This window comes from Carassius gibelio, chromosome B5 (assembly GCF_023724105.1).
Source record: "Carassius gibelio isolate Cgi1373 ecotype wild population from Czech Republic chromosome B5, carGib1.2-hapl.c, whole genome shotgun sequence".
NCBI classification, from domain to species: Eukaryota; Metazoa; Chordata; class Actinopteri; order Cypriniformes; family Cyprinidae; genus Carassius; species Carassius gibelio.
The window spans coordinates 24,411,116-24,640,120 of NC_068400.1; the positions used below are offsets into that span (position 1 = coordinate 24,411,116).

Here is a 229,005-nt window from a genome sequence, read left to right on the forward strand (position 1 = left end):
CTCTCCAGAGTCGAGTCAGGTTCCAGTTGACCCTCCAGAGTCAAGTCAGGTTCCCGTTGACCCTCCAGAGTCGAGTCAGGTGCTCAGTGACCCTCCAGAGTCAGGGCTAGTCACCGTTGACCTTTCAGAGTCTGGGCTAGTCACCGTTGACCTTCCAGAGTCAGGGCTAGTCACCGTTGACCCTCCAGAGTCGAGTCAGGTGCTCAGTGACCCTCCAGAGTCAGGGCTAGTCACCGTTGACCTTTCAGAGTCGGGGCTAGTCACAAATACAAGTCACCAATAATCTTCATGAGCAGAGTCAAGTCAGCATTGATCTTCTGGAATCCAGTAGGAACACCATGGGATTACCAGAGTCTCTTCAGGTCTCTGTGGAACTACCAGAGTCTCTCCTCGCCTCTGCAGAACTTCCAGAGCCTCGTCACGTTTCAGCCGAACTTTCTGAGCGCCCGACTGATCCTTTTTGTGGCCACGGAGGCTAACCTTAACTTGTTCTCTGTTTCAGACTTACCCAGCCAGATTTGCCCTCCTGTTTATTCGGCCGCACGGATGTGGTGGTCCTCTGCTCCGCCCTGGGGGCGTCTGTTTTGACCGCATGGATGTGGTGGTCTTCTGCTCAGCCCTGGTGGGCGTCACGTTATGTCCTTCCTGGACTTGTGTTTTTGTGGTTGTTTTGTTTTGTTCTTCTGTCTGTTTTTCCATCTATGGACCTGGCACTCCGTCCCTCCCCCTGATCCTACGCCGGTCCACCTCCCTCCTGGGTTTCTTGTCTGTGTCTTTCTTTCTGTTTTCCTCTAAGTACCTGGCCCTCCGTCCCTCCCCCTGATCCTCCGCTGGTCCACCTACCTCCTGGACTCTTTGTTTTGTGTTGCACTTCTCTGGTCTCTGTTTCCCCATTTTACCTGGTCCTCTTGTCTCTGTTTCCCCATTTTACCCAGCCCTCCGTCCCTCCCCCTGGTCCTCCGCCGCTCCACCTCCCTCCTGGTCTCTTTATGTCTTTGGTCTCTTCTTGGGTTCGGGTGGAGCATCTGGCAGCTGCTCCATGGAGGAGGGGGTAATGTCAGGCTGTCTAGTCTCTGTTTCCCTGGGTGTCCACTAATGGGCTCACTTCCCCTTAGGCACTTCACCGTAGGCATTAAAATTCCACTAGTCCTGTCCTTTCAACACAGTAATTGCACTCCTGCTAATTGCACCAGGTGCCTTCACTTAATTGTCATTAGCCTCCCTATATTTACCAGTCTTTTCCTGTTGTCTGTATGGAGTCCTTTCCTTTCGTATCCCAGGCTTCTCGTCCTCCGAGATTCCTCATATTCTGAGTTCCCATTCCATTCCTTTTCCTGTTCCTTTCTTGTTTGTTTGTTTTGTTTGGACTGCATTCTGGTTTTGACCCTGGCTTGTTTTCACAACGATTTGGATTATCCCAATAAAAAGACATACCTGCATTTGGATCTCTCTCTCTCCCTGTGTTTAACTTTATCACGATTGTCACACAAGATCCATCGCCCAACACTTAATTAATTTACTGAATGCATAAACTGTATTTTCCTGCGCTCAAATCTGTCAATCTAAAGGAAACGCTGTGTTTGAGGTAATTTGTTAATTTCCATAGACTTAGAATTTGCAACTATTACAGTTATTACACTTATATACAAAACTTTGTATTATGCTTGCTATAGAGTTTGTGACGTCATGTGCACTGCCGCCGGTGGCAGTAGACAACCATGGTAGCAACCGACCACCGCGGTGACGCGGTTGTCATGGCAACTGTCACAGCCCTAGTGTTTTTTAATCTTGATGGCCATCTGTTCTATTGTTATGAAAATGAGCTAGACACACAGAGACCTTTCAAACAACATCAAACAAGAATACTTGCATTGTAATAAACTCCGATTAAGTGTTTCAATGATCTTTTGTACTGTGTTTAGATGGAAATGAGGAGAGAGAATGGGATAGTGAGTAAAGGAAGTGGATGCTGAGAATAATACAAAGGTGTGAAACTTTTGTTTCTCTCAGTTGGGTGTGTTGTCTTTACTGAAGATCTCAGGCTTGTGAGACAGAGTTCATGTGTCAGTTCTCTTTTCAGACTGTGGCCTTCTTCTGGTCCAGACAAATGTCATCAATAATTTAACAAGGGGTGTTAATATGTACTTGAGGGATAACATTCTGAACATAATCTTGTGAAGTGTCCGGATCAGAGTCTTCTAATCCAGGATTGGTCTGAGCCCCCCGCCCTTCTTGGGTACAATGAAGAGCCCGTAATTCACAAGCTTCCATTCAGAATGTTAATCCTACCAAGGCACAGGCCATTTCTTTGGTTTGCCTTCGAAGGACGAGCATATCAGTGCAAAGTTCTTCCCTTCAGGCTGTCCCTGCCCTTCTCAGGAAAATTGGCTTTCCCATTCTTAATTACCTCGAAGACTGACTGATCCAAGCTTACTCATGAGAATTGGTTTACGCACACAGGGACATGGTCCTCGACCACCTAGCCTGATTGGGACTTCGGGTGAACTAGTAAAAGAGCAAACTCTCCCCTGTGCAGAGTATCTCTTTTCTCTGTGTAGAAATAACAGCGCACCTCTCTCAGGATCGTGCTTAGTCAGTACTGAAATGCTTAAGAGCTCTCAAGTAATGAACAGCAGTCCCTTTTAAAAAACTTTCAGCGGCTCTCCAGACATATAACATCCTCAGCCACAGTCATGCCACTGGGACTGATTCATATGAGATCGCTTCGGCACTGGTTTCATACCAAAGTCTCTAGATGGGCATGGTGTCACGGCTCACGCCGTGTGGACATCACACCGTCGTGTTGCCGTACCTTAGGGTGCCTTGACGCATTGTTGTTAGAACAGATGCTTCCAAGACAGGCTGTAGTGCCGTGTGCAATGGGCTTGCAGCATCAGAGGTCTGCATTGGAATATCAAATTCCTGGAAAACACTGGCCTATTTATACCTGGATGTCCAGGGCTTGGCCAGCTATGCAAATTTTGCACACCCAATTTCATTGGCCCTTTTTTCAAAGATGTCAGAGGTATTTGGGCTCCCCAGAGTGACCCCTTGTGTCTTATGTTTTACACAACAGCTCCGTTCCCTCCATCAGGGAATGAGGGTTACCATACATAACCGAGACACTTATAGTATGAATGAAACATACACTGCATTAGAGAGTTTAGTGCTCTGTAATGTTCACATGGACTCATTTTGGATATGAATATAGCATCAGATCATGCATAGATTATCTTGTCTCTTGATGTAAAGAGTAGAGTAAAAGTATTTTTACTTACAATTTCTGCCTGATTAATTATTTTAGAGTTTAATTAATAGAAAATTCATTGTGAAATAACTTAAAGATTTTATTAATTCACCAGATTTTTCAACACAACTGGATTCTAATGGGAAAAATAAAAAGAGTTGACGAGGTAGTTAAAAAAAAATAAGACATCATGTGTTTTAGTTGTTCTGGCTTATTGTATTGCTTGTTTTGCATACTTTAAGTCAATTTGAGACCATTTTAGAGGTTTTTATGAGGCCCCCACTGGGCCCCCAGTCTTCTGTTTGAGAATCACTAGTACAAAGCTGTAAAATGCTATTGCTTGGGAGTTCATATTGAAATCTCAGATTTTTGAATGTGGGTATCAGCAGATATGTGCACAGGTTAAGGCATTGCTGAGGCATATGAGCTTATTTGGAGGACATTTTTATTTTTTTTATCAGGAGAAAAATCTAGGAAAAGCAAAAGTCTCTATTTACATTTTAAATCAAATGTCTTTCTTGGGAAAAAAATAAATAATAATGTCTCAGTCAGAAGTGATTTCTGTTACCTAATGTCAAAATAGCAAAAAGTAATTTTTGTTGTTTGTTAGTAAGACTTCATCTGTGTTCTCCCTTCGAACATGCCTCCTATCAGTGCATTGTTTCTGTAAAGTCACTGCAGGCCCTCTTGCAGTTACTGTGCTTTGAATGAATGAATCTGCTCTATTAGCCTCAGAGAGCCTCTGGATCGGGCAGCCACTGGCCCCCCGCTGTGCTCGTTATGTCCATAAACAGGCCTGGATTTCTTGTTGTGCTTGGCAGATTTCATCTCGCTCCCTGCCAGTCCCACTAAAGCAAGATGCCAGTCAGTGAAGGAGCTGGACTGTCTTGCCTTATGATGACAAGTATGCATTTTGGTTTGCAATTTCCTTTAGAGTTTAGAGTGTCTAAATTTCCTCTTTCGCTTTAGGCAAAGAAATGTCCTGGAGCTGTCAGAGTGAGTGTCAGGAGGATTTGCAGATATCAGAACATTCACATGTGCTAGTCATTTTGTTTGGAGTACCATCAGACAGGCAGGAAGGAGTGTTGGCCGATGTTGATGGCGATGAGGGATCTGTGATTCTCGTTTGTTTGGAAAATAGCAACAACAAATGTAACCACTAGAGTCTGCTAGAGAATCAACTCTCTCTGCTGTTGGCCATTACTGGCTTTTCTGCTCATTTTCCTGGCCTGATCGTGCTGTATCGCATTTTCATTTCTGCCAAGGGAATGAAATAAGATCTGTTTAATCGGGACATCTTCAAAACAGGAAGAGCTCAAAGGCTTAGATGATGTGCAGTCCAGTCTGCGGTCATATCCAGTGTTTTTTTCCAGTGTTTTTTTTTCTGCAACAATAGGTGCTGAACTGACACTAAAAACCTTTTTGTAATATGAAGCAGCTCGTGGTGGTGAAAGATTTGACTAATATGTCATTGTGTGAATTGGCAGTGTGCATATGATGGAGACCTCAGCAGAGAGCACAGTTAGGAGAGCGAGGACCTGGCTGCCCTTCAGGAACTCATGTCTCCTGCTGCTCACAACACATGGCACATAGCTTACTTCTCTCACAGAGAAATTAGGTGATGAGTTATTCATGTGTCCCTGGCTGAAATGTGTTCACATTTTTTCAATTTTTTTTTTTTTTTAACTGAAGTGTCTTATGGGTCATGTCATGGCTAGTGTTTCTAAACATTTTTTGGCCTATGTAACTCCCTCTCCTCTCATCAGTTCAGATTAAGTACCCGTTCACTGACACTAAACCAGAAATGTGTTTCATTTAACTCTTATTCTACTGGATATCATTTGGTTATCTTGAATATGATTAATATGACCCTTGCTACAATAACTGACTTTTTAACAGTTAACAGACACAATAGCTTCCACTAAAGTGGTCTAACAAATATGCAATCTGTGTTTGTTTCTTTATTTTTTTTATATTTAGTTTTTTTTCTAACTTGATTTACATTGATGTTGGTTTGGCTGGCTGAGAAAACAGGAAGAAATGTCCTTTGTTGTTGTGTTTTCCTTTGAGAAAAGTGACAAATGAATTATGCTGCTTCGTTTTTTGGCCAACTTCTTAGGCACTATTGCGTGCATCTATTGTGCATTGTGCTGTCTCAAAAACTGGTGAAATGCTATAAAAAATATTATTTTAATTTATAAAACAGTTCTGTTTTATAGGATTTGCAAAGCAATATCTAAAATCTATGACTGTACCACAAATTGCCTTCTATACCCTTATTCACTATTCCCTTTATTAGTCCTCAAATATAGTCCACTTGTGAATGAGTGAATGAAAATTAGTTAATTTCTTATATTGTTGTGTTTTCCTTGGAGAAAAGTGAAAATTAATTATGCTGCCTCTTAGTAGTGTTATAGTTTTAGAAAAAAAAATACAAAATAATAAATAAACAAACAAATAAATAAATGAAATAACAGTGTGTGGACAGTTCTGCAAAGTTTTTACTTGCTACTTAACTAGCTTCTACTGTACTCCACCTGTCTTAGCTAACTGGCAAGCTCCAGTAGCAACAAAATGTTTTATATTGAAATCTGTCATGGAGAATTGCTAGTATAAACCTTAATTAAACAATTAACTACTATGCACACCATCTACTGCATTATAGGTATTATCCAGCCCCTGAGTGTGCGCTCCTTATTATGGTGCATTATGGGCTATAGAGAGTGCACTTGATAATATATGGTATGGTTTCGGACACCACTTTAAATGGCTGTCCCCTTAAATAGTGCACTGTATAAGGGTATTTTTTTCAGCTTGTTAACAATCGCTGTAAATGGACAATAAGTTTGGAAGGATTCAGATAAAGTCTGCAGTCTCACTTACACAGTGGAACATTTGCTTTGTTACTGCCGGTCCAAGATCCAGTTTCATTGCCATCAGCGTTCAAAGTTGTAATATAGCACTGATCTAATTGTTTAATTATTCTCAGTGACTGCTTTAAGTGAGAATTTCACCCTTTCATAGATTTTGTAATAGGATAATGCTATTAAATATGTTATCATCTTGATGATTTCACAGGGCAGTTACTGGTTAAACCTGTTATTTCGGGATTTCAGACTAGGTTCATTGTACCTGGATATTAAGGTACTGTATAAAAATAAGTGTGAGACATCCACAGATAATACCAGCAAAAAATCAGACAAAATCCTATTTTGTGGTCTCTGATTTAAAATGAATTATGGCATTGATTTTACTTCACTATAACCACAATTCATGTAACTGCTAATTTCCTTTATTAATGAGATTGTTTAAAATAATTGCATATTACTGGCATATGGGCTGTTTATTAGTATTTAGTATTAAAAGCATATATTATAAGTCTTATTCTGCATGACCATATTCTAGATCTCCTAACTCTGTCCAATACCTAAACATAACTACAACAATGATTATAAATAAGTAGCAAAATATTAAAAAAGTAAAAAATAAAATAAAATAAAAAAGTTTATTGTGGAAAGAGTTTTAGTTAATAGTGAATATGTGCTACCAAACCTTCTAACATTTTTAGAAATCTCAGGAGGCAGACCTACTTCCAGAAAATAATTTAGGTCCTCACAATTTATTTTGGCAGACTAAAATATCCTGGTGTTCCTGTTGTACTTTGGGGAACCGGCCTGGGAATTCAAGGACGTGATCATAATTATATGTAAAAGGACAGTGGACCAAAATGGACTTCATGAGGTGAGTGATTCTCTTTTCCCAGAATATCATTTAAGATGAATCAGGGCAGGCCAGTGTGATTCTGGTCATCATATGCCAGGGAACTTCCTGTTCTCTATTGTTCAGAATAGATAGTTTCATAAATCTGAGTGGATTCTATTGCATTTACTGACCTCATGAAATATCCCATCAATTATGTAACACATTTCAGGGAAAGAAATGTTTTATGTAGCTATCAAATACTGTCAATATAAATAGAAATGTATCAGTTTAAAGTGTGCTAAAAAAAAGGATACAGGATACAGGGCTTTCTGAGTCACACATACTGAGAAATGTAAGATAATTTAAATTTCTATGAAAAGTGTTAAACCAACAGTATTACTTCAAATGTTCTCCCAACTAGCCAAACAAAGTTCAAAGTTCAAAGACTTGATTTTCAAGTTCCCAGCATGCATTGCAGCATGGATAAATTGTGTGCTTAGGGTTATAGGCTTTTTGTTTTACCATTTGTTGGCTTTATGGTGTTGCTCTTCTTTTGTTATTTGCTGTGTGCAGATCCCTTTTTTTACTTAATGTTTGCTACTGCTATTGAGGTTTGTGTGTGAGATGTTAATTATGTTTTGCAGAAAAGTTTTAGAAAAACAGAATTGTTTCTTACAGAATAAACTCTTCTGTTTTTCTGAGGCAGAAATCACAAGGGTTTGTAATAACTATGTAATGAAAATATATTATATTAAAGCTATTAAAGCTATTATTAAAGCTATATAAATATTAAAGCTATTAAATTAACTGTTTGTAGTAGTTTGTTTGCTTCACAAGCAGAATGTATTTGCTTAATGGGAGATTTGGAATTTAGTGAGTCCAATTCAGACTGATTACAAAGTAGTACTGAAGAAATTTAATTAACAAAACATTTATTTTTTTATTACACTGTAGTAATAAATTGTAGAACATTTTTTAAAATCATTTTTATTTTTTATTTTTTTTATTTCTAGATAAAATTGACTTCTTCACAAGAAGAAACTGTACCAATTTTGATCTGTTCTTTATGGCTCTATTTTTTTTTATCTACAGTTGGCCTGACAATGGCCTTTTGATTATACTAATAAATTAAAGCACTCAACAACACTCACCATGTGGTCTGTTTGACAGATCGACTGTGAAAATAGCTGCCTGTTGACATTTCCAGCCTAAGGTCTTCTAGAAGGGCCAGCTGATGATTAATGTCTGGTTGACTTGATGGATGCTTGTATGAATCACTGTTATTATGACTCATGTGATCTCACAGATAGCCATGGTTTCTTGATATGGCCACTGCCTGCTTCCAGTTATATTGGCTTGATTATATCTGAATCTGTCACAACTCGGAATGTTTCAGTCTATGCTGACAAGCCATTATTGTCCACTCGCTTTATATGGTGCATTTTGATTAATTGGGGGATTAATCTCAATGTTTTTTTTTCTGCATTTATCTAAAAAGCTTTTATCCACTTGCAACAAAAATGTGAAATTACCACCAGTTTCTCCATAACACGTACATCCAACAACAATAATGAAGACAATTCGGGCCCTATTACTGCAGCCCAGGAGGTAAAAATCCTACTGCAGGGTCTTTTGGCATGTGTTTATGTTATCATCTGCCTGAGCTGTGAGAGACTGAGACAGCTGCTGAGGTCTTCGCGATTGCCAGCAGTGCTTCAGTATTTTAGACGTCCCGCATGCTTCAGCATGGTGTGTCGGTTGTCCCACTGGGATAAAATTCATTAGTCAGAACATATAGTATCTCACATAAAGATGCAATGTTCTGGCATTTGCTGTGAGATGTCACAGTAATTAGTGAGTTGCTATGCAGTTAATAGGGTGTTCCTGGTGGTCAGACAAAAGCTTGACGCCACAGGTTTTGACCAGTGTAGTGATATTTAAAACAAGTATGTTTGCATCATATTACTTTTATATCCAAGGTAAAAGAAATTAGCATTAAAGGGATAGTTCACCAAAAAATGAAAATTCTGTCATTAATTACCTGTAATACCTGTAATAAACCTGTAAGACCTTTGTTCATCTTTGGAACACAAATTAAGGTATTTTTGATGAAATCCGAGAGCTTTTTGACCCTCTATAGAAAACAACATAACTACAATATTACAAAAGTATTCAAAAAATATTCTCGTAGCTTCATACAATGGATGTACCATTGATGACATATGCTTTAACATACAACATACTTTAATTATGTTTTTACTATAATTCTGGCCCTTGGTAGATACGTGGTAGATACTTTGTTGTCCAAGAAGGGTCAGAAAACTCAGATTTCATCAAAAACATCTTCATTTGTGTTCTGAAGATTAACAAATGTCTTACAGGTTTTGAACAACATGAGGGTGAGTAATTAATGACAACATTTTAATTTTTGGGTAAACTAACCCTATAAATTGTTAATTCTCCCCAAAAAATATAACTTTTTTCATCATTTACTCTCCTTTATTTTGTTCCAAGCCCATGGGACTTCCATTCACCTTAAAAACGAAAGTTTTATAAAACATTGTAAAAGTATGAATCAAATGGTTAAATCCCAGTCTTCTGAAGAGGAACATGTTGCTTTATATAATGAGCAGATTCAATGTAGAGTTTTATTCACATAAATTCACATGAACATGAATCCTACTAGTCTGGAACAACAGAAGTCTATGTAAGTGACATAAATACCTAATAAAGATAATAATTATTATTATTATTATTTACATTTTTGGGTGAAATAACACTTACATTGACACATTAATGGTTCCTTTGAGTTTTTTGCTCAGCCATCAAAAAATATTTCCAAATAAGGCCACAGCAGAATGAACTCATATACCTTGAGCAACACACAGTATGTTTTGATTCTGAATGAACAAAGGCTAGCACTTGTTGCCACCTGTTGCTGAATCAAAAAGCCCTACCATTAATGCACAGACTGGCAGCTTGTCTGGAATGTGTAAACATGGAAAAGAAGAGTTATACAAACTGTGAAAAGCCCCAAGTGCTGTTGGACTGCATATTAAATTTGAGGACTGTAACTAATTGCTATTTAATGATAAACAAATTGGAACATTTTAGTTCTTTAGAAATGAGGTTGATGATTTCATAATTTGGCTTGACCTTTATCAAATGATGATTAGCACAGAATCCTTATGAGGAGCTAATAATCTGATCAAGGCTGAACCAAAATATAAAAGGCAACCACCGCTGCGGTCAAAGTTTAATTTGTACAATCATGTGCTCTCATCATAGGATCACCCAATAAATTCGACGTCACATCAAGGGAGTACATTAAATTCTTATGGCCGCCTTCCTCATTGCTCTCTATTAACGTCTCTATAAAAACACTATGAGGTCTCATTTTGCAATAACAAGATGACATTTCTCCTGCTTTTTTGTTATTGCTCCTTCATGCAGTCTCTGAAAGAACACAAACCTTTTGTTCTGAACCTTCGAACTCCTGCTGTGTTCAAAATTGAGGATAACTCATTCAGTCTGGTCTTAAATTGTCCTGACATTCTGTGTCTTATATAAGACCACCTTTGTTTTTATTTATCTCATAAGCCAACCCCTAGTGAGTCCTTCCAATGGATGCACATTTGTTATTGAGATGTCTCTTAAACATACATCAAATCAAGTGGCACATTCAGTTCCATCAAATCTCTCAGAGGTCCAACCACATAAATATTTTTAGCAATTTTTGGCTAAAAAATAGCAATATTTAGCAAGTTTTAGATGTAATTATTTCTGGAATAAAGGCATTATATTATTTTTTGACTATTTTGAATAATGGGATTACATTATGTTTTAGCAAATACAATTTATGTGACAGCATTATATATATATTTATATATATATGGCTTGTTTGCACATGTAACCAGTTTAATCAAACACCTAAAAGCTGATCAGCCAAATGTAGCCTGCAGGACAAGAATTTAATGATAGCTATTTGGAGTTTACACTCTGGAGACCCACTTGATCGTGACGGAAAGTACTTTTGGGAAAAATATTCAAATTGTATACATTAAATGTCTTGGATGGAATCATTTTCATAGTAATAGATATTTTTTTAGCTCACTGATTGCTGCTCTTTTAGGACCTGTAATATTTCAGTTTTCACTATATTCTAGCCTGTTATAACAAACTGCATTCATCAACAAGCAACATACAAATGATACAAGGAATACGCAAATATACAGCTGCCTCGTGTTTTGTGTGGCTGGGGATTCTGGTTATGCAGTTCAATAAGCCATGGATTCTAAATACTACAGGCCATGTTCTCAGTCCTGGTTATAAATCAGTTGATTTATATTAGCAATATCATAAATGAGCAACACTATCACAAGGGGTTTTCTTGCTCTGTTCATTCCAGTACATGGTGTGTTTGTTGTCTGATATGTGGTAGCCTTCTCTTTGGACTGACAGAGACAATCTTTGGACATACAAGGTTGTGATATACATAGCAAACTAAAAACTGTTAGGATTGTCAGCATAACATTTTAAGAACTGAAGGGATTTTTCTGCAGTGAAAGTGCACATAAACATGTGATACTGTCAGAACAAAAAGTGACAAATCATTTACACTGTTGGGTGATATATTATTTGAGGTTGACAAGTAATGAAACTGCTTTATTATTTATAAAAGGATGTAGCAGAGCAAGACATTAATAAATGAAGTATTATGAAATTCAAAAAATAATTAAACCTCAACATAATGAAATAGTGTAATGAGTAAAAATCTATAATATATGAAACCTGAGACATGAGAAATGAAAATCAGAATAGTAGCTTTATGAAAGCTGTGGTTGGTTATGTAAAAGGGCAATTAGGATATGTGGTTGTCTCTGTGTCTAGTGCTGATTTAAATCTAATGTTATGAAACGATTAAGATGAATTGCTGCTAATGAAGGAAATGATTCCTCTGACAGTGATTGAAAGTGCACTTATGACTGTGGATACAATTACAGTCTATTGTCGTTACGGCATATTTGAATACTAAACTCATTTAGGAAACTTTCTAATAAGCATCATTGTTATCTATGTATATTATAAAAAGTTTTTATATTTTATTGAAGTCACTTGACAGCTCTAAAAATCTAAATGTAACATGAGTGCTTTTTATTCCTCAGGGCAACTGTCAGAGGGACAGTCACTGACCTCATGAAGAAATCTGGTCAGAAAAGCCCCGAGGGGAGCTGGTGTCCTCTCAGCCCACACATTACCTGTGTCCGTTCATCCAAACACTCTCCTCAAAAGAAGCTCATGGACACAATGTTCATTGGTCAAGATCACTCGATTTCTTCAGTCTTCCTATTCTGTTTTGTTATTGGTAGTTTATTTCTTCATTTTGCTAAATCATAGTATCAACATGCCATTATGTCTTTCCAAACCAGTAGATCACAAAAGAAAATATTTTGAAGAATGTTGGTGACCAAACAGTTTTGGTGGCCTTAGACTTTCATAAAATAAAATAAAAAAACACAGAGACATTACTCAAATGTACCACAAAGAAAAAAAGTCATACAGGTTTGGAATGACATAAAGGCGGGAAAATGATGACAGAAGTTTCATTTTGGGTTGAACTGTCCCTTCTATCTACAAATAGTTCAGAAATATACAGAAGATGTTTTAATAAAGTATTCAGATTGGAGCCTCAAAAACTTAAAATGTGTGTCGGTCACATTTTGCATTATGTGGTTGATATCCTAATGTAAGTATTTTTTCTGCAACTGTGAAATTATGTTTCAGCCACCAATGTTTTCTCTTTTGCAGTTGTACATTTTGAAGGAGACAACAATGCAACCGTTCAAAGGACACTACTGATGCGGAGCCAGCAACAGAAAACATGTTCTCACTTATTACACATTGTGCCAACTGCTACTGGCTCCCATTCAAGCACTGTCCATCTATCCACTGTGAGGTTCACAAGTCTGAGAGCATACTGGTAATCTGGAATATATAATATAATATAAAAAAAATCTATAAATTAAAAATGTATTAAAAAGTTTTCATCACTAATCACATAAGCCAGCTTTTGATCATCTTGTTTCTCAGTGTTGGAACATAGTCGCCCAAAATACGTTCTTTAGTTGATGTTTATAAAAGCAATGAGAACAAGCACTTCTTGTTCTGTAATAACCTCTTTTTCTGTTAGTTTTTTTTTTAAATTAACAATTGGTGGTTGGGCATCATCCCCAACATCTGTTCGTGTACTGTGGGATGATTTTATCCTTTCTATAATTAAAGGATAACAATGGCATTGATACTGAAGCGTTGTGGAGATGTGTCTGTCTGCTCATTGGGTGGAATGATCTTCACTATTACAGGTGGACGTGATGACATCACCTGCGTGAGCAGTGCTGAGAAGTAAGTCCAAGTTAAAATGTATTCTGTAAAAGCATCTGGCTAATGCCAATAAGAAACAAAAGTCCCAGTTCTTTTGATCTTTTCACTGATCTGGTCCCGTCAAGAGCATATTGTAAAGGGCAAAATATTTATTAACATTTAGATTTTGTAAATAAAGAAGGTCAGTGCAGAAGCCCTCTTTAGCCCATAAATATCTCTACCATGATGCAAATGTGACAAAAAGACAAATGTGTTTATTATAATCCACTCTAACACAGGTGTGAAGGTGAAGTATTTTTGCTCTTCGATATATCATGACTCATTTTAGGGCAGTCTCATAAATCGAATTACTTGTTGCATTGTAATATTGTTTGAACTCAAGTCAACCTTCACAGAGTATTGTCGTTGAACCCCTATGATAAGCTTTGTTTTACTCATATTCGGTCAGTGATTTATTCCATTCACCTTCATTAAGGTAAAAATAAAGCATTGCAAAATATGCTAAGGGGTCTAATCTGTTTAAACATAATTATTTTGATTTCCTTAAAACTCAGACTTTCTGGATTCCTTCTGCTACAAATGTGTGTGTGGTGTGTGTGTGTGTGTGTGTGTGTGTGTGTGTGTGTGTGCACGCGTGCAGCATTGGCTGCAGTTTTGAAGTCCAAGATTTTGAAAATATAGTGATAAGTCAAAATCATACTTGTGAAGACATTTGATGTGGATCTCGCTATTTGAAAAGCTCATAAATCATACATTTTTATTTTATCAGCAGGGTTCTGTCAGGGTTGTTGAAGGGTTAGTTTACCCAAAAATGAAAATGATGTGTACTTACACTCATGTCATTCCAAACTCATAAGACTTTATCATTAGAATACAAATTATGACATTTTTAATATTCTATCATCATTTTACCCCCATCCATTAAAAGACTATGTAACCAAACGATTTTAAAAGTACAAAAAGTTTTTTTTTTCATTTTAAAAGTAATTCATATGAATAAATCAGTTTAATCAAGGTCTTCTGAAAAGACACAATCAGTATAGATGATGAACCGATTTAATTTAGGCTTTTATTCACATCTTTCTTTGATTTAGGGAATTACATGAAGATTGGTATAACATAATTTTCAGTTTTTGGGAGGATTATCCCTTTGAGATTTGGCAAAAAAAAATCATCACTTCTGTATGAAAACCACTGCAAATATGAGATATGGCTAATATTATGTATAAATGTGTGAAATGATGACACTGTCCTGACATATGGACATGGGCTCCAATTAGCAACATAAAGCCAAAAACTGAGAGCACATGACAGCTTACTGTATATAGTTCACTTAGCATGTCCACCAACATTCACACTCATACATCACAGTCTCCATAAAAACACAAACAAACATTATTCAAATGTTTGAATAATGCTGATCTCCACGGCAACCACAAATGCACACAAGACAGAGCCATTTTTTTTCCCACTGTGCATTTGGCTTGATGAGTGAGTGATCAAATTATGTGATAATGACATCCTGCACGTCTCCTTTATAGATTTCCTCTTCCTCTGTCTCACAGCACAGCAGCTCCGGGGACAGATTCATTTAGCAGATACCGATTCTACACTACTAGAAATCATCATTTAGTAATATGATTCAGTCTATATGAGACTCACTTTGCCATTTGATCTTTTTAGTTAAGACCTGATGTCCCTTCCTTCTCTGCAGTCTGACTCATCTCTCACTTAGCAAACACTAGAAACATGTTAAAACAGAGAATGATTAAATTCCGCATGGCATTCTGATTCTTCTTCAGGTGCGACTCCAGCATGGATGTGTGAAGCAGCAAGGTGGCATCCCTCAGCAGCCCCCGCAGCGGTGTGTGTGTGTGTGTGTGTGTGTGTGTGTGGTGGAGATGGATGTGTTCATGTTTGCCCCGGGGGCTTTGATGGAGCAGTCTGTACCAACATCGTAGAGAGGTACTTTACACACGATGCATATAGACATGTGTCAGGCAACAGTTGATGATTGTTATACAACATGCTGTAACAGGACAGTTAATTATCAATTGTGTAGACAAAAATAAGTTTTAAATATTTACAAAACTACAACTAGTGTAATATATTTTGTTTATATGGAATATATGACATTGTGATAGCCTCTGTGATTTGTCTAATTATTTTATTCTGGTATGATCCTGTGCTGAACACTTGGCTCCGGTGCATCAGCAGCAGTTGGATGGGTTTATACTGTATATGTCATGGGAGGAACTGACGGAGACACTCCATTAAATTCAGGTCAGAATTGATTGTTGATGTTTTTCATCCCAGGCTCATTTGAATGTTTTTCCAAGTCAAATGTGGTGGTGACATTTCTGCAATGTAATATTACGCTGCTTCTTGCACATTTCACAAAATTTGTGAACCTGGACCACAAAACCATTCAGTCATAAGGATAGATTTTTTCAAAGCTGAGATTTATACACCATCTGAAAGCTGAATAAATAAACTTTCCATTGATGTATGTTTTTTTAGGATCTGGAATCTGAGAGTGCAAAAAAAAAAAAAAAAAAAAAACATTCAAAATATTGAGAAAATCAAGTTGTCCAAATGAAGTTCTTAGCAATGCATGTTACTGATCAAAAATTTTAAATCAAAAGTTTTGCTATATTTACAGTAGGAAATTTGCAAAATAGCTTCATGGAATATGATCTTTGCGTAATGTCCAAATGATTTTTGGCGTAGAAGAAAAATCAATTATTGGCTAATTCGTATGAATTTGTACGACCTCATTTGTACAAATTCATATGATTTGTGCTAAACTGTACATATTTTACGAGTTGCACAATTCATATGAATTTGTACAAATGACCTACACCTAACCCCACCCCTAAACCCACCAGTCACTAGGGTCTAGACAAATCGTACAAAATCGTACGAGTGAGCTCATACAAATTCATACTAATTAGTCACCTCATAAAATATGTACGAATTGGCCGTGAGATAGCTTTGGTCTATAAGGTTTTTTATCATGACTTCTTTCTTTCTTTCTTTCTTTTTCTTTCTTTCTTTCTTTCTTTCTTTCTTTCTTTCTTTCTTTCTTTCTTTTTAAAGAAATTAATACTTCTATTCAGCAAAAACATGTTAAATAGATTTTTTGAAAAAATCTAAATAGACTTTTAAATAGACGTATTGTTGGAAAATTCTATTTTTAATAAATGCTGTTCTTTTTATTTGTTTATTTATCAATGAAACCTTGAAAAATATCACTGGTTCCAAAAAAAAAAGTATATATATATATATATATATATATATATATATATATATATATATATATATATATATATATAAAATCCCAAAAAAAATTTCATTTGCATGCATGTCAGCTTATAACCACACACAATGTTTATATTTATATTTATGTTGAGTCACAGTTTCTATCATTTTTCCCAATTGTGCAATTAATTCCCATATATTTCTGTAAAAATTCCAATTTGGAATATTTCCAAAAATCCCCAGATTAAGTTCCCATGGAAAGTTCTCGGAAATTTTCCACCTTTTTGCAACCCTAACTGTAAACAATTTTGGCTTCTCTCCGAAGAGATGTCTTTTTTTTTCTTTCTTTTTTTGTATTGGTTGATCTGTTATTTAGTGGGAGGGAAAATGGTAAGGAGAAGAAATGAGAATGGGATTGCGAAATTTCACCAACTTTGAACTTGCATCACCCCATGGGAAGCAGAGCGTTGTGTATCAGAGTGTGTATGTACACATCTAGACCACATCTCTTAGTAACAGTCAGTTGTTTTCTGAAGGGCTGCTCCACAAAGCCCACCAATGTCTATAGTGAAAGTTATTCAGCACTTTAAAAAGACTAAACAAACCTTATATCTTGATGAAATATACTACATAATGCTGTCATTCTTTACTTAATAATAACAGACCTGAATCTGTTAATGTTTTTAAAAAGTGACCCAAAATCCTTTGCTGCAAGCTCGCAGACACTCACACAAACACAGAAAAACTGGTCAAGCTATAAAAATATTTCCGGAGAATGGGGCAAATATAAGTACTACGCTTGAAAGTATGAATGCCTATTTCTGTCTGTGAGAAGTAAGGGTCGAGAGAACTCCCACAACCTTTCTCTGCATATTTACTTCTCAGTGCATTTGAGCCTTTTCATTGAGAAAAAACAAATGAGACAATGAGACAAACAAACAGACAAGTTCATGTAAATAAAATAGATGTAAATCCTGTACAGAACCAAAATAGAGTAAAAAAAAAAAAGTAGATGATTGTATACCGAGTGTAAACACTGTGCTGCACTATATTAATTATTACGGCAGCATTTGCTTCATCTTTGGAAATATTTTTTTATTAATGATAATACAAATCTACCTTTGAAGTAGTACATTTGCCAAATACTATGTTGTTGTTCAATATTATGTACTCACAGAAAACTATTTTATGCATATGATCAGCCACATATTACTTGATTTATACTCTTTTGCCTATGGTATTGCTACAATAACATCCAATAACCAAAAACATTTTCCTGAAATTTCTGGTATAATTAACTAACTTTCATTCTTTCACAGAACAGAAAATAGATATTTAACAAAATGTTAACGCTGCTCTTTTACATCCAATCAAAGAATGGTCACCACATCCTCGTACACTTTACTAAGCGGTCTGGACACCATGCCAAAGACATGATCCTTTTCATTTATTTGAAAGTTACTTAAAAATACATGAAGCAGATAAAAAAAGGAAAATTGAAAGTAATTTAGATTACTTTATTCAAGTCGACTATTCAAGTCGACTGATCTCAATTTGAATTAAATTTTTATCGGATTTAAAGGAGTGTTTTTTTACTTTTGTAATTCAATCAAGAGTGCATGTAAAGACTCAATCAGATTAAAAACCGAAACTGAAAAGGACTGTGCATGTCCAATGATGTAGAAATAGGGTAATGACACATGACTTACGAAACAAGCTGTTTTTACAATAGAATAAAGAGTTGTAGTGTCATTATTAAACTCTTCTTTCACACAGAGTCTGTGAAGTGGAGCAGGACAATGTCTCACCAGTCCTTGTTTCGGATTCTCATCCACAGACGACTGGTTTGGGCACAGGAAAGCAATTTTTACTGCATACAGTATAAGCAGCCTGGCAGAGTGGTTTATATGTAGAAGGCTGTTTATCCAGAAATGGAAAAACATCAATTCTGCTTCATAAAACAAATAAAGAAACCGTGTAGGATGGTTATTATGTGCAAACAATGGGAAATTCTACATATGTGCACATGTCAAAAAAAATCTATTCTGATTTGAAGTTCATGTAAACACTACATTCAGATTCATGAATCAGAATTAATTCACTCCAACTGAAACAAAATCATTCATGTAAACAACATGGAGTAAACTAATATATGGAAAGGAGCATTTTAGATATTCTTCTAAATATCTTCTGTTGTGTTCTACAAAATAAAGTAAGTCATACAGGTTTGTAAGAACATGAAGCACACTTTTAAATGCCAAGCATGCATAACAGATCCAACTATACATTCCTGAGCATTAGAATGCTTTAACCCACTGGAAGGAATGTGGTGGCCGTGTCCCCCCATGCCCACTGCCAGAGAGCAGCCAGGCTGTGCTGTATACTTAGGACACATATGTGGCAGGCGGCAGAGAAGATATGGGTTTGGAGCTCAGCATGGGAGAGAAGTTTGACCCTGACAACCAGAAGTGGACCCCTGTCAATCCAGACACTAAGCCTATTCTCCTCACAGCAACCTGTTTTCTATTCTCCGATGTCTATTGACATTTTAATACACACCTACTGACATTTTTGACTTCCATCCTAAAGTACATCAAAGCAACAGCTGACACTTTATTGACGATTTAGTCTTGCCTCCTGGCTGACGGAGTAAAATGAGGTTACAGTTCTTAGTGTTTTGTTCCATCTCTTGTCATATTTGCAGTTTGGAGGGTTCCCTGACTGTGTTTAGTGGGATGCTGCTGGCAGGAGGAGGCTCAGATGGAATATCAATTAATTACATTGGTTGAGGCTTATAACCCGACTCAAACACTTGGAGGTGTGAACTATACACTTACACATCCATCAAGTCTACTCTTATCCTCCTACATTTCTTCTCTTTCTTCTCTTGACAGACACTTTGGATGTATGAAGACTAAACACCCAGTTGGTGGAGTCTTGCTAAAAACACACTAAATTTGTGCTTTGTTTGCTAAACCTTTAGTTTGCTCTCTAAGTGAAATGTATTTGAAAGATCTGAGATGGTAACAAAATGTGCTATAGTAGTTTAATGACTGGAGGAGCTAAAATGTTGGGTTAGAGGTGAGTAATGAAAATATGAAAGCAGAAAAATTATTTAATATCATCCATCCATTACGTTATATGGAACTCTCTGGGAAGGTTTTATTTACAGACCGAAAGACTGGCGTGGGAAATGAGTGCACGCTTATTGAAAGTGCCTTGTTATGGACACTTACTAATGGACCGTCCCTCTGGATCAACCTCGAGTTATATGCATTGGTCAGTGAGACTAATGAAACCAGATTCTAGTGCTTCTTCATTTGACCTCTTTCAGAGTATAAACCTCAGGCCTTTGGGGAGCCATCCCAGATCTCAGTCATACAACAACATCTTCATGCAAGAACTAGACACAACCCTTGACAAACAACAAAGGTTTTAAGCATGAGACTGTGATAAAATAAAATAATAATTAATCAGACACATTTTTTTCTATTCAGAAATGTGTATTTAGGTTCCATACTCTTAATTTGACCCTCTTTATATTTCTGAATGTTATTCAAAAATACATTAAGCAGTTATAGAAAAATGATGTAAAACACCTTTTGCTTGAATAACATTTCTGAATTGAAAGTATTTTGATATTTTGGTGGGATTTAAGTAAAACATATTGTGTCAGACACTACAAACCATTAGAATAATTCTTGGAAAAAATTATATGCATATGCAGTTTAGCATAATCTTTTATTAATAATTTTTTTATAATTATATTACAATTTTTATTAATAAATCTTATTTTAAAACTGTGAATATGTCAAAGTCAGATCAGTGCAGCAATAACCAATATTCAGGAAGACATCTGGTTATCATGTGAGAATAGAATAGAATAGAATAGAATAGAATAGAATAGAATAGAATAGAATAGAATGACATTCAGGTCATATAGAGCAACCCTAAAAATCCACAATATTTGTAATGAATGGATGGATGGATGGATGAATCTTTTGTGTATTCAAGGTCCATGAGCATTTCAAGATTAACATTCTTATTACTTTAACCTTTAAGGATGAGGTAATTGGCCCGTTTTATTTTTATTACCTTATTTATTTAGCATTGAAACAAACGGATATTGTATTTCTTACGTGAATATATCCTCAGTGTATGTTAATATGATATGATTAGTTGATTCTTGATCCATGCTTATTTTTTATGTCAGTTTGTTGGTAAAGAATTATTATATGATTTTTAATATGTCTAATAATAGCAAAAGTTACCATCTACTTCTGCGTGAATGGTTTTATGGGAAAGGAAACGAGTTCCTTGCCTTTGTATATGACTGAAATTGAACCAGCCAATAAAATTAATTACACCTAAAACTTAATGACCTAATCAGGGTCTTGATTTTGATTGGTTAGCAGCTCATTGTAATCAAACACATACCATGAAATGACTGACGTCGATGCGAATGTTTATGGTACACGGTTTAATTTGGTTTGCAGACGCGTAGCTGTCTCTTTCTTAGTCGTGTCCGTGTTGTTGAGGATTTCACGTGGTCCAGGAGATGGCGTTGTAAGCTTTGAAGGAGAGAGAAGAGAGGCTGTAAGGATGACTTATAGTGGCTTTACCTAACAGATGCAGAGGTGACAGCGTCTCAAACATTTCTCTGCTGCTCTACATCTCTTCTGACGCGCAGCAGCTGCTGTTTTGTTCTCGTCAAACAAGGGCTTTGAGCTCACTCGATACAACAGAGACTGAACGTGTGAATTGAACGAGGACGACATATTATCATTCTTTAATTAATGACCAGCATCATCAATATCTCATGGATGCAAAGTTAAATTGCACGCGACAAACGGAAACAGAGGTGTTGAAGGTACCGAGTATTGCGCCCTGCGGTGCTCTTCTCTAAGAGGAGGGTTTAATCAGGGTCGTTATCCGCCCCTTTAATGCAAGTGTCCATGGAGGACGGATCCATCTGGAGGACATTACCATCCAAAGTCCTTTACGGACACTTCGCACTGGCTTCAGTTAAAAATGCGCGGCGTTTGGGTCGCCAGTAACACGGTTATTTACAATGATGGGACCGCGCAGCCAGTCTCAGGCAGGTGAGAACATCTCGTCATGGCACGAACGATAATTCGTGTTCGTGTTTTGTACTTTTTACATTTATCATATTGTTTTGTGAAGATGGCTTTGCTTTTGGGCATGAGTAGCCTATGAGTGCTGTAGATTTGCTAGTGGAAATACATTACCAACAAGACATCTGATTTAGAACTGTTTATATTAGAATTATTTTTGAAAACTTTTTGTTTTTGAATTTTTTTTTATTTTCCTTTTTCTTTTTCAGGGAAGAAATCCTAACAACACTAAAAAAAGTGTAAAAATGTAGTTGTCAACTTAGGTATAAAGTAATGATTATTTTTACTTCATATATACTGGGATTTGTTGTTCTTGTTTTAACCATGTGCCATAAAATATATATGCAGAACTGATTTTCATTCTATTCATTTTAGCATTTTACGTAACAACAACAACAACCGTTATTGTTATTATTATTATTATTATTATTATGGATGGAGGTATTCATAACATTTTGCTAATTATGCAGTGTTGGCTTTTATATGCACATATTTTCATCAAATACTATTTATTGTCTTTTTTTTATGAGTTGTATAATTTATTGAATGAGCTATGCATTTCACTTCATAATAAATTACGGTTATGTAAAGAGTGAGTAATTACCTTTGTTGGATGTTACTCTGCACAGCTCTACCAAATGGTTCTAGTTATTTCTAGACCAAGTAGGAAACATCTAGTACCTAATTAAGTGTGAATATCTGTAAAAAAATATTAAAATTATTATTGGTTTAACAATTAAGGAGCTATTTGTACCAGATTTGACCCATAAAATACTGTAATATATTTGTGATTTTGTTATGTACTGTAGTCAGATACATTCAGTTCTTATTATTGTAACATTTCTATTTATTTACAAAAACAGTTTAGTTGAGATGATACTTCATATTATTGGTTCTTTGTCAAAACATTCATACTGTGTCTGCAAGTGCACACAGATGCAGTTTCTTGTGTCAGTGCCATTTTCTCCCTAAGGTATGCCCTTTTTTATTTTTTTGCATCCTCAGCAGTGTTCTTTTTATTAGTGTCTGACCACAGAGCACTGTATAACCCTTGAGCAAAGGCACATTTTAGTCTGAGTTTTATGCACTGTACTTCATTGTCCCCTTGGCCAACCAAATCACCGTCCACCCACTCATCAGCGATTTGCACACTAGTGCAGTCGCTCACTACTGTCATTACACACTTATGTTTCCCCGAGAGCGCTAATAGAAACCATACAGGGAACATTCTAGATGATGGTTTTCACAGTGTGCCAAATGTGACAAGAATGACATAAAAGGTGAATGTCAGTCTGTGGATTGTAGTCCCTCAAGGGTATAATTATGGCCAAGGGTACTGGTGAACTATCTGTGAAAGATGCCTTGTTATTGGAAACTGTCTTTGATAATAGACCCAGTTAAAGCTTTCTAGCTTAGATGTTAAGATGAGTAAGCCTACAGTAAGGTGTTTTTTCTGGATGGATTAATTTTATATGCTTACATTATTGGTGTTCTTTATGCATGTGACCATAATGTTTAGCAATACTCCTTCCCCTTTCTCTCCATATTGTCAGAGCCAAGCATGACTCCGCCACGACGCTCATCCACTGCTGCTGACAGGTAAACCAAACCTCGCAAACATACACAATTATAACGAAAAGATTTTTGGAATTCATTTAACAATAAAACACTATTGCAGTTTTAAACTCAAATTGCAAGTTAATTCCATTGCTGTTTGTTTGTAAGTGCTTGTTCCATTTCCTACAGTAAAACTAGTTTCTACAAACTTTTTTTTTTTTTTACAGTGTAGACTTACAATTATGCGAAACGTGCAAATGGTTTCCAGACTACAAGTGTGTCCTACAAGTGCTTAGCTGCAGTCCTGACACAATTCATAAAGAATATATATTTGGTGTATGCATGCATAATATATGTTGTGTGATTTATATTTACTTTAAGATTTACATCTGTTTCTTCAGGTTGCCTACGGAGACTGTTCAGAGGAATAACAGCAGTAATTCTGGTGTTATTCTGGACATTTCCACCTTGAAAATGGCCGACGTGGACTCTGAGGTGCCTCCTCTACCTCCACGATACCGCTTTCGAGATCTACTACTCGGGGATCAATCTTTTCAGAATGATGACAGGTAACTTCCTACTGTGTGTCCTCAGCGGGTTACTCTCATACAGCATTCATAAACGCTGGCACTGCAGTCCACTTGTAGGGTTTTTCTTGGCATTGCTTTTTAACCAAAAGCTGGATAATTAAAAAATAAAGATATTGCAGCACTGTATTATGTATAACTGCCAGTTATAATCGCTCCATAAGAAGAAAAAAAACTATCTCATCTGACTTCTACAGTCTTAAAAATAAAGGTTATTATTGACATTTATGGTTCCATGAACACCCATGGAACCTTTCCATTTCATGAAAGGTTCTTTATATCTTTAGATTATTAAACGTTTTTTTTTTAATAACATTCTTTAGGAAAAGCATACAATCTGCTGACTTAAGCCAATGTGAATCTCTTAAGCTTCAAAGATCACAACTATTCCAAAGCAACTACTGTTTCAATGTGTACAATGTTTTTAATGAGGAAAAAATTACTAAGTGCACATTTCAATTATAAATGTAATTAATTTGTGGCCTAAAGTAAACCAAATATGAATAGATAAAATAAATCTTTCCTACCACATGCAGTACATTTTTTACATTTATTTCATTGTAGAAAAGCGACCATATTTCACAATTTGTTTCATAATTAAGCATTTCAGAATAAGCGTGTAATCAACTGTTCTATAATATCATACATAAAATGCAACTTGCCAGATTGTTTATGTACACATGATGTATGTATTCTGTGTTTGCTTTATGGAGATATACTGTATTTCTACACCATATACGTAAACATTGTGCTTGTTGAGAATAAGATGAGGTGTGTGTGTGTGTGTTGGGTTATAGGGAGCTGTTCTTCACTGTGGTGCTGAAGTTAAATAGAAGCTGAAATGCAGGAGTCATTGTAACTTATTAAAATAGCTGTGAGCTATTGTCTCTGATCATGCATACAGAAAAAAAAAATTCAGGAAAGTGAAATTCAGAGCAACCTTTATATTTTCAAGAAAACTTAATCATCCTTGGGCTTTGAGTGAGATTTCTGTGAATGCTGTTTTACAAGGATTTACACAAAAAATGCATTATTTCTGCTTCATTTGGCAAACAATAACAGACATCATGGCTGCTATCAGTCTGGTGTGGTTTTCTTTGTTTATTCCTTATTGCCACAGTATCGGTTTTCCCACTGGTGAAGGAAATTTGTGCTCCACTACTCTGCTGTGGTGTAAGCCACAAACCATTGATCTGTTTATTTGAAATCCATCTGCTTTTGTTCTTCTATTACTTCTCTTTTCTGTGGCATGTCTCTGCTAGCCAAAACGGGTAGTCACAAGATTTACTGGTTTGGTTTATTTGCCTTGTAGTGCTTATGGCAGCTATTTCACACTGATATTTGAGCTCTCTCTGGCAGGTTGTAAGTGGACCATATATCTTAGGGGATTCTGCTAACTTTTTCCTTTCGAAGTTTGTCTTTTTCAGGCCAGGCCAAGCCAGGCCAATTTAACGAGGACACTACATTATTTATCTTCACACTCAATCTCAACTGTGACTCAAGCTCCTTTAGAAACGAAGCACTCAGAAAGCAATATCCTGCTGTGTGTGTGCTATAATCATAGGCTCATTCAATCACTGATGGCTTCTTTCACTAACATGTCCTCTGTGAAGATATACTTGACTTTACACTAGACAAATTGGCAGGGTTGTAAGAAGTAATTTCTTACAATAAAAAGCTAATCTTAAAAACAGGATCTTCAATTTATCAAATCAAAAATAGGCACATGGTAAAACAACAATAATATTGCAGTTTTAAATTTTTTTTTGCTATTTGAACATTTTGTAAGTATATGTGATTTGATCATGTAGTTTATTCCTTTTGATGGTAAAGCTGTCATTACTCCAGTCTTCAGTGTCATCTGATCCTTCATAAGTCATTTTAATATGCTGATTCACTATTTATTTTATCTTTTCATCAATGTTTGTTGAAACTGTAATACTTTTTTCAGGATTATTTGATGAATATAACGTTTAAAAGAACAGCGTGTCATTACATTTTTTTTTAATGCATCCTTGCTGAATAAAAAGGTCAATTCAATAATTTAATTGAAGGTATATAATTAATATGCTAATGTTTGACCCTTTGTTTTCTGAACTTATCTAGAATGCATCAGTCGCAGCTCTGAGTGGTCAGAAATTTCAAAATAATGACCATTAATAGCCATTGTCAAGGACAAAACATTTTATAACAGCCAGTCATTCTGGAAACCTGTATTTTTTGTGTCTCTACAAGTACAATTAAACTGAATAATTCATGCCAATATTTTTGATTAGGTAAGTATAATGTAAAATAAAACACTTTGCCAGAATGACAGGCTGTACACGATCCCTTACTTAATTAAATTTCTGTCTGCCAGCTATCATTTCATTATTATGAGGTACTATTGTAAAAGGGATAGAAATGCAACTAGGAGGCAGGAATATGATAAATTCAGACTAAAATGTTTTACACTATTTCATTTCATGAAATGCATGCTGTCTGCAAAATAAAAATTTTGATCATTAGAGATTAGTGTGTGTGTGTGTGTGTGTGTGTGTGTGTGTGTGTGTGTGTGTGTGTGCGCTTGAGTCAAAGACTAATGCTTTAGCGTGGTGTGAAGTCGGGAATCTCCACATGCTGCTGTCATTTCAATTATGATATTGTGTGGGAATGTGTGTTTGTGTCTGTTCTGAACACAGAGATTGAAGGCTGTTGATTATCCTGTGATTATCTCTAAGGTTATCCAGAGGTCCTTTCCTTCAACTTTTCATTTTGCTATTGTCTCTTTCTCCATTACATCACTGATCCCTCCATTTCAATTTCTGTCCATCCAATTGTTCACTGTTTATGTGTATATATGCACCTATATACTGTGTGGGAGTTGAAGAGGACAGCGGACATTTTCTCATGCCAAAATGACAGTACAATGCTTCAGAAGTGGTTTGTCAGTCTCATCAGACAGTCAGAGGTGACTTTGTTCCAACCAATCACATCAATCTGGCCTTTTTGTGGTTGCATCAGTGAAAGCTATTGTGTACTCATCAACAGCAGAATTATTCTGGTCTAAACAATCTTCATACAAAATATTGTTGAGTGTTTATACAGATGCCTTTATATGGTGCAGAAAGCTTTCATTCAAAATTGCTGGTAAATTTCCAAGAAACGGCATGTGTGACTGTGACGCATTCAAATTTTGAAGTAGAAAAACTGAAACGTATTCCAGTAATCTTTCAAAAATGTATTTACAACTTAAGCGTATAAATATACACACCACCATTAAGAAGTTTTAGGGTCTTTTTTTTTTTTTGAACGCATTAACTTTTTCTATTTAAATATATTTCATTGTTTTTGTTTGTTGTGTGTGTGTGTGTGTGTGTGTGTGTGTGTGTGTGTGTGTGTGTGTGTTAGTTTTTTTTTTTCTATTCTCTGGTGGCAAATCCTGAATTTTAAACCATTTCTAAAAATCTGATTCGCTGCTTTTTTAAAAAAAAATAAAACTTTTTTTTTTTTTTTTTATCAAGGTTGACAATATTTTTTGGAAAACTGGAAAGGTCTATAAATAAAACTATCACTTTAAATCAATTTAATGCAACCTATCTGGGAAAAATGAACAAAAAAAATAGAAGTAATATATGAAATGTGAAAGAGTGTGTGTGTGTGTGTGTGTGTGTGTGTGTGGATAGATGCATAGACTGATCATTCATATACACATACACACAACTTGGACTTCGTCAAATTGTCTCAACATCCAAAGGCTTGTTTTGTGGTCATTGTAACAAATGTTTGTTTGTCTAAACATATGGGTAAACATTTTAGCTAAACTAGCAGCTGTAAGTTGAAGTACCTTATTTCATAATATTACATAAAACTAATTCCAAAAAGCCCATGAGCACAACAGCTACTTGTTGGATTTGTTTCAGTGCGGTATATATATCAGTCAGACTTTCTGACAGTATAAATATGTTGCTGTATATAATTTATAATGATCTTTAGGTATGATGTGTTATTAGCCTGGAGGCTTTTAAATGACGTCAATCAGAGTGTGAGTGTGGAGGTGTTTTTCCAGTGTGCTAGTCTGGGTTTGTGCTGTCATGAGTATGAAAGGTGAAGGTGCTTTAGGGCTGTTCTACAGCTGTTCCTTCTGTGATGCAGTCTAGACAAAAGGCCAAAGTAGCCTCTGCAGTGAGTGGGCGATTGCCATCTATTGTCAGAATATCCATCTTTTACAACAGCCACTGGCTGCGTGGAGCTGAAGCTCTTCCTCACGTAAATCATATGTTTAACATTGCATTCCCAGAATGTTCTTCTCAGTGTGGCAAATTTACATTGATTTCCTGACAATAAAGTCACAGTCACTTAGGGAAGAGCGTATGAGTTGTGGATCAGTTTGCAGCATTTATTAAAAGAAGATGATCCCAAAGACATCAAAACAAAGAGGAACCAACGCAAAAAAATAAAAAATAAAAAGTCAAACAAACACATCAGCTTAACATAAAAGCTAGAAAAGAAAAGAAACACAATGAAAGACACTGAAAATGGTGTAGAAGCAATTTTCACTTTTCACTGTCAATTTCAAAAACTATTACAAAGAAATGGCAAATCATGCATTGATTTAAACATGCCACTTTGAAGAAGAAAAAACTAAAAAGTATTTTATTGTATTTTGACCACCTGCGTTTTGCTGGTAAACAGATAAAGCTTTCTAATTCTTGTAAAAAAAAAACTGTTACAAATGCAATCACCAGAGCATTTTCCAAAGGATCCTTTCCGATATGTTGACACTACCCTTCCCAAATAAAAGATTGTGGCAGAGTTGCCAATGAGACCTTTGGCTTGACAATTGCTGTGAATTAGATGACATTGTTGAAGACCTGGCTGTCGAAAGTGATAAGCTGGTTTAATGAAGGTGGCAAAAGAGAGAGCAGGAGTGAGAGAACACGTGGGTATTTGTGTGTCACGCTGCTCCGTGAGTGTGAAGAGATGTCTCAGAGGTTAGCCATAAGAGCCATTCAGCGGAGAGGGAGACATGCTGCTTAGTGGAGGTGGAGATTTCAATCCTCTCATTAAAGCCTGAGTAATATCCCCAAGACCAGAAAATAAAACAGCTTGCATTTAAGCTCATATTATACTGCCGTCTCATATTACACCGTGCTGACAGGTGATTTTATGCTCCTTTTAATCTGGTTTCTGTGGAACATATTGGTTCGTCAGATTAGAGTTCAGATTTGCAAAAACGTTATTAAGGCAACAGTTTTTCTATACCATAAACAGCAGCAAAAAAAGGATTTTGTTCACATAAAAATGAAAATGCTGTCTTTTAATTGACTTAGAACATACAATATGTTTTTCAGATTTTGGTTTTCTATGCATGTGGTGACATTTCTTCACAATAATGCATTAGCATCAGCTGAAGCAAACATGCTGTTTTAGCTTACTTACAATTGTCTTTAAGCTTTTTTTGAGCAAATTTTGTGCTTCACGTTGCAAGTACAGTGTAATACCAGGTGAGCTACTGAGCAAGTTTACAATGTTAGAAAAACCATCCATATGTAGCTGGTAATGCAATGCTAATTTAAAATGTATTAGTTTACAAACCATGCATCATGGGAAAAATGGTTTAAAGTCTTAAAATATTGTTGTGCAAGTCTTGTATTTAAATTTACATTCTAAAGTTTTAAAGTTTTTTTTTTTCTAGTGTTTATTTCAAGTGTTTATGTGGCAAAAAAAATTAGGCATACTTTTTAAATGAGCCAACATGGAGACATTTTTCAACAGACTTGCTCCAAAGAAGAAAGTCAGTCATACTTGCTTGGAATAATGTGAGGGTGAAAAAAAAAAGATGACAGAGTTTTCATTTTGGGGTGAACTATCCCTTTAATGTGCAAATCACATTTCATGACCATGAATAAACCGTGTTATGTTCACAGAGTGTGTGTTGTGGCCATGATTACTTGTATTAGTGAGAACCACCATGAGACCCGTTATCTCAGTTTAAACAGGCCATCTGAGCCATTTACCATTTGAATTGTATACAGTACAAAGACTGTGATCAATGTAACAGTGAGGCAAAATCCTTCTCTGATTGTGTACATGTGTTCATTTCAAATAGCTGTTCATTTAAAAAAAAAAAAAGATGCAAAAGACGACAGTACAATATCTCCCTGATTAATTATTCAATCCCCCTTACTAAAAAATGTCAGCCTATTAAGAGATTAACCAAGAAATCTCATAGGTATTTTTGGAATATTGTGATGACTGCATAGCAATTACATGCAGACAGCTCCCTGCTAAATAACATTTCAGTAATAACACGGTTGTTTAATATTCATGTTATGCTCAGTTTTTGTATCCGTTCATTCTCCAGGAGGGTTTGTTGAATACAAAATAATCTCAGAGTGAATTCTCTGGTTATGGAATTAAAGTTTTCTACTTGTTTTAAATACTGGGCTGGAAAAATAACGTTTCCATAATTGATACTTGCTGTTTTAACATGTTAAAAATAATTAACTCAATTAATGCTGCATCCAACTTTTTTTATTTTTTATTTATTTTTTTTGTATGTGCAGTTATTGGCTTGGTTTTCAATTATGGCAATGTCAAATATCCTGAGGAAAAATATCAATGATATTGGCCTTCTTTCATAGTACTTAGTAAAAATATGCCATTAAACAAAAGTTTTACATATCGAATATTTAAAATAGTCTTTGTTATTTCAACAATAATTTGGAGATTCTGTTATATTTATTATTACAAATTTAATATTAATGATCAAATGCTATTTATTTACAGAAATAACAAAATATTTTTTTCTTTATTTAGTTTCTTTATTTGCACGCATTCTTTTTTTCTTGTCTACTGCACAGCTGATTCTTTTAACTCCCAATTATTCATGCTTTTCCTTTTGTACTGCTTCTGTCCCTCACTTAGATGCTCAATGTTCTTGTAAAATGTGCCATGTGATCTCAAAATTCCCTTTAATAAAATGCAGTAACATGGAACTGGTAGCCATGTTCTGAATCATCCATCTGTAAAATCCATTGGCTTTCTTTGCATGATTCTCCCACCAGACTCCCAGACATGCTGTATCAAGACTGGATAAGAATCCATGAAGAATCCATTACTTTGTGTAATATAAAATCTGTAAAGGCATTGCAGCATGTGTTGTTTCTCACATGCGTGTTTGCTGCTGTTTCGGCTGATGCTGTGCTGACTGTGCACAGTGGGGCTCTCGCACTGATTCAGGCAGCTGCAAGAGGAATCTGGAGCTCTCAGCTCTCTGCTAATGTGTAGTGACATGAAATCATCTCTACACTCACGACTTCCATCTGCTGTCCTGAACAGGGAAATGGTTTAGTGATTATTACTGGTCTGATCTGTCAGATGCTGTGCTGTGATTTCTCTGACTGTGGCTTTCATTTTTTAAACATCTTTGTTTGCTTGACTTCGAATAATTTGTGGTTAACAGCAGAAAAAAAAAAAAAATCCACCTGTAGAAGTACAGCATAAAGATGCATAAGATAAGCCACCACACTTCATACCCAGTCATATGTTTTCTAATTAAAGCTTCATCAAGGAACGGGTTTAATTAGTTGTGTCATTTCTTTACAATGTAATGTGTAGTTATTACCTTAAGGAGCTGTTTCTATTTGATCAGACTTTAGTTTGTTCAGTCAGATTACATTTACAAATTGAGTCTGGGTATGTACATATCGAATTCAAATGTAGCATTAGCAAAACTTTTCCTAGCCACTGTATGTACAGTTTCCACACTTTCAACTCATTTAAAAAATATGTTTGGAACATATAATTAATCTTAATCACACCAATGTGCTTTATCAGTGCTTTGTAACATTAATCCCATATTCAAGAATATTACATATCTAAAAAAAAAAAAAAGAATTATTTTATTATGGGGGTCCTTCCAAACCTGTAAGACCTTCGTTCATCTTCGGAACACAAATAAAGTTTTTTTTTTTTAATTATTAAATCCAAGAGCTTTCTACCCTCCTTACATGCAACTACTGTGTTCAAGGCCCAGAAAGGGAGTAAGGATATTGTTAAAACAGTCCATCAGTTGTTAAACATTAATTTTATGAAGCTACAGGAATACTTTTTGTGTGCAAAGAAAACAAAAATAACAGCTTTATTCAACAATTTCGGATGAACTACTGATGTCACATGGGCTATTTTAGCAATGTCATTCTTATCTTTCTTGGCCTTGAATCTGGTATTAATACAATTAACGACATAATTTTCACTTTTTGGTGAACTATCCCTTTAAAGTATTTTATCTTGTTAATGGATGAAAATGTTTCCTATCTTATAGCAGAAAATGCACACAACCAGTTAAAAAAAAAAAAAAATCCCTGTAAGAAATACTGTAGGAAATGCATTGTAAATTACATTTCTTACCAAATGTATAAATTATTTGGCTAACTGACATGTATTTAAAACATTTAAAGGTTTTATTGATAAAAACATTTACAATTATTTTTTTACTGTTTAGCTTCACAGGTAAATTTATCTTGTTTTCATGATGTTTATATTTTCATGATATGATTTAACATTGTAACTTGATTAGTTAAACAATTCCATTAGTTCCTTAAAAAAAAGAAGAAAAAAAAAGAAGGAAAAGTTGGTTGTTGGTGTGAATGTCTAGTTGATTCAGATTTCATTGAGATTTCTCCTCAGGCCTCCTGAGCTCATAAAAATCAATAATTCTCTGACCAAAACAGTAAGACTGTCTCAGGAAGGATTGGGAAAGATGAGTACAGCTCTTCCTCTGACCACAGGGTGTCACTGTGATGTTTCATTGCTGGAATCCCCTGTCTGCTGTTCTCATAATCTACTGTTACATAATCATCATCCTCAGTGCAGAGACTGAGAGAGAACTGAGATTCCCACTCAGCCAGTGGGCCGTTCTCTCTATTCGTGAAGATTTAATGCTTACAGCAGCGTATTGATGTTTGCTTTCTGGTGCATGTGCTCTTATCTTCTATATAAAAGGTGTCTTGTCTCTGGAGGTATGCTACACAGTAGTTACTTGAATATTAGTAAGCCTGAACAGTTTATTTAGGGTAAATTCTACGTTTGGCCAGTAAACATATTGAGTGCCATAGCAAAAAAGGACAATATAGTGATAAACTGTAATTGAAGTGTGTCTCACTTTATCAGTTTAACAGCGTGATCAGTAAACCCCTCAACAGATGTAGAAATAAGCATTGACTTTACCTGACTTGAGGAGAGGTGTGATATTATGTTTCTAGACACTTTTGCTTACAATGTTCACTTGGCAGACCATATGGGATGAAATCCCATCGATTTTACACCCTTATAGTGTCCTAGCAACTATTCAGTTACTATAGCAACCACATAGCATCACACTAACAACCACCCAGAATACTGGGCAACTGGATAGCAACGACCCAGCAAACAACCACCCAGAACAATGTAGCACTCCGGAGACCAGACCAGAAACTACACAAAACAAGCAATGCCTAGCAACCACATAGCAAGGTGCTAACAACTGCCAGAACACTTTAGCAACTGCATAGCAACACCCTAGAAACCACCCAAAACACTGCATCCTGGAGGCAAGTTGCATCATTTTCTTTAGAACATTTTAAATTCTTGGTCATTTTTAACTATTTACACAACCACCCACCAACATTTGATTGGGCTAATCAACACTACTAAAGACGATTATCAGCGTAGATGGTAAAGCTCATAACATATGGTGTTTTTGACATAATCGTCGAGTTCGAATCCACCTTTTGCCGAACTCTTTTCTGCCGTTTTCTTTTAAAATCCCATATCACATCAGAAAGACATTTATTTTCAATAAAAATTCAGGAAACAATCAAATAGTTGAAAAATAAAGCATTAGGTAAGGGGTAGGTGTATGGAGGGCTTTATTGTCCCATTTAATAATTTGAGTTAAAATTATAATTCACGCTCAATACATTATTATTGCATATGTTTTATAAGTACTACAATACTGAGGAGCAGATAATAGGCAATATGCAATATTATTCACGTTATAGTTTAATCTGAAGCCTAGTTATATAGGCCTATGTGTTTGGTTGAATTTGGTTAAACTCTTTCTTTCTGGCCTCACTTTTCCAAGTGCTGATAATGATGTTGTTGTTGTTTTAAATGCATATCATATACAGCCCATTATCATCACCTTTCATCTCTCAAATGAAAGGCTGTATTATTCATCATTATTAATATGTGTGGGTCAGCTTGATGTCTTGGTTTTGATGTGGTAATGTGATTCGGTTAAGATACACTTGCGCAGTTGAGGCTGTAGGCTGGAGAATCTTCAGACTCCGCGCGCCTCTTGACTCGTGAGAGAGTATGATAACCCCTCACAGTCATAGTGAGCGCGACCGGCAGCAGGTGTATTTACGGATGCGACGCGCGATAAAGTAAAGCATGAGCGCGCGCTGACAGCCCCCGTCCATCTCTGCTGGTGGTAACTTGTGTTGTGAGCAAGAAGAATGGCAGGTGCCAAAAGAACCGAGTCGCCGTCTGAAATCGACCCGGACGTGAAGACCGAAGCCAGGAAATCCTTCGAGCACATTTGGCTCAATTCGGCGGTGCCGGTTCGGACGATGGGTTCTTTTGAGAGCGATGCCGGCCAAAGGTACCGCAGTCCCGTTTCAAGCAGCATGTGTTTGTGAACACTGTTTGATAACAAAACTGCAGCATCCTCCAACACGCGCCACATTCACTGGGGATAACTCAAAACTGATGCGCTTATGGCGATGATGGATGAAACGATCAAGAAATCACATATTTCGTGTTTATTGGAGCTTGCATGTAAATGGTTGGCGATTTTGTTGAAGTAATCTTGAGTGAACCGCTTCAGTGATCTGAAATTCTATTCGTTTTGATGATTTCACACCAATACGATCTAAAACTGGAATGTCAGGCTGCCTGATAATACTGTGGCAATATTAATATCATTATATAAAAGCCACCTAAAACGTGTATAATTTAATATGACTGACAGGAGGGTGCTGCATTTATTTTTCTTTCTGTTAGTCTTGTATCTTGTATTTACCCAGTAATCTAATAGTTCTTTATTACATTAAGAAATTAAACTTATATAGTTGTGGATATTGATATTTTGTTGTAGTCTAATACAAACTGTTGGTATTCCTCTTTTTTTTCTCAGAAGGCTTGACCTGTAGAAACCTCTACTAATTTAGTGTCAAATAATCATTTGACAGTCAAATACGATGCTTTGTGCAAATCACTTTGTTCTCTTATAAACAAATTACTTTTAAAGTGCTGGTGAACTAGTAAGCGGATGTATTTTCATTTTCACATTTGCTCTGTGTGGCCTTTATATGTGTATTTATTTGATCAATACACCTCAGTCGTTAATTTTGAATGCATGTTTTATTTCACATCTCATTGTCAAATGTTATTGGATCCAACTGACAGATAAGTTTACCTATATTAATGAATTTAAAATAATAACTCATGGTCATGTGATTTGGATATGATTGTTGACTGAAACTGAACAGGTACCTGTAAAGCATACTATCACTTCACATAATATGATTATTTCATCATGGTTTGGTCAGGCAAAATAATCATCCACTGTGATTTTCTTTATTCTTAGTCCTCACCCAGCTCTTCTCTCACTCTAAAGCAGTTCTTTCAATGTGAGCTGAAGCTGTATGGACCTAATGCAGCTTCCTGTAGAGTTGGTTTCATATCTGTTTAATGATGTCCTCTAATGTAATCCACTCCGAATGCCCATTCAGCCTAAAGCCCTATTGTGTACTGCGATAATGGTGCACAAAGGCACTTGTGTTTGCAGTTGAGCTGAATATGAGAGATGAGCAAAGGAAGAGCTGTAGAGTTGTGTAAAAATGTCAAAATATTTTTTTTTGTATAAGGAGGAAAGTGTGAGAAATGGATACTTTGAATGGATTTTTTATATGACATTAAAGTGCACAGTAATAGCATTTATGTATTATGCGTTATGTATTTTATAGGGCTGCCCCCTAATAGTTCACTTATCGTTAGTCGACCAGAAGAGGCTTGGTTCACCAAAATTTTATTTTATTAAAAAATATATATATAATTGCCAGAGTCTTGCAGATCGTTAACGGCCAGTCTATGGTAATAGAGTACATCCAAACACTCGCCTATAAATGATCCACCACAAATATGGCTTATCATCTGAAATATATAAGTATCATATTGACCCGAATATAACACGACCCTGATTATAAGACGACCAGATGTACCTTTTGAAAAACCAAATCTTATTTTCTCTCTCTTTCTCTCTCTCTCTGTAAAACACATCTTTTCCCAAACCATTTTCATATTGCATATTTTTCCTATTCAAATTTTAGTTTTGAAAGTATGATAAATACTGGTTATACTTGACATACCAGAAAAATAACAGATAGCCCATTTGAATTATATAACATTTAGTCCATCCATATCATAGTAGCCTACCAAAATTTTATTAACAGTAGAGCTTAATCTTATTGTAGTCTTCAAATCTGGGTACTGTCTTATGTTTTAAAATCACTTGCAGAAAAAGTTTATGAGGGGGCCATATGACCAAATCTTTATATGAGTGATTTATTTAAAGATAGTAATAAATATCAAATATGTATTTCCTATAAATAAGGTTGCTATGAAATCTACATTTTAGAGACCAGCAGAATTTCAACAAACAAACAACAAATCCTCAAAATTATTGAAAATAATTAAACTGTCCATAATAAAAAAGGCAAAGTACAAATACAATACAATAAAAATACAAATGAAACAAACTGTTCTTTAATGTTTTTTTATGCAAGTCTCAATAAGTATGATTATTTCATTATTCACTATACTATTTATTATTATTAATGTCTCATTTCATTTAGGTTGGCTCTAGTTTTGTATTATATGAAAAGGTTCATGTGGCGTGGTACAGCCTACAGAAATGAATAATCAAACGTAAAATGAAACATAGCCCGCTGTCACGTTAAGAGCTGCACAGATCCAAATTACTGATACACATGTATTTTCATTCTCAACTCTTTATGTTCATTTATTACATGACCAACGGAGGTATACATGAATAATCACCATGCGCAGCATTTTGACACTTTTTTTTGCATGTATTTGACCCTTCAGGCACGCACCTTGAGCTAAAGGATGACTTTACATGTCTCTGTTCTGTTCTGAGTGCATATCCATATCCAAGTTCTCTTTAACGCTTTCAAAATAATCAACATACTTCGATAAATCAATCACATCCCATTTTGCAAACGTCACTTTACATGATTTTACTGATTTGGACGGGAAATTTGGCTTTTATGGAGGAACGAAAGCACAGCGCTGCAAAAGGGGACAGAATGGGGCACAATAATCATTTTATCTCGATTACTGCATTTTCAGAATCGCTGGAGGCCAAAATGTAAATCTTCACTCGCGATCTTTACAACAATGGCTCACTCGTTTTATGCGTTTTTGGCGCCAGCTATTGTTGTGGGTGTGTTATTGACATGTCAAAGTCTAGACCAGTGGTTTTCAATGCAACTTCAGTGCAATTCAGTATTGCAGGTGGGCCGCCAATTACTATAAAAATAAATAATAATATTGTAAATATATGTGAAAAAATGTCTAAGTCATACCACAATAACATCATTTCATTTATATATAATTAAATAAAAAAATAAATATTAAACTAACTATGCTTCCACTATTCGATCTCGCTGATTGGTTTAAGAATAAATTGTGTCTCTGTTTTAGTTTTCCCCTTCAACGCGTTCTGCATGGTCACTCCTGACTGCTTGCTAAGAGCAGACTATAAATAGGGCACAAGCTTAAACAGAGAATGAATAGGAATCTTAATTAATTGTCTTTCATACCGTCATCATGTCCAGTAAATGCAGTAAGGAGTAAAGCAATGGTTAGAAAAAAAGAAAAAATGAAAAATGAAAACAGAAAAAAAGCAGTGTGTTGTCATTCAAATTTTCACCATCACTGTAAAATTGAAATTGCTTTCTACTTTTATCAGTACTACCTGAAGCAGTAAAACAAGCTCTAAAAACCCAACTGCATTGGCACTTTATTGATGTGATATTATTAGTGCTGTCAAACGATTAATCACATCCAAAATAAAAGTCTTTGTTTATGTTTGTAAACTGTGTATGTTTTATATATATATATATATATATATATATATATATATATATATATATATATATATATATATATATATATATATATATAACCCATGCGTGTATATATTTAAGGAAAATGTTTTTATATATTAAATATGTGTGTGTATATATATATATATATATATATATATATATATATATATATATATATATATATATATATATATATATATATATATATATATATGGAAATATTTTCAAAATATATACTGTATGTGTGTGTGTATTTTATATATACATAATAAATATACACAGTACACATCATGTAACCAAAAACTTTTATTTTAGATGTGATTTAATCATGGTCAATCATTTGATAGCACTAGATATTATATGTTGACCAACTTTAAAACATTTAAGTATTAATATTGCTTAGTATTATCATTCATATTATTAAACACTTTCTTATTATCTCATGAACAAGCCTTAATAGGGTGGAATACCTAATATAAGTTTATTTTATACATATTATTAGATTATAAAAATACTTGTTTTGTAACCAATTAGCAAAGAGTTTAATGACACTTGATCGTTATTATAATAAATAAATAAATAAATAAATATTTTCCCATGTTTGACGGAGTGAAAAAGGCACATTTTTAATGCAGTGACGCACACTGTAGAGTGAAGATGACTTCATTCAGAGGCTCAACACAAAGCATCATGGTCTAAAACACAAAATTTCTGACAAATTGGCATTATATTTCAAATGTCTCAAAAGCCCTCTACAGACAGTAGTTGTTTCATTGTGGACATAAGGAATTTTCAGCATTTGCAAGGGTTAGTCTTTGATTCTAATGCTGTCCGAATCCAGAATGTAAGTGTTTTTCTCTTACCACCTGCATAAAAATCCCTGACCAAATTAATTAATTTAAAGATGTACACTTTTATTACTTAAATGCTGAAAAGTGTTTACAAGAACAATAATTGGTAAATATTTGTAATGGGCCATTGGCATCAACAGGTACACTATGCAATACAATTTCAAAATATGTATTATGTACAATTGCTAATTCAAATTTTTTTTTTACGATGCTAAATGACCCACATAAAAAAAATAAATAAATAAAAAAAATCAGATGGATCTACACTGATTTGATTTCAAAGCTTCTTTTAGACCACTTTGTGACATGTTTTGATTATACCTGAAGGGCATTTCTCTGCCCTGTCAGCTCTTTCTATAGTGAAGACAGCAAGGAGTGAAGGAGTGAAACTGTTTGTTTGGTCGTCTCTCTTTAAAATGTTGGGGTATTTGCAATGTGTAAGATGGCACATTTTTGTGCTGTTATACCTTTCATAAATTCCTGGCAAGCTGTCAAATGAGAGATTGTGTGGCAAAAGTCATTGCATTCGTACAAAAACGATATCAGAGCAGCCTGCTTCATTTTATTTGGACAATTTGACATATCACATTTTATCATACTGAACTGGTACACTCAGTCAAAACGTTTCTTGGAAATGAGTGTTACATAAGTGTAGTACACAGGGCATTGTAAGCCAGAATATGAGGGGACCGAAACCAGTTACATATAATGAAAGTGTAAATGAATCGTCTGCCATTGTGCCTTAATATGTCAAGAACTCTGTTTCTGAGCTTTGTAAAAGAGCTAGAGCTTCAGAGCAGCTCGCAGTGATAGTGAAATGTTTCTGAGGGTGCTGTGAAATGCTGTGGTGCAGTGCAGGGTTTGTATTTGTACTGTATGTAGGTGTAGCTTTAGACAAGTGAAAAATCATCCAATCTGACAGCAGGGACTCAACAGACTGAAATCAGAACTTTGCATCATGTTCCTTCCTTATACACTCTATTCCATAAGCCTAGAAATTGTGTTTGTGTGAGTAGGTAGATACTGTGTATTAAATCAGTGGTTCTGTTTTAAAATATTTTTGGTATTTCTGTAATTGACAAAGATGCTTGTTTTCAAACTATTTTATTAACAGAAACTGAATATATCTGTTTATTTAATGGTTTAAAATTCTGACAATTTTGTGATTCCAGAAGTTTCATGAATTGAATGTTCTTCTGTAAAAAACATATACGTATACTTATAGAGGGGAAAACAGAAATATGATTGATTTGGTATCTTGAATTTATTTTTTTACATTTTAAATTTAGATTATTTTAACATTGTATTCTTAGTATTATATGATTATAGTTGTATTCTTATGTATTTTACATAAAGTGTGGTTCTACTGCATGTACATTTTCTTATGTTTGCATAGACCATATTAATTATAATACAGACAATACAGACATACATGTAAAATGTAAATCATTTATTCTAAAACATAACTGTCAAATTTAATAAAAGTTAACATATTTTGTGTGTTTTTGCACAATCTTAAAATAGAGAGAGTATTGTTAGTGTTTGTTTCTGTTATTTGGATTTAAATGGGTCTGTTTTTGGAGAGTTACCATTGTAGTAAAGAGTAGAGCCTGTGGTTAGGTTTAGTATAGATATTATCTTTGTTAATTATGTTATCATATATTATGATTATTATTATTATTTATTTTATATATTTTTTTGCTTTTGTGAGCTAGTAGTTAACTACAACAGATTAGATTTACACAGTATCTGATATTATTTGTTTTGTACATTTAAAGTGTTATTTTTGTTTTTTTCTTAGATTTTTTTTTTTACATTATAGCAATAAGTAATGGTGATTACACTCAACTGTCCATTACATTTGACATTACAATGTATATTTAGAAGTGGTTGTATTATCAGCTCAAAAATTTCAATTCATTTGGTATATTGAAACAAAAAAATCATTCTAGCCTTTTATATGTTTATATTCCTTTTATACTCTCTATAAAAGTGGCTATGATAAAGTTTTAGGGTAGGACTAAAGAGTTAAAATAAAAAAATGAAAATTCATTCATTAATTACTCACCTGGATGCTGTTCCAAACCCGTAAGACCTTTGTTCATCTTCAGAACACAAGATATTTTTTTCATCAAATCCGGGAGCTTTCTGCATAAGAAATGGAACAACATGGAACTGACACGTTAAAGGCCCAGAAAAGTAGAGATTATTGTAGCTTCTTAAAATTAAGGTTGAACCACTGATGTTAAATGGACTATTTTAGAAATGCCTTTACTACCTTTCTGGTTATTGAACATGGTAGTTATGTTGCTGTCTATGGATGCGTATGCACATGAAAGCTGAATAAATAAGCTTTCTGTTGATGAATGGTTTGTTAGGATAGGACTATATTTGGTTGAGATACAACTCTTTGAACATCTGGAATCTGTGGGTGCAAAAAAATCTAAGAAAATTGCCTTTTAAAGTTGTCCAAATGAAGTTCTTAGCAATGCATATTACTAATCAAAAATTACATTTTTGTATATTTACAGTATGAAATTTACTAAATATCTTCATGGAACAGTTTGAGTTCCATGTTTGAGTTCCAGCAATAAGATTAAGCTCCCTATACTGTAATTGGTTTTAGCTTGAACTTTAAATACACTTCCATTGTTCAAAAGAGTTTGCCAGATTTTGGAAAACATGATAGAAATCATCCAGTATCTAATTTTACCTTTATCAAAGCATACATTTTGTGAGACTTTGGAACAAAGTGTTAGATATGCTACTTGGATATTGGTTGTGTGTGAAGCTTTATAAAGCTGCCCCAGATGATATTGTGGTAACTTTGAACGCAAGTGTTTTTAGTGCTAAAAAAAGCTTGAAAATCTGCCACCTGGCCAGACTCACAGCAATCAGTATAATGGGAGTGTTTTTGTCGGGATGGGGGTGGGGTTCATTCTCTCAGCTTTTGGAAGTTAAAATCATTCCTACGCTTCATTATTGTACTACTGTATGTGTCTTTCCATGTCACTTATTTTATTTAGTCATGGGGTTTCTATCGGATTTTCTGGGGGATGTAAGTGGGAGCAGTTCCCTGCAGAACAAAACTATGTCGTTTGAATACTAAAGTTCTGACAGTTTCTTGGATGGAGCAAGAGTAAAAGGTTTTTCAGCCAATTATTTGGTCTCCGGGATCCATACAGCATAGTTTTAACTGTCTTCGCTAATTTGCTGCTTTGATGAATGTGAACTTAGAACAGAAGTTTCACTCCCTTTTCAACCTATTAAAGGGATAGTTTGGAGTAAAATTGTCTTGTCACTCTTACCCTGATGTTCTAGTCCTCTGTGATATTATTGATTCTGCGGAACACAAAAGGTCACTGATTGCATTTTTCAGTGTCATAAAAGTGAATAAGGACTGGGATGGCCAAGTCCAAAATGACAGAAACCATCATTAAATGCTTGGATTGTAGTCAAGTCATGTCATGCAGACCACTTATGATACTTTAATGGTTTTAATTAAATGTACCTGTTTCAGCTAATCGAGTTCCTAAGGCTCATTTGAAAACTACATGGTATGTGTGTTGGAGCAGGGATGGAACTAAATTCTGCAGTGCTGTGCCCCCCCCCCCCCCCTTTTTTAACTGATAAAAAACAAAACCTAACTATACAAATGTTTGTAATTATTATACTTCTATATTGCTGTAAATACACAATGCTTATTTACTTGTTTTTTATTCTTTTTTTTTAATCTTCAGTTTCAGACCCTATTTACTGTAATTCCATGTAAAGGAGCAGACAATGAATTTTAAAAAATATATATATTTTCTGTAAAAAAAAAAAAAAAAAAAAAAAATATATATATATATATATATATATATATATATATATATATATATATATATATATATATATATATATATATATATATATATATATATATATATATATATATATATAAAATGTGTATGTCATATTCAAAGGTTGAGATATAATTCCACTCATGATTTTATAAACTGCATTTGTGATTGGATGCTTTTTAAATAGTTATGTTGTGGAAAATTGACTAATCTGGAATAACATTTAAGCTCCTGTCACCTGCACAGTACCTTAGACAGCTCTCTGAAATACTCATAATTGGTCAATCAACAAGCCATTTTTGCCACAGAACAGCCGCTCATTGGATATTTTCTCTTTTTTGGTCCATTTTCTGTGAACTCTAGCGATGGTTGTGCGTCTGACATGCCGGCAGTTTGAAAGTAGGGCTGTGCAAAAAATCGAATGCGATTTTCATGCATATCTCATCAGTAAAGATGCTCCTGTAATTAGAAGTATATCTCCAGTACGTGCGTTCAGATCAGGGTTGCCAGGTTTTCACAACAAATCCTGCCCAGTTGCTTCTCAAAACTAGTCCAAAACTAGCCCAATCGCACTTCCAGAAGAAATAAAAAAATTGCTTCCCGGGGTTAAAATATACGTTTTTTTAGCTGGGTTGCCTTGGTAAAATTCGTATTTTAGGGGATAAATATCACGTTATTTGTATTGGGTTCGATTTGACCCGCGGACATGAAAAACAACCACAGACTTGGCAACACCAGTTGGCATTTACTACACCGAGCCGTAATTCATTGACAATCTACACAAAATCGATGTTAAAATCGCAGGTGATTCTTTGCCGATTTTGAAAAGATTTTGTGTTAGTTGTCGGTAGACTACGGCTCTGTGTAGTAATTTCCGCTCCACCTGAACCATTGTTGCCAAGTCTGCGACTGTCTTTCATGTCCGCGGTTTGAAGCAACCCCAATACCAATAACGTGATATTTAGCCCCTAAAATGTGAATTTTATCAGGGAAACCCTTCCAAAAAATGTATATTTTAACCCCGGGAATCAATTTTTATCAGGGAACCTCCCGGAAACGCGATTGGGCTAGTTTTGGACTAGTTTTACCAATCAACAGGGCAGGATTTGTTGTGAAAACCTGGCAACCCTGATCTGAACGCACATACTGGAGATATACTTCTAATTACAGGAGCATCCTTACTGATGAGATATGCATGAAAATCGCATTTGATTTTTTGCACAGCCCTACTTTCACACTGCCGGCATGTTTGCTGCATTAGTGCGTGCCTCTGTTTGATTGCGTTAGTCATTGTTCGGTACATATTATTCTGCCTTTCCGCTTATTCGGCTGAACACCGAAAGAGATCTTTTTGCTATTTTCAGCTGAATAATTTCAGTTGCCAGATATTTGGTTATTTCCTAATGTAAATGTAACTGTACAGTAAAAATTTTGTTTTTATCACAGTCACAGTTTTCGGATTGAAAAAGAACAAGTCATCTTGTAATTTACAGCACTTCATTAAGATAAAATATATATGGTTTTATTGTAAGTTTGAGTTCAAGTAAAAGTAATAATAATAATAATAATAATAATAATAATAATAAATCAATAAATAAAATATAAAATGGTGCTAATGTATTTTTTATGGTAAAGATTCCAGCAACCACAGCTGCCAGTTTTTACTGTAAATTTAATGAATGTTGTATATACTGTAGGTATTTTGGTATATCTTTTATGTATTTAACTCTGTGCACTTATACATTATATGGCTAGAACAAAACACTGATAATATCAGCAGAGCACTTACTGTACTTTACTGGAATAGAGCAAATACATTTATATAGTTTGATAAGGTATAGTTCAATCAGTAATCTAATGACTGCTGTTACGTAAATGACCTTAACCATGTAGTTAGATGATAAAGACATTATGAAGTATAGGATAAAAGGTTCTTGAATTTGCGATGAATAAGTATACAGTTAATGCAGAAGATGTCGTCCCTTGAGAAAACTTGCACAGCAGTCTTTTGGAATTTGGGGTTATTCAGGGTTAAGGGCTCCTGCTTTTGGACTCTTAATATAAATTTCTAATAGCAAAAAAATTTCAACTACACTGTATTGTTTGTCAGTGAGATGGTGTAACAGCGTGATGAACCCTTCACAGCCCTGTGGTTGTTGGGCTGAAATATTGCACTGCTCATCACACCACACCACACAGAGGGAATATTTAATGCAGTACATTCACAGAGAATATTTAGCCCATGAATTCAGTGAGAATATGCAGTTCATATTCCTTCAGGAATGCACATTTTCTTTGCTTAGTATAATATTTTGTTTCGCCATTTTCTGATGTTTTACAGCTGTTACTATTTAACACTTAATATTTGGTGCAATATTCTTGTACATCAGTACAAGTTGTTTGTGATAATGCAGTCATCATCTAACCTCCATTTAGTCCACATCATGATCATATATTGTTTTGTCAACTAAATGGCCACACAGAGCAATCCTTGGGCTATGAAATCTCTATTCTCCTGAGGTTTGCACCCAGACTGTGGATCCGGCACTGTGCTCAAAGCTTTCAAATGGCACTTCAAATGTCACACGCCAAACACATTGTAAAAATGCAGTGTGTCACAGCACAATGACAAATCTGTGTGTCAAATATTCTGTTGCAGTGCTCTTCACAAGGACTGTGGTCAACCCAGATTCTTCCAGCATGTTTTTGCATGTTTGTAATTTGCATGTCTTTTATTGAAAAATCTCTCCCTTTCTTTGTCAACCATGTCTGCTCTGTCCAGGTACACAGAGGAGTACAGTATGGATTCAACCAATGCACAGTAAGTCAGAGCAGAAGCGTGGTACTGTCTAGCCTTCGGTGGCGAGTGAAATCTGTATTATTAGGTGTGGTCACCTCTGTTTAGACTGGAAAGTTATGACTCGTTTACATTTAGCAGACACTCTTTCATGAAAAATCTATTTGACTACACAAATGAGACTGTGATAAAGGCTTCTGTACATATAGAGAACATACAAAATAAACCTGAAGGAGGTGATTTCTATTTTAACTCTATAAAGCCTACTGTATCATATTGTAATATGCAGATTTCTAAGACATCTGCATTATCAACACTATATGTGACCCGCTGGGGTATGTTTTTAGCAATAGCTAAAAAAACATTGTATGGGTCAAAATTATCAATTTTTCTTTTATGCCAAAAATCATTAGGATATTGAGTAAAGATCAAGTTCTATGAAGATATTTTGTAAATAGTAATATTCATTGCTAAGAGCTTCATTTGGACAAATTTAAAGGCGATTTTCTCAGTATTTCGATTTTTTTGCACCCTCAGATTCCATATTTTCAAATAGTTGTATCTCGGTCAAATATGGTCTCATCCAAACAAAAATTTTACACTGTCCAGGGTCCCATATTTGCTGATTTTTTTAAAAGAAAATAGTTGTACACAATCTTCTAGATGCTTTCTGCTTATTCATAGTTTATGATTTTAAGGAAGTAAAACGCCTAAGGGTCATATTTACTAAATGGGGAAATTAGTGTAAGATCGCAATCATCCCTTTAAAATGCCAAAGGGAATGGAAAGTTCTGAGGCTGATCTACTGACAATATGCAAATTAAAGAACACAGCTGGCTCGTTTTCATAATAACCATCGCAGTCGACAGCAGCTCAAGTAGGATTGCCAAAAAGCATTGACAATGATATTCAGGGGCCCGTTCTTCGTACGTCGCTTATTACATCCGAGATCAAATGACACATCCAAGATGATATCATCATGCTAATCATGATCCGGCTAATTGGGTTCTTCGAACACACCTGTTGTGTATGATTAGTATCGCTGGATTGAGTTATCTGAGATAATTGCGCGTTCATGTGTTGGCTTAAAAGGGGATATGTATCGATACTCGAAACCATGATCAGCAGTGCAGAGATTGGCTGGTGGCAAGACGGCAATGTAATGACGTCATATAATTTAAAATGACACCCGACGAAAAACTTGACAAATTTATGGACTTTTATAAGGAAACAGCCAAGCAAACAAAACTACATAAATGTTATAATAGATACATGAGACAGATAATAGATACATGTTATAATAGATACATGAGACAGATAATAGATACATGTTTTTATTTTATTAGAATTTTTTTCATGATTCCCAATTATTTAGATTCACAATTTATAATAGTTGTACAGTCTTTACATTTTTATTTCAATGTAGAAATTATCTATTCATTTCATTTTATATTTGGACAGATTTGTTACGTGAGAGCATTAATGAAAGTTTCTTAAGGGTCAATATCATGTTATCTGCATCTCCGGCGCTCCATCAAAACACTCTTATAATAGCAGTCATCACTCAACATAATGCACGACTCTATTATCTGTAGAGCATGTGTGTAAGACTCTAATACAATTATGAAGTAATAATTTTATGACAAATAAATATTTCAGTGAGTAAAACTGGCTGTGTCTATAGTAGGCTGTTATGGACTACACAACATTTTCTATATTATTTTAAAGTAATTTTTTTAATGTTTATTATTTTAAATTATTGTCCCTGGATCAGTACGATACTCTTGTAATAAAGTAGCAGTGGTAGCAGACATATTTCAGTTGAAAATAAGCGATCTAATCCTGTTTACATGAAATAAGCCTCCTCCCGAGCAGGTTTAAGCTTATGGACCTGTTGCTATCACAGCAGCTCAGGGATGAGCTTCGAAGAACTAAATGATCCAAGATCATGCCAAATCGTCAACATTCAAATCCAGCTAACCGAGTTAGCGACGTACGAAGAACAGGGCCCTGCATTTGTCTCTCTCATTATTTACACAACATGTACGAATCAGTGGGCGGGGCTAAACAGGCAGTGATGTTGAAGCCACACCATTACATGGTAAAGTGGCAATTCCACAATCTGTCATTTTGGTAGATTACTGTAAATATAAACTGTTTTTAGACTAACAAGAAAGTTTTGAGTACCTACAGGATGTTTTTAAAGGAACACTCCACTATTTTCCAACTCCCCTAGAGTTAATCAGTTGAGTTTTACCGTTTTCTAATCCATTTAGCGGATTTCCGGGTCTGGTGGTAGCACTCTTAAAGTGGGTTCACACTACAGGATTGAAAGACAAGCCGAATCACTGTTTTGCTCACACTATGCAACAAGATTTGTTCTCATCTGTCATTGTCTTTTCATAGCTGCTTGCTATATAAAATAAATAGGTTGCACACACTACAGAACATTTGGTGGAGAAGCGTTCCCAACCATCAGTGAAAATGTCTTCTCACATAAATTCTCGCAAGACATTACAGCAATTATAGGCCATTTCTTCGAGCATGGGCGATCAACTGGCCCTTCAGTTGTGCAGTTATTTTATCTAAAAGAAAGAAGAAATCATTACACAAGAGAATATGGCTTGGAAGATGTGGACTGTCAGAGGTAATTAAACACAATGAAATGTGTTATTATATACACAAAATATATGAATTTTTTTCTAGTTGATAAATTTTTGGCTTTTCGTTTCTGTTCATAAAGATGAATGATAAGATTATGCCATATGCACTGTGATTGGCTGGATTAGTTCCACTTGTCACTTTGTCACTGAGCGGCAACCTCCTGCTGTCTCTTGTGAAGCCAACATGGAAGTGACTAAAACTGCAATTCATCGACTGACCGCTTGAGGCTGGCTGCAAAAGGGAGTCAATCCCATAGAATCGCCATGTTAAAATACCCAACTTTACAGCAGAAAACAAACATGTTTACAGCCTGGTGCAAAAATTATTTTGGTCTATATAGCTAATTTTGCCCTGCATCACAACTGTGAGGGGGGTGAATTTTTTTATAACTCATCCGTAAAAATTTTGTCGCCATATCGTCGAAACGCTGTTATTTTCATCTCTGAGACCAATCACCTTTGTTTGGCCTTCCCAGGGACGGTGTACCTAGAGATCAGTGGTTACAATTTATGTTTAACTCGGTTCCCGAAAATTATAATCCACATGTAAAACTATGTGCAGCACATTTTGCTGAGGACAGCTTCCTCAGTCTCAATCAGTTTAATGCCGGATTCGCACAAAGATTATTCTTGAAAGATGGAGCCGCTGGCACAATCAGAACTTGTGACTTATTTCTGAAGGAGGGACTTTATAGAACAAGGAAGTCATCAGCCCGTTTTTATGACAGTGAAAACAGTATTTTTCACACAATTCACTTATCTGTATACCACTGTTTTTTTTAAACACGCGAAACATGAACACATGTTATATTGCACACTGTAAACACAATCAGAGCGTCAAAAAAACACTAAAAACGTGACCTTTAACAAAGAGAGACATACAAAATATGCAGGTCCAGGGGGGTTTCTATAATAACCCCCTTATTATAGAATTGTGCTATAATAACCCCTATAAATACAACTAATTATATACTCTAACACTTGAAAAGAGGTAGAAATGTAAATGTTTTTGGAGGGATGCTCATTTTTAAATCCTACCCTATTTATTGCATCAAAGTTTAATATTATATTTATGGGGTGGATAATTTTATCAGTTGTTTTATTATATATGCAAATATACATATTGCCCACCAAACGTGTTATTTTCAGATAGTCAAGAAAACAAAAGACAATATCTGACAGTGGCGCAGAAGGTAAAGTGTCTGTCATACATATTTTGAAGTGATCGACCCGGGTTCAAATCCGCCTTTTGGCAAAAAATTTCTCCTTTTTCAAATTTGAAATCACATCAGAAAAGCATTTATGTTCAATGAAAATTAAGTAAATAACCAAAAAGTTAAGGGTAGGTGTAGGGAGGGCTTTATTGTCCAAAGAAGTTGGCATCCGTTAAATTAGACTCAACAAGTTATTATTTCATACTGTTTTATAATGTACTACAATACTGAGATGCAGATAATTGCCACTATTTGCAGTAAGTAGTATAAATAGCAGAAAATCATAGTATAAATAGAATCTATAGCTATTTGCACTTAGGATAAATAGACACTGCTTTATAGTTACTGCCAGACTAATGCAGGCGATGCAATGTTGCTATTAAAATAAACAAAATAAATAACATAAACCAAAATTATTTCAAATCTTTTGGAAATTAGATAAGAGAAAGTTATCGCTGACCCTAAACCGCAACTTCCTACTTCATTAACCTTTTAAAGTTTCAAATTTAGTGGAAAAAGAAGTCAAAAAAAGCTTATAATAGCTGGATCTGGCAACACTTCGGAAGCATCACACAGTGATAATTTTCATACCACGGATGCTAAACATTCTGAATTATACATGCAGACATTCAAATGAGGAGTCTAGCAGCAAATTAGTCAGAGAAAAACAAATTTTATTTTTGAACGTGAAAAATTTACCGAGGTCCGAACCTCGGTGACCTCATAGCTGGCTATGGCCATGGCTGCACACATGGTATGACACCAAAGTTCCTTGATTATTATGCCGGAATGAGAGTATAGTTCATAGCCCTTTCAACCTATAAAATCGCAACTTTGAATTTTCTGTCTGTTTTCGTATAGGATGTTCAAGTTTTAAATAGGAAAAATATTGAAACTCTTTGCTCGTTTGCGAGTGAGACGCTAATGGTCTAATCATATTCATATTCAGTTTCTTTATAGTACATTGAACTCATATGGCAAAATATTAAGGGGATATTGATTTCTCAGTTCATGACCCCCTTCATTTTAGTTGCAAAGATAACCACTTTTCACCACTTTTTTGACGCCAATTTTTTTTTTATGCAAGCTGTGAGTAAATCTTCCCTTAGTGTCTAAAGGCTGATTTATACTTCTGCATCATACCTATGCTATAGCCGTTATGCCGTAGGCTATGCATCAGTTTTCATTTATACTTCTATGTCAATGTGCAGTACACATGCCAACCACTAGTCTGCAAAGTCAATGGGCGTGTATCTGGTGTAACCTGCAGTGGCTCATCATAGGAGCAAGCGGCAAATAAATATCAAATAATTAAATCATTATTTAAAAGTACAAAAGGGGACAACAATGGAAAATGAGAAGATGGCATTCTTTCCATCTCCACAAGAACTTTTTCCATGGCAGATCAACATTTTTTCGAGGACAACAACTGTTGTATAATGCTATTATGCTAACAAAATAATTTGTTCTTTGTTTTATTTTATATAAGGTGTAACATTAAAGTGCACATAAAACAAACACAAAACTCAAGTATATATGGAGGGAATGTCACAGTGGTTTGTGTATCCCTGGGTGTCCACTAGAGGTCTCACTTCCCCTTATCGTCACTGTTCATTGTTTTCAGCTGTTTCCACTTACATCGTTTGTACCTGTGTATGAATACCTGGTTTGTTTCTGTCTTTGTTACGGAGTCCTTGTTTTATGTCAGAGCGTTACATGTCCGTCTACTCTTGCCTTGTCTTGCCTTGCTTTGCCTTGCCCTGTGTTCGTGTCCTGTTTATGTTCTGTTTTGGATATCCTGGTTTTGACCCTGCTCTGATTGTTTACCCGAATTGGATTACCCCTATTAAAGATACATACCTGCATTTGGTTCTCTCGCTTCGTTCCTGCAATGCCGAACGTGACAGGGAAGGATTCTAGCACACCAATCACGGCGCTTGCAGTCCGTGTAGAATTGACGCGCTGTAAGATTTTTAGAGAGGTGCACGTCAGGCTATAGCGTAGGCTACGGTTTAGGATGTGCGCCTATGTTTCATACAGCGTAGCTTCAACACAGAAGTATAAATCAGCCTTAAGAAAGCATAATTCTAAAAACATTCCCTTCAACTTGTGGTACATGTCTTTTTGCTGTAAAATCTTTACTGATTTACTGGCTTCTAAAGTAAACATAATTTTATATAGTATATATAAATTATATTGTATTATATTATAAATAATTATATTTCAAGATGAACATCAAACAACGTCTCGGTTACGTACATAACCCTCGTTCCCTGATGGAGGGAACGGAGACGTTATGTCGACCGACAAATGGGGTCTCACTTGGGAGGCCAATCATCTCTGAATTTAAGAGAAAACGCCAATGAAAATTGGCTAGTGGATTAACATACCTGAGCCACTCCCGTGCCGACGGGTATAAATAGGGCAACAGGTGCATCCACTTATTAGGTTTTACGCTGAGGAGCCGAGAACATGTCCCGGCAACAGCGAATGGTTCAAGGTTGTGGCATGGGGACATAACGTCTCCGTTCCCTCCATCAGGGAACGAGGGTTACGTACGTAACCGAGACGTTCCCTATCTGTCGGTCACTACGAGTTATGTCGACCGACAAATGGGGTCCTATGGAAAACGCCACAACCTGAACCTCGTCACAACCCTGTGGCGCTGCAATTGTTGACAAGCCCTGGCGTGCCACAAAAGCTACGCTTAAGGTCGTAACCTTCCCAAAGCCCCAGCGCAAATTCACTGACCTTGGTACCGAAGGGGCCAAAGAGTGAGTACATCGCTGCTGGAGAAGCCCATGCTGCTGTTCCGCCCACATAAAGTTAATGGAAGGGATTTCAACCTTCAGAGAAAGATTGCTTCAAATCTTCCCTATTTGTTCTTTCAGCTGGCAAGACAATGGGGAAGCGAGCCTTAGGAAAAGGTCGCTATGGAGACCACATCCTACCCGTAGGGAGGAGACATGTGGATATACCGATATGGACTGAGCCAGGGGGCAGTACTACATATGGAAGGGGTCTCTGATGCAGGTCCTACCTTGGAGTAGGGATGGAACGGCTGCCAGAAGAGACTGACAGAACGGGTCTGTCAAGGGAAGACACGGGTTTGCCAAGAGGGAAACCTTACCGTGGAAGAATACACATATGGGATTACCCGTAGGGAACCAAGCCATATGAGCACCTAGCCCAGTACAGGGGCTGACCGGAACTCCGGGCATGCTAACGCCAGTACTGCTCCGCCAAGTCTGACTGCCGAGGGTGCTGGAGGATGCTCGACCAGGGTACGCCAACCGGGGAACTCTACTGGGAGAAGAAAGGCGCTCGCATCCCCGTGTTAGGGGGAATGGCGCAGCAAGCGTGACACCCAGCCAGCCCTTCCCGCCAATTACCTGTTACCCAACACACGGGAAGAAACCGGCTCTACACGGAGGTTGTAAAATCTCGCAAAGGTGTTAGGTGTCGCCCAGCCCGCAGCTCGACAGAAGTCTGCCAGAGAGGCGCCGTGCACCAGCGCATAGGAGGAGGCCAAACTCTGTGTGGAGTGGGCCCTCACCCCCAGGGGGCATGGCTCGCCTTGGGAATGGTAAGCCAAGGCGATGGCGTCCACTATCCAGTGGGCCAACCTCTGCTTGTAAACAGCCTTCCCCTTCTGCTTACCTCCAAAGCAGACCAGGAGCTGCTCAGAGCTTCTAAAGCTCTGGGTGCGGTCCACGTATATGCGAAGCGCTCTTACGGGACACAGCAATGACAAGGCTGGATCTGCCTCCTCCAGGGGCAGCGCTTGCAGTTTCGCCACCTGGTCTCGGAAGGGAGTGGTGGGAACCTTGGGCACGTATCCAGGCCGGGGTCTCAGGCAGAGATGTATAGTAACGAAGTAGAACTACTTCACTACTGTACTTAAGTACTAAAAGGCGGTATCTGTACTTTACTAGAGTATTATTTTTTTCTCCTACTTCCACTTTTACTTCAGTACATATTTTCGCTGAGTTTAATACTTTTACTACGATATTTTTTTATTTGCTGCATCGTTACTCGTTACAATTATAAAAATGTTACGAATCATTCCATTACAAACCACTGCCAGAACTGTAGATGGCAGATTTGATGAAGCTGGCACATCATTGAGCGAATCAAGCGATTAAGCAGACTGCGCGTGCTGACTGAACTGCTATGAAGAGAGAAATGAACACCGAGCCGAGCCAGATAATGACTCGTTCACGAGTCAAGAACCGTTTGCATCGGTTCTCGGATGACCAGTAACGTTAGTTCTTTCTGACAGTTCGATTCAATAAACCAGTTGAAGAAAACAGTTCACCGATTCTTTTGCGCTCGATGAAATGGCGTCATTGGCATTGACTGCACCTGGGCTCATAACATTAAGAATCAGTTCAGAATCAATCACCAAAAGAATCAGTTCGGTTCAGACGCTCTGTGTGTCGGTTTGCTTCACGCTAAATCACACATGCGCAGTATCATCAGCTCCTCGGTTCACGAATCGGACGCGTCTGACAGAAACGGTTCTTGACTCGTGAACGAGTCATTATCTGGCTCGGCTCGGTGTTCATCTTCAGTTCTCTCTTCACATCAGTTCAGTCAGTGTACTGTTTGAGTCAATGAATTACTCCGGGATATTGGTTTGTTTTAACTCAGAGGGAGTGTCAGACACATTAAACAAGTTAACAGCTTAATTCGTCTGTGGATTAATGTGTATTGGAGACGCGAACCGTTTAAAACGATTCAGTTCGATTTGGTGAACTGTTACAAAAAGATCCGATTACATCGAAGGATTCGTTCGCGAACCAGATATCACAAACTGCTTTGTTTTGAACTGTCTTACAACAGACACGGAAGAGAAGACAATGGTGAATAAAGTCGTAGTTTTTGCTCTTTTTGAACCAAAATGTATTTTCGATGCTTCAAAAAATTCTAAATGACCCTCTGATCTCTTACGGGTTTGAAACAACATGAGGGTAAGTTATTAATGACATCATTTTGCAAATTGGGCTAACCCTAGTAACCTTATTCATTTACAAGTAACGTTAGTTACAGTCAAAGGAATTGTGATTGTCCTTTAGGTTAATCATTTGAAATAGTAAAAACAGTATGTTCAATCTTTTGACTACTTTCTTTAATAACTACATAACACAATACTTCTACTTTTACTTTCAGTACTTGAGTAGTAAATTTTAAAATAGACTACTTGCAATACTTAAGTACAAAAAATGTTGAATACTTTAGTACTTCTACTTAAGTGTGGTGCTTAAAGAGCACTTCTGCTTCTACTCAAGTCACTTTTTTGATAGAGCACTTGTACTTTTACTCAAGTATGGGTCTCTAGTACTTTATACAGTATTGTTCAAAATAATAGCAGTACAATGTGACTAACCAGAATAATCAAGGTTTTTCGTATATTTTTTTATTGCTACGTGGCAAACAAGTTACCAGTAGGTTCAGTAGATTCTCAGAAAACAAACGAGACCCAGCATTCATGATATGCACGCTCTTAAGGCTGTGCAATTGGGCAATTAGTTGAATTAGTTGAAAGGGGTGTGTTCAAAAAAATAGCAGTGTGGCATTCAATCACTGAGGTCATCAATTTTGTGAAGAAACAGGTGAGAATCAGGTGGCCCCTATTTAAGGATGAAGCCAACACTTGTTGAACATGCATTTGAAAGCTGAGGAAAATGGGTCGTTCAAGACATTGTTCAGAAGAACAGTGTACTTTGATTAAAAAGTTGATTAGAGAGAGGAAAAACTATAAAGAGGTGCAAAAAATGATAGGCTGTTCAGCTAAAATGATCTCCAATGCCTTAAAATGGAGAGCAAAACCAGAGAGACGTGGAAGAAAACGGAAGACAACCATCAAAATGGATAGAAGAATAACCAGAATGGCAAAGGCTCAGCCAATGATCACCTCCAGGATGATCAAAGACAGTCTGGAGTTACCTGTAAGTACTGTGACAGTTAGAAGACGTCTGTGTGAAGCTAATCTATTTTCAAGAATCCCCCGCAAAGTCCCTCTGTTAAAAAAAGGCATGTGCAGAAGAGGTTACAATTTGCCAAAGAACACATCAACTGGCCTAAAGAGAAATGGAGGAACATTTTGTGGACTGATGAGAGTAAAATTGTTCTTTTTGGGTCCAAGGGCCACAGGCAGTTTGTGAGACGACCCCCAAACTCTGAATTCAAGCCACAGTACACAGTGAAGACAGTGAAGCATGGAGGTGCAAGCATCATGATATGGGCATGTTTCTCCTACTATGGTGTTGGGCCTATTTATCGTATACCAGGGATCATGGATCAGTTTGCATATGTTAAAATACTTGAAGAGGTCATGTTGCCCTATGCTGAAGAGGACATGCCCTTGAAATGGTTGTTTCAACAAGACAATGACCCAAAACACACTAGTAAACGGGCAAAGTCTTGGTTCCAAACCAACAAAATTAATGTTATGGAGTGGCCAGCCCAATCTCCAGACCTTAATCCAATTGAGAACTTGTGGGGTGATATCAAAAATGCTGTTTCTGAAGCAAAACCAAGAAATGTGAATGAATTGTGGAATGTTGTTAAAGAATCATGGAGTGGAATAACAGCTGAGAGGTGCCACAAGTTGGTTGACTCCATGCCACACAGATGTCAAGCAGTTTTAAAAAACTGTGGTCATACAACTAAATATTAGTTTAGTGATTCACAGGATTGCTAAATCCCAGAAAAAAAAAATGTTTGTACAAAATAGTTTTGAGTTTGTACAGTCAAAGGTAGACACTGCTATTTTTTTGAGCACACCCCTTTCAACTAATTGCCCAATTGCACAGCCTTAAGAGCGTGCATATCATGAATGCTGGGTCTCATTTGTTTTCTGAGAATCTACTGAACCTACTGGTAACTTGTTTGCCACGTAGCAATAAAAAATATACTAAAAACCTTGATTATTCTGGTTAGTCACATTGTACTGCTATTATTTTGAACAATACTGTACATCTCTGGTCTCAGGAAAACGTGAGAGTAGGCCGGCCCGAACACAAGGCACTCTTCACTTACCGAAAATGCTTGGAGGTCCCCGACCCTCTTGATGGAAGTGAGCGTGATCAGGAGCGCTGTCTTGAGGGACAGGAACTTAAGCTCGACTGAATCCAGCGGCTCAAAGGGACCCCTCTGAAGTCCTGCCAGGACAATAGAGAGGTCCCAGGAGGGAATCAGGGGTGTCCTAGGAGGATGTAACCTTCTGGCACCCCTCAGGAACCTAACGATCAGGTCATGCCTCCCCAGGGACCGGCCGTCCACTGCATCGTGATGGGCTGCAATGGCAGCCACATACACCTTCAGGGTGGAGGGTGACAGCCTACGTTCCAACCTTTCTTGCAGGAAAGAGAGCACGACTCTGACCAGGCATCTCCGGGGGTCTTCTCGGTGAGAAGAACACCAATTCGTGAACAGACTCCACTTCAGAGCATAGGCCTGCCTCGTAGAAGGGGCTCTAGCCTGAGTGATAGTGTCTACCACCGCTGGGGGCAGATCACTTAGGTCTGCCGCGTCCCGTCTAGAAGCCACACGTGGAGGTTCCAGAGATCTGGACGCGGGTGCCAAATGGTGCCGAGCCCCTGAGAGAGAAGGTCTCTCCTCAGGGGGATGCGCCAAGGAGGGGCTGTCACGAGGAGCATGAGTTCCGAAAACCAGGTCCGGGTGGGCCAGTAAGGCGCAACCAAGAGGACCTGTTCCTCGTCCTCCCTGACCTTGCACAGTGTCTGTGCGAGCAGGCTCACTGGGGAAACGCATACTTGCGTAAAGCCCGAGGCCAGCTGTGTGCCAGTGCATCTGTGCCCAGGGGGGCCTGGGACAGGGAATAGTACAGCTGGCAGTGGGAGGACTCGTGGGAAGCAAACAGGTCTACCTGGGTTTCCCCGAATCAACTCCAGATCAGCTGGACCGTCTGGGGATGGAGTCGCCATTCCCCGGGGAAAGTGAGCTGTCGTGAGAGCGCGTCGGCTGCACGATTGAGCTCCCCCGCGATGTGGACAGTGCGCAGCGACTTGAGCCACGTCACGACAGCCGCAGTGTTGTCCGTGCGGACCAACACGTGCTTGTCCAGCAGCAGCGGACGAAACCGTCGCAAAGCTAGATGCACTGCCAGCAACTCCAGGCAGTTGATGTGCCAAAGCAGTCGAGGTCCTGTCCAGGACCCTGAAGCTGCCTGCCCGTTGCATGTCGCGCCCCAGCCCGAGTTGGAGGCATCTGTTGTGACAACAACATGCCGGGACACTTGTTCTAAGGGCACGCCGGCCCGTAGAAAGGCAAGGTCCGACCAGGGGCTGAATAGGTGGCGACACATCAGTGTGACTGTGACACGATGTGTACCGCGGCGCCAAGCCCATCTCGGGACTCGGGAGTGTAACCAGTGCTGAAGTGGCCTCATATGAAGCAACCGGAGCGGCATGACTGCGGCTGCGGATGCCATATGCCCCAGGAGCCTCTGAAAGTGTTTCAGTGGTACCACTGTCCTGCCTCTGAAGGAACTCGGGCAGTTCAGCACTGACTGGGCACGCTCGCTGGTGAGCCGTGCCGTGATACTCACCGAGTCTAACTCCATACCGAGATAAGAGATTCTCTGCACAGGGGAGAGCTTGCTCTTCTCTCGGTTGACCTGAAGCCCCAACTGACTGGGGTCCGGAGCACCAAGGCCCTGTGATCGCACAACTGCTCTCGGGACCGGGCCATAATGAGCAAGTCGTCGAGATAGTTGAGGATCCAGATGCCCACTTCCCAGAGTGGGGCAAGGGCGCCCTCCGTGAGCTTCGTGAAGACACAGGGGAACAGGGAGAGCCCGAAGGGGAGGACCTTGTACTGCCATTCCTGACCTTCGAATGCAAACCGCAGAGCGGTCTGTGGCGAGGGAGGATCGAGACATGAAAGTATGCGTCTTCCAGGTCGATCGCTGCAAACCAGTCCTGGGGCTGAACGCATTTGAGAATGCATTTCTGAGTCAGCATCTAGAACGGGAGCTTAAGCAGGGCCCGATTCAAGACTCGCAGATCCAGGATAAGCCGAAGGCCACTGCTTTTCTTGGGTACAATGAAGTAAGGGCAGTAAAACCCTGTCCTCATCTCGGCTGGAGGGACCGGCTCGATTGCATCCTTCGCCAGCAGGACAGCAATCTCCTCGCGCAAGACAGAGGTGTCCCGGACTGCCACCAAAGTCTCGAGCACGCCATTGAACTTGGGGGGTCGCCGGGCGAACTGAATCGCGTAGCCGAGTCGGACTGAAAATCATCTTGTTTACTCACTCACAGATAACATGTTGATTTAAATTTTCTAAGACACTTTTTGTTGGTAAAAGTCATATGCAAGTAGGCGCAAACTATCATGAATATCATTGTGATTTACACCTGAGAAGACAAAGGCCTGCATAATAAGCTGCATAATGAGCCTTTCAGACAGCTGTGTGTGTCACTGAGAGGGAGGAGTTACAAGAAAGAATGTGAGAACAAAACAAATGTACAACATTTTATATTTGTAGTTTATTTAGAATAAATGTAATTATCCCAAAACATAATTTAATACCCACTTGCAAGTGCAGTTAAACAGTTTATTAGGAACAATCAAAGCTGACTTTCAATTTTTTGCATCATTACTCCAGTCACACAATCCTTCAGAAATCCTTTTAACAATCTGATTTTCTAAAAAAAACAAACAAACACACATGGCCTTTCCATACTCAATGAAGCAGGATCACTGGAAAAGAACTGGTTCTTTAGCTTTCCAGTATAATTCCTCTTTGCAACTCTTATCTCCTGTTTATACAAGAATCTATCCCCCTTTCTGCAAGCATCTTCTTTGGCCTGACAGAGCTGTCTGAGTTGTGGAGTGAATCATGGATTGTTGAATGAGTGAAATGAGTGTTGAATGCACATATCTTCTCTGAAACTGATATATGATGTTACAGTCCATGTGAGCTCCTTGGTGTCAGCAGCTTCAAAAACACTCTAATCAGTGTGGTCAAAGCAGGCTTGTAAATCCTGCTCTGCCTCATTAGTCCATCTTTTTAAAGTCCTTAATAAAGGTTTAGCTGATTTCAGTTTCTGTCTGTAGGTTGGTATAAGATGAACTAAGCATTGATCGGAGAGCCCCAAAGCTGCTCTTGGAACAAAGTGATATGCATCCTTTATTGTGGTGTAACAGTGATTCAGTATATTACTGTCTCTAGTGGGACATGTGATGTGCTGTCTGTATTTTGGCATTTCACAGGAGAGATTGGCTTTATTAAAGTCCACAAGAATGATTAAAACAGAGTCCAGGTGTTGTTGTTCTGTGTTTGTGATCTGATCAGCTAGTTTTTGTGAAGCTGAGCTCACATGCGCTTGCAGAGGAATGTTAACAATCACGAGAAGGAATGAGCAAAACTCCTGCGGCTACTAGAAGGACTTGCAGTTAATGAACAGCGCTTCCAGATCAGAACACCACATCAACACTGTTACAACTGTACACCACCTGGAAATTATTTGTATTTTATTGTAAGTATAGTTCGGTATACTGTTATAAAGATTTCACTGATTTAAATTAAAAGCTATGAGAATTTCATCTTACTTTCTGGCCATATACAAACCCGATTCCATAAAAATAACAGAATGCAATGATGTGGAAGTTTCAAATGTCAATATTTTATTCAAAACACAACATAGATGACATATCAAATGCTTAAACTGAGAAAAAAAATGTTTAAGAGAAAAATAAGTGAATTTTTAAATTTCATGGCATCAACACATCTCAACAGGGCTGGACTGCCCTGGCATTTTTGCTCAGACTGGCCCACCACAATCGGTCGGACATAACCAACCAGTACACCATCCTTGCGGTCGCTGTAGATATGCATATCTACCGTTCTATTTCCAAAAACCCCTACAAAGCTGAGAACTAAGTGCCATGGACCAGTGTCCCAGTGCAAGTGGACCAGTGTACTCATTCTCTCTTGACTGACTCCCTGGTGATCAAAGGTGCTCTCCTCCACTGCTAACTAAACCTGGCTTGACTATAGAGAAGGACAGAGAGACAGAGATAATTAAATTGTTGGAAGAGTTATTAAAAGTACACTTAGTAAGAATCCATTTTGGTTATATAGTCCTGTATTCTTGAAGAGCAGGATTTCTAGATGGACAATGTGCTCCATGTTATAAAAGCTAGGTAATCCTTTAGAACCCAATAGAATGTGGATGTAGAATTCTGCTAATTCTAAAAAGAATTTTTTTTTTCCCCAATGAACCAGACAGCAGAAAAACTAGTTTACAATTGCAAGTATAGGCTACTTTGTTTTAAAGAGCACAAACCCCTCTTTAATATGACACCCAACAACTCTACCTCTCATTGTTGAGATACTTCCCATAAAAAAAGAAAATGAAACTATACTACCAAATTACTCACACAAAACGTCCTAATAACATATATGATATTCATATTATTCACTCACCATTAATATTGCATATTAATGTTATTGTAAATTAATTAGAAACATGAGAAAATATCTACTTCATTGAATATACAGCTAAACAAAAATATACAGCTTTCAAAATGCAAGGCGGGTTTTATTCCCCAAATATCATGTGATAGCTACCTCTCTTCCAACGTGTAACTCGACGTGGGCGACTCTCTCTCTCAGCCATACGCAGCCATTTTGATTAATAATTAAAATAATCAAATGGCATCATTTTAAGTTTTTCTAGAGAAGGGCTGAACGGCCGTTATGGGGTTTAAAGGGTTAACATTAGAATAGTCAGCCGAAGTTCAATTGAATAAGTTAACTCTGCTAACCTAGCTACAAAAACAATGCAAAATAGCTCATGCTGTGTTATTTGACTTTTAGATGAGTGGCTAGTGCAGTAAGTGACAATCTGACAAACTTTATAATAGCGACAACGATTATGTTGTCTTATTATAATATTAATTAATTTAGGTAACGTTAAATCATCACACTATCCTCCTGCACCCGCCCTGATTAACACTCCCTCCCTGTTAATCATGTAGCTACCATGCTTACCGTTTCTATTACACTCTCCTGCTCACTCTGTCTCTCCTTGACTTCACTATTAGACACCTGCTCCTCCTGCTCCACCTGCTCCACCTGCTGCCATGGCTAGTCACCTCCATGTGCTATATTCACCTGTTTTTGTAAAATGTCGTCAGCTACTGTAGGCTTGGAAACTGAAGCTACAGCAGTAAACATGTCGGTTATTTTTGCACATGTTGAATTTTAATTTTTTTGGCCCGCTACTTCTCCGCACCCCCCTTGCTTTTGCTTCTCAATCCTAAAGATTTCTGTCTCTGAGCCACTGACTGCATCTGACACAAGATACAGAGGGGGAGGGTGGAGCCTGTTAAGAGATGATTGGGCCAGCCCAGTGTCAGTATGGAAAATGAACCAATGGGCCGCTGTCCCTGCTTTATGGGCCGGTCATTGGCCAATTTAAAAAAAAAAAAAAAAAAAAGAAAATCATATTATATCGACCTATGTGCGTCGGCCCACCGGGGATTTGCCCGGTATGCCAGTTTACCAGTCCAGCCCTACATCTCAAAAAGGTTGGGACAAGGCCATGTTTACCACTGTGTGGCATCCCCTCTTCTTTTCTGCAAACATCTGTGGACTGAGGAGACAAGTTGCTTAAGTTAAGGAATAGGAATGTTGTTTTGAATTCTATCCCATTCTTGTCTTATACAGGCTAGTTGCTCAACTGTCTTAGGTCTTCTTTGTCGCATCACACGGATCATGTTTAGATATGGCTTCTTTTTGACCTATAGAGCATTTGCCACTAACGGCGAATGGCATGGTGGATTGTAGGGGTGGTTAATCTGTCTGATTTCCCGATTCGATTACGATTATTGAAGTCCCGATTCGATTACAGTCGATTTTCGATTATTAACGATTCTCGATTAACGATTATTGATTTTCCATTTCACAACAGTAAGTAGTAAACAAACTGTGTAAATCATTACTAATAAATGGTAGAAACAAACCGGATGCATGTAGCGGTTGGGATTTTCAGTTTACTACATGCAGCAGGCACTCTGATTCCATGTATGGGGCACATATATATTATTCATATGACACACAAACACAAGTAGACAAGACCTTTTTAGTTCAAAATCTATGCCCCGTGTCACATCGCCTCTGCTTCTGCTATGAGCAGCGCGGCCAGATCTGCCTCGCGCACGCGCCGAGTGTGCACAGCTCGGACTTCTGTCAGGGTCATTGCGACTCCCCACCTTGCCTCCTAACTGTCCTATGAATACTTCGACCTCGTCTAACATACCCAGAGGCATTAGACAAAGTTTCCACTACAATACTGTCACCGCGATTGCGGAGAGGTGCGGTCAGAAGACAAATATACATGTCTAGCGCGGAAAAAATCTCCCGCTTCGTCCCCGCAACACTAACACGCCTGCTAATTTCGCAATGAACACTCCGACCCCTGCAAACATTGTTCACACCTCTGACATTTGGCAAAGGACCATTTACATTGGGCAAAGGATTCACCGTTTGTGCTTGGTGTACTTTCACTTTCAATATCACCGTCATCTTCTGGATACAGATATTCCCCTTCAGAATCAGTGTCCGCGAATAGAAGTCCCAACACTTCATTGCGGGTTTATTGAAGCCTTATTGATGCCATTAGATAATAATAAAAATAATAATGATAATAATAATAATCTAATGCCAATACTCGCTGACGTTGACAACATTGGTCAGATAAAATGGCTCACTCTCACAGTAGCTCCGCTTTTTTTCCGATTTTTGAAAATTTAATAATCGATTCATACTCGTCCATAACATACTCGCGATTAATCAATAATCGATTTTTTTCACCACCCCTAGTGGATTGTGTTCACCAACAATGTTTCCTGAGCCCATGTTGAGATTTCCATTACAGTAGCATTCCTGTATGTGATGCAGTGCTGTCTAAGGGCCCGAAGATCACGGATACCCAGTATGGTTTTCCGGCCTTGACCCTTACGCACAGAGATTGCTCCAGATTCTCTGAATCTTTGAATGATATTATGCATTGTAGATGATGATAACTTCAAACTCTTTGCAATTTTTCTCTGAGAAACTCCTTTCTGATATTGGTTAAATATCAATTATCAATTATGGTTAAATATAACCATCTTGACTGAATTGCGTAATTTTATTTATTTATTTATTTCTTTTTGGTAATGAGCTCCATATTATCCTATATCATACTATATGAGCCATAAATACCTAATGTATCAAATGTGATTCTCAACAAAAAATCTATGCAGGGTTAACTTGCAGTGGAAGCTGATTCTACAATTTGAGTGTGAGGAAAGTAAAATTCGAAGAATTGCAGTAGTCAAGTCCACAGTAAAATAGCACCCATGCTAGGCTCTGACTTGCTCCCCTGGTGAAACAACTTTTGAGGTTGGCGAATGTTTTGCAAGTTGGATGCAGGTTGCATACATCACATCTAGTTTTAGGCTTCCTGTCTCAAATGGCTTTCTGACTCCAATTAAATTTGTGAATGTGGTTATTGTTTTTGATGACATTGATGACATTGCAAGTTGAATGTTGGTATTGAAATGTCTGTTGAAGTTGCTTTGTGACCCATAAAGAGGAGGATGATCAAATGAAGGCATAGGTGCTCTTTTGGAGTGCATTTGTTACACAACACATCTTCAGCTTGTTAAAAGTCATGCCACTCTTCGAGCAGTGACTCATGACTTGCTCTCCGTCAGTAACATCTTGAGTCCAGTGCAGAATGAGTAATCGTTCGTTTTGACATTTTAAGCTGCACAAAAGTTAGAAATACCTGTAACCTGGCATTATCTGTATTTTTACATATAACACTTTACAAACAAGGTAACTTGAAATAGGTCAGTGTTTAAGATAAAAAAAAATGTGAAGAATTCTGGAAACCAAAGGCTCAAAAATAATTAAATGAAATATACTGAATATGTTGTTACGATCTGTTTTTATTTTTAGGCCACTTTGGCCATGTTGTGTAGGATCAAAGGTCCTTGAGCCGGGACTCAAATTCAAGACGCCCAGAGCGCAACGCCACTGTATGTTGGAACACTGCTCACAAGGCACCATTGATGCACCAAGAGTTAATTTTTACAAGTATAAATTATATTTGAGAGCTACAGTGGCAGCGGTCAGTGTATATATATATATTATATATATATATATATAAATTTTTTTTTTTTTTTGTGAACTATTCCTTTATCCGAAATGCTATGTTATACTCTCAGAGGAAAGGGTACAAATAAGTCACCGGGGGGGCCTTCAGATTTCCTTATATTACTCATTGCTGTAAGTACATGTAAGTGATCATAATTGGTAAAATAGGGAAACCCATATTTCTGTAGTTATATATTCGTGTTTCATATTAGGGAATCAATTGTTGACTCCTGGAGTCACACATGGTACTTTTGTTTATTGTATTTAATAGGGTTCAGATTCACTTAAATTCATAAATTAGTTCATTTGTATACAAAATATAGAGCCCCTAGATCCAAACAATCAAGCCAGTGGTGAAACTATATTGTGCGACTATATCACATAAGAAGAGACCAGTTACCAGTAACGGTTAATTTCTAAACTTACAAAATAAATATTGAGATTTTCTTACTCCTATGCTAAGAAAATCTTGCTTTACAGAACAATGTGAATGTCCCCATTCTAACTTCTATTGTTTTTCCCGTTGGAATGCTCTGTAGGCTGATATGAGCACACAGGCTCTGAGCCTTCGATATTTATGCTCCTCACACTATAAATAGAGCTTACACACTATCTGTCAGTTGGAGAGCTAGCGTACCTGGGTGGATTGAAGGTATATTTTGGGCCGCTCAAATAAATAAAAGAAAATAGAGATTTTCACAGAGAGTGTATTACTATCTGTTCAGCTAGGGCTGGGCAATATGGGCAAAAAAATTATAACAGTATTTTTTTTTTTTCATATCAGTTGATGTTGATTTTTATCACGATAAAATCTTTATTTCTTTCAAGTTTAAAGCCGGATTTTTGATCCAAAGTTTGAAAGTTGTATAAACTAGACCATTAATTTTCCTTAACAAAATAAATATCTAAATAGAAAAAATTCTTAGATTCTTTATGTTCTAATGATTGATTTTGTTTTAAATCAAGAAACAGGTTTGGGTTGCCTGATAATGTTAATAATAATAATATAACTTTTTGTATTTTAGAAATGTATATTTCATAGTAGCTTTAGTTAAGATGCAGAGGTAATTTTTTTTGTCTATTATCAAAATCAGTATCATCTCAAATTTTTTTTTGCAACCTACGTTTTATATGGTTAAATTTATTCAAGCTTTTATTTATTTATTTATTCATTTTTATTTTTTAAATATATATTATAATTAAGAATCGATTTCCCATGGTAACATACATTTTAAACCATGATAAACACAATTAAAACCACACATATAGATCCTCAATACCATTGTGAAAAATATAACTATATGGTTTTTAGGTAGCATATTTGTATGAAAAACCGTAGTCTAAAAACATTCGGTGTAAATGCGCACATGCTATAGCTTAATCACAAATACATACTACAATTATACACCATTACTCTTGTAGTAAAATTCAGTCTGAATATCCCAAATTTCTGCCACAATACCATGGTGCAGTGAGTGTTACTACAGTAAATGCTTGGTAAATGATGGTGATGTGTAGATTGAAAAGACTTCTGACTGTCTAATTGCAAAAAGTGTTTCCCCTGTTTGGTTTTAAACTCATTTGAATCACAGAGTCATTTGTGTTCATCGCTGAATTCAAGCACTTCACACTGGATCTCACTGTGCTCAGTGTTGCCAACTTCTTTCAATGGAAAGTAGCCAAAACCAGTCAGGCAGTAGATTAGCATATTCGTGATGTCGTCACGTCATATTGCCTTTTACTTTTTTTGTCTCTCTGTGCTCACAAACGGTATTTTCATTTAGCCAGATTCTCAATAAAACTTTTAATTTATTTGACTGTTTCTGGTGTCAGACAACAGGATAAATATAAAATAATGACTGAAACGCTACTCTTTAAAACTAGATTATTTACCAGCTTTCCCTTCCAAGATGTTAATCTGCACAAAAATCCTGATTTGTAATTAAGCAGTCCGTCTAATGAAATCAAACATAAAACAAGACAAAGACAAATCCTGAGCTGTGATTGCAGCTATATTTGCATGCAAAATTAGAAAAGCAACATAATATATTTTTTAACTGAAAGCCCTGCTCCTTTTAGCCTCTTGCTGAACAGAGCAGACACAGAGAAAGAGTTGTGTGCGCGCTGGGAAAGCAAGACATCTCGCTCGTGCAGAAGTAACTGTGAGTCATAGAAACTCGCCTTTCCAGGAAGTCGCTAGATTTGTCGCTAGTCACTTTTTTGGAAGAAAAAAAGTCACTAAATCTTGCAACAAAGTCGCTAAATTGGCAACACTGACAGCACTGCGTAGTGTCACGTTACCTAGTAAACGCATGCGCTCTAGGTAGCTCGCGCTGCGCGGCAGTTTGAACATTTTTCCGAGCGGATAAACGGGCCGTCTGTCATGTTTCAAATCACGCTGTTTCATTCCATTTTTGGAGCATAAACATTATATTGAACATTTATCGAACTATTCATATAGTTTTATCGAGAAATTATATTGCGATAATTATCGTTATTTAATTATTGCCCAGTCCTAAGTTCAGCTATAACTGACCAGCCCTATTGTTCCATGTTGCAACAAAATGTTTTGGATTGCCTTGCAATTATAATGTCAGTCTTTTCTAATGTGAGAAACAGTTTGTCAGTCAGACAGAGCAATTATTTCTGGCACAGTGAAGACTTGCGGACATTTTGTGTGTGTGTGTCTTCTGATCCAATCTTGTATATGTGAAAATCAGTCCTATTTCAAGAAGCTGGTATTGCTTGTTGGGTTTTTTTTTTGTTTTTTTTTTTTTATAATGCTTTACACCAGTCATTGTTTTATGATTGTAAACTTCTTTTTTTGACTTCAACAAAATGCTCAGTAAACATCTGCCTTTGAGTATGTGTGTCACCACAGCCTGTTTTAACAGCATTGCCATGGAGACAGAACAGGGGAAGCAGGAAACAATGGCTGTTCCCTAGGATATCTCTCTCTTTCTCTGCTGGATATGGTGCTCATAATTGCTGCCTGCAATATACATCATGTCATGCCCTCGACAAATGTAAAGGGCTTTGGAAAGCTCTAGCCTATCGTTGGTATGATGCTTGTGACATCACAGATAGCAAACATACTCAGTATAATGATTCCCATAGTGAACTTGTACCACAGTGATTTCAGTTTTAAAAGAGCAACTGAAAGTGTAAAAATCATGTATTATTCAAGCTTTATGACCTAATATGCATTATTACCAAGAAATGTGCATTAGTGGAGTAATTAGAAGAAAGAATGGTAATATGGAAAAAGAAAAAGGAATTTCTATATCATATTTTTTCCCAAAATCAAAAGAAAAAATAGCATTATAAAGTACACACTGTAGCATTATGAAACAATTTTTTGATTAATAAATATGCTTATTCAAGGTGTGTGTGTGTGTGTGTGTGTATATACTTATTTATGCTACATTGATGGGACCAAATGTCCCCACAAGGATAGTAAAACCTGAAAAATTTAGACATTACAGGTCCCCATGATGAGGTGAACATTTTTAGAAAAATAGGATTATTTTAATTGTTTAATAATTGTTTATCTGAAAGTGTAATGATTCAAACAGGTTTTCTGTAAGGGAAAGTCCCCACATTTCACAGAAACAAAAATGTGTATCTGTGTGTGTTTCTTTTTAAGACCATGCATAAAATGTCTCTATGGCTGACAGATATGACAGAAATACCAGTAGATGTCCTGGGAAACTGCACATCTCTGTCATAGGTGTGAGCGCTGTATTTTCGCTTTCTGCTGCGAATCATTAGCCTCGTCCAAAATCACATACTGTCAAATGTGCAAATGTCTTCTCAACTATACAATATATTCAGTGCATGTCATGTAGATTTCAGAATCTCTTTGGAAGCATTTTTTGCCTTGTGTTTTATGAGGGTATTTGGATATACTCCTTTTTTGTTGTTGTAGTGGTTATCGCATATTATGTAAACACTACGGGTCAGAGGTTCGGAATAATTCAGATTTGTTTTTTCATTAGGCTTTTTTTTTATCATAATATTAATTTGGAATCATCATAATAATATAGTGTAAATATAGCATTGCCATAACAGGAATAAATAACATTTTAAAAGATAGTAACATGGAAAATATTATCACAATATTACTGTTTTTTTTACTAAATTTTACTGTTTTTTGATCTATTAAAAACACAGCTTTGGTGAGCAAATATAAAAAAAATTCTTAATTATTAAGTATTTTGATCATTAGTGTTGTAACAAAGTAGGCTGTGATGCTGAAATAGATTAGATGCTGTGATATTTTGTGTTTGGGATTCCTGGCCTCTGGCTTTCTGATGAATTGAAGACGGGGTTTGGATTGAGTGTGGCTGGATGACAGACAAAAACAAAAATAATGGAAACTGACAAAATGGCTGAAATCACTTAAAGCACCACCAAGTACATGCTCATATTCTTTGCGTCTTGCTTAAAAAAATCGCTAAGATTTATTTTTTTGTGAAATTATTTTCTGTATGCAAATATGAATTTCTTTTGATTTTGAGTATTTCCCGAAATTCATCCAAAAGCATCTCATTAGAGATGTTCATGATGAGCATCAATGTGATTAATCATTTTACAGCATTGTGTGGGTGGTGACACTGCAGATTTCGTGAAGCTACTGTGTTGTGTGTTTTGGGCTAGATTCAAAGATGCTATATTTTGGATCATAAAGGATATTACCGCAATATGATAATATATACAAATTCAAACTCATGGACACTGAAATTTTACTTAGGGAAAGTTCATGCATAAATGGGAGAGGCTGAAAGCAGTGGGAGAGTCTGAAAGAAGTGCCATTGCTAATGCTCCTTGTCAGATGTCCTAAAAGATTTGAAACGCTCTCGTACATCATAAAGATGGATCTGGAGTAGGGCTGCAAAATTACTTGAATTTCTAATCACAGTTACAATTATGGATGCCACAATTACGTTATTGTTCAAAGCGCTAATTAATCGTTTAAAGTCCACTTTTGTTATTTGGTGTGCTTAAGATGTGTTTTTTTTCTTTTCACATATTATCTTAAGGTTTTTCCCATTATTTTAATTTTAGTATAACATTATATTACCATTCACATTTTAACTTTTTTTTTTATTTAAAGAAGAAACCAATCCGATGCATAGTTTACAATTGAGGCTTAAAACTATAGAAAAGCACTAAAAAAAAATTCAGTTAGATTGTTTTCAGCTTGTTTTTTTTCATATAAAAATATGGCATGCAGTTGCATCAAACAATGGTTTAAACATCATTCAATGTAAACTGTGATAATCATAATTAATTATCGCAATTTCAATGGAATAATCAACAATTTTTATTTATTTTTTATTTTGTTTACAGAAGAATACTTTTTTTATTTTTTTTTAAATTGGAAATTTTAAAATGTGTGATTATCATTATAAAGTGTGATTACATGTCCAAATATTTTATTTCCTTTCCACAGGGTGCAGGTGGAATTTTATGTAAATGAAAACACATTTAAGGAGAGGCTGAAGCTGTTTTTCATCAAAAACCAAAGGTCAAGTAAGTAACATCTTTTGAACCTTTGAGCCATTTACAGCCAGCAAGACAGAGTCCATTACTGCAAGCATAAACAATACTTAAGATTTTTATGGATCTCGATGTCACTATACATGTACAGTGCCTCCATATTTTTGCCTTTTATGTGGCATATTACAGAAAAAAATCATCATAACAGTGAAGGTGACTTTGTTTGAACTGTTTGTGTGAATTTATGATGGTACTGTAAGTTTGCAGGATTGTCAGACTGCTGAATTATTTATAACACATTTTCCAGATCGTTTTTCTATGGTATGAAGCTCTACTTCATAATTTACTGTATTGCAGGTCTCAGAATACGCCTCTTCAACTTCTCCTTGAAGTTATTAACATGCCTCCTTTATATAATCAGAGTCTCACTTGATGATCCAACTAACCAGGTCACATGTGCACGGTGAGCAAGCATGATTTTTAAAGGGATAAATATAATATGAAAATTGTCATTTATTCATTACTTCATATACTGTATACACTATCATTCAAAAGTTTGCAGTTATTATGATTTTATTATGTTTTCGATACAGGTCCCTTATACCTAATTTCTTAAAGTAAAAAAAAAAAACTTTAATATTTTGAAATATTTTTAGAATTTTAGCTTTTTTTCTGTGAGTAGATGAGTAGATTGAGATCACAAGATCTCAGTGTTCTAGAAGGGTTGTATATACAAAGCTCGTCGGTCAGGTACTGAGGGACCAAATTGTTGAGGGCTCTATACACAAATAGAAGAATTTAAAAATCAATTCTATATTTGATGGGTAACCAGTGCAATGCCGATAAAATAGAGTTATTGGCTCATACTTGCGGGTAACAGAAAGAAGTCTAGCAACTGCATTTTGCACTAGCTGTAGACGGGAGAGAGAAAAGTTTAATATTGGGCCAGAGAGCCATAGTCAACATCTAACACACAATTTTCCTTATGCCCAAATATAATTATTTCAGTTTTATTTTCATTTAAATTTCTAAAATTACTTGAGAGCCATAGCATTAATTCCTATAGACATGCCAACAGTGATTATAAACCATTTTTATCATTGTGCTTTAAAGGAAAATAGATCTGAGTAGCATCAGCACATAGATGAAAGGATACTTTATATTTGTAAAAAATGGACACCAGAGGTAGCATATACAGGGTGAATAATACCGGCCCAAGGATTGATCCCTGTGGAACTCCACAATTAATAGGTATACTAGAGGAGGATTGATGACCAATATGTACTAAAATGTACTAAAAGTACTGTGTAAAACTTTGAAGCCTGATTAAAATATCTCATGAACAGAATTAGCAGTCAAATGCGATTGTAACTGAGTCAATACAACTTTCTCAAGGATCTTTGAAATAAAGGGTAGATTAGAAATAGGACAAAAATTAGAAAAAGAAGACTGATCCAGGTTTGTTCGTTTGTTTGTTTAAGATAAGGCATCACCACTGCACATTTAAGACTTTTAGAGAAGGAACCAGTAGAAAAGCATTTGTTAATAACCAATAACAGACCAGGACCAACTGTGTCCATGATTTGTCTAAGGAAAAGACGTGGACTTATACTCTGGTCTGGAACATTAACTCTTTCCCCATCGTTGACAAGTTTTTCCGGCTTTTTTGTTTTTGCTTTCACTGTTATACACTCAGGGGCACTATTACACATCTTCTGAATAAGTACAAAACCTCCCAAACAAAAACACATGTGAACAGGATGGAGAAACAAGCGATGTATGCAAACAGATGCATATGAAAAACAATGCTATCATCAGCAATAGACTGCATATAAATGAAAACCGTTCCAGGATGTGGTATATGTCTGTGCATGCTTTGGAGGTATTGATGGAAGGCATTAACTGGATTTATGCTTTAATAATCGTACTGAATATTATCCAGTTGTAGTTTTTGCTAAAAATTTGGTTTTCTCAACATTTTGCTCAAAATTATGCATTTTATGAAACCTACCTATATTCAATTGTTGATTTAAAAAGAATGCTTTAAGATAGAATAAAAATTATTGCAAAGTATCAGCAGTCATCTTAGAGGACCGGTACTAACTTCTGTATAATGATTTTACTTCAGTTCTTTGGTGACATGACAACTATGGCACACCAAAACAAAATGCATTATAGCATGTCTCAAAAGCTCTGCATGAGACCGACTCTTGGGATCAGCCCAGACTCATCGTCTGAAGTGTCCATTAGAGTCACTTTTAATACCAGTCACAAAAACCATTCAGGGACAGCGTGTGTTAGTAACTGACAGAAAGAGAGAGCAGTGTGTACTTGTGTGCAGGCATGCTGGGAGAGGAGAGGGTGCCCTACGAGCAGTAATCGCCATCTCATGCTGTCGTTTATGTCAGAGCCAGCATTCATGATCCCTCAGTGTTTCAATCCCAATGCCTTTTTCTTAATGTGTGTTATGTACTAACTGCCTGTTATTGTGATTATAGGAAACATTGCACAAACATCACAGATGCTCTTTGCAGCAAAGCCTGTGGCAACTACACAACGAACCTGACTGCAGATCCCACACAAATAAACTGGTGAGATCTGTCTGCATATTTGATATTGTGATCATAAATCAAACTTATTAAATAATTATTTTTTACAAATATGTATATTTCATTATGTGTTTGTGTTTCTTGTGACATATTTTTGAAGGGAGTTAATATTTTGGGTGAATAGGAGAGTTCCTGTATGGGCGATACAGGTAGGTAGAAGTTTTTTTTTGTTTTGTTTTTTTGTGATTCCTGGAAAGAACCTTTTACTAAATATGCATAAGATCCATTGCAATAATAAACATCTAGGCTGATTAAATGGAAATATAAAAAGCTTGTAGAGAGATGTGTGCATATTGGCTCAATGTCAATATATTTAAATATCTGAAATATGAATACCCTGCTGGAATTCAGATCACTGGATTTGCAAGTACAAAATTGCTTTTATACAGCAGTTCATTAAAGATAAGTTACAGACATACTATTAAAATATATTGAAAATCAGATACTTTGTCTGGATTTGGTCCGCCAAACTAATTTGTTCTAAGCCGCTAAGCCAAAACAACTGTAGAGGTGTTTTTATTCCCGTCTGAATATTTTTTTAATGCACTGTTTGAGTGCAACACTGTTTGAGTGAGTAATTCAGTGATACATTTATGAAAATAGTAACCGGTTTAATTCCTGAATACATCAGGGTGCTTTGAACAAATTGGTTAACTGAATGAATCAATGACTACAAAATCTGACAGTTCTTTGGTTCCTTTTATAAATCAGTGTGCTTTAAAAAAAAAAAAAATTAGTATTTCTCTCATCAAGATGATCTTTTATTTCCATCAACTGGTGTAATGATGTAACTTTCAGCGTTAATGAAAAATACCCCCTACTGCATTAACTGACAGTCTGTCTGGAAGACAGACACACAGAGTGATATAAACAGTGGCAAACAGTGCACAAATTATCCTCTCAGTGGTCCTGACTGTCAGATGCAATTTTCTTTTGTCCCGTTTTCTGTCTGAACTTAACCAGACAGTAATAGAGGTGCACAGGACAGACCCCAGGAGGGTTTTGCAATGCGTAAACTTTTTATTTTTTTAAGAGTGTGCATCACTGTTTGCATGTCTTTATGACAACTAATTGTTTCTCACTCTCACACAGCACTCAGACTCTGATAGGATTTAAAGTTATTTCCTGAAATCTCATTATTCTGTTTTTGATACTCCACTAATCAAAATTATAATGTCTCCTACACCACAGGTGACAGTGGCCTTAATTAGCTTCTTGCAAGCAATGCTCCTGGTGTATCTCAGCTACAAGGTAAGATTGTTGTCATTGTGATTCTGCCCTTGTGAGATTTCTAACCACCGATCTAATATAAATCTGACTATTTCAGCTTCTCTTGGGTTGCTTAAGGGCCACTTTGCATCGTTAGTTCCCCAGTAATGGGAAGTGCTCCTCACTTTTGACAGAAAAAACTTCTCCAACTTGTTTCTTTATTGATTTAACAAGAATAATGCTGGGAGGTTAATCTTTGTTGTAATTAAAGGGTGCATCCCAGTTTGCACACTTACAGTACACTATGCAAAGATTTGTAGTGTACTTCCCATTTGTCATAAATTTTAAATCTGTGAAAATCACCACATCACACAAAGCCTGTTTCCACCACAAAATAAACAGAAAAGGTCATTGCAATTTTGACATTTTCTCAGAATTATGAGTTTAAATCACATATTTTCTGCCTTTTTTTTTCTCAGAATTCTGAAGTTTACATCTTGTAATTCAGTTTTTTGTTTCAGCTGTGGAAAATGTCATTGTGAATTTATCGCTCAACGCTGACTTTCCTTCTCTGAATTTAAGGTTTATCAGTTTATCTCAAAATTATAAGATTAAAAGTCGCAAATACCTTTTTTATCTTGCTATTCTGCTGTGGAAATGGGCTTCCATACAAAATAGTACAAACTACTTAGGTCATCCAAGATATATCAAAATCTCTATTTTCACACTGTAAATTGGATGCAATGATTCCCAAGTCACTATTTAGGACGGATTATTTTAGATTAGTATGTTTTTATTAATTTATATATTTATTTTTGTGCAATACATTTGCATTAAATATGCTTTTTTGTATGCTTCTGCAGTATAACATTTTTATTTCTAGGGGAACATTTGGGAGCAGATTTTCCAAATCTCCTTCATCATTGAGATGATCAATACAGTGCCATTCATAATTACAGTAAGTTATGAAGATATCTGGTGGACACAGAAGCATGTATCAAGTTGCTGCTGTCAAACAGAACATTGATGATAGTAATTATTGAGTACTGTTGGGATAGTATTGTTGTGATTGATGGTAATTATATGAGTAGCCATTGCCATTTGAAAGCCATTTGTGATAGGGAATGATTATAACTGAAATGCAACAATTAGCCAAGAAACAAATAACAATTTTTTGATCTGCATTCAGTGGGAGCTAATTATAGGATGTTTAATTCCTTTCTGCTAATGCCATTACAGATGTAAAAGTTATAGAGTGGAACACAACAGTTGTGCTTTTTTGTTACAAATGTTTTTACTTTCTTATACTAGATTGAAATATGTCTGATACAGTCATCCTTCATTCTATGAGTGTCTTCTTTTCTAGATCTTTTGGCCTCCGCTGAGGAACATATTTGTTCCCGTGTTTCTTAACTGTTGGCTTGCCAAATCCGCGCTGGAGAACATGATTGTAAGTCATTTTTGCAGCTCTGCAGTGCATTTCACATGCCTATGGGAAATCAAGTTGGGTGTTTTAGCAGAATAATGGGTGGTTTTTGATAATATTGCTTTGTTGGGAAGCTGTACTTCATTATCCACTTGACAAATTCAAATGCATCATCAATGAACTAAAATTTGAGAGAGTGGCAGCGTTCCCTTCCCTGCCAGATGGTCGGGTCAAATGGCCAGAGAGAACCTGGCAGGGGGTATGTCCTTTTACAAATGCTTTAAGCAAAGATATTGGTTGATGAGAAATACTAGCCATAACCAAAATGTAACATGGAAGAAATATTTCCCTATTTTACCCAAAAGTTTCTTTAAAATATATTTTCCTAGTGAGGTGAATATTACGAAAAAGGCTGTCATTAAAGGCATGATCCCTTGGGCCTGACATTTTAGTTAACATGTGTATCTCATATATAATTGAGCTGTACAGTTATTAAAGGGTATTCACATTTTTCTTACTACTGTCTATTTTGCTCTATTACATTCAGCCGAATAGAAGAATAAGTTATTTGAGGAGCACTAGACCTTCATTGTACAATGAATGAAAGATAATGAAGGTTATTAAGTTCTCTTTAAAGCAGGCACTTAAATGGGCTGTCTTTCTATCAGAACAGGGGTTTTACAGTTATATCACGTTGCCTGCAGTATGCGTTTTATTCTTGTACTTGTCTTGGTTTATTCTCTGAGGGATGAGATCACTTTCGCCTATCTCTGTTCCTTTCTAGAATGATCTCCATCGTGCCATTCAGCGCACACACTCTGCCATGTTCAACCAGGTCCTCATTCTGATCTGCACTCTGCTCTGTCTGGTCTTTACTGGGTAAAGCTCTTTGATCTCTTACAACTCTGATGATGCTTCAGCCTTTTACAGGCTTGGATCTAATGCAGCAAATCTGAAACAGTCACACTCAGATGAATTAACTGTCCTGATCATTAATGCATCAAATCGTCCAAAAATATTTTTTACCCCTGCAGTGTCAAAACAAGATGCTACTGTTTTATTAGAAATTCTAAAACGAACTCTACCGGGTTGTTAATAGAATACAACAGTCACAGCTCACTTTTTTCTGCAGTCTGGGTTCTGGAAGTATTTCCCTATTCATTTTCTCTGTAGGGATTGAAAAATAAATCCTTAGTAAGGAGCCGTAAGCCATAAACTGAACCACCCAGCTCTGGCATGAATCTTATTATAAACTTTGTTTCAAAGCAAAAAAGTCTATGTAAATCTGAGAAAAGACTGTGAACTTTATGCCTTTTATAAAAACAGTGTATGTCATGTAGCCATCATCACAATAATAAATTACATTTTAAAATATTTTCAAATAGAAAACAGTAATTTTAGAATGTATTAAAAATTCATTGTTTATGACTGTTTTTGCTGCATTTTATAAGTCCGTCTTGAACAGTAAATACTTAAATTGTTGGAAAAAAAACTATATTTGCTATATTTGTGCTATATTTGGAAGGATTCATTATTTAAAAGAAACAACTCAAATTTCTTAAAAAAAAACTAAAATCGTGTTGTTTTTTAACAAAGTTGAAGTGTTAGTAGCAGAAGTAGTAATGTAGTTAAATTTCTGTCATTCTCAGGTGGTCAAACTACAGTAATTATTAGCCCATGTGTTTTATTTTGTATTAGCATATATTTGTATATATTTATCTGATACACTTTTATCAGTATATTGGGTATTGGTTCTGAATAAAGTTCTTACGGACTACAACTACCACAGAATCTAATAAATCACACAACTGTTACAGTCCCTATGTATTTACATTATCATTTAAATTGATGTTAGTGGTTTTAAAATTCCCATTTTAGACATGACATGTAATATGTTGTAGAGCAAAATGTGAAAGTCTTGAAATAATGCTAACCACAGACCTTATTTTACTCAAAATCGAAAACTGTTATTTTAAAAACCCATTTGAAATTCCCGAGGGAGCCCATGGTGAAATGGCCTTCTGGGCAAGCCTACAAATTGCCATCATGACTGAGCAGCTCTATTGAACCCTATTCATGGAAAGAGTCTTGAAATGTCTTTCTAATGAAACTATCAACAGTACTATGATGCTAAATTTATCAAAATCTCTATTTTCAAAATAGTTTCCTTAAGTTTTTTTCTAATACTCCATAGGGCTTGTGGGATTCAGCACCTCGAGCGGGCAGGGAAGACTCTCACACTTTTCGATGCTTTATATTTCTGCATCGTCACCTTCTCGACTGTTGGTTATGGAGACGTCACACCAAGAATCTGGCCGTCTCAGCTACTCGTGGTCATCATGATCTGTGTGGCTCTGGTGGTGCTGCCATTACAGGTGAAACGACCACAAACAGCACAATCACTAGCCTTCAGTATTAAAAGAATACTTAGGTCATCCAAGATATAGATTCATTTGTTGTTCATTGGAACAGATTTGGAAAAATTACCATTACATCACTTTCTTACTAGTGGATTTTCTGCAGTTAATAGGTGCCGTCAGAATGAGAGTCCAAACAGCTTAACATCTTGTAAAGTGAAATGCAGCATATTTGTAATAAAGAAATTCATTAAGATGTTTTAAAGAGCCAGTAAGATGAAAATTCTAAGCTTCCTATCACTGTTTATTAGTCCTGTACATTAGGTTTAAATCCATCCAAGGTTAAAAAACATTGTAATTTTGTCAAAATATCATTTTAAAATTACCTCAATTCTCAGAGATCCCCAAACGGTTCGCGCGAAGCTGTTCAAAAGATTCAGTTTCCTTAAACCCCACCTTTCGGTAGCATACTGTGTTCTGATTGGTCAACTAACATAGTCAGGTTTGATTGGTTGTTCCGCACACAACTTCACGGTAAACTATGCGTTAGCATCTGTTTGGGGTGAATTATGTCTTATTCCTCTCATCGCGAAGCAAACAGTAAAATAAAAAACTAAATACACGGTCTATAACAGTCTCGGTGCTTTTTCTTCTGTGCGTGTGTATTCAAGCCGCGCGCTCCAGTTTGAATCTGAATAGCGCGTTCAGCGCAGGGGCGTGGTCACGAAGGGAGACATGAAAAACAGATATCGCGTTGTTTTCATATGGATTACTTTATCACAGAATATCTGTTTTCGGCAGCACTTGCTTAGTTTTAAAGTAGACATGTCAAGCTTTCTATATATATCTCTCTCATGTCTCTTCGTTGAGTATTCACAGAGTTACACTTCATTTTAATGACGTGTTTGTAAATGACGATCAGCACAAACAAAGGCTGCAGACAGCACACATAACTGATAAGACGCTCGGGAGAAAACAGACACATAACTTCATAATCATACTTCGCGTTGTGAATCGGAGATGTTCGTTGTTCTAAATAAAGTTGGTAATGAACCATCTTTTATGGCCAAACGCTTTGAAAATCCCGCTGTACTCACCGAGATTAGAAAAGCAGTCATCAGTGAAATGTTGTGAACACAACAAAAGGGATTTGTTGTACTGCTCTGGTATTGTGGTGAAAATGAATTTTAGCCATTGGTTCTTCTGATTTTCATTCTTTGGCAGTGAAAACAAAACAAACTTGCCTTTACAATTAAAAACACACTGTCTCCTCGACATGATGCTCTCACACCAACCAGAGCGTCTGTGTGGGGGGGTGGGGCAGGTCAGAGTTCCGTTTCTCCCAAGACGGTAGGTGGAGATTATTATGCAAAGTGCTCCTAGTGACGTACATAGAGATGGGCAAAAGATTTGAAATCTATAACGACTCGTTTCAGCGATTCAGAGTCGACTCCTTACTTTAGAAGCCAATAACTTTATAAATCGTGTACTTTTTGGTTTAATTATTTGCACATTGTTTACACTGATGGACAGCTACATCATACACTGTAATACAGGTAATTTTTGATTTCCCATCTATGTGGCTCTTTAAACCTTGAACCATTGCTTCTGTCCAAAATACAAGTCCTTTATCCATAGTATTGTTTTCTCTAGTGAAAGTCATCTTACTTTAATCAGAAGAGAAATATGCACAGATCAAGCACAATTAACGAGTGAAAAAAGTCAGAAAAGACAGTTCAAATGTAAAACATCTAAATGATGGATTTGTTTCTTAAACTTTTCACTTCACAAGATGTTTATTGCTGGACTGGTGTCCAGACTGGTGGACTGGATTATTTTGATGTTTTTATTGATGTCTGGGCTCTCATTCTGCCGGCACCCATTCACTACAGAGGATCCACTGGTGAACAAGTAGCGTGATGCTAAATTTCTCCAAATCTGATGGAGAAATAAACTCATCTACATCTTAAAAGGTCTGAGGGTGAGTTAATATTCAGCTAATTTTTGTTTGTGTGAACTATTCCTTTAATGCCCTGCCATGTTTAAATTTACACAGCTTAATGAAGAGAGACTGAGCACTTTTTGCATTTAATTTTTTAGATGATTAAAGCAGAAATAAGTGGAATGGTTAATAATATACTGCATTTTTTTCAAAATACTTAATTTTTTGTCTCTCATTTTGTCACCAGTTTGAGGAGTTGGCGTATCTTTGGATGGAGAGGCAGAAGTCAGGTGGAAACTACAGCAGACATCGTGCTCAGACAGAGAAACATGTGGTTCTCTGCGTCACTTCGCTCAAAATAGACCTGCTTATGGATTTCCTCAACGAGTTCTATGCCCACCCGAGACTACAGGTACATACATCATCCCATATATGCAAGTGTTTATTTTTGCTCTGTGTATTCCAACAATTTGTATTAGAATCTAGCTCAGTATGTGATGGTAATACCATTAATTCTCTAATGTGTTGTAGGATTATTATGTGGTGATACTCTGTCCCTCTGAGATGGACATCCAGGTGCGGCGTATACTGCAGATCCCGTTGTGGTCTCAGCGGGTCATCTACCTCCAAGGCTCTGCATTGAAGGATCAAGACCTGATGAGAGCCAAGTATGTTTTACAATTGTGGTTCTTGTCCCTTTTTTATATATAGATGCGTTTTGAGCATGATTCAAGTAAGAAATGAATCAACTTCAATTTTGGATAGACCTTTATAGACGTGTGATGTCCATTGACATTTTTAAACCAAGTGGATTTAAATGCAAAAAAAGATTTGTATCTTTGAATATGAAGTTGCACTATTATGGAGAATATGAATGTCAAACAATTTCTTATTCCACACAATGAAAACAACTGGGTTTTACTTGTACTGTATGTAAACCACTAGTTAAAGGTTTAATTTATTTTCTTTTGGTTTTGCTTTCTCACTTGCCTGCCACTGAATTCACCTTCAGAAATGGACCTACAGTTAGATTTTCATTGAATCAGTCAGCTGCAGTTTGAATTGAGCTTCTGACTCCGTGTTTGAGTCTATGAGAGAGTCATTATACTGATACAGACATCAGTCCAATAGATCAGCAAACTTATGTTACAGTAAGTGATTTCATCAATCCTTTTTAAATACATGTATACTATCTCTAGATTACTGAGAACATTTGAGAATTGACCTCAGAATGAGATTAATATAGTCATGTAGAGATTCCATTTTCAACAGTGGATTGAGAGTTACAGTACATTCACCAAAAAAACATTTAAGGACAGAAGATATGGAGTGCAGTTCTTTATAACTGAACTGTTTTTATATTAGGTAAGGTGACTTCAATGTCTATGAAGTGTAGACATCAATAGTACAACTTGCAAGAATGGTACTTAAAGCTGCAATGTGTTAGATGATTTATGGCTCACTATAAAGTGCACAGCAGTGCTTCACCGTTGAAGTAATGGCAGGCTGAGAAGTTTAGCTAATTCAATTAGCATAATCTCATTATTCTCTGTGAAAGACAATGTGTGTTTCTGGCTTTTATAGTCTGAGAGTGAAAGAGCTGTTAGTAAACTTCAGTCATAAGTCACTTTTTCACAGTGATGTACAAGTAAATCAGTGTGGCATTTCTATAATTTAAACTTGTATAGGCTCACGTATGAACTGTTTCCAAATGGAAGCTTTGGACAGGCTCCCAAAAAAAATAAAATAAATAAATACTAAATTAGTCTGAGAGGAAATTTGAAGAGTCAACCTGCAAGCTCCACTGCCAGATCCAAACCTGACACCAGTCTTAAAACCATCGGTTCCTTATTAAAGCAGCAAATTTAAGTAAAATATATATCTGCTTCTTCCTGCAATGTAACTGCACTTAAAATCCTACTATATTCCTTCATTATAATTGCATTGAATGTTTCTCAATATGCCCACTTCATATTCTAGTGCATGAATTTCCTGGCCAGACGTGTAATCTGTGTATTTGGATGGGAAAGCTTGAATTTATACTTTTTGTTTCTATGTGGAAAAAAAAGTAATTTACTAATTATTAAAATGTGTTCATTTCTGCTGCATATTACTGGATGAATTATGCATGTTGTGAGCACTTTCCTTTTGGTAACACTTTAGAATAAGGAACACATATATTCACTGTTAACAGTTTTCTGTAAAATTCTTAACAATAGTTACCGGTAGTAAGGTAGTTGTTAAATTTAGGTATAATGTAGGATTAAGAAATTTGGCCTTTCAGAATAAGGCGTTACTATGTGGTTTAAAGGCAGCCAATATGCTAGTAATATGCATGTTAAAATCCAATTAGTTACTACTGAGAATTGGTCCTTAAAATAATGTTACCTTATTTTTTGCCAGTAGTTGTATCTCACACTTTTTGATTTAGAGAATGTTTTGGGTGTAAAACAGGCTCTATCGAAAGCATCTGTGACATGATATTGATTTTTTTTTTTTTTTTTTTTTTAATGGAGTAATTTTTCTTTCTTTGGAAATCTATGCGACCAAGGCATTTGTTGTGCAGAATTGTGCACTGCAAATCATATTTTAACTGTTGTTTAGCTGGTTAGTACAATTTAGCTTGTCCCTGCTGCTAGACGCTGTAACTACATCAGCTAATATAAAAAAAGTTATTATACGATTTCCCTGCATCTTCAGAGAAATTATTGAAATTTCTCAGTATGTTCTCACAAATGCTGAAGTTTACACATACAACTGCACAACTACATATTTAAATACACTCACAATACTGTACAACGCAGGTCATGTTTTATCTGTAATTTAATGCAAAAATAAGCTGTTATATTTGCACTCTACATGAATGTGTGCTTTTGCGATTTTAATGACTTTAGAGACTGTTAGATTTAGAGACAGTTTTTCCATAATGTGGATTTGCAAATGTAAGTGGCCATGTCTTTTTTTTTTTTTTTTGAAGATGCAGTGTGTATTTTGTGACATTTATCTTATTGTAGTCTTACACCAAATGCTTCCATTGTATAAGCATTAGATTAAATTTTTTTATTGTTTTTACAAACTGAGGGAAAAGTCTGTGATTTACTGTGGTAACTGACATCATGTCACAGATACTCTTGACAGAGTTTAACAAGACAGTGGAACATATCCAGAAAGCATTAAAAGTGTGAAAACCATGTCAATATTAATGGCAGCTTTTAGAATGAGAAGAAGCATCTAAATCTATAGCGTTTTGCTGGAAGTGAGGCTAGTATACCGTGAAATTGCCCCTCAGTACCTTTCAGCACATTAATGCATACACACATGTGCAGGCCTTCAGGAGGAATTCACTTTACATCTGAGTGACACTGCTGTGTAATGATGTTCTGTGTCCTGCAGGATGGACGATGCCGAGGCGTGCTTCATCCTCAGCAGCAGAAATGAAGTGGACCGCACCGCAGCTGTAAATATAGACTCATAATATAATTCCTTGCCAAAAGTAAAAGGTATTAGGGCTGCAAAAACAACTCTGTAAATAACTGAGAAGGAGAATGATCATAAATCCTATCTCATTATCGATTAGTCGGGACTTGGAGCTGTGTATAGAGAATTTTTATCAGTAAATTGTTCATTTACATTAAAAAAGCACACATTTTTTAAATGTGAGCTGCAGCGGATGAATATACAACACACATTTTTGTCAAAAGTGGTTGTTAGTTGCAGCTCAAAAAGTTATTATTGACACTTATTGCATGTATTTCAGAATGACTATGTACCTGTGATTCACTTTACAAATACAGTGAGTGATATTCTCACTAAAACTGTATTTAATGGCAAAATGAAGTGTGCATATCATATTGTAAGAATGATGCCTGCTCTTACAGGATCATCAAACCATTCTGCGAGCGTGGGCTGTGAAGGACTTTGCTCCAAATTGTCCTTTATATGTCCAGATTCTCAAACCTGAGAACAAATTCCATGTCAAATTTGCAGGTTAGTTATTTTTTTCCCTCTTCAGTTTGATTCATTTTATATGCAATCAGTAAATATTATTCTGTCCATAATCAAATTTTAAATGAGATAGTGTTTATTTACATACAGTAGTCATGATTTTTGGTCTTTTGACCAATGTTTATGTCATTTTTATAGTCCATTACTTTTAATACAACAGCAAGTCAACAAAAATCGAACATTTTAAATGGCTTTTGAGTTATAAACATAAAATCCAACATTAAACGTGTGAAATATTAAATCTTCTTAAAGCTATCTGTTAGCAGCTTATAGCATCTCTGTTACGTATGGTAACACTCGTTCCCTGAAGGAGGGAACGGAGATGCCACATCGGTGACCGACCGAAAATTGGATATCGCTTCGATAGACCAATCTACTTCGAGTTTAAACTAAACGAGCCAATGCACATTGGCATGGAATTATTGCATCCGTTGATCACAGCGTGAGTATAAGTAAGCAGCAGGTGCAATGCCATACCAGCTTTTCGCTGAGGAGCCAAGCCGGAGACCCAGCAGCTCAGCGGCGGTACAGCAACCATGGAGACGGGACGACGGTCACTCTCTATGCCACATGGGTGATCGATGCAAAATGGGATCTACCAAAGTGCCATGGGTGCTGCCCCTTCCAGTGCCCTGTGCGAGCCGCCTGCACCCCTATTAGGTGTAGGCCGGGGCTCAGAACAAATAGTTCCACTCACCATTGTCAAAGCACTACCTCACTGGGTGAGATTGGATAACACTGAGAAAACGTACCCGTTCCGCTTGGAACAGGGATGCTGTGGAAGCCCCATCTTTCCCGAGGGAGGTCTCGGTAGCAAATACACATATAGCATCCGTTTAGGTCTATACGGAGAATTTTGAGGTGATTAAAACCCTCTTGGGAAGGCAGAAGTCTGCTGGGAAACACGGGCTCTAAGGCTATACTGTGGACTATACACATACAAGTACCGCATACGTAGGTCTCAGTACAGAACCCAGCCTTCCATGGTTCTCACGGATTCATCATGAAGGCCTGGCGCCGGACGTTCCACTCCGTCCAGCTGCCTAGGGTGATGGAGGATCTCAACAGGATTTACAGTACGGACACTCTGGAGCAGTATAAGCAAACCGACACTAACCGGGGCCTCTCAGTGCCAGTACCCGTTTGAGGTGAGAACACAGAAGGATACCGGCTCTACACGAAGGCTATAGAACCTAGCGAATATGTTAGGGGTCGCCCAGCCCGCAGCTCTACAAATATCTGTCAGCAAGGCGCCACGAGCCAGCGCCCAGGATGATGCAACACCTCTAGTTTTAGTAAGCTCGCAACCTGAACAGACAGGGCACACCCTGAGCCTGATAAGCCAGGGCTACAGCATCCACAATCCAGTGGGCCTTCCTCTGCTTAGAGACGGCGCTCCCCTTCTGCCATCCCCCGTAACAGACAAAGAGCTGGTCTGAGGTCCAGAAGCTTTGTGTCTGGTCTACGTAGCATCTCAATGCTCGGACGGGACAGAGAAAAGCCAGGGCTGGGTCTGCCTCCTCCAGGGGCAGCGCTTACAGGTTCACCACTTGGTCTTTGAACACGTAGCCAGGCCGGGGCCTCAGGATTACCTGGGAGTCAGCCGGCCCAAACTCTAGGCACAAATCTTTGAATGAGAATGCATGCAGGTCCCCTACCCTCTTGATGGAGGCCAGTGCAAGCAGGAGTAGAGTTTTCCATGAAAGAAACTTTAGCTCAACTGAATGCAAAGGCTCACATGGGTCCTGCTGTAGTGATATAAGCACTAGAGTCAGGTACCAATAGGGTATAGAGGGGGGCCGTGAAGGATTTAACCTCCTGGCCCCTCTAAGGATCCTGACGATGAGGTCATTCTTACCCAAAGACTTCCCATTCATGGGGTCATGGTACGCAGCAATAGCGGCAACCTGGACTTTGAGGGTGGAGGGAGACAGCCTTCACTCCAGCCCTTGCTGCAGAAAGGAAAGCACGACCGCAATCGGGCATCTTCGGGGGTTTTCTCGAACGAACCACTCGATGAACAGGTTCCACTTCAAGGCGTAAGCGTGTCTCATAGACAGTGCTCTTGCCAAATTTATGGTGTTCACTACCTCTTGGGGTAGGTCACCTAGAACCTCCACGTCCCATCCAGGGACCAGACATGGATTTTCCAAAGGTCTGGACGTGGGTGCCAAATGGTGCCCCGTCTCTGAATCAGCTTCCTCAGAGGAATTGGCCAAGGAGTGGCTGTCGCGAGGAGCACTAGTTTGGGGAACCAGGTAAAATTGGGCCAATACGTCGCCACTAGCAAGACTTGCTCCTCATCCTCCCGGACTTTGCACAGTGTCAGGGAGTAGAACAACTGGCAGCGAGAGGTCTCTGGAGAAGCAAACAGGTCTACCTGAGCAGTTCCAAATCGTCTCCAAGTCAGCTGGTCCATCAGGGGATGGAGTCGCCATTTTCCCGGGAGCAGTGCTCAAGACAGCATGTCGGCTGTACAGTTGAGCAGGCCCAGAATGTGAATGTATTGCGTCTTCCGCCTTCGGACTGCGATCTCTTCCCGCAAAACAGGGGCATCAGACGCTTTCACTGTAGTGAAGCGGACACCACTGAACTTGGGGGGACACCGGGCGAACTGAATCACATAGCCGAGGCTGATGGTCCGCAGAAGCTAGCGAGATGGGCTGGGTAGTGTTCCGCTGCGTCCAGCTGCCTAGGGTGATGGAGGATCTCAACAGGATCTACAGTGCGGACACTCTGGAGCAGTATAAGCAAACCGACACTAACCGGGGCCTCTCAGTGCCACTACCCCTCTGATAAGGCACTTAAAAACCATACAAGCGGGACCAGCGGAACCACAGCCGTACCCGCAGTGGGGCAGTGAGGTGGAACACAGGGACCCAACTCAGGCAGCTTGTGAGCAGGCCGGAGTGCTCCTTGAAGAGGGCCCAGCACGTTCCGTGGGCTGCTCCACTGAATCGGGGGTGCAAGAGGAGTGGAAGTCCCCAGAGGGTTGGTTCCCTGCGGGGTTTGCCACCATTGTGACCCTCAAACCAACCGCGCTACTGCCGGAAGTGGTTCTCGTCTGTCAGCCGTTCTTGCAATGAGAACATGACGCATCCACGAAAGCCACCTCAGCGTGCTTGACGCCCAGACACATGAGGCAGCGATCGTGACCATCACCCGGTGCCAGGTAACGACCGCATCCAGAAATTTACAGTACGTGTATGTGTAACCCTTTCACTTTGAATGCAATGCTATAATAATGCTTTTACAGAACCCAACAAGATCATTTGATACCATATTAAACATTTAACAAATAACTCAAAGATCTTAATATCATAACCATTTTTCAAAATAAAACTACACAATCACACTGTACTGTTTATCAAGGCTACTGCTGTATTGCCATGGATGATTATTATCTGAACATATGGATCAAGAATTCAATTCTGTACTACACACAAAAATGAGAAACCAAACAAGAATCTTGCATTAAAAGTTTTAATATGCCAGTGAGTTAAAGCTGTTTATTTTAAATGTCTTTTCTTCATTATTTACCTTTTTCAAGGTGTTTGAATTACGACATGCTCTTAGCAAAGTGGCATATTATTCTCTCTTAATTCTTCACTTCAGCTGCTAAATGAACACATGTAAACGCAAATGCAGTGACCCAAGAGGTGGAGGCCATGCAAGACATAAACATAAAAAACTACTGCTCATAACTTTGAAACATTTCAGAGGATGTATAACTTGGAAGACAGAGAGTGTAGAATCCAGATTTATCTATATTTATTATTTGTACAACTACAGGAAAAATACACACACCATCTATACGTAAGTACATAAAATAAGTTACCTTCAGTTGGTCACTCTCGATGCCACGTCGGTGACCAACGCAAAATGGGATATCGATTCGATGGACCAATCTACTTCGAGTGTAAACTTAATGTACCAATGCACATTGGCATGCAATTATTGCATCCAGCTGCCACTGATCACAGCGTGAGTATAAGACAGCAGCAGCAGCAGGTGCAATGCATACCAGCTTTTCGCTTCAGAGCCGAGCATTAGTATCTGCTGTGAATTATGAGTTCAGCACACTCTCGGAAGCTTCATGTGTTGGCGAGACGGCGCTTCAGCGGCAGTCATTCCTGTGTTGAGTGGATTGCACACTTCAGGCTGGACTATCCTGTCGTGTTGCAAGCAGTCATCTCTCCTGTGCGCCTCAGCACTAAAAAAGCATTTCCTAAGAGCAAATAAAAAAAAAAAAACTCCACGGGTGTTTCTTTATAAAGACGACCAATCGTCCTTATAAGGATGCCGTTTCACCCGTGTGTTTCTGGATGCGGTCGTTACCTGGCACCAGGTGATGGTCACGATCACTGCCACACATATCTGGGCATGAAGCACGCTGAGGTGGCTTTCTTGGATGCGTCATGTTCTCATTGCGAGAACATGACCATCTCTGAGCTGCGAACCAGGCTCCGCTTCCTTCAATTCACCAAGCTTCTGCTATAGCCATTCCAGTCCTCTGACCTGAACCCTATAGAAAATGAGAGGAGGGAACTGAAGAGGAGAAGCACCAACATGGAGCTGGGAATCTAAAGGGTCTGGATTGATTATGGATGAAGGAATGGTCTCTGATCTCATGTCAGGTTTTTTCTAACCTCATCAGACATTATAGGAGAAAATTTAGACCTGTTAAACTGTCAAATGGAGGTTTCAAAAAGTATTGAATAAAAGGGTGCCATTAATTGTGGCCAATATTAGAGAAAAACATTTATTTCATAATGATATTTCCCCCCATTTTAAGGATACATTTTTGTGATTTTTTTTTTTTTATAAAAGATAAAAAGGATTGGCAATGCAGACTTATTTTCACAGCCTTCTTTGGTCATATTTACCAAGGGTGCCGATATTTTTGTCCAGACTGTATATCAAGGTTAACTAAAATTAACTCTGATTCCATCCAGTTGGAGGATGTCAGAAACGTTTGGATTTTAGAACACACGTTGTTTTATTTGTCAAGTCTCTTTAAACAAAAGATGCAAACTCTGTGTGATATTTTTTTTTTACTTTAAAGTCTGGTAGTGTGTGATCCTCCTCAGTCAGTGTATGATGCCCAGTATTTTAAGATCTGATCAGTTATGTTCTGTTTCCCTTTTTTGTTACAAGTGTCTGCATGTAATAAAACCAATTTGAGCTGAATGACTATGATGACAGAATCCACTCTAGTTAAAGCTGTTCTGATGAAGTTGACATTATGTTGATTAGTGATCTAAAGTGGTAAAGTTGGATTTATGTTCATTTTTTTAACCACTCAGATTAGGGCAGTTCACTTGTGTGGTGAAACTTTTTTTTTTTGTCTCCAAATTTCACAAATGACTGGTGTCATAGTGTTTATAGAATTCATCAGGGAGTTCATATGTGCATGGTGCTTTATCATTTGAGGGCTGTTGAAATTCAATTAATTGAAAATCTAATGTTGTTGAAATTCATTCCTTTTTAAGGGAACATCAGTATTTAATATTTGTTCATTACTGTTGTGATCCAGTGTGATTTGATGAGTATGAAATGAATATTTGACCAAAGCCATAACAACCAGTGCATGATTATATTACATTACGTTATTAATTCTCACACAAATGATGTGTCGGTATGTTTTGTTTGTTAGATCATGTGGTGTGTGAGGAGGAGTTCAAGTATGCCATGCTGGCCCTCAACTGTGTGTGTCCAGCCACTTCTACACTGGTCACACTCCTAGTGCACACGTCTCGTGGACAGTGAGTACTGATGTCTTCCTTTTTTCCTTACACGGATCAAAAAGAAGCGTTTTCTCAAAGAAAGATTTAATAATGAATAAGGGCATCTCACTTAACCTTTCCAATTCTGTGTTCTCTAACAATTAAAAGTGTCACAAATAATTACTCAGGGCAGATTTGTGAGGAGAGCCGATCAATGCCATTAAACGTCATGTGATCATTTCCCAGAGGAAGGCTGACCATGCATACACCTGAATTTGCTCAGATTAATTTATATTTATATAAAGACACTCAAATATTCTCAAAATAACAGTAATACCCCATTTGATGAAACAAGGTTTGAGGTGTGATCTTTATGCTTGTGTTTGACCTGTCTGCTTGGGGTTTCAGGGAGGGACAGATGTCTCCAGAACAGTGGCAGAGGACATATGGCCGTTGCTCTGGGAATGAAGTTTACCACATTCGTCTAATGGACAGCAAATTCTTTGGCGAATATGATGGGAAGAGTTTTACTTATGCCTCCTTCCATGCACATAAAAAGTGAGTGATTGTGAATCATTTACTTTGAGCTGCACAATTTACTATTGGGAGGCATGTGAAGTGAGTTATGTATAAAAAAAAATCCATAGCTGTCAGCTGCCTGTGCATACTGGTATTTTGTTCATTTTCTAGTTTTTTCTTTCCATTTTTTTTTCTTGTAATACTGTTGCCACTCTGCACACCGCTGTTTTAAATTTACACCGGTTTTATTGATAACTTTAAAACACATACCCTGTATACTCTTCTGTTCAAAAGTTTGGGGTGGGTAAGGTTTCTTATGCTGACCAAGGCTACATTTATTTGATAAAAATTTTAAAAATGTTAAATTTATTGTATTTTGAAATGTAATATATTCCTGTGATGCAAAGCTGAATTTTCAGCAGCGACTTTTAAACAGTAGTGTATATATCAGGTAATTCATACTCTATTGGCTACTTTGCTCAGCCTGTTATGGCTTAATCTCATTTGCATTATAAATAGTCAATTGCACTTTATTACTATGTGTATTTCCTTTGCATCATAATATTCACGTGATATATTACTATATGCATTTCACTGGCTCTGTACTTGTATATAATAAAACTTTACTGAATATAATGTATTCAAGATCCTCAAAGCAGCATCAGGGTGTAGATCCTCCCAAATAAAGATCAGTTAGCACCACAATCTGGTATTGGGCGATATGCTCCATAGTCACATCAACATCGTGCTATCGTCAGCCTGTGAGATCGCTGATACACAGTATTATTTTAATTATTTACTTTAGCTTCATTGCCAGAGAGTGAAGCAATTCCAGCGTAATGCTAAACACAGCCCTAATGTTAGTGTAATCTATTAAGTACACATCATCTTGTCCAGTACCCTAGGGAGGTCATGTTATAAATATTTTTAATATGATTAAATTTGTATTTAACATGATTATTTATTCAAACTCAGTTATTCAAACAGCAGTTACAGAACATGAGCAAAGAACATCATCGCTGACTTTAGTCTAGCATTTGATACACTATATGATGAATGAATCTCTTATAGTTGCATCATACATATGTCTGCACTTTGTTTGCAATTCATGAGAGAGCAGGATTCAGTCGGTGTGCACTTGCCCTGAACAACAAAACTCTGGCATTTTAACATCTGAATGCCTCTGATTGGCCATTCATAAAGTAAACAGAATTGTGTGTGATTTGGTTATAATGCGAAACACTAAAAACGCGGAAAATAAATATGATGGAACAAACTATTGTCTATCCGGCACAACCCCTCTGCAATTTCTTTCTCTATTAAACCAAGTTAAACACCCCAAAATCATCTGTTCCTTAGGTATGGCGTCTGCCTTATCGGCACAAAGAGAGAAGACAATAAGAGCATACTTCTGAACCCCGGCCCACGCCACATCATGTCTGCCACGGACACCTGCTACTACATCAACATCACTAAAGAGGAGAACTCTGCCTTCATCTTCAAACAGGAGGAGAAGCACAGCAAAGGGCTGTCGGCCACCGGCGTGTATGACGCCCCCTCTCGTCTCCCGGTGCAGAGCATCATCGCAAGCATGGGTGAGGGAACAGATAGTAGTTCATCTGCCTGATGAAGTGAAATCTTAATGAGCCTAATGAGTTTCTTGAAAGCTGCCCTGTGTAATTTCTGTGCCACCAGCAGCACCTAGCAGAAATACGAAAACAATGGCCTATTTAAACATTAGTGATGTTGTTATTATTACATAACACAGTCTAAACAAATGGAGCACAAGTTTGAATTTGTTTACATCAGTGCAGCCCAAGGGTTGGTTTCCATATGGATGCCATATGTCAGTTAGTGGTATGAGAGTAACATTCAGAAACAACATTGTCAGGGTGAATTTATCAAATTAAAGAAGTTTGAAGTCATGCTCATGATAAAATATGCTTTCTTTCATTGTTTTTCCTTTGTTGAAGTTGATCAGTCTACTTCATATGGTAAGTCTGAGCATGTGGTTTAGAGACACATAAGACATCATTAGTGGATGTCTGTGTAAAATGTGAACATTTACAGAAACCGTTCTCCCCACTTCATTCCTCTTATTTTGTGGAACTCAAAAGCTCAAGGCTTTTGCCCTGCAAGCTTTTTACATTGAAAATGATTTTTTTTCTTGATTGGGCTTTGAAACCGCTTTTGCATGTGTAAAATATCCCTGGCTTACTCTCTACTGTTATTATTTATATATAAGGAATAAGTTCATTAATTTCAAGACTGCTCTTAAAGCCTTTACCATTTTGCAAAGGATCAATTTTCGAATTTGCGTTCAGAACATTTTCTTCCCTTCAGCATTTTTAAATGAAACTTCATGGTGCTTAAAGATTTTGGTTGCAAAGCACTGATTTGAAATGTGCAAATCAGTCTTCATTCATAAAAAGCAATAAATCAGGGTTGAGGTCAACTTCAGTGCATTTAAGAAATATTGTGATGTAATTAAATATTTATACCATCTACTATATACGTAGGCAAATTTTCCTAGTAAATTAGGAAAGATTTTTCATTTTATTCTTTGTGCTGATGGAAATGAACTGGAATTGACCTCAAATTCTGAGTCATCAAAAATTGATGTTCATCACTCAGTATTTCTTTGGCTGCTTTCATTGCACTGAAAATAGCACAAAAGCAATTGACGTTTCAGATCAGACAACAGTTTTTAGATTGTTTCATCGGTGGACACATCAGTTTCCTCACACCACACTTTTCCAAAGCTTGCTCAAATAGGAAAACCTCAACTCTCATGGCTCATTTGTTGTGCATTACAGGAACTGTGGCCATTGACCTGCAGAACCCAGATCCCCCGGCTGACAGCAGTAAACTGACCCTGCCCACAGAGAACGGAGCTGGGAGCCGTAGACCCAGCATTGCCCCTGTGCTGGAGATCGCTGATTCCTCTGCAATCCTGCCTTGTGATCTTCTCAGTGACCCCTCGGAAGATGAGACCAACCAATCGGATGAGGAAGGAGCACCATCCTTAGAGTAAATAGCATTTTAGAAAAACAAAATCAGTGTGATTTCTCTGGGAAATCGTGATCGAATCGTTTGTCTTGACTTTTTTAAAGAGCCAGAAAATGTGAAAGACATAAGCCTTAAATCAAATCTCATGTGGATAGCGGCACTACTTAGGGATGAAATGAATAACTGTGAGCCGGTTGAAAATCGATTAAAATATGTTATGATTCAAATCAGTTGAGATGCCAAACAAACCGTGATACAATTTGAGTAGGAGTTTATATGGATATATCTCTAAGTTATACATTTTTTTTTCAGGATTCTTTGATGAAAGGAAAGTTACAAAGAAGAGCATTTAAGTCAAATATAAATTTTATCAAGTTATAAGTGTCTTACTGACACTTCTACTGACATCAATTTAATGCATCCTTGCTGAATAAAACGTAATTTTTATGTTACCTCTATGACTTCTAGTTATTTCTTAACTGTGCACTCTCTCTAGTGTGATTGTTGAATTACATTTTATAGCTTTTAGGAAGATCAGATGAGCCTTAAACGTATTAGTTTCTATCAGCCTTTCAGCGGTCATGCTGCAGAATAATTACAGCGTTTGACTGTCAGTCAGAGCCGGAGGAGACGTGGACCGGTTCTCTCTCTCACACTCTCACACACACACACTATTGATAAAGACTAAATCTCTTCCAGAACAGCACTGAGTCTGTTGTGAGCAGAGTGAATTGGTGAATATCCCTGCTCTGCTGATTCTTCAGTGCTCTCACAGTGCCATCTACTGATCATTTACATCCAATGTTTTAAAAAAAATATATAAAGCCTTTGTAGACTGATTGATGTCAGTCATGTGCTGTATATGCATTAAATGGAAACATTCGTTGTAATTAATACTCATACTTGTTACATTGTAAATCCTTCTGCTTTTTCAAGGTGCATTAAAGGCTATCCTCCAAACTCCCCTTACATTGGAAGCTCCCCAACCCTTTGTCACCTTCTGCAACAGAAGGCCTCATTCTGTTGCCTACGACTTGACAAGGTGAGTGTATACCTCTTAATTCACCCTTAAATACTGAAAGCGATTCAGCTTAATAAATTGCTGTGGCATTGTTTGATGAAAGAGAAAATTGTGACGTTTTTACTGACTTATGTATGACTTATAGTATATTTATATGGAGGGATTTTACAGTCTGAATTAAATAATGAATTTGTTATTCATTATTTAATTTAAAAAAAGTGTATTCCATGCATTATTTCTTTATTGCAACATTCTATGATGCATTTAAGAACATTTGTGTGTGCATGCATTACATATAATGCCTTCAAACATTTAGAGCTGATATCTGTATCATTTATTTCAGTCCATTAAACACTTGTTTTTGATTTCAGGGTTGTCAGCACAATAGCTTTGAAGATGCCAAGGCATATGGTTTCAAAAACAAGTTGATTATCGTTTCTGCTGAGACAGCGGGAAATGGCCTGTACAACTTCATAGTGCCGCTGCGTGCTTATTACCGAGCCCGGAAGGAGCTGAATCCCATCGTGCTGCTGCTGGATAATCCGTGAGCGAGCTGCCTCATCATGTTACTGTTCATAGTGATGACTTTAGACTTTGAAAGCCAGTCGAAAGCAATGCTTAACCCAACTCTACCTCTTAAAAAACTAATCTCAGTTCACACTCTGTAATGTATTAGATGGAATCCTTATATATCTTATACTGCCCTCTAATGCTAAACTCTTTCGAAAGTGTTGTTCATTATGCTCCACGTATTCTTTCTTTCAGTAATGCAAAATAGTGTACAGTTTTCATCACATTAGACTCTTCCTCAGAGTTTCTATGGCAACTCTGAGATGTGTCAAAATCCTTTTTGCAATTACCTGCTTATGTGTTCTGCACAAGCTTTTAGCCTGAGAATACATTTTTATAAGGTTGTTTGCCAGTGCCAGACCTTTTAAGAACTTTAAAACTGCAGCTGTGAGTGGATTAGCATTGTCAAACTGCTCTTCCCCTCCATTTCCAGGCCTGATAATCATTTTCTCGAAGCCATCTGCTGTTTCCCTATGGTGTACTACATGGCTGGTACCATTGACAAGTAGGTCTTTAAACATTTCACTGCACAAACACAACCCCAAATGGGTTTTAGTCCGATCTGAATGGTCCGTTTGTGCTGGTTTCTGTCATAGTTTAGATAACCTGCTGCAGTGTGGCATCATCTACGCTGATAACCTGGTGGTGGTGGATAAGGAGAGCACCATGAGTGCAGAGGAAGACTACATGGCAGATGCTAAAACCATAGTCAACGTGCAGACCATGTTTAGGTACATCGTATCCACTAACAGCAAATTAGTTGCATTTGTCTTCAAGCTGATGTCTTTCTCTACATTAGCTGAAAATGGCATTGGATACTAATGACTTTGGCCGAGTTTTTGCTGCATGACTTCATTTTCGTCCTTGTTTTCCTGTTGTTGTGTCCTATTCTAGGTTGTTTCCAAGTCTCAGCATAATCACTGAGCTAACCCATCCTTCTAATATGAGATTCATGCAGTTTCGTGCCAAAGACTGCTACTCCTTGGCTCTCTCCAAACTTGAGAAGGTGTCTTCTTAACATCCTCACCATTTCTCTTATTATCTAGGTCGAAAAGTCTGAGATGTTTTGCATTTTTAGAATTGATTATTTCAGTCATTGTAAAATATATTGATGATAACGGTGTGTAAAGTTGAATAAAAAAAGAATGAATTTGAGAATGATTCAACACCCATGGACTCCATTAGTTTGTGTAAAACCTTATATCACATGATCTACAAATAGTACAGAAATAATAATAAATAATCTAAATAATTTTTTGTTCGGTTTTTCTTTTCTTTTTTCAAGTTTAAATTCAATTTTGCGTTTCAGACTTTTGGACTCCAATAATAATTTATAATTATTTCCTCCTTGCAAGTAAACAGTTTAAATACTCTAACCAGGCATAACATTAGCCTACTACATTTCAGACTTTCTAGGATATGAAATAACTTTCATTCTGAATCTTTCTGAGTGATTGCCAGATGGTCTCATGATCTCTGAATCATCAGCGGTGGAAAGAGCCATCAATCTTTTGTCGTGATCTTTTTCCCTTTCCTCCAGATAGAGAGAGATAAGGGCTCCAATCTGGCCTTCATGTTCCGCCTCCCATTCGCTGCAGGCAGAGTGTTCAGTATCAGTATGCTGGATACTCTCCTTTACCAGGTGAGTAACAGATCAGATGCACCTTCTGCTAATACTCTACCAAGATATGAAACTTTTGGCGCCACCTTGTGACACTCGGATATCTATTAATATATATTATATTCAGTACACTACTGTTCAAAACATTTGGGGGGTTAGTAAGTTTTTATTTTTTTAATTATTGAATGCTGTTATTCAGCTAGGAAAATTATGACAATAACATGATTTCTATTTAAAATAAATGCTGTTCTTTTGACCTATTAATCTAATAACTCATCAAATTTCAGTTTGCAGAGAACTGTTATTCTGCAAACTAAAATTGATTTCTGAGGGATCATGTGGCACTGAAGAAAACTGGTAATGATGCCTTTACATTCAGCTTTGCCATCACATGAAAAAATTACATTTTATATATATATATATATATATATATATAGAGAGAGAGAGAGAGAGAGAGAGAGAGAGAGAGAGAGGTCTAAGCTGAATATATATATATATATATATATATATATATAATCTCATGAAATTACAGTTTTTACAGTATTTTGATCAAATAAATACAGCCTTGATGAAAACAAGAAACCTCTTAAAGAGTTAAAAAATATATGTATTTTCATTAAATAATACTGAAAAATTGTCAAACATATCAGTGTTAAAACCAATTGTGCTGCTTAATGTTTCTTAAGTTAAAAAAAATAATAATAATCTAGCCCAAACTTGTGAACATTAGTGTATGTATTTACAGTATATATTTGGCATATTTGTTTTGTTTTTTAAGTTGGGGGTCTTCAAAAGGAGGGCTGCTGTGTATGTGTGTGTGTGTGTAGTGTATTTTTTGTTTCTCCACACATTTGATGCTCAAAACTAAAGGCAGATTTTCATCTTTCTGTGGATTAGAATCAGAGTACCTTGAGTGGCATTTGCAGTAGACTGTGATCCTGTTTTGCTCCCCTCAGGCACTGAGTGACTGAGTCTTTATTGATTGTGAGGTCTGGATATCATCTGTGTGCTTTTATGCAGTTTGTGTTTATCCTCTAGTCTTTTGTGAAGGACTATATGATTCTCATTGCAAGACTCCTGCTCGGTCTAGACTCCACCCCGGGCTCCGGCTACCTCTGTGCTGTAAGTGTGCTCACAAACAGAAACACACCCACACAACCTCAGCAGCCAGAACGTCTGGAATCATTGCATGCCTTTTTTTTTTTTTTTTGCAAACATTATGCAAGCCATTGTTTCAGTTAAAATGCATAAAGCTGGTTATTTGACCTTGTCCACCCACAAATCTGTGGTGTTTAAATGAAGCAGATGGTGTAAAAATATCATCATGTTTTAAAGGCTTAGTTGAATGTGATATGATGGGCAATATGGGTGATTTTTTTTTTCTCACTTGATTTTCTTTATTACAAATTATTAATATTTAAAGTGCTCCTATTATGGGTTATGAAAGGTTCATAATTAGGTTTTGGGAGTCCCCAACAACAGGTTGACATGCATGCAAGGTCAAAAAACTGAAATGAACTTTAACCATTGATTTTTCACAGCCTCGTCCTTTGCCACTTAAAAACAACTTGGATTTACCCTCATAGCGTCTTCTCTACCTGATGCTAACCCCAGGAACTTGCAGGGTTGTCAGGATTTCACGAAACCTACCCAATTGCTGTTCAAAACTAGCCAAAAACTAGCCCAGTCACTTTTTTCGCTTTTTTTTTTCATTCACTTAGAGTTGTGTTACACACTAAATGAAAGGTAATTTTCAAAAATCCCTAATAGGGGCACTTTAATTGACATAAATGGTTATACCTAATTACTCATTACTAGTTTTTGAATTTAGTTTAGTTTAGTAAAATATGACCTGAATGTTTCTTAATAATCTTCACCCTTCACTTTTGAAACAGATGAAGGTAACGGAAGAGGACTTATGGATCCGGACGTATGGAAGACTTTTCCAGAAGCTGTGTTCATCCAGCTCAGAAATTCCCATTGGGATATACCGCACTGAATCTCACATGTTCTCCTCCTCAGAGGTAAGATGAGATGAAGAGTTCAGAAAGTTCAGACACAGCTGAATAGACTCATTTTAAACAGTTCATCCAGCTCCAGATGCTTGCATAGCAGATACGATCTGTAACTGTGCCTTTACTTGAAACATATTGCCCAACCACTTAGTCTTTTTATGTTGACATCAACATGAAACGGCTTGGGATTCGTTTAAAAACGACTCGTTTCAATGATTCAGAGTCAACCCTTTCTTTTGAGAGACACTAACTTTTTATAAATGGTGCACTTTCAGAATTAAAACTTTGCAGGATGTTTTCATTCACTTAGAGCTGTGTTACACTCTGCATGAAAGCTCATTTTCAAAAATCCATAATGGGGCATGCACTTTAAGGAGGTTTGCAAGCAAGTGAGAATACTTCTCCTCATTTCTCAACTACACTGTCATATATTAATGGAATGGTGATGTTTCAGCTGTTTATTTTCTGTCCAACATCCATTACATTCACTCACTCATTATGTGCTGCTGATCAGTATAATTTAATAAATTATATGTTAATAAATAACACAGTTGTTTAAATGATTCAGTAATGTAAGTTGGTTTATTTAAAGGGTAATCAATAAATGTAGAAAATATTTTCTTTTCACTCAATGACTGCTGCTAAGGGCCTCCAAATATGTGGATTTCTTTCTAAAATATAAACACAGCTGTGTATTTTTATGGATAAATATCCATTTATACTCTGTGAGAAAAATGTTAGTGTAACATTAAAGTGTTGTTTCCCAAATTAAATAATTACTTTTTATTCGAACTGTTCTAAAGCTAAATTGTCTGTTATTTTTATTATTATTCATTCAGAATTTAGTTGTGCTGCTTAATATTTTTTTGTGGAAACTGTGATACATTTTTTTAGGGTTCTTTTGCTGAATAGAAAGTTCAAAAGAACAACATTTATTTGAAATATAAATCTTTTCTAACATTATAAATATCTTTACTGTCACTTTAGATCACTTGAATGCATCCTTGCTTAATAAAAGTACTAATTTCTTTAAAAGAATTAAAAAAAAAATCATAATGACCTGCTTTCCAGAGTGAAGCTGTTCAGCTGCTAATAAACTGCTACAAAAAAGCTCAAATATAATGACTTCAGCCAGCAGACAATGAAAATATCGGCATGCTACTTAAACACAGTTAACCTATGACAACCTGTTTCCATGCTGAGCAGTCTCAGGTGTCTGTGGAGGACAGTGAGGACCCGCGCGACCGCAGGGAATCCTGGAAAGAGAAAACCGCCCACAGAAACTCCACAGGGAGCGACCAATCAGAGCACCCACTTCTGCGGAAGAAGAGCATGCAGTGGGCGAGACGGCTGAGCAGAAAAAACACCAAAATACCCAGTCGAGCTGAACGCATCAGTCAACAGCGCATGAACCTGTACCGACGCTCAGAGAGACAGGAGCTGTCAGAGCTGGTGAAGAACCGCATGAAGCACTTAGGGCTGCCCACTGTGGGATATGGTGAGTTTGACAAGGGGAAGTGAGTATTTCTGTTCGTACCTATGGAAATACTGAAGCTACAGAACCCTTTATATTGATGTCTTTTTGCTATAGTGCGTTATTATAAATGTACTATGCTGGAGATCAGTTTTCACAGTGTTTCTCTTTGTAAATCATATAATAGTGTCCCCTTGTGTCTCCTGCATCAATAATTATTCATCTGAAACGTCTTTTATCAGGGGTCACAGGAAAATGGCAGGTTAAAGAGAAACTAAAAATAGATTACATGCCACTATGTAATGGTTTTGTTGTTGTTGTTGTTTTTGTTGTTTTTTAGATCTACATGGGGGTCCAAAGGTACTTATATTATGTATTATTTTTTTAATTCTAAACCATCTTTACATTCAAATTATGTAACTGACATACTGCTTTGAGTAGAGTAAATTTTTTTATGATTATCTTAAATTGTTCAAGCTGCATGAACTCCACAAGTTTGGGTCAAAGCTCTCCAGTATGATCTGAGATGATACAAACAACATCTTGAACTTCAGAGGAAGCAAGAACATCTGACCTTCTGTATGAAGAGTCACATAATTACAAATGTATTTCTTTATATGTTTGGTGGTACAGAAAACATGTAGAATCTTACATTTTTATCTTAATTTTGCATCATACTATTTATTTGTTTCATTTTATTGATATTTTTTTTATTTATTTACCAATGTCCCGAAACATATTTCCAGAGATAAACAAAGATTTCTTAATACTCTCAAACCTTTGGACTTCACTGTGTATTGTAGATGTATTGTAGAAGAAGAAACATTTCCTGTATTATAAAAGGTGGGTTCATTGTGTCATAATGAATATCTTTTATTGTTGAAGGATAGATCGCCATTGACTTTTGCATTGTTGTTTATTCTATTCACTTTCTATCCTCACTGTTGCAAAAAAATCATTCTCTACTTTTCACTAGTCCGCCCTGAGAAATACTGTTGAAAACTGAAGATGAAATGTATTTTTTCATGTTAAAACTACTTCCTGTCTCATCATACACAGACATTTAAGCATTTTATCTTTTAAAAATTAGATGTAAACCATAATTTTCTGTTATTGATGACATTTTAAAATAACTATTACAAATAAAAACCTTAGCAGTCGTAATAAAGTATTTTGAGAATGTGTTTTTTTTTTTTTTTGCATGATGACACTTTCTTGATCTTTCTCTTTAAAAAGTGCTGCTTTCTCTGCTGCTTGCTTGACCTTTTCTTTCTCATCTCTTTTCACCTCGGCCTTTTCTCCGCACGCTGTAGAGGACGTAGCTAATTTAACAGCAAGTGATGTGATGAACCGAGTAAATCTGGGATATCTGCAAGGTAAATCCACCCAACATCACTGGTCCTGTAGTATAAAAAGGAATAGTTCAGACCAAAACATAAAAAATTGCTGAAAATGTACTCCCCCTCAGACCGTCATTTGTTCACCAGTGAATGGGTGCCGTCAGAATGAGAGTCAAACAGCTGATAAAAACATCCCAATAATCCACAAGCATTCCAGTTCATCAATTAATGTCTTGTGAAGTGAAAAGCTTCCTGCTAAAATATGAGTGCTCTATTTGTAATATTGCTTTCTCCAGTGAATAAGCCATCTTGTCTGAATCGGGAGTGGAATGTGCGCAGATCAATCACTGTTTACAAGCAAAAATTGTTCTTAACAATATGTCAATGGATTTTGTTGTCAGAGGGCAACAGAGGTTGGAGTTTTTCACTGGAGAAAGTGTTATTCTGGATTATGGACTGATATGTTGGCCAGAAGCACTGGTATAAAACGTGTTAATGTTGGATTTCTCCAAATCTGTTCTGATGAAGAAGCAAACTCCTCTACATCTTGGATAGCCTGAAGCTGAGTACATTTTCAACAAATGTGCAGTTGTGGGTAAACTATTCCTTTAACAGGCCTTTATTATTTTATTTTCGATCACATTGAAAATTCGCTGCAATTCAGTTTTGTATTTTTCTTATGTAACTGATTCCTAAATTGAAGTACATGGAAATGTCTAAAGTCTGCTCCCTGCAGTTCTCCCTTTACAACATTTTTTCCAGATGACATCATCATTAGGCGAGTCGATGTTCAGTGAGCTTTCCTCTTATCTTAAAAACAGACCGCAGGAAACTGCTGGCCATTGACATTATAATGACGCTGGACAAATGAGTGGGATTTAGAAACATGGTGGAACAGCCTCTGTGCTTATCTGTAAAGCCAACTGAAATCATTATACTCAAATTTGCATTTATGTATAATTCATTATTACACAGCTCACTGGAATACTTGATTTTGATTGGTCAACTGCAGCATTCAGCAGTCTTATATAATGACCACTGAGCTATTAAACTTAATGTTGTCCCATTTGAGTCATTTCAATTCAAATTAATATTTCACATCCAATTTTTTTTATATATATATAACGGTGTAATAATCGTTATAATGCACAGTCAGCCAGTCGTTATTGCAAAAAAACAGGATTTGTTCCACAGTGATGACTGAACCTTATTCCATACTTATACTGTACATAAATGCAAAATGTATAGCATTTTACAATGAATTTAATACAATTATGGATAAAGACTCCAAATACAGTATATGTAGACTTTGTATTTTCTACATAGCCACTTTTATTACATTTTTTATGTGAATGCAGTATTTATTTGATGTTATTATTTATTCAGTGTTTTTTTTTACCTAATCAGCAGTATCACACCTAAGATTTTATATTAGTATATTTGCAAAAACATGCTCCTGAACAACATCATTTAACAGCAGTGCTGACCTGTTGCTGAAATAATGAAGTCTAATTTTATAGTTAAATTAGTGATGTAGTTGTCTTTTTCTCCTCTGGTACAAACTGAAGAGGGTACTGCAGGTACTCGCTGGCATCTGAGCATTAATATAAGACATGATGAGCGAGGGCTTTTGATTCCAAGATGTTTGGACAGAGTGGAGTAGAAAGCATTCAGTCTTTGTCGGAATGGTCCATCTAGAGCAGGTATTTAGGCGTACACTTGTAAGTCTGCTTGACCTGATTTACAGTTTTTCTTTTATGATTTTTAATTGGGTGATACTGGGAGAAGTATTCGGGTTTCCCATTGGTGTAATTGGCTATTGACTCCTCCCAATCCCACACTACTAATGCTTTTTGCTTCACTCTGATTGGTTGAGCCTTGGCTTGGTGGGCCTGACAGATCCTCTAAGCATGCTTATATCTGTGTGTGTTGGTCTTACTGTTTGCTGACTTTGGGCTGTGTGTTGGCATGGCAACAAGCAACTTTCACTTAGTCAGCTGTGGTTATGATGCAGTAGACGGATGGATGGATGAATGGATGGATGGATTGAGAGACTGAATGCGTGGGTGGATGCGGACCCTGTCTGCATGCGTCCGCGCATGGGGTGCGCTTGCGGTTGCATGGGCGTTCCGTAAATGCAGCCATGCCCTGTCAGTAACGGTTAGCCCTTCTCTCTCTTTTACCTGGCCTGGCGCTATAAGTGGCTCAAACAGGTGGGTTTGGAGAAGCAGAGGCACTTTGTCCCAGTCTTGAGTCCCTTATTTCCAGACCTGCAAAGGTTCACACTTCTCAGTCATTTACAAGCAGGTAAAATACAACAAAGCCCCAGAAACCCAGCCAACAAAATCCAAACACAGTGGGGTTACACAGCAACTGCCTTCCATATTTTGTGGAAAATTTGATTTTAATATATTTTCTAGTATTTTTTTGTTGTTGTTGTTGTTGTTGGCTATTCTGACTCTATTCTGATTTAAAGGAAGGAACAGAGATAAATGTTATGGCTAATTTCTCAGAATAAATGTTTTAGATTATTAAGAACTGATATGGGTTAAGTATCATAGTGATACTGTTTTTTTTTCTCTTGCAGATGAAATGAATGATAATCAGAACACATTGTCATATGTGCTGATAAACCCTCCTCCGGACACCATTCTAGAGCTCAACGACATTGTGTAAGTGGCATATTTTAAGGGGGAATTGTGCAGTTTTATTAATATTGTGAAACTTATTTTCCAGTTAAATGGAAAGTAAACAATTTATAAGTCTGTAGATGTAGTACAAAGAAAAGGAAACTGTAAATAAAAAATATATTTATAAAATATTTGTCAAATGCTGTATGCCTTTGTGTGCAAAGTGTGTTAAATGCTACTTAATTTGTGCTATTTATTTAATGTTAATGGTGTTAGATGCCATTTATACTTGCAAATAGTGGCAAATACTGTATATACAATATAAAACCGTATGCAATTATAAAAACATTTTCTTAAGCCAAACATGTTGCCAGCCCGTCCAATCAGTGTGAGGTTTATACCATTTACAGGCCTTTGCAATATCTATTTGGTACTTTACTTCATCCTTTTCTTAATTAATAATAAAAATAAATTTGGCAGCAAGACAGCTTTTGCACTAAAATAGTCAATCCTTCATCAGCATTTGGCTCAACCAATGGCATGTATTTGGTGTGGGAATACCCCGCTAATAATTAACTTTTAACTTCAACTTTTGCCTCAATAAACTCCTAGTTTACTGCTTATTAATAGTTAGTAAGGTAGTTAAGTTTAGGTATGGAAATCAAGTATATGTTCATGCAGAATAAGGCATTAATAAGTACCATTAAACTGTTTATATACGATCACATTAGGGTTATGCTACAATATGAACACAATATACAAATTGCTATATTTTGCAAATAAATGTTGGTGTGGCTACTGGCACTGAAATTATACACTTAATTTTTTTTAAACATTTAAGAATTATCTGATCCAACTTTCATTATAGATCAATATTTGACCACCTTAAATGCTGTGCTCGGTTTGACCAGCTGGTTTTTAACCATTCAACCTGTTTTCCAAATTTCTGTAGCTACATCATCCGCTCTGATCCGCTGGCACACGTCCCTGAGAATCTCCCAGGGGCTCCGGCCGGTGCCAAGCTACGACAAGACTATGGACCTGACACCAGGGACGAGACCCATCTGTAAGAACAGGAAGTTCTTGTTAACCCTCTACCCTCCCTCCTCTGCCTTGAGCTGCTACAGTCTGCATGAAGAGTGACAGGACACACATCCAACCAACACGACCCATGTGCCAACACATTCACTACCCAAGCTGCACAACGGCTAGAAATGTACTTGTACTACTGAAACACTTTACAGATGTCTCTTTTTTACGACACGGATATATAGAATCTCGTGGCACTTTTCAGACTTCTCTAAATGTGGCTTGTCATTAACTTTTTGTATTTTAAGACTTGGCTCAGTGCGAGTGTGGGGTGTTGAATCACTTTGGACCAAACAAAATGTCCAAGCACTTTGGATTTATAAGGCAGTATATATCAGAAAGAGTAAAGCAGTATTCAAGAGGGCAGCTAAGGACAGAAGGAAAAAACAACTATTATGCCAGTAAGCTGACCCAAACTCTGGCTAGTGCCCTGTCACACATGCAAGGTATTGATGATATTGACACAGGTATGATATTGAACAGAATTAGTTTACATCAGTGCTGTATTTGTACATATCATAAGTTAGAGACATATTCTTTACATGCTCAGTGACCTTAGTATTCACAGTATTTTGTTGTGATTTCGTCCTCAAAGCACAAAGGGTTTTACGTTTGAAACTGCTAATCCCAAAATGAAAATTACGTGTGAATTAAACACCATGATGTTTTACTATTAATCGCTGCCAATTATCACAATAAATGTTATCATATGCCAGTTTACATGTGCCGGGAAGAGAAGCTAGATCAATTGCCATACAATTTCAAATTGAAAGCAAAAAATTGAACATATTCACATGGTTTTTCTTAAGACTGACAGGAACTGTACTGCACCAGCAGAAATGTGCTTCAGGTGCGTCACAATTATTTCATGGATCTTGAAGAGATGCCAAATGGTAATATACAGTACATAAGATCAATATTGAAATAGTTTGGGATATAAATGAGAAAATATTAGATGTAATACATACTGTTGGTAACCATTGTTTATCAGTGATGTTTTGCCTCAAAGCTAATACGTTTTCTTTGTTTTTCTCTTTACTACAGTATTCAGCAATTCTAAAAAATAATTGGTTATTTAATATTTTTATTATTTCAGTTTGCACAATGTACGTTACTGCTCATTTAGGACAGAAAGGTATAGCTATAGATCTAAATAAAGAGAGAGAGAGAGAGAGAGAGAGAGTATGAGGGAGAGTATACATTTGAATTTTCCAATTTTATTGCACTAAGCTCTGCTGAGCAGTACACAGTAACCCTTTAAACTACATAAATAAAACATGACAAATTTTACATTTCACAATACATTAGTTTTTGCCTTCTGTATTAATCCATTGTTCATTGTCATTTCCATCAGTATATGGAGCTGACATTTAAAGCCATCATGGAAAGCTGCTTCATTTTACTCTTTCTATTCTTTTAACAGATGTATTCATCTTTGACTGAACAGAAAATGTGAACGTCCACTTTGTGCAAAGTAGCTAAGATTGAATACCTCTCATATCATTCTTACCTGTTTGTCTGCACGAAATAATGTGACTGATGGGAGTAAAAGCAACGAAACGGGAATCCTTGTAGCTTTGTTTCAAATATTTATAATTCTGTATTCATGTTTTTTGCGTATTTAAGGAATTTTTCTGTCTTATTTTGCTTCTACTGATCTGGCATATCAGATTATTTACTGCTTAGCTCCAATACTGTCAGTAGTAATTGAACGTCAACCCTTGACATGTTGAGCAGAATACTGTACAGCTCGTCAGACTATTTTCATGTTTTTTGCTTGCGTAAAGATGTTGTCACTTACATTCTGTCCATTGTTTATGGTTTTCTCATGCAGATTGCTTTGGGAATGTTTTTAAAATAATGTTTTCCTAAATTTCTAGCCATAATTGGAAAGGATATGCATAATGTGCATGTTAAAAATCGCCTGCCAGATTCCTTATTTTTGACTAGTTCCCTGAGATTTAAACCTGATCGGCTGATTACAGCTGTTGTAATTTACAACAATTTCTTTGTGTTATTTTTTCCAGTAGTTTTAGAAAAACATGGACCATGCATGTCCTAATATTGCCAAATGTGTCAGAGAACCATGTTTACATTTGCTGGCTCCTGTTTTTGGATTGTGCTGAACGATCTTCTAAATTTTGTACAATTTCTTAAATGAAGTCTGTACCTACATATAAGAATGAAATCAATAAATGCTGCATGCAGCCAGAGAAATGTGGCATTATTTTTCTCCCAATAGATACTTCGACTGTTGATTCATAGGTTCACACATTTATTTATTTTTATTTACTAATGCAGTAAAAAAAATCCAAATGTCTGTACATACCAGGTGCATTTTTACATACCGTTTCCATTATTAGATTTTGTATATTTTACAGTTTGTTTTGCAGGTTTCACCTTACAGAGCATAAGAACAAATTATTTTGAAATCTTTTTAATATAAATTTTTCCATCAATTGTATATTTAGAAACATACTTCCAGTACTTAACGACTCTGTTTGAGTTTGGTTTTGTTTTTTTGTGTTTGTCTCCACCTGTCTCGGGTCCAGCGCCCGTGATTTTCCACCACCTCATGTAGCAGGTCTATAAAGGTGTACTCATTGCCCAGCAACAGGCTGTCATCTTTTGGAGAACCTCCCGGAGGGGGCGCTCTTGAGTCAGACCCTTCACACATCTGACCTTGCCGTGGTCTCTGTGCAGCTTTCCCTGCTCTCTTGGATGGCTTCTGCAATTCTGATGCAACCTGCTCACTTTGGTGAACTCTGTGTGCTTTTGTTTTTATGTTCTGTATTTCCTCAACGTCATCTTTGTTGTTTACTTCCTCTCGAAAAGCAGGCTTTGACTTGCTGCCACCAAATGATGGATTAAAAAAACTGAATTCAGAGCAGACTTCACTTTCATCAATTGGCGAGTTCTTGGAGGACAAGTCAGAAAAGATGTTCGACTCGAGACCTGACATCCAAGTTTCCCCATTTGAAATAATTCTGCCATCCTCCCTTGGTGACATATTAGAGAAGCATTCATTTGCATTGAAATGCAGGACTCTTTGATTGGATGACTCCAGACGTGCCCTGTAAGTGTCCTCATCAATAGTGACCCGGACATCTTCCATTGGTAATGGGATTTCAGGCAGAAACTCTATTGCAGTGAACTGTGGGGCAGTTGGGAAGATTGCAGGAGAAATGTTGGGTGGAAATGGTCTAATTTCATGCCTGCAACCAGATACAAATATTAGTTGCGGGAACACATTGAGGACTTGTTGATTTTGAGCCCACTGCTTCTTCCACTGGGCCGCAGTTGGAGGCCAGGTAAGTACACGCCGAATAGGTCTTGAAGGTCTAGATGTTCCTTTAGCAGTATTCTGATCAACCCCAGTGGTCTGTTTTTCTGGATCAGCACCGATCGTGAGGTATGGCAGGTTTTCATCAGGCTCCTCAGACTGGGACGTGACATGTTTTAGCTGGAGAACATCTTGACTGCTTCCTGCTCCATCCGCCAACTCGTTCAGGTGATCCAACACATTGTTCAACACTCTATGCTGATGAACGTCTTTATCTACGCTTGTTCCGGCTCGAACGCTCTCATCAGTATCTTCATCTCTAAGCTCCTCATGTGATTCCAGAGCGTCAGTGGTTTTACTAACCTCAGTGGATCCCTCTTTCTCCTCATCTGCTATGCACTTTCCATCCTCCAACTTCTCCACCTCCTCAGTATTAACACACACATTGTCTTTAGTTTTTTCTGAGATCATCCATCCATCGTAATACTCATCATTCCTTACCCCAATTTCATCCGCTTCTGTCGGTTTAGAAAACATCTCCATCCTGCACAAGACCGGCCCAGCAGATCTCACACGTTTAATGGGTTCTCTGGTGTCATATGGCCCTGATGAATAAATATGGTAAATCTGAGATATCTTCTCATCTCCAGCCACCATCTGGTTTGCCGTCAATAACACTTCTGTTGTGGAAATATGCTTTTTATTAGCGATTTCAGATTTCACTTTTCTGTTTTCTTCTCCATTGCTTTTTGCAGTTGATTCACTGGTTCGAATCATTTCAGATTTCTCTGAAGCAGGTTTTACAGTCTGTAGATGTCTCCTCTCTCGTTTCCTGTGATACAATGCTGAAAGGACACAGATGACAAGAACCAGAGCACACAGTACCACTGGTTACATAATAAAAGGTTAGTCATACACAACGGAAGCTACCGGACATGAAAGTTACCCAGCTGAGGGCTGAATTAATGCCATGAATCAGTTCCACCTACCAATAAAAATGATTAAAGTTGAGTGACCAATTATAAGAGGTTTGGTTATTAATACAGTGGCAGGGTTCCCTGTGCCAGCACCTCCAGTGGTCAGGTTCATAGTGGCAAGACTGGTAGTGGTAGGGCTCATGGATGTGAGGGTTTTACACTCTGGTACCTGCCATACTGGTACACCTTCCAAATCAGGAGGGCTATTGCAGAACACCAGCATCTCATTCTCCAGAAGAGAGGCATTCTGCAGACCTGCAAGCATTTATCAGAGTATCAAAAATGAATATTTCAACAGCATTAGATAAGTACAAGATGGAAATGAATGCATACCTCTCAGGTATTTGGCAAAGTCATTCACAGAGCAGGAGCAGTCCCAGGGATTTCCATCCAAGCTGATCTTTGTGCCATTAAGTGGAAGAAACACATCCGTACTCAAATGTGTCAGTTTGTTGTTGGACAGGTCTAAGTGCCTCAGTTTACTGAGACCAAGAAAACTGCTTGGGGTTATAGTGTGAACCTGGTTCTGAGACAAATCTAAGTTGAGCAGGTTTGACAGCCCATCAAAAGAACTATGATCCAGTGTAGAGATTTTATTATTTGAGAGTCTGAGTGTCTCAAGTGTAACCTTATGGCTGAACCAGTTTGAGGAGACTTGGGAGAGATGATTACTGTGCAAATTGAGTGTTTTGAGGTTTTGAAACCTATCAAAGGTCTGCGGTCCTATTGCTGTGATACCTTGGCTTGCCAAAGTCAGACTGTTCACAGAGGTCAAACTGGTGCTGTTAAACATAGACAAGCTGATTTCTCCTAAACCACTCACAAAGATAATCACAGAGGTCAAACCAGCAGGATAATCTATAGAGAAAAGAGGAAAAGTTCATCTAAAATAACTTCTCAACACATCATTCAAAATCTTTATGACTTTCCTCTATAGAACATAGAAGGAAATGTTGGGCAGAATGTTCAAGCTACACTTTTCCAAACAATGAAAGTCAATGGTGACCAGGGATCAGGTAAGATTTCCAGTGAAAAAACATTTCAATCAGTTTTGCTTTTGTTGAAAAAAATTTTTTTTAATGCTGTCAAACGATTAATCGCATCCAAAATAAAATGTTTTGTTAACATATGTTAGTGTGCTGTGTATATTTATGTATATATAAATACACACGCATATATTTCAGGAAAATGTTTATATATTACATATAAACTGTATGAATATAGACATAAGTTTCTAATATATTTTCTAAATATATACTGTACAGGTATGTGTATTTATATACAGTATACACAGCACACAATTTTATTTTGGATGCGATTAATCGTGTTCATTGACAGCAATAGTTTTTTGTCCTTTCAGTAGCTTAACATCCACTGATCACCATTCACTTTCACCAATTGTAGAAGTGCAGCAATAACATTCTTCAAAACATATTTTATTAAGCCATAGGAGTTGGAACGACATGAAAGTATACCGTGACAACTATCTTTTGAGAGATCTATCTCATCTCAAATGCAATTATCCAAACATATCTGACCAACTTCTCTAGCAGTTAACATGCACATACTTTTTGTGACCATCCTACTGTACCTTCTGGTATCTCTTTGCAAACAAAGTCCGTATCGGTGTATATACAGGGCTGAAACCATGCCTCATGTATATACTGGAACACCACAAAAATAAAAAGAGCTAGGCAGAAAAAAAAAGAAACATTCGTCACAATTACTTGATTTTGAAGCCAACATCAAATCAGAGTGCAATAATACTCACCGCGCATCCTGACAAACATCAAGTAACTAAGTCTTCTTGTCTAATGACCATCCATCCACCGAATGCCTGACCTGTTGAGCCCCCCGCTGAGGATAAACCACCAGTTACCAGGATACAAATGTGTCTTCAGGGGACTGTCAAGGATACAGTGCTTGTCGATGAGGCTATGGTGTTCCAGTTGACAGAATTTGGATTTAATTTTGGAAGTAATTAGACTGCCATCATTTCTTGCAATCACCCAACAACAGTAAAGCTATGAATACAAAAGTTTATCAACTGCCGACATGAAAAGTTCACGTAGAGTCAATTTTGCACAATACTTGGTACTAATATTCATTACTATGAGGTAAGCTCACGTACAACGCAAAAGGTGTTATAAAATAAAGTGGAAGATGACAATGTCAATAATTAAAAGGGGAAAAAAAATAATGAGAATGAATTTGACTTGAAATATTTATTAATTCTCAGTCTTATTTAAAATAAATAAAAATATGGTAAAAGAAGCAAAACGATCAAGAATGAATAGTAGTGTTTAAAACAAACAAACAAAGAAAACAGGTGATCAACATCAATACAATCTTTTAGTTGAGATATAAAAACACACAGGCAAAACTGCAATTTAAAATTAAACAATGCAACGATGTAAAGACAAGTCGAACACCTATTATTTGGAAACAGTAGTTTAAGAATCATTAAGGGGCTGTCAGTGTGCTCTTTTCGGTGTTAATAGTGTTTGAGAGATGTTTCTCGGTGTATAACAGAGTACCTTCACCTTCCACAACTACCTTTAGGAGAAAAAATGGTTTAGTAAGCCCTTTGAAATCTACCCCACTATACACCTTCATGAGCAAACAAATAAAGTGCATGTGCAACACTCAATTGATCTCGACACCAAACACGAGGCTTTTATGAGTGTTCTCCAACATCTAAACACAAAGATGTCGGCAGTGTTGACACTTCTTTCACTGAGGAATGTTTTCAACCTTGGTAAATAATTAGACAGCGACGGCAAGGGAAGTAACCGATTACGAATATATTAAATACTGTCATTCAAATCGTTTACAGCGACACTCTTCATAACAGAGCATGCTGCTCTTTTGCACGAGAAAAGCTCCAGTGCCAACATCAACATGATTACATTGCATGATAATATTACTTAAACATGATCATAAGTGCACCATAGTACAGACTGTCCAGTGGAGAGGCCGCTACAGAGTAGAACAGAAGAGAAGAGAACTGCATTTGACACGTATCAAGGTCTGTTTGATTCCCTATTGAAAGGACCACAGAGTTTCCAAAAAACAAGCTATAGCCGAGCTGATTTTTTTTAAAGCACTGAATAAACAGACATAGAACCACAATGCATGAAGGCCAAAAGTATGCAGACCTGGGATTTCCCCAGTGACAACAAAGGAGCAGCATGTTTTGGAGGCAAAAACGTTTTGTTGAGGGCCCAGTCAGCTATTTTTTACATGAATTTGAGTTCTGGCAGTCCTTAGAGCCAGCAGACATGTTTTGAAGACGCTAGGAGGAAAACGTGTATCCCTCACAAAAAAAAGTGGAAAACGAATCAAAAACAATCATGGGGGAAGTGCTTCGTTTAAACGAGCTAATCAGTGCCAAACTAATAAATACTTCAAGTAACAAAAAAATGTATCATGTAAAAAGACCACAGGATTGTGAGTAAAGGACTACTTCAACCCAGAACACATTCAAATGAAGTGCATGTTCGTTCATGCCTGTTTGTTTGTCCAGCGAGCCTCTTCCATCCAAACTCTGATGGAAGCAGTTAAGTAATAACGGGAATCGTTGCAAAAGCGCAATCGAACTTCACTTTCCGCTTTTTTTTGGCCCTGCAGGTCTTTTGGCTTGCCACAGGTGGTTATGGATAGTCAGCGCATCTACACTAACAGACACAGTCTTGGCAGGGATTACAGTGAACTGCTTGCGGTCCGAGCTGTACTTGTAGAGTTTGTCAATCATCTTCTTAGTGATGCTCTTGGGCCCTGTGCCGGTGAGCTTGAGGATCTCCTCTGTGTCGGGGAAGTAGGAGTAAAGAGCTCTGAACTGACAGCCACTGTCCCGGAAAAGAATCATCAAGTGGTTGGATTCGCACTTCTCCAGCTCCTACCGGTCAAATAATAATAAAAAAGTAACTAAAGGTAACAAAACTGATTGGTTACATCACCGCATGCTATATACCTGCCATGAAACTGCAAACTGGTTACACACCTCAAGAATGGAGTTCTTCTGCGGTTCGTTGACTTTTCCCGCTAAGCAGCAATGAGCGATGGCGTTGTGGATTATAGGCTTGTTGGACTTTGAACTTGGCTCTTTGAAAAGCTTGGGTCCTACAGTGACAACAACAAAAACATCAATACACAATAAACATATGAAGCATATATGGTCATGGATTTATTTTCTCCTTATCTTTGATTCATTCTATATTTTACCACATATACACTACCGTTTGGTAGTTTTTTTTTTCTTATGTTTTCGAAATAAGCCTCTTATCCTCACCAAGGCTGGATTTATTTGATAAAAAAAAAAAAGATTAATATTGCGAAATATTTTCTATTTGAAAATATTTTAAAATGTCATTTATTCTTGTAATGATTTCTGTGATATAGAAATCATTTTAATATGCTGATTTGTTGCTCAAAAGGCAGGAATTTGGACCAATGGGATTTCACCGTGGGCGGGACTATCAAGTGTGACAAATAGAAAACAACTTACTGATAATACATTGTTTTTCTCTGCTCTCATGGCTGGTTACGGCAACAACATTTTATCCCCTTAGATTTTTCACTTGCCAATTTTTTGTTTCACCTGGTTTGGTCATGATATGCCTCTCAGAGCACTATACATCTCTCGCTGATGCACACTAGAGCTTCTAAGTCTCCATGATTAAAAGTTAAACTACCTCATCCATCACTCTGACACCCAACAAATGACACAAACCTTTCTATTCTCCTCCTAAACATGGTTCAAAGACCCTGAGGTGAACAATAACAAGATAAAGTTGATCAATGTCAAGTGTAACCATGCCATACTGAGGCATTACCCAAATAATTTACATAAACCCAAGTATGTTTGCACTGATCTTTGAATACATAGCTGGAAAAGGTAGTTCTAATTTCAAACTAATTTTAGCTTTCGAGCCAAGCAATGCCTGTATTTATTCTACAAACATAAGCAATAGAACAAAAAAAGATGTATTTTCCCTGTAAAATGCATTAGTCAACATTTTTAGCTAATCAAATATATATACCCACTGATAAATACCCAAACAAAAAACAGATGTGCACTCATATACTCAACTACACAGACAAACATTGCCTGATGCATAGTCAAGATCAGCATGCTGCTGTTTTTAACAAAGGAGGTTTTCCTGGTGTAGCGAAATCTAAAACAGTGTAAATTATTTAGTACTCCAGACCACCATGTGGTACCCAGACACAAATATAAACCACTTGCATCCTACAGAATGGAAAGTGAAAACTCACCAGTGTATTCCGCCATGGACGTTGATGTAATGGAAGACGCAGTGGAACCGTTGTCCCAGTCTCTCTCTGTAGTTCGACTGGAATTGCGACTGAGGCCTGGAAATGAATCTACTGACTCTCCTCTGTTAATGGAAAGAACGAACAGCAACATTAAAGTGCTTTGGAGGTCACAGTCTGAATACAGTTGATTGATTCTAAAACGAATTAATGAAATCCAAGCACGCGTCTGCACACAGCCTGCAGCACATGGGAAGGACTTACCGATGAGATCCCGCCCCTCCCGAGTTGACACTGTCTGGTTCAGTGGTGGCCACAGAGGCCAGCGATAGGCTAGAGCCAGACTGTGCACTGATGAGATTCTCATCTGGTGAGGAACATGGTTTCATTATTTTAGTTTAAGTGTCATCAAACATGTCTGCTGTTGGCTCAGTAACAATGCAACAGCAGAAGGCACAGTTTAATACTTACTGGTAGCAGGACATTTGTGAAGTGTATCAACTGATGGTTCTTCTTTTAGCGCAGACTTCAGCCTTTGTTTTTTGGGCTTGGGCTTGGGCTTGGGCTGAGGCTGCTCTTGCTCCTCACACATCTCCTGCTGTTTTCTTCTAAGGTATTCCTGTTTTATTAACTCTCTCCTGGCTTTCTCCTCCTCTTTTCGGAGTCTTTCTTCTTCAGCTTTCCTCCTTGGAATTGGAAAAGAAAAGAGGCTTTAAACATACAAACTTCATGAAAAAGTTACAAAGCATCTCTTTGTCATAGTTACATTCATCACAGATGACACTTCAAAAGTAGTCAATACCTGGCTTCATCTCTTTTCAGCTCACTTTCAACCTCAAGCTGTTGCTTGCGGAGCCGAGCCTCCTCTGCCTTCCTCTGTTGTTTTAGCAGAAATGCTGCTCGCTTTTTGGCCAATTCATCCTCTGCTTTTTGCTCATCCTGCAGACATAAAACAACAAAATCAGTAGGAAAGTAAAACTAGAGAAACTTGTGCCTAAGTGGTTGTTTGTAGTTGCTAGTGTGTTACTTAGTGGGGTTTCTTGGCCACAAAGTGAGTGGGAAAGTTTACAAGTCATAGTTAAATTAATATTTTGACTTTTTTATTTTCTATTTTAATATATATTTACCTTGAAAAAGAAGCCCATGCCAGACTTCTTTTCCCCATCGCTCCCATCAGTGGTTACGTCCAATACATTGGCACCTTCTTCATCTGGATTGTCAGCCAAATCAGACAAGTCTACCTCGATAAGATTGACTTTTCCTCTAGAAATATCTTCTGAGGAGACATTAAACATTTCTGGCTCATCATCAAATGTAGCTTCAGCATCATGTAAGGTAGTGGACATAGATTCTTGGAAAGTGACACCAAGGGCCACAGAACTTGGTTCCCTTGAGACCGTCCTCAAGTTAGCTTCATCATTAAGGTGGAATGTAGTGCTTTTTGAGTTCCCTTTGTCTTTGTTGAAAGAGTCTGATCTTGTGGAGTTCTGCACAAAGTCCTCTGGCTCTGGTTTGGGGGTCCTGCCCCCATGAATGGACTTGGCAGAGGGGCTGTCAGTAGGTGTAGGAGTGGAGCTCTTTTGCCCTTTGCCATGCTCCCTAGCTAGCAACAGCTCTGAAGGTTTGGTTCGAGGCCGTGCTGAACTTAGTTTGGGTGGTTTTCGTACCACAGGGCTGCCACTTGGTTCAACAAAATGTATTGAAGCTCTGACTCTGGGTTCAGATGCATTACTTTGGTCACTGCTAGGTGGTGGAGCAGCATCTGTTGGAGACTGAATATTCTGCTTCATGAGCATTTCCTGCTGGAGTGAAAGTTGCACCATCTGCTGCTGAATGTTTCCTATAGCCTCGTTCAACAATTCAATGGAGCGGTTGCATTCATTAAGATCCATCTCTTCGTCCATTTCTAAGGCACTAGGAGACACAGTACCCCCACCTGCCCACTCGAGAGATGCCTTCTCTGACTCTTCAGCCTCTTTTGGCCCATCTCTCAGAGCACCAACAGAGGTGTCGTCTTTCGAGGATTTCTCTTTTTCTTGATTGAGTTTTTGGCCATCTTTCAAGTAGTACTCAGACTTCGTAGGCTGAGGGAGAGTATCACTCTTCCCTTTCTTTACTATGTGCAGGAAGGCTGCTTTCCCAAGCTTAAGCCTTTGTCTTGCTGTCAAGACCTCCATCTTCTTCTTTTGGGATTCAATTGCACGTCGCTTTTCTTCAAGTTGCATGTGTAGTTGAACAATTTCGGAGGCCAGCATGTTGGCACTGTCCTTGTTCTGTGGTGTGGGACTCTGGTCTCTTTTCATCCTCCAGGAGGTTAGAGGAAGGGGGCAACTCTCCGAGCCATCTGGTGTGGTCCGCTGTGAGCTGCTTGTGCTGGAGCGGATATCTTGATTGCTACCAAACTTCTGCATCTTTCGTTCAGCAAAACTGGTCATGCGCACACTCCCGCTAGCTACACTGCTGACCTGGGACTGACCAGGGCTCGAGCACCTACTCCCACCATCCTTATCCTCATGTTCCTTTACATTCATATCTTCCTGCAACTTTGCTGACTCTTCGTGCTCCTCATAGAACAGTTTCTTGTCTGGATGGAGCTCTTTAGTGAGCTCTGCATCCTGTTCCTCAATGGTCTCCACAGTCTCTATATCAGACCCTGGATAGATGTCCCATGCTTGGACAGTCCTCTTATCTTCAGGCACTGAAGAATGAAGGTAAAACCCAGGTGACCGCACAGCAGAAGATGGCTCAACACTACTTGTTGCCAATGGTCTGAAAGCTTGCGTCTGCCCAGGGGCTGGAGGCACAAATTCCCTGGATTTAGGCTCAATAGTGGTCTCAAACTCAGAGCTAGTATTGGGGGTAAAGGTCCGGTTGAGGGTGGATGGAGGTCTCCGTCTGGAAGATGAAACAGCACCTTCTGCTCCTGCTACTTTCCGGTCTAATGCTCGCTGCCTTTCCTCTCCCGACTCTTCTTCCTTATTTAGGCATACTGACTTCTCTTTGGCTGGCCGGAGAATTGCAGGCATCAGAGGTTCCAGGAAGAAACTGGCTGTTCGGGAATCTGAGGATGCGTCCTCCTGTCTTCCCCAAATGCCGGTTTTAGCACCAGGGGTAGCACTCTGTCGCTCCGCATCCTCAGAGTCTAACAGGGTGGTCTCATTCTTGGATGAATCTGGCCTGAAAATAGTTACAAGCTCATCCTCCTCATCCATGTTAACGTTGCCCAGCAGACCATGGCCATTGATCCGCCTAACGTTGCTCTGACCCGGATGACTCTGGTGCTTGGGTGTTACAGTGGAGGCCAGGCTGTCCTCACTGATAGAGCAAGTCAAACTAACGCTGTCGCCCGAGGCCAAATCTGCATCACTGTCCATAGCGGAGTGGAGAACATACCGATTCAGCTGAGACAGTGGCCTGATTATAATAACAGTAAGAGAATCATGACCAAACAAAATATAGATTTGATGTAATATCTTAAAAGATACATTAAGTACTCATATTTATTAACAGTATTGGTACCTCTGCCGTTTATCTGACCAAGCCACTGATCCTCTGGAGTGACTTTCTTGCGTAAAAGAATTTGAACGATTTCTAAAGGCTGGTAAAAAAAAAAAAAAAGCACAAAAATTGGATTAGCAGACTCTATTACACTCAAGTCACTCACATTATAAACTGTAAAAAGGAACATGCTTACATGATAAAGTTATAAAACAGAATTTTAAATGTACTGCACAATTGATGCTTTCATTCAAATTACCATAATGCAGAAGTGCCTGAACTGTCAAAGATGTTTGTTTTGGGTATAAAATAATATTTATCTGTAAGACAAATATTTTTCATCCTTAAACATTCTGGTTAGGTGTTTGTTCTATACCACTAATCCCAATTAATAGGATTCTATTCTGTTACAGATTCTATACAAACTTTGTTGATGTTTTGTTAACTTCACATTTTTGTGAAAATTTAAGTTTACAATAATAAGATAACAAAAATAAATTACCAAAGGTGCTAAAAATATTCTAAGATTTCTATTTCGGAGACTCTACATTTCTGGGTATCCCTTCCATGTGAGCATGAAAATTAATATTTTCATATGAATGGCATTAGAAACTTAATGCCATACCCGTGCTTAGAGCTGCACAATTAATCAAATTTCTAATTGCGATTACAATTACGGATGCCACAATTACGTATTCATTGATAGCGGCAATTAATATTTCTAAGTCCACTTATGTTATTCTGCACACTTAAGATGTTTTTTTTTCTTTTCTACATGTTATCTTATGTGTATTTATATTGTTTTAGTTTTCGTATAACATTATAATACCATTCATACTTTTTTGATAATTTAAAGAAGAAACCAATCCGATGTATAGTTGATATTTGAGGCTTAATACTATAGAAAAGCACTTAAGGTTTTTCAGTTAAGAGTGTTTTCAGCTTGTTTATTTTCATATAAAAATTAGAGCCTGACCGATATGTGGTTGTTTTTTTTTTGGTGCCGATGAGATATTAAAGAAAATAAAATAAAAATAAAATCAGCCGATATTCTTTGTTTATATTATAGTACAGTACCAGGCAAAGGTTTGGACACTTTTACATTCGTGTGTCCAAACATTTAACTGATACTATATATAGAATACAGTATATACATAAACAGAATATATATACACAAACATTTTTTGCAATGATCACTCAATATGTGGTGATCAAAGACTTATAATAATGTGACAGAGATATGTAATTGAGGCAGAGCATTTAACAAACTTTACTGTCCAAAATTAGTCTGACATCAGTGAACTGAAATGCAAAGTTTAAGTTTATTTAACTTTAATTCAATTAAATTCAATTCCATTCAACTTTATTCCATTGAAGTTTATTTCACTTCTTCACAGTCTTCACACACAGAAAAAACTTACTAGAGAAGTGTGACATAATATAGTGGAGAACGGGGAACAAAGTAATGTGAGGTTAGTTTAAACATTTATTTTACCATAGTAAAAATTGAAATCTAGCTTAAGGAAACTTTTCATCTCAGTTTTCATTATTTATTTAAAATGAGACAAATCTGCTATTATTTTAAATTTCCAATCTATTATTTATTATTTGTAACACTGTGTTACAATGTGCTATAATATTATTTTAATCTCCAACCAGTTATTTAATATTTGTAACACTGCATTACAATGTGCTATAATATGACATTAGAAATGTAATTTACACCATTTACTATTTATTTACTATTGATTATTTCACCGTATTCATTGTCAAACTCCAAAATCAGATCATCTTTAATTCATAAAAATGCCATTATTTTAATTTGCCATTAATAAGACAATGCTTGAATGTTTCCTGAACAAAAAACCTCCTTACTGAAGGGAAAGTGTTGACTGGTGACACCATCTCACAAACATGTCGGCGGATCTCCACCAAATTCGGGGGATCCTTTCAGTTTGAGGAGCCCCCTCGAACGCCTGCATTGGTAGCCCCCTGGGATCACTAGATCGGTCGGCACCAGACCTTAAATTTAACCACCCATAACACTCCCAAACCACGGGGGCTATCGATGGTGGTCTCATTCGAAAGAGGGCCTCTAGTCGTACACTCTATATGCGTTCGAGAGGGTGCCTCGAGCTGAAGGGATCCCCGAAATTTGGTGCGGATTCGCTGTGACGTTACGGAGATATGGCCTTTCAAAATTTCAGTGGTTTTTCAATAGACTTATGTTTTAAAGCATTTCATCCAGGTCGCCAGTTGCAAACAATGGCGCCATTACAATGGCGTAATTACACCATTTCAAGAATTTTATCTGCATTATATATTCTGTAAAATAAATTAATTAATTCACATCGGCGGCATATTCACAGACACTGAAATATCAGTGACAGGGTCATATCAGCCGATAATATTGGCAAAACAATATATCGGTCGGGCTCTAATAAAAATACGGCATGCAGTTGCATAAAAAAATGGTATAAACATAATTCAGTGTAAATTGTGATAATTGTAATTAAATCGCAATTACAATTTCAAGGGAATAATCGACAATTATGATTTTTGTCATAATCGTGCATCCCTACCCGTGCTTTCCTCTCCTGGCTGAGCTTTCTTCTGTCTTTGTCTCAGTGGAAGTAGTGGGTGGGAGGGGCTAAAGCTGGAACTCCCTTTATTACTGAAACAGCAAGCAGAGGGCACAGTTGGCAAACCACCAGTACAAAAAATTTGTATGAATGGTCTCCAGGCCTATCCAGCGAAAATCTAATCGGAACTGACACTACGCATTTTCCATGTGGATGGAGAAATATAGACAAGCAGCACTGCTCTGCTTACGCCTTATGAGTTTTTTTAAAAGCACTAGCATAATATTAAAATGCCTTTTAATTCCAAGTAATTATTTTTTAATGCCAGTGTCAATTAATATCCACAATAAAGTTAAAGTTCTTTTGAGTAAGGCAGGGCAGTGTAGTTCTGTCTCAGCATGTCAGAAAGACACAGGCACAACATGACAAAGCAAAGACATGATGGGACATTATGATTCAGGCGTGAATCATAATAACACAAGCAAAGTTCCCTGTAATGTGCATTTGGGAATGGCTGTGCACTTGTGAATTGCAAAACAATTTCAAGCATATGGAAGCCCACACTATTTTTATCCATGTATTGCTGACATCATGACTAGGAATGTGCAAAACGACCAAAACAAGTGCAAAATTTGATGCGATCGGTGTGCTTTAAAAAGAAAGCAGCTACAGATAAACCTTTGTCATTTTGTTAAAAATTGCTTTCATTTTTTGATAGAAAAATAATGTCTCCAGGTGCCTAAAAAATTAAATAACTATCATTAACTCCTCTGTATTGAATGTTTTCTCAAGTGAATTGTTTAAAACAAAAACCTTCAGTGAATAATATGAATAATATATATTTTTCTACTCTGGTGGCCCAACAGTTTGCCCAGGAGAAAAAAGGTTTGGCTGAGCAAGATTACAAATTAGAGGGAATATTAATTATAAGACAGTTTATTTGAAAAAAAAAAAAAACTTTCACATTGACAAAGATCACCGACATTTACACCCAAAGCATCACATGGAAAAGACAAAACCATGAAGCACTTACAGAGGCTCAGATTCTTCAGGGTGCAGGAAGTACCTGTTACAAACATCCGGGCTGTTCTGAACAGGAAGTGCTGGATCAGCCACACCAGGAGACACCAGGAAGCTCCGTTTGGTGGCATTGGAGATGGGCACAGTAGGCCTGGCACTCTTAGGCTGAGTCATTGGTCTTGCTATAATAAAAAAATATATTATTAACTCAAATTAGCAGAACAACAGGCACAATATGAGGATTTTGGTTGAATCTTCATGCAAACTTTGTTTTCAATTTTGTATTTTAGACCCAATAAAACTTTTAAAGGCAAAATGAACACATTAAAGCCCATTCACTCAACAGTATAACAAATTTACTGCCAAAAAAAAACAAAAGAAAAAACAACAACTTCACCATCTTTAAATTCCTGAACATCTCTCGGTTGGACAAATTCAGGCTTGACGATCTCAAACCACCAGAAGAGCTCTGCTATAAATACCATGACATTGTGCTGCAGAAGAAAATGAACAGTGAGAGAATTAAGAACAGACCCATGCGGAAACGAAACATCCTGTTAATGACAAGACACATTATACATGACTGAATAACTTACCTTGAGAACAGGAGGTGCGTACAACATGTCCTCTAGAGTCAAATAAAAGCTTTTGTTAAGGTACTCATTGGCGAACTCTTTCAGCAGCTGGATATTATAAAGGCTGTCTGCTATTGAGGTCACCTCTTTCAAGCAGATATCTGCAGATAACAGAAAACACAAAGTTAGCAAATAATCTTTCCTGAGGCTTATAGCCTCTGACATTCATGAACGTTAAATCAAGGGCTGAATCCAAATGAGGTCAATATTTGCTTAGGAGTTGAAATATCAGAGAAGAACATTTCACAGAATATTTACTTGGCTCAAGAGGCAATGCGCAGTGAAGCACCAAGTGAATAAAACTACAATCAGAAATATAAGAAAGCAAACCAACTAAACCATAACCTAGTGTATTATATATGGTATGCACATTTCTAAGACTTCTAAATTCTCAACATGATCAGTGTTGTGGAACTCTGACATTTTTACATATTTTTATAAAGTAAACCCGAGTATAACTTTTACAGTGTTCGTAATATTTCAAGATGACAACGACAGAGCTTTGATCATTAAAAACTAAGCAATATCCAAATATCTTCTTACAAAGAAATAATATTGGTAAATGCATATTTTTGCTCAGTTTGAGCCTCTTTTGTGAAAAAAAAGTTTTTATTCCCCTTCCTCAAGTTTGAACTATATATTCTCCTACATCATACTATGTGAGCCATAACTGCCTGATGTATCAAATATTATATTCAAATAAATATATACATATTAAAAAAAGATTTTGTTAAATATAATTTGTCTAAAGGTTCAATAAAATGTTCCATTTCAAACTAATTAAATAATTATTTTTATGGTTTATTGTAGGTTTAAAAGGATTAAAATGAAGTAAAGCGTCCAGCTTAAAAGGGGAAGTGTGTTAAAATACTTTCTCCTTTCCCAGCTAAAATGTGAAGCATACAACTGTAAGCAAACCATTTGTATGATTTTCCAAAGAATGTAAGCACTGTGGCGCCTTAAAAACATGTTTTGTTTGTTTGAGCTGCCTGGCATGGCAACAACCGTCTGAAGCAATGACGTAACACTGGGGTGGGGTGAAGGAGACTGACTGTAGGAGTGTTTGGGAAACCCGATTAGGTTTGGTGCTAGAGATTACACACATGGCTTTCTTTAGACTCGCTAACTAGCATAGTATCCCTAAGTGTTATTTCACTCTACCATCAAGCTTCATCAGGTCTGGGCAGTAGTAATGGACCACGGTTAGCAGTGCAGCACCGTCACACACATCCCGGATCAGGTCCTCCAGCAGGGGGAAGTAGGGCAGCTGTCTACCTGAGGCATGATCCCGGCGATACCGTACCTGCAGGTGACATGAGAGGAAGCCAAACGATCAAAAACAGGCTGTATTTAACAGTGACCTTTGGTATATGGCACTGACATTGTGTAGGCAAGAGGGAGTTTTACAAGAGAAAGAGATTTTATCATTGAGGCTTTGTATTTGTAAGAATATTTGCTGATCTAAATAAACTGGAAAGGATTACAACACAGGCGAATTAGACTAAGACAACTAAAAGGAATAGTTCACCCAAAAAACTAAATTAGCCCTATATAATAATCCTCATATTGTTCCAAAGAAGTCAAAAAGAGATGTTCAGCAGAATGTCCTAGCAGCTCATTTTTTTTAAATAAAGAAAGAGAATAGGGACCGGAGCTGTCAAGCCAATACAACTTATGCACCAAAACAAAATGAGTTATTTGCTAAAATCATCTGCTCTAATGTAGCTCTAAAAAGTCCAGGTCCAGTCCTTATTCACTTTTGTTGTGCAGTCAAGAGCAGCTTGAAAATTCTTTACCACTACTCCCTGTGTTCCATAGAAAAAGCTAAATTATGAGTTTGGAACAAAATCATGGGGATTAAAAGATACAATGTTTATGTTTGGGTGAACTGCTGCTTTTAGCAACAACACAGAGAACAGTGATTAGCCACAACACAAATAACTCACGAGATCAGTGCAAGAAACACTGATACGCTGTTAAAACATAAAAGGACTACAATTTTACATTCTTATGAATATATGCAACATTGCTGCATAATAAACCTGCATAAACAAAAACAAAACAAAAAATAAAGAAAAACAGGAAACTAAAAACATACAATTTGCAAAAGTAGTGGTTGACTGATATGGATTTATTGATGGCCAATTTTGATATTTTAAAGCAGAGTAGCCAATGGCCAATTTAAAGCCAATGAATAGCTCATTTAAAGACAGTAAATAACAGATGCATAATTTCTGCAATGAAATGTAAATTACGGTTGCTGCATGATTAAAAAAAATATAATATGCATGTTTTTTTGTTTGTTTGTTTTTTTAGTAGAGTGTAAGTTGCATTTTATTAAATTCAGAAATACCTAGCAAATAAAGGGAAACATTGTAAATATTATAAACATAGCTTGGCTATATGCGGTTTTATTTCAGTTTACTTCAGTTTGTATGACTAGACAAAACAATGGCGGCAGACTAATGTAAACAGTGAATGGGTGCTCCTATGTATCTGTGCTTATGCCCTGCCAAAATAAAAGTCCCATTTTCAATTCTTTATCAGCCAGAGGGGGGAAAAGGTATCTAGCAATGTCAATAATCTTATAAAAAAAAAAAAAAAAAAAAAAAAGCCAAATATTGGCCTATATATACACCAGTCGACCACTACACAAAAGCCCTCTACACATTGCCTATGAAAGCCATAATCATAATCTTGTGAATGTACTCAAATAACAGTCACCAAGTCTAGGTTTCAGACAGACACAGTGAAAGTTAGAAAGCAGATCCAAAGGTACAGAAGCAACAGAATGGAGACAGAGGATCTCTGTGCCATTTGTGAAACCCCAACAGGCTCCAGCATGCAATGGGCCAGTACAAACATATGATCAGGCTGAAGGACCATATGTCAGAGAGACGGACAGAACAAGGAAGAGACTAATGAAGATGGAAATAACTGCAAGAAATTAGAAGATGAAAGCTGAAGACTCAAACACACACAGACGCTCACACACACACACACATGTACGCACACAGCGGCATGTGTTAGCTCATAACTGCGTGTGCTCAAAGGTTGAAAGGCAGATCATTTTGTGCGATTACAGCGTTAGCCACTGAACAGAAGTGTCTCCCAGTGTGCACTGATTAGATAAAAGCGTGGCCTGAGTGGTGATGGCGTACGTTGCGACTGACATGTACTACTCGTGCAGTGGAGAGGAAGCACTCACAGCCAACTTACAGGTACTAGTTTCCAATACCATTTTGAGGGAGACTATCCCAGTAGCGAGGGAGGAGGTTAAAGTGAAAGAGATGGGAAGAGGAGCAGAGAGGATGTAAGGTCAGGGAAGAAAAGAGCAGACAGGTGTGACCCTGCTATGAAGTTAGAGGAGAAACAGAAGGAGTGATGCCACGGAAGATAATCACATTAGGACATTAGTACCATCTATTCAAGTGTGGGTCAAGCTAAATCATTACACACCTGTTTATACCTGGTATTAACTGTTGCATTTGATCCCATCAAGTGGTCGGCCAATTCTGTGTTTTTTCACTTAAAAATCAAAGACAAGGACTGCACAATTTTCCAAAGGTAAAAATATCAAATTGTGTGTTTTTTTTTTTTTTTTTTTTGTAAATAAAATAAAAATGAAGTTTTCTGTAAATGCCCAAATAGAGCTTTTTTCCTCCAGTGCAGTTTGAATTATGTTTTCAAGACAGATACAACCCCATTTACAGGATACAGATGTGAAAAACCAGGTCTAAACAGCACGCGAGAATCAGAGTTTTACAATGCATGTGTGAAACTCTGTTGCTGGGAAGTCTGGTACCTTCTGATGACTTGGAGATTCCAGCAAATGCTGCTTTGATTTGTGTTCCTTCTCTGTGATCTCCCTCATTTTCAGGTTCACCTGCAACACAAAGCAGCGATTATGATACATATAAAGAATTAATAATGAAAATCTGGTTTATACAGCTTTCTTTTGAATGCGCTGGCAGCAAGAATAGACATGCTCTGGCCAAGCACTGAAAGTCCCCTACAGGACTAGACAAATGCAAGTAAGCTATTAGTACATCATGTTATTCAAACATAACCTTGACAAATGTACAGTTCAAAAGACACACACCTTGTTGATCCAGAAGATCATAGCATCTTCTAGGTCAAAGGGGAGCTCCTTAGAGGCACTGAATGTGGAGAAACGCTTCACGCAGGTCACAACTTTCTCAATGCTGATCATCTCCACGGTGTAGGCCATCATCAAAGCATCAATCATGGGGATGTGGGAACTCTGTGCCACAACAGAGAAAGAAATGTCACACTGCTCTATTACATGCACCATAATGAACAGCAACAAAAACACAAGTTTACATTTTAAAGAAGCAACTTTCACAAATAAATTTTATGAAATTGTGATATTTGTGAAACTAAACGTTATATCACAACAAGCAGCATATGTTGTAATTTTATTTTACTTTTTTAATAAATACTACAAATAAATGAAACATTATTATTATTATTACCACCAATTATAACATTGAGGGATATGCTAACAAATTTCATGACTCAATCTGAATTTGATTCAGTTTGATGCCATATCGATTATTTTGGATATATGATTGAAAAGCCTTCTGACTGTCTCCTTGCAAAAAGTGTTTCCCCTGTTTGGCTTTAAACTAGTTTAAATCAGCAAGTCATTTTTGTTCATCACTGAATTCAAGCACTTCACACTGGATCTCACAGCGCTGTTTAGAGCTCGTGTGACTGCTCTAGTGAGCTTGCGCTACGCAGCAGTTTGAACTTTGATCCAAGTTGATAAATAGGTTGTGTGCCGCAATTCAAATGAGCTGCACTGTTTCGTTATGCTTTTCGTTACACAGACATTAATCAAACTCTTCATTTAGTTTTATCGAGGAAAATGATATTGTGATAATTATCATTATCGAATTATCGCCCAGCCCTAGGTACAGTACATAGTAAACTTTCACATAAAAAAACTAAAGTTCTCAACTAATGTTAAAATAAACAGAGTCTGTTGGTACTACAGCAGTATTATATTGAAGGTTAAAATTACCTGATTTCTATAAAAACAACATTTCCCACGGCTTTAAATACCAGTTACAGTTCGAAATAAACATGAATGAACATTCAAAGTAAGGGTGCATTGATCCGATACTCGGGATCGGTATCGGCTCCGATCCTGGCATTTTCTGCGGATCGTGTATCGGTCAGACGAGACCGATCCAAATCCGATCCTGGGTATACTATTCTGTGTTCTTATTGAATTCCACGAAAGGCACAAAAACATTGTAAAGCCCCAAAACTTTTTTTTTTGCACTATATTTCAAGTGTCCTGAAGATGTTCCATAGTTTAATGTGAGGTACAGAACAATATTTAAGTCATTAAATTCAGTTACATAAACTCTTCTCTCCGCTGTGGCTGTCTGTCATCCTCCATTCAACAATCAAACTGTGTGTTGCGTTCAGTTACTACAGTCAAAACCATGAAACTCTCTTTAAGAGTGCATAGTGACTGAGGTTTAAAACTTTTCAAAGAAAAGGCTCATTAAATTAACGCACAGATGTAATACACTACGTATCAATATCTCTTCCCTTTGTACTAGTGATGTCCAGTTCGCAAACTAATCATTTGATTTGACCGGTTCTTCTCAGTGAACTAGTTGAACTAGTTCACCAAATCAGAATGAATCGTTTGAATCGGTTCTAATCTTCAGTAAGCATTAATCCACAAATTACTTAAATTATTCACTTTTTTAACGTGGCTGACACTCCCTCTGAGTCAAAATTAACCAATATCCCGGAGTAATTCATTTACTCTAACAGTACACTGAATGAACTCCTGAACCGAGCAGCTGGTTTGTTGTACTCATAGACTGTGTGGTTTTACTAACTGTTCTATGTGGACTCAGAGGACTGCGCAGTCTGCACACTGTGACTCAGTGTTGTTTCAAGCTCATCATTCTGCACACGGAATGCGCATAAGCGCTCTGAATTGGTATTATAATACTTTTCTGCGCAATCAAAGATTATTAATAGTCTTTCTTGTTCTGTCCTATCTATTATATTTTGCTGCCTTTATTACTGTGCTATATATTTAAAAGAAAATTTTTATATTTCTATATAAATGTATATACTTGTTTTTACATGAATGTTTTTTTACAACAATACAAAGAGCAATGTGTAACATTTTACCATATTTGAAACTTATTCACTTTTATTTGTAAATACAATATTTCATTAGATTTTATACAATTATTGTGCACCCATGATTTTTCTAGAACCAAGAGTATTGTTTGCTGCTGAATAATTCACTAAACTAGTTTATAATTTTATTACAATATATTATTATATTATAATTATTATTCTTTTAAGTTGTTATTTTTCATTAAAATGAAATTGTCTATTTGTAGTAGATTCTGTTTAACACACAAAAGAGTGATGATCAGGTGAACACAGAGAAGTATAGAAATTGTACATTGATTTAAAAAAAAAACCCTGCTAGTATCGGATTGGATCGGTATCGGCAGATACTAAGAATTTTCGGTATCGGATCAGTTCAGAAAAAAATGGTATCGTTGCATCCCTAATTCAAAGGCTGTGCTGTACAACTTCCTGCATTCCATTTCCTGTCTCATGTAATCACTCAATCAGTAATCCTTTTTTCTAGCAGACTAGCCCGTTTATGGTCATCTTTTTTCCTTTTCTTTTTCCCCCTGAAGTAAATGTGATGTTACGAGAAATATTTACCATACCTGCCTACATCTACATATGTATTTGCATACCTCTGCGCACCCTGTTCACGTAGAAAGGATAAGTCACCAGCACGTTCAAGCATGCCGTGCAGACGGAGCAAGAATGGTAGATAAGCATCAACAACCTGATCTTCCTTCCTGGTATTGTAGCACTTTTTAAGTTTTTTTTACCGGTGAATGACACATGATGTATCCCAGCGGTTAATAAATTCCAGTCCCCTGGTCTCTCAGCATATATGCATTCAGGGGGCATGGCTTTGGACGGCTATTGCAGGGAGGCTGGGACCTTCGCTTTTGGTGTTATGAGACTAAAATTAGCATTTTCCAAGATTTCCTACTGCACTTTTAAAGTTGAGAAATATATACCCCCCAATGATAACTATATGAAAACTATAAAAACACTATTGTTTTTATCAAGGCACTGACAAAAAGGTACTTTATAAGCTAATAAAATAAACCTTATACTCAGATAGTCTTCATGCTTCAAGGAGCTGCTTTTCCTTACCAAGAAAGGTAAAAATGTGCAAACAACTCTATGGGAAAAAATTCCATCCTATTTCACCCCCAAAGAAGGTCATACTGCTCTTAATAACACAACACTGAGCTCAGTGAATCTGCCAAAACGAAGCACAGTCAAGATGAAGTAACATAATATTTCACATTTGTCATGAAATGCAAAACACTTTATGTAACTTTCCTCATGCTGGCTACAATCACAATCCTGACCACTACCTCATGATTTAAATCAATTACAAAGAACACCAAGCATTTCAACATCGAGTCCCAGTCTGAGTCTTTGAACTGTTATTTACATAGCCAATCCTAAAACCAGTCGACCAGTGACTTGTTCATACGGGCTCACAGTACATTTCAGCACAATCTCAGCAGATTGATCCCTGACTCAGGGCAACAGTGTCAGCAAACTTTCACAGAGTTTTTCTCAGATATGCATGCAAGACGTCTGACAAGCATAAACCAAAAGGCTGGAACGTGAAGAGCTTTGGACTCAGATAAACATAGGACTAAAGCAGAAAAAGCACATCATCACACTTCTACCATTTCTGAAGTATGTGTACGGTACATGCATGAAATAAACAATGACCAACTACATTTGCCAATATGTGGATCACCCACCCACCTATTCTACTGCAATTTAATATATGGGAGGCATATCCGGTTCGGGAAAGTTTTATTCAAAGAGAGTGAACTGCAATTAGGCAGGTCATCTAGTATACATAAGTTTGAAATGTTTATCACTGCATAATGCGTTCTGTCTCACACTATTTTAAAATAGAAGGCAATTACACTACACTGTAAACGATTTCTGTTGTTTTCACAGTATTATTGCTGTATTATCAGAGAAGGCTTACTGTAGAAACAGTTTACAGTGAGTTGCTGTCAATTTTATAACTTTTGCAGTATTATTGCTGTATTTCCAGCTTTGTCTTACTGTAGAAACTATTTACAGGACAGTTGCTGTCAATTTATGCTATTCTTTGAAAAAAACAATAGAATGGGAAAATAATTACAGTAATCCTTATATTACTGTTAAATTGATGACAGTAATAATCCAATTTACAAGGAATTTTATTTATTAATTATATATTTATTTATAAAGAATTTTATAATACATCGTTTCATATGGTAACCCATATATTGGGTTATATTATATATTTGGCATATAGTTAAAAAAAGTTGAATGATTTATGTGGGTGTTTTTTAATTGCGTATCATTATGGTTGCCAGATTTTGACACAAAACCCACCTAATCTCATAGGTTATAGCCAACAATTTTGTGGGTGGGAGGTAGTTGTAGAGATGTAGATGTCAAAAATATAGGCTAGGTAAATAGATAAAATAAATTCCCATGATATATTTTTTATATTATTATTTTGCTTTCTATTAAACACACTAATTACATTAAGAGCGGAATCGTACGTGATATACCTGGCAACCAATCATCTAAACCGTCAGCCTGCACTCATTTTCCAATTCATTTTCTGAGCCTTTGAGGATGAACAAGACCAACGAGAACCAGTCAGGTGAGATATACAATTTTATTCAATATCTTAAAGATGTGTATTTCAAAAAGTTTCACCCCAAAGGGAAGATATTCGTTTTAACGTTACCACTAAATAATCGGTGGTGAGTTTGATAGTAGTCTGTAACACAAACATTCTAACGTTAACCAAATATTAATTATCACAAGGTTTGCTGTTAATGTTAGTTAATAATTTCAAGTTTAGAACAAAGTAATCGAAATGTTCTTCTTTCTGAACATTTGTGTGTAACTTACACCGTGTGCGTGTGTCCTGTGGCGATCGAGGCCTTACGCGCCTAAACCTAAAGCTATGTTCGAAATCGACCTACTGTATTACACTAATGTTATGCACGACTTGAAGGGACAATCACAGTGTTTTCAGTCATATTATACATTTATTGCGTGAGTACAACCGATGTATTCATTTAAAGTGAATACACAGGCAGTGAAAGTCGGGCCGGTTTAATTCCCTCGTCTCGGTATAGTCCTTCTTCAGACCAGACGTTCCCATGATTTTGCTCACTCGTTTTCATTAACTTCAAGTGCATTAATATCTGAATACAGCCACTGCCAACGCACTGCGGATAATTTAGTTGTATATTTGATATTGTGTGATATTCACGATAATGGCTATTATAATCCCCGTATTCTTGTCACTTTGGGTGCTTCTCATTTCTTATTTGTGACAAATCAGGTTCTCCCTCGAAATCGGGTCTCTGTTAGGACACCAAGAGATCTCAAATTAATTGTAATAGGTACAAAAATAAATAATAATAATTTAATAGATTAGCCATTTTTTTACAAGTAATAAATTAAATGCACAGGTTGAATAATTAATACTAGCATTCAATTATTTGATTTACTTAAATTATATGTTAAGTTTTTTTTGTGCTATTTTTAAGTTGCATTTAAGTTGATAGCTTGTCATTTCTGGTCTTTGAAATTTGTTTTCTTTTCAAATTATTTAATTTGATTCTATATATTGGAATTGTTTTGTAACCTTTTTATGTTTTAACTGATCCATGTTTCTCTTTGTCTTACAGGTAAAAATCATTGGTGAAGTCACCAGATGTGGATGGTTAAGTACTGCATCTAAAGTTAAAATTGTTTGGAAATAAGATTAGAAATGCATTTATTTTGCAAAGTGTTTCAGTACTCTGTAAAGTCTATTCCAGAATTTGTCAGACTTGCTAAGGAACACAGGAATCATGCAAACTATAGATTATCTTGTGGATTTTTCCAGTGTCCATGTAACTTCAAAACTGCCGTTGGCCTTCGTACACATATGTATCGTAACCATGCAGTGATTACACCAAGTGCTGACAAATCACACAGTGGTGTTAATATGACATGCCAGGTTATGGAATGTTCTTTCACTTTCACATCTGGGGATGCATGGTGAAACGAATATCTCTGTGTAGGTCTATGCAGTGTTGAATATGTTTTTCATTTCTTTCAGCGTGTATGTTGTTCGACATTGCAGCGTGCTGATGAGTTAATAAAGAGGTAAGTCATTTTCAAGTCTGTTTATCACATTGATGTCGGTCAAGCTGTAGTGCAACCTAATTTTTGTGTTTTGCTCTCTATAGGCAGCAAAAACCTGGGATCTGCATTGGCCCTGTCAAGTCTGGAGAGTGTTTTTACCATTTAATGAATTAAATTGTAATAAAAGTTTTTAAATGGACTTCTGAGTGTTGTCATAATTTACGTGACATTTAATAATCAGTAATATAACTGTGTGAAATTTTTTTTGCATACAAGCCTTTATATTTCATTCTTTTTTAAGCATGTAACAGGTTGTAGTTAGTTATATGTTGTGTATAGATGAGTATATGTGAATATAAAAACTACCGTAATCAATTATACTGCATAGTAACTTTACAGTATTTTAAAATACAGTGCAAAAACATGAACTGTAATTAATTTTACAGTATAAATATACTGTAAGTTATTATACAGTATGTTGTGAACTACTGTAGTCAGGTTTACAGTATTATTACCGTGGAATAAAATACTGAAGCTTGCTGGCTATTTGTTGCCAGTAAGTTACTGTTGATTTTACGTGAAATTTTTTACAGCGTACCATTCAAAGGTTTGGTGTTGGTAAGATTATTTTTTTTATGCTTTTGAAAGACATCTTTTGTGCTTACCAAAAATACCATTTTCAGTATGAATAATATAAATTTAAAAATGTTATTTATTCCTGTGATGGCAAAGCTGAATTTTCAGTTTTAAACAAGTTATAATAAAAGTTGAAAACAGTTGTACTGCTTAGTATTTTTGAGGTAACAGTGATAAAAAAATTTCTCGATTCTTTGATTAGTCTTTTCTGTCACTTTTAATTTATCTTATGCATCCCTGATGAATTAAATTATTAATTTCTTTCCAAAAAAAAAAAAAAAAAAAAAACACCTGACAAACTTATGAATGTAAGTGTACAATGAAGTTAGTATTCCATTCCAAAACTTTGCCTATGTGTGCAGTTACACAACAGGATTTAGTGGTCAACCAAATTTAGTGGTCAGTGAAAATGACATGAAGCATTCACATCACGAGATGTAGCAGAAAATAAAGAGAATGCCATTAGACTTTAAAATAGTACGGACCCCCAAAGTCCAAATAAACACTTTACTTTACTTTACTTTATTGGTTTATAGTAATGTGGACAACCTCTTTTAATCAAAAGAGCAGCTTTAGCCTCTACGGCTAATTTCCAGCTGTAGTCCCCAGCCAGTTATTAATTGGCATACATCAATAAATACATTGCAATTAATACAAGGCTTAAGCAAGAGCTTAGACAAACAAACAAGGTGGTACAAAATTTAAACAGACAAGCAGGCACAAATTACAAAGACATAAAAGCAGGTCAAGCAATAAACTAGAGAAAATTGACACCAAAGATAATCATGCAAAGGCCACATTGAAGCACATATAAGACATAGCATTGAGACAGTCAGCAGAGATCAAGTGGCAGAAGCATGATCATGTCACATCTAGTGCGCACATCACATCTAGCATATTAATGTGTGCAGGTGTAATTGTCGGTTAGCCAATTTTTAAGGTGTGCAGTAAAAGTCGAATACATATGTATGTTTTTAATTGTAATGGGCAATGAGTTCCAGTTATGTATTGCAGTAAAAGAAAATGATAATTGACCAAATGCACTTTTTCTTAGTGGGATTACTAGGTCGCCACGTGTGGTGCTTCTGGTATTATGACTGCTGTTATTACGTTGGATTATGAATGAATTGAAAGGAGGCGGAGCGGTATTATGTAAAATTTTGTGAACCAGACAAATATTTTTGTATTTGATTACATTTTCCCAGCTCAGCAGTTTATAGTTTTTAAGGATTATACAATGGTGTAAACTGTTAGGCTTCTGGTCCAAGATTTTAAGAGTTTTTTTATAAATAGTTGCTAGTGGCTTAAGTGATGAGCTGTTAGTTTGTCCCCAGCTTGTCAGACAATATGTTAGATGTGACATAATCATTGCATCCATAAATAATTTAGCAGCATTAAAAGTAAGGGCACTTCTAATATATCTAAAATTAGCTAAACTAAACTTGACCCTATTGCAGACTTTCTTAATATGTGTTTTAAAAGAGAGATTAGAATCAATAATAACGCCCAGATATTTAAATTGTGGCACAATAGTAATGTTTTGACCCGAAATTGATATGATTGACACACTATTACATTGTCTTTTTGTAAAAAACATTCCCACAGTTTTATCTACATTTAATTGAAGACATGAGCGATTTAGCCAATTGGTGATCTGGTCCATGGCTTTGGTCAATTTTGTGGCAGCCAGATTTTTTGTCTTGGCATGCACATAAATTACAGTATCATCCACGTACATTATTGTATTGATGTCAGGGCAAACTGATGGCAAATCATTAATATATAGACTAAACAAAAGCGGGCCACTAAACACTAGCCTCTACGTCAGGGGGACAACTAAATAGGATGCTAAACATTTATTTTCATAGTACAATATATATAAATCCTTCTCATAGCACACAGTAAATTAAACAACATTAATAATAGCACTTCATGTCAAAGGCGTAAACCCGTTTTGACTTTCCCTAGTACTCCACTCCGAAAAACGTCATGCATGCATGTAGCGCTGGTTCAAAGCAAACAAAGGACACCTCTACCTTTTAAAGTCATTAAGCTGCACCTACACACCTCATAAAGCCATTCTGTTCAGTCTAACAGGTTTGTGTGGATCAGACCGTGCTAAACTCTGTACAGGGTGTGGGCTCGACCACAAAGATTTGCATTTGAAGTGATAAAAGCATGATTGAGTGTACAATGCTGATTCACCAACATCAGAGATTGCCATTCAACAGAGAAAGCACATCACTGGCTGAAATAACTCCGTTGTGAATCAATGAAATCCACTCCACTCTGTGCTACTTTAGCTCATGCACATCTCACTTATTGTTCGGACAGGTGATTGTAGTACTTATACATGAAGGGGGGGGATGGGGGGGCACACTTGATATGCCAACAATATCAGCTTTCTCCTGTCAGTGCAGTAGATATCTGCAACAGGAAGAGCTCTGCAAACCACAGATTCCATGTCACACACCTGCTTTTTTCTTTGTCTGACTTTGGACTGTAATTAGTGATTGCTACGACAACCATCACTATCATGATTTTTTCCTCCAGATAAAATGCTGGTGCTTGTGCTATGCATGTAAATGATGCCTCAACTTATTGAGGAGAGTGTTGCATGCTATTACTAGTTTGAGTATCTAATAATACCTTTAGAACTGGGGCTTTAAGCATCTACCTTCAAACCTCCCAGAACCCCATAGCAGCCACTTAAAACAGCCTAGAAAACACACAGTAATAATGATTCGACCATATCTTGGCAGCAGAACATTATAAGGAGTTGGAGATGGGCTCTCTTGACAGGGGTACTGACATCCATAAGGGGCCCCTGCTGTATCTTGGCAGCAGAATAACAGATATATGGGGGTAGGAATCTTCTGACCCATGTCAGTGCACAAAAACGAATTCAAACATCAAAAGTTTGGGGTCAGTAAGATTTTTTTTTTTTAATGTTTTTGAAGGATCTTTTACACGCATCAGGGCTGTACTTATTTGATCAAAAATACAGTTAAAACTGTATTATTGTGAAATATTGTGAACTTAAAATAATAGTTTTCCATTTCAAGATATTTAAAATGCAATTTATGTGATGGCAAAGATAATTAGGGATGCACCGAATCTTCCAGGCAATTTTCGGCCAAAAGCGAAGGACGTCCGAAAATATGATCCAAAAATATATGCTGTGCCACATCCCGCAGTGTTCATTTGGCACGCAGGTTTAACTCTCCCTTACGTGACACTAAATATCCCGCTCTATGAATATGCGTTCAGTCTCTCATGTGCCGCTCATGGAAAAGCACTGGAAAATTAAAGTCCGCTCAAACTGACAGAAAATTTCTATGCAGAATACTTGTTCCTGTTTGCTATAGCGCTACTGTGCTGTAACATGGCAACGCTGGTAAAATGACGCTACCCTCTTGTGAATGGAATAAAAAAAAATGCAATGAATGGAATAAAACTAAAATATTAATATTTAATATTAATATTTTTTCTGTATAATTTTGTTTTTCAATCAAACTGGTTATTTTATTGGCTTGTGTTTTTTTCAATTCAGTATCATTTAAATTGACTTCAAATTAAAAATACTTCCAAAACGACTTCATTATTGAATAAAATAATAAATAATTATTGAAAAGCATTTTCCATTTCAGTTTTCGGCCAAGTGCATCCAGAATTTTGGGTTTTGGCCCAGAATTTTCATTTCGTTAAATACCTAAAGCTTTTGAAAAAAAAAAAAAAAAATCTAGGAAATGGCTGTTATGCTTAAAATGTTGTGGTATTTCTTCAGGATTCTTTGGTTAACAAGTTCATAAGAACAGCTTTAATCAGGGCTCGTACAGAATCTGCTAAATGAAATTCCAGTACTTTCAAGGACTTTTCAAGCAATACTTTTTTTGTTTTCAAGGACTAAAATCAGTGATCACAATATCACCATCTTTCAAATTCTAATAAATAAACTAATAAAAAGAAAAAAGGGTACAAATAAAGTGCAGCACATGCATGCAATGGCTGTGGCAAGGTATTTCCTTATTCAAAGTGATTTCTTTAATGAATATATGATTGACCTAAAGAGTAAATGCTTTATCATACACTTGGAAAGTTATGAACTATATCATGCTCGTAGACACTAGAGGTGTAACAATACACTCAGGAGATGAGACAAAATACAGATACTTGGTTTACTAGAACAAGACAGTATTTTAATACTATTTTTAAGAAATGTTCAATGACAAATTATTTGTCTTTTAATCAAAAAAAGCAAAACAATATAGTGATATTTTTAAACATTTAACTAATCTAGAGCCATAACTAATGATAATCTTGGTAATACTGATTATTTTTGAGAAATCTGATTTAAAAAAAAAAAAAAAAATAGAAGTGAAAAACAGGCTTTATATTTGACTCCGTTTGTATATTAAACTAACGATGAGACAATAATAGTTGGTTCAAATAAAATATCAAAACTAAGTAATCACATGGTTTTATTTATACAAAAAAACAGTGTAATATGCTTATACATAATATGTATTATAACTAGGGCTGAAACAATTCCTTGAGTAACTCGAGTAACTCGATTACAAGAAATTCTTGAGGCAAATTCCTCTGCATCAAAGCTTATTTTAAATCTCACGTCAGGTTCTTTTTTCGCAATGATTATTTTTAATGTGACACGCGTTTACATCACCCACAAAGCGGAAGGAGACAAGCGGTTCGTCTAAAATCGCATACTGCAAGGAGTCCGCAGTGTTTTTATTTGAGGGTGCGGGCAAACGTAAAGAGAATGTCGTGGCGTGTGTCCATTGCAAGATAGAGCTGGTTTGTGAAATAGTAGGCTAACGTTACTGTCTGTGGGTTCATTGTGCAAAAACTATTTCTGTGTTCGTTCTGATTCTCCCTTCGACATCAATCTGTTCCGGCATCTTGACTTGCAGCTTCCAAAGTTTGTAACTCCTCGTCTGTGTATTCTGGCTCAAAACTATATGGTTCTGGATCTTGATTTGATACACAGTAAAATTCCTCTGAGTCTGACAATTCCTCAAAGTCAGCCATGATCACGAGTCACGTCTAGCTAGTTAGTCACGTTTGTTTTGTTTATGGTCTCGTGTGCTGCGCTAATCACTCCGCCCAAGTAGCCACTCCGCCCAAGTAAAGTTAGTTGTGCTCCTACGCCTAGTGAGAATATAGTTCCCAGTATTTATACGATTAAAAAGGGTCTCGGTCTCATATAGCCTTTTTATTTGTACACGCTGTGACTATACAGATCACAACATGTAAATAGTAAAATGTTTGCATTATTTTGTCACTTATTGGGATTACTATGCTACCATTATCCATTTACATCCAGTCTTTGTGCTGAGCTAGGCTTGCGGTGGGTGCGTCAAATAACACTTACAGAACGCACAGAAATGAAAAAGGTATGTATGGACTTATCTAACTCTGGGGGATACTGTGAATAAGCTAAAGTCCCCAAAGGTCGGAGTGTTCCTTTAAGCCGGATCAGTCCATTTAAATACGAATCCTGCATGTACTGGGTGTCTGTGTTAATGAATGGAGCGGAAGCGCGTCTTCCTTTATCACACACACTGAAGCGCGCGCGATGATACAGTGATTTCAGCGTCTGCTGTCTCAGTAAATTAGGACGTGAACACATGAACAACATCTCCAGAACTGCTCTGACAGTCACTTCATGAGCATTTGACCATTTGATTTGAGTAAAACTAGCGTACACACACAGAACTGTAAAGGTACGTCAACCCGTCAAAATAAACGTCTGGTTAAAGACTATTGTTTAGCAGAATGTACATAGCCTACTACTATAAAAATAATAATAATAATAATAATAATAATAATAATAATAATAATAATAACAATAAAACATTTTTTTTTTCTTGAATGTTTTATTTTTCATAGTAAACCCCGTTTTCCAAAAAGTTAAGTTAATTTTCAATAATTAAGAGATAAATTTATTGTTTAATAATTTAATAATTAAGTGTTTAATGTGCATCTCAAAAAAAATTTTCTTTAAAACCCCAACTGAATGGCACTTAATTCATCTGTCAACTTTATTGTCATTGCTCACAGTACAAGTACATTGGGTAATAATTAAATGTTTATTTTTGATGTAAGCATTGCATTCTATGCATTTAAAAAAAAAAAAAAAAAAAAAAAAATTAAAAAGGAAACTTAGTTGTTCATTTTAAGAGACCCAGGAGTCTTATTTTCTCTTGCATAATTAATATTGCACTTTAATTAAGCAATAACGAATTTTATCCGATTACTCGATAAAACGATGGAATTTTTGGTAGAACACTCGATTACTAAAATATTCGATAGCTACAGCCCTAATTATAACAAATACCCACAGAGGGTGCCAACAGCCTGGTGATGTTTCATTTTACTGTGTGATTCAACGATGTTTAAATCCATGTAAATTTAATACTTGGCCACATACAAACTCCGAGCGGAGGTTTAAAACTTTTATTTTTTTCCATATTTTTATTAATGATTTATATTTACGTTATAAATTTAGTGAGATAATGCACACCATTTTTCCAGATGAACATTAAAACAGCTGAAACTCACAACATATATGCAGAGGAAGAGTTTGTGGACCGAGCGGCTGAGATGGAGATGTGATCCAAGCTTGTAATAAAAGACAATATATAGCAATATAACAACAATATAAAGCAAGCCCTATCAAAAGCTCTACCAAAGAATACATTTTTTACTGATATTGTGAGAACGCTTTTCACCTACAGGAGTAATATCGCAAGATATTGTGCGCTGCTAAAAGCCAGGAGAAACAGCTCTGTATTTATATCAGACATGCTGCATGGTTAATTTTGCGAGAAAACATTGTTTTTAAAACAAACACTAAAATTAATTCTAATTTCATATATACTGCCTTTTAAACATTCAAGAACCTTTTTATAAATATGTCAGTTTTCAAGGATTTTTCAAGTACCTTGTATATGAACCCTCATTAATTAGAAATTTAAATTTTTCCAGTGACCTAGCTACATCACCACGTGATACATATGCATAATGCCCAACTACTGGCTGCTCTGGCCTTTTTTTTCCTGAGGTAGCACATTGTATCAACCTCCAATACTGATGCCATAGTTATCATAGATATAATACTGTTTACAGTGGTTCGTGAAGACTTGGGTGATGAAACCTAATTTTGGTAAGGGGTGTTACATTTCCAACACACGCTCCAAAAGAGAACTGTAAATCATGTAAATGCATCATAGCCGATGATATAGCCAAAAATAATAAACTTAATAAATTAGGCATCATAGCCAAAAATAATAAACTTAATAAATTAGTTTTTATATTGGCACTTTCATGTGTTCTTGCTGAAAAAAAACATTAGTTTCTTTGTTTTGTTTTTTCTTACTGCCAAACTTTTGAATGGTAACATGATTGTATATATAAACGTATATTACATGTAAATCACATATTAATAAATATATAACCCCATATATACATAGATGCAAAAATAGTATGAGTAGTGTTCCAAACATATCCAAAGATACAAAATGACATAATACGTTTTAAATGCAACATTGACGCACCATTTTAATTGGCTGGCAGGTCAGATCGGAGTCTGAGACAGGCGTGTCATCCCCCTCCATGACATAGATGCCTTTGCGAGACAAGGCCTGGATGACTGACTGGTGGGACTGCAGAGAGGCCACCTGGTCTCCTTTGAGAATGAGGGCACACACGCGACAGTACAGCTCACAGGACAGCAGTAACCGGATCACTGGAGGCTTAATGTGCTCCTGGTCATACTGGTCTGTATAGAACGGGTCTCGCAGGTCCTCCGGGATGTGATCTGACAGGAGGAGAAAATAATAAATTAGGATAAAAAGACCCTGATGAAATAAGTCTACGGAGGATGTTTTCAACTGTTATTGCTGCTATAACTCTGCTGCATCTGGCATCAGATGCAATCTGCCAGCAATCCCTTGCTTTGTTGCCAACTAATGCACTACGTGCTAGACAATAGCGTGATGGTGTGAAAAGCCAGCCATAGGGCTCTACCCTCTTCACGAGATCTCCTGTGCAGACGCAGATGAGCTGTGGCAGCTGGGGTCTGGCTGTAACCAAAAAGCTGAAACAGAGGGGAGCAAGGCCAGACGTGTCCTAGTCTGGGCAGCCTTTGCTCCGTCCGTCCACACCCAGCTCTCGTACATCCACACCCTCTGCACCGGTATCCCCCAGGAGAAGCATATCATTAATGTGAAGGCACAAGGTGCAATCATACAGCATGCATTTATGCACACACCTGCCCCCTCTGATATACCACGTGGAGCTGTCTGCTTTGTTCCAAACCAGTATGTCTGCCACAAGCAGGCAGTTTAAAGAATGGTACTCAATAGTGTAAAAAAAAAAAAAGGCAAGTAAGTGTTATACATTTATGACACAAGAAAGTAATCAAAGCATTGTTTTAGCATTGCATAACATGTGCATGGGGATATCTATTCACAGCTGGAACATTTTAATGAATGACTTGAAAAATATTTATATGAACATATAAATGGAGTGTCTACTTTAGGTCCTATAAGAGATCAACATATCTTTTGGTTTATTCAGCTATGTCTAGTTCATTTTCAACTGTCATATACTGTGACAAATGATTCATTAAGCAATGCATAAAATATATACTTTCAATTATATAAATCTGTCAGTTCTTATGAGGTCATAAACCTGCAGACATAATAGTTAAGAATTGATATCACTTCACAATAACATTACTAACAATGAGCAACACACTTGTTACAATATCTATGAATCAAACTGTTCATTTTTAGTTCATATAAGCTCAGGTCCATTGAATAATATTGACAGACACAACTTTTGATTTTAATACTGTATTAGTAAATGTTGAAATTAACATAAACCAAGATTAATAAATGCTTTAGAAGTATTTTCATTGCTGTTAACTACTGCAGTTAAATAATGTTATATGCATGTACATTTTTGTAAAGTGGTACCAGAATGTCATCTTAGTGTATGTTAACTATATTAAACATGAAAAATTCACAAATCTACACCAATGAGCTAGAAGCAGAAAACAGGAGCCCAGTTGCAATCATTTGCCTTTATACTACATCTCAATAAAAAAAAAAAAAAAAATATACTGATTGACATTCAAAACGAAATTCAAAGCAGTGATTAGCAGAATGCAAAGAAGCCTTCCAAATCTGGGCCACTTCTGCCAGTAAAGAGGCACATGGCCTTCATAGCCATTCAGGCCAATTACTGGGCCGAAACAACTCCGCTTTAACTGCAGCTTTACTGAAGGGAATATCCTGAATAACAGATGAGCCAGAATGGGGTGGGGGGACAAAGAACTGAATAATGGTGGGATAAACTGTACTTGAACCTCAACCCACTAACAAGCACATATCTGACCCTCCAAGAAATGCAATGAATTAACCCATGTTTACATAATACATTAAAATTCATATTATTATTGTTACCAATTAGTGTTATGGCAAACTGAAACACTGAAAACTGAGAGAGACTTTCTTCAGCAAAAGAGCTCAGGAGTCTTGCACACCACATTTCTGTTTCATTCACTCATGATGACAGACTTTTAGTGCCTTTTAGTAAAAGGGGGGTACAGACTACATATTAGTACATGCGTGAAATCTGTACACAACTGTACATGAAAATGTTCCACCTCTTAGAAGTTTGATATCATTTGGCCACACACAGCACTGCTCACATGTAACAGTCATCAGTGACTGATATTAGAGCAAAGGCTAAAAATATACCTGGGGCAACTATGGCTTCTGGTCACTGCCTGTTCCATATGCAAGTACTCACAGCTAACCCACACTGAGTACAGAATTAATAATTATGTCTCATTAGTGAGGAGTTATCAACTGTGCATGACTACAAGTTAAAGGCATCCTTAAACACTACTGTTGTGTATATTGGTTAATTATGCCCACTTCAAATAAACAAGAAAGCTTCCTACTTTTATGTATAAAATATGCAGCAAAGACGAGTTGCACTTGCACTTGTTTGATGTCTTTATGTGCCCTAACTGAATGTACTGAAAGTAAACAGGCTTTCTCCCCATTCACTTTCATATCCAAAAGAGCAGCCTGGATATTCTGCTGAACTTCTCCATTTGTGCTCCACAGAAGAAAAAAAGTATTGAATAATGTAAAGGCAATTAAATGATGGCAAAGCTAGCATTGTTTTAACGTATACATAATATACTCCTTTGCATTGAACTAACAAAACCGACTCTAGGTGCCCTGCATACAATGCTCCATATCTGCTGACAGGGAGTCACTAGCATTAGGAAAACCCTTCCTGTTCATCCACAACATTTCAATAGTGCAAGCACTGCAGATGGGACAAATGCTTGTGATCCTGTCTGAAATACAACAACAGTGGACTCGGACTGCTGCCCTCCCACTCCAAAACAACTTCACTCCCCCATAAATCCCACAGACTGCTACTTCAGAGATATATTTACATTATTCAACTAGACAAATCAGTAAAGAATAGGGCTGATTAGGCCTTTTCAGGCATAACATTTGTAGGCAATTTGCAATTAATACATAGGTAATATTTCTTGACCTCGCAAGGTGTTGAGTGGTATTTGTTTTGTGCACTGCTTAAAATAATTACCCTAAATCAGTGCCCTCTGAATGGATAACAGAGTAAAACACCAGCAATACCATTTCTATACCATAGCAACACCATGATACTGATGTAAATGTTTACAAAAAAGTAGCAGCTTAATTAGAAGCCTTAATTAGAATCCCTGTTTATTTAATTTGTACAGTGAAGACTAATGCAGCGTTTTATTTTACATCTGATTACTAATTTTCAACTTATATACTATTTCTTAAACACTACTGTTAGACCAACTTGAAAACGTTTTATCTAAATACCCAGGAAAATTACTTTCAGCAGTATCCATCACAGTTCCACGGTATTATCATCTGATACCAGTGCAGTTCAATGTCCGTGTGCTTTTTGTACAGTTAGGCAGAGTAAATATATACCATGGTTTTATTAAAATATAATTTGTACATACCACAGTATCCTTTAAGTACTACATAAAAGAACAAAGTACATGTTAAAGTAGTATAGAAATACCATTTTGGACATGTAACACGACAAGCCTAAGTAACTATGAATATGGTAATCAATCATTCCCATAATCATTGCTCAGTACCATAGTACAGAGATGGTATCAGGTGGTAATACCACAGGTGAGTCTGTCTGTCTAGCCAACTGTCTTTGATTACATATCACACAGTCTGTTATTAATAATAATAATAATCAAATAGTCTCTGTACTTATTCATAAACACAATCAAACAAACTCACCGATACCGAAGGCTTTGGCAAACAGCCATCGCAGATTAGCCGCTATTTTGGCTCGGGCTGAATCATACATTTCCAGCGGCATGATCTCCAGCGCCTCGCCCGCCGCCTCCATCTTTCTGCGGGCATTGTCAGCACCCAGCTCCGCGTCCATCCTGCGACCACCGTCTGCAAACACACAAGCAAAAGCACTTTCAAACAACCTTAACGGCTCTCTTTTGAGGGCATGCGGCGTTTCATAAGCTGCATGTCAAGCATCGGGGTGTCAGGAGCTTTGGAGCAATAACTCAGTTCTTTGGCTTCCAAGCTAACTGACGTTAGCACACGAGCAGCTTTTATTCCAACATTACCCAATCAAATTATAATAACAATAAAATCCCAGACACAACTGACATGTACATTTGTTTCAAACAGCTAACGTTAACATTATTGAACACAAACCTGACCGCCTGGATTCTGACAAGACAAGCTAGCCTGTGATTAGTTTATATAGAAAGTAACTAGCTAGCTGTCGCCCAGGCATCTAAAAAAAAAACTAAATAATATATTAAATGACCACACACTCACATAGAGAGGTAGATTTAACCATCTGTGAGAGCTGCTGTCCTGACCGTAAACTGATTTGCATGTTTTGACTGAAATACAGTTACAAGCAGCTAACAGCTAACGCTGCTTAATGAGATGAGGACTAACGTTAGCAACCCGCAGCTAAACAACAGCCCCTTTGTCGGCAATTAATGAAAACAGCCACATTTACCGCCACGTACCTTCCAGATAATAAACTATCAACAATCCACTCTGGCAAATCTGTGGGAGAAAAATGAGAGAAAAGGGTAAAAGGCTCCGGCGGGAATCATGAGGCCACGTTTAGTCCGAACAGATACGAGTGAGTATCGGTGGATGAATGACAACCCCTTGAGAGTACAGCCTTCACTAATACCACACTTCAAAATAACAGCAACAAACACACACTGTAAATACAGTTAAAATGCGAATAATTGGCGATGTGCTGTTGTGAATGAGAATTATGCCAACAGATATTGTTATTGGGCCTTATGTTGTGTTTTGTTGAGGAAAGAACGCACCTGTTTTAACTGTCTTTTTAAAAGATAACTTGGAAATGCTAAGGCATGAAGCTAAATTCAGTCTTGATCTTTCCCAGTTATATAACGATCATTATTTGCTATATTATTTTTTATTATGTTTATGGGCATTCCAGTACTATGGAAGAAGCCAGGTTACACATACGTGCACTGACAATACTTTGTCTGTTGTGATATATAGATAGTCAATTTATTATGTGCAGATTCCTGGTGAATTTGTGAAGTAATGTAAAATATATAAATGTAGGTATTAAAGGGGAGATACAAGTCTGATATCAAGTTTCCAATTTGTATATGGAATAAAAGAATAAAAACAATACAAGTACAGTACAGCATAATTATATTTTTTTGCACATTACAGAATAATTAATTAATTCTGAGTAAAAAAAAAAAGAAAACATTTTAACAATTGTTATTCCAAAATGTTGTCAAGAGTATTTCCAAGATTTAGAACGAGTCATTAGATGACTTAATTAAAATACTTAATTGTCATTAAAAATTTACAAATCTCTGCCTTCAAACCAGTAGGTTTTACACATTTGTCAGTGGTTTTAATTAAATTTAGTATGATCACTTTCATTCATTTCAATAAGTAAAGGTCAGAATAAGTATGAATGAGTATCATTTTTACATAAATATCCTCCTGACTACAAGGAAAACACAGTTTTGTGAATTTAGCATTTTGTCATGTCATCACATTGTTTAGAGCATAAGCATGAAGCACGTCAACACTGTTTAGATTCATACACTGATTCTTAATGTTTGTGTGACAAACAAGTTTTTATTTTATTCTTGAAATGATCTGATTACATTTCTGCTGGATCTCAATCTGTTGAACCATTGAGTTGCGATAATAAACAGTGTGCAACTAACACCATAGATTAAATCAGATAACCATTCCGCTGTTATTTTAAACATTAGCAAGCAACCAACACCATCAAATCACAGCTTCTCTTACTGTTTTTGCCATAACATACACAGCAGCAAGAAAAAAACATTGAAAAGTAAATTGTCAAACTGCCCAACTAAAGCAAACACTGATCACCATAATGGTGATGTCAAACCAAACTATTACTTTTAAACAGACATCAACATCTAAACCTCTGTTAATCTTTATAAGAACATTTGTAAATGTATGAAAGAAATAATTAGTGAAGCTGATAGTGCTGTTTTTGGAGTTATTTAATGAAGTTGAAGCTTCATCAAACAAAGGTCTTGTTTTTACTTTTAACCAAAATTTGACATCTGAGCAACATCTGAGTCCACATCCTATGTCCAATGGAAAGTTTCCTTCTTAAATATAAGAATGTTAGGGGATGATGTTCTAATAATGTTATAAATAAATATTTTTAGAATGTTTTTTAGAGAATGTTATACCTTTTAGCAGAACATTCTGGGAACTGAAACAAAACTTGCAGCTGAAAACATTACTAGCACATACATGTTCTCAGACCATTCAGAACAATAATATTCCTAGCTGGGATGTCAGCCGCCAACCATTGGTCTGCGTTTATCTGAAGTATCTGACGAATTTATTAAGGAGAGCCTTAATAGAAAAGAAATTATTGAGAATAAATTAATGATTTAGTGATCAATTTCTGCATTGTTGCATACAATTCAATATTCTATATTTAAGCATAATAAATATTATTTTATATGTAACTTATTTTTTATTTTATTTTTTTAATGGCCATTTCCTTCATTTAGAAAGTCACACCTAAACACTTATTCATCTTGAAAAGACTTTTACTCAGCAATCATTCACCTCCTTGCACTGTCCTGCTCTGAGCAAGCACTGCAAAACACTGCTTTTGACTTACAATATTTATTAATGTGTAGACATTATATTTTGGGCAAAGTTTTTACCCTGTGTGCTATAAGAACATGCAGCAGATGCAGAGGTGCGGTCATTGTGTATTATGTAACTTTCTGCTGGTCTGATTTAACTGATGCAGTCTAAATCTTTGGATTAATAAGAAAAGGTATACCTCCCTACAGTATCTCTCAAGCCTCAGATTTAACAGGGACTTTGCAAAATGGTAAATAAATGAAAATAGCATTACTATTCTGTAGTTTACACCAGTTTTGCAAGACAGCTTGACATTTTGGGTTGGTATTATCATTCAACATTGATATTAATAAGGAATGTTTCTTGTGCACCAAATCAGCACGTTACAATGATTTCTAAAGGATAATGTGACACTGAAGACTGGAGTAATGTTGAAAATTCTGCTATGCCATCATAGGAATAAATTACATTTCAGTGCAGAGTAAGCAGAGGATGGGTTATCGAAGTTATGAGACATCTTTCAAAAACATAAACAATCTTAACGACCATAAACATTTGAATGGCAGTACACGCGGAACAAATGCGTTACAGTGAACTCAGTAGAATAAACTGTGGACGTGTGGAAGGTAGTTGCAGAAGGTGAAATTTGCTTTTGATATGAACATCAGATAGATTTACAGAAAAAAAAAATGTTTTACTTGAATGTCATGATGTGCCTTTGTCGTTTTTGTGTAAATCACAGTATCTAGAGCAGGCCTATCTACAATCAGTTTCTATTTCATATTTGTTAGATTTTTTTAATGTGAATTTTCTATTAGCTGCAATAGGTGCAATAGGTGATGACGGTGAGAAAATTGTCTGAAATAAGCACCGTTTCAACACTTATGTGCAGTGTCACATACAAGTAAAATGTGGTCTACAGTTAAGTGCGTTGAGAACACTGGCATGAATCATTATACTGTATAGACGGCTTCATCGGGCGCACGCGCCTGGACCTAAGTTAACTTCCGGTCTGTTGGCTGCAGTGTCTTGCCTTCTACAAACGCAGTTAAAGTTAAGGTGATGAGTAGACTGAAGTTGGGCTCAGGTGGTTGTGCTGCGGGGTGTGTTTCCCATACATTTATTTTATTTTTGGAGACTCGCCACAATTTTAAAACTGCTAGATTTTCAAAAAGGCTTCGTTGAATAAACATGAGTAACGCTACGTACTGCACTTTTAATAATAATAATTCCTTACATTTATATGTTTAAATATCAAAACGAGGCACAGGTGTTTTTATATCGCTGTATTTCTGAAGGAAGACTTGCATGTTATATGCCTGATAGCAGCGTATGAGCGTACCAGCTCTGCTTTGTTTACAGCTGTTACTGGGGAAACCTCTATTTCTCGCGCTTTATGTCTATGCTTTAAAACATCTCCTGTTGGCAAATAATGAATTTGCATATCATTAAGTCCGCCTGATCCACGCAGCAAACATTTTGTTTGTTATCAAAAAATATCAACTCTAGAGGGACTTGGCTGTTGTTATTGATTCTATTTGGAGTCTACCGGAAGTTAAGTTAGGTCCACAAATGCGTGCACGCGCATTAATGTTTGTTTATGTTGATGATGTTGAAACCGTCTATAATTCATATTCAAAGAGCTTGAATTGCTGAAATACAGACATTGTTCTAATACTATACAAAAACAATATTGATTGTATGGATGGTCAGAGGTTATTTAGCAGCATCATAATGAACTACTATCAATGTCAGAACAGAATGCAATGACGTGGAAGTTTCAAATTTCAATATTTTATTCAGAAAAATAGAAAAAGAAAGTGACGTGACATTCACCAAGTATGCTCTGCATTTAATCCATCCGAAGTAAAATATGCACAAACACACACACGGAGCAGTGGGCAGCCATTTATGCTGCGGGGCACCCGGGGAGCAGTTGGGGGTTCAGTGCCTTGCTCAAGGGCACCTAAGTCGTGGTATTGAGGGTGGAGAGAGCACTGAACATGCACTCCCCCCACCTACAATGCCTGCCGTCCCAAGACTCGAACTCACATCCTTTCAATTGTGAGTCCGAGTCACTAACCAGGCCACGACTTCCCCTTACATCAACACATCTCAACTCTCTTCTTTTTGTAACAGTCTGCAAACGTCTGAGGACTGAGGAGACAAGTTGCTCAAGTTAAGGAATAGAAATGTTGTCCTATTCTTGTCTAAGACAGTTGAGCAACTAGCCTGTATTAAGTATTTTTTGTTGCATTTTCCTCTTTATGATGCGCTAAGTGTTTTCTATGGGTGAAAGATCTGGACTGCAGGCTGGCCATTTCAGTACACGGATCCTCCTTCTACACAGCCATGATGTTGTAATTGATGCAGTATGTGGTCTGGCATTGTCATGTTGGAAAATGCAAGGTCTTCCCTGTGTTCCCTATGTTGTTCTAGAACTTGGATATACCTTTCAGCATTGATGGTGCCTTTCCAGATGTGTAAGCTGCCCATGCCACACGCACTCATGCAAACCCATACCATCAGAGATCCAGTCTTCTGAACCGAGCACTTATAACAACTTGGGTTGTCCTTGTCCTCTTTAGTCCGGATGACATGGCTTCCCAGTTTTCCAAAAAGAACTTCAAATTTTGATTCGTCTGACCACATAACAGTTTTCCACTTTGCCACAGTCCATTTTAAATGAGCCGTGGCCCAGAGAAAGATTAGATTGACCTTGAAGTTGCAAATTGGTCCTCCAGCTGTTCCTTAGCTATATGTACATTTAACTTTTCCGGCCTCTTAGTGCTACCTGTCCCAACTTTTTTGGAATGTGTAGCTCTCATGAAATCCAAAATGAGCCAATATTTCGCATGACATTTCAAAATGTCTCACTTCCAACATTTGCTATGTTAACTATATTCTGTTGTGAATAGAAAATAAGTTTATGAAATTTGTAAATTATTTCATTCCTTTTTTACTCAAAATTTGTACAGTGTACCAGCTTTTTTGGAATCGGCTTTGTATATATGGCTACGTTATATGTGCGCATATGTTTCTGCTCTAAAGTGCTCACAGCTTTCCTTGTCAAACTAATAAAAAATCTAAAAATCAATTCGGGTTGGGAGTAAGCAACTGTGCCTAGAATTTACAGCTAATTACCCAAAAGACAAAAGGCAATTATTCATTTGTCTTGCTAACATCCATGACTCATGATCGCTACATGATTCAGTTCACTGCTTGATTCAGTTTATTAAAATGCATTTAGAATGATCACAAAATTCAAGATATTTAATCTTTTGATTATAATTTTTATTCCGATTGTGCCCCGTCCCCTAAAAATGTATGTGCACGTCCCCTGAAAAGATTTGTTGTGGGGTCCAGAGCAAAATTATGGGTGAGCCTTACACAATGAGCCTTACCTAATGTGGTACTTATAGTACCTAAAGTGGACATTTGAACAGTTTGAAGGCTGTGTGTGTGTCCCGCTGTAGTTAAGACATACATGCGTCAGAGGCGTTGATAGTCTCAAGTATTCCAGCAGATGGCGCTGCAGGCTAATGCAATAAAACCATTACCAGCCTGTAAATGTTTTTAGTTGCTTTGATATCACTCAAAATAAGGTGTGTAAGAAATAGACTTGGCAAATACGCTAGACAGGCCATAAAGCCATAAAGAAAGTCTTACAGCAGACTGAAATTTTAATACACATTGGTATATTTTATTAAAGAAACTTGTACAGACAGTAGAATTGACAGAAAATACTCTGCATGTAAACTACACATTTGCAGGTAACATTTACAGACAATATATACTCAGTGCTGTTCAAATCTGATGAACTCGGAAGTACTGAAGACTTAAAGAGGACATTTTAACTTCTTTTTGTGATTTTACGGAAAACTATTGGTGGCCAATAAATTGTGAGTCATAAATCATCAAATTATGTTATTCTGAATGTCATGTCCTCTAATCATTTGTGTCTATACATTGTTTATATTGTATTTACCTCTACCCCAGTGATACTGAGAAAAAATATATATGTTCTGCGTATGATAGAAAACATAACTACGTAGCATTAAAATATTTAGAATTTCCATGGCACAGGCACACTTAAGATTTCTGAAACAAAATCCTGTTTACATGACAAACGCATACAATATATCTATTTACATTAGCCATAGGCTCAAACGAAGTTACAAAACTGAAGTACAGTAAAGAGCAGTTCAATTTGAAACACCTCCAGAAAACCCCAGACACTTTTGGCCACATGACCGGTTCTACAAAATCGGAGGAAAAAGATACAGAGCACTTGATACTTGAACCTGTTTCATACAAGTCAGTATCAAGTATTTCCTGTAAGAAGCTCAGATCCTCACTTTTACATCCACACTCACAGTGGACGTTTAGAAATCTGCTTTAGCAGGAATTTAATATACAAGAAAGGAAAAAAAAGAGAAAGCAAATCACTTTGAACTATACAAATGTTCAGTTATAATACCACTACTTATTTGTAGTATAAACCTTGCCGCATAAAAAAAGATGAGAACCTAATCATAACAAATATAAGAAATAACACAAAACAATTGTATTCATTCATCTTCTAGTAACGGAAAAGCAGCTCGTTTCAAACAACATAAATCTACTTTAACACTGAAGTTTGTTGTATAAAAACATGCTCTCTAAAATGCCCATACAAGAACTTAGCATTTTTATGTAATCTATACAATATTAGGTATAATTATTTAAACAAAAACGAAGGCCGGTTAACTGAAATAAAAAACAGGCATATTTTAAAACCAATAAATACCCAGTGTGTACATTTGAGTACAGTGTATTGCAGTCACAAGTATTACACACACAAAAAAAAAAAAAATCCTTCTTCATTATTTTTAAGATAATTTCTTGTGCCCCAATTTGAAAATTAATGTTGAAAGAAGTATAAATAGCGAAAAATCAATAAATTAAAAAAATGTAAGGTTAGTAAAAGAGGCATGTAAAAGACCTTCAGTGAGCAGGCTTATGGTTTTTTATTTGAACTGCTCCGGTATGTGTCCGATTTGTGACTGCATGCTTGTGGGAGGACTGGAAATGCCCTCCGACCAGTCAGACATGTTGGAATGGGGCGACGAGCTGGACCACTGGTCCGGTGAACCCGGAGACGGCGTGAGGAAAGGGTGGTGGTCAGGCACTTGGAGTTGATGGCTGGGGGTGTTGGCGTCCATTGAGGCTGAGTAATGGGAACTATGCTGGGAAGGTGGCGTCAGGAACTGCGTTCCCACCATACTGGGACCCAGAGAAGATGGGTTCAACAGCTGGGTCTCCTGGGGGATGATGGTGTGGATGGGCATGCTGTCCGGTCCACCCAGCTCACCGCCGAGTAAGTTCTGGCTCACGCCGCCGGGTGGATTGGAGCTCTGGTGCTGCAGCTGGATGTTGGTCTGCTGCGGTCTCTGTTGCATGTTCTGCTGCATCTGCTGCATTAGATGCGGCTGCGTGCTGAGGTGTGTGTTCTGCAGACTTTGATAGTTCATCATCTGAGACAGCGTGGCGGGACGGCCATTGTGAAGAGACGTCATCAGGCCGGTTTGGTGAAGGCTGGCCTGACCTGAGGTGCTCCTCATGGCTCCGAATTGATTTTGCGGACCCATGCTATTGTGCATCCGCCCGAGCCATTCGCATTGGCCATTCATGATGTTTGAGCCATTAGACCCGGCCACTGGAAGATGGGTGAGACGTGGGGGTAACGGATCAAACTGAATATGGGCCAGGTCTTGCTTGTTGCCCATTCCTAGATGGTTGACGCCCATGTGGGTGTCTGAGATACCCTGTAAGTGATTAAGCGACATGGAGGGTGACTGCTGAAAGGGTGACGTCATCAGGGGTGGGGAGGCGACGTCAGATATGTACCCGTGGGGCGACTCCAAGGAATCGACCGGCGAGAGCACAGCTGAGCTGTCTAGTAAGTTTCCCTTTCCATCCTGTGCCTTCTTCTTCTTGACTTTCGTATCTTTGCCATCCTTGCAACCAATGCCTTTTGCGCTTGGCTTGCGGGGTTTTTTACTTTGTATGGAGGGTTTCATGCTACCCATGAAGCCGTTGGGGGAGCAGAGAGGTGGGGAGAGGGTGGTGCAAAGAGGGGCGCTGTGCATGGGAGGGCTGCGGACCAGGTTGTATTCGTCGATGAGCCGCACAATGTCATGATGCATTCTGTCCTGAGCGATATCCCGTGGAAGCCGATCCATGTGGTCCGTGATCTCTCGATTAGCAAAATGCTCGATAAGAACTTTAGCAGTCTCGTAACTTCCTTCTCTTGCCGCCAAGAATAGAGGAGTCTCCTCCTGAACGTGGGAAAATAGTTGGTAAGCCAAAAGCATTTCGAAAAAAAAAGTTTTTGTACTATGTGAGTATGAATATAATGTGAAGTGTGTTATTTTGAAAATACCAGCATTATTTGTGATGCAAATGAATAAAGTGCTGCTTACCTTATTGTTTTGCATATCTTTATTCGCCCCGTTCTTCAGCAATACCATCGCTGCATCTACGTTGTTGACAGCGGCTGCCCAGTGAAGTGCAGATTTACCTGTAGCACAAACAGAAACCACTTCAGCCTGTGCTCAATTACATTTACTAAGAAACCAACAATACTAATACATGGTAATGTCATTGAGATAAAATAGTAATAAATATATAAAAAAAGAATTGTATCCATTAGCAGTAAAATCTCACCATATTATATGTGACCAGTGAAATGTTTGGACAAAGCTACTTAATTATTACTATTTTACACATTTTAGGATAATAGCAAAGTCATAAAAATTAATAAACAAATCTAATTAAATATTGTAGATTGTGTATTGGTGAACAATATGGATACATCAAAACTTAAGTTTGAGGCTGGTCAAATATTTTCGGTGTTTAATGAAATACGTCTCAACTGCATGTATTTAAACAAAATACAGTAAACACAGTAATATTGTGATTTTTTTAAATAACTTTTTTTCTCTCTCTCTTTTATATATATTTTAAAAATGTAATTATTCCTGTGATGGCAAAGTGGAATTTTCAGCAGCCATTACTTGAGTTTTCAGGGTCACACAATCTTTCGGAAATCATTCTAATAAGCTGATTTAGTGCTCAAGATTTACTATTATTTTTTTATTATTAATAATGCTAAAAACATTTTTGTTGCCGCTTAATATTTTTGTCGATGCTGTAATACACATTTTTTTGAATTCTGTGAGGAATAGAAAGTGCAAAGGAACCGCATTTTTAAAATTAGATTTGAATCAAAACCAAACTGAATGGTAATGTATATCTTATCTTCTCCGAACCAACTTCATGAGGTGCCACCTGGCCTTTGCTGAACACTTTATTTTTTTGGTTCAATGTTTTCTGATTCAACTTGTACATGTAATAATAATTGATAACAATAATATGTTTGACAGTGTTTGAGTATGGCAGTATACCAGAATCATCAATGGCATTGACATCAGCATGGCAGTTGATGAGTTCCTCCACCATGCCCTCGACCGCGAGTCTTGCTGCCAGTATCAGAGGTGTAGTGCCATCATGCATGCGGGCATCCAGGTCTGTGGCACGGTTACGTATCAAAATCTGCAAAGGGACAAAAGTTAACATGTTTCAGAAAAAAGAGATAATGATGCAGAAATCGGTGGAGACACACAATGTTAAACATTATTATTGTTGTGTATTCCCTTATGAAAAACTGGCTCACATACCTGGAAGACCCCTTGTGCATCTGCAGCCACAGCAGCATGTAATGGAGTCCGTCCCATATTGTCCTGGATGTTGGCATCTGCACTGGCCTCCAAGAGCCTTTTTGCAGCATCTGAGCGGGCGTAACGGGCAGCCAGGTGTAGGGCTGTCTCACCCGTTCGGTCTGTCTGGTTGTGAAGGTTGGCGCCTTGGTAGATGAAATCACTGATGACGTTGGCCGAAGCATCCTCCTCTTCCTCGCTGTTTCCTGTTTCTAGCCCTCCTCCACTACAAGATGCGATCATGAGAGGAGTAAAGCCATCTAGAAAGGAAAAAGAAAGTGAAGATGTTATGTTTATTTGTATTTAGGTAGCACAAGCTTTTATACTAAGGAGACATTCATTTTTCAAATTCTAAAATCCATTATGACCAATCAGGAGCCAATCAATTTTTTCTTTCATATTTCAGGTTTCCATTGTTATTTCTACTACACAATTTGAAGAGAAAACACTGAAAGTAGCACAAGTTTTCCTTTGAGTAGGACTAGTCTGAGGCCAACCTAAAGAAATGTTTTCCTGGACCGAAGTAACGGCAAAGAAACAAACAAATCGAAGTTGGATTGGACGCACTCTCTTTCTGAAGCGCCCCAGATGGCTTTGATAACGGATTGTAATCAAGCGTGGGAGTTTGGAAAATCTCAGGGACGAGGGCCACGCTTTGAAATTTCAACCGCTGGTAAAACAGAGTATTATCACCTCTGAGAAGCTGCTTTCTTTGCTGACTTCGACAGGGGCTTCTCGGCTTCAAAAGAATAGCTATTCCCAGATCAGGCCTGATTTGGTCGATTTAAAAACATCAATCCACACAAAGAGAAAAAAAAAAGAGGGAAAAACAGCTCGCAAAGAGATGGCAATATAATGTTGCCTTTGACAATAATAAAGTGTTGTCAGGGAGTGCTTTCTGGTGTTTACATAAAGAGTGGGTGAGCTTATCATAAAGAGTTTAATTAACAAAACACATGTCAGCAGAATGATATCACAGGATGAATCGGTAAGGCTGGTAAAAATGTGCTCAGTCCCCAGGGTTTCCAGCTTTCAGTCAGAGCCTTTGAAGTGGATTATTTTCCCCCAAAGGGCCCTGAGCATTAACTCCTACTTAGAACTCAATTCAGTTCCTCATCCCAGCACTCGACAGCGTGCGCACACACATCGAGGGTAAACCGGAGAACAGGTGTAATCCATAAGCAAAGAATTAGAACAAATGATTTCCCAGCAAAAATATAATCAACCAAAATATTATATTTATCTACCTAAAAATGACCTAGTCAATGAGGCCACATTATATATATACATATAACTTAAGGCAAATATAATGAAGTTAGAATTTCAAATGAATTAAATTATTGTTTTTTTTATATAGTTTTTAATTTAATTATAATCAAATTATATTATTATAAATAGAATTGAAATTTGCATTAATAACATTTTATTACAGTTACATTTAAATATATTTAATTATTCTATAGGTCATCAATACCCAATAACTACAGCGTTATTACATGGGGGGGGGGGGTATACAACAATGCCAAACCTGGTCCTCGGGCATTGACATCCATGCAGTCATTCTCAATCTCGCCCTGAGGGGGTGTGGGAGCGATGGAGGGGATGCGGAGATCGGCTGCATCCAAGTGCTGCTGCGTCCACTGCCGGTGATCTGGCTTATGGTCTAAATCCAGCATCGCCTGCTCCTCAGACTAAAATAGGAGAATGAGACATTAACAAATTAAAAACCAACATTTTTATTAATATTATTAATTAATGCAAGAGTACTAATTGTAAGACAGATATTCTTCCATGTGAAACTCTTTGCTCTGCTCACCCTGAAGCGTTTGGTGTCTGACGGTTCCTCTTCTCCCCATTCATTCTGGCTGTCATCCATTAATGAAATGTCGGAGCAGTTCTTAAGTGGCCTGATTTTAGAACAATAATCCATTACTTTAAAATACTTTACTTTGATACTTTAAAGACTGTTCTCCAACACCAAACACCATCATAGGTAATCAACCACCAGCTTCTTCCTAAAACCACTTAATTAAATTCAACTCAACAGATGATCAATAAAAAGAAAAACTTTCCCTCCATAATAGTTTGTCCCCAAAGATAACGCAACTGACCTCAGACCGACGGAGTCTTCGCCGACCGGCTCCCTCCTCTTCTTCTTGCTGGGCTCACTGGTCTTGAAACCCCCTGGAAACCAGAGTTGACCGTGTTCCCGGCGGCGTTTACGGGACGCGACCATTCCAACGGCGACAAAGGCCAGCAGCGCCAGTCCTGCCAGAACCACGTAGACTGGATAGAGCTCTATAGATGATGGTCCATCGATCTTACCTGCCACAGGAAGCACAGTTGACATGTCAAACCCACAGAAGAGACAAGAATGCGTTCCTCATGCAACTATGAGGCACAAATTGGAAGACGATTAGGTGGACAAATTACGGCAGGGCACACGTTCGCAGTCATCAGAATTGCTAACCGCTTCTCATCAAAAAGAAGGAGCTGGCAAATAAGAAAAGGAGGAGGACAGAAAAAAGAAAAACGAAAGAACACCTCCTCTCCCCTTTCTCAGCCTAGGGTACCAGGAGACAACTTTACCAGTTCTTCTTTAAGGGAAAAAAAGGGAGGGATTAATGAACTTCAAATTACCGCGCACACTTTAAGCTGTAAAGACGAAGGATTTATTAGGATTTTCGAGATAACAAAGACTCCCAACTTCTAGCACACTCCCGATCAATTTTTCTCCCCGCTTTTTTCATGCTCTCTCCACTAACGATTTTCAAATGATCAACTCTGCTCACCTTAACCCTTGGAGATGCATTAAGTCCTGGTACATTCAAAAGGTTATGCTTGTAGCAGCCCCCATCATTTTAGATTCAAACCATGATTGGGCTGTATGCGCGTTTGTGAGAGCGTCTTGTTGGGCCAAACGAGTTGACATGATTTGCATCAATTAACTATTTTTGGTGCCTGGAGCCAGCGCATCTGCCCTCAGACTGCCGCATTGATTGTTTAGTCTGTCTAACGCACAAAGAACATTTGCTTCATTGTTATAAGGAAGAAGCATACAACCTTCAAAGTGATCCCTGTAATCTGTGGTAGGAGGTGGTGGGGTTAAAGGTTGGGGGTGTGCTGAATACATTGAGTAAGATGGGAGGCCTAGTCTTGATCAAGGGCATTATGGGAAAACGTGAGGCACACGACAATGCTTGTGCCAAGCACTCACTTGTGACGGCCTCGATGACGTAAGGCATATTCAGATTGCCGCTGGAAGCCAGGGCTCCGAGGAAAGCTGCTACGTCGTTTGCGCTCTGGAAGCACTCGGAGGTTTGTTGGTAGCATTGGCGGTTGTCAATCTCCAGATATACCACCGAGCTGATGGAAATCAAAAGTGTGATTTTTTATTTATTTTTTTTTTTTATTAAAACACATTCTTAAAGCATACGAGGCCTTGACTGTCACAAACGTACCCTTTGATCTGCATCTCGTCCAGTTCGCGGCGTTTCCTCCCTCCTTCCACCACTATATTGTAAATGCCGCTTTTTACGGAGCTCAAGACGCTGGTGGAAGCATCGTTCCAGCCATCTAGTGATCGTTTGATGTTGTGCTTTCTCAGCTCCTGCTCGTTACCATAATAAGGGTAGATCATTTCCTCTCCCTTGCTGTCGCGCCGGAAAACAATGTTGGTGTGGAGGACTCGGCTGAGCTCGCGCAGAAATCCAAAGGAGTTGTTTCGGAGCTGATCGGGTAAAATGTGGACCACCACAACTAGGAGCCCAGAAGCTAACTTCTCGGGGATGTTGCTGGCACAGTCCAGGCCGTCCCATTCACACTCTGCATTATTACAGCCCTGGTCACAGTGGCCATCTGCATAGTGGTCTTTGCAATACTGGTCATAGAGTGGACTGTGAGAGAGGAAAGCAGAGTTTAGAAATAGCATTCATTCTCGGAAACAGAGCTAAAAAGCATATGATTCTGGTTTTATAGGATTTCTAAATGGTCTTGAGCTGGACTACATGTATACCAACTTGGCCAAGCTACAGTACCATCTAACAAAAATACAGCAGAGTGATTTAAGACCATGGACCAGCTATTATATGTCGTGAGAACTTGTTTGACCAACTAGCATTTAGCTAAATGATAATCAGTTAGTCTTACTTCTAAAATGGTGTATGATTGAGGTTTTTTTTATATTATAAATTAGTATTTATTTGTATATTTTCTATTTTTATTTTCATTAGTCTTAGTCATTTTAGTTTTGTTATTTTCTTTAAATATGCCTGTTTTTATTAAAATGTGCAAAAAGTAAAAGGTTTCCTGAAATAATATATTACTACAATACTGACTTTCACTCAGAAATTCTCTAGCTGTGTCACAATTATAATAGAAATTTAAAATTCTTAAAAAAATAAGACTGGATTTGAATAAAGCCAGAAATTTGGGAGCAAAAAATATTTAAAGAGATTCTTGAGAAAACATACATTTTCAATTATTTTCAATAGAAAATGTTGCATAACTTTAATGTTTTTTTGCCATGACACTTTCAGAGCTGCTGAAGAGAAATTGCCTGGGAGTTCAAAAAAATTGTGATTTCCAATTAAAGCTTCCTGATAATCTCTCTTAGCATGATCGTTTTATATTAAAACTGTTGGCTATTATTGCAAATATACAACTTGTACCTTTCCCTGAAACTTGTGTAAAAATTCTCAAACCGCACTCACTTGCACTGGCCCTCCAGTCTCTGGCAATCAAATCCATCGTAGAGGCATCCAGCGTTGTGACACTGTTCATCACACTTCCCGTTATTAAAATAGCGCCAGCACTGCAGCGTGCCTGAACAGTTCTTCCACGGGTCATTGAAGTTCAGCGAGCAGTCCCCTCCATCCCAGTCACAGGCATAATTATTACATGCACTGTCACAGATCTTATTGCCTTTCTTATTCTCACAGTCTGCTATCTCGCATCTCACTGTCACTCCTGGAGCTGGTGTGATATCTCGAGCAGGGCCACCTTGAAAGCTGAAGTCCAGGATGTGGCAGAAGAGGCCATTGAAGCTGGTAGGACAGATGCAGTGGTAGTATGGGGCCTCTGATATATACTCGCACGTGCCTCCATTGTAGCATGGATTGGTGGTGCAGTGACCCTCAGTGGGATGCTGGCACTCAGGACCAGTGAAGCCAGGGGTGCACAGGCATTTGGGGCTCTTGTGACCAGAAATGCATGTACCGCCATTTTTACAGTGGAGACTCCCACATGCATGAGCGTCATTCTCACAGGTTGAGCCTATAAAACCCTAAATGGGACATACACCAGTTGTAAAATGTATGTATCATAGTACACTGATTTTTTAATAGCAAATCTATACAGTATCGTTCCAAAGCTATGTTAAAAGTTTTTTTGAATGCTTTTGAAAGTCTCAGGCTGCAGTTGTTTGTTAAACAATATAGTAAAACAGTAATATTGAGAACTTATTACAATTTAAAATAACTGTTTGGATTGTAATGTATTTTAAAATGTAATTTATTCCTGTGATGACAGACCTGAATTTTCAGCGGCCATATTTCCAGTCTTCAGTGTAACATGATCAGCAATTATTCTATACTGCTCAATAATTTTTTTAGAGAAATAACATAACGAAAAAGAAAAATGTTGAAACAGACCCTTTTTTTTACTAAAAAAAGTTTGTGAAAGTTTATTTTCTTTATTTTGATCAATTTAGTGTGTCCTTGAGAGAATGTGAGAATAAAGCATTTAAAACATTTATCTGTATCTATCTATCTATCTATCTATCTATCTATCTATCTATCTATCTATCTATAGTATAATAGTATAATAGTATATATATATATATATATATATATATATATATATATAAGAAATTAAAACATTTTTAGAAACTTTTTTTATAATAGAATAAATGTGTGTCCTTGTAACTGAAATGGAAAAACTAAGGATAAAGATAGTGGTTTAAAATGATAAATCATTTATTCATATAAGTTATTATATATAATTTATAATACATTTTACCATATTTAAGGCCACATTTATGTTTATGGTCTGTATATGATATGCCTGATTAGTTCATGATATGAAATAATAAAAGTAGTGGTAAGAATAGGATTGCAAAATGATGCAAAGCAGGTTCAGAAGACCATGGCTAAATGAATCAGTGATTATGACTAACCGGTGGACATTTGCAGATGAAGCCATGAGGAGTGTTACTAGCCACAGCGCAGGTGCCTCCATTACGGCAAGGTTTCCCCTTACAGCCATCAAAGACTTTGTCACAGCGCTGACCTGTAGTGACCCACAAACAAGGTTATCATGTGATCAGAATGTAGCGTTACTCTCATGATCCAAGCAAACTGCAGTACCTGTGTATCCTGTGCGACACTCGCAGCGGTAGTTGTTTGTTAGCTGGATGCAGCTGTGCGTGCCACGGGGGTCACAAGGGTTGGACAAGCATTCATTGACATCCCCCTCACAGCGTTCCCCCACATATCCGGCCAGACAGATGCAGTGGTATCCACCCACACGGTCCACACAGCGGCCCTTGTTAAAGCATTTGGGCTCCTGGGTGATGGGGTCTGTGAAGGGTGTGCAGTCATCAATGTTGATCTCGCAGTGCACACCTGAGAGAGAACGGGGAGGAAAGGTCTCATAAAAGCCAACCTTATTACAGAAGTAAAGGAGTAAATTTAGGCTCTGTTACAAAACCTAGTGAGCGACCTTGCTTGAATACTGCCTAGCTGTCCTCTAAGGCAGTATAATAGCCATCACTGACTAATTTGGAATGAAGAAACATGACTTAAATAAAACAGAGTGCAACAGTTGGTTTACTGTAAAATTGGAATAAAATTACTTTTCTTTTTCTCCATGATGGAATATGGAACAATAACTTTGAACCTTTAAAAACTGACCTATGAGCTATAAGGATGATAATCAATGATTTATGATTCTGTTGTGGCCATATGCATGCATTATTGCAACTTATTGTTTTATATAATCATGTTTAATTGCAGAATTCCTGGTAAATATATATATATATATATATATATATATATAAATATATATATATATATATATATATATATATATATATATATATATATATATATATATACACTATATATATATATATATATATATATATATATATATATATATATATATACTATATGTATATGTATTTTTTTCATTGCCTGTGCTTCATGCACCTTTACTGCACATTCTTAAACTTTTTTTTTTATATTTGCTTCAGTCATAGTTTGTAATGTTGTGATTCATCCTGTAGCTGGTTTGTTTGGTTTATGGCTTTTAACTGTTTAACTAAGACTTTTTTTTTAAATCCCTATGAAAAAAAAAATAATACTTCCAGAACCAAGGCCAGTGAAAAAGCACTCTACTGACTACAACAGAGATGGATGTTAACGTTACAAAGCTAACAAAGATGTATTCTAAACATAAAAACACAAAGCAAACACAAACATTTCTGTTTTAATTCGATTCATTGTAGATAATTCATGATTAATTACATGAGAAATATGTCTATATAATATGAATTCTATAAATTCAGTATAATTCTATAATATAATATACATATAAGTTATAATGAAATATAACTAAACTTACTTAAATAAAATTGCAATAATACATTTTGCTAAATGTTATTAGTATACCGGTAACTATTTTAATATAAAGTTAAAATTAAATCAATTAAAATCAATTTATTTAGACATTGCTTCCATGATGCCTTAAAACCATATATACAGACAAAGAAAAAGGATAATTATGTTTAATACAACTGGGTAATACAACACACTCAATGTTTCTATTCTTTTTTTAAATAAAAGTCCATTTATGAGCTGTAATTAAGCAAGACTACATCAATCAGAGAGAAACGTCTAAGCCAGCTGATAACAGTTAAGACCTAATTAATGAAGCGTGGAATGGGCAAAAAGAGCAAAACCGAGGAGTAAGTGATAGCTGACCTTGTGTTCCCCGAGGACAGGAGCATTTGTAGGTATTGATCAGGTCGATGCATGTGCCTCCGTTCTGGCAGGGCTGAGACAGACACTCATTGATCTCATCAGAGCAGTTCACTCCATGATAACCTGGCACGCACTTCAAGAAACGAGAGAAGGAGCGAGGCGAATTAATGCCAAACATAAAACAAGCCTGTTTCTGTTTACTTGGCGGTTTCGTCCTTCTTTGTCAAACAAGCAATTCCGCTACAAAGAAGGGAGATTTAGCAGGCATTGACCTAAATTGTCTTCTTCTACAGTCATTTCTGTCCCTAACCACCAGGTTTTCTTGACTTACTTCACAGGAATAGCCACCCAGGTAGTCGGTGCAGGTTGCTCCGTTCTGGCAAGGATTGGGAATGCACTCATCCACCTGCTCCTCACAGTAGCTGCCCGTGTATCCGGCCTGACAGTGACAATAGTGTGTGTTTCCAGCGTCCAGACACTGGCCAGAGTTACGACACAGCCGGGCCACCTCCACACCTAAAAACGGAAGAAACAAACATCACAGCAGATTTGTGAAACACTGAACTGCCCCGAACTGCAAACATACTTTAGGCACATACACACATACAAACAAACCTACCTTGCTGTTTGGCGGCCACCTCGCAAGAAACGCTGGGGACATCGCAGTATAAACCAGTCCAGCCCGCCTGACACTGGCAGCTGTACCTAGTGCCGCTCTGTCTGCAGATACCTTCATTCTTACAGGGAGACGGCCTACACCAGTTCACCAGCTCCTGCAAGACAAGAGTTCATCCAATTTGAACTCATGCATCCATGAGTCGTAATAAATATTTTATTTTATTTTATTATTTTTGACATAAAGTGCTGACATGAATTAGGGATATATGTATAAAAAAGAAACAATAATAATGGCCCGGCTAAATTATGCTATGCATTCTAATTACAATAAAAGTATTTGATGTTAGTTTGTTGCTAAGCTAAGAATGTGATACTCTAAAGTATAAAAATACAGAGAAAACTAAAAATTTATTTTCTGATTAGACTTGAAAAAAGTGAAATAAAGGATATGTGTCTACATGATAAATATTTAATATTAAAATTACAATTAAAATTCATGCATTTTATTTATATATTTTACAAGTATAATTATTTTAATATAAAGATAATAAGTTCTATATATATTCATATTGACATTTCTCTCACATCAAGAGTGCTCCTAAGATGTCTTAAAATCATAGAGCTTCAAACGAAAAAAAAGGACAGGTAACTTTAATATTGTGAAACTGTAAAATATAACACTGTTCCTCAGTTCAACATATAAAGTAATAGGCCTACATTTTAAACTATTGGCATCGATTACTTAAAAGAAGTGGAATGAATAGAAATGTATTAAAAAAGAAATTGTATATATATTTTAGGGAATATTGTGATAACTAAATATTCATTTAATTTGAGAACTTTTCAGCAATTTTTAGATTTATACTACAGAATCAACAAGGAAACACTGTAAGCAATGAATGTATGATAGCTTTATCCATGTGACAGGCTGTCTAAATCTGATTTGTTACCTGGCAGTTAAGGCCATGGTATCCCTGAGGGCAGGTGCACTTGTATGTGCCGTAGCTGTCCTGACAGGTGCCTCCATTCATGCAGGGTCTGGAGTCGCACTCGTTGATGTCATGCTGGCAGTAGTTTCCAGTGAACCCCGTTGGACACAGGCAAGTGAAACTGTTGATGCCGTCCACACATGTGCCGCCATTAAAACAAGAGCTGTTTGAAAAAATAATTTTAAGTCTTATTTACTACATTAATTTAACATCATGTAGTTTTTTAAGTAATATGTAAAGGTGTGTGATGACTCTGTTGTTGCATTGTCCTTTGTTTACCAGAGGGGGCACTCATGGACAACAGAGGAGGAAAAAGTGCTAGAGGCTTTTTTTCTGGTTCACTTTATCATGAGGTAGATCGGTTGACTGACAAGCCTAGACCGTAACAATGAGATTCTGAAAACTGAGCTGGGATCAGTGATAGCCATGTTGTATAGAGCAATAATGTTGAAATCTCTTTGCATATCAGAATTAAAACTTTTGGGGTCCATTTTTTTGTTTTGTTTTTGAAAGAGTATTTTTTCAAAGACATTTTACAATAATTGGTAACACTTTAAGGTTCACACTTTTTAAGGTTCCATTTATAAAGGGTTTATAAAGGTGTTAATAGATGACTAATAATTAACTTACAAATGCATTATAAATCATTGATAAGCAGTTATAAATGCATGAATAAAAGGGTGAATTTGATGCAATATCTGCCAAATAGTGAGCCATTTTTAACTCACATGTTATAAATGCTTAACAAATATATTTATAAATACTTATTTCACCCAAAACCAAATTCCTGATTTTATTCATGATGCAGAAAAAATCTTTTTTAGCAAGACTGAAGGGTGTTGTATTTAAGGTCCTCGTGTCACTTTTCTTACAATGTTTCCTACCAGAATCTAATCTGTACCATACCCATGATTCTTCGCAAAAGTTCATGATGCCTATTCACAGCAATGGTATGAAACTGATATATTTTGTTTATTAAGAATGAAATTATCATCTTTATTTTTATTTTGGGGAAACATTATAAATGTAAAGCCATGACTTCTTAATGATTTATAGATTGTGAAAGTGAACCTTAATGTTAAGTGAACATCTGGTAACCAGTTATTAATGATCTATAAATGTTATTAACATGTGAAAGTGAACCTTAATGTAAGATGAACCCCTGTGAACCATTTATTTATGAGTTATACATTTTAGTACCATGTAAAAGCGAACCTTAATATAGCGTGAACACCTGTGAACCATTAATTAATGAGTTATAAACGTTAATAACCTGTGAAAGCGAACCTTAATGCAAAGTGAACAACTGTGAACCATTTATTAATGAGTTATAAACATTAGTAATCTGTGAAAGTGAACCTTAATGTAACGTGAACACCTGTGAACCATTCATTAATGAGTTATAAACGTTAGTAATCTGTGAAAGTGAACCTTAATGTAACGTGAACACCTGTGAACCATTTATTAATGAGTTATAAACGTTAGTAACCTTTGAAAGTGAACCTTAATGTAAAGTGAACATCTGTGAACCATTTATTAATTAGTTTTAAATTTAAATAACCTGTGAAAGTGAACCTTAACGTAAAGTGAACACCTGTGAACCATTTATTAATGAGTTATAAACGTTAGTAACCTGTGAAAGCAAGCCTTAACCTGCACCTGGAAGCGGGCTTACTGAACTCTCTTTGTTTTGCTCGTGTCAATGTTTACGAATAGATTAAATGAAACGACACAAAATTAATCTTGACAAACTATATATCATTATAAAGATCTAAGCCTCAAGCATCGACGACAGATCGCTGTTTTTCAATGGAAAGCTTATAAAAGATGTATTTGCTAAATTTGTGTAAGCAGTACACATCAAAAAATGAAGAATCAAAACGCAGTACATACTAGATTCATCGTAACAATGAGTCATATTCACGTGCTGTAAATCCCGGTTTAGCTAGAAAGGTAAGGGTCCACTGAATGACATCTCATAGAGCACGTTTAGTCCAATGAACCAGTAACGCTGTAATATGGATGATAATTACTTTGTTTACATTTCATTTCTTTAGGGACAGTATTGTTTGTGTCCGTTATGGAATAACTCAGGCTCAGAAAATTGTGTCTTGGTAGTAAAAAACAGCATGGTTTTGTAGCATACAGTGTCACAAACAGAATGAGACGATCCACAAAAAAAGTCAAAGATAGGCGGAATATTGCTTATTTTAATTCTGCCACTCTCTCATGACAGCTCATGACACCCGCTGTGACACACTTGTCATCAGCACGTGATAACTGACTATATGAGCAGAAATCAGTGTAAATGCTGTATTTTTAGCAATCTCAGGATGTACTGTAATTGGCATACATAGTTGATATTTATTTATTTTTATTACTCAAAATTATTCTTATTGTTTTTTTCTAGTCCTCAAATAAATCACTTATATGATGTCTAAGAATTTGTCTATTGTTTATAATTGAAAAACTATGCAGTGGTATTATAATTATTTTATATTTGGGGGGGGGGGGACTAGACATATTATCAGAATATTATCAAATATTTCATGATATCTTCTTCAGATTTGATTTGAAATAGAAACTCATGATGCATGTCACTTTCAACCCATAACTTTTCTAGATTGTTTCAGGACTGATTTAATGTATTTTCACGTAAAATATATTTTTTTCAAGGCACTTCAGTGTCTATAACTTTTAATCTTTTTGAGTATTATCAACTCTGGATGATGAAAAGTCAAGTCCAAAGGTTCTTCTTTCCAAAGACTCCAAAATATGTGTGTAACACTCTGAAGTGAGGAACTGTTGCAATTTTAAGTTAGGTAGGACACTTTCAGCTGTGAGTCCCATAATGGGGGTCAGGTTAACAGGTTGATGTAAAGTGAACCATGTATTAATGAGTAACAATTGTTTATAACCTGTGAAAGTGAACATTGATGTAAAGTGGACACAATATTAGTTACTTATTGATTGATTGATTGATTGATTAGTATTGCACACACAGAAAAAGCTTGTATTTTCTGGTGAAATAAATTTTATTGTTGTTGCACTACATCAGCAAACAACTTTCAATTTGAAACAAAAAGATTAATATTTTCTTTTACAGCACAATGGAAAGTCACTGAACATAACTTCACATAAAAAAGTGGCTTATAAAGGTAAACACACATTATAACTAATCATCAAATCTATACTTAAAAATATTTGATAAATGCAAAATCAGTAAAAACTCCCAAATATTTGTATCTATTTTAGCAGTTTTGAGTATAGAATTAAATCAATGACTGAAAGCACTGTTACAGAAAATTATAATATTAATAAAGCCCACTGTAACTTCAATATTTGTTCATCCAGACTAGCAGTAACCTGCACGCGAGCGATCAAATGCATTATATGCAATCAATTTTTGTTTTTTTAAACCCTTTATAAAGGGAACCTTAATTTAAAGTGTTACCCATTTATTGACTCAAAAATACAGAAAAACAGCGGTATTGTGAAGTATTATTTAAACAAATTTTTAAATGTAATTTAATCATGTGATGGCAATTCATTAAATTCTTAAGTATTTATAAGGGTTTTATATTTGTGAAAACAGCATGTTTGCATGCACCTCTACTGCGGTGCAGAAATGGCATATAGGGTTTGAATTTTTAGGCAATTGTTTTGTAGTACATATCTGTTACTGCTTCGTCGATATGTGTTTGTCTTGTTGCCTCTTTATTGTAAGAGTTTTCTGTTGCAGCTAAAACAGAGACTTGTTTTATATTAGAGTGCCGTTGTTACCTCTCAGTACAGTCAGGTGTGTTGTTCTCACAGTGAATCCCACTGAATCCAGGTGGACAGGTACAGGTGTAACTGTTCACACAATCCGTGCAGTTGGCGCCGTTTTTACATGGGTTACTGTCACATTCATTAATGTCCTCCTCACATCTACTCCCCCGGAAACCTGGTAGGCAGGTGCAAGTGAAGGCGTCCACAGCGTCTTTACAGAAGCCACCGTTACTGCAAGGGTCTACAGGAAAAGGACTGGGTTAGACATCAAGGCATCAACTAGAATGAAATAAGGCTGAAATGGGACACTCACTGGGCTTGCAGTCATCAATGTCTGTCTCACAGTTGCGGCCTGTGTAGCCCGATTTACAACTGCATTTGTAGGTGCCAATAGAGTTTTGACAGATGGCGTCGTTTCGACAAGGGTTTTTGACACATTCATTGATATCCACCTCACACGTTTGGCCTACAATTGAGGGAGTGCACAAAGTATGAATGTAGTTATGCATAATATTAAAGCTAGGATATAATTTCTTGCTAGTTTTGTGAATTTTGTACCTTGCCATCCTTCAGGACACACACAAGAGAAGCTCTCAAAGTCTTCGGACTCCTTACACACGCCTCCATTCTTACAGGGTTTAGGGCTACACGGGGCCAACAGGGTTTCACAGTTCTCACCTGGAAGATGAAATATATAGAAAACCTGAAGCATTAGGAGAACTCCACATTGTTTTGTCATTCAGTATGTGTTTTGCATTGAAGATGTTCTCAAGAGACATTCTTCCTCAATGAAGGCCTAAATTTAGAAGGTGACACTATGTTTCAGGACAGGTTCTGTGCCGATTCCTCTTTTCTCTGTTGGAGATTAGACTGTCAGTCCTAGCAAAGCAAAGCACATTTGGCCTATCTGTTTCCACGACAGCCGGCCCCTGCAGGAAGCCAGCAGGTTTTCCTGCCATTGTCTGGCCATTTGCGTTTCTGTGAGAGAGGAAGTAGGGCAAACAGGAAACATGACAGGCCACTGTTCCCACCCTGGTACGACTACATTTTGTTATTCTTGATATAACGCTGTGTGGATTTTTCCGAAAAGATTGTCACTGGGAATTAAAATGATTTCTGTTCCAGAGGCAGAACATCATTATCTGTTTTGTCAAATAACACATTGAGAGGAAAGAATGTGTCGTCTGTTAAAAACATTTTCCTGTGTTGTCAACAGAGATACTTGTAGGGCTCTTGAGGGGCCTCTGTCAGCAGTCTGGGACTAGATTGATGGAGAAGGGTCTGCTGTTCCTGACTTTGAAATTGCAATACAAACTACTCTTGATTTAAAGTTGTTAAAGTAAAGTAAAACTATCAAAATCTAACAAAAAGTAATAGCCACACTAAAGCTGTTTAAAGACCCTATCAAAAGGGTAAAAAGGTTTTTCAGTCTTTTAATTATTCAGCTAATAAAATAAATAGGGTTTATGTGTTTATTTTTTGTATTTCAAAATTTACTTTAGAATATTCAATAGATTAAGGTTTTCTTCATGAACATGCACAAACAATATTTATAAATCTTGTTCCACTTTCAGGTGTATCTAGAATGAGAATCCTTCCTTCAATTAGCAAATCATTGTTAATGTTTATGTCTTAAACTAAAGGGTATTGGCTATTTACAAGAAATAGCCCATCACAACTTCCTGTTCCAATGGGAAATACATCAACACAGGAAAGAAAGCTAATTGTCGTAATGTCATCATGGTTTTCGAAAAAAATAAAACACTCACTCAAAATCAATCACTCAGACATTCTCAAACATTTCTGTCACCCGAATCCCTTTGAAGTCAAATTAAAATTTGTTCTTGAAATCCCTCCTGAGATTTTGAGTTAATATTTCAGTAGTTTAACAACCCATTTGCATGTCCGCAGCTCTCTGATGTAAACTGGTAAAATACTGGTAAGCTAATAAAATAATAAAACGAATCAAATAAAACAGCTTTATTTTTTTATGATTTACTTGATTGTTAGCGTTTCATCAACTCCCAAACTAACTGGTTTAAACAGCTAAACAGTCACATACTACATTGTGGTGAAAAGTATTACAGTCAACAAATAACATTCTCAAAATGTAATGAATAAAGCCTAACTCATACCAGTGTAAGGCAGCAAACAGTTGCATTTATATCCAGCCACATCATCGATACAGGTTCCTTGATTCAAGCAAGGGTTGGAGGCGCATTCATTGATATTTGTTTGGCAGTTGGGACCTATAATTAAATGTTAGAAAGACACTGTGTGTTTGAGTATGGGTCAAGAGGGCACACCACATAGTTACAGTAAATTTGCTAAATAAATGATACGAACCGCTGAAGCCAGCGCGGCATGTGCAGACGTAGCCGCTGGTCATGTCCTTACAGGTGCCTCCGTTCATACAGGGGTTGGAATCACACTCATTGTTGTTGATGTCACAGTTGACACCACTCCAGCCAGAGTCACAAATACAGTTATATCTGTAAGAAACACGGTCTGTTTTACATGGTTTCTGGCTTGTCCTAGCTGGTCTTGAACAAACCATCAGATCTTAAGCTGAATTGAGCTGGTTTGCTGGTATAAGGTCTCATGTCTGGCCAAGACAGTGTTCAGCTGTTTTAGCTGGCTAGCAGGCTGGTCTCCAAAGTGCCAAAACTATTCTAAAACTGGCCAAAAGACCAGCGAGTTCAGCGTAAGCTGGTAAGCTGTTTGTTTTTGTTTTTTACAGAGGGGTTGGATTCAATATGCCATCTTGATCATATTGATCGTGCAAAAAACAATTTTAAACTGGTATTGGTACTTGGTTTCTCCAGCAGGGTGACATAATTTATGTTTATATTATCTTCAGAATCTCTGGAAATCATATAAATATGCTGATGTGCTGCTTAAGAGACTTCTTGTAATTACCAGTGTTCAAAGCAGAGATTCTTTGATAGATGGAGTTAAAAAGAACAGCATGCATTCAAAATAGAGATGCTTTGTAACATTGTAAATGTAACATTTTTTATTTTTTTATTTTACAATTTTGATCAATTTAATGCATCCTTTCCAAATAAAGGTATAAATTTCTTAACAAAAAATCTTAATGACCCCAAACGTTTCATATGGCATTGTATGTGCATAAATAATAATACACACCCATTGACTTTGTCTTCACAGTGTCCGTGAATGCAGGGGTTGCTAAAGCATTCGTTGAGCTGTGATTGGCAGGTCGTGTCATGATACCCCTCTCTGCACTGACATGTAAAGCCATTGACTCCATCAAGGCAGGTTCCACCATTGTGACAGGGGTTGATGGCACATTCATCAATGTTGATGTTACACATTTTACCTAAAAAAAAAAAAAACAACAACAAAAAAACAAATGACAGAATTAGGAAAATGGTTAAAGAATGTCATGCCGTATAGTAGTCCAAATAACTTCTGAATCAACTGCATTCATTTAGCCGTTCCTTGTTTTTCTTGAAATCCTAGGCTTAAGGCCTGGCTTTTAGACTCCACTTCAGGCAGCACCACTATTTACTGAACGCAATGCCAGCATAAAGGCAGAGGTTTCATTTGTCACTTGTCTTTAAAGCACTGGCCAACTTCCCCCTTTTAAAAGATCGACTTTCACAAATCTTTTCTCCTTTCAAACTCCCAGATGTCCTGGAGATCTCTGGCTGAATGAGGGAGCGGGCTGGCTTGCGTGTCTGCTCGGCAGGCAGGGGATTGGGCGAGACTGTAAGCCAACACCACGGCCCAGGCCAAATGTGTGCTCGCTGGCCAGCTGTCTCTCCCCACCCTGCTTTGTTGCCTGTCTCACCTGCTGAACTCTTTGTTGACTCCCCATCTCTTCTACATTGATAAAGACCTGGACTCAATATACCACCTAGACTGCCTTGATAAAACCACAAACGCAGTACTTAAATGACCTAGTGGAGTAAGTTTCATTTAAGTATCAACTTTGTCCCGGATGACTCTGTTCAATATAAAAAAATAAGACTTGTTGACATGCAGTAAGAGCTACACAGTAAATGTGGTAAGTTTAGTCTCTGGAAAAAAATTATGTTTGAGTTCATATTGGCAAATCAGAGCACAGTCTGAGACATTGTTTAGATCTCTTATGAAATACTAGAGGATACACGTAGGAGTAGATGAAATTGAGTACAAATAACTTTAGAAAACCTCTCCATTTGCTAACCTATTCACTTCATTCTAGACCACACAACCACTCTCCAAAGCCATGAACTTCCAAGACAAAGTCTAGAGATTTACTCAGGACACTTATTTTAGTGGCTAAACCAGTTAAGTGCAGTACATAGTGTAGAGTTGGTAGCAAATCCTGATAGACATCATGACTGTCCCGATCAGATCCGTATGTGACTTTTCTGAAATCTTACCTGAATCCATAAATTCTGAGCTTTTCTTCTACGGGTGACTGAGATTATCTATAAAAATAACTTGCGGGTTGGGGTTTGTGATTAACTGATATAAAAATAAAATAAAATAATAGGCACAATTGATGTATTTTGCAGTATATAAGAAAAGTTTTTTCCTCATTTTTTTCTCTCTTAGTAGTAAAAATTAACATTATAATTAGCAGTTTTACACATTTATCTCTTTATTTAACTGTAAAGTGTGTACCTGTAATCGATAGCTACTAAGGTAGAAAACCCACATACACAGAACACACACAAAAAAATATTATCAATAAATAATGATGCAAATTAAAAAAAAATTAATCACTTTTTATGGATTTTTTTGAAGCTTGACAGCTCATGGAAACTGTTAACTGTTTTGTATGGAAAATATATTTGTAAAGATTTTTGTCTTGTTAAGATCTTGGAAAATTAACATCATATGGGTTTGGAATGACAAGAGGGTGATGAAATAATGACCAAATTTTCTTTGCTGTGCAAACTATCCAATTGAATTCTCATTTCAAATGAATGAGACTATTTTATATTTCAGAGCAGTTGCTATTTATCGACCTATGAAGCACACAATCTAAGATCCACTCACCTGTGTATCCCGGTTCACAGGCACACTCGTAACCATTTATCTTGTCAATGCATCTTCCAAAATCACAGGGATTGCTTTGACAGTCGTCTAGGTTAACCTCACAGTTAGCACCTGTTAACACAAAATAGAACTTAGAATAGAGCTTTTGCAAGCTTTTTCATTCTATTAGCAAGCGGTTCAGATTTTGGACCATTACAGTAAAAGTGGCACCTGCGGTTCCTTTAGGGCAGATGCATAAGTAGGCATTCTCACGGTCCTGGCAGGTGCCTCCATTCAGGCACGGCTGACTGAGACACTCATTAATGTTGATCTCACACAGACGGCCTGTAAAACCAGCACGGCACATACAGGTGAAGGACGCCAGGCCATCTTTACAAGTGCCGTAGTGACACGGGTTGGATAGACACTCATCTACGTCTGTTTCACAATGCTGCCCTGTGTATCCTAAAAAGGAAAACAGATTCATTCATTATATTTATTATGACACACATTTCCTCACATGTATGCCCTGGAATTTCCATGTTTTTCCATGACTCAGAGAGAAATTTCTAGCAAAATAAATATTTTAGAGCTGTAAAAAATGTATAATCACGACAGAAATATCATGTTTTATGTATTTTTTATGACTTTTTGTAAAAGTTGAACCAAGCAGACGGCGTCTTCATACCTTCAGCGCACTGGCAGGTGTACATGTTGGGCCCATCGATACACTTGGCCCCATTTTTACAGGGGGTGCTAGCGCACTCATCGATGTCGAACTGGCACTGACTCCCAGAGAATCCTGAGAAGGAGACAAGAGGGAAGGGAAGGGGAGGGGGGTCAATACAAAGATTGCTCTGGTTTGCACCCGCTTCATTCCTCCACACCCGTCTATGCAACATGGTCAGCATTCATTAATACTCGGCTACAAGCTCTCAGGTTTTCAAGCTGCTTTTCAACCAACCATCACAGTGAGAGGGGGAGAAGGGTGTAAAATGGCGGTAAAAACCTTCCAAGGCCTCCTGACCAAGGGCACCAGACAAAGAGGAACTGTCTATTCAGAGGCACGTCAAGCCATGGCGGTTTCTTCCTTTGTCCCGTAGAAGTTTTCCATCACAATGTGCATTCTCCCATCCAGCCTTTGCCCCCCTCTCTGAGTCTGTCTCACCAAAAGAGCCCCACGCAACCCCTGACCTCATGTTATTCAGCAACCCCCAACATTTGTGCTTTCTCCCTCAGTTATTTTAATCCTTCGCTAAAGACGTCTGCTGTTCAAATATACAGTCTGAACCCATTAAGGGCTACAAATCCATCAGTGTGGAGATTTATGGGACATTTATCCTAGTAAAAGCAACACTAAAACAAAATTGTTGGTATGCAGTTCCTGCAGTGCTGTGTGTTAGTCTTTGTAGCATACCTTCAGACTCTTTGACATTCTGTTCTCTAGATATGGCTTCAGTCTAAATCTATGGGATTTTTCTGTCCTTTTTATCATCAAGTCTGATCACTTAGAAAATAAATTTCACATCTTGTATTATTACAGAGATAATCCTGATAACAAATTCCAAATTTGCTTCTGCCATTCTCTCAGACCCCCTGGCATCGTTAATCAAGGAGTGTCCCATGCATCTTCATAAGAGGAATTCCTTCAGAGTCTCTAAAATGCCACATTTTAAAAAGCGCCCATTGTGGTTCCTATGGTTTCAATGTGTACACTACTGAAAAGGATCCCTGCGCCGCATGCTGAAAAGGAGCTCTGATTTCCATCTGAAACAGTGAAGGGGCCTAGCTTCCACTTCTTCAGCGAACTATCTCCCAAAACTCTTTACACCACTCTTGGGGGTCCCCGTAGGCCCCTCTGCTGACACAACCTCATCATGCCGAATATTGTACCACCGCTCTACCCTATTTAATTTATGCATGTATTCCTCTGCATCCTTATGTGCTGGTTTACAACAAGAAGAGCCTCTCACAAACCTACATTTTCAGCAAAATTTGTTTCACGTCATTGGAACTGGACAAAGGATCAAAGTCGGGGCAAAAAGTATTCTTACAAAAAAAAAAAAAAGAAATATTAGTGCACTAGAGAAAAAAAAAACATTGGATAAAAATAATAATAAGTTTTTGCTGTGCATAAATGATATGCATCATCTTACTCAAGCAAAAACTGCCTGAAATTGTAACTTTCCAGAAGCTTTCATCTGGATTATTTGAAGCATTTTAGCCGGGGCTGTGTAAGCCCGCCTCCAGGCAGGGATTAGTGTTCTTCACTCTGTTCTGTCCTGGGAGGTGATTGACCCCTGCACGCTCACCTGTGGGGCACTCGCATTGGTAGTTGTTGATCTTGTCGATGCACTTCCCATTGTTGAGGCAGGGCATGCTGGCGCACTCATCAGTATTGATCTGACAGAAGAGTCCCTCGTACCCTGCCAATTAACAGAGGGGAGTAAGCTCCAGACTTAGCAAGTCTTAACAATGCTTTTATTGCTTCTTTTGTGTGTAATAAACAGAATATATTAATTGCATGTAGTCAGGCATCAGTATCATTTGTGTTACTGCCAAAAGAAGCAATTTATTGGATCACAGATTTGTCATGTGAGGTAATGACATCACCAGTGTGGGGGTATTATATAGAGAGCAGTTAAACCATAAAACCATTTACCTGGCATACAGATGCAATGGAAGCCTCCGATTTGATCCAAACAGGTAGCGTCATTATGGCATGGGTTGGACATGCATTCGTTTATGTCCAGTTCACACCGAGCTCCCAAATATCCCCGCAGACATTTACACTGGAAGGAACCTTTCGTGTTTATACACTTTCCAGCATGTTCGCAAGGGTTTGCACCTAAAAGGGGACAAAAAACACCCTTTAAACATTAACAATTAAAATATTCCATTGTAATAGCTACCTTTTTAAACATGATTTGTATTTTTATCAAGCATCATCAGTATTTATTTATGTATTCAATACAATACAGCCATTCTTTACCCAGCGAACATTCGTCAACGTCTTGGTCACAGGATGGGCCAACGTAACCCAGAGGACAGGTACAGATGGCCTTGCCATTGACTGGATTGGTGTCACAGTTGGAGCCTTTCTGGCATGGGTTACTAATACAAGCATCATTCAGGTGACACAGCAGACCTAAAACACAGAGACACACAATGAGAATGAACTTGTGCAGGAATATATAAAACTAAACCTTATTGAACATCTCTTTTTAAACAGTATGGCAGATTTTATAGACCCTATGAAACTTGTTTTATGTCACTTAGTTATACTTAAGTGTACTTTTAAAAAATCTAGTAGAAAATGGGAGATTTTTCTCTTAATTTTGCGCAGAATGAGGGTTTCAAACCACGATGCAGGATTCATGAGAAGAAAAAAAGTTGCACACCTGTGCGCCCATGAGGACATTCACAGAGGAAGGATGCCACGCGATCATGGCATGTGGCTCCTGCGTGGCAGGCTGCATCTGCGCAGTCATCAATGTTTTCGCTGCAGTCGCCCCCTGTCCAGCCATTTACACACACACAGTTGTATCCACCCTGGGTGTTCAAGCATGTACCACCATTCTGGCAGGAATTGGGCATCAAGTCACACTCATTGACGTCTTCAGTACAGAACTGACCTGAGGAATTAATATACATATAAGCATTTATTTCACCACATTCATTTTCCAGACACAGATGAAATGCCAAAAACATATATTTATTTTTTTACCATTGAAGTCTAGTTAGTCTTACTGAATCAGTTTTGTTTTGTTTTTTGTATCTGTAAGTAAAATGTTGGGTTTGAGTAGGCAGTTGGTACCTGTCCACTCTGGCTTGCATTGACAATTGTAGGTGTTCACTCCATCCACACAGGTTCCTCCATTAAGGCAACGATGGTCTGGACAGTCATCAATGTTCTCTTCGCAGTTCTGACCACTGAAGCCTGAAAATAAATGTAAAAATTCTTAAAAGTCTAGTTTTAAAAGTCAGAACTGACAAGATTGTTCACATAGCCATTTCAGACAGAGCCGTTCAAGGTTACACTCCTATAAACTGAACTATATACAGTATTATTCAGAAGTTTGGGGCAATTTTATAATTTATTTATTTATTTATTTTACTTTTATTCAGGAGGAACACATTAAATTCAAAAAGTGACAGTAAAGACTTGTTACAAAAGATTTCTATTTCAAATAAATGCTGTTTCTTTCTATTCAAATCGAATTCAAAATCGAATAAAGAATACTGAAAGGAATGGCTCACACTCCCAAAAATATTAAGCAGCACAACTGTTGATAACATTGATGATAAGAAAAGCACCAAAACAGCATAATAGAATAATTTCTAAGGGTCATGTGACAACCGAAGACTGTGTTATAAATGCTTAAAATTCAGCCTTGACAAAACATTTTAAAATTTTTTGAAAAAAGAAAACAGTTATTTTAAATTGTAACAATATTTCACAATATTATTTTTGCTCCATATTTGGTCAAATAAATAAAGCCTTGCTTTCAAAAACATATCCGAAAATCTTCATGATTTTAAACTTTGAACTGCAGTGTACCTGTCCAATGTATTTATTTAGCTGTTCATCTAAAAAACATAAACATATCCTGTATCTTTTGAGCAGTGTGAAATAAAAAAAAAAAAATCAGCACTTTTCTAGCCATGGATAAATATTTGAGCAACTGTTTGCTGACATAATTCATGTTTCTTCACAAAGAACTAAATATTTATATCAGATTGCACAGCACAGATCCTTTAACACAAACATGCAAATTCAATTGTTTCCTGGTATAAACAGAGGGATAAAATGTTGTGAAACATCTGAAAAAAGTCGTTATTTTTGTTGCGGTCAACAGTCTTCCTTTTCTGAGAATTCTGGCAGTACCAGGATTCTGTTGGGGCACCAACGACAACGACTCTACTGACTCTAACCACAATTTCCTACAATTTAAGTCCAAAAAGTGCAATTATGGTATATTTCATAACTGATCACATCATATATTATTTATTCTTCCTTCAAAGTCCATGAATGCATGGAATAACAACTTTAGTGATGATTCCTCAATGCAGAGGTTTAGATTATGTTGTCTGGCATGAAATGAGATCCACTTGGGTCAAAGGAATAGTGATGGGAGGCGAACACACAGACACAAACACACACACACACACACACACACACACACACACATGCGTTCTCATTCTCCCAACACTGACTCTAACCCAGGGACACCAGCACAAGGATGTTGTCGCTCAGACATTTCCTCATGATAAGCGCAAATATTTTCCTGCCGGTCTGTTCACACACACACACACACACACACACACACACACATGCAAACAGAGCTGCAGCGGGAGCATAGATTCTATGACTAGGCTGGGATTAAATGAGGTGACAAGTGAGAAGGGCATTCTGGGAGAGGTAGCCTATCCCATGTTCCAAAATTGTGGGAAACACTGATACTGCATTGTTATTGCAAACTCACTGAGCTCATCTGAAATCTCTAAATTCAGTGTTGACCCAGATAGAGGGCCGGTATCATTTGTCTTACTGCTGGAACCGATGTCGTCAACAGGACACTTGTGAGTCAAAATAAGCTGAGTGGATTTCCTCTTAGTGATCAAAGTTAAGAGGCTGCCATTGATCCCTCATTTAATGAACTCATTTGTTACGTAACTAATGTCAGTTAAAGCCCTCATCATGATTAAAAAGAGTCATAGACCCCGTAATCATGAGGGGTATTTAAGACAAGTCTTTGAATATTAGCATGCTAAACAGCTCTTAAGCTAGGAATGGGTATATGTTCGAACAAGTCAGAAAAGTACATAATCACATAAGCTTCAGACCTAGGCAATATATCAAATATCCACATATTCATGGTGATTTAGCTGGCTAAATTATGGCAACATTGTGAATATTGAGTTGATCTGAACGTTTTTCATGACTACTTTTTCTCTCGATCCAAACTGTTTTAAATTTGGTAGTTTTTTTTTTCATTTCCAAAGATCAGTTCAATCTGTCCATTTCAATCGATGAACTATTTAACTACGTATTTGTGATTTTATTTATAATTCTGTAATTGTTTTTTACAGTTTTTTTTTTCATTTGAATTAAATGATTTCAGAGCATTTACTATTGAAAAGAATAAGATGAAATAATTAATTAAAATAAGAGTCCTCGTGCAGCTTAAAAGGTTAAGGATGCCTACCTGGCAAACAGGAGCACTCATAGCTCGTCTCTCCCTTCTGGACGCAGGTGCCTCCGTGGTTGCATGGTGAAGGGTTACAGGGCTGATAGAGGGTCTCGCATTGTCTCCCAGTGTACTCCGCAGGGCAGTTGCAGCGATATGAGCCCACCTCATTCTCACACACGCCACCGTTCTTGCAAGGAGAGGGACTCTGGGCACACTCGTTGACATCTTGTTTGCAGGTTTGGCCAGAGAAGAAGGGCGTGCAGTGGCAGATGTAGTCGGAATCAAAGGGACTACACTTACCGCCGTTGGCACAAGGATTTGAGGCACAAGGATCAGCTTGATGGCAGTTCTTACCTAGTGATAAAGAATGTTTACGATCAGGATATGCTCAACACTGTCTAGATTTGAGATGTTAGTTCATACTCCTCATATACAGAGTTTCAAACTGGATTGTGGTCTTACCTGACCAGCCTGGTGGGCATTTACACTTGTAACTGTGGATACTGGTGAGTTCACATGTGCCTCCGTTTCGACAAGGAGAGCTAAGGCACACATTATTGGTGGGAGTGAGACACAGTCGGTCCGTGTAACCCAGGCTGCAGTTGCATACGAAGTCCACCTTATTGACAGAAGTGATCAAATTGCACACACCGCCATTTCTGCACGGGGACTGGAAGCAAGGGTTACGGAACTGGCACGCTGTGCCGGCAAACGGCTCGGGGCACCTGTAGAGTGGAAAGCAATCACAGGGAGAATTAATACTGTATATACTGCACTCAGTATACGATTTATGCTTCATAGTAAGCCACTTTCAATGGCATTAGCCTAGCACTGGATGAAATGTCAGTATAAATCGCTGTAACTGCACTGTAATGAAACCACTGCATTATAATTAAGTTTTCAACTTCTCTTAAAGCAGGGGTACAATGCGGTTTCATGCATTCAGAGTTTACAGTGTTAAAGAGTTGGATTCCCATGCTAAGCATGGACAAAATTCAAAAAACAATTTGGACACATGAGTATTTCTGTGACAAAAAAAAATCTTAATTACGGGTTCATTTAAGTTTCGTAGAATTTTTTTCGAACGTGGCTTTTGATGACATAGATGAGGGTGGAACTCCTTATATAGGCATTTATCCTTAAAATAACGCCCCCGCCGCACACATAGACCGGCGCATGATTTTAACATCATGCATACTAACATGTAATCATCTGGCAGCAGCGCTGTACGGGACTTGCTCGGGATAATCGAGTATAATGGAATGGGAAAACAAGGTCTAGAGACACATTTTTAAAGTTTAACTTATTTTACCTTGAGCACTGTTAACTTAGCTGTCACGTGCGAGTTACTGTCACAAATTTAACAGTCAAACATATCAATACAGAGCATGTTTACATGGAGAAACAATGGATCAGCAGCACAGTGAAATGCAAAAACGGGTTCTGTATGATGACCTCACTGGCTTTATAGGTTTACAACTATAGCAAAATTATTATTATCTATAACTGAACCATCATATAATTTTGAATACGTAATATAGGTAACATATCAGTTATCTATTACAGTTCTCTCTCTCTCTCTCTCTCTATATATATATATATATATGTGTGTGTGTGTGTGTGTGTGTGTGTGTGATATACGTATAACTTTGCTGGCTCTGCACTATTTCTTCAATGATTGATGTTAGTATTTAGTATTTTCTTTATAGATTATTTATATAAACAAGTATGCAATTTTAATATTGGCCATTTATCAGTTATCATTATCAGACATAAAATTTAAATAACTATCACCTTATATGTATCGGCCATAATTTTAACATCATGTATGCTAACATGTAACGTATGCCTGAGAAATCCAAACATACACAGCAAAGCCAAAAGTGTAAGAAATAAAAAATGTATTCTCACTATTAACAAACCAATAACTATTAATTTTACCTCAGTAAACTTCTAATTTGCTGCTTAATCATAGTAAGGAAGTTGTTAAGTTTAGGTATTGGGTAGGATCAGGGATGTAGAATAAGTTCATATGTACTTTATTAGTACTAATAAACAGCCAATATGTTAACAATAGCTATGCTAATAAGCAACTAGTTAATAGTGATAGCTGGTGGTGCTTTTTTAATGTTTAAGATTTCTCACAGATTGAGGTTGTGCTTCACAGGTTTAATCCTGTTTCAAACAGATTTTTGAAAGTCAGCCATCCATCAGCGGCTCTAAGGAGAAAAAAACAAGCACCTCAGCCTCTCTGAATGAATCTGAATTCATTCACTCCAAAGACAAGGCAGTGTCTATACAAGGGTCTTTGAACCCAGGCCTAACATTATCAGGACTTCAAAGCTGTCTTCCTCCACCTCAATGCCTGCTATTCTTTTACAGTACAGAACTCCGCAGCATCAATCAGGACCTTGGGAATACAGAGATGGCACAGCAAAAACTTTGTAAAAGAGCCATACAGACTTCATAACAGGTTTTTCCTGGGTTGGCTTGAAAGTAATCTTTTGCCAATTTTACTCAGCGACACAAAAGGGGCCCTCCCTCGACATGACTATGCTGAAATAACCTTTTGCAAAAAGCTAAAGCCATCCAGAGCCTCTGAAATACCGAAGCCATGTTTTTGGCCTCGGGGGGCAGCCGGAATATCTCAACACATTCCCAGTGCACTGTTCTCTGATCCAAACAGGGCCCCCCTCAGTGGGTTGGATGTTTTTACTTTGTCTCTCCCAGGATTATGATGGCCAATAACTTCAACCAAGAAAAGAAAACACAGGGGACTGAGAGCCAGGCACGACAAAACCATTAAGTGCACGGTGGGAACCGCACTGCTGCCCACAATGCTACCTTTCCTCCCATTGTCCTATGGCCACTCTGGCACATTTCTGCAGGTTCATTTAGGTTTTTGTGATTATTACACAAACATCTTATGCATCACTAGCACAGCGACAAACTCTGAAGTTATGTAAGTGTCATCAAGCTTGACATTGTAAAAGAATTACATAGAAGAGAAGGCTTCCAGTCTGTGGAACAGCCAGAAATGCTTATGAATTCAAATCCATTTCTATTTAAAGGGTCATAGCGTACATTTTTATTGTTTAATTCTCTTGACTTGGGTCCATTTTTTTCAACTGATCCTGAGTATTTAAATAGTCTGTTTTTTGCTGTTTTTGACTTTAAAGTTGCGCTGAAATGTAAGCAGCAACAAATCCTTTCTTCCATACTGTGCATCTAAATTAGACAGATTAATGAAATAAAAAAAAAGTTTGGGGTTTGTGAATAAATGAAAAGCAAATGAAAAAAAAAATCATAAAAATGTAAACGTAAATACTTTTAAAATAAAAACAGTACTTGAACATTATAAACAGAAATATTTTACTTGTTGAGCTGCATGACCGTAAACTGACATTAGATTAATGTAAACATGCAAATGTGTTGTTAAATTACTGAAATATTTACTTTTCAAGAGAATATTTTAGAATAAAATAATGCATGAATTATATGTAACCATGTAAGCTATAAATAGTAACTGTAATATAATTAGAAGTTTTTACATTGCAATGTAACCCATAACAAGTACTTAATCTGATTACGTTTGACATCCCCAGCCTTTCAATTCAGCATCTTTGCAAAATGTCTGATTCGACGTGTGTTGAATGTGCTGCTGAAGTCAGACTGAAATTCTCAGTTATACTGTTAAAATAAACGTTCTAACTTCTGTCATTTCGAACTTTTATCATTTCTAACTTCTCTCAGAAGGAGATGCAGAGCAGCAGTTGCCAAACAGCCGGGAACAGCAGAATGAACTTATATTGACTTATATCTTAATAGCTTTCTCGTGATAATGTTATGTTTCTCCAACTTTTAAAGCTTGGTTCTAATAAAGGTTTTTTGTAATACATGTAGAGAGGAAGTTATGTATTTGTTTGTAGTTGGTTTCATAGTTTAACATGCTCTTGTATCCCCAAAAAAAGATGATATCACCCCTTCAATGAGAATTGGGATCCGATACAGAAAGATTAGGCTGATTTAACCCAGACAACACATCGCTGTGTGCAGTTATGAGGGCCTGTGTCGGCCTTCCAGAAAGGCCTCAGGGAGCAGGTGCGCATGCTAATGAGGGAGCGGCAGCTGCTGGTCACAGTGCACCCGACTCCCTACTCATAAACTCCCCTCACACTTTCCCAAAGAGAATAAGAGGGCCAAGGCAGCAGGCAGTTGAATGGTTTGCCCACCACAGAGCAGAGCAGACAGGCTCCATGAGAAGGCCCATTGTTCCTGCCACCATTCAGAGCGGAGCTGACCGCAGTCTGGGTGCCTCTAACCCCTCTGAGTGTGCTTTCAGCTGTTAAACCTCCTCTTCTTTCCCCTCCCTTCTATCCCATCCCGCGGTCACATCTCTATCCCTCTTGTTCTCATCATGGCCTCTCTTTTTAATCTTCCAGCCACCTCTTCACTTCCTTCCTACTTGGCTGGGCTAGAGCTGTATTCACACTCCTCCACGTTTGCCTTTCACTGTCTCCCACCTTCTCCTCTCATCTTCAGCAGTTCCTGGTATGTCTGGATGATGAGGTCATTTTTGAATCATACACCTCAGCCCTTTGCTGAAAACAACTCCCTTTCCTGCTTTTAAAAGTTACAAAGGGTTTAAGGGTTCTTTAATGGCCTGTGTCAATATCTATTTGCATACTACTTAGATTATAATATTTTATATAATATATAAAATATACTTATACACCACAGTCCAAAAGTTCATAAGAGAACTGTAGTGTCAGTAAAATATATATATATATATATATATTAGGGCTGTCAAATGATTAAAATTTTTAATCAAATTAATCAGAATTTTCAGTGGATTAATCATGATTAATCACTATTTGCAATTACACCTGAATCCTAACCATTTTTTTTTTTCTGAAATGCATACCAAAAGATAAATAACAGGACACAGATACATAATTTTCATGTATTGATTCATCAATATGTGGTTCTTTTTTTTCTGAATTTCAAAAGTTTAATATTTACTGAATCAAATTTACCTGAGCACTAAATCAAACCATGCCATTTAACTACAGATAGTGTAAGAGTTTTAGGTGAACCAGTGGTTAAATATAGCCACATATCTATATTAAATTATGCATAGAGAAACTCAAAAGAATGAACTCAGAAACAAAAACATGCGCCCTCTGCACTCTGGGCACTCTTGTTTTTAGGAGGTGTTCATTTGCTCTGCCACAATACTTTAGGATCGATATTTTCACGTTCTGAAGGCTTCAAGTGCCAGTAAAACCTATATATATATAGTATTTTACATAAACAATGTTTTTGTGAAGGTCAGACATAAACAACATTGCTAAAATTAAACTACCACTTATTTTACATCCAGTAAATTACTCAGAAATATGCGAAATCAGTATTAGTATTGGTACAATATATTGGTTATCAGACAGTATTAAATATATTATTTTAATTTATAAGTATTAGGTTATTGGATATTTACTTAATTTGCTTATTTTTATATTAAGTGAACATAAGTTAGCAGCAACATTAAAGGTAATCTAGTAAAACACGACTGAACGTAATTGTTAGTAAATTAAAAACCTGAATATCAATTTTTATACTGTACATTATAATGTTGTGATGCTTAACAGTCTTTTATTTTTCATTCATATATGCAAAATAGAAATATTTGTTTTCAGCCATAATCAGAAATATTTATTGGTATCAGCCAGAATTTCAATATTGTTGCCTCCAACTATCATAGGAGGGGCCTGTTTTTGTGACATCAAACAGACAAGCATCTGAGATTGGTTCGATTTGAGAAATGGGTAAATATTTTAGTAGATAAAAAAAACACTGGGTGGATTTTTATCATTATAGGGTGGTTGTGTACACACACTGCCAACACACATATCAGTTCAAAGTTAATGTAGCATTTGATGACCCCATTAAGAAAACAAGCAGTTAGTAAAAGTCTAAGGTTACGTCCACACGAAGCAAGAGCTTTCCCTATCAGATCTTTTTTTTTCTTCATCTCAAGAAATATCCGCATCCACATGAAACCACAAAACAATATAGTATACATGCCAGGCCAGCATGTGGCGCTGTAATTCTGCCACAGAGATACACAAAAAAAAAGAGAAGAAGACATTGACTATGCGCATAAACCTTGCATGTGGTACACAAACATTTACTAATCTGTGTTAATGTTGGGTAATAAAAAGACAATAATTTAGTGTGTGTTCATGTTTTTTTGCTGTTATGTGACGTAGAGGTGTCTGATTAGGAGCGAGACGTGGGCTGATGATGTCATCGTTTCAGAAAATATACGTATTTGCTGTCCACACAAAGCTTCTAAATTGCAAATAAGTCGAAGTAATGAATTTAGGTAAACGGGTGTAGAACAAGTGGTGGTTTTATAGGCAAACATAAATGCCTTGAAGTTCATGCAAGCAGCTATTGGTAGCCAATGCAAATTAATAAATAGAGGTGTTACTTGCATTATTTTTGGCTCATTAAATATTAATGTTTCATTAAATATTAATTCTGGAATAATTATAAAGGTTTGATAGAAGTGGCTGGAAGACCTGCCAATAGAGCATTGCAATACTCCAGCCAGGACAGAACAAGACCTTGAACAATGAGTTGAACAAACATGTTACAAAAGAAAGGCCCTGATCTTCTTGATGTTGAATAAAGCAAATCTGCAGGACCAGACAGTTTTAGCAGTGTGGTCTGAGAAAGTCAGCTGATCATCAATCATAACTGTTTTTGAAGTTATAGTTGATGTGCCTAACTGGATGGTGAAAGTCTACAAGATTTGTACATTTCCTGAAGAAACTGTGCCATTTTCTGTTTTATTGTGTGGTAGACAAAAATCAGCATTTGGATGACTTGGAGAAGTAAAAGCACATATCTATTCAACCAACAACACTTACATTGGCGGATTTAATATTTAGAGTCAATGGTTACTCTCTTTGGGGAAAAGATGATTAACTTAACTACAGCAATTAAAAACTGCAAACATTTTTGGTCAGAATTATGAGTAACACTTCAGATTTAGGATAAAATCTGATTAAAATCACTATTAATTGGTTATTTATTAGTATGCATATTACTAGCATGCTGGCTGTTATATAGTGCATTCTAGATCTCTTAACTCTACCCAATACCTAAACATAACTACTACAACAACTGCCTTACTTCCTTTCAGTAGGTAGCTATTTAGGAGTCAAGTGAGGGAAAACCCTTAGTTAATAGTGAATATGTGTTCCCTAATCTAAAGAGTTGCCAAACTAAACATCTATTTAGCCCAATCCCTATATTATGTGGAATGAAGAAAAGGTAACACTTTATTTTAGTGGCCAATTCTCAGCTATTACCTAGCTCTATTATTTACATAATAGGTTGTTTATTAGTACTTATAAACCACTTATTCTGCATGACCTTATTCTACGTTCCTAATCCTATCCCAAATCTAAATTTAACAACTACCTTACTACTAACCATTAATAAGCAGCAAATTGGGAGTTTATTGAGGCAAAATCATAGTTAATGGTTTGTTAATAGCGAGAACTGGACCATAAAATAAACTGTGAACACTTTCTAAAGTACACAGCAGTCTGACAAGACTAGCTCACTAAAAGCCCAAATCCTTGTGTTGTTCTTCAGTTCAATTTCCCAAGACATGTCTAGTAGGATTCCATGATGCATGGACCTTTGACTCACAAGCTTTCTGAGACAAAGCATATGAACCTGGTTTACAGGATTTTTGCATTGCCCGAGGGTGGAGTCTATGGCCTTGCTGGAATGTAACCGTTTACATAAAAAATTCACCCCACTATAGCCCCTTTCACACTGCCATTCCGGCAAATACAGGGGTAAAGTGTTCCTGTAATTGTTCCCTGGTCGCTAGATTTGGCACTTTCACACTGCCAGTGATGACCCGGTATATGTGCGTGCTTTCACACCAGAGATGGGGACTCGAGTTTGAGACTCGGACTCGAGTGCGACTTAAGTCGCACAAACAGTGACTTCAGACTCGACTTGAGACTCGTCCTCGAAAGACTTCAGACTCGACTCGGACTCGAGCTCCGGGACTCGTGAACAATGTTAATTTTTAGTAAACGTCAGATGAGCTCGCTGTTAGAGTTGTGACGTTCGCAAACGAACCGATTCTTTTGAACGGCTCATAAACATGAACGATGGGAGCCGAGTTACGGCTGGAGGGGAGCCGTTCTTTCTGTCGCTCTTTTTTCCTATGCGTGTTTCAGAGCGCGTGTTTCACACAGATGCACACAAATGAGCTCCTCCGCGAGACAGAACAGTTATAGGGGGAGGGGCGCACCCAGCGCAGGCCAACCCTTTATAGCGTGATGATATTAGTTATTAGTTGTGCACGCATCCTTCACGTGAGTACTCCAGTGAAAAAAAACCTGCGTGCCTCTGTCATTGGGTAGGAGCGGAGCCATGACGTTTTGCACAGATATTCATTGCAGCCCACTTTGTTATTGTTCATTGACTTGAAGGGGCTGATGTCCTATTTGCAAAGTTTACAGTAGTAATAGTATGTAGACATTTCCATTTTATTTATTCTAATTTTATCTACTTTAAATATTTTTGGTTCTCTATCAAAATGTTCTTGTGTGATAACAATGTTCTTGTGTGGAAGTGTTTGTAGTAAAAGCTGTTTTGCACAGAAATTCATTGCAGCCGGCTTTGTTTTTGATATTTATTTGTGAATAGGTATTGTATGAATAACATAAGTCTGCGTAGCTTTGTTCATTCTTAAGCCAGACAAGAGGTGTGCAGCTATACAGCCAGGACAGACAGAAGGCCATTACTGAATCCACAAATGCAAAATACAGATATTAACTTAAAAGTAAAGCATTCTTGGTGTTTTTGTCATGTTGCAATAGCCTGTTTACACTGATTATATACCAAAATCAAAGTTGATATTGTATGCTAATAGATAGAGTTGTCATAATAACATATTACATGCTTTGAATTCCTTATATATAGCTATGCAGTGTTCTAAGCAGCTTGGATGGGTCGCTGTACGTGATGCAACATTTATTATAACCAGAGACTTAATATAATAAAGAGACTTGAGACTTGACTTGGACTCTAGCTCAGAGACTTGAGACTTGACTTGGACTCTAGCTCAGAGACTTGAGACTTGACTTGGACTCTAGCTCAGAGACTTGAGACTTGACTTGGACTCTAGCTCAGAGACTTGAGACTTGACTTGGACTCTAGCTCAGAGACTTGTGAGCATCTCTGTTTCACACACAAACCTTGAAGATCCCGTAACGACACGTGACATCAGCGCGTGACGTGTAATGTACGAGTCGACAACGCTTGGCACGTTATACTTTAACTGAAGCAAGCAAACGATCTCGGCGTCAGCACGGAAAGTGAGGAACTAACTGATCTCTGCTTCATTACAGTATAGCCGGTAAAAGAGTCGCGCGATAACGCGCGTCATCACTTCGATACGGAATTAGATCTGGCTTTTGTTCACACAGCGCTCGTTCTGGATCGATTACCGCAATGTTACTAGGTCCCCGACCCGGGTTCAATTCGGTAATCAATTCCGGGACGTGGTTGCTTTCACACAGAAGGCGACCAGGCAATGTTACGGGAATATTGCAGGTCCGACGGGCAGTGTGAAAGGGGCTTATGTGTCCCCATCCCTGACAGCACTCCTCAATGGAAAGGCCTGGCAGCCGCACTTAACGGCACCCTGCGGAAAATCACACCACCTTTGAAAGTCAACTAGACCTGCCCGTCCTGGCAAACAGTTACACTTTTTGAGGGGGTAAATACATGGGGCACTTAGTCAGCCTTGGCTCCTGCTAGTAAAGCACACATTAGGGAATCACAGTGAGTACACTGAGGACCTCCGTAGGAAACTCTGCCAGTTTGCTCTTTAACTTGGCAGATGCTTGTCACGTTAGCAATCAAGCTACTTAAAATGGCATTAGGCCACAAAGAGGTAGCCTACTAAGATAAAAATACATTAAAGAGAACAAAAGCAATGAGCATTTTAATTTAAATTGTCCATGTGTTGCTTGCTGTCCCTTTTAAATTAACTGAAAAATATTTCAGTGTATTGTTCAACGATCTACAAATCTATATAATATGATAATTAAAAAGTGTATTTAACCTTCTCATCTCAAATATCTTGCCCAAACAGCAACTGCACAAAACAAAAATGTTTTGTTGTTTTGCTTGTGTCCTATAAAACCATCAGTGCATTTCTTGACATTTCTTGCCAGATCTCCATTTGCAAATTTCCATCCTTAACTCAGACAGAAAAAGCCCATAAAAATAAATCACAGGTTCTGTAAACAGACCTAGTTTGTGTTTGATTCTGTGACCAGAGAATGACCCCATACTGTTATTCTACCTTCACCATCCTCTCTCAGAAATCCCTTTGTCCTCTAAAAGTGATGGGATTCATTCTGTGGCCACCAGTAGCCCATAACAACAGGATTTTACTAGCACTGCAATGCTGTCCCAGGCCAGAGCAGATGTTTTGTTGACACCTGACCCTCAGCCAGATGAAACACAGGGGGTTTCCACCCACTGCGCTCCAATCTGCCATCTGCCATTGAAAGGTCACAAAGTGAAGGGGGTTGTCTCTCACAACAAAAAGTTAAAGTCTAACTTGAAAGCCCTTTCATGGCTGAACTACAGGACTGAACAGAGAATACTGTAAATAGTGGCTGTAAAGACAATGAATTAATGTCCAAAACAGCACTGTGACATTTGAAAATTTGTGCACAACGTTAATTACCACAGATCTATTATTCCTTCTGTCTTTCTTACAAAAAGCAAATATCACAATTAAAGTAAGGCAACTAGAAATGAAGCTAGTGTTTTTGCGCTTAAATGTTTATTATTTAAGCCAACATTTGGGGTGGGGATACTGCTGTTTTTCCCTATATAAAGTCATTTTATTTTATTCAAAAAGGACACAAAAACAGCATAAATGTATAATGCATAATATATTAAGTTAATCCATATTAGTAATGCAATACATCCCATGTCTATCTGAAGTTAATATAATTTTTGTTTACAAAAATTACAAAATGAAAATGTTAACGTCTAACCTAGTTCAGAGGCCATGCTAATAGCCATGATTAAAATGGCCTAAATTATTATTTCAAAAATCAGACTGACACGGTTGCAGTAATATGTTAACAGTAATATTTTACAGTAATATTTTAAAATGTTAAAATTTTTACAATATGTTTGATCAAGTAAATGCATCTTTGATAAGCATAAGAGCCTTTTCTTTTAAGAAAATCAATACTTTTATCCAGCAAGGACACATTAAATTGATCAAAAGTGATAGTAATTCAGTTGATACAATTTTTGCAGAAAATCTTAACGTCTGCCCTAGCTCATAGCCATGCAAAAACCCATGATCCAGTTCACGAAACTGGCCTGAATGATTCTTTCATAAATCAGACTTATCCGGTTGCAAAGCTTCTCAAGTTAACAGCTCACTGGAGGGGAAGATTATCGGTAACAATTTAAATTTCAGTCTGTTTCTAACGTAAAGCTATCAAATGACTTCAGAAGACAACACAAGCTGCATGGGCACTTTTTATGATACATTTATGGTGCTTTTGTGTCCTATTAGAACCAGTGCATTATTTAAACAATTTTATTTTAAACTACAATTTCAACCATATTTACTGTTTTATATTTAAAATATGATTTAATATTAAGTTAATTGTAATATTTTGTGCCCTGTTTATTTGTATTATAAGTACCTTACAAACTGTGATTTTGCTTTGAATTCAACAAGCTGAAATTACTTGCTTTGGTTGTCAGCATTATGTCCTGAATGCCTTTAATAGAGTTGATAAGTTGCCCGGAACATTCCTAAAGGCAATTAGCTAGCATTAGTTGTTTGTGTGATGAGGCTACCTGTAAGATTGTCATCAGGTTTTGATAAGAAGGTCGTTGCACCATTGGCCTGCTTGTTCCCCTGGGCAGTGTGTCAATTACACAAAATCTACTCTCTTTTAAGCCCTAATTTCCTGGAGTCTGGAGTTTAACTCTGAGGAGTCTTTGCAGTCTTGTCTTTTCTTTATAAAACAACGGACCTGGGCTCTTCGCACTCTCTCTGTAATCACCAGAGGAGACCTGATCCTCCAGCCCCACATCGGTTAGTGTTCATTATGCCTGTGTTTATTTGTCCCTTGTACTGAAGGACCCTCTGGGAATGACAGTTCCACTGAGGAACAGGGAGCAGCTATTTACAGACCCAGTACTTTTCTAATGAGTGTTGCTCCTGGTGGTTTTATGAGGCTAGGGAAAAGGTTAATGTTTTCAGAAGTCCTTCACGACACTAAATAATAATTTTGGAGTGGAACGATGCCGGAAACTTAAGAGGACGTGGGTTATTCCTTAAAATATCCTTGTCAACCCCTGTGACAGTGTGACAATGTGAGAGGAAACATTTAAACATCTGCCACTGCCAGGGCTGAATCGAAAAACCACAGGCATTAGCGGGTATTATGCTGTAAGTAGCAGCCATTGTACATTGTGAATTATTTACCTTGATACTGATCTCTTGTAATGCTGTGTTCTACAGGCAGATGGTTCAGGTCAAAAGCATCAAACAAAAACAACACACGCCTGGTGTGTTTTGCTGGCTTTTCCTTTGTTTGTTTTTATTTTATTTTTTTTTTGTACTTGGCCAGCTGTACATACAGTAAAGAACACAATCTGGCAATAACAGAATGGACTATCAAAGTTTGCCGAATTCCTGATAGAAATAGGGCAGAATCAGATTTCAACCCAACACAAGTCCCTTTGGTCAGTCAAGAAATGATGCTGTGCCATAAAGCTGCCAAGAGTGGGACACTCCGCATCTGCGGTGATATGATAGTAAGAGACTACAACATCTCTTCCTTTGGCACTGGTGTCCATTTCCTGTATCAAAATACAGCAAGGAACTCATCTCTAGAAAGCAAACCAAGCTTGTACTGAAACTATCCCACACAATCAAGTGGTCATTCAGGATTACTGCTTTAGAAACACCACACATGGCTCAGGGTGTGAATTACAACCATTTTGGCTCAAATTTACAAACTAGGGATCATAAATATACAGTGACAAACTGTACTAATACAGTGTTAAAACACAAATTAAAATGTATCCTGCATGAACTGACTTTAAATATATATAAGAGATTATTCAAACTTTTATGTCAATAAAATGTATTATTATTTTGTAAATATATCAATACTTCATCCACCAATTATGCATTAAACTGAACAGTGATAGTAAAGACATTTATGATGTTACAAAAGATTTCTACTTGTTTTGTTTTTACTTTTTATTAAAGCATGTATCACTGTTTCCACATAAATATTAGGAAGCAACTGTTTTATACATTGCTTATAACTATAATTAAAAATATATATTAGAAAACTGTTAAATTGTTGTAATTTCTTTACAATATTAGTGTTTTTACTGTATCTTTGTTCAAATAAATGCATTCTTGATAAGAATAAGAGCCATTTCAAATAAACACTGTTCTTTTTAACTTTCTAGTCATCAGAGAATCTGAAAAAAAAAAAAACTTATAAGATGTTATAATTCCAACCCACAAACACTTGATCTAAATTGCAATTATCTAACTAAACTCTAAGTATGAGATGAATAATGTTAGTGATTAATTAAAGCAAGGTTTATCCCACCGATCAGTTTTTCAGCTCAGTATTCAAATCTTTATGACTCTGTTGGGACCCAATCGGAAGACACTGAGCTCTTTTTGCACATTACATCAACAGCCACCCATCAAAGACATAGTCGGAAGGTCTGAAGTTCGCATGTGAACTCCTCCTCATCTCCCTCCAGTCTCACATCTCTCATCTCCTTGTTGAACACTAAACCTTTTGATTCAAATCTGCCGTCCTTCAAACATACAAGGAATTCAGATGTGGACGCTGGTTTGTATTACTGTCAGTTGGTCTTCTGGCCTCGCCAAAGCGTCAGAGATAACAACTCACTCACTCCTTTACGAGCCTGTCACTGTCAGAGTGCCAGATATGAGTGTTAGGTATTCCTGGCATGGAATGTCAAATAGATTCAACACATCTTCCCAAAACAATATAAGACCAGCAGAACAAAACTTGATTTAAAATGATCTACCTGCAGTTACATTTTATATGTTTCTACAGTACATAGATTTTACTCTTAATTTGTGTCAGGTTTAGGCAAGGGAGGAACTCAGGTGCAGACAGGGATTCTCAAACAAAGGGTTTATTACAAAAAGGGGAAAACAAAACCCACGAGGGGGAAAACAACAGCTAGGGCAGGAACTAAACAACTTAACAGGGCAGGATTGATAAGACAAACAAACTCTTGACACTAACTACAAACACTCACGGTAATACAAGGACTTCAGAGGGTACAGCACAATCTCACACACGATCACATAAGTAGAACACATCTGAGAAACACATATCACAATGACAATGAACCGACGCAAGACAGAGCACACTAGGAGATCTAAATAGGGGTACTAATCAAGGCACGACAGGTGTTACAGATAGGACAATCACGACACGACTAGGATAACAAGGGGGGCGGGGCAAGGGAACGAGACAACACAAGCACATGGCCCAAAGACAAGGCCATGCGCTTGTACACAAAACACGGGTCTGTCATGATCCTGCCTCAAGACTAGGAAAAATCAAGGACACGAGGGCAGAATCATGACAATTTGACACATTAAATTATTGCAATGTGAATGTTTTGTCAATGAATATAATGTACTTTATATTTAAATTGACTTATTTTCTTAAAGTTAAAACACTGAGACATTTTTCAAAATATAAAAAATCTGAAGAAAACAAAAGTGATACAGGTTTAGAACAACATGAGGGGGAATAAATAATGACAGAACAACATTTTTGGATAGAACTACTTTTTTAAGAGAACAACTGCACATTTTCAGTATTTACAGTGCGGCAACTAAATGCAAAAAATATGTCACAAAGCATCTGAGGGCATTCGCAATGGATCCATTTGATTAGAGGGACAGCATGGCCAAAACTGACCTACGAACTCACTTTTAGCCAAAGTTTGTCAGACATGTTGCAGGACCACCGGTCTACATTTGTTTATCCACCAGTTGCATTTGAACAATAGATAAAAGGTACTAGACATAGTAACGTGCCATCCTGAGCGGGAGAGCGGCCTTCGTTTGTATCTCCATGTTTAATTAGAGGAGCCTGAGTATGATAGGGCACAATGGTGGCTTTGTGGCCCGACCGAGGCAGGGAGGCTGCCAGACAGAATTAAGATGTGGCCCACCGCCAGCGCGGCTCCATGTGTTCGGAGTCCACTGAGGGAGGCCAAAAACAAAGCCGCCACCATCCGACTTCAAATGAACCCTGCCAGTGTGCTCCTCCATAGCCACCCTGATAAACTCATTGATAGCCGGAGAAAAACAATGCAACCATGGCCAAATGCTTGCAACCCAATCCTGCATTCACATCACTGCTGAAGTAAAAAGTACAGAGGGCCAAAGAGAGTTGACCCTATTAGAAAATCGACCAACACAATTAGAGCAAAGAAGCAGTCGACCGTCGTGTTCAGGCGCAGTAGCGAAATGAGAGTTATGTGATGCTATGCGAGCTGAGGCAACCTGTTTGCTCTTGATTTTCCAGTGGCGCAATGCTACCAATTATGAAAACATCCAGTCCAATTACACTCTACTGCCATCTGTCCTTCTAATGTAAATCACAGAGAGTGAATGGGCATTCAAAATAGGACAAAACACCAGAGCAGGGGCAGGGTGTGTGTGTGTGGGGGGGGGGGCGGCGGGGTTGGAGGGGCTCTGGCATTCTGGGAAGCCTCAAACAGATTAGTCACACAGAATTAATCTAGACTGGAGAACAATGGTCGTCGAGCTTCTAGCAAACCCCAGCTGTCGTTCCATAAAGGAAAAGCGGAATAAGATTTAGGGCTCCGGGTGTCTCTGAGACTTGGGCTGGAGAAGTGGCCCATACTCATGACCAGCCGGAGGGGGGTGATGCCCTGGGCCCTCTTCATCAGAGGTTGTCTATGTCATTCATTAGCTGAGGCCATGTTCTTCAAGGAGAGAATCACACTTTGCTTTTGTTTAAAAGGTTGAGATTCAAATCACTGATCACTTTGTGTTCTGGTATACAACTTTTTTTTTAATGCATCGCTGAAAATTTTAAACTCTCGGAACCGGATCACAATGAAATTTCATATCAGTGATGTGTGCATTAAATTCCTCCACAGGGTATTGATGTGGTTCAGAAACTGCAATTTTATTTAACTGAATTCGATGACTTACTTGCATTCTCCCCTCCCGTCTGCAGTAGGTTCACACGTACCACCATTTTGGCATTTTTCTGGGCATTCCAGGCCTGGAAATATAGAAACAGGGTTATATATTTCTACTGAGTATTGCATGAGTAGATCCATATATAGTGCCAAAGGTGGTAGCATCCTTCATTTTTAAATATTAATAAGAATATTTATTACACATTCTTAAATTTTCAGTTTGTAGTTGGTAAAATACTGGGCAAAAACCCAAAAGAAAGTGTGACTCCTAACACCTTAAAGTGATGTTTGTGGACAGAGGGACTTGAGAGTACACTACTGTGAGCATTCTTCATTCTGCAGCTGTTCTGGGGAATGTCTTATGGCAAGCAGTTTTAACATTTATTATTTTAAAACCAATTAATATCTGTTATGTTACTTTCACTTATTGTGTAGTACTTGTATTTAATCATAAGTAAGCAATACAAAGTGACTAGTATCTTTTTACAAATACCTATTCATTATTTGCTAGTATATCTTCCTATAGTGACTGTCTATTTATTATGTGTCACATACAATGCCTTATCAGGACTTACTATGAAGATTATACACACACACACACACACACACACACACATATATATACTACTAATAGCTGGAATATACAAATTCTAATAAATGGTTTTGATTGAATATATTGGGAAACTGCAATATTGCTACTTGAATAGATACTAGATTGAAATATGTAGCTACCAGAAGCAGTTGGTATGCATACTAGTCAGAAGTGAATAGCTGTGAGTAAAAACTTAATTAATCAAATTAATTAAATTAATGAAATGTTACTTGTCACTATTTGGTTGGTGACTAAAAGCAACTGAATAAGTATTAATATATAATGAACAGGGTTGCCTACTTCTAAGACACTGTTACCTATCAGTAATAACTAAATATATTACAAAAGACTCTACTTAGCCTAATTATATTAACATAAAAAAATAAGCAAGAAAAAAAATAGTTAATAGCTGCAAGCAATATCTGTTTCATTATGATCTGTTGAAGAGTATCTGTTTCATTATGACGTACGAAACTTTTAATATAGGTTATTAAAAAGTTGGATTGGTCTATTTTGCGTTAGAGAAAAAGTAGCGACAAGTTAGTAGTGTTAGTCAGACATGGTTTTGATAGTAATACCGTTACAGGTAACAAAGTTAAAGTTCAGTCTACAGAATATTAAACAATTTTTCATGTATGCTCTTTATGCCGTTTGAAACAAGTGAATAAACTGAGTAACGTTACTGACATCAGTGTGCAACAAGTGAATTCTTCTCGGACAAGGTGTTTCATTTTACTGTAAATGTCAGAAATAAACGTAGACTATTTATTAGAAAGCATGTTAAGCATAATGTTAGAACAGAAATTGCGAATCGCGGCTAATGAAGAAAACATCTTATGCAACGTACCATGCGTCAAAGTAAACAGTGATATCAGAAGAAGTTTCACGAGGAAAAGATGCATTCCTTCTTATGGATATTTGTGGGATTCCACGCAGGCTTAACTTATATCCAACATTGGTCTGTTCAAGAAAAGGAAATGAATCACGTAAGTATAAAAAAATAGATCCAAAAACAGCACTTGTGTCTCGTGCTCGCGAATCCGGTGCTGCTCGTGCAGTCTGAGCTGAGTGAATGAGAGGGAGCGATCATGTATTCAAGGCTTCATTCTCCTGCTCTCAGTCTCATCCAGAGGCTCCTTCCGCCACAGCACTTCACGAGCTGTAGCCCGAGCTATTCATTAACTTGACAAACTTTCTGAAATGGCAGTGGGAAAAACACGCCCTCCCTTTAAACTCGGTTGGGGATTTCAAAACATCTAAGCGGGAAAATCTCAGAACTCGATGCTGAAACTAAGATTTTTTGTTGTTTTGTAGTTAGCCTATTTTGTAGGCTAGACCTTTACTGAACTAGTTTTATAGTCCATTCAGCTAAAATGTTTAAATTGGTCAATCATTAAAAAAACTACAGCAAGTTATGTAAATTAAAATGTAACCATTTGCTAACCGTGCTTTATATTAACTAAGATTTATTATTTGGGCAACATAAGAATTTGCTGTGGAACTAGTTATTACATTTTATATATATGACCCTGGACCACAAAACCAATCATAAGTGTCAGTTTTTTTCGAAATTGAGGTTTATACATCATCTGAAAAGTGAATGAACATTGATGTAAGGTTTGTTATGATATTGCAATATTGGGCAAATATACAACAATTTGAAAATCTGTATTCTGAGAATGAAAAAAAAAAAATCCCAATATTGAGAAAATCACCTTTAAAGTCGTCCAAATGAAGTTCTTAGCAACGCATATTACTAATCAAAAATTAAGTTTTGATATATTTACAGTAGGAAATTTACAAAATATTTTCATGGAACATTATCTTTAATTAATATCCTAATGATTTGTGATAAAATAAAAATAATTATAACACAATGTTTTTTTTTTTTTGTCTATTTATACAAATATAAATAGCATAATAATAGCATTTATTTAATAACAGTCTGAACTTTTTTTTTTTTCATACACAGGAGCATGATGTGGTTTAATTACAGGCTGAAACCCAGGTCAGATTGAGCAGAGTACTCGTCTAGTTCTCGTGTTCTTGTCCCCAATGTTTGTGTATAAATACATATGTTTGAAATAAAACTGTCCTGCCTGTTGTTGATAAATACCAGTGGTAACATTTACACCTTTTAAATATATATGTTTTGATACATTCAGTCTAAGTTAAGTAACTTGATATTCTGAAATGTTGCTTTAAAATGGACCCTTCATATGATGTTTTTTAAATATATTTGTACGTCTTAATATAATTAATATAATTTGTTTCAACTAAGTCCAAGCAAGAAAATTTGTTCAACTTAGATATTTTTGCCCTTCCAACATTTTGTTAATTAGATATTTTACAATGTTCACTAGGGGAACCAATCTGCCAAAATGAAGACAAATAAACATTTTTCACGTAAGTTATTTTTTTGGTTACGTCAATTATTATTTAAAGGGGTCATATGATGCTTTTTTAAAGATCATTATTTAGTGTATTTGGTGTAACAGAATATGTTGACATGCTTTAATGTTCAAAAAACACTTTATTTTTAAAACACTGTACATTATTGTAGGCCCTCTATGCCCCCCTCCTTCCAACAAGCGCAGTCTGCTCTGATTGGCCAACTGACCCAATATATTGTGAGTGGCTGAACACTGCAAGCACTCGTTTGAAATGTAACGCTCCTTTTCATAATCGTGAGCTACATCTTTCAAAATAAATGGAAAGACAGTTAATACTGCCCTTTTTTACCGCCAGTTCAAACCCAAAAGGGGAACAGAGTCGCGTGTCAATAACAGTGATGAAGCTCGTATGTGTTTGCAGTACACAAACCACAGACAGTTAAGACAGCTGACTCCACTGTGTGACCGTCTTTCTCTCTCTCACACACACACGCTCGAGCACACACACACATGCGTTGCGCAAAACTCTGCTTTTAAACATTCAACAGCAAATACTTAAACTAATAACAAAACATGCTTACAGTAGCTGATTCAGAAGCGCCAGATTGTCGTAGCAAAGTCAGAATTACCTCCTCTCCTAGATTCACCGTAAAATGTGTTGCTGTTCTGTTAATCTTAAAGATTTCTATATAGCCAAATAAAGTGCTTTTACTTCAGTCTTCAACACGAACTGGGGTTGGTGAAATTTTTTTTCTTTTTCTTTGCATGAACATTTGGGCGGCATTACGCAAATATTTCCACATAGTGATGTAGGCATGTGGGGGTGTGTTTGAATGAGCCGTTTTAGGAGGGCATGGCCAAGTCTTAACTTTGATAAAGAATATCTCTTTGGATTTGAGACTTTAGTCTATGCATCTTTACAGATCTTCTTTATACACCAAGAGCTTGTAGCACTCCAAAGAGAAAGGAAAAATTGAAATCGCACCATATGACCTCTTTAAGCATTCTTATTCTTGTATTTATTATTATTATTTATTATTATTATAATGGGTTGTTGTTTTTCCTCCATATACAGCAGAGATTTTTTTCTTCTTGATTTATTGAAAGTGCAAAGTAAATGCAGAAAGTTCAAGTGCTTTTTTAAGATAATGTTATTTTGACTTTTAGTATAAAACAGTAACAGTTTCCACAGTAACATGCATAACCTAATTATTATCATGTGTAGATTCAGTTTAAGGCTACAGATTTTTCTCCGTTTGATTTGCATGAGAGATGCTGGTTGCTGATAAAGTGTGCTTAGGGGTTGAAAATAGATACATATACTATGTGCAGCATGCTGTGGTTTGGGGGTTGACATTTTTATTTCTCAGACTGTACATTTTTATTCTATTTCGTTTTGAGTCAGACTGTTATGTTCATAAAGTCTACAATTTAGGCTCAAAAAAGTTCCAAAGGTTTAAAATGTATATAGCATAGTTACATTTCATATTCTACATGTCTCCAGTTTAGGCATTGATGCCTCTTAGTTGGCCTGTAGTGTTCAGTCATCTTAAAGGTGACTGTTGTTTAAAGCAGAACCACCCAAGAGCCATCTGATGTTATTAATAACAGTCATAATTATTCTGATGAACTACTTCAGTTAAAGTGTTTAACATAAATTCAGTGTGCCATGGTTTACATGCCCTTATTACAAATATAAATGCTGGTGTAAATCTGTACATGGCTCCTAATAATAATGCCCCTAAAAAATTAAAATAAAGTTTGTTTTTGACACTGACCTGTATTGTATACATGGAAATAACAGCAAAACTTAAAAGATGAAAGTTCTTAATTTCATTAAGAGGTGAGAGTTCTAGTCGGGTCTTAATTACATCTCCACGGACCTACAAAATTAGGGTGCTGCTATATATTTGAAAAGTCGTGACATTTTCCTAGTTTGGTAACCCAAACTAGGAAATTGGTGCTCTGCATTTAACCCAATCCAAGTGCACACAAACATTTTTTAAGGAATTGTGCAATGCAGAGTAAGAACATGCAGTGATGAATCACAACACACAGAGGTTATTCTCACTTTCTCTGAACACAACTGGAAAGTCCCTGAGCTCCATAGCTGTGAACCACAGGAGGAATATAGCAGATCTTTGCAGTATCAGGCAGAGAAAACAGAAATGCTTTGAAATTAGGCTGCAATAATAAGTGGCCGGATCATATCCTGACAGTGATGAAAGTAACACTATTTAAGTGAATGATCTAGGCTTGTAAGCCTGCTTGAGACCACATACAGTATTAAGCACATCCAAGTTAACTGCATTTAATCTTGGCCAATGAGTGCTCAGGTTATGACAAGTTGGGAAAAGACACTAGAGGCAGCATGATGTTTGATGTTTTTTGATGGAAAAATGCATACATTTACACTGAAATCACCAATCTTAGGTGTTACGCAGAAGAAAGAACAACATTACAGTGAGTAAATTATGACCATATATACATTTTTGTGTGAACTGTTGGCTTATTTATAGCACAGTAAAAGTAGAGCTAGACAAAGACAGATAATGGAAAACCACTTATTGTGAATGACCTGCATAAAGAAATCACAGGCATGAAAGACCAGATTCATAAATTGTCCTAAAGTATTAAGAAAAAAAATAAATAATTGAATAATTTGGCCTTCCTGGAGCGTAATCAGGACTGATGTATTTGTAGAATTAGTAAGCTAAGGGTGTGACTTGCATATTTTAGCACCCGCAGGCAGAGTTTTGTGTTTCAAATCCTTACAGTATCCTATAAACCTTTATATGTGTGTGTTTGCGTTTTTGTTTCTGTAAGTCAAAAGGCTTCAGGTAAGGTGAGGCTGTGCAGGCAATGTCTCGAGATGTAGTGTGACCTGAGGGCCAGGGAAAACTAAGAGACTGTAGAGGAGGTGTTCATGATAAGGAGATAATTGTTGTGTGTGGACATGCAGAAACACTTCCCACACTCATAGCTGGCATCAGAAGCGTGAGAACTGACATCCTATCTGGCACCTGCATGTGCTTGCAATGTTTGACCTTTGTCTGCATTTCAATTTGTGTATTCTGTTTTGTCAAGTAAGCAGCTTGTCTTAATTCCATGTGTTTCTTCATCATGACTCCCACACCAGCCAAAAAATCCATTTCATAAGGGGCTTTTTAAATCTGATGAATCACTTCATAGAACGGAGACAAGCCTTTTTAAGTTAAGGAACAGTTAAAGGAATACTTCATCCAAATATTTGAATTCATCATTTACTCACCCTTAAGTTGTTCCAAACCATTATGAGGTTTGTCACAAATGAAAACATTTGGTAACCCACAGCTGATGGTAGCCATTGACTTCCATAGTTTTTTGGGAAACAATGGCTATCATCAACATTATTCATAATATTTTAGAAGAAATCCACACAGCTTTGGAACAACTTGAGGTTGAGGACAGTACATGATAACAGAATCTTCCCTTTTAAAAAATAAGAAATTATTATAACAATTATCAGGAATTCATGAAACACCAATATCCCCAAATTCATGAACCAAATGTGCTCTCTGGGTCTATTAAAAAGCATTTGTGGTTATGACATGCTAAACAAAACAGTATATGTTTTGTGAGTAGAGGCTGTTATTGTGGACTTCTGTGCGTATCTGTGGAGGATTGAGTGAAACCTGCAAACCACAACATTCCAGGAGGCACTGTGTGCTACTCCAGTTTTCTATTAATAAAGACCCTCTAATTGGATATTAACAGAGGTTTTATTTGTCAGGATAAAACCATCATCATCTTTATATGTGAAAGTGACACTAGCAAGCAGCTCAAATAGTACTAAATGGCCCACTTGAAAACATTCAAAATATTTGCCCTCACTACTCCATAAATATCTGACGGCATACTTCATGACTTACAATAATTATTTGTAAACATGTGAAGATATTTATTACCACACAACCCTAAACCAGTACAGGTTTCATTCTATGGATCTACATTATTATTCACACTATTGGTCTTTATTAATGAATAAGTGAATATGGAAGTAACATACTGCAAAGTAATTATTGTATTGTAGTGGAAAGAAAACACTTGTGTAGAGTACAGTTCACAAGAGGCACATCAGAGATAGAAATCATTGTTTCCCACAATTGTTTTGGGACTCATTAGGTTTATAAGCAACAATGATATATTATTTAATAAAAACATATGACAATGACATATATGATAGTTTTATACAATAAAAGTAATGTTCGAGGCAATACACTGTGGCAGTACTTCTCAAAAGGTGCACTTTTGTATCTTTTAGATACTAATATTTACAATTTACAATATGTACTGTACTTTTAATGTACCTCCTGAAGAAGTGCTGGAGCAACATGTAACATGAGGCTGATTGTGAGAATTTTGTCACACTTTATTTTAAGATCCAATTCTCACTATTAACAAAGCATTAATATGACTTTGCCTCAGTAAACTCCTAATTTGCTGCATATTAATGAATAGTAAGGTATTTGTTAAGTTTAAGTATTGGGTAGATTTAGGGATGTAGAATATAATCATGCAGAATATGTGCTAATGAACTAATGAACAGCCTTGAAGGTGAAGGTCTCTCTTGCTGTGTTCACACTCTGGCAAAGAGCCACTAATCACCAAACACTTCACAGAGGGTCAGAGGCGTAAATAGCTTCAGGATGTGTAAAAGACTTTATTACTGCATGTGCCAAAAGACAGGACATTATTTACAGTACTTACTTAAACTTAATATATTTCATTGGTGATGCACGGGTCAATGTATAAACAACCCGCACCCGACCGATGTTTTCTACTAACCCGGCCACAACTCGGATTTCAAAAAAAGAAGAAGAAAAAATTGTACCTGACCCGGTTCCTGACCCGCATTTTTTAAAAGTAGTAAATGCGTCGCCCCTTTGTATTAATTTAATTACTTAAACAGGCTATAGGTACAGGATTAATAAGGCTTGCCACAAAGAATTGGTTAAAGAAATGATTATGAATGTGTCTAAATTAGCAAGGAAACATTTAATTGTTTTGTAATAAACTGGTGTTTTCTGTGTCACTGCTAAGATGAAATTGATGATGCGGACTTACCATGATCGCCAGAGAGAAATACACATTTCATATGGATTACATGTTAGCCTATTTATTTTGGTTTGAATATTTTAGTTTAAAGGTACACATTTCAAGCTTTCTGTAATATATTGCCTATATTTCTTTTTAAAGCCCACCGACTAAAAGATTAAGACACTACCTGACCCAAAATATCACCCAAAGTTTCTACAGCTTTTGTCTTAGCTATCGCAGAATCTGGGAAATGACTGGGGCTAACGTGTTACTGCAGTCGGTAGAGCGATATGAATCTGTGTGGTATACGGCATGATAAATGCTCATCACTTCTGCTGCCCAAACTTTGTCAGCCTGTGGGTCATTTGGTTTATTGAAAAACGATTGCACTGATTTGCATGTTTCTTGATGGTGTGCTTTTTGTCTGTGGTAGCTACTCTCATGCACCATGTCGCTTCACGTCGTATTCTTCACCATGTCCCACAGAAAAACTGCCTTTGCATAAAATGCAAAAAGCTCTCTCTGCTTCACCATCTACAGGTCTTAACCAAGAGTATGTTGCGGTCCATTTGCTATTAAAAGTCCATCTTCTCTTTTTCGTGGCCACACTGGCCATGGCTGCTTGAACAGCGCGCATGCTCTCCAATTGGAGATTGTGAACCATGTTGAGGAGGCGTTCGTGCACCAGTCAACAGTTTGATTGACGTACGATGTGATCGTCACATTTGTTAATGTGTCTTTGCTGAATAAAATGTATTTAAAAATATCTTACTGATTCCAGGCTTTCGAACATCAGCATACAATCTAAATCACTTAGCATCAGGTTTATGGCTGATGTTTATTGTCTGATGTCTCCTGTTTTTCTGAATGAATCCTGCCATTGTAACTTCAAGGCTGTCTGTGGGATCTGCATGTAAGGATTTGGTGTTGCTGGAGGACAGCCCACCAAAAATTACTACAATGTCCTATTGTGGTTCTATTGTAGTCTAATAGCTTCCTTAGTGAATCAGCGATTGATTTATGCATCCTGCTCCTCTGGATTCTTCTAACAATAGATGTCTGCCTTCTTACTGTTTGAAATATGAGAACATTTTAAGACATTGGCTTCTTGTAGATATGGAGCCCATGTGTTGCAAAGGGCAAAATATGAGTGGAGCAAAATTAAAAAATTCTAATTTAGAATTCAAAATCCAAAAATGTCAAACCAAAAACCTTTGACATGTTTGCTGACCAGCTGTCTGTTATCTTGTCTGTTTTAGAGAGTCCACAGCTGCTTCCCAGCATTGTACAGAGATACAGCGTGTGGACAAACACCAGCACGCATGTAATGCACCATAGAGCTGTAACTGCAGGACAGTTCCCTTACAGGCTTTGTTTTTGGCTACATAATCACAAACAGGAAGTTGCTTTGGGCTGGTCACACAGAGGTACTTCCCCCTTTTGTTTGTTGGAGGTTGTGTGAATGTGAACGTTTGTGGTACAGACCCCATGTCGCCCCATTTCTCTTAATTCTCAACAATCTCTGTGTGCATCCTTGATCATTTAAAGATCCAAATGTGAGGCCAACGTATCTCACATTTTGATCTGTAAATGTCCACTAGTAATCTTTCTGATAGATTTGAATCTGTTGCCATGTTGAGTAAAAATTACACAAACGATACCATAGAAATAATGATATAATATTTGAAAAGACAACATGTATTTTTATGTCAAATATTAGAAAATATATTTGTAGAAGTACAATTGTACAATTTAATTAAATTGTCCATTTAATTAATATGTATATATAGAGGAAAATATAGTTAAAATGACGACTTATGTGAAAGTTATGAATCACCATAGAAAGAGTGCATTCCCAGAATTCCCTGTGGGAAGCATTGAATTTGCTCAGATTTTACTTTTTTAAAGTTTCTTCCCGAACTTTCATTATGTACATTGTAAGTATATATACAGTACAGACCAAAAGTTTGGACACACCTTCTCATTCAAAGAGTTTTCTTTATTTTCATGACTATGAAAATTGTAGAGTCACGCTGAAGGCATCAAAACTGTGAATTAACACATGTGGAATTATATATGGAATTATATACATAACAAAAAAGTGTGAAACAACTGAAAATATGTCATATTGTTGGTTCTTCAAAGTAGCCACCTTTTGCTTTGATTACTGCTTTGCACACTCTTGGCATTCATGAGCTTCAAGAGGTAGTCTCCTGAAATGGTCTTCCAACAGTCTTGAAGGAGTTCCCCAAGAGATGCTTAGCACTTGTTGGCCCTTTTGCCTTCTTTCTGCGGTCCAACTCACCCCTAAACCATCTCGATTGGGTTCAGGTCCGGTGACTGTGGAGGCCAGGTCATCTGGCGCAGCACCCCATCACTCTCCTTCTTGGTCAAATAGCCCTTGATGCCTTCAGTGTGAATCTACAATTTTCATAGTCATGAAAATAAAGAAAACTCTTTGAATGAGAAGGTGTGTCCAAACTTTTGGTCTGTACTGTAAATATATATATATATATATATATATATATATATATATATATATATATTCCGCTGTAGTTTGTTTGTTGGATATTTGCAGTATATTTGTAGATTTTTACAGATTTGCTTCTTGAGTCTTGTAAAGCAATAGCGATAAGCGATAGCGGGACGCTTTTGTCCATATTAGGAATTTCCTGATATCAGCGCGAGAGCACGCTCCGGCTTCTAGTATGAAACACACACTGCATGAGAGTTTAGAGCTCCGTGATGTCCATCTCACTGTATTCTGGGTCCGAATGAAATATCAGGTCATTCACAGACTATCATGTCTCTTTGAGTTTCAATCTATATTTATTCACACCAGCTCTTGAAAACAAAGTGATGTAATGCCGCACGCGTTGCTTTTTCTGTGTGGAGTCAAAAGGGTCTAACTCTGTGCCACCGCATAACTAAAGATGTGTTAAAATATAATGAGATGATATATATATATATATATATATATATATATATATATATATATATATGAGTCCTGATCGGGAGGTAACGTCTGATTCCGATCGAGTCTGAAACCACGCGAAAGGGCCCGATTTCCGATCACATGATCGGATCTGGACATCCCTACTTAAGGGTAGATTAAAATAATAGTCCAGCCCAAAATTTTAAATTTCAAAAAATGTACTCACCATAGGCCATGCAATGTTTAGATGAGTTTGCTTCTTCACTGAAACAGATTGGGAGAAATTTTGCATTATATCACTTGCTCACCAATGCATCCTCTACAGTGAATGGGTGCCATCATAATGAAAGTTCAAACTGATAAAAACATCACAATAATCCACAAGTTATTCAACTGACTCCAATTAACACTTTGTGAAGTGAGAGTGATGTGTTTGTAATAAACAATTCCAATATAGCTATGGGTTGTCTGCACTCTTAAATCTTTTATTTGTCACTATGTCACTGAGGCAGATGGCATTTACCCCCTGCTTTAATTCAAATAAAAGGTTTTAGAGTGCAAACTAAATTCAGGTATTTTTAAATAAATAAAGGTCTTTGGCTCCTAACCAGCTGGGAGAGTGTGGTGAATTGCATTAATGAACAAATCAAAAATTGTCTCTTGCTAACATATGAGTCTTCTAATCTGTAGCTTTCTTCAGTACAAAAGTCATCTCGTCTGAATCTGCATTTTGCATTTTCTGGAATCTGGAAAGAAATATGCAGAAATCAAGCACCATTTACAAGCAAAAATCTCAGTGGAATTTGATGTGGACGACAACAGGCCTTTTCATTGGAGGAAGCGTTAATATGAATTATGAACCCATATTTTGGCCAAAAAGCAACCGTATTAATTAAAAATGCTTTAATGATGGATTTTTTTCCCTTACAAACATGCATCATTGTGGATAATTGTGATGTATTATCAGCTGTTTGGATTCTCATTCTGACGGCACCCATTCAATCACTGCAGAGGAACCATTGGTGAGCAAGTGATATAGTAATGCATGTAGTTTCTCTAAATCTGTTATGATAAAGAAAAAAAAATTCATCTACATCTTATTTTGGTTCAGTAAATTTTCAGCAAATGTTAATTTTTGGGTAAATTGCTCCTTTGTAGGGGTGAGTCTCAACAATCTATAAAATAATATAAATTAAATACAGATGTAGATATTGTATTTACATAGAGATATTTTTAAATGTAAGTACGATGTAAAAACATTTTTATTTGAAAATTCGTAAATTCGACATAATTTTAGAACTGAATTAAATGGCCAGTCAGTCTGATGTTTGTATGTGAGCCCGAAGGACCACTGATCAGAAAAAAACACATTGGCTCCATACAGTCTGGAACTTTGGGTAAATAACCAGTGTTCATTCATGGGAATGAAGCTTAAATAAAGTTCCACCGCTGGGACTGTGACACATGGTCCCATAAGAGAGGTGACATTCAAATGTCCCTATCTTTAGCTCCTTTTCCCTGCTGAATTTGATTTCAAAGTAATTTATGCAGTCTGACTTATTGCTCTCTTTGTATAAATAACAAATAACAGATGTCAGCATACACAGTTGTCTATAAACTTTGCCAACCCCTGTGTGTTATTATACACGATAATGTTACTGCAATTCAATTGTTGCTGATGTACTTCGCTGTTGACATCTGAGGTCGTGGTTCTCCAAAGATTTGGGCAGGGAATATGAGGTGTTAGTTTAATAAATTTAGCATCAATGGATCAATCATACCTATTCTGTTTAAAACATAATCATTGGTCCATGAGGAATCAATGACATAACTTCCACTTCTTTCTTTCTCTAGAGACTGTTATCAGTCACTGTGGCTGGATCAAAGATCCCCGTGTCTCACTAGATGATAAGACTGATGTCATCGTTCAAAAAAAGCCCAGCGGACATTAAATGTTTTTGTTGAATTTTCTTTGAAGTCTTCTCTGTTTACTTAAGTCCCTGTTATCTAATTGGTCTTATCGCACGTGAACCACCTTTTCAGATATTCCTATGGCGGCGCAGCAGTTTTCACAGGCTCCTCAAATGTCCAAGAAGATGCTGGACAAACAATGTCAGTTTTAGTTTCTGACACCAATCAGGCCAGTTCTTGTTCAGCCGGGGAGTGGTGTGAAGTCTTGTGAAGGAAATGTCGTTGAGATGGGAAACCACAAAGGAAAATCTTTAATAAAGAAAGTGGGAGGGAGTGTGACTGTGAGAATGGTGGAAGAAGACAAAGGCTAATTTACGTCCGCTAATCCTGTGTAATCATTCTGTTATACAACATCTTCTATTAAGTGTCCATAAACAGCTGCCTCTGTTTGCGATTGTCTGTCACTTTCTCATTATACACACCCTTAGTCACCCTTAGGAAAAAGTTCATTAGGGTCCTTTGCTCAACTCAAGGAGAACTCTTTATGCAACAAAGTTCTCTAAAAAACAATGAAGCTTATCTGTACAAAAGAGTTCTCCAAATTTTACATTAACTAATTATAAAATATCTATATACATATTTTATATAAAAAAACATATAATATAAATATCAATATTAATCATTAATATCTATTAATTATTATTCACTGCAACTATATTGTAATTTACAGTTTTTCTCAGTCGCTTTGGTACATTTCTCTAATCATTCTTGAGATTTGCAAAACAGTAAGTGCATTTCTCAAAACAACTCGTACAAATATCAAAACACAATGGATGACCTGCAAAAGCCAGTCTCTTGCTCAAAATCCTTAGTTCATCTCTCAAAAATAAATATCTGTGTCAATGAACATGTCAGTGCCATCAGAATGACAAGTCCTTGTGTCATAGTTTACGGATAAGACAGTCAAATTGCTTAGTCATGTTGTCAATTTAACAGTGGAGGGATGTTCTGATGTAAACTACTGTATTGAACAGTATGCCATATGCTTATGTATGCCATATATCCATTTCAAAACTACACATTTACACATTACTGTTTGTGGGATGTTGATTGAAAGAGACTGGATAGAATTCCCAGTTACACTTTTACTAGTGGTCTGACCAAAAAAATTAAAAAATAAAAAATACTTTTACAATGCCATTGTGATATAGAAAAGGAAATATGGGAACAAAGATGAAAATAATTCCATTTTCAGAATTTGTAACTCTTGTGTTGTCCTTTGTCTATACAGTATAAGCTTTCCTACTGAAGATTCATGAGATGAACCTTTGAGCTATTTCAGAGAAATGGTTTATCATTGGTTTATCATCTACATTCTCTTCATTAGTAAAGATTCACTTGCACAATTCATGCCAAATTGACAAAACATCTAATAATAGTGTGTAAAAATACAAATAAAAAGTGTGCTTGGCAGTTTATGACAACTAGATTAACCATTTTGCATTTAATGACTTATACTATGAACTAAAGACTAGATGTTTTGGGGGGTAAGACTATTGCACAGAAAACTGTATAATACATTTTGAGCAACATGACATTAGCAACTGATAATGTAGGAAACCGCAGATAAATGTGCGTAATCAATTGCATGAATGTACAATAGCAATCGCAACTTGTTCAAAAGAATGAGAAACTGGTTTTATGATGTGTATTAATGACTAGATGATGTGGAGGTTGTACAAGTAGTTTTGAAAATTGCATTTCTGTTTTGAAAAATGCACCAAAGTGACTGAGAAAAACTGTAATTGTAATTGTAAAAAACTTTATTGCCCCCCGTAGGGGCAATTTGTTCTATATATATATACATATATATTTAATAACAAAACATGAAATGTTATTATCCTGTGTTTGGAACTTCTGAAAGGTTCTATAAAAGATGTCTTATACAGTATCATCTAAAAATGATGGATTTTTATTATTATTTAAACAGTGAAATAGACAAAAAAATAATAATAAATACGTATATTTAAAAAATATATAAATATTGTTTCAAATCAAAGGATTCCAGATTCCTAATTAAAATAAATTGATCATGTGACTCTTTGTACAGATGTTCAAATGTTCTTTTATTAAAGCTCAATATGCTCTTTTGATCATGTAAAATTATGCCGGGGAACCTGATCATCAAGTTTAGAAACAAATCTGGAGTTCATGCTTGAATGCTGCTGTTATTAAAGAAAAAAAATACTAAGAAATTATGATTTTCATGTTGTGATTTCAGATCCAATTTTCACTCAGATTGTTATGCTGATAATAGAATAATAATAATAAAAAAAACAGTCTAATCAGTTTGAGTCACTTTCAGACCCAAATTTTAAAGAAGATTTAATAGTAAATTCCTAATGTGTAATGTATCAGCTCCTTTTAGATAACATTATCTTAATCATACGCATGTGTATGATTTACGTGTGTGTGTGTGTGTGTGTGTGTGTGTGTACTGGTATATATGGTTTATGAGGACACTTCCTGTGTGTCCATAAAACTAAAGGCTTAAAAACATCCAGAACAGTGTTTAATGAAAGAAAAAATGGCAGTAGTTTCCTGTAAGAAAACAGTCAAAAGTGTTGTGTTGTGTCTAGGTATAGGGTTGGTGTAGGGCTATAGAAAATACAGTTTTTACAGAATTTAAACCATTATGCCTATGGAGAGGCCCCGTTAACCACAAATGCAAATGCAAATGTGTGTGTGTGTGTGTGTGTGTGTGTGTGTGTGTGTGTGTGTGTGTGTATGTGTGTGAGAACTGCTCTCAGATTTTCCTCACCTGTCACCTGCCCACATACACCATCACAGCAAACGGCTGGCCTGTGAAACAAAGAAAGCAAGCTAGAGGCAGCAAACATTATTGTTTATTATCCAACTTGATATCTCTTTTCCCAGCTTAGTTCAACTAGTTCTGCAACTGAGCCAAATTCCTCCAGAGCCTGGGAACTAATAGGCATTAGCGGAAAATGACAACTAGCCAAACTTTTCTATTTACAGTAAACACCCAGAAGCCCGGAGATGTCTTTTCTGTGAATGTGTGTTGTGGTTACAAAAGTCAAGTGTCAAACTATATGTAAAACTCTGTTTGTGGTTAAAAACGGTCTCATCGGAACGGACCTTGTGAAATGCAAATTCATGCAGAAAAACATAAGTAACATAAAAAACTTAGAGTGCCTTATGCTGCAGCAACTTTTGTATGAAAAAAATGCCAGTGGCATTTCTGAATATGAATTCTGAGGCTTTTATGAATATGGGACAGCAGTGGAATGCTCGGCATCTGCAGAGATTTCACCCAATTATATTTTGCATTGTTTACATGTAAAAATATAATGTTACGCGCAACTTTAAAAAAAAAAAAATCATTAATAGTATGGTTATTCAAATAGTTTTTCAGAATTCATCAATGTGACTGTATTTTACAGTAAAATTGCATATAAAATGAAACTATTTAAAGAGTAACTAAACCCTACACCAACTTTTTTTAGTTAATGATTTTTAAGAATGGGGCTTTATTAGTGCTGTTCATTGATTCGAGTAACTTTTTTGACATTTGAGTATAAAGTGTTTTAATTCTACAATATATGGTGTAAAAACGTCTGAGTGCTGCCCTCTTCAGGTTGAACGGTGGCTACTGCAGTTGATTTTTCCTATTGGATGTTGCGGTGACAAGTGAGGTAAGCGGTGGAAGGTGACGTAAGCAGTTTCCAGCTCACCACGCCCCTTGCTACGAGCTAGCTACCACATCCTTGGGAGTATAAAACCATCTTGTTCCGTCAAGATCACTGTAGTGAGTTGGAATTGCGAGTATTGAAAACGACCAGGATAGACTAATATAGTATCTATTTAGCATAGCAATTATATAGTTATTTAGATCTTCAAGTTAGCATAGATTTAATTTATTTAGTACAGTGGCCAGTATGGTATGTATGTGTAGTGTTGCTGGACTGCATAGACCGCGAGTTCCCGTCTAGAGCTGGTGTGTGCAAACTGCATTTTACACGGGATTGCTTCTCCAACGCAATGGAGGTGGAGATGGGCTTCTCCACGCAGCTCGCGCTGAAAAGCGGCGTGGTGCGGGAGTTAAGACCGCAGTTTGAGCCAGCGGCTCGAATTGATATGAACACCTCGACATCCTCCACTTAAGGTGAAAGTGGGGGAGAAAAGTCCTCTACTTCAAATGATCGCTCTGTTGCAAAGCTACTTGCGTCATTATAGTCACTCTCCATTTTAGAGTCTCTGAAAGCAGCTGTCAATCAATCTGTCATTGCGGGTCTCAAGTTCACGCGCACTCGCTCTGCCCCACCCTCGGTTCATCCCCTCTATCTCCGTTGTGATCTGCCCACTTTTCAGCATTTTTCAAATATTGTCAGTGGGTGGAGTCAGGCTCTGACCAGGGTTTTAGTTACCCTTTAATGATCTTAACACATTTACCTAATTCTCTATTGGCTGTTTTTTCTATGCTTCTGCGCCTGTAGAGTTTAAAAGGCTATTTTGTTAGATGACGGCATCTGTAGAAGCTTGGGATGAAAGTATTGACAGTTTTGTCTTTAACATATGAGAGACAGGTGAGCAGGGATTGAGCTCAAACAATCTTTCTATGGCCTAATAAAAAGAGTATCAGGTGTTTACTTTGAGATCATTTACATGAAATACATACAGGGAAATGCATTTACTCAATTCAGTTATTTATTTATTTATTTATTAATTTTTATTATTTACAAATTAATGAATAAATTACTGAAAGCTTCTTGGCGTGACAGACTAGAGCTCTGGATCTTGTGTTCTCGGCTGATTTCCTGCTTGTTTTTGTTCACCGGTTGAATTGCTCCTGAATAAGCATATTGTTCTCTCCAATGATAAGCTGGAAGTGGATTGAGTATAGTGCACTGACATTTAAATGTTCAATCTAAGACTCATGTTTTCCACCAATTGACTGTGTCTGTCCAAAAGGAAATCACAAAGGATGTCTGGGAAATGCAACATGGTAACAGGAGAGTTAATTCATACAAAATTGCATGCTACATTAGTCATGAATAAAACAAAAGCCAGGAACTGAAGGGTCAAATTTCTGGTAAAAGCTTCAATCTCTCTGTCCTCGAGGATGTGCATTATCTACCATTTTGGGGGCATGGCGTCTCCTAAAGGAATTTTTTGTGGTGGAATCCAGTTCCTGCTCTGTTTAAAGGGTAAGTTTACCCAAAAAATGTAAATTAGCTGTTTTACTCACCATCAAATCACCATAGGTGTATGACTTTCTTCTTTCACACAAATCCAATCGGTGTTATATAAAAAAAAATTCCTTGCTATTTCAAGTATTAGAATGGGAGTAGGTGGGTGTTTTTGTTCAACAGTTCAAAAGTAGTCAAAGAAATTGCACGCATTTGTGATAAAATGTGCCTCACAAGGCCCCTGGGGGTGACTGTCATACTGTATGTGCAAGTCATTCTGTCATTCAAAGGCTTCCTTGATTCGATACAGGAAGCCTTATTCGCACCTGGAGCCATTTGAGGCACATTTTATTATGGATGTGCACACTTTATTTGACTACTTTTGGACTGTTTAACAAAAACACCCATCTACACCCATTCTAACGCTTGCCAGGGTGATTTTTCGAATAACTCTGATGGGATTCATCTGAAAGAAGAAAGTCATATACACCTAGACTGCTTTGATGGTGAGTAAAACATGGGCTACTTTTCATTTTTGGGTGAACTAGCCCTTTAAGCTTTGTTTTTGAAACCCAAGATGCATCAAGAATGTGTTCATTGTTAACTGAATTTGCGCTGTTATGTTAAATTCTCTTATAAGAATGCTATCTGGTGTCAGTGATATCTCACTTCTAGCACTGGAATATGGACAATTTAAAGATGACTTTGTTCTTTTTCACATATCTGTCCACAGTAAGATGCACAGAATTTAGTGTTCCTCATTACCCATCTTTTTCTGTCTTGATGTATTTCATATTTAAACAGGAAGCCAGGGCAGGATATATTGAAGGCCTCATCCTTTTTTTTTTAAATAGCTTTACGTTTTTTTGTCACTTCCTGGCAAACCCACCATTACCAAAAAAATGTATACTTCAAGTTTATTTTATTATATATACTTAAGTAAAGTTCAAGTATATTTTTAAGTATACTTTATGTAGCAAGTATACAAATACCAGTGTTCTAGTAGTATAATTGTAAGTGTACTGTTTCAATACTTCTTGACTTAATTATACCACTTTCTAGTATATATAAGTTTACTTTAAGTATAACAGTAGCAAACTTTGAGTACACAGATAGTTTACCTCTATGTTTGTTGTTTGTACTGCAATTATACTAAAAGTGAACTTATAGGTATACTGACAGTTTACTAATTGCAAACATGATTCCAAAAAAGTTGGGACACTATACAAATTGTGAGTAAAAAAGGAATGGAATAATTTACAAATCTCATAAACTTATATTTTATTCACAATAGAATATAGATAACATAGCAAATGTGGTTTTTACTAAAGCATGTAATGCAAATGTAAAAGTGAAAGGGAAATACAGAAAAAGCATAAAGGACAGGTCTGAAGAATCTTTGGAGGAGTGATGTAAGTATTTGGCATGTTTTTTAGTATTAAAATAGTGTTCCAAAAATGTATCTGTTATTTTCTATTGGTTTAAAATGTATATATTTGTATAGTTATAATTTTAAAAATTACATAAAAATAAATAAATAAATAAAGATTGCAACTTTAAAAAAAATATATATATTTATTCAGCAAAGGATGTATTTTTACATCCTAGATGTGGAGTGTTAATTTTGGACCCTGCAAATATTTATTTACCCTTCTGTTTGCCTGGTCAAATGCAGGAAGATAAATTTGACAAGGAACAGAAGAGCATTAAGTGGAAGTTGGACAGTCATTGTATTCAACAGGATGTTGGTTTTCTTTGCCCAGATTTTGACACTAGTCATTGAAATAGGGCAATTTACAAACCAATTGTTACCTGTAGTGATCAAGGATAGTCTGAGAGAATCAGCACTGCCCCACAGCAACCCTTGTCTTTCTCATGGCATTTTTTTTTTACTTCACAGCCTCAAATAAATGTTTATAAAATAACCATTTTGGGGGTAGAGGGTGGGAAAGAGAGCAGAAGAGGGAAAAGGAGAGAGAAGATAGAATGATGTAGGAATGGCATAGAGCAATGTGGTGGCAAAGACATGAAGGACTGAGAAAGAGAGAAACATGTTGAGTTAGTGCAGGTGGGAGGGACAGAGCAGGGACCCAGAACACAGGGAGGACGGAGGTTCCCATGCCCTGGGGGCCTCTTGAGAGCAGCAATGGCAGATGTGACGTCTGGGTCCCCATCCTGCAAGGACCAGTACGGAAAATACATTATCCATCAACCACGGGTCCAACGAATCAACAGTTAAATCTACACTCATACAAACAAAAACGTCCCGTTATCATCTCAGAGCATAACATACCATAAAAAGTCCCATCTATGTTTAGCACCCCACAATTCTGGGAATTTTGGGGTGGAAAATCATGAAATGGTGAAAAGTTCAGGAGGGGAGTATCAGATCAAGGGCTTGGAGACAAAAGGTTGTAAGAGCAAATGTGTTTTGATACACTTATGCCCATTTGACACCAAACCATTGAAAATATTTCATTCTTTATCAATTTTATGATCAAATGAATATCCATGCAGGGAGTCTATGAAAACAAAACTATTTTATACTTTTTGCATGTGAAGAAAACAAAAATAACTACTTTATTCAACAATTCATGGAAAGAGCAGCATTAAAAGGCTCGTGAACTGCCTTTTTTATTATTTTGGACTGTTCTCTGATGTCCCCTTATAATGTTAACCAGATTTTTTACATCAAGAAACATAATTTAGAAGTAATAGGCTATTTTCTGTCTTGTTTTTGCAGCCCCCACATTAGAACGCTCTGTTTGAAAAGTGTGGCAGACTGTAGACTGTGAACAGTAAACAGCCACTGTTATGACTGGCTAACAGTTGTGTATGTTTGACAGCATACATCCTTCATAGATGGACACTGCTGTGAATACTGTGAATAAAGTACATATCAAGCGATCTGTAATAACAGACAAAGCAAGAGTTACCACATAATAATGTCTCAATTGCGTATGGTAACGGAGACATCACATCAGATGACCTACGAATTGGGATATTGCTTCGATACACCAATCTACTTCGGGTGTAAACAATACGATTATTGCATCCAGCTGCCACTGATCACAGCGTGAGTATAAGTAGGCAGCAGGTGCACCGCATATTCAGGTTTTTAATGAGGAGCTGAGCCAGTCACCCGACCGCTCAGCGGTGGAGTCGGATGGCCGACAAATTTTGATCCCTACTAAAGGGCCACAGCGACTGCCCCTTCCAGATCCTGTGAAAGCCACCTCCGCCCTTATTTTCTGTCACAGGCCAGGGCCACGACTTACTCAGTAAATCTGGATAACAGTGGGAAAATTTACCTGCTCCACTTGGAAAAGGGACGCTGCAGAAGCCCCAGCCTGCCCAAACGAGGTTTCGGAAGAAATTACACATATGAAAAACCATTGGGTGCATATGTAAAATTGGAGGTGATTGTTACCTTCTTAGAAATTGACATAAGTCTGTTGGGGAAACACAGGATCTGAGGCTATACTGTGGACTTTATGCATATGGAACCCAGCCCATTACTGGTTCTAGCAGATTCATGAGGGCCTGGTGCCAGACATTCCGCCACGTCTGGCTGCCGAGGGCAAGGAGGAGCTCAACAGGGTCTACTGTATGGACTTTCTGGAGAAGTTAAAGTAAGCTGACCTGAAGCTGGGGGCACTCAGTGCTTCTACGAATTTGAGGTGAGAACACAGGAGGATACTGGCTCCACACAAAGGCTATAGGATCTAGCAAATGTGTTAGGGGTCACCCAGCCCACAGCTCTACAAATATCTGTCAGCGAGGTTCCACGGGCCAGCACCCAGGAGGATGCAACCCTTCTAGTTGAGTAAGCTTGCAACCTGAATGGGCAGTGCACACCATGTGCCCGATAAGCCAGGGGGGTGGCATCTACTATCCAGTGGGCCATCTTCTGCTTGGAGATGGCAACGAGCTGTTCTGAGGTCCTGAAGCTTTTTGTTCAGTCTACATAACACCTTAATGCTTGGATGGGACAAAGAAAAAAGCGCAAAATAGGCACAAATAGTCGACTAAAAATGCAGAGTCTTCATTGACAGAAACTTTGGCACGGCTGTCTGCAAAGGCTCAAATGGGCCCTGTTGTAGTGCTGTGAGCACTAGAGTCAGGTCCCAAGAAGGTATAAAGGGGGGCCGTGGAGGATTTAGCCTTCTTGCTCCATAAGGAACCTGGTGATCAGGTCATGCTTTCCCTGTGACTTTCCTTCCACAGGTTCATGGTTAGCAGCAATAGCAGCGACGTAAACTTTAAGGGTGGAAGGAGACAGCCTTCGCTCCAACCCTTGCTGCAAAATGGACAGGACAACTCTGATTGGGTATCTGTGGGGGTCTTCTCGGTGAGAAGAACAACACTCGAAGAACAGGTTTCACTTCAAAGCGTAAGCGTGTCTCATAGATGGTGCTCTTGCTGAAATGACGATGTCAGGGGCATCTGCCGTTTTCACTGAAGTAAAGTGGATGCCCCTGAACTTGGGAGTGCGTCGGGAAAAATGAATCACATAGCTGAGACTGACAGTCTGAAGAAGCCATCGAGATGGCTGGGTAGTGCCTGCCAGGCTACCAGATAAGTGGTACCAACAGAACTACAGGTGTACCCGCAGTGGGACACTGAGGAAGAATGCTGGGACCCAACCTGTTTCTGCTGTGATGCAGGGTCTGAGTCTGTGTAACTCTGACCTGCAGTCGAGCAGAGGGTGCGTGGGCAGTCCATTGGTTCGTCCTCCTGATCTGTCCACTGCTCCCCTACTGGGGACCCAGAGAAATTGCTCTTTTGTCAAAAAGATTCTCCACCTGGCCCTCCTCCAGGGGAGGGAGTGGTGCATTCACAATCTCCCGAAGAGCAGGTCCCTCCATCTCCTCTCGCCCGTCTAAGGGCTGCTTGCTCATGTGCTTGCCACCAAGTTTGGTGGGGGCCTGGATGGGCGGGGCGACTGCCCTGAGACTGGCTCCACAGCAATGCTTTGCTGGAGGCCGCTGCATTTATGAGATTGTGGTGACAGATCTTGTTGAGCACATATAAACTCATAAATGCTTGAAATAAATTGCAAACAAAAAACACTGTGGTTATTGTTATAGATTCGATGAATTGTTAAATAAATTTCTTCGCTTCTGTTATAGTGTCACCTTTCAGCCTGTTGTCCCTTTCCTCTCGCTTTCTTTTAAAGTGTTAGACATCAGACCTTGACTTGAATGGCTTAAAGAGGCTTACATTATAGTCAAACAAAAAATAGCTAAAACACTGTGTGAACCGATTTCACAAAATGCCTTTGAAATAAATATGGTTTTAACAAGTGTTCAGCAGGTAAGAACTATGGCCTAGAGTCTTCTGTGAGGGAATCGGTTGTCATTCTCAGTAAATCCCTCTGGGATAAATGCAGCAACACCTCTGAAATAAGAGGAAGCCACTCCAGTTTTCATTCTTCCTTCAGACAAGCCATCAGTGCCTTTGGATAAGAAAATTTGGGGCACATACAAGTTGTGAATGGTTTATAAAAGGGCAAGTTACACTCTGCAATCTGATGCTATTGTTTTTTGGCAAAGAAGAATTGTCTGGCGAAGCTCACAGAGACAAAGACACTTCTACCAGACCTCTATCCTTTAGTGAACCAGTGAGATTTAGTTTCCTTGACCTTACTCCACCCCGCTGGTAGTAGAGACAGAAGCTGATTTTTAGCTATAACATTTTTATGGATTGTGTGATTGGCTCAAAATGTGTTCTCATTAGCAAAGACGTAAGATATCAAATCATTTACTTCATTGAGACAAATGCGAATGCTAATGGTTAACTTCCTCTGGGTATTACAGTCCTTCTTGGCTGCTCCTGAGGACAGACAATGGCTAATGTTGGTGGTTGCAGCACTGCACCCTACTCCAGTAACAGATAGCTAAACTTTTGGGTGAGGAAATGCAGCTCAATGTGATGTTAATATTCTGTATATACCCGGAGAGGATTTCTGACTCAGTCAGCAACTTGCCTTCATGTAATAACATCTGTTATTAATTTATGTAATTACATTAATACTTACACTGTTGACCAATCAATTTCATCTTACCCTAACTTTAAACCTACCCCTTATCACCAATCCAGTCCGTGACCTCACCTGTATCCTACCTCAATAGCAGCAATAGTGCTTTGCTATAATATAAACACAATAACTACATGATACTTATTTACTTTTTTTTTTTTGGTAGCACTTTATTTTACAGTCCTGTTCCTCATGTACTGTACATACTATGTACTTATTATAGTAATTAAAATAACTATGTAATAACTAGGTACTAACCATGAACCTAACCCTACCCCATGTAGTTACCTTGTATTACCAGAACTTTCTTAGATAAATACACTGTAAGTACACCATAAGTACATGTTAGTACACGTACTGTAAAATAAAGTGCAACCTTTTTTTTTTTTATGTAAGTCATATTAGTTAAGGCCACTTAATATAAAGTGGGACCATGAAGGATGATTAGTATGTCTTAATTCGTAAAACAGTAGATGAAAATTACCCAGACGTCCTATACTATATCTTCAGAGACTCTGAAATGTGCATCTAATGAACACATTATCCCATGAGGCCATGTGAGATGAGTTGTGAACAGAAGTGAAGCAATGCAAAGTAATAGTGATTACATTAACTCATAGCACTCAAGCACCATTATTTTACATTCATATAGAATTTAATGTTAAGAGAAGTACACATTCAAAGATTCTCTGTGCAATATGTCCATTACATTTAGACTTTCTCACTGCATGATGTCAGTATCATTGTAAAGATAAAAAATAATTGATTTCACTGTGTTTTTCTTTTGGTAAGGGAAATCAAAAACTGATGATTTCTGAAAAAATGTTGTGTAATATGTGGAGGAGCAGCGTTTTGACAAGAAACTGTCATACAGTGTAATCAGATGAGACTATCAGCTTGTGATCATTGAGGAACAAGTTAACACGAACTGTCATGATGAAACAATGAAGAATTTAAAATGATTTCAACATCAATAAACTGTTTTTGGTTGATGTTGTTTAAGTAGTTCAACTAGATACAGTAATAAGCTTGAAAATTGTGATGGCTTTACTTTTGATAAGTATATGAACCATTAAAAAGGATTTAAAGACTTTTTTTGAAAATGTATTCTAGTGTTAGAGGTTATGAAATCACTTTTTATTTTATCTTTAAAATGATACTATTATGTAGTGAGAATGTTGGATTGTAATGGACACACTGTGCAAATTGTTCAGTCTATCATTCAAATCTGCAGTGGAAAAGGTTAAACTGTATAACAAAGGTTCTTATCTAGAAAAATTACCATTTTCTTTCTTTAAAGTGATGTCTGTAAGTTTTGTGCTAAAATATAATAAAATAGCTATATATGGTCTCCTTTTACATGCATATGCAGAAATTTATTTGAGTTCTAAAATGATAACCAAGAAAAATTAATCATTGAAATCTATCAAAATCAGCAGAAATGCTTTCCAGTAGAGAAGCAAAAGGGGTGTTGCTTTGCAAAGTTATTTTGTTGAACAAGATGTGGGATATTAATCATCAGGAGTAACCAAGATTGTGAAAGTAAAGCACCAAACACTTGGATGATGCAGTTGTGTTGGACGTTTTGGTTTGGCTTGTTTTCAAGGTCTGAACCTTTTCACATTAAATATGTGCAGAACTGGAACCAAATGCCGCACATTCATTCAGACAATAATTACTTGATTTACTTTGTCTTTACTTGATTCCAATCAAGTACTCTTCAGCTACTGGAATTAATAAACAAAAAAAAACAAAAACAAACTTTCTTTGATCATGTTTAAATAGAGCAAAGTTTATTGTATCTGTACGCACTGCTTAATTTCTTCCTTCAAAATGCAAGGCATGACTCAGTGAGGTTTCTTCGCCACGTCTCATTTCAAGAGTAATCAGAGCCTCGGGGTCTAACGTGCGCCTGGCGTCTGCTGCCGCCGCTATCATCTTTGATTAGACTACACAGAGTTCCCTGCCACATGCAGACGGTGATTACGGTTAACTCTTCACGGTTACGCACACAAATAGCCTAAAGGAGCCTGATCTGCACCTGCTCTTCTCTTTACCCAAGGCAAACACTTACGGGAGGACAGGAGGTTGGAGAGTTCATGAGGTGCAGATGAAAAGAAAGAGTATCAAGGAGGAGGGGTACTTTCCCTTCATTCAATACACCTGGTTAAATGCACAATGCAATGATATGACTGACTAGTCTTTTTTTTTTCTGCAGCTGTGGAATGTGAAAAAGAATAGACAAGTGGTTTGGCTTTTAATAGGACCATTAATAATCCCAAAATAGTGAGAATGTCTTTTATTATTATCATTACTTTTACTTTCACTTGGTTTTTATTACTTTTACTTTTACTTGGTGCTTTTAAATCATTGTGTGTTGGCAGTGTGTGTACACAACCACTCTATACAAGCATCAGTGTCTTGAACTTGATGCGAACTGTAACCGGTCACCAGTGCAGAGAGATAAAGACAGCCGGGACGTGGGCTGTCACACACTTTATAACTACCCTTCTGAACTCCACTAGCTGTGATTTTCACATAGTTTGCTGTTGAAATGTAGTTACTAATGGCTGTGTTTGGTGTTACTGGAGAGTCAATGGTGCTTGAACGGATCTCACTGAACCAGACTGTTTTAGACAGTTATGGCCCTCTGCTATCTATAATCAATTCTCTACTGTCTTTTGGTTACAGCGACTTCAGCATATGCCTCAGAGCCAACTGTCACATTAGCTTTAATGTTCAGTAAATGTCAAACAACATCTGTCAGATCTGCTGCACTCTAACACACAGGAATTTTTTGACAACACCATATTTTGACAAGACCAGTTGATTAATTGTCCCAAAGAATGGAATTTAAGACATAAGGCTAAAGACTTATTGTGACTTAACACTGTTTGGCAGGTTGGAGAAGATTTAGAAAAAATCACGGTCATGCAGTTTTTATATTGGCTCTCAATGTGATGACATTAAATGAAGAATACGCTCAGGAATTTTTGCAAAATATCCTATTTTTGAAGAAAATCATAATTGGAATGACATGAGGGTGAGTAAATGATGACTTTGGTGATTCGAATGAGTCCGTTTGAATTAATAATATAATACTTGATTGACACTTCAGTCTATAAGACAGAAACATTTAATACGATACAAAGTAGTCCTCTCTGCATCTCTAATTTTCTGAATGAAGGCTGGCTGACAAAGCATAACATTAGACACAAAACAAATAATAATTTTTCGAAGGATATTTTTCATTTCCCGAGGTCCGAATCCATTCAGCTCTCTTTGATATTACACATGAATACACACTCGAAGGAGGGAGGAAGATGAGAACTCAAGATACTTATTGACTAGTCTTAATTAAACGCTTGGATTGGTCAAATGCTTGGGTTGGGTGGTTTCCCAATGGACTGTTTACTAACTCCTCCACTCATTTTTTTATTTATTTTTTATTCAAGAATAGAGGCAATTTTCCAAACCAGTAATAATTCTAATTTTCTTCATTACATTCTTTTCATCTTTTCCTTTGACTGTCCCAGCAGTAATCACTCTTTTTATATTTAACTCATGTATATGTCTGGCTTTACTCAGATTTGATACAGAGGGACCAGTGTAAACCCAGGCAAAAACTATTCATTTTTCCCAGTTGCATCTGTAGTGTCATTTCATTTATTCAAAAAGACTTTTTACTTTTAATACTTATATATATATATATTTATTATATATATATTTATTCATTCACATTACACATACATTAATTAATTGTTTGTCATTTTATATAAAACAGAAAACTGTTACACTTAAAAGTCTTACCAAATACAAAATCAAAGAAACAGCATTAGCAGTGATTAGACACCAACTCTTCATATAATCTGTTTCATTAGGAAAGGACAATGGTTAACTAGCTAATTGAGCACTTTCACTTTCAGAAGACATTTCTGACCCTTTCTTTAAGGGTTATCCATTCTCACCCTAAAACCAAACTCAATACACTCGCCATTATAGCCAGACCTTTTGAAAGATCCCTACTGGTGAGCAGTCATTAAACATATGCTTCATTTTAATCATCTTATACCCAGTTCAACACAAAAGCTCAATATTTCCCTCTAAAACATATCTGGTCTCAAAGAGCATTGAGCAGATGAAGTACAGCTGACAGTGAGGAAAGACAAAGAGCTTGGAGCCATGGAGAGATGAGTTTAGGAATCAGAACAATGGCGAGAGAGTGAGAGAAGTGAATGCTGCTCCTGCTGTAATGAGGGATTAGGGAGGGATTATGATTCTTTATTAAGATATTTCTTATCCTTGTTAGACGGCCTCTAATGTCAGAGGATCGATTTCCCCTCTTACTCACAGACAGAGAAGAGAGAGAGAGAGAGATCTTTGGGTAACTGTGCAAGAGGAAGTTTCATAACGTGCACTCAAAAAAATGAATTTTTAGTTTTGTTCACTTTACCTGAACAATTCATGTTGAATTAATGCCATTTTGGCTATTTTTCATTTCAACATGATTGTGTCATGTTAAACTGACTTAAACCTGTCTCTCGTTGGTTTAACATAAAGTTTTCATTTTGAAAGAACATGTTTCAATCAAGTCCCTCAAAATAAGTTTTACACTTCCCATCATGCTTTGCACAGGACTGGATATGGGGAGAGAAAATGTTGAAATAAAGTGTTATTTTATGCAGTTTTTAATAAAATGTGATAATAAGGAGACTTTTTCATGTATAATGCTCTATTATGTGGGCATTTTAAAAGACTTTATATTGGTGTATTTTGTGCGAGTTACCATTGTGGTGAAGTGTGGAGCTTGTGGTTGGGTTGAGGACCTGGTTGAAAGAACGTCTAAAATACTTAATTTTAAAAAAAGCAACTTTAATGAGAGTGCTAGTGTATGATGTACACATAGTAGCATCCTTAAACTGCAAACAATTAACATCATGTGTAAAGAAAAGATATATCTTACTTGCTAATGTTTTTATAACACTTTGGCTAAACTTGCATGGACAGTGGTTCTACATGATGTAAACATATTATCTCTACTCAGATATTTCATGTAGGATGAACTAAAGCAAACTGAGTAAACTCAACTAAAGGTAGACAAGTCCTTATAACTTGATTTATTCATGTCCAAATAACATGGTACAAACATGTGGAACCACTGTCCATGATGGAATCATGTTCAGCCAAAGAGTCATTTTTTTGAGTGTGGTTCTTTTCCGATTATCTGTTTGGGATTTGCTTAACATAGCCATTAGTAAAGAAATAAATTCATACAGTAAAAAAACAACATCTACTTTTTGAAAATACTTCTGTACACAGTTATGCTTTTCAGATAGGGAATGGTTTACCATCATTTTCTAACCCTCACATTGTAAACAATCCAACAAACAAAAAGTTAGAGTAATGATTATATTTTAGTTAACTGGACAATTAAATGCAAAAATGTTAGCTTAACTAGTGAAAAGACGTTGGTTCAACAATCGTTGGACCAAGCTAGTATTAATTGTAAATTCGATTTGTAAATGCAAGTTAACAAGCAGACACGTTGGTTTGGAGGTTGGAGCATGTGCACAGTAACGACCACAAAGTTGGCGCATGTGCAATGAAGCGCACCAAACACTGAACAGACTGAACAGACGAAGGAGCCTAACCCTAACTCTGGTGGATACGGTGAATAAGCTAAAGACCCAAAAAGTCAGCGTGTTCCTTTAACTTGCACTTATATTGCTAATTTTGTAAAATGTTTTGTGTTAACAATTTAAAATGTTAAACATAGAACATTTCAAGTATTTAGGACTGGTTGAATGTGATAACACTTTGAATGTTAAACTGCTCTTTAAAATTTTTTTTAGTTTTTTTAACCTTGTAATGTTGTTTAAAAACACATTTTTAGTCAACTGAACACACTTTAAGTCAATTGAAAATAACATTAAAAGTTGAAATGTTATAATTTTCTGTTTTTTTTAACTATAAAACTCAAACAAAAGATCTTAAGTTGGGAGACATGTGACCTTACTCAGTGAATTGAGTTAAGTGAACTACTTCGTTTAAAAGCTGTGCAGCAAGTTGCCTTGTAATTTTAAGTTATGTCAGCTTTTCCTTCTTTTACAGTGCATGTTGTTATAATGTTTTCATTCCATAGAACACACACCAAACGAAATACTATGGAATGTTCTCACTGTTATTGTCCATATAAAGGAAAATTATTATTTTTTATTTTTATATTTTTTAAGTCCACAACAGTAGTCCAAATGGCTTGTGCACCATATTCTGTACCAGTGGGGAGGGAGGTCTTTCAACAGGGCCATCCTAATGCATCACTGTATATCAATTGTTTTTGGATTGAATGAACAATCGCATTTAGGATGATAACATTAAACTTTAAATTATAGATTTTAACTAAAAACAAATATAATATATACAAAGATACTGATCCAGAAAAGACACCAAATGCCAAGTAAAGATTCAAAACTTTAAGACTTGGAATTTGTTTCCTTAAGAACTGTCCCGAAGAATCAGTTCACCAGAATGAAATGTGCTCAGAATGAGGAGTAAAAAAAATAATTAAATAAAAATAATAATAGTAATAGTAAACTTTTTACTAATATGTAGACTGCCATATGTATGTGATAATGTGGTTTAGTCTGAGTTAGGCTGCATATATATTAGTTGAAGATATATAGGTTAGATTATTCTTCTTTTATATTTTCTTTTTGAATTACAATTGTAATTATTCAATAATTTTTGGCTTATTATTTGGCTTTATAATTTTTCAGCTTTCAGATTTCTGATTTAAGTATTTCAGAAATGTATAATTATATAAAATGTATTAATAATTATTATTATTTTACAGATTTTGGTAACACTTTATTACAGGGGAAAAAAATCTCACTATTAACTAGTTGTTTATTAGCATGCCTATTATTACCATATTGGCTGTTTATTAGTACTAATAAAGCACATATTTTGCATGACCATATTCTACATCCTTAATACCTAAACTTAACTATTAAATTACTTTTACTGAGACAAAATTTGTAGTTAATGGTTTGTTAGAAGCAAGAATTGGACCTTGAAATAAAGTGTATAAGCCCTTACTGGCATTTTGAAGTATTGCTTTAAGATTGAAATATTTTCTAAAAAGACAAACACACTGATTGAGAAGGGTCTTTTGCAGTACAATTGCCAGATTTATGTCAATTTACAGTGTGTGTGATGGGAAAATGGGGGTTTTACAGACATCTCAATGAAACCAAATGTTCTACTGGTATATATTTACAGATCTTGGCCAAAATGAGACAAGCACACAGAGGAAGAGTGGTGTCCAGGGGCAGGACAAGCACTTCAGTCCCTTAAGTCAATATTTACCTCACACACCACAAGCAAATCCCAAAGGTGGTAACTTCACATCCAAGTGATTATCACTTATACTTGTGTTTACATGTCCTTCATCAGGGTCATGATAACAATATTTGGGTTGATTTCTGTGGACAAAACTCCATTCTGATCAACCAAGAAATGTCTGAAACATGCTCAAATCACAGAGGAACTATAGATTTACCCTTCAGGAACAGTTAAGATTCACAGCAGATGGAGTCTGCTGGTAGTTTGCATGTGTTTGCATAAGGAGACGGGGGGACAGGATGGTGCGAATGATTAACTGTTAAGATAGTATGAGCTGCCTGCCAGAACGCATAGTAATAACAGATACGCCGTATGGCAAGAGATGAGGGAGGAGTCCCCCGTGCACCCTCTACTTCTCACCTCAGGCAGGCCCTGAGACCTGTTCTTACATGCTAGCTGAGTTAAGGCTGTGGGGAGCTTAGGGCAGGTTGGGACAGGCCTTCACTTGTGCTCCATATTGCTCTTAATGGTAATACATGTCTCTCTGGCTCACAGAGTTTATATCTTCTCTGAGGTATCGAGTAAGGAGTTAGTGTTTGACACTTTGCTCAAATGGTTCAGTGAAATGAAGTTATATATTGAACGTATATTTTTGGTAATTTTCATTAAGCTATTCAATGAAAAGAAATGTTATGGCAACTGGCTTTTGATAATTACACTACACTTTCAAAAGAATGGGGTCATTAATGTATTTTGTTCAGCAATGATGCATCAAATGAATCAAAAGTAACAGTAGATTTTATATTGTTACATTTCAAATAATACATTTATCATGTACTTTCTGTTTATTAAAGACTAATGACGGGAAGGTATCATGGTTTTCACAAAAAAGCAGCACAACTGTTAATATATTAAGCATAATAAGAAATGTTTACTGAGCACCAAATCAGTATATTAGAAGGATTTCTGAAGGATCGTGTGACACTGAAGACCTTTGTTATCACAGGAATTTAAACTTTAAAAAACTTAAAACAAAAAAACTGTTATTTAACTTAAAATATTTCACGATTTTAGAATGTATTGTATCTCACACAAATGCAGCCTTCATTAAAATAAGAGATACATAAAAATATCAAATGCATAATCTTAATGACTGTATATATATATTTTTTTTTACATACAGTAGTCTTAATCATACACCATTACAGGCCGTAGTCTACTTACAGTAAGCCTATAAAATATAAGTGATTGTCATACTGGGCAGCTACAATTTAATTGCAGTTTTTAACACAAAATTAAACCGGGAAGATTGAGGGAGTAGTTGAGTTTGCATTGAACATGCATTAGGCTGGTGCTAGGAAATATGGATTTATGGAGGCTGGCGCCATCGTCTGGCGTGAAGTCTGATATGTCAATTACCAATGAACAGCTACTAACCTAAATGCAGGCAATGAAGTTCTGCAAGTACAGCTGCATCTAAAAAAATTGGAATATCATGCAAAAGTTCTTTATTTTTGGTAATTTCATTAAAAAACTTTCTTATATTCTAGATTCATTGCACACAAACTGATTTGTTTCAAGAGTTTTTTTTTTTTTGGTTTGTTTTAATTCTGATGGTTATGACTTACAGCTTAGGAAAATAAAAAAATTCAATATCTCAGAAAATTCGAATATTTTCTCAAAGATCAATAAAAAAAGATTTACAAAATGAAAATGTTTACGATCTCCGAACCAGGCTTAATTTGCAAGAATTACTGCTTCAGCAGACTG

General features: G+C 37.1%; 4 protein-coding genes and 1 long non-coding RNA gene across 15 annotated transcripts; 2 read left to right on the forward strand and 3 right to left on the reverse strand.

The window, feature by feature from the left end:
• The first annotated feature begins 21,060 nt into the window (after positions 1–21,060).
• On the forward strand, positions 21,061–106,863 carry kcnt1b (potassium sodium-activated channel subfamily T member 1b). Of its 7 annotated transcripts, XM_052557217.1 has the most exons (35): positions 21,061–21,693; positions 23,280–23,325; positions 23,511–23,558; positions 23,685–23,852; positions 70,038–70,117; positions 70,442–70,547; positions 72,583–72,675; positions 72,794–72,842; positions 73,885–73,944; positions 74,786–74,860; positions 75,269–75,352; positions 76,113–76,207; positions 77,523–77,703; positions 79,875–80,039; positions 80,159–80,295; positions 83,021–83,084; positions 83,506–83,614; positions 89,289–89,397; positions 89,767–89,916; positions 91,237–91,472; positions 91,851–91,871; positions 92,694–92,907; positions 93,823–93,928; positions 94,279–94,451; positions 94,911–94,982; positions 95,074–95,208; positions 95,372–95,483; positions 96,018–96,119; positions 97,137–97,220; positions 97,994–98,122; positions 99,320–99,611; positions 99,928–99,947; positions 100,391–100,430; positions 103,515–103,599; positions 104,510–106,863. In XM_052557217.1, the coding sequence occupies exons 1-35, from the start codon at positions 21,663–21,665 to the stop codon at positions 104,625–104,627; spliced, it is 3,789 nt and encodes a 1,262-aa protein (XP_052413177.1). In that variant the 5' UTR covers positions 21,061–21,662; the 3' UTR covers positions 104,628–106,863. The 7 variants fall into 7 exon arrangements, with proteins under 7 accessions (XP_052413177.1, XP_052413178.1, XP_052413179.1 ...); XM_052557218.1 differs by lacking the exons at positions 91,851–91,871; positions 99,928–99,947; positions 100,391–100,430 and adding an exon at positions 100,901–100,963; XM_052557219.1 differs by lacking the exons at positions 23,511–23,558; positions 99,928–99,947; positions 100,391–100,430 and adding an exon at positions 100,901–100,963.
• A 41-nt stretch (positions 106,864–106,904) lies between these two features.
• LOC127958370 (uncharacterized) lies at positions 106,905–110,888 on the reverse strand. The gene is made up of 5 exons (XM_052557224.1): positions 110,678–110,888; positions 110,498–110,596; positions 109,240–109,764; positions 108,919–109,161; positions 106,905–108,816 (listed from the first exon to the last, which is right to left on the reverse strand). Exons 1-5 carry the CDS (start codon positions 110,694–110,696, stop codon positions 107,135–107,137), a joined length of 2,568 nt encoding a protein of 855 aa, XP_052413184.1. The 5' UTR covers positions 110,697–110,888; the 3' UTR covers positions 106,905–107,134.
• A 672-nt stretch (positions 110,889–111,560) lies between these two features.
• camsap1b (calmodulin regulated spectrin-associated protein 1b) lies at positions 111,561–145,101 on the reverse strand. Of its 5 annotated transcripts, none has more exons than XM_052557215.1 (19): positions 144,954–145,101; positions 144,190–144,354; positions 140,401–140,663; positions 126,018–126,179; positions 125,721–125,801; positions 125,135–125,167; positions 123,077–123,218; positions 121,877–122,016; positions 121,678–121,774; positions 121,294–121,462; positions 120,261–120,352; positions 117,700–117,778; positions 115,308–117,594; positions 114,983–115,119; positions 114,652–114,866; positions 114,445–114,547; positions 114,184–114,305; positions 112,910–113,028; positions 111,561–112,804 (listed from the first exon to the last, which is right to left on the reverse strand). In XM_052557215.1, exons 2-19 carry the CDS (start codon positions 144,338–144,340, stop codon positions 112,508–112,510), a joined length of 4,689 nt encoding a protein of 1,562 aa, XP_052413175.1. In that variant the 5' UTR covers positions 144,341–144,354; positions 144,954–145,101; the 3' UTR covers positions 111,561–112,507. The 5 variants fall into 5 exon arrangements, with proteins under 5 accessions (XP_052413175.1, XP_052413172.1, XP_052413176.1 ...); XM_052557212.1 differs by lacking the exon at positions 144,954–145,101 and adding an exon at positions 144,754–144,898; XM_052557216.1 differs by lacking the exon at positions 125,135–125,167.
• On the forward strand, positions 132,096–132,386 carry LOC127958371 (uncharacterized). Its single transcript, XR_008154020.1, has 2 exons — positions 132,096–132,208; positions 132,292–132,386. It is a non-coding gene; the product is annotated as an uncharacterized LOC127958371 (long non-coding RNA).
• Positions 145,102–150,754: 5,653 nt separating the features above from the next.
• On the reverse strand, positions 150,755–197,503 carry notch1b (notch receptor 1b). The gene is made up of 34 exons (XM_052557211.1): positions 197,171–197,503; positions 195,742–195,814; positions 179,850–180,112; positions 179,403–179,741; positions 177,011–177,133; positions 176,595–176,828; positions 176,186–176,341; positions 175,856–176,041; positions 175,506–175,619; positions 173,882–173,995; positions 173,425–173,658; positions 173,215–173,325; positions 171,349–171,541; positions 170,545–170,690; positions 170,334–170,447; positions 168,757–168,876; positions 168,512–168,664; positions 168,211–168,439; positions 164,389–164,590; positions 163,440–163,593; positions 163,152–163,336; positions 162,821–162,953; positions 161,204–161,461; positions 161,014–161,126; positions 159,551–160,122; positions 158,300–158,734; positions 158,056–158,204; positions 156,950–157,163; positions 156,655–156,745; positions 156,367–156,529; positions 154,800–155,098; positions 154,527–154,674; positions 153,543–153,640; positions 150,755–153,398 (listed from the first exon to the last, which is right to left on the reverse strand). The coding sequence occupies exons 1-34, from the start codon at positions 197,223–197,225 to the stop codon at positions 152,088–152,090; spliced, it is 7,482 nt and encodes a 2,493-aa protein (XP_052413171.1). The 5' UTR covers positions 197,226–197,503; the 3' UTR covers positions 150,755–152,087.
• Positions 197,504–229,005: the final 31,502 nt, after the last annotated feature.

Coding starts and splice junctions, on each gene's coding strand:
- kcnt1b (XM_052557217.1), top strand. CDS start 21,663: ATGATGGGACCGCGCAGCCAGTCTCAGGCAG. Junction 89,917..91,236: donor TCCTTCCATGCACATAAAAA/GTGAGTGATTGT, acceptor TCTGTTCCTTAG/GTATGGCGTCTGCCTTATCG. Junction 98,123..99,319: donor ACATGTTCTCCTCCTCAGAG/GTAAGATGAGAT, acceptor CATGCTGAGCAG/TCTCAGGTGTCTGTGGAGGA.
- LOC127958370 (XM_052557224.1), bottom strand. Junction 109,765..110,497: donor TTGCAAAGAGATACCAGAAG/GTACAGTAGGAT, acceptor TTTTCTCTATAG/ATTATCCTGCTGGTTTGACC. Junction 109,162..109,239: donor CTTTGCCAAATACCTGAGAG/GTATGCATTCAT, acceptor AAATGCTTGCAG/GTCTGCAGAATGCCTCTCTT.
- camsap1b (XM_052557212.1), bottom strand. CDS start 144,814: ATGCAAATCAGTTTACGGTCAGGACAGCAGCTCTCACAGATGGTTAAA. Junction 121,463..121,677: donor TGTTCAGGAATTTAAAGATG/GTGAAGTTGTTG, acceptor TTTTTATTATAG/CAAGACCAATGACTCAGCCT. Junction 115,120..115,307: donor GCATGGGCTTCTTTTTCAAG/GTAAATATATAT, acceptor TTATGTCTGCAG/GATGAGCAAAAAGCAGAGGA.
- notch1b (XM_052557211.1), bottom strand. CDS start 197,225: ATGCATCTTTTCCTCGTGAAACTTCTTCTGATATCACTGTTTACTTTG. Junction 168,877..170,333: donor CTGTTTGCTGCCTTACACTG/GTATGAGTTAGG, acceptor TTCATCTTCCAG/GTGAGAACTGTGAAACCCTG. Junction 163,594..164,388: donor ACCATGGCCTTAACTGCCAG/GTAACAAATCAG, acceptor CTTGTCTTGCAG/GAGCTGGTGAACTGGTGTAG.